This window comes from Silurus aristotelis, assembly GCF_946808225.1.
Source record: "Silurus aristotelis genome assembly, chromosome: 8".
Taxonomy (NCBI): Eukaryota; Metazoa; Chordata; class Actinopteri; order Siluriformes; family Siluridae; genus Silurus; species Silurus aristotelis.
In genome coordinates this window covers 17,458,423-17,687,648 of record NC_139581.1, presented here as the reverse complement: position 1 = coordinate 17,687,648, position 229,226 = coordinate 17,458,423, and the positions used below count along the sequence as shown (strand labels likewise).

At 37.6% G+C, this 229,226-nt stretch overlaps 10 protein-coding genes and 1 long non-coding RNA gene across 23 annotated transcripts; 4 read left to right on the top strand and 7 right to left on the bottom strand.

The window, feature by feature from the left end:
• Positions 1-16,237: 16,237 nt before the first annotated feature.
• chp2 (calcineurin-like EF-hand protein 2) lies at positions 16,238-28,518 on the top strand. Its single transcript, XM_083549327.1, has 7 exons — positions 16,238-16,456; positions 20,143-20,215; positions 20,289-20,369; positions 21,247-21,371; positions 21,480-21,541; positions 26,345-26,467; positions 27,203-28,518. The coding sequence occupies exons 1-7, from the start codon at positions 16,390-16,392 to the stop codon at positions 27,254-27,256; spliced, it is 585 nt and encodes a 194-aa protein (XP_083405453.1). The 5' UTR covers positions 16,238-16,389; the 3' UTR covers positions 27,257-28,518.
• Positions 28,519-31,206: 2,688 nt separating this feature from the next.
• On the bottom strand, positions 31,207-38,583 carry cox7a1 (cytochrome c oxidase subunit 7A1). The gene is made up of 4 exons (XM_083547686.1): positions 38,426-38,583; positions 33,574-33,660; positions 31,456-31,540; positions 31,207-31,369 (listed from the first exon to the last, which is right to left on the bottom strand). The coding sequence occupies exons 1-4, from the start codon at positions 38,438-38,440 to the stop codon at positions 31,308-31,310; spliced, it is 249 nt and encodes an 82-aa protein (XP_083403812.1). The 5' UTR covers positions 38,441-38,583; the 3' UTR covers positions 31,207-31,307.
• LOC310729496 lies at positions 34,718-38,418 on the bottom strand. Its single transcript, XR_014534574.1, has 2 exons — positions 36,494-38,418; positions 34,718-36,244 (listed from the first exon to the last, which is right to left on the bottom strand). It is a non-coding gene; the product is annotated as an uncharacterized lncRNA (long non-coding RNA).
• Positions 38,584-43,342: 4,759 nt separating the features above from the next.
• rnaset2l (ribonuclease T2, like) lies at positions 43,343-51,113 on the top strand. 3 transcript variants are annotated; one of them, XM_083549324.1, is made up of 10 exons: positions 43,343-43,467; positions 43,553-43,649; positions 47,502-47,559; positions 47,718-47,785; positions 47,912-47,969; positions 48,048-48,115; positions 49,230-49,343; positions 49,453-49,501; positions 49,588-49,662; positions 50,616-51,113. In XM_083549324.1, the coding sequence occupies exons 1-10, from the start codon at positions 43,458-43,460 to the stop codon at positions 50,796-50,798; spliced, it is 780 nt and encodes a 259-aa protein (XP_083405450.1). In that variant the 5' UTR covers positions 43,343-43,457; the 3' UTR covers positions 50,799-51,113. The 3 variants fall into 3 exon arrangements, with proteins under 3 accessions (XP_083405450.1, XP_083405451.1, XP_083405452.1); XM_083549325.1 differs by lacking the exon at positions 43,553-43,649 and having other exon boundaries at positions 43,379-43,467; XM_083549326.1 differs by lacking the exon at positions 43,343-43,467 and having other exon boundaries at positions 43,553-43,674.
• Positions 50,995-72,468, bottom strand: supt5h (SPT5 homolog, DSIF elongation factor subunit). 5 transcript variants are annotated; one of them, XR_014534828.1, is made up of 31 exons: positions 72,279-72,468; positions 71,705-71,805; positions 69,932-70,091; positions 69,773-69,838; positions 68,771-68,925; positions 66,167-67,559; positions 66,000-66,068; positions 65,853-65,918; positions 65,720-65,750; positions 65,559-65,627; positions 65,180-65,431; positions 64,983-65,072; positions 64,820-64,890; positions 64,617-64,722; positions 64,442-64,535; positions 64,219-64,355; positions 63,958-64,113; positions 63,735-63,881; positions 61,844-61,990; positions 60,380-60,505; positions 60,206-60,293; positions 59,986-60,099; positions 59,559-59,661; positions 57,693-57,820; positions 57,503-57,608; positions 57,254-57,412; positions 56,983-57,151; positions 54,371-56,870; positions 53,870-54,282; positions 52,744-53,240; positions 50,995-51,356 (listed from the first exon to the last, which is right to left on the bottom strand). XR_014534828.1 is itself a non-coding variant. In XM_083549287.1 (30 exons), the coding sequence occupies exons 2-30, from the start codon at positions 71,789-71,791 to the stop codon at positions 51,216-51,218; spliced, it is 3,264 nt and encodes a 1,087-aa protein (XP_083405413.1). In that variant the 5' UTR covers positions 71,792-71,805; positions 72,279-72,467; the 3' UTR covers positions 50,995-51,215. The 5 variants fall into 5 exon arrangements, 4 of the variants coding, with proteins under 4 accessions (XP_083405413.1, XP_083405416.1, XP_083405414.1 ...); XM_083549287.1 differs by lacking the exon at positions 53,870-54,282 and having other exon boundaries at positions 52,744-52,839; positions 56,667-56,870; positions 66,167-66,236; positions 68,914-68,925; positions 72,279-72,467; XM_083549290.1 differs by lacking the exons at positions 53,870-54,282; positions 68,771-68,925 and having other exon boundaries at positions 52,744-52,839; positions 56,667-56,870; positions 66,167-66,236; positions 69,769-69,838; positions 72,279-72,467.
• A 2,542-nt stretch (positions 72,469-75,010) lies between these two features.
• il15l (interleukin 15, like) lies at positions 75,011-90,453 on the bottom strand. 3 transcript variants are annotated; one of them, XM_083549329.1, is made up of 4 exons: positions 88,981-90,453; positions 77,753-77,800; positions 77,224-77,373; positions 75,011-75,979 (listed from the first exon to the last, which is right to left on the bottom strand). In XM_083549329.1, exons 1-4 carry the CDS (start codon positions 89,176-89,178, stop codon positions 75,872-75,874), a joined length of 504 nt encoding a protein of 167 aa, XP_083405455.1. In that variant the 5' UTR covers positions 89,179-90,453; the 3' UTR covers positions 75,011-75,871. The 3 variants fall into 3 exon arrangements, with proteins under 3 accessions (XP_083405455.1, XP_083405456.1, XP_083405457.1); XM_083549330.1 differs by having other exon boundaries at positions 77,224-77,343; XM_083549331.1 differs by having other exon boundaries at positions 77,224-77,340.
• Positions 90,454-95,679: 5,226 nt separating this feature from the next.
• On the bottom strand, positions 95,680-135,537 carry LOC310730371 (uncharacterized protein). Its single transcript, XM_083549285.1, has 20 exons — positions 135,252-135,537; positions 125,263-125,340; positions 121,718-122,112; positions 116,557-116,657; positions 110,693-110,759; positions 109,042-109,088; positions 107,745-107,895; positions 107,378-107,509; positions 105,894-106,076; positions 105,703-105,795; positions 105,010-105,096; positions 104,399-104,432; positions 104,021-104,113; positions 103,742-103,840; positions 103,259-103,297; positions 102,120-102,133; positions 101,739-101,984; positions 100,092-101,538; positions 98,937-99,996; positions 95,680-98,151 (listed from the first exon to the last, which is right to left on the bottom strand). The coding sequence occupies exons 2-20, from the start codon at positions 125,309-125,311 to the stop codon at positions 96,306-96,308; spliced, it is 6,183 nt and encodes a 2,060-aa protein (XP_083405411.1). The 5' UTR covers positions 125,312-125,340; positions 135,252-135,537; the 3' UTR covers positions 95,680-96,305.
• An 18,622-nt stretch (positions 135,538-154,159) lies between these two features.
• Positions 154,160-161,815, bottom strand: spint2 (serine peptidase inhibitor, Kunitz type, 2). Of its 2 annotated transcripts, none has more exons than XM_083549311.1 (8): positions 161,326-161,815; positions 160,280-160,450; positions 158,540-158,587; positions 158,236-158,391; positions 156,562-156,609; positions 156,305-156,475; positions 155,495-155,542; positions 154,160-155,398 (listed from the first exon to the last, which is right to left on the bottom strand). In XM_083549311.1, the coding sequence occupies exons 1-8, from the start codon at positions 161,666-161,668 to the stop codon at positions 155,223-155,225; spliced, it is 1,161 nt and encodes a 386-aa protein (XP_083405437.1). In that variant the 5' UTR covers positions 161,669-161,815; the 3' UTR covers positions 154,160-155,222. The 2 variants fall into 2 exon arrangements, with proteins under 2 accessions (XP_083405437.1, XP_083405436.1); XM_083549310.1 differs by having other exon boundaries at positions 158,540-158,596; positions 161,326-161,781.
• A 4,744-nt stretch (positions 161,816-166,559) lies between these two features.
• Positions 166,560-176,592, top strand: ppp1r14ab (protein phosphatase 1, regulatory (inhibitor) subunit 14Ab). Its single transcript, XM_083549328.1, has 5 exons — positions 166,560-166,675; positions 166,758-167,777; positions 172,869-172,949; positions 173,042-173,074; positions 175,926-176,592. The coding sequence occupies exons 2-5, from the start codon at positions 167,580-167,582 to the stop codon at positions 176,058-176,060; spliced, it is 447 nt and encodes a 148-aa protein (XP_083405454.1). The 5' UTR covers positions 166,560-166,675; positions 166,758-167,579; the 3' UTR covers positions 176,061-176,592.
• Positions 176,593-180,395: 3,803 nt separating this feature from the next.
• On the top strand, positions 180,396-206,646 carry exoc3l2b (exocyst complex component 3-like 2b). 3 transcript variants are annotated; one of them, XM_083549296.1, is made up of 13 exons: positions 180,396-180,575; positions 190,564-191,046; positions 191,187-191,410; positions 196,356-197,010; positions 197,297-197,411; positions 197,967-198,077; positions 198,682-198,782; positions 199,039-199,152; positions 199,243-199,378; positions 200,042-200,164; positions 201,143-201,298; positions 203,618-203,739; positions 205,415-206,646. In XM_083549296.1, the coding sequence occupies exons 2-13, from the start codon at positions 190,586-190,588 to the stop codon at positions 205,695-205,697; spliced, it is 2,601 nt and encodes an 866-aa protein (XP_083405422.1). In that variant the 5' UTR covers positions 180,396-180,575; positions 190,564-190,585; the 3' UTR covers positions 205,698-206,646. The 3 variants fall into 3 exon arrangements, with proteins under 3 accessions (XP_083405422.1, XP_083405423.1, XP_083405421.1); XM_083549297.1 differs by lacking the exon at positions 180,396-180,575 and adding an exon at positions 182,505-182,701; XM_083549295.1 differs by lacking the exon at positions 180,396-180,575 and adding an exon at positions 187,090-187,247.
• Positions 206,647-217,340: 10,694 nt separating this feature from the next.
• On the bottom strand, positions 217,341-222,211 carry LOC310729466 (uncharacterized protein). 2 transcript variants are annotated; one of them, XM_083547648.1, is made up of 2 exons: positions 222,114-222,211; positions 217,341-221,956 (listed from the first exon to the last, which is right to left on the bottom strand). In XM_083547648.1, the coding sequence occupies exon 2, from the start codon at positions 221,938-221,940 to the stop codon at positions 218,461-218,463; it is 3,480 nt and encodes a 1,159-aa protein (XP_083403774.1). In that variant the 5' UTR covers positions 221,941-221,956; positions 222,114-222,211; the 3' UTR covers positions 217,341-218,460. The 2 variants fall into 2 exon arrangements, with proteins under 2 accessions (XP_083403774.1, XP_083403775.1); XM_083547649.1 differs by having other exon boundaries at positions 217,341-221,804; positions 222,114-222,156.
• Between the last annotated feature and the right edge of the window lie 7,015 nt (positions 222,212-229,226).

Sequence of the window (229,226 nt, the reverse complement as noted above, 5' to 3'; positions counted from 1 at the left end):
ATAAGCCAATAATTTTTGTTTTTAACAAGACATAATTGACTTCTTCATGGCTTGTACGTCTTTTTTTTGTTGTGTTTTTTTTTTCTATTTTATATTCGATTAAAGCAAATCAAATATATTAACAGATTCCTGTAATGTTCAATGAAAAAATGGGTTGCTTACAGTTCTTATCATCAAATATGATTTGACATTTCATTAACACAGTCCCCCCTCCACCTTATTCCACTGAATGGTGGGTTTTTTCCCCCTAACACATCCTGTTTTTCCTGTGCTGGCTGAAGAAGCATGCACTCTAATCCGCTATTATACACTCAGTGATTGCACAATGCCAGTCAAACAGTGTCATTGCTCCAGCAACATTCAAGCCATTATTTATACAAGCATTACTATTAATAATGGACATGGTGATGTAGGTTTTTGATCTAAAAGACTGTTACCAGTTAATGGACTACTTATAACAACCATTAATAATACTTATGATGTAACTAATAAACATATTTGCATATACATATTTACATATAAACAATGTCGAATATAATTTTTTCCATATTTCCATATAATTTTTCCAGAATTTTTTCCTTTGTCCTAAGGTAAAAAAGACCAAAAGAGCAGTGCAGTAATTTTTTAGTCTGTCTAGCTGTCTAACTTTTCACAGGAATAACAAAAATATAATAACAAAATCAGGAAACACATTTCTGTATAAACATTTTATTGTTTCAGGTCTGAGCATTTATTTAAACATAAGCCGAGTGAGAGGAATAGGATGGTAGAACACTGGCCACAATTTCCTTTTTTAAATTGTTTCTTTTTTTAGCCCATCAAATATAATTGTATCAATGCATTACCATTTTAATATGTTATTTTTTTTACATTTATGTTATTTTTACTACAGCATGCAGCTGTATATATTTACTAGTTGATACAGTGCATTTCAAAAATTTGGAAACACCCACAGTAGTCTTTAAGCATTTTATAGAAACACATGTAGGCCTATTTGTGTTTTTGCAACATGCTAGGTATTAATAACTTTAACTCTATAATAACATACAGTATATATATATATATATATATATATATATATATATATATATATATATATATATATATATATATATATATATATATAAACTAATAACTTTTTATTAACTTATAATAACTGTATTTTCTTTGAAAAAATCCTCAGTTTGCATGAATGACAACATTCAGTTGAAATACTTTGCTGTGCATCATGTAAAAATGAACAAAAGTTGAAGATTTCTTTCTGACCTTGCAATCCAGTTCATCCCGGAGCTGTTCAATAGGATTTAGGTCCGGTAAAAATAAGTAACACCCCAGCTGACTGTTTTTTTCTTTAAATAAAACTTTGGACATGTGCTTTTGGTTATTGACTTGTTGTGTGGTGAAGTTGTGTCAAATAGTTGCAGTCCAAATGGAATTGCTCAGATCTAAGTATAGCGTGGTAGTCATGTAGTAATCTTTTTTTTTAAATCTGTTTTGCATAACTTCTCCTGTTATAGTCAAATATGTCAATTGTGGCTCATCTATCCACAAAGCTTTATTCTAGTAAGTCACTGTCAATTCTTGTCTGTTTTTGCATTTTACCTAGTTTGTTAGGTACAAACAAAAGGGACATGTCAGTTTTTCATAAGACTAGGTGTTTTTTAAACTTTTGACAAGCACTGTAAATTCATTAGTATTGCAACAAACATACAAGTGCGAACTTGGCACTTTCACATTTCCTTGCCATTTCCTTGCCATCACTACCCAATATTTGTGCCAAGGTTCACATTCGGCATTGTCTAATAGGAAATCATTTACACTGCCTAAATCCTGAGATACCACTGCCTTCAACTAGCACTGATTCAGCCTTCTTTACTGTTACGCTATTACTAGCATATACATTTACATTAAAGATGATTTGTTTCCGCAAATAGATTGTAAATCTGTTCACAACTGATGCTCTTGTATTTAAATGTCTAAAAGCACATCTGTACAGTTTGTTAGTTAGTTAGTAGTTACGAATTCCTTTTCTTTACTAATTTATCATTTAAAGGAAATCAGGGGTGTCATCAAGGGAAGATGGACAGTTTAGTGATATGGTGGATATATGGGGGATTAGGAGTTTATATGTTGCAAAATTCCCCACACCAATTTATCTCACTCTTAAGTGCAAATGTTATGCATGATAGGCTTAGATGTAACTAAAGAACTTTCCTGTAAAAAAATGAAACTGGTAAAATGTCTATATTTGGGCAAAGTTTTGCACTGAATATTAGGTTACATCATTCAAATTCTTCTGAAATAGAATTAATAGATTCTAATGAATTGTATCTGTACGTGACACTTTAAATTCACAGTGCACCTACATTTAGCTCCATTTACTCTACTCTTCTTCTTGCTCTCTCTCTCTCTCTCTCTCACACACACACACACACACACACACACACACACACACACACACACACACACACACACACACACACACACACACACACACACACACACACAGTTCCTTGCTCTGCTGTGTGTGCGAGGTCTTTGACCTTTTAGGATAAATCGCTTCCTCTGACTCTTGACGACAGTTGACAGTTTAGCATCTCTGTGAGAGGTTAGGGGTCGAGGTGCTCCCAGTTAACTCTCAAACCGGCTTCAGCAGCTGCCCAAAGTCTTGCTGGAATGTCCCGAAGCTGAAGCGATAAATTGATATAGAAAGGACTCTTTGACTCACATCCCACAAATTAAACAAGATCTGACCTTTTGCTCTTCCTGTGATTGAGCCCGTACACTGTTTAAGAGGGAAAGTGGAGTCAGAAATCTTTCAGTTCACCAAAAAACAAAAGAGGTGACAGTAAATACGTGGTCAGGCATTCTTTTATTTCAAATGACTTTTTTCATTTTTGTAGACACAAGTAAAACTGTGTCCTGTTTTGTTTCTCCTACACACATACCTGCCACATCATGCTTACTTATCTTTGACTGTAAATATACAAGAAACCAAAGACTAAACTGAGATAGACTTAGACATGATTACTTAAATCATGATAACTGATACATCTCACTTCAAGAAAATAAGACACTAGTCTTGTACAGACATGAAAATAGCTGTCCAAAGGCACATTTCCAGTATAACAAATATGCTGCTAGACAACTTCGGCAAACACACCACACTACACTTTAAAGTGTTTAACGGTCCCTGGTAAGGGACAAGTGTTCCGTGTTGCTTGTATTTGTTCTCGTGGTATCTGACCGCTTCTTCTCGTGGCGTTGTCCATTGTCCAGCATTTTATTTTCTCTCAGTAATAATGCCGGAATCTTCTAAATAAACAGTTTTTAAAGTTAAATAACCAAATGCATATGAAATATTCAGAGTACAAAAAGTGTACAAGTGTTTAACTTAAATGCTATGCACATGCTAGCTCCAAGCCCCAGTATTGCCAAGTTGCCACTCTTGGGGCCCTTAGCCAGGTCCTTAAACCTCAGTGCTCCAAGGACATTGTATCTTGACGGACACTGCGCTCTGATATGCAAAGAAAGAATTTCACTGTGCTGAAAAGTACATGTGAGAAGTATAAAGCACCTTTCTTTACACCTTTCATTAGCAGATTAGCAAAAAAAAAGCTAACTGTACTAGCAGTGCACAATTATTAATCTCTGGTAATTTCTTATTAGTTGCATTTTACTTTGTAGTCACTTTACACACATCTATTGATAGGATAATATGAAATGAAACCTAATAGATAATGAGAACTACATTTATAAGTGGGGAACTGAAAAACATATTAGACCACATGCACCATAAGATATGATATGAGGAATCATTTGAGCTGATAATTACATTGTCTTGCTTGTAATGCTTTTGATTTGTTTGCTTGCTGCTGTCATGAAAATTCATTGGTCAGCATGTGTTCAAAATTATTACCTCAAGCGTGTGGTGTAAATGTCCGTGATAGAGGGGAGAGAGATCTGAATGATGTTCTCGGCTGTGCTCACTATCCACTGTAAGGTCTTGCGATACATGATGATGCAGTTCTCAAACCAGGCAGTTATGCAGCTGCTCAGGATGCTCTCATGATTTCATGGTATCCGGTGTTAACTAATCAGCTTATTATTAATTTGCAATTAGCTACTCAGCTTTGCCAATAAGCACTGACTGGAAAGTTTAATTTGTTAATTTCTTACTTATACATTGATTGGGTTTTTGTGTGAGATCCGATATATCATCACCATTTTAAAATAGCATTACATTTGCCCAGAGACACCATGGAATATATTATGCATTGTAATAGTGTGACATTACACATTTGTTCAGGATTAAAAACATTGCACTCAGACTTGCTTTAATGTTGTTATCAGATTTGTTCTCTCCCCCCTTTCTCATAATTAGTTTCTCTTCTGTGTGGTGGAGGGGGATCATTACCAGTATTGCAGCAGAGTACATTCTTTCATTAAAGTTAAATAAGAGGAAACAAAGAAACCCCATATGTACTTGATAACGTTTTTTAAACAAACAAACAAAGTTTGTGAGGACAACTTTGGAGGTGACTGAGATTAATATCATTACCTGTAAATTTGAACTTGTATCTCGAAAACCATGTTGCAACAAAATTTATCACATAAGATTATACTACAGACTAAAATATTCTAAAATATTTTCTAGACAATTGCTGGATATATAGAATGACAAGGTTTTATGAATACATTGTTTTAGTATAGAACAATAATAGGTATCAGGATGTAATATATATACATATACATTGCATGAGTTTATCTACATAAATATATGTCTACACCTAATCATTGATCTATTCTTAACAGTATTATTTTAGTAATTAAATGGATGATTACTTTATTTATTTATTTATTTATTTATTTATTTATTTGAAAGAAGTGCACATGTTCAGCTTTTACCCACTGCATAACAGGATCTGCTACAAAGAGGATTCTTTTTTATTAAAAAATTTGAAATTCAGATATGCACATTATTAATGGGATGCTTATCCAATGCAGGAATATATACTGTATATATTTATTAACATTTGTGAAACAAACTTACTGACCGTCAAACATGTAAACCTTCAAACATATATTTCATTCATTTATCTTTTGCACATTATTTTGCTCAGAGGATACACTTTAAATTGTGTATAATGCACACTTGCATTTATACAAATTACACACATCACTCTGCCAATAAATACACTAAAAAAGTAATGACTAGATTATAAGGGGCTAAAAGTAAAACAGGAACACACTCTGAATGGGACACTGATTGATTGCAAAAATAATTAAAGTCCAATTTTATTAGTCCAACGGTCTTCATATGTAAATATGACGTAAAAACAAATGAGGAGCAATTACTAATTTCATTCTCATTTCTACTGTCATGGCTTCACCGGTAGAGATTAATGTGTTTGTGAATGAAATGGCCAAAGAATTCGATATACACTCACATCCAGGACTACATCATGGTAATTAAAGGTGTGTTTCTTCACAACAAAATCAAACATACCAATACAGGACAAAGGTAATTATTTTTGAGCACATTAATGATTGAATAACACTGATTATTTCTGAATAAAAAATTTTGTTTATCCTGTCAACGTAACAGTATCTACAGTTTATTTACCTTCACATTCATATCATTTGGTATATGCTTTTATCCAGAGCTACTTACAAACGTGTTTCAAAGCCTCTATCAATAAATACATTAATAGACTCAGACTCAGGACATAATGTATGTCATACATTACAATTTATTATCTAGGCTGCATGTAAAGAGTGAAGGTTTGTTTTCTGCAGAAATTAACTTCAGAATCCTTATCAGTATTTTAACAGGAGAAAGTGATTTATTAATGCCTGAGGTTATGACGTAGTGTGCAACCGCACACAACTCTGCAACCGCAACTCTGAAATGACTATGACAAAGGATAATAACTGGTTGGGGCAGAAGCAAAACTGAAAGCATGACTGTACTTGCTTGTGTTCCTTTTCCTGTTGGCAGAGTTGTTTTTTTCTGTGTGTTAAATGAATTAATTGGCTTTATGACAAAAATAGTTTTTGTGTTACTGTTTGGTTTGTGTATATTTTAAATACCAATAGAACTGGACATAAACTTATGTATATGTGGATGGTATGCAAAATTCTATTGTCTAGAAACATTTATGGTTTATATGTTACATCAGTGGACCTGACAATCAGGTAGTGACATTTCTGTTTACTCATAAAAAAGAAAACTTGTTTGTTCGCTGTCAGGAAAACCCAGAGAATTCTATGTTTTCCTCGGTTCTCCACCCTGCCATTATCAAATCAAATCAAGATACTGATAAACTTGTTACGGTCAAACCTCAACAGGAAGTCAGGCTGTTTAAAATACAAGTTGTTACGTTTTCAGCAATGTCCCAATGTCTTTTAAACAACTTACTGTAAATAACTGCAATCAATTTTTTTTATAGCAGTGCACATGTACATGTCTGATGGGAACAGGATTTAAAGTAAGTGGAATTTCCCTCTATATTCAGGCAGGGGCTTTTAGACAGAGTGACACTAAACAATACTTTCAGACACTGAATGAATGCTATGAAAACAATGATCTTGTACAGGCCTTTACCTAAATGTTTAATAATATTTTTTTAAAAGAAAACCTCACCAGGAAACTCACCAGTAGGCAGATACAACTATTCTGTTGAATGCTGATTCATAGATTTGTAATGATCAGTTCAGCAAAACTTTTTAACCAATTGTGTGCAATTATTTCAACAACGATTCACTAAATGTTATATTGTAAAGAAACTGATATAATGAAAATGATTTAAGTAATGAAAATGTAGCAACAGTTTTTTAACAATTACATTATAATGTACAATAATTTATTCAAATTTACTTGCATTTACAGATACATTTATAGTAATCTGTAGGTTTTTACTTGCCATAAATAAATACACTCACCCCTATAAGTTTATCCATATTGAGCAAGCTAGAGGTGACTAGCTTGCTCAATATGGATAGACTTAGAGGGGTAAGTGTATTTATTTAAGGTGTATATTTTTAAACTTTCAATTTCAATAAAGCTGCTTGTTAACAGCTCCTATATTTAGAAGTGCTATATAAATACAATTTATATAGCACCTGTTATTATAGAAGCTGTAGTTATTATAGAAGCTTTTTTTTTTTTTTTTTTATAGAAGCTGTCATTCCTCTCTTGAAGTTACTAGTTACAAAAAAAAAAAAAATACTCTGTCATGTTACAGAGACAATGAAAAGCACTCCTGTTCTGAAGACCCAGTCATAACTAAAAACTTGTTAGTTTAGGGACTGACACCTGAGGCTCATTCCACAAATTAATGTCTTCTTACAGAAAACCTCACAACATCACCAAATAGGTTCTCTTATGTTAAATAAAAATACTAAATGTACATAACAAAATTCATCTTATTGTTATATTTCTGTTATGTACAGTGTCCATTGTACAAATTTACTGTGGACCAGTTGTTATTATAGAATTGGGAGCAATATCAGAACAAGCAAATGTATAGAAATCATTTGAAATATAGCCGGAACTGCTGTCAGAGCTGTGTTGTTCGTCTATGGAAAGTTGATCAATACCTTCGGAACTATTACATACCTACTTCTTTAACATTTTCATGTTTTTCTGTATTAAACAGGTGCAACAGACGGCGTGGAATTTTTTTTCATCACCTAGTATCGCCTGGTTCATGGACTGGAAACTCCTGTCAGAGAAAAGATTTTGTTTCGGGGAAAAGGTGTGGTAATAAGCGTATTTGATAAGATGTTTCTGGAAAAAAAAAGAAAGTTGTTTATTAAGAAATGTTTCTTTCTATTTTGCAGTGTGAAGACATTTGTGAATGCAATGTGAAGACATTTAGTGTTTATATACTTTTAAATGCCCTAAACATAGTAAAGACTGTATGAAGGAAAAAGTGTTTGCATGCTAATCTGGTCACAGATGTTCACAAGTGGTGTTTGCTTGCTATTTGAAAAAGGAATGGTCTCTGGACAACTTTAGTGCTGTGAGTCACTGTATGTGTTAAAATTGAGTGCCTGTCAAAAGTTTGGAAACATCTAGTCTTTTAGCATTTTTGAGAAACACATATGCATGTTTGTTTTGTTTATATGCAACAAACTGCATAATTTATTAGTTTACTTTGACCAAACAAATATATAAATGGACTAATGTTACGTTATTATCATTACAAAAATCCTCTATTAGCATAAATAACAGTTTATTCACTATTGGCATCTAGACAGCTAAACATTCAGCTGAAATACTTTGTCATACCTTTTAAAAACCTTGCCAAATATGATCTTCTCTAGTTAAAGATTTCTTTATGTCTTTTCAATTGAGTTCATCTCAGAGCAGCTCAGTTGGATTTGGGTCCGTTGATTGGATAGGCCATTCTATTAAAAGTAACACTCCAGCTAACTGTTGGCTTTTTAAATAACACTTACAGAGCTTGGACATATGCTTTTGGTCATTGTATATGTTGTGTGGTAAAGTTGGTTTCATTTAGCTGCAGTCCAAACAGAAGTGAAGTCTGGAATCATGGCCATAGAATAAATCTCCAAACCCTGTTTAGAAACAACACAAAAGCTTCCACTTCCATGTGTGGCTATGTGTCTAACTTTTTCTCTCCTGTGTTCCACCTTACACAAGTTCTTCCCTTAGAGTCTCAATAATGTCAAATTTTGACTCATCTATCCACAGACTTCCAGTCGATTCTTGTGTTTTTTTTCTTCTTTTCCCTAGTTTGTTGCATATAAACAAAAGAAACATGCATTTTTCTCAAAAATGATAACTGGTTTAATTAGTTTCAACTTCTGAGATTTACAGCATTTGTACATAAAGTTATAAATAAGTTATTAATAAAAAATGCTACAGTATGTTATGTTATGTTGTGATATGGTTTAAAGAACACCATAAGACATAAAGGCCAGTTAGGACATTACAGATCATTATTTTGTGTGTTTATTATTTTATATAATTTATCAAGTCTTTATTTGAACTTTTTTATAAAATTTTTTATTGTATTGTAAATGATCTGAAACATATTAACTGAACAACTTTTTAACTGGGATTAGTTGAAAAGTGAAGCATCAGTTCTTATTTGAAGACAGCAGATGGGAGAAAAAAGGCATGTCTGCTCCACTTTCATTCACCTATTGCTTGATCAGACCTCTGTGTGGCCACAAGTGGCACGACCCTCTGACTGTCCACCACAGGATCCTTATGTGGTGGTGACATGAAGCAGCAAGGATGGTGTTTTGGCAATTTGTACAATTAGAGTCTTAGCTCCTGTTGTCTCACTAATGAGATGTCCATCCTCTATTCAGATGCTCTGTAATTAAGAGCTGGTTTTTATCCTGAGAAACTTTCTCCTCCTCCCCATCTGTCGACAAGGCATCACGCTGGGTGCATTGTTCATGCATTCACCTTTGTTAAGTTAGTCTAACTCATTTCCTCAGTGCCTCCACATTACAAGAGTTTATATAGGCTTCTCACTGGATTTTGTATTATAGTTCTGTAAAATATATTTTATTATAACTCTGGTTTGGATTCAGTGAAAAACACTTTCTACAGTGCCCAGCTAGGTGTAAATCGACCTCCTTATATTAGATAAACACTTTCTGTATTTAAACTATACCTGCTGTTTGTTTTCCTTTCACTTGTGCTCTAAAGAATGTGTAAAATGCACATTCTGATGCACTGTAAAATTCCCCTTACATTTAGAGGAATTATTGGTGTTCATTAATAAACCTGTAGTAGTTGTGACCACACTTTGATATATCCCCATAGCAAACTCTCAGGTCAGTTTACTGAATGCTTGATGACTTCATTACTACTTAAGGTATATAGATACAAAGGGATGTACCCTTAATATTAGTAAGGTTGACTAATAGATCTAGCTATTTATGAATCATAAGTATTATACTGTCTCATTCATAAAGGACATTTCTATTTGTTGTTTTGGGATGAGTACAAATCTACAATAGTCACAATTAATACAGATACTTAATTAAATCTGTATGCTGGTTCTGGCCAGAGGTTTGGTGGTCAGAACAGGTCTTATGCGACTGCTGTCTAGAAACTGTTAGATATGGTTTGGAACTGAGCCAGTCCATGCTGTGTACACTCTTTTCATACACTCTCTAATGATGGACACCCCACAGTGAAAATTACTTCCTGCATGCAAACAGAACACACTGAACCAGCTTTCACATGTCTTGTACACTGCTGATAGATTGTCTGTGCTTTTACAGCACACAGTAAAATTTGGTTGATCAGGATAAATTATAACATCTTTTACTTTACAATAAAAACTTCACAATTTTAGGGAATTTACTGTGGAGCTCAACCTGTCATCACTGTATACAACAAAACAACATCATATAACATCATACCTTAACTATATGCACTACTCCATATCTATAAGTACTGCATTATCAGAACAGTCAGTCATCACATCATCTGGATATGTTACACACACTATTGCTGCTATAAATTGTACAAAGGTTCTAAAGTAAACTCTTTATCTTATGTGATGCACAATACTACCATATGCACTACCACGCACTTTCACACTTTATGTACATTACTGATCTTTCATATACTCTGTACTTGTATTGTCTGTATTGTTTGTATTGTCTCATATCGTCTGTATTGTCTCGTATCGTATAGTCCAAGTTAAAATGTAGTGTTATTTATGTCTGTGCTTTTGAGAGTCAGCAAGGGAAACCAAATTTCTTGTGCATGTCAACACTCTTGGCCAATAAACCTTAATCTGATTTTGATATCCTAGCACTGGTGACCATTTGCTCTTCCTGGATCTGTGTGGGTATTCCACTTACTGTCCCATCTCCAAAATCCATGCTGTAAGTAAACATATGTAATAATTATGAAACACAGGCTCTTTGCCCAATTTCCAACTAACAAAAGACGATTTCCAGTTTTACATTTCTAAAATTAAGATTAATGTCCATACTATAAAATTAAACACAAATGATGTTTTGTTGGGTATCGTGTACTCCCGATACTGATTTGTTGATAACAGTTATTTCCCTAGCTCCTCTAGTGCTGTAGCTCTGTAGGGACATAACACAAAGTTGCCAAAAGTACCAACATATCTGGGATGCTTTAAAGCATGGTAATCATTTTACAGTGTCTTGGAATGCCCCGAGTAAACTGCGACTTTAGGACAGAGATTTTCTGAAACAGGTCATCGGGACAGTCGTTGGGAGATTTGTGTCCATCATATGCTGCAAAAAAGTTTAACTTTGATGAAAGGTTTAACCCTTACTTTTGGTCTACAACTCAGGACATATAGTGATAGTGATAGTGATAGTGTCAAATGTCCCCTACTCAAATGTCCCAAGTTAAAGCTATCACTTGAGCTTGTAGGATCATTAAACAGAAACAATGAATGCACTGGAAATTTCTAAATTTTCTCCCTGGCACTTATTAATGGAATTTAGTAGTGTTTGTATCGTTTTGAGAGACAACTGCTTTGCTTGAAAGTGAACATGCTGCACATTGTTCTTGATTTACTTTCAATTCTGGCTGTTGCTCTTTAGGCCACAGTTTACAGGAAATTGTGGACAAAAGATAGAGCAAAGGAGTGCTCAGCAGGTGATCTATTATATTTCCTTTAATTCATAAGCTGATTGTCACATAGAGATGGGGAACATGTAGTTTACTTTCGTACTTTGTTGGCTTTGGGTTGACAGCCATGTGTTTTATTATGAAGCCTGAAACTGAAAGATAAGCACATTGCTTTTATTTATGCCGCGGGTGAAAGGGAAAGGTCGGATTATTTAAGTTGCTTAAAGCTATGGATAACAAAGGCAAAGACACTTTTTTGCCACTTAATCACAGTTTATGTTGAAAGGATAGAATTCTGGGTTTATGCTAATAACACAAACAAGGCAATTATTTGCTTCTGCCTAATGCTTAAGATCAGTGCTGTCATAATTTGCAAGATTTTGCAAGGAAGTATTCTCTGGAAAATCGGGAATTTAAAATGTACTCTATGAATATTAAGGCTACACCAGTAACATTCAATCAGTATACTTGTAACCAATTCTTTATCTGTGCAAAACATTTAAAAACATTTTCTCACATTGTGAATGTATGATGTCACTATTATTATCTTAGCTTAATATACAGTATACTACAATATATCGTCTTGTTGTTTATTATACTTTATATGGGTAATTCATTACATGTTACTGTGGATTCTAATATATTTCTTTTCTAATATAACTAGAAACAAGTGTCTTTTTTGTATACACTTAAAAGATGCACAACTGCATCTAAAAGACAATGAACCATGTAGTTATGCCAAATGAGCTTTATGCTAATATAGAATTTTTTAGTCATAAATGCGTATGTTTCACAAACAGGCACATCTGTATCATATTTTTGTAACCCATGTATTTCAGAATGTCATGGCAAATAGTGTGTTTTCTCAGAGTCTCTTGATTCCTCATGATGCACTAACAAACAGTATTTACTAAATAAACTTATATGCACCTTTACAAAATTATTACTGTATAATAACTAGTACTTTCCTTTTACTTTATTTATATCAATAATAATAAATCTTTGATCCTCCCATGAATTTGCATGTGTGTGTGTGGTCGTGTGTGTTGCCTTGCCATGAACTGTCATCTCATACAGGACGTAGTCTAAGTAAACAGACTTTCAATAAAGCTGCAAATAATCCATGTATTATATAGATTAGGGCAAGTATGTATCCATGTATTATAATCTTAGGGCACAAAAAAACACATCAGATAAGCTTGTGCAAGAATGACTTGCTTTTGGAATGATCAAAATGTTGTTCTTATGATTGGAATAAAATGTAAACAGGTATGTCGTTGAGAATTTAGGCATGTGCCTAATAGTCCTTGTATTTCCTAAACACAAGAATCTATTATAAATGTTTTATAGGCATATTTAAGGTTTTAACAAGAAACGCTACTTCTTTAACTACCCAAACAACTTAACTTCTGCCAATTTGAAAGAGCCTAACTTTATAACTGAAATAGAAATGAATAAACCTCTCTTTTGGAAAGGAAAGAGAAAGACAGAAAGTTTAGTGTGGGCCTGTGAAACACAGAAGCATAACTCAATCTGTCAAATCTCTGAGAACAGCATGGCTTCCAAGTGGAATGTTGTAATCTCAAGCTGTCTGTCTCATCTGTAATGTGGGCGTGAAATAAAATGTTCTAATGGTCTTTGCTCTTGTTTGGACCTCTAAAATCAGACCCTACAGTATTAATAACAAAGCTGTCAGCATAGTCATTATTTAGTAGAGCCTGGGTATGCAGTAAATGGAAACACAGATTATCATGTTGGCATATTGTCAACATAATAAATTCTGCAAGAGTTAACCATACAGTAAGTAACATTCAGCAACATATCACAACTGTATCATATATATAATAAACCAAATAAGGCAGATTATTACCTGTATCTGTATCAACCAACATTTATACCATTAGCAAGTGAAAATCAGTCCACATTGAGCAATTTCACCCAAAACTTTAATGCACATGTTTGCAGTTGTTTATTGGCAGCTGAGTTTTGAAAAGTATGTTCTAGTATTTACACCTGGAGACCGGAGTTCATTAAAATAAACTTACACTGTTACTTTACTACCATAACTTACAATTTAGCCTGGGGTCAAATGTCAAAAAAAATATTTGACTACATTGTATTTACTTGAAAACTGCAGAATTTGTCCTAATGAAATATGTATCCCTTTCTCATGTATACTGTATGCAACAGGACCATATATCACAAGTCTGGATTCTCCCAAGCATTTTACATGACAATCCATCATCAATTTGTATTCATTATAGCTTTTTTCTTGTTTTGTGTGCCTTGTTCTATGTCCAACAAAAAAAACTTTACAGCATATTTTACTTATTGCAAATACTGTACAGGTCTTAGGTCTTTTCTACTTTAAAGAAATCTGATATTGTGTGAGAATTCTGTAGAGAACATGGTGGCAAGCTGCAAAAGAGTACAAATATTGTTCATTATTATTTGATGATCTGTTACACTGTATCCAAATAACCGAAGAAACATTTATTTGAGAACACATAGTACATCGAAACAGATAAAGATTTTTTTCTCATTGAGCTAAAGACTGTGAATTTTTTCAACTTGTATACCGATACAGCACTACAGTTGCACTGTTTTGATAAACATTTCAAACACAATATGCAAATATATTCAAAAGATGTTTATATGCATATACAAATTGTAGCTCAGTGGTTAATACTTTGGGTTACTAATCGGAAGGTGGGGAGTTCAACCCTGGTATCACCAAGCTGCCACTCTTGGGCCCTTGAGGACGGCCCTTAACCCTCTGTGCTCCAGGAGTGCTGTATCATGGCTGACCACAGCTTCTGAGCAAGCTGGAATGTGCAAAAAAAGAATTTTATTGTACTGTAATGTAAATATAACAAAAAAAAAAGGATATTCTAAAGGTAAATATATCAATATGTACAGTATTGTCATCGAATCTTCCTAGTGCTATGCTCTATATAATAAAGATGTCCAAACCTATTGGAAATCAGAAACCATAAACTCATAAAGAAATAACAAAAACTATCAACCAAACAATAGAATAATTCCAATTAGTAAACAGTTTTACAGCTTTGTGTCTTTGTGTACTTTATATCTACATAAATATGAACAGTTTTCTAAAACCCAGGTTATTCTGGCACTATTATTCTGAACAGAGAATGAATTGTTGTGCCAAGAGATTTGATTCTGATTGAATTATTTGTATACAAACAGATACAAGCATTAATCAGATAAGTTTTTTTTTACATTTGAAAGAAGGTTGGTATAAGGTATAAATATATCATTATTTTGTCAGTTAATAAAATATGTGCACAATCCAGATGGTGTAGTCACATTTTGAGAACTTCTTTCAAAAATCATTAAACATGGTGAAAAACACTGTGGATCTTTTTTATCATTATGTGGAAATAAATAAAAAGCTGCATTTGTACCTGTGAAGCTTTCTATAGTCTGTATGCTGTACTCTAATGTAAGTCCAATCATAATTCAGAAAAAGTTTTGAAGGTTTTTTTTCTTCTTGCATTTAAATTCAAATTGAGCTTATATTATTGAATCTTGACATGCTCAAAAAATCCCGGAGAAAAACTGGAGCAGGTGTTACAAAATCTCTACTGTACATTCTGCCCAACATTTCACATTCATGTATGTGTATAAACGTGTGTATTTATTTATTTATTTATTTATTTATTTATTTATATATAGTAGACTGTTTATTCAGCTTGCACATTTCTTAAATGCCATAATCTTGTAACCTTTCACGTCTGCATATTTCCGCTTCAATGCCATAGCCTTAGAACGATTTCTGTACTTCTTAATGATGTCCACACGTCTCTGCACTGTTATAGCCTTTATATTTATTCACTGTACATATGCTTACATATATATATATATATATATATATCACTTGCTGTAAATATGCTTCATGTTTATCTGCACTTTTGCACGATTGCTACATTTTGCACTTCTGGTAGATGCCAAACTGCATTTCGTTGCTGTGTACCTGTAATATGCAATGACAATAAAGTTCTATCTATCTATCTATCTATCTATCTATCTATCTATCTATCTATCTATCTATCTATCTATCTATCTATCTATCTATCTATCTATCTATCTATCTATCTATCTATCTATCTATCTACAGCAGAATCATATGGGGTATCAGTAAAGACATGATGTGGACTGCTTACTAGATGAAGCCCAGTATTTTAGGTGCATCTATATTATATCTCTCCTCACTTGCAAGGCTTTTCTTGATCAGATGCCATGCAGGTGTGGAATGACAGACCACAGGAGAAGATGCTCCAACTGGGTTGAAAGGAAAGAGCAATTGCAGCACAGATCTACTCAACCAGTGTATTTGTAATGTACTGGCGCCACACAGTGTTTAAGAATGGTCATTTCCACTTTGGCAGCATGCTGCAGAAGTCGTTTTCAGTGGAAGAGACAAACGAGTTGGATTCTTGTTTTTCCAGATTTTTTGCAGTTTAGCATTTTCACCTCTGCGTGTGCGGGTTTTATAGAAACTCGAACACGTCCCTTCTCATGATAAACGTGAAGGGGCGTGACCACGGGGGAGGGGTCCACGTTTACCCTGAAACCTTTAGTCCTGATTGGTCGCATTGAACGCCCATCATAAAGCGAACACAAACTTGAATGTTTGTCGGTTCGGGTGGAACAGTTCAGGGACGTGTGGTCACGGTTCGAGCTCTGCACCCGTTTATTAAAATTATATACTGAGTAACAGGGTATAGCTGTGATAAAGGTAGGAGTATGAAATGGGTTTGAACTACTCCGACCAGGCCCAAATACCACACGCAGAGGATTTAATCCGAGAAACCGGCTGTAAGTTGATCATTTATCATGTTTGTTTGTCTACAATGCACGTGACTGATCAGGTTAAAGCTTTCAGTGGTGCTCTAATGTAAGGTGAATCAGATTTCAGAATGAGTTTATGGTGTTTATGTTCTTGCTTTTTTTTTTTAATTCAGCTTGAGCTTTGAAGCTTAACGCCCTTAAAAAGACGCTGGAGATCTTATCATTTTAGGGGCACACACACGATATTGTCAAAAGTATTGGGTCACCTGCCCTTTTCTGCTATACGTGGTTCTTTTCCAAACTGTTACCACAAAGCTGGAGGCACTCAATTGTACAGGAGGTTTTTAATTGCGGTATAATACAATTTTGCATTCACTTGAACTTTAAACCCAAACCTGTTCCAGCATGGCAGTGCCTCTGTGCACAAAGTGAGCTCCTTGAAGATCTGGTTTACATGCTCTGGAGAGGAAGATCTTAAGTGGTCTGCTATAGAGCTCTGATCTCATCCCTACTGAAGATCTTTGGGATGAATGTGAAGGCTGACTGCATGACAGAACTCCTCACTTACATCAGTACCTGTCTTTCATAATACCCTTGTGGCTGATGAACACAAATATCCATAAGCACACTCCAAAATCTAGTGGAACATCTTCCCAGAAGAGTGGAGGGAATTATAAGAGCAAATTGGGATTAAATGTAGAATGCAATGCCCAACAAATCACATACCATACTTATAACCAGGTGTCCCAATAATTTTGGCAATATAGTGTACATAATATCTGCCATCACTTGCATTGCTGTCTTGATATGTTCTATGTAGGAGATGCAACCTGAAGGAGATTGGAGACTGTAAAGTGTTGGCGGGGGACAGTGTAGCTAGACAGCATCGGATGGTGGTCTGTAGGGTGGTTTTGGAGGCGAAGAAGAAGAGGGGGAGATTGAGGACTGACAGAAGAATAAGATGGTGGAAACTGAAGGAAGAAGACTGCAGTGTGAGGTTCAGGGAAGAGGTCAGACAGGGGCTCGTGGTGGTGAAGAGGTGCTGGATAATTGGGAAACTACTGCAGGAGTGATGAGGGAGGCAGCTAGAAAAGTACTTGGTGTGGCATCTGGAAATAGAAAGCAAGACAAGGAGACGTGGTGGTGGAATAAGGAAGTGCATGAGAGCATAAGGGGAAAGAGGTTGTCGAAACAGAAGTGGGATCGACAGGGTGATGAGAAAAGTAGGCAGGAGTACAAGGAGATGCGGCAGCAGGTGAAGAGGGATGTGGCGAAAGCCAAGGAAAAGGCATATAAGAAGCTGTATGAGAGGTTGAACACTAAGGAAGGAGAAAAGGATTTGTACCGATTGGCCGGGCAGAGGCACCGAACTGGGAAGGATGTGTTGCAAGTTAGAGCAATAAAGGATGGAGAGGGAAATGTGTTGACTAGTGAGGAGAGTGTGTTGAGAAGGTGGAGGGAGTATTTTGAGCAGCTGATGAACGAGGAAAATCAGAGAGAGAGAAGGTTGGAGGATGTGGAGTTGGTGAAGCAGGATGTAGATAGGATTAGTAAGGAGGAAGTGAGAGCAGCGATTAAGAGGATGAAGAGTGGAAAGTCGGTTGGACCAGATGACATACCGGTTAAAGCATGGAGATGTTTAGGAGAGATGGCAGTGGAGTTTTTAACCAGATTGTTTAACAAGATTCTGGTAGGTGAGAGGATGTCTGAGGAATGGAGAAGGAGTGTGCTGGTACCGATCTTTAAGCATAAGGGAGATGTGCAGACCTGCAGTAACTATAGGGGAATTAAGTTGATCAGTCACACAATGAAGTTATGGGAAAGAGTAGTGGAAGCCAGGCTGAGAGAAGAGGTGACCATCTGTGAGCAACAGTATGGTTTCATGCCGAGGAAGAGCACCACAGACGCTTTATTTGCTTTGAGAATGTTGATGGAGAAGTATAGAGAAGGACAAAATGAATTGCAGTGTGTATTTGTGGATTTACGACAAAGAAAGCGTACGAGAAAGCGTACGACAGGGTGCCAAGAGAGGAGTTGTGGTATTGTATGAGGAGGTCAGGTGTGTCAGAGAAGTATGTGAGGGTGGTGCAGGACATGTATTAGGACAGTGTGACAGCAGTGAAGTGTGCAGTAGGCACGACAGACTGGTTCAAGGTGAAGGTTGGACTGCATCAAGGATCGGCCCTGAGCCCTTTCCTGTTTGCAGTGGTGATGGACAGGTTGACGGACAAGGTCAGATAGGAGTCTAGACTATGATGTTTGCGGATGATAAGTCAGTAGGAGTAAGACAGAGTACATGTGTGTGAATGAGAGGGAGGGCAGTGGAGTGATGCGGTTGATGGGAGAAGAGGTGGAGAATGTGGTGGAGTTCAGGTACCTGGGGTCAACAGTGCAAAGTAATGGAGAGTGTGTTAGGAAAGTAAAGAAAAGAGTGCAGGCAGGGTGGAGTGGGGGGGAAGAATGACAGGACTGATTTGTGATAGAAGAGTATCTGCAAGAATGAAAGGGAAAGTTTATAGGACTGTGGTGAGATCTGCAATGTTGTATGGTTTAGAGAAAGTGGCATTGAGTAAAAGACAGGAGATGGAGCTGGAGGTAGCAGAGCTAAAGATGCTGAGGTTTTCGTTGGGAGTGATGAGGATGGACAGGATTCGAAATGTGTTTATTAGAGGGACAGCCCACGTAGGACGTTTTGGAGACAAGGTGAGGGAGGCGAGATTGAGATGGTTTGGACATGTGCAGAGGAGGGACATGAGTTATATTGGTAGGAAAATGCTGAGGATGGAGCCACCAGGAAGGAGGAAAAGAGGAAGGCCAAGGAGGAGGTTTATGGATGTGGTGAGGGAAGACATGCATGTAGTTGGTGTGAAAAAGGCAGATGTAGAGGACAGGGTGGTTTGGAGACGGATGATCCGCTGAAGGAGCTCCCCTAATGGGAGAAACCGAAAGAAGAAGAAGAAGACTTGCATTGCTGTCTTGATCAAACGCAACCTACAATTGTGGATTGACGGACTGCAGTAGATGATTCTGTAAATGGGCTAAAAGGAAAGAGCGATTCTAGTGAAGGAGTGAAGTTTGGGCTGATTTAATTCTAGCCCACACTGTAGAGTCGGGCAGCTTATCAGTGACAGTCATACAGTTTACCCAAATTGAAGATCTGTGTGATCTCCATTTGGTCTGATGTTTAAGAACGTGCGTTGAAATGTAGGCAGTAGTCATGTAAGCAGGTCAAATAAAATGTTTTATTTGAACAATACTAAACTTGTTTTTTTTGGAATGTCCGTCAGTATCAATAACAGGAACTATCATCCGTGTCTGGAAACATTTTGGCTTTTAAATATCAACTATGATACACGTTTCTTTGTTAAACCATAATCCTTATTAGGGTAAGATTAAGTGAATGAGCTATTACAATAGGGATGAAAAGGTGTTAGAACAAGCATGTTAATAAGTACAGTCAGAGCTGTGCTGTCTGGAATAACACCTTGATTCAACCATTTGAGGGAAAATGTGTATATATTATTAATATATGAAAATAAAAAGAATTTTACCAAGCTGTGCTATAAAATGATTAAACTTTATTTCTTTATACGTCATACTTCACTAATAAGTGTAGAAACAGTTAACGTGTATGTAATAAGCTGGCACCTGTGTGTACTTATTAAATGAGATCTGTCATCAGAAGTATGAAATAGGCCCTGTATTTCTTGCAGTCACTCGTGCACACCTTGTTCGTCTGCATGAGCGTTACCAATCTCTGGACAAAGACAACAAGGGTCATCTCAAGTAAGATACTTTGAATTCATTTATTTATTGTTTGTTAGTTGGCTGAAGTCCTATTAACTTGTCTTTCTCGAAGTGCACAGGACTTTGGAGCCATTAAGGAGCTGGCCATGAATCCTATATGTGACAGGATAATAGGGGCCTTCTTTTCTTCCGGGTAAGAGTATTTTATTGTCCCAATAATCATCGTTTCTGCAATCGATATATATGTAATCTCATTTTAATAAATAAAAAAAAAGTAAATACAGCCCTTAAATAGAAATAAAGGCCATAATAAAAACTACCCAAGTAGTGTACATTGTTGAGGTAGAACCCAAGTCTGATATTAAAGAGATATTGACCTAATATTGGGCACTTTCATACTTGTTTCATATGGTTTTGCACTGCACATAAACAGATTCAAAATTACAGTTGCTGGGGGACATGTTAGGCTGCAAAAATAAAAATATAAAATTGTTTTATTTATTGGTCAGAATTGTGGCCAGTGATCAAGTAAATCAAAGTCAATGCTCAGTTGAATATATAATAACTCCTTTAAACATTTTGTGTATTGCATTCTGCATTTGTTGGCAGTTTGAGGTGCACAGAGATGTGATATCTGTGGTCTCATCTTCCTAAACAAACCAGACCAAAGGGTAAAGTATAGAGCTGAGGTTACATGCTAGTTATTTTTATAATAAGTTTTGGCCATGAGCTACTTAACTCTTGGTATTTTGAATTGATGCATGAAGCTGGCCAAAGATATAACACTTTAATATTGGATTGGAACATAAAACTGTAACTGGAATTGTGACGGATATATTACTAGTTATATTAATATTATTAGTATGTACCACTTCAAGTGAATCGAATCTGTTGCGCACCCCCCCCCCCCCCCAAATAATTAACTGCTTAACGTATACATTCTCACACAGTCCATAGCCTCAACATAATTATTTATGGCTATGGGATTTAAACCTTTGGATTAATATTAACAAATGCACATTTTTCTCCATAAAATGTAAAGGCTCCACCTAAATGAATGTCACTTTCAGACAGGAAACACTGGACTTCTCATCATTTGTACGCATCCTGGCACACTTTCGTCCCATCGATAAGAACCGAGCCAAAGAACCCAACTTGCCTGACCCCATTAACAGCAGAATCAACAAACTGAAATGTATGTTTACGCCACTTCCTGGTTAAAAGAGAGAACTGCATGTTTCTCTGCTTCAAGAAATGTAATCCTGATGTAAATTCTCTTATTTAAAATGTGTTGCTTATTTAGTTGCATTTCAGTTGTATGACCAGGACAAAGATGGCAAGATTTCCAGACAAGAGCTCCTGCAGGTCCGTGCACTTCAGCATGTTGTAGCAACATTGTGTCTCCTTTGTCAATCTTTGTGAAGTTTTGTCAATATTGGCATGGGCTAAACATATTTTTCCTCTTACAAAGAAATGTTCGCTTTCAAAAGATTTGGAAAAACCTTTTTCTTCATTTTTGCAGCCATTTGGTGATAAACACTAGCCACCCCTAATTTTCATGTGTATGCACAGAGCAATTGTTTTGGATTTAGTGACACCCACAAGAGGCTAAATTCTTAGCATAAAATGATGGGCAAATGGCAAAAAAAACCACTCTGGTGTTTATTTTGAAATTTTATAAGCTTAAATAAAATTATATATATCAAACAAAAGTGAGTACACCCTAAGTGATAGCTGTACGTCATGTAACCATGCAAAGCCACATGTCCTATTCATCATGTTCATGTTTTTGTCTGCTTGACAGGACCACACATATTGTGAATCTTGTATTAGAGCAGTTAAAATTTGGTGCTTTGAGTACAATTCTCTCATACTGACCACTTAATGGGAGGTGGGAGCTCAGTGGTTAAGGCATTGGACTTTGGATCGGAAGGTCACAGGTTCAAATGCCACCACCACCAAGCTGCCACTGCTGGGCCCTTGAGCAAAGCCCTAATACTCTCCCCTGCTCAGTTGTAAGTCGCTCTGGAAAAGGGCATCTGCCAAATGCTGCAAATGTAAATGGATGTTCAATATGGGACCTCATGGCAAAGAACTCTCTGAGGATTTGAGAATTAGAATTGTTGCTCTCCACAAAGATACTGTAACAAAGGTCTAGGCTATAAGAAGATCAGTAACACCCTGAAACAGTACATACATAGGTTTTTCAAGACAGGTTCCACTCGGAACAGACCTCACAAGGGTTGATCAATGATGTTGAGTTTCCATGCTGTGCATCGGGTGCAGAAGCTGCTTCAAAAAAACGCGTGAGTGTTGCCAGAATGACATTAAAAATAATTGCAGAAGGTCCGCTTGTCAGTGCTCAGACCATACGCCGCACACTGCAACACGTCAGTTTGCATGGCCGTCATCCCAGATGAAAGCCTCTTCTAAAGCTGGCTCACAAAAAAAACAGTTAACGGCAGTTTTCCAACAAAATAATGACCCCAAACACACGGCCAAGATAACAACTGCCTTGCTGAGGAAGCTGGAGGTGATTAAGTGGCCAAGTATGTCTCCAGACCTGAGCCCTTTTGAGCACAATTTGGACACAGTTTTGACATGTTCACTGAGGGTGTACTCCCTTTTTTACTCACAGTTATTTAGACAATAATGGCTGTATGTTGTTATTTTCAAAGGACAGTAAATCTGTACTGCTATATAAGCTGTACATTACCTACTTCAAAAAATATTTTTATATATTTTTAAATAGTTTCATTTCTATATTGTCTTTTGAGAAGATATACTGAAATGGTTAGTGAAATGTAATGTGTGTGTGTGTGTGTGTGTGTGTGTGTGTGTATGTATATATAATACACAGACACACACACACACACACACACACACACACACACACACACACACACAACATGTATATGTGTGTGTGTGTGTGTAAAATGTGAAGAAAACTATTTTCAAATATTCTTTTAAATGAATGACAAAATCTGATAAATGATGGCCACAATTTTCTTGTCATCAATTTCTGCATGTAATGTTATTATTGTTTATCCATCCATCCATCCATCTTCTCCCGCTTATCCGATGCCGGGTCGCGGGGGCAGCAGTCTAAGCAAAGATGCCCAGACTTCCCTCTCCCTAGACACTTCTTCCAGCTCTTCCGGGGGGACACCAAGGCGTTCCCAGGCTAGCCGGGAGACATAGTCTCTCCAGCGTGTCCTAGGTCTTCCCCGGGGTCTCCTCCCAGTGGGACGCGCCCGGAACACCTTCCCAGGAAGGCGTCCAGGAGGCATCCGGAACAGATGCCCAAGCCACCTCAGCTGACCCCTCTCGATGTGGAGGAGCAGCGGATCTACTCTGAGCTCCTCCCGAGTGACTGAGCTTCTTACCCTATCTCTAAGGGATCGCCCAGCCACCCTGCGGAGAAAGCACATTTCGGCCGCCTGTATCCGGGATCTTGTCCTTTCGGTCATGACCCAGAGCTCATGACCATAGGTGAGAGTAGGAACGTAGATTGACCGGTAAATCGAGAGTTTCGCCTTGCGGCTCAGCTCCTTCGGATTTGGAGGTGCTGATTCTCATCCCAGCCGCTTCACACTCGGCTGCAAACCGTCCCAGTGCATGCTGAAGGCCCTGGTCTGATGAAGCCAACACGACAACATCATCTGCAAAGAGCAAAGACGAAATCGTGTCGTCACCAAACCGGACACCCTCCGACCCCTGGCTGCGCCTAGAAATTTTGTCCATAAAAATTATGAACAGAACCGGTGACAAAGGGCAGCCCTGCCGGAGTCCAACATGCACCGGGAACAAGTCTGACTTACTGCCGGCAATGCGAACCAAGCTCCTGCTTCGGTCATACAGGGACCGGACAGCCCTTAGTAAAGGGCCCCCGATCCCATACTCCCGGAGCACCCTCCACAGGCCACCGCGAGGGACACAGTCGAATGCCTTTTCCAAATCCACAAAGCACATGTGGACTGGTTGGGCAAACTCCCATGAACCCTCCAGCACCCTGTAGAGGGTATAGAGCTGGTCCAGTGTTCCACGGCCTGGACGAAAACCACATTGTTCCTCCTGAATCCGAGGTTCTACTATTGGCCGTATTCTCCTCTCCAGTACCCTGGCATAGACTTTCCCAGGTAGGCTGAGAAGTGTGATCCCCCTATAGTTGGAACACACCCTCCGGTCCCCCTTCTTAAAAAGAGGGACCACCACCCCGGTCTGCCATTCCAGAGGCACTGTCCCCGACCACCACGCGATGCTGCAGAGGCGTGTCAGCCAAGACAGCCCCACAACATCCAGAGACTTGAGGTACTCGGCGGATCTCATCCACCCCCGGTGCCTTGCCACCGAGGAGTTTCTTTACTACCTCGGTGACTTCAGCTTGGGTGATGGACGAGTCCACCTCTGAGCCCTCAGCCTCTGCTTCCTCAATGGAAGACGTGACGGCGGGATTGAGGAGATCCTCGAAGTATTCCTTCCAACAGCTCCCCACCTCTACTGTAAACAGCATTGGTGGGGCACTGCTTTCCCCTCCTGAGGCGCCGGACGGTTTGCCAGAATCTCTTCGAGGCCAGCCGATAGTCCTTCTCCATGGCCTCACCGAACTCCTCCCAGGCCCGAGTTTTTGCCTCGATAACCACCCGGGCTGCAGTTCGCTTGGCCTGCCGGTACCCGTCAGCTGCCTCAGGAGTCCCACAAGCCAACCAGGCCCGGTAGGACTCCTTCTTCAGCTTGACGGCATCCCTTACTTCCTGTTTCCACCACCGGGTTCGGGGATTGCCGCCTCGACAGGCACCGGAGACCTTACTGCCACAGCTCCGAGCGGCCGCTTCGACAATGGAGGTGGAGAACATGGTCCACTCGGACTCGGACCCCCGCCATCGGATCCAACTCACCACCAGGTGGTGATCAGTTGACAGCTCCGCCCCTCTCTTTACCCGAGTGTCCAAGACATACGGCCGCAGGTCAGATGAAACGACCACAAAGTCGATCATCGACCTACGGCCTAGGGTGTCCTGGTGCCACGTGTACTGATGGACACCCTTATGCTTGAACATGGTGTTCGTTATGGACAAACTGTAACTAGCACAGAAGTCCAATAACTGAACACCGCTCGGGTTCAGATCAGGGGGGCCGTTCCTCCCAATCACGCCCCTCCAGGTGTCACTGTCGCTGCCCACATGTGCATTGAAGTCTCCCAGTAGAACGACGGAGTCCCCAGTCGGAGCACTGTCCAGCACCCCTCCCAGAGACCCCAAGAAGGCCGGGTACTCTATACTGCCGTTTGGCCCGTAGGCACACACGACAGTGAGAGACCTATCCCCGACCCGTAGTCGCAGGAAAATGACCCTCTCGTTCACCGGGGTAAACTCCAACACATGGCGGCTGAGCTGGGGGGCTATAAGCAAACCCACACCAGCCCGACGCCTTTCACCATGTGCAGCTCCAGAGTTGTAAAGAGTCCATCCTCTCTTGAGGAGTGTGGTTCCAGAGCCCAGGCCGTGCGTAGAGGTGATCCCGACTATCTCTAGTCGGAACCTCTCAACCTCACGCACAATCTCAGGCTCCTTCCCCGCCAGCGAGGTGACATTCCACGTCCCTAGAGCTAGCTTCCGTGTCCAGGGATCGGGTTGTCGAGGCCTCCGCCTTCGACTGCTGCCCGATCCTCTTAGCACCGCCCCCTTACGGTCCCTCCTGCAGGTGGTTAGCCCACTGGAAGGCGGCCCCACGTCGCTCCTTCGGGCTGAGCCCGGCCGGACCCTGTGGGGGAAGGCCCGGCCACCAGGCGCTCGCATACGAGCCCCAACCCCGGGCCTGGCTCCAGGGTGGGGCCCCGGCTGCGCCATACCGGGCGACGTCACGGTCCCTGATGTAGTATCTCTCATAAGGGGTTTTGAACCGTTCTTAGTCTGACCCGTCGCCCAGGACCTGTTTGCCTTGGGAGACCCTACCAGGGGCATATAGCCCCGGACAACATAGCTCCTAGGGTCATTCGGGTACTCAAACCCCTCCACCACGTTAAGGTGGCAGTTCAAGGAGAGGTATTATTGTTTATTATTTATTAATAAAAAATAACAAATAAAGAAAAACATTCAAAAATATACAGTTATCACTTTATGAAGAAATGAATATCAATTTCAAAGTAATTCTTAAAATAATTTGCAGGTTCTGCAGGCTATGCTGGAGAGTCAGGTAACAAAAGAACAACTGGAATGCATAGTTGATCGCACTATTCAAGAGGCAGACTTGGACAACGATGATGCCATATCTTTTGAAGAGTTTCGAAAGGTAATGCATTGCATTATGCACTTCAAATTAATTGAAAGTGGCTTTATGATTAATGTCTAGTTTTTAACCCACACAGACTATATTATAAATGAAATAGGAACAGAGTAAAGTAATTATAGGTGTGTTGCCTCCTCGAAGCTGATTATTTGCTAATAAAATATGTACAGATGTTTTACTTCTGCTATAATAGAGCAGCTTTTCAACAATTACAGTTTATAGATGCATTTTATGTTGCAGATCATCCATGGAATATGTTATCACAGACAGTATATGTAATTATCCCTTCATGACATTCAGCTTGCAATGTTGCTTTTGAAATCTCAAATGCTGATATTGAGAAGACCTTCCTGCACCAGAAATGTTAACGTTGATACTGCATTGATACTGCAGCATTGATACTAGAATCCATTTTGTTTACATCCATCCAGAATCCATCTTCTCATAGAAACCTTCATTACATTCATGATTACTCTTTTTTTCCCCCATTTGTTTTGTGTGGCATATTGTCCCTCCAACTCCCTGTGCAAGTTATTTCCATATAGAAATATAATAACACATTAGTACAGTGCAATTAAATAATTCTTGTAGCCCCTATTAAAGGAAATGACTAAACACCTATGCATTTAGAATTGAGCATTCAGGAGCACTAAGGTATACATTGTAAAAACTGTTTTCTATGCAATTCATTTGTTTTTATGAACTTATTTTTGATGCATTTCTTTTTTTTTTTTTTAGTCCCTAGATAAGGTCGACATCGATCACAAGATGAGCATCCGTTTCCTACGCTAAAGCATTACACACTATCGAAAAGCACTAAGAATTTAATGTGGTGTTCAGAGGTTCAGCCTGTTTCCACCACTAAAATGAAAGTTATTGCTGGAATGCAGTTGTTTGAGCTACTGTCACAGCTGGGAAGAGTATGTGTAAGTGAATGGTATTTGGTGAAATGGTTTTCAGTCTGTATGGTATTCGGCATTTAGCAGTTTTGATGTCTGACTGATTTCATTTTTAACCGGCTTTATTATAACTATGCATGATTTTGTTGGTCTACGTGCATCTCACAGGTTATGTAGGGAAACGTATCTCGTTTTTTTTTACAAAATATCAGCTGGAATTAACCATAAACTGATTTAAACAACTAGTGCAGTGTAGACATAAAAGCTGTAACATTGTAAAACTGGAGCAAAATATCTTTCTCAGCATATCATGTTGACCCACCCCAAATAGTTTTTTTGTTAATAAGAGGTTTAAAAGACATATACATTTTGTCAAGCTACCTCCTTATTTAGTTCAAAAACTTTACTTTTGAAATGAGTTTGAATAGTTTATAGGGGTTCAACTAGTTCAACTGTTATCACAGTTATATACTCTACAGCCCTTTATACTACAGTCTTAGAAAGCGTGTGTATACCTGAGTGTACATATACCCTGACAAGCCATAATATTAGAACCATGTCCCTAATATGCTGTAGGTCACCCTTGGACCACTGCTGCATTTTTGACCCATAGAGGCATTGACTCCGCAACGTACTGGGAATAATCGGCAAGATCACCCTCCGATCCTTTTGCCTGCCCATTTTTTCCAATATATTAATTTTAAGAACTGACTGTTCACTTTCTGATTGATGTTTCCCACCCATCAGTGTTCTTCATGCCTCCTGTTAGTGGTTTTAATGTTATGGCTAATTGGTGTAGCTATGATTTTATTTTTATTTTTTTTTATCTTAAAAAGAGATGCACAAAGAGCATTAACTTGTGAAATCTTCATAATACTCTTGCCACTTCCAATATAAAACAGGGCGGCTTCTTTTTTTTTTTTTTTTTTTTTTAAATATACATTTTGTCAACATTCTTCTTTCTTCCAAGTCTTGTAAATTTGTATCTAATGCCTACCTCACCAATCCTACTGCTTTAATGGGGCTTTGTGTAAACATTAACAAAAAGCCTTAGATATACACATGTATACGTTGTTAGGTTTGAGACACGTCTGTGAATGCAGCTTTGGAATTTGTATTAATAACTATTAAACATTTAATTACGTTTGTACTTTTCTTCGAATGGCCTTGTATTAATAAACAATGAAAAGCCACTCACAGTTAATGATGTGCTACAGACTTATTCATTATACATTATATATAGTTTTATTTTTTGGGGTAAATTGTATTTTATTATATATATATATATATATATAGCAGAAGATGAAAATATGTGAATGAGGAAATGGTAGGATTAAACAACTAATAAAAGTCTAGCATATTGGCAATACATTGCTGCATGGATGTTTTTATGAATTATTACCTCCAGATAAGATGTTCTGAGATTCTGTCTCCACTGTCAAGAAAACTTACAAAATAGAGGTCAGTCGATCAATCGGGACGATTTTTGGTATTTTTTAATTAATCGCCATCGGACAATTGTGCTGCACATTATGGTTGCACAAGCCAGTGGCAAAAAAAAATCTGGAGTGAGAGGGACTGGTAGAAGGTGTACCTAGGAAAGAAAGATTGGTGATTGGGGCAGACTTTACTGGCCATGTTGATGAAGGGAACAGAGGTGATGGGTAGGTATGGCCTTAAGGAGAGGAATGTGGAAGGGCAGATGGTGGTAGATTTTGCTAAAAGGATGGAAATGGCAGTGGTGAATACATATTTTAAGAAGAAGGAGGAGCAGAGGGTGACATAAGAGTGGAGGAAGGTGCACACAGGTGGACTATGTTCTATGTAGGAGATGCAACCTGAAGGAGATTGGAGACTGTAAGGTGTTGGCAGGGGACAGTGTAGCTAGACAGCATCGGATGGTGGTCTGTAGGATGGTTTTGAAGGTGAAGAAGAAGAGGAGGAGAGTGAGGACTCAAAGAAGAATAAGATGGTGGAAACTGAAGGAGGAAGAGTGTAGTGTGAGATTCAGGGAAGAGGTCAGACGGGCTCAGTGGTGGTGAAGAGGTGCGGGATGATTGGGCAACTACTGCAGGAGTGATGAGGGAGAAGTAATTTTTTTTTTTTAAAGAATAAGGGAGATGTGCAGACCTGCAGTAACTACAGGGGAATTAGGTTGATCAGTCACAGCATGAAGTTATGGGAAAGAGTAGTGTAAGCCAGGCTGAGAGAAGAGGTGACCACCTGTGAGCAACAAATTGGTTTAATGCACCACAGACGCATTATTTGCTTTGAGAATTTGAGTCATTACTCAGCTGTAGTTTAGGGTTTGGCTCGGGGACCAAAACCTGCTAACAATTGCACTGATTTTAAGGGCTTGTGTTGTTCAATAAATGTTTAATTTAATAAATTTTCCGTATCTCATCTTATTTACTAATTGTTAGATTTTATGAGATAAAGGGGAAAAAGAAAATCGGCATCGAATATCAGCCAGAGAAAAACCCGTATCGGTCGGCCACCTGACATTAAAAATGTCAGATATTTTCCCACTGGTAACATGACAAAGCAACCAAACAAACGCAAATGAAAAAGAAATAAAAATGTCTAAGGAAAGAAAAAAAGGAGATTAAAACCCTAAAATAACCAGTATGATTAAGTTTGCAAATTTTGTAACTTTTTAAAATTTGAAACCACCATCACTAACTATTAATACTTACTCTCAATACCAACTCTTAATACTTACATTACCACATTAGTACATCCTGATTACACTCTTTTCACTTTTCCATACAAAAAAGCTGCAGGATCTCGTACACAATTCAAGTCATTCAGCAGGGTTTTTTTTTTATATAGGATTTAGATCAGAATTTCCGATCGCACTCTTCCCAGTCAACTATTTAAACCATTTCCTGGATTTGTGTTTTGGCTTGCTATTGTGTTAAAATATTTCACAGCTTGAGCAGTTTTTCCGATGCCTAAAGGTATTGTGCCAGAATAGACTGGTATTTGGCATTCATGATTCTTTCTATCATCTATCATCTAAATAAATGCATTTACTTGAGAACAAGAGTTTGTGATAAGTTGATTCTAAACACAATCACAGACCATTAAACAACCCCAAATCCAAAAAAGTTAGTAAACTGTCCCAACAGAAATCCCTCCATCCTCTATGGGCTCTTTTAAAAAAGTACTGTGGTAAAATGAAAAACTGTTTTGTGGACAGACTATTAAACATTGTTTTTTTCTTTTTGGTATATTGAGAGCACATTGCACATTTGGAAAGTCTCCATCAATGCTAAAAAGTATATACAGGTTCAAGAGTAACAAATGCTTCCATCCAGAAAACAACTTTTTCAGGAAAAGCCTTGCATATTTGAGCAATGTTAATGCATACTACATCTGTTAGCATGAATGCATAGTAGAAGATTCCAGGTGCTGAACCTGGTGCTTGCCTGCACTCTCGATTTTTTTCCTTAAAATGGTATATATTTCTATACTAAGTTTATAGATTTGATCTGGTATATTGTGAATAGAATGTGGATTTCAGATTTGCAGATCATTGCATTCTGTTTTTATTTACATTTTGCACATTGTCCCAACTTTTTTTTGGAATTGGGGTTGTAAAAAAGCTATGCAACGAGGTTAATGTACTTTTATTTGTTTTTGTTATTGGTGGCTATATCTCATGATATTTACCTCATTATCTCTCGTCACACAGCATGTAGTCATTCAGCTGCACTGTGTTTTCCTTAATGAACACTAGGTGACAGCCAAGTCAATGTCAATGCCACTTATAGCTCTGTAGAATATCACTGCTGTATGTGAAGACTATCAGTTGTATATAAAAGAATCATACTGTCAGCATTTATTTTATACACAAGATTTTCTTTAATCAGAATTGTCTGTACAACATAATTTTAAATTTAGTTCATACGACACATGAAGAGTTCTCACAGATCCTTTTCTTACTCTGCTTTGCTTTTGGGCATCGAGGCCACCAGAAGCCAGTAACAGGATAATCCAGTGCCTAAATAAAACCAGACAGAATAAACGTAGGAATATTGCACTGTGCACTGTAAATGAAAACAATTGTAATAAATGCCTGTATCCTACCAAAAATGGTGAGGGTCATGGTTACACGGTAAAGTAACATATCAATGCTTCCTCCTTTGATGTGTACTGGCAAACCATTGTCCTCCTAAAAAATAGATGATTGTACATTAAAAGGATTGCAGTCCCATTTCCTGTCATACTTTATGTTAAATACGCTATTTATTTGTATAATTGTGAAATAGTTCCCAGTTTTATGTATCAGAACATAATAGAAATTGTGGTCCTTAGCAGGTTTTAGAATTGGGTAAATACAACCTCAGATGAACAATGCTTGGTCATTATTATTATTATTTTAATTTTTAAATAAAAAAATCAAGACATCATTGTCCTGTTCCTATATATATACAGTACAGACCAAAGGTTTGGACACACCTCCTCATTCAAAGAGTTTTCTTTATTTTCATGACTATGAAAATTGTAGAGTCACACTGAAGGCATCAAGGGCTATTTGACCAAGAAGGAGAGTGATGGGGTGCTGCGCCAGATGACCTGGCCTCCACAGTCACCAGACCTAAACCCAATCGAGATGGTTTAGGGGTGAGCTGGACCGCAGAGTGAAGGCAAAAGGGCCAACAAGTGCCAAGCATTTCTTGGGGAACTCCTTCAAGACTGTTGGAAGACCATTTCAGGTGACTACCTCTTGAAGCTCATCAAGAGAATGCCAAGAGTGTGCAAAGCAGTAATCAAAGCAAAAGGTGGCTACTTTGAAGAACCTAGAATATGACATTTTTCAGTTGTTTCACACTTTTTTGTTATGTATATAATTCCATATACAATTCCACATGTGTTAATTCATAGTTTTGATGCCTTCAGTGTGAAATCTACAATTTTATAGTCATGAAAATAAAGAAAACTTTTTGAATGAGAAGGTGTGTCCAAACTTTTGGTCTGTACTGTATATATATATATATATATATATATATATATATATATATATATATATATATATATATATATATATATATATATATATATAATATACTGTTTGCAGGTTTTCTTGTGAGCCAGTTTCAGAATAGCCTTCCTATTGATGATGATGAAGGCAAGTGGACATTTCGCTTCTGGAAACCGCTTTGGAAAACCTCTGTATGACCCTGGCCACTGCACTGTAACATAGTTTAATGGTGTTACTGATCATCTTTTATCTTTGTGGAGAGCAACAATTCTAATTCTTGAATTCTCAGAGAGTTCTTTGCCATGAGGTGCCATGTTGAAGATCTAGTGGTCAGTATGAGAGGATTTTACTCAAAGCACCTAATTTTAACTGCTCTGATACAAAATACACAAATTTGTATGGTCCCCTCAAGCAGACAAAAACATGATGAATGGGACATGTGGAATGGTTAGGCAATGTACAGCTCTAATCACTTAGGATGTACTCACTTTTGTTTTCAGTTCACTTGACAATAGTGGCTGTATGTTGAGTTATTTTCAGACTGCTTTACAAGCTGCACATTGACTACTCTAAAATATATCAATTTTATTTCTGTTTCATTTCTATAGTATTGTTCCTTGAGAAGATATATGAAAATAGTTGCTGAAATGTAATGGGTGTACTCACTTTTTTGTTAGAAACTGTAACTCATACTGTATCTCAAGCATTGCACAGGTTAACTTAGGGTGTCTTTTCTAGGAAGTCCTCTCTTGGTGTTGGCAACTGTCTACATTGCTTTCTGCATGTGGAAAATGTTTTTTACTGTAGAGTGATCAACTTTAAATTGCAAATGGTCTAACTGCTAAACTGCTAAAACTTTGGCTATTTTAGAGGTCACGCATGCTGATGATCAAATAATAACATTTGATTTGCAGCAGCTGGCTACTACTTAACCTCCTAGTTTCTATGGAAGTAGTACTTTGTATTTCACACATGGTTTCTCCATTTAAAAATACATAATGACAGTGTAATGTAGTGTTGATCTAAGGTTGTATTTACCAAAGTTTAAGTCCTGATAAGGACCAGATGATTTTTATTATCTAGAGATATCTAAAACCATACAATTCAAAGGGGTTGAACTTTCTTTACACACAGTATATTGAATTAAACTCAAAACTGAGAAGCCTTCAAGTGTACAGCTTATCAACTGACCCATGTGTGTTTTCATGCAACATGCTACTGACCTGAAATAGCTTTTGCTTCTCTGGAACCCTGTTTTTCATCTGCCTGGCTGTTGTATTGAAGGCTCTGGTGGCCACCCGTTGAAGGCTCTGCAGAAATATCACACACATTCTTTTTATTTTCGAATAAAAATGGGAAGATTTGACGTTTGATGCAACTCTTTAGTATAGTTATAAAACATTATGAGTCATTTGGTCTCGTAATAAATGTTATCAGCATATATCATCAATTTTATGATACAATATATGGTCAAAAAGAATATGGTCACTGGACCATCACACCTGTATACTATAGATTTAAAAGTTCTCTGCACTGTAAATATGGGCCCCAAAAATGTTCCAGTATGACAATGTTCCTGTGCACAAAAGTGAACTCCATGACATGGTTTGCTGAGGTTGCAGTGGATGAGCGTTAGCATCCTGCACAAAACCCTGACCTCAAACCCACTGGGATGATTTTAATGCTGAACAGCACTTCAGCCTCCTCACCCAACATCAAAACATTAACTCACAAATGTGGCTTAATCAAAAAATCATGCCCCAAATGAAAACCATGCTGAATGGAAAGCCTCTCTAGAAAAGTGAGTAAGCTAATACTGAAACGGGATGGTCACAAGTACATTCTGTATGGCTCGGATTGATTAGATGTCCAAATACACTATGCTACAATAAAATGTATTGTCTTTGGCCTTTCATTATCATGTTTCTCTGCATTACAGGAAATTCAGTGCTGTCATGGAAAGTTGCTTAAAATTTTGGCAACAAAAAAGCTGTCATCCAGATTAATGGCAGAGAAGGTGAACTAGAATAAAAAATAAATACTCTATTGGCTCTATCTTATCAAACCTTTTAAAACAGTTTCTGCAAAAACACAGTTAAGTCTTTAAATGATGAAATAACATTATCAGTTCCAGGAAAAACTTTACCAATGAAGAGTCCTTTTGTGTTTTAACATGCACTCTGTTGGGATTGGTTTAGTGGGAGGTTAATGTATGGTCACTCAGCTACTGCTTTTGAGCTGATTTATCCTTCTTCTTTTTATTGTGCAGAAATAAACAGGTATTATATATTCATTGCTATTTCAGTCTACAACAGATTTGATTAGCATATTTTCACCACTAATCCACTACTTTTTTTAAAGATGTGCTTACGATTAGAGCCGTTCATTGTTTTTAAGCAATATTGGCAACTGAATAAAAGAAGCTTTCAAAAAAGCTTTTTGCCCAGATCACATCTGCGTTTTTTTGCTATGCGAGACAATAGCCAAAGGGAGTTAACTATTAATAATTTGTAGTTTTCTTTTTCACATTTTACCAAAACAGCTGGCGAACAGGTATAAACATAGATTTATTAAAAACAGAACAACATGCACTTTTGGGAAAGAGTAGCCTGATTGCTGTTAGAAAAATTAAAGCCGGGAAATCCTGTAGTTAGTAAGCTGTGTGCTTTGAGTTGTGGACATGAGCATTTTGCTTTTTTCCCGCTAATAGAGATTAATCATTACATTATCTTTTTTGGAAAGTATTTCACTAGACTGCTTTTTCGGTTTTTGAGCAGCAGCACAACCATTTGTTTTGTTTTGTTTTGTTTTGTTCAGTTTGTTTTTCTTCCCAATGTATAGTACAATACAATGATGTGAACTTAGAGCCTCCCCACCTCTGGCATGAACCCTACACCAGGCTTTCTTAACCAACATGAGCCTGACCTCACTAATATTCTACATGCTACAAAACCGAGTAGAAAGCCTTTAATGAAGTCTGGGAGAAGGGAGCTACATTTGAAATGGGATTTTCACAATCACATAGTGTATGAGTCTGATTGGTCAGGTTTCCAAATACTTCATGTTCCTATATTATGTATTGTTAATTCTCTTTTGTTTGCCATTATCTTCCTGCAGAATTTCAGTAAATTCTTCTGTTACTGTCTGTTACGGTTTCTCTTCTGTTACAGTTTGATTCTGAATGGCAATGAATATGTTGCTTTGAATTTGAGCAACAAACATTCTTCTATGATATCTACCATCGATATTTCTTGCAGAAGGATAACTAGAAACAAAAGGAAATACAAGGAACTGGAACTTAGATGTTAGATGAAGTGTAAGAAGAACCTTTTGCAGGTTAACTTGATCCTGTTGTAGAGCAATGTTCAAAACAATCTTTTTATACCTTATTGGCCTGGCTTGAAATTTTCTTGCATTTAACAATGGAAGGACAGGAAGTGCATTAGGATGATTGGAGACAGCAGAATCTGATAGTATATTAAGTAAAAGCCTTGAAACAACATACATTTGGTTTTGTTGCAGATAGAATACAGAAATTATGTTAAATGGATATGGTAAAATACTGCTTTTTTTTGGTACTGACATTAAAACCTTCAGATGATTCTTTAATTTTTAATTTATGGCATTTTGCAGACACTCATCCATTTATACAATTGAGCATTTGAGAATTAAGGGCAGTGCTTAAGGTCCTAGGAATGACAGTTTAGTGGTGTTGAATTTGAACTCAACCTTCTTATCCCACATACTTCCCTTCCTTCACTGAAATGTTATTTTTTTAATAGATATAGACAAAGTCCTTCTCTGTTTTATTGTGCACATAGCTGACAAAAGAGCAACTTCAACATTTTGCTCTGTTGAGATTGGTTAACTGAGAGCCATTGTCAGGCCACTGGACTACTATTATTTTATATGATCGATTTTAACCTGCTTTTTTATGTTGTTACTCAACAAAGAAAGATCAAAAATTCATTATAATATGATATTTCAATCTATATTTGTTACACAATCAGGCTTTTATTCCATTAATATCTGATTTACCATTTTTTGTATGGTTAGATCTGACACCAGTCAGAGCCATCACTAGATTTTACTGAAATAAGACTAGTGTGCATTAATGTGCATTTTTTTTGTTATGCAAATTACATTGTCATTAACAATTTAAAAATGTTTAAGCAGAGCTGTCAATTATCCAGGTGTAATTAAAGTTTTACCAATTGTATTTACTGCAAATGCTTTACTTGTATTACAAAGCTGCTGTTAAAAACATAACGACGTGCACTTTTAGTCAAGAATACGTTTATTGCTGATAGATATATTCAAGTTAGGTAGTCCCATAGTCAGTAGGCTATGTACCGAGTATATATACAGTACATTTGGAAAATATTTAGACCCCCTTCACTTTTTTAAAATGTTATTATGTTGCAGCCTGATACTATAACTTTTCCGACAGGGGTCCCTGGTGGTCTAGTGGTTAGGATGCCGCGCTCTCACCGCTGCGGCCCGGGTTCGATCCCTGGTCAGGGAACCAGTCCCAAGCCCGGATAAATGGTGAGGGTTGCGTTAGGAAGTGCATCCGGCGTAAAAACATATGCCAAATCAAACATGCGGATGATCCGCTGTGGGGACCCCTAACGGGAGAAGCCGAAAGAAAGTTTTACTATAATTGTTCCGATAGATTTTTTTTCCTCACTAATATAAATTTAGCACCCCATAATAACAAAGTGGGAACAGAATTTTAAAAATGTTTGTAAATGTTTTTTATTAAAAACCCTGAAATATGTACATAAGAATTCAAACCCTTTGCAACAACATTTAAAAATGTATCCTTGATCATGGGTGAGATGTTTCTACACCTTGACTAGAAACATTTATTGATTGGATATGTAGAAGGGCATACCGCCTCTTTCTGAAGAAAGGCCTCACAGCTGACTATGCATACCAGAACAAGTATCAAGCCATGAGATCAAAGGAACTGCCTGCAGAGCTCAGAGACAGGATTTCTGCAAAGCACCGATCTGGGGTAGGCTACAAAAATATTAATGCTGCACTCAGGATTCCCAAAAGCACAGTCACCTCCATAATTCTCAAATAGAAGAAGTACATAATATGCTTTTAATAATTATTTTTAAAAAGTTACAAATTCTGGTGTGCACTACTGAACAAATGGACCCTTTACTATATACAGCAACATTAGAGGCTGTGTAAAGCTCCTGTTCATTTTGCACCAAATATTTTTAACGTTAGTTTTCACAAACCACCTCTCATTTTATTTTACCAGGAAGTGTACTATAAGTCCACCCACCTGTTTGCTACATATTAATCAGGAAAGCACAAGTGTTATGGTGTTCAAGGTCAACTGTGGAAGTGAAAATGGAGTCGGATATGTTTCACTGGCCTATTGAGATTGTGCAACATGCCACACACCAATCAGAGCACGGTTCACTGATAGGGTGGGACAGAGAAGCTCACGGCGTCCATGACTTATGTGTGTTTCCACATGTACACAGGCTAAAGCCGGAGAGTGCAACTGACACTGAAGTGACCTCCTTTTTTTTATTTGCCTGTGATTTGAGAATTAATCCACATAAAGGAAGCATTTACAATCTACAGCGAATCACAGAATGCATAAGATACAAGTTTAAATTACGAACAGGTCTTTATGTATATTTTCTGCAGAATCCATGACATCCATGTTTACACTTTTAATGTTGTCTTTAGCAGATTTTCATACAGTGCATGACTTTCTTATAAAGCAGCTCCCTCAGTATCAGTTGACAACGTTTATTTCTGGCTGATTAATATCCTTTATAGCTCCCTGGTGTTATTTTAAAATAAAAAGATTAAACTCCAGCATTCCTAAAACTAAATGCTTCTGGCTAATATACAAAAACCAACATCTTGTGTTTCCCCCTGAGATGGATATGAATAGTGCAGAGGTCAGCCTGTTATTGACCTGTTTACATAAACAAATAAAAATAAATTGTAATTTTTTTTTTCCCTGAATTCTATACAGAAGAAATACAGCTTTGTATCCAAAAAAATCAGGCAACATAGAAAGAATGCAAAAGTAGTTACCAGTAAGGGTCTCATGTCCGTCTGTTCTCTTTGCAAAGTGTCCTGCTGCTTGCCTACGTAGGGCCATACAAGGACGCGCACACACAAACCAGAGAGCTATTGAACAGATGCCAAGTATGGTGTACAGGAGAGAACAAACTACATCTGGAGTTCATCTCTGCTTTACATGCTGTACAATTTAACTCGTGTGTGGATTTAAACACCAAATAAACAAAAGTATTTTTATTTAAATATTAAACTAGCAAAGTGAAACTGGAAAGCAGGCTTAAAAAACTGCACTCGTGATTTATACGGTATGAAACAGAGAAGTGAATGGGGAATGAAAGCTCGAAATCGAAGTTACTTCAGCATGAAAGTTCTGACTTCTTTTTACAAGATTATTTATGGCATGCTACAGGATAATTACCACTGTCATTTTCAGCGTAGCATTTCATTTGTTGTTCATGAGGCGCATTTAATGTCACCAATTATTCTAATCACATTGGTTTAAAGTATTACTATAGTTAGAGTACAGAGAACAAAAATGTTTAACCTTACTTGACTTACATGCAAACTTCTGATTCGTTTATACCCAAAATCACAAATGTATACACTGAATCTGCTACTATACATTTTATCATTACATAGTTTGTTTAATAGTTTCTTACGTTTACATTTACAGAATTTAGCAGATGGCCCTATTCAGAGCGAAGTACAAAAGTGCTTTGAGTTTCTATTAATGAATCAATCAACACTGATTCACTAGGTTGTAAACTTAGGATACCATAAACCGATGAATTATAAAAAAAGAGAGACAAGATGCACATTGAATTCTGATGTAAGTTTAATGGCTTAATGTTTTTTTGTTTTTATAAATATGTGTTAGCACCTTGACATCCCTTTCAGACAGCTTTTTCTGTTATTAAACAGTTATTTCTGTTAAATGTGGTTCATCCTTTGTGGTGGTATGCCACCATTACCCTGGATACTGTGGCTATTAATACACCACAAACACTTGCTGTCCTGGTCACAGATTCGGCATTGAGACATACACCAACAATACGTCCTTTTTTCAAATTTGATATATTTCCCATTATGTTGTATGGATTGCAGTATTTTATGTACAGCTGTGCTATTGCTAATTCCAGCTTCACACTCTACACTTACTTATGGAATGTGAAATCTATCTATCTAATCACTATTAAGAACACTTGTACACATTCTCATGAAGTTATTTAATCAATTCATCATGCAGATACAGTTTAAGAACTTCAGATCATATCTAACATCGGCATAAAGAAAAATGTGATCTTTGTGAACTTTATCTGTAACATGGATGTTACAGGAAGGACAAATTTCTTTATTTATAAAATTAATAGAAATTGCTTGAAGGGTGCCTTTTTTTATCTTTTCACAAGACGTCTGAAGGAATGCTGTGGTATCTGCCATCAAGATGTTGAAAACAGTCTTTGCCAGACTTGTTCATCAGGTACATCCCGTAGACAATAGATCAGATCGAGATAGGGAATTTGGGAGTTAAATCATGTTCCTTAAGCAATTCCTTGAAGGGTGCATTAAATGCTTAAAATGCCACTGTTGTTAAGGTTTTTTATTAAGGTACAATTGCAATGAAGGATTATACATGCTCTGCAATAATGTTTAGGTAGGTGGTATATGTCAAAGTACCATGTACATGAATGCTACGCCCCAAAATTTCCCAGCAGAACATTGCCCAGAGCATCATACTGCCACTGTGAGCTTGTCCTTTTCTCATCATGCATTCTGATGCCATTTCTTTCCCAAGGTAAGCGACACACACACCCTGGCCATCCACATTATATAAAAGAAAATGTGATTTGCCAGACCAGTTCACCTTCTTCTATTACTTCATGGTTCAGTTCTGATGCTCATGTACCCATTGTACATGCTTTCAGTATCGTACACGGTCAGCATGATCTAGCACTGTGCTAGACTATGCAATGCATTGTCTGTTCTGACAGCTTTTAAAAAGTAACCAGCAATATTTTTAGCAGATAAATAGATCACACCTTGTTAAACTAAGCAAATAGGCAAGAGCCTCTCATTGGATATAGTAATCACTGAAGTATTAGTTAATTAGTATGTTTCAGCTGGCAACAAATTATTTACACCTAAATGATGCAGTGAGCAGCTTCTCATTTCTTATACAACCATGTTGGAAGACATATCCTCCGTTTATGAAAAAGGTGTTACTCTGAAAGGGTCAAATTATTGGGCTGCATCAAAACATAAGTAAGGGGATTGCTGAAACTCCTGAAATTGGGTTAAGAACTGTTATTATAATTAAAACTCTGCAGGATGGTGGTGATCCATGAACTTAAAGGAAGAAATGCGTTCAGAAAAAAACAAACAGTACGGCTCATGGCTATGTTTAATAGTGAAAGTAATAGCATTTCCATATGTGCAATGAAAAGAGACCTCACAGTGTCAATTAGGCTAATCACAAAATGCTCTGGTGATACGATATGTAACACGATACAGGGGTTGTGATACGATATTTTGCTATACACTGCAAAACTTTAAGCAGAGCGATTTATTGGGATATTTCTTATTTTATGAATAGGATATAATTTAAAAAAATCTGTCAAAAAGAACAGCATTATATTTAAACCGTAGGAAAAAAATAAATAAACAATTTACACAGTGGGATCTGCATTTGCATTCATTATATCTAGAATGAGATTATTTTAACCCCTAACCTTTTAAACCTACACATACCATGAAACCTTATTACCATAGTAAGGGTGTAACGGTACCGAAAATTCTTGGTTCGGTACGTATCTTGATTTTTAAGTCACGGTACAATTTCGGTAGTTAGGGAGAAAAAAAATGCAAAACAAGATTGCTTGTCGTTTTTGTATTAACACAGTTTATTATTGTTAAAATCAACAGTTTACATTTTTAAAACAATTTTAAATAAGATGCCTACTTGCTTAAATATATAAAATTATATTTTAATTAAAAAAATAGTAAAATAAATACAATTAATTTAGTACACTTTTTTATTATATTGATTAAACTAAAAAATCAATTGAATTGACACAAATTAAATTGATTCAATAGTTTACAAATGTTAGACTCCAGTTGGGTAATACAGATGTGTATGCAAGTGTGTGTTTCACATTTAATATTTCATTTTCTAAAGAAATGTTCTACTTATTTCAGCATACTTTAACAAATGTCTTCATTCCTTCCATCTTTCATTCATTCACTATCTGGATATGTGGAATTGTCAGGATTTTCTCCTCTAAAGAAAAATTCTTGATGCTGGACATAAAAAGCTAAAGAATCCATAGCGCTAGCATTAGCCGCTAGCCACTTCCGGGTTAACGGATAACGCTAGCGCCATGGATTCTTTAACATTTTCATGCATGTGCAAAACAAATCTTATTTCCAGTACGGAGTAATTAGCCACAGTAACACTGCACTAAATCTAGTTTATATTTTTTATACCCGTGGCATTGTTGTATATGCTTTAAATTGTATTAATGAAATGAATAATAATAAATGCGCTGATAGTGCTATAGACCGAGACTAAACAAACTTTGCGGTCCACCGTTTAATACGTCACTGAGGGGAAACTCAGATTGTAACTATGTTCCGCACGTAAAAGGTTTTGCACTCGATACTTGTGTGCCAATCCGAAAGCCCTGTACCTTAAAAAGAAATTTGGTAGGAATACGTGTACCATTACACCACTAGCACGTAGAGATTAAATACATGTGACATGAAGTGGGATTTATTGGAAAAGTAAGAAAGCACTTTTGTACGTCGCTCTGGATAAGGGCGTCTGCTAAATGCCACAGATGTAAATGTAAAGACTATTATTTCTTATATAAAGGTAGAAAATATACTAAAGGCAAGACAGGCATGTCATGTACTCCTGCAAGTGCAGTCTGCTCAAACGTTTATTGCACTGTTCTTTAAGCCACAAATTCTTGTGGTCTGGTTGTATATTTGTGTGGCAGCGTTATACTTTGTCTGGTTATAAGTGTGTGGCACCGGGGCAGGCGCTCGTCCATACTCACGCTGCCGCAAAGTGCAACAACAAACAGCACATTGTTCCTGAAATGTTGATTGCCATTTGAACCTATTCCCAACTAAAAGAGAAACAGCACATAAACAAAACATATTGTTTTTAGTGCAATTCAGTCAAAACTTCTTTTGTAATACTCATAATTGTTTTTACAGCAGCACTCCCATTAAACAGGCTAAGATTAGTGCTTAATGTTAGCGTTAATTATTGCTTATGTTAGTACTTCCTGACACTGTTTAGCTTCAGAGATAAGAAGTCTGCTCTCTTTCCAGCTGTCAGGATATAAACTCAAAACGAAACAGCTTTCATGAATCTTGTATGATTTTCTAATAAACAAAATTAATTTTTGAGAATCAAAATATTGCAATACTCACGCATATCAATATTTTATTACACATCTACTGGGCATAACAATTGACATCTGGAGCAAAGAAAAAAGGTCATGTGGTCTAATGAGTCAAGATATATGGTTAGAGATAGGGTCATGCTTAGTTCCTACTGTACAATCCTGTGGGATCTGGGGTTGCTTCTGTTGGTGAGGTCTGTGTTCAGCAATGTTATTTGCCCAAACGTTAGGTCAGCTGAATATATTGAATGGCCAGGTTTTACCATTAATTAACTTTTTTTGTTTGTTTTTGCTAGATGTCATGGGCATGTTCCAAAATGAAAATCCATGATTCCTTGTGATTAAATTGCAAAAGTGTGGTTTGGGAGCATGGGACATAATTTTCACACATGGATTGGCCATCACAGTCCATTTCAGACGTTATCCCTACTGAGAATCTTTGGGATGTGCTTACAGTCAATTGTGCTTTCAGTCTCTAACAAGAACATTTAAATAGTCGTATCAGTTCCTTGTTGACGTGTTAGATATAGAAACAGACGTATACTGGTTTCGTTTCAGTTCTGCTTTATTTGAATCAGTAGAAAAGGGAAATAAGTGTGTGTTCTATAATCCGTGATAACTGCAGCACTATCATGGCCTCATGTAAGTATGCACTGTTAATTAAATAAAACGTACTGTAAACACCGCAGTATATTGATGGTGAATTGTTAATCTGATTTTGCTTTAGACAAAATGTCTAGCATCTGGGTTTGTTCTGCTGTTCTACTGATTGGATGGGTTCTTACACAGGACCAAGTGCACTGGTCCATGAGGGAGATCAGCCAGTAAGAATATTTAAATCAGTGTAAAGTATGAAATTAATTTTAATCAGATTCTAGTTTGCTTAAAGTCTTGTATAAACATTATGCATTATGTATATATCATTACTAAGTGTCCTAATGGTATTGTGCTTGGAACCCTCTCTAAAAGGTACAATAAAGAAGTAAATATAAGGCTGTGAAAAATGATTAATTAATGAATAAATAAATAAAATGTATTAAAGAGCTTGAGAACCTCTAAAATTAATAAAAAAATGAGAAAGAAATATGTAAACAATCGTCTTTAGTGTTTAACCCTTCAATGTTTTGTACTCTGCACTTATAGCTATCAAACAATTGGCAACACAACATTTTTAAATCTTTCATACTAAAATCTTGTTAAATATATGTGTGGTACAAGCATTGTCACATTTTTAGCCAATAATATATATATATATATATATATATATATATATATATATATATATATATATATATATATATATATATATATATATATATATATACATTTTCAAGGTAAAAAGCTGTCCAAACATGCATGGCCCTATGTGATAATAATTCTTAAAGTGATGAAGCTTCAAAGCATCCCCAGAACACCAGTGCTGGAATGCTGATATCTTTTGAAATGCTATGTTATTTTTATTTTTTCCAGATGTAATAAGGACACACACCTTTCAAAAAGTGTCACATCAGTCCGCAGAATTTTTTTTTTCAAGTCTTGGGGATCAAGATGGGTTTTTTTTTTTTTTTGGAGCCTTTGTGTTCTTTTTGGTCATTTGGCATTTTGACCTTGGAATACTCCCAATGATGCCATCCTCGATCAGTCTCTTTCTCACTGTTAAATAATGAACACTGACCTTAACTGAGACAAGTGAAACCTTTACATGTTTTTCTGAGTACTTTTGTGAACTGTTGAATGGCTCAGCATGGTTTGCTTTTAGAGCCATTATCCACAAATTTAGAAGACTTTGAAGAGCGATGTATCTTTCCACGAGCGGTTGGCCTACTGAAATTACTCAAAGAGCACAACAGTGATTAATTTAACAGTTCACAAAGGTACTCAGAAAAACATTTAAAGGCTTCACTTGCCTCAGTTACGGTCAGTGTTTATTATTTAACAGCGAGAAAGAGACTGTTCGAGGATGGCATTATTGGGAGTGTTGTATGGTGAAAAATGTCGACTGACCAAAAAGAACACAAAGTAAGTACTCTATCTTACAAGAACATGTATAGAATTAGTAGGGAGGAAGTGAAAACAGTGATGAAGAGGATAAAGAGTGGAAAGTCGGTTGACCCAAATGACATACTGGTCATCTGGTTCAGAAGCATGGAGATGTTTAGGAGAGATGACAATGGAGAGATTGTTTAACAGGATTTTGAAAAGTGAGAGCATGCCTGAGGAATGGAGAAGGAGTGTGCTGGTACCACGTTTTGAGAATAAGGGAGATTTGCAGATCTGCAGTAACTACAGGGGAAGTAAGTTGATCAGTCACAGAATGATGTTATAGGAAAGAGTAGTGGAAGCCAGGCTGAAAGAAGAGCTGACCATCTGTGAGCAACAGTATGGTTTTATGCCGAGGAAGAGCACCACAGACACATTATTTGCTTTAAGAATGTTGATGGAGAAGTACAGAGAAGGTCAGAAGGAGTTGCATTGTGTGTTTGTGGATTTAGAGAAAGCATACGACAGGGTGCCGAGAGAGAAGTTGTGGAATTGTATGAGGAAGTCAGGTGTGTCAGAGAAGTATGTGAGGGTGGTGCAGGACATGTATGAGGACAGTGTGACAGCAGTAAAGTGTGCAGTAGGAACGACAGACTGATGACGGGTGAAGGTTGGACTGCATCAAGGATCGGCGCTGAGCCCTTTCCTGTTTGCAGTGGTGATGGACAGTTTGACAAACAAGGTCAGACAGGAGTCTCAGTGGACTATGATGTTTGCGGATGATATTGTGATTTGTGGTTAGAGTAGGGAGCAGGTTGAGAAGAGCCTGGAGAGGTGGAGATATGCGTTGGAGAGAAGGGGAATAAAAGTCAGTAGGAGTAATACAGAGTACATGTGTGTGAATGAGAGGAAGGGCAGTGGAGTGGTGCGGTTGCAGGGAGAAGAGGTAGTGAAGGTGGAGGAGTTCAGGTACCTGGAGTCAACAGTGCAAAGTAATGGAGAGTGTGTTAGAGAAGTAAAGAAAAGAGTGCAGGCAGGGTGGGGTGAGTGGAGAAGAGTGGCAGGAGTGATTTGTTATAGAAGAGTATCTCCAAGAGTGAAAGGGAAAGTTTATAGGACTGTGGTGAGACCTGCGATGTTGTATGGATTAGAGACAGTGGCATTGAGTAAAAGACAGGAGGTGGAGCTGGAGGTAGCAGAGTTGGAGATGTTAAGGTTTTCGTTGGGAGTGATGAGGATGGACAGGATTAGAAATTAGTTCATTAGAGGGACAGCGTATGTAGGACGTTTTGAAAACAAGGTGAAGGAGGCGAGATTGAGATGGTTTGGACATGTGCAGAGGAGGGACATGGGGTATACTGGTAGGAGAATGCAGAGGATGGAGCTACCAGGAAGGAGGAAATGAGGAAGGACAAGGACGAGGTTTATGGATGTGGTGAAGGAAGACACACTGGTAGTTGGTGTGACAGAGGCAGATGTAGAGGACAGGGAGGTGTGGAGACGGATGATCCGCTGTGGCGACCCCTAATGGGAGAAGCCGAAAGAAGAAGAAGAAGAAGACTCTCAGCATGGTGTGCTGTAGTCTTAGAAATCTAAAGGAGGTGGTACTTTGTTTCTTGCCTGTTCTTGAATTTCATCAAGCCTATTTTAATATTACAGAAAGATAAATGGAACAAATACAAAATTCAGGTTTCAAATGCTGATTTCATTTGTTAAGAAAAAGCTGTCCAAACCTGCCTAGCCCTATGTGAATAAGTAACACACAACCACCACCACCGCACCCCAAATGAAAATATTTTTTTTGAAATGTTGAGTTACATTTCACTTGCCACACCCACCTTGATTACTTCCAGACCTGTTGAATCAAGAAATCACTTAAATAGAACCTGTTAGACAAAAGATATCAAAAAGCAAGACTTCATGCCACGATCAACAGATGAGAAACAGATAATTGACATATCAGTCAGGTAACCATTTCTTAAGCTTTGGGACTCCAGCAGACCACAATGAGAGCCATTATCCACAAATGGAGAAAACTTGGAACAGTGATGAAACTTTCCACGGATGAAAGAATTACTCCTTGAGTGCAATGATGACTCATCCAGAAGCTTATAAAAGTGCCCAGAACAACATCTGAAGAACTGGTCTGCCACAGTTAAGTGTTTATGATTTAACAATAATAAAGATGGGAGTGTTCCAAGGCGACAGTCACTGCTTACCAAAAAGAAGACTTTCAACACCAAGATTTTTGGGCAAATATTCTGTGGACTGATGAGATAAAAGTTGAACTTTTTGGAAGGTGTGCATCCGGTTACATCAGGCTCAAAACTAACACAGCATTTCAATAAAAGAACTTTATACCATCAGTCAAACATAGTGGTGTTCCTCTATGCATTATGCATACACAGTTTATAGTTCTAAAGCCTAATCATAATAATTGTCCTAAAGAATTATCATAGTTTACAGTGTTATTTTTCTTTAAACTTGATTACATATTTGTGCAGCATGTTTAGATGAAAATGCTGTATATTGTCACAGCCACAGTTTGTGCACAAATTAATAAAATAGTAAAAAAGTCCAGATAATATAACAATTTAACGAGCCGTTTGAAGGTGATGTAAGGTTTCTAAAACTGTCTTGAATGCATTAAAAAGCTTAAATGTTTATTTTAAGCACAATTTTAACTCCATGTGTAGCTCTTGTAACTGGACCTGCATGATCTTAACACTGCAGTGGCCAGGAAGCTTCTGTCTGGTGAGTCAAATAAACCAGTGAAAATTTGTAAAAGCTTAAAAAACAGTAATAACTGTATTTGTTTCCACTGGCAAATGCATTTATTTTTTTTTTATTGAGAACGGTTTAATGAAGTCCGCATTTCATATGTTTACCATGCCCATATGTTATTTCCACAGATGATTGATAGTAAAAACAACTGCAGAATACCACAGAATATCCAGGAGTGGACCATTCATGGCCTTTGGTTAGTATTTACAAATGAAGAAAAGCAATAAGTTTAACTTTATTGTTAAGTGAAATTAAGACATTTAGATAATGGCGGTAAGAAACATTATAATAGCAAGTAAAAACGCTACATCCTTTCTTCTAGGCCTTTAAAGGATTGTTATTGCTGTTCCTGTTGGCCAATATTTCATTCTCATCTCCAGGTAACCTTTCTATAGACAAGACAAAGTGGCTTAAAAATAATAAACACAAATTATATTAAACTTTTTTTTTTTTCTCAGGAATTAGAGCCAGCACTTTCTCAGCTTTGGCCTTCATTTTTGAAAACGAGGAGCAACTTTACATTTTGGTAATGATCATTGGTCTAAAACGATGCATCACATAAATGTGCATGAAATCAACACATAACCTGATCACCTATTGAGGATTTCTTGTCAATAAGCCACCTTATCTTTCTTTTTTTTTTTTAGAAAGGACAAGGAAGATAGTTTACTTCAGATAATCTAAGACCAATAAAAAATATGGATAAAATTCAACTTAGCAATAGGAACAGACAGTGTCTGTTACACGGTGTAACGGGTGAAATATGTTCTGGCTCCTTTATGAGCAGAGCAGCATTTTGGGAATAACCTGCCGCCGCATTTTTCCAGTATTACTGCATGTGTGCAAGATCGAGGAAAATGTCCTTATTATTTTCTGATGCTCATTTCTAAGTTTCTTTGACTAACCCCTAACGCTGTTGCCAGGAAAAATAAAAAAGCACGAGTTTTGGAACCCTGTCTGTGCTCATATGATTTCTGTTGTAACTGGAGTTAGTGAGCTCTCCCTTAACCCAGACTCAACACATTACAACGGCTTGTATCTAAACAGTAGCCTACCAAGAAAGTCATTGTTCACTGTCTTCCTCCTTCCTTTCACAACTATTTCTCTTGGGAGTTTATATTTTGGCATCGTCGTGCGTAAAAAAACCCCCAAAGTTTTTTACTCCCGATGCAGTGCAGCTCAGAACACAGGGGAGGTGCGTTTTTTCGTTTCCGTTCGGAAAATTCATTGGTCCAATGTTATGGGGTTCAGTTTTTCGAAAGTTTGTGAAACAGGGAAAAACCCAGGAAAAATTAATAAATTAGCCGCTTCGTTGTTTAAGCTGCGGTGTCCAAAAGGTGGGAAAAAAGTAGCGGCTTATAGTCCGAAAAATACGGTATGTGACTAACCTGGGGAAGTCTGTAAGACAAGTTCAAATCTTTTGTCTTTTTAAGAACAGTCATGTTGCTGAGGCAGAAACAAAAGTGATCTAATGAGTCTTGTGGATGTTCTTCATTGTGTTACATGGAATTCATTCATAAAATAAAACGTGGCATATTGCAATTCAATATCTTTTAAGAACAACACGTCCTTACATGTTTTTCTCCTTACTGGAAATTTAAGCTCCATCTTATCCAGACATCTTTTATGTTCTTTGGCAGGAAAGAGGAATGGTTAAAGCACGGAACATGTGCAGGCTGTGTGGAAAGCATGGGCTCGCCTGTTCTCTACTTCAGGACGGTTCTTAAACTCCGGTTGCTCTTTAACGTTGATAAGTAAGTGTCATGAACCATACACTTACATAAAGCACACACTTTGGCTTTTGATACAATACAACATGATACTATATAATACTAACACTATATTAATATTAACACTTGTTAGTGCCTTGGCAAATGCTGGTATTCAACCCTCCTGCAATGTTTCCTATAAGGTAAAGTTACCTGTGTACTCGTGACCTTTCATATTCAGTGCAATTAACGAAAAACAGCTTGACTGATGCATTACTTTGCGTTTTAGTACGATGAACTGCATGGTGCATTGGAACCACTGCTTGGAAATAACTTTGTGTTACAGTGTGTGACTGATGAGAAGGTGAGATTAAAACATGATGTTCTCTTTACTGTTCATGAGTGAGTGGACAATTCTTAAAATTATTATTAATAACCCATTAAGTGAATAAATTAAGATGAAAAAAAATAATTTCAGGTTTAAAATAGTTTTTGTGCAGCCATGACGCTGCAACTCATTGTGCTCATTAGTGGAAGTACACCATACCTGTTCATAAGTAAAAGTACAAATACCCTGCTTATGTTACTCCAGTAAATGGTTCTACATTTCAACTTGAGTAAAGGGTTTAAACATACTTCTACTAAAGGCACAGTGTGACAAAAGGTTAGGTTTATGGTCTTGGGGAAAAGTTTAGGATTTCTGTATTCGTTTCAGCATATACAGGAGTGACGTGATTTTTACTAAAATGTAGTGTTACAAAATCTTTTCACCACTGGCCCCAAGATGTTGAATAAGATCGTATCTTTTTTATGGGAGGTTGTACAGTATTAAGTTTTATAGTAAGAACTGCAATAAAACTATATCAATTATTTTTTATTATATAAAAGTTTCCATCATCCTGCCAATTTAAATTTGGCAACAGGAAATTATTTACAGTTATTTTGCACATTTCCTAGTCTGGTTTATCGAATATTTTCCAGTACGTTTTAATTCGTTATAATATAGCATTTGGATTATAAGAGCTACCAACCAGAATAAACAGATTTGTTTTGATGGATGTGTCGTAAACTAATACTAGTTGCATGATTGTGAAATTAGAAGGCACAGGGCACATAATTAACATGATTGTGCAAGTCACTCCTTGTCATCTCTACATTAAATATATTTATTACAGCTTCAGTCAGGAAATGATTCACCTGTATAATTTGTCTAAATATATATTCATATAACAAAGCATTGACTGCCATCAAGTGTGGATTTCAATCCTTTTTTTAAAGAGTAATTCATCTTTGTTGATTTTTTTTTTTATTATTCAGGAAAGAGAGGCATGGGTGCAGTTAAAAATCTTTATCTCTAAGAATGTGACTCTTGGGTGCCAGACAGCAGAGAAACTCGAGAGCAGCAGAGTCAAACACACTTCCTACGGACACCCCTGCCTCACTAACGCTACTGTTTTCTACTTCCCTATTAACCATGAGCACCCAGAACAACCATGCTGAACAGCGCATTAGTCAGCGCTCTCTCAGGTACTGAATAAGAGGATTTCATGGTGCCCTGATTCATCTGCTTATACCCTAGTCAGTATTAGAAGCTACTGATTTAAGCCTGGTACTAATGGTTAAAATAGGAAATGTTGATACATCCAGAATGCAAGAATAATCTAGAAGAAATGTCAAAACTGCAAATTGCACAGCCTTTTTTTTTTATTTGACATTTTTAATCATTTACCAGAAAGCAAAACATCAGTGATGACCTAGAACCACTAAAACATTAAAAAAAAACAAAACAAAAACAAACAAAAAAAAAAAGAAGCATGATTTCATTTACTTTTTGCTTTTACCCTATTATGAGGCACAAAACAACAAATAAAAGAAAGCTCTTAATGGCCATAATGCAGCTTTATATAGTTCATATGTTCACACTTCCAGTTTTCCAAGGAAGCGGAGATTGAGAATTTTGAGCTGCTCGTCCAGTTCCATTCGGACGATGCCGTCTTCTCCGTCAATACTGAGCAGGACTCCGGTGGCCTCTCGGTCTTCTCCCAAAATCACTTTCACCTACAAGTCAGAACCACACATTACATAATTACTATATAAAAGCTAAACATCCTCTTTCAATGCTTTGTCAACCACAGCAGTTCATATTCCTGTTGTGACATGAATTCATCTTACATGCCCTGCAAACATGTGGCAGAGAGAGAGTCCGTTGTTCTCGAAGTGAGGTCAAATTCAGAATTTTCTTTATCTATTTAATTAAAGCTGCTGGAAACCACCGAGCCTTATTAAAATATTATTTATCATTAAGCTCCTAGATATTAGCCTTTCGGTTGGTCACTTTAATTGAATGGGTTTAATCAAAACCACAATTTCTAAGTTTTGGTAGTCAACAATCCACTTGGATTTCATATCCTGTCAATTGAAGTTCCAGGTACAAAAAATGTATCTTTATGGCTCTAATAAGGACAATTATTACATTTGAATAGTTACAAATAAATGTGTTTAATTGAGCTCATTGAATTGTTTTATAGTTGCTGACTACAGCAAAGCATGAAAACATAACTAATCTTTGCATGTCATCCTGCCTGCAGTTTCTGTGCTCTGTTGGTCATACACAAATTGTAGTAAAGCGAACAGTGCATGCGGAGAGAGAGCTTCAATCAGAGCGATCAGATTTCTGCACATTTATGGCTCTAATTGTACCTTTGTATCTCTTTTTTCTTTAAAAAAAAAAAAAAAAGTGTGGGGGGAAAAAAAAAACCGTAGAATGTTAAAACTAATATTTGAGCTGTTAATCTTATTTTATTAACCGGGAATTTTGTAGACCTGCTTCTCTGCATCTTTTAATACCGCTAAGGCTGCATGTGTGTGGTCATTTGCAGATATAAAGAAACTAATTTATGTATCTGGATGTCTTTTCTACTGCAATTCTTTGCTTACTTTCCAAAAAAAAGAATCTCTGGCTCATTTACAGTTAGTCCAGAATGGAGCAAGTGGGCTTCTTAAGAAGTCTAAACTCGGGGCAAACAATCACCTTCACACGACCCTCTTTAAACCAGTGAATTATAGGACTCATTTTGAACTTAACATTTAATGAAAAAGTATTTGGGTACATAATTAAACGGTTGGCCCCATCTAAAGTCTATTAGGTTTTCCCACAAGGGCTCCTTAGAATTTCCAGTTAAAATGATTGTGTATTTTAAAATGATGTTTAATTACATTTTATTTACTTATTTTTTTCTTCAGTAAATCATTTAAATAATTTAAGTTCTTGTGTATCTGCGTTTACCTATTGTGGTTCAAGTTCATGAGACCACAATTACTTGTATATTATTTTTATTACAAAAGAAGATTAAACCTCCTGATATGTCAAGCCACTGTCTCACAGAAATGTTAAAAATTTCCTCCATCTGTCCCTCAAATGATTACTAATAGAAAGCAGCTGTACCTTGTTGTTTTTGGTTGGAGTGACAGGCTCTAGATGTTCACTGGAAATGCTAACCACCTTTTCCGTGTCCTGCAGAAAGACTGAGCACATGCCACCCTGTGCACAAAACACAAACCAAGTTCAGGAGATAAGTGTTTGCCTCACATACGCACATCATACTCATACACAAAAACAACATGCTTTAGTACTTTTGCTACAGTATCAAGAAAAGGTTTGGGACGCTTTTGGAATCTCATGGTTTTCTACATAGATTTGTCATAAAATGCGATCTGATCGTCTAAATAGAGTATTGACAAACAATGTGCCTAAATAATAACAACAAAGATTTCTGATCGTTCATGTCTTTATTGAGAACAGCCATAAAAAATCCATAATGCTATGGGTACTATGCCTAATGCCTCAAAAAAAGCTAATTGGTGTCAGCATACGTGGAGTCTTGTTAAGGAAATGCGTTAGGTGTGGACTAGAGCTACTTTGACTGATAAAACCCACTCAAACTTTATGCATTTGCTCCGTACAAGAATAAACTAATGTGACCCATGCATCCTGAAAAAGAGCTTTCAAGGAATCTACGATCAAGAATTGTGGATTTACATAAAGCTGGAAAGGGATTTCAAAAGCTTTAGAAATAATTTGTTAGGCAAACATTCTACAAATAGAGACACTTTGGGACTGAACCAAGAAGTGGGAATCCAGCCACAATGACCTCATGAGCACAACAAAGACTCATCAATGAGCTGAAGAAACAACCACGAGTGACAGCCAAAGAGTTGAAGGTATCATTGGAACCGGCTAACATCTGTCTACAGACATGAGACATGAGTCTACAGTAAGTAAATAAATAAATAAAAAAAAGCAGGGTGTCTATGGCAGGACACCAAGAAGAAAACTTACTTAAAAAAAATATTGCTGCATGCCTGATGTTTGTGAAATAGCACATCCACACACGGGTATTGGCAAAATGTTTTGTGGACTGATGAAACTTAGACTAAACTATTTGGAAAGAACTCACAACACTACAACCGTATAGGATGATTAAAGAGGCATCATGATCTGTGATCTCTGCTTTGCTGCATCAGGAATGTCTGTACAGCAGCTGAAACTCTGGGACAATAACCCAAATCACCAGAGCAAGTCCACTAGAGAATGGCGGCTGCTTCTTCTTTTGGTTGCTCCTATTAGGGGTCACCACAGTGGATCATCCGTCTCCATACTACTCTGTCCTCTACACGTGCCTCTTTCAAACCAACTACCTGCATGTCTTCCTTCACCACATCCATAAACCTCCTTTTTGGTCTCTCTCTTTTCTGGCAGCTCCATCCTCAGCATTCTCCTACAGATATACCCCATGTCCCTCCTCTGCACACGTCCAAACCGTCTCAATCGCACCTCCCTCACTTTGTCCCCAAAACGTCCTGCATGCGCTGTCACTCTAATAAACTTGTTTGTAATCCTGTCCATCCTCGTCACACCCAACGAAAACATCAACGTCTTCAACTTTATTGCCCTGTAGTTATTGCAGGTCTACATCTCCCTTAACTACAGGGCAAAAAAATTGAAGACGATGTTTTCGTTGGGTGTGACGAGGATGGACAGGATTACAAACAAGTTTATTAGAGTGTTCAGCTCTTAAAAACCCGGTACCACCACACTCCAATCTTGTTAAACAATTTTGGTAAAAAAAAACGTTCTCCCGACTTTTCACTCTTCATCCTCTTAATCACTGCTCTCACTTCCTCCTTACTAATCCTTTCTACTTCCTGGGTCACAATCTCCACACTAGCCAACCTTCTCTCTCTCTCATTTTACTTATTAATCAGTTGCTCAAAATACTTCCTTCACCTTCTCAACACACTCACTAGTCAACACATTTCCATCTCCATCCTTTTTGCTCTAACTTGCAGCACATTCTTCCATTCAGCTCGGTCCCTCTGCCAGGCCACAACAGAACAGCTTTAGAAAAACTAAATCTGCCTTTTGGAGTGGCCAAGTAAGAGCTCAGACCACAACCCATTACAAATGCTATGGAATGACAAAGATTGCCATACACGTGAGACGTCCAAAGAATATGACTGAGCTAAAGCAGTTCTGCCTGGAAGAATGGGATAAAATTCCTGCTGAGCGATGTGCAGGGCTGATCCACACCTTCAGGAAGCCCCCTGTTCGATGTTATTGCTGCAAAGGGCGAGGTCAACCAATTGTTAATTACAAGGGCTTACTTACTTTTTCCACTCCAAAATGGGAGTAGTTGTAAACCCTTGAAGTAAACCCTTGGTCAGATCACATTTTGTGACAAATTATGCAGAAAATCATAAAATTCCAAAAGGTTCACAACTTTTCTAGCCACTGTATATTGAAAACGTAGTTTAGACAGCCAGGTAATGTGAAAAAAAATCTTGCTATTTTTAGAATTTAGATCTGTTTGGATGAAAAGCAATTCACGTTAAACATTTTTTTGTTTTCCCTGAAGTAAAAACATTTTTCAGATCTTTTTCTAATTTATACTATAGAGCAAACAACAAAATTCAGGCAGAAAACAAGACTATCCTGAGAATTCAAAAATATATGAAAAATAAATAAATAAACAAGTAGTACAAAAAATTATAAACAAACAAAATCAACCAACCACCAATGACAGATGATCTCACCCCCAAACATGTGGCACACTGTTATTAGTCAGATGACACCAAGTTAGAATCATGAATGGCTCCAATTACCAATTTATTTTGACACAAAACTTTTGGTTCTCAGCATGATGATAACCCAGATGGATGATTTAGAATGGCTGAGTTAAGAGTCCAGATGTAAATCCTATCCATATCCAAACCCAATCCTGTCCAGAGTCCAGATCTAAATCTGCAGAATGACCTCAAAATTTACCCTAACCCTTCTTGAAAGGAAGGGTTGGGGGAAAAAATTATAAACCATAATTTCCGGACTATTAAACGCACCCATATATAAGCCGCACCCACTGAATTTGACAAAGATTTTTATTTCGAACATAAATATGCCACACCTGTCTATAAGCCGCAGGTGTCTACATTGAAACTAATGAACTTTACACAGGCTTTAACCAAAGACAGTGTCTGTTACATGGCTTGTATTTAAACAGTAGCCCACCAAGAAAGTCATTGTTCACCGTCTTCCTCCTTCCTTTCACAACTATTTCTCTCGGGAGTTTTTCTTTTGGCATCGTCTTGCGTTTAAAAATCACTATCGGTGAAGCTTTTCTCCCGATGCCGTGCAGCTCAGAACACAGGTGAAGTGCGTTTTTTCATAACCGGTTGTTTTCAGCGTGACGAATGATTCGCATTTCCTGTTGACAGTCCGAGTGAGCGGCAGGTCAAACGTCAGAGGAACATCATCCATATTTATGATGTGGTGCGGCCCGATTCAGTGGGAGCGCATCTGATTTAATATAAAGAGTTTCATTGGTTCACCTTAAACCCGTTCGGCAATTTCATTGGTCTAATGTTATGGGGCTCAGTTTTTTGGCATGAAGCTTGTGAAACCGGGAAAAATACATAAATTAGCCGCTTCATTGTTTAAGCCGTGGGGTTCAAAGTGTGGGGGAAAAGTAACGGCTTATAGTCCGGAAAATATGGTAAATAAAAAAAATGCAATAAAAAAACAAAAGAATGAACAAAGTACTAGTAGTTATTGGGGCACTAACTTGTCCAAGCAGGTTATTGTAAGGTATTTTTTCTAGTTTCCTTTTTTCTCTGAAACATCTGTCTTTTTTTATTTGAATGTGGCTGACATCGATCTGATATTCAAATTCAACAGAATATGAAGATGTCTGTCAGGGCTTGCAGATAAGTTGCACAATGTTAGCAGAATATAACAACATTGCTCTTTAAATGTCAATAGAATGCCAGAGGGTTAAACATGTTAAAAAAAAATTAAAGAAGAAAAGAGCTTACAGTCACACTGCGGATGACACCAGTCTGATTGATAACTCCTCCATCCAGAAAAGTGTCTTTGACACGCACCAGGATGTCCGTAGTAACCCAGTCACTGGAGGTCTGGTCGATGTTTGAGCCAGGTGTGTGCGGGTTGTAGCCGCCTGGGGATGGAGCTCCAGGAGTCATGGGGCTATAGCCTACAGGACTTGGGCTTGGACTTGCCTAAGAGTTAATACGGTTAACAGATATTAATTTACACCACATTTCTACAGGAAAGCAGCATATATGTAAACAGGCAACACAAATCTCTACTTAGAAGAAAAAGTAAGTGAACCTGGTATGCCATTGGTGAAGGTGTGGGGTGGTAGCTGGCTGGTGAGTGGGTATTTTGGTAGCCCACTGGACTTGGGGCCACCTGGTGATAACTCTGTGGGCTGGGGCTAGGCTGGTAAGAGCCCTGTGGAGATGGTGCTGCATATGGAGAGTACTGGTCTGTGTTGTACCTGCAAGACAATAATACAGTCCACAAGTTAAATCTTCAAACTCATCAACTTGGGCCAAAACAAGTACCTGTTGTTTTAATACATGTCCAGAGAGCATCTTACATTGCTGGAGTTCCAGGGGTCTGGGGATTGTATTGGGGATTAACTTGAGGAGAGGGTACTTCTGGATAGCCAGGTGTCTGAGGATTAGGCGTACCACCATAGCCCTGGGGAGATGGAGAGGGCTCATCATCATAGCTGAACTCATAATCCTCATCCGTCCTGCATAGAAAACAACATTAAGGAATGGACAAATAAAGCAATAAATCTCCAATAAGATGGCTTATAACATATACAAGCTTCCTCTCTTGCCTTGAAGGGGTGTTGGGATTGTTCGGGTCCCAGGCTCCACTCTGCCCAGGTGTCCGGCTTCCATCATGCAGCGGCGTCTGGGAGCCATAATGAGGTGTTCGGCTTCCTGTAACAAATCAGACTTCTGGAAAACCCAGCCAAAACCACAGAGATGGGAAAAGCTGAAGTGATATTTCGTATTTGGTCTTACCGTCGTGGATCGGGGTCTGGCTGCCATACATCGGAGTACGAGAGCCTGAACCGTACATGGGTGTCTGAGAGCCATACATTGGAGTCCTACCATGAATGGAGGTCATTCCTCCATGTCTCTTAGCACCACTGGAAAAAAAGGTCATGGAATTGTATTAGAATGGCCTTCATTGTCTGTGCTCACACAACACATACAGTGCCTTGCAAAAGTATTGACCCCCCCCTTGGCGTTTTTCCTATTTTGTTGCTTTACAACTTGGAAAAATATTTGGATTTCATGTAATGGACATACACAAAATAGTCCAAATTGGTGAAGTGAAATGAAAAAAAATAACTTGTTTCAAAAAATTCTAAAAAATAAATAACGGAAAAGTGGTGCGTGCATATGTATTCACCCCTTTGCTATTAAGCCTCTAAATAAGATCTGGTGCAACCAATAACCTTCAGAAGTCACGTAATTACTTAAATAAAGTCCACCTGTGTGCAATCTAAGTGTCACATGATCTCAGTATATATATATATATATATACACCTGTTCTGAAAGGCCCCAGAGTCTGCAACACCACTAAGCAAGGGGCACCGTCAAGCAAGCGGCACCATGAAGACCAAGGAGCTCGCCAAACAGGTCAGGGACAAAGTTGTGGAGAAGTACAGATCAGGGTTGGGTTATAAAAAAATATCCAAAAATCTGAACATCCCATGGAGCACCATTAAAGCCAATTATGGCACCACAACAAACCTGGCAAGAGAGGGCCGCCCACCAAAACTCACGGACCAGGCAAGGAGGGCATTAATCAGAGAGGCACCAAAGATAACCCTGAAGGAGCTGCAAAGCTCCACAGCAGAGATTGGAGTATCTGTCCATAGGACCACTTTAAGCCGTCCACTCCACAGAGCTGGGCTTTACGGAAGAGTGGCCAGAAAAAAGCCATTGCTTAAAGAAAAAAATAAGCAAACACGTTTGGTGTTCGCCAAAAGTCATGTGGGAGACTCCCCAAACATATGGAAAAAGCTACTCTGGTCAGATGAGATTAAAATGAGCTTTTTGCCCTGCCCTATGTCTGGCGCAAACCCAACACCTCTCATCACCCCGAAGAACACCATCCCCACAGTGAAGCATGGTGGTGGCAGCATCATGCTGTGGGGATGTTTTTCATCAGCAGGGACTGGGAAACTGGTCAGAATTGAAGGAATGATATATGGTGCTAAATACAGGGAAATTCTTGAGGGAAACCTGTTTCAGTCTTCCAGAGATTTGACACTGGGACGGAGGTTCACCTTCCAGCAGGACAATGACCCTAAGCATACTGCTAAAGCAACACTCGAGTGGTTTAAGGGGAAACATTTAAATGTCTTGAAATGGCCTAGTCAAAGCCCAGACCTCAATCCAATTGAGAATCTGTGGTATGACTTAAAGATTGCTGTACACCAGCGGAACCCATCCAACTTGAAGGAGCTGGAGCAGTTTTGCTTTGAAGAATGGGCAAAAATCCCAGTGGCTAGATGTGCCAAGCTTATAGATACATACCCCAAGAGACTTGCAGCTGTAATTGCTGCAAAAGGTGGCTCTACAAAGTATTGACTTTTTTTTTTTTTTTTTTTTGGGGGGGGGGGGGGGGGGGATAGTTATGCACGCTCAAGTTTTCTGTTTTTTTTGTCTTATTTCTTGTTTGTTTCACAATAAAAAAAATATTTTGCATCTTCAAAATGGTAGGCATGTTGTGTAAATCAAATGATACAAACCCCCAAAAAATCCATTTTAATTCCAGGTTGTAAGACAACAAAATAGGAAAAACGCCAAGGGGGGGGTCAATACTTTTGCAAGGCACTGTATGTGCTCATATAGATCATTTAAAGGATGACTTACACACTGGTCAGACGTTGGCGGTCTACAGAAATAGTCTGACAGGTTGAATGGAGCTCTACTCTCGCTGTTGATTCAGTGGCATCTTTGACCACTCCGATGTAACCTGTACAAGGAAAATAACCAGTTCTTTTAATCAAAAACCTGCATGAATCTACTCTACTTTTATTAATTTACACCAAAACGGAGAAAAGCAAAAAGGGGAATAAAAAGAATGTGGTGAGCAAAATAACAACACAGGAATTTCTCTAATCAAAGTGCAGTGTTATACAGTAGCCAAACAATTTATTAGGAACACTATGCTAATATAGGGTAGAGTTGCAACTCCTGGCTGCATCATTTTGTGGAAGAATTTCTCTGTACATTGGAAGAGTGGAAGACTGCCTGTAAGAAAAAGACTGTATTAGATGGACACCATCACCACTCCTACCTTTGTATGGCCCTTGGGATATACGGACTGTTTGTCCAATCAGGTCGTTGTCTCGTCTTCCACGGCCACGTCCCATTCCACCGCCACCACCACCACCTCCCCTCTGCATTTGACCTGAAGGTGCAGGGAAAACAGAACTTTTAAAGGTAAACATCCACAACTTTGAAAGTATTTCATTTAGAATTACTCATGGCATTGCTGAGGGCAGAGAATTACTTACCCCCTCCTCCTCCTGGGTGGATCGGACTGCTAATTCGCGGACTCATGGGAGCAAAACCCCCAACAGTGAAATTGGTCACATCTCTAGGCTGTTATATCAAAGTACACAGTGATTTCTCTAATGGAAATTTTCATTCATTACTCCCAATGCACATTATTGTACTGACAAACTTACCTTTGAACCCCCAGCCAGCACTAGATGGCGTGTCTTACAGACAAACATGCCTCCATTTTCAACAAGTTTCTTACAATGAAGGAAGGCAAACCCCCGGAAGAGATGCCGAATTTCTCCCTCTCGGCCCTGTCAAAGAAAAAAACATGCCTTACAAACTCTTCACATGAAATCTATTGTAGAAACCATGCTTTAAAAAATACACTTCAAAGGTTCTCACTGTAACAGTATATAAGGTCAGAGGTAGCTAAATAAATTATATATATATAAAAAAAAAAGCCTTTTACACCTGTCAAACACAAAACATTGCCCCCATGCTGAAGTACTATACCATGAAAGTTTTTACCAAATTTTCGTTGCAAGAAAAAAACTTTTTCTGCCAACAGTAGGTGCAATTCCCACTGTACCCAAACTATCTGTGATTCTGTTCAAACAGTAGACTATTATGTTGTATAATTAGAGGTTGCTTGATTTTACTGATACCTAGGTAGGATTGTACCTGCTGATAACCCATTAATCATTCAGTTTTAAAATGGATACTGGATTTAAAAATAAAATAAAAAAAAACATGTAAAAATAATACTAAACTATTAAAAAAAAAAAAAAAAAACAACAGGGTACTGAATCATTAAAATGTGCTACCAATGTCCTTGGTAATGTTGCACATTTGTACTACAGCTGCTAACAACTGCTTTCACTGTGTTCCATGGTACAGATAATGCTAATACAAAAAAAAACCCAATAAATTTTTTTGTTCTCTCCTGAGAACTAGATCCAGTCATGCTTTGTCAGGATACAAGCAAGATGTCAGAAAAATCCTACACCTAAGATAAGCACCTAGTACACAACGTGTTATATATCAAACTCAGATCATTGTCATCAGGTTATTAAATGTTAAGCAACATTTTGATTCAACAAAAACAGCACTGTTGTATGAACATTCAATAAAGTTGGCATAAAAGAAACAAACACCAAAAGTCAGTGCTTGTTTTATAACAGCTGATGTCATTCTTTGTTCCATTCCCTTCATGAACATGCCCCCCCCCCACACTGAACAAAATAAGCAAGGATTAAATCTTTTTTTCTGCTACCTCAAAAGTCCCAATCGATTTACTGAGCCAAATTTTACAAAGCCGGAACGGAATTTTGTTTGCGGTTCTTCTATATTTTTAGCAGCAGACAAACACAACCGCATACTTCAGACTGCAAGTAATAGTAAGTTGCAAAACAATGGAGTTTCATTCGCATAATAGTCACATAATAGCTTTCAGGGGAGGTCACTGTGCGGGTTTAATGTTATATGAGTTGTGAAATCACCACTTCACCACTTAAACAAGCAAATGTGTTTATTATTATAAAAGTTTATTATTGTTATAAATTCCAATAACAGTTCAAATTTGTTGGTTTTGAAGGCTACTCTTTAGTTTAGCAAGTTATGCAGAAAAAAGCAAGCTGAAATTTTCTTACCGAATGTGGTCCATCTATGACTTTCACAATGTCTTTTACATGGATGTTGTTCTGCTCAGAGTCCAGGGCGACAGCAAATCGATTGTCCTTCCGTCTATTCACGGCCTGATGCCGCACCGTTAGCACCTTCCCGTGCATGTTAAGCACCTATGAGAAGGTCCACATAAAGCAAATTCAGAATCATTCAGCAACAAACAGACTTTTAAACACTTTTACAAACAGATGTGATGTGCATGTATATAATTAGATAAAGCATAAACAGCCAGTCAGTGGTGGACCAAGTAAATGTTATTTGTTACTGTACGCAAGTACAGTAACAACACTCAAGTGTTTCCATTTGGGGAGACTTTTACTTTAACTTCACTACATTTCAAAGTCAAATATCGTACTTTTTTTACTTAACTACATTTCGCAAAATCAGTTGTTCCTTTGTATTTATGAGTGGATAAAAAAAAAAAACTTAACTGGTTGGGCGCACAACAAGCCACCAATTAGGGTAGAGCGTGCGCTCTGTTTTAAACTTGTTTTGGTTGCCCCTTGGTAGCGGTGGGTTTAGGCAGATGCAACGTGCTTATACACGAGGGGGTGGCATGGGGCATCCTTCCAAAAAAAATACAAAATCATGTCACGGTCAATGAACCCGGTCGGGACTCAGACCCATCACCTGGAGAAGTGCCCTCAATCATACACTCAGAAAGGAGAGGCAGAGTATCAGCAAGGAGCGCTGAATCCAAATTAAAATTATGGATGACAAAAAAAGGAGTAAACCATCAGAAGCCCAATTCAGAAAAAAAAATAAGGGGGGGAACCTTGCAAAGGATAAAAGGTGTGTATGCAGCTCTATCACTCATTTCGTTATGAGGATAGTACAATAGGTAGTTTATCAATGTGTGTAGCAACATAACTATTACAGCCTAACTAGTCTAGCTGGACTGTAGTTAAACAGCACTTATTGATTTGGTTGCCTTTAATTGAGGTGATGTCAGAAAGGTTTTCTGTGATTGTACTGAAAAGGTCCTAACTGAGCTCAGTGGGGAATCTCCAGTGCAGATTAAAAAGCTAAATTAAAAGACATTATTATAAAGACATCGATGTTGTATGTATTTTATGGGTACAATTAGCCAAAGAGTTGTATGATTTTGAGTGTATGATCAATTGTACACAATGACATGTGACTTTAATTGTGCAATAAATGCATTCAGGCTGATATTTCTACATGAAATGGAGCTCTCAGAAATGTATCCAAATTTGTGGACTGATCTGAGAAAACGTCTTACTCATCCAGTGAGAGAAGAAAAGAGGAGCTTTTCAAAGCTGAAACTAATCAATGGGGGAGACTTTGGGTCATGGCATGGTTCACCCAGGGCCTCATTCAAGCTACTGTAGAACGACCAATGCTGGTTGGTGGTATCTACTTAGCATGAATATACAGTTCAGAATCAGTTCAACATCAAGCAGAAAATTTTGAGAGGAGTAAATGGACGAAACTCCTGACTTTAACTTGCCACAACACCCATTGCCTTATTTACACAATCTTTTTGAAGGTGTTGGAAAAGAGGTTTTGGGCTCATGATAATTTATTAAATATCAGTGTTTAACTCATTAGTATCATTCTATTAATAGATTATTGTGCTAAGATTAACAGAGTCTTATAACATAAACTGAGTTCAGTAAGCAAGTGTCTTGTGATATAAAATGATAAGAAGACATTATAGCCATAATAAATCATAGTGCTTGGATACTTAAGAACATTTGTAGGCAAATACTTTGTACTTTTACTCAAGTGAACGTTTAAAAGGAGCACGTTTACTGTATCTATTTTACTGTACTGTATCTCTATTTTTACTCAAGTACATGCTTTGTGTAGCTTGTCCATCACTGCGGCTAGTACCTGGAAAGTCTCTCTTTCCAGCCGGACAATGACGCCCACAGTTTGTGGATCCAGCTGTACCAGTTCTCCCCACTCGTGCTGGCCTCCTGCATCAACTCCAGATGCAGTCTCCGAGCATAGCTGTAGGTCCCGAGGCAAGACCTTCAGCTAAAGCACACCAAAAAATTTTTAATGTACAATACATTGTACTAATACAGTGCAGAAAAATCACTTACTTACTTACCTCGTGCATCGTGAGATCAGAGAAAAGAATAACAAAGCTTTCCTCAACGCGAACAATTAGACCGGTATCACCTTCATAACGGCCTGCAATGACCTTCACATGGTCGCCCATACGAAAGTACTTCTTCAACTCATGAGCTGGAAACTCTAGAGGGTCCTAAAAACAAAAAATATAAGTAAAAACTCATCTAAAACGCCACTGATCAGGTGTCTCATGGAACACATAAAATGCAGGACATCTGATCACATTGTGAGCACTTACCTTCAAGTCCTCGTGTCTGGGCATGATTGTTATCTTATTGCCATCTACGCTGAGAATTTTCCCTTGAAGGTTGATCAGCTCACCTTCACACACTTCCACATTGTCGCCAGCTTGAAGGTTGTGCTCTCGCTCTTTACCTGCAGAGATCAGTCACTACCTCAATTACACACTAATACCAATCAACATCTCTGTCTAATGCACACTGCAATAGCATAATTTAGACCTGTGGTTTCAGTGACCACTTCCAGATCAATGCCTTCAGGCTGATCCTCAAACTTTTCCAGTTCAGAAAGGGTTGGTTTTATGCCATCTGTGATCTACAAGAAAACAAGTGAAAATCAACCACTAATTTGGATAATCTTTACAAATACGCAGAACTGAAATGCAATGCCTCTTACCACAGCAGACATGGCAAAGCTTTTAAACAAGAAGCCTTTGCGACTATAACGGTTTCCTTCAAATATCATAAAATCACCATCATGGCTAACTTCTCCTCCAAGTGACCTTAAGAGAATGACATGGTGTAATTATATTTCTAAACAAAAACATAGAAATATCACTAACACAAATGCTTTTACAAAGACAGATCATTATCTTTTACCTGATTTTCTCAGCATCAAAAAGTCTTTGGGGTGGTCTCTTGAACTTTTTTCTCTTTGCAAACCAATCTTTCTGTGAGAGCGATGAATGGCAAAATCAGCTTTGGGTCAAAAAAAAACAAAAACCTTTGAATCAAAATAATCATTACATGAGACAACTCTTACCATGCTCATCCTTGCTTTAATTCGATCTAGGTCAATTCGAGGAATCATTTTCAGCGATATTGTATTTTGGCTTGGTTCCACATAGTCAACCTAAAACATAAACTTCATGAATAGCTAAAAACAACAGACCGAAAAAAATCCTAATAGGTTTATTTGGTCACATACTGGGTTTACACTGGCAAGATAAATGAACCTACCTGTGCGATATCGTCTTTGTACAAGCCTCTTTTAAGACGGACCCAGGATTTAGGTTTAAGATTAGTCACTTCTTTCACCACTTTCAGGACATCTGTCATCTCCTTAATGGGCACCATTTGCTGGTTCCAGTAGCCCATTCGCAGATTTCCAATTCCTTCTATAGCAGCTTTGACATGGGTCTGCTTATATGCCTCAATATAGATATATCCTTTCACATGCTCAGGAGCCACGACTGATTTAATCTGAAGTGGCTGTGTTGAGATAAGAAACAGGACATAAAAATGAGGAGCTTTTCTATATAAACATACTTAAACTCAAAGTTAATACTTTTTTTCATATTAATTACTAAACACTGTAGTGTATTAATGACTATCTTACTGTGTCAGTGCACTGGTAGGCAATGAATTTTCTCATCAGTGCAATGGCAGTTGCCCTCTCTTCTCCGATCTACACAGAAATATTATTGTAAAAGTTTGTCACGTAAATGCAATAACCGTCTCAATTACTTAATTTAATGCATAATCTCTGACTGCACACACCTTGCATTTGACAGTCCATAAATTTGGATCCCTGAAATGCAGCACATTTTGTCACACGGTATATTGTCATTGGAAAACTTCATTTCAGAACCTCATTACATTTGATATGGTTGATCCAGAGACTAAAACCTACTTGACACCAGGAAGCAGCTGTTGCTGAGTGATATCATCAGAAAGATCCTCTGAGCCTCCATAAAAACTGAGAACAAAATCAGAGGAGCATTAAATGTCAATAAAAAATTTTACACTCAAAAGAAAAATGAATAAATTAATAACATACTGTTCTCCTCCTGAAGACTTGGCATATTTCCTCATATAATACTCCCCCAATGCTTCTTCTCTGGAATCCCTACAGATAAAAATAAATAAAATGTTACATACGGTAATTTAATGAGCTCATCCTGGCAAGAGAATTCATAAAATGTGGCCTTATTTGCTCTGTCATACCGCCAAAGATTCTGTAGCCTGCGGGAACCAGAATGATCTTCATCCAGAGCAACAGGATCGAGATTTGAAACTAGACAAAGAAAGAAAAGAATTAGGGTAAAGTTGAATAGTAAAATGCTTTCAAAGTGAAAGCAGTGTGTATTCATTTTTTCCTCAGTATACAGTGTGGCACTTATGGTTCCCACCAGTCCAGAGTTTGGACACATTCTCCTTCAGTGTTTTGTCTTAATGTACAATATTGAAAATATTACCAATAAATAGTACACCTTGGCACATTCATGGCATTCTCTCATCAGACTCATGAGTTTCACCTGGAATGTGAATTTTTAATTTTGTTTTGTGACATTTTTTGCCTTTTTAATGTGCTTTAGACCATCAATTGTCTTGTGCAGAAGAAAGGGTAAGTATAGAGTCAATAGCCCTTTCAAAGCTACAACTACTGTACAATCTCATTATGGCAAGGAACACTCAAAACAACAGTTTAACTCATTAAGATCAATCTATTAATAGATTGGTGTGCTAAGAGTAACAGTCTTTTCACATAAACTGAGTTAATTAAGCAAAGAGTCTTGTTATAAAAATGATGACATTATAGCCATAATAAATCATAGTGCTTGGATACTTAAGTAAATTTGAAGGCAAATACTTTCATACTTTTACTGAAGCAGAATTGTGAGATTTTGAAGAGAGTGATTGTATCTCTACTTTTACTAAATTACATGCTTTGTGTACTTCATCCATTACTGGCCAAGAGACACAAAGGATGGACAATTGAATGGGTGTCAAGACCACAAACCACCCTTTATTAAAAATTTGAATGTTTTCTGGGAGCATTCTAAGATCTTCTGACCTGATGGCCTGCATCCCAGCAGAATTGGCATAGTAGTCGTTTTAGACAACATCTCCAGGATGCTGCGCACCATATCACCAAATCACAATTATGATATCAGTTGTTCAACAAACTAAATTGTTACAATGTTACAAAATGTATAGCCAATTTTATAAACACTGTGTTTACCCAAATAATGAAATCAAGGAACAAATTCATTACAAGGTCCAAAAAATAATCTTATAATGGTTAAAACAAACACGTCAAATTAGCAAACGCAAACAAATTCGGAAGTTTGGGCTTCTATACATTCGATCGCACCCAAAACACTCGGTGTAAATCAAAGGATTACAGATAATCTTAATGCACTCTGTCTTACTGTAACCTATCTTAAACCAAATTATTACATTGGTCACAATTAGTCTACGTCATCAGGATATTCCTATAGGTCACGTCAGACTGGTCGTGGTGGTGGGGTAGCCACTATTTATAGTGCTCCGCTTACTTCTTACTTAGGATTTCTTGTTATTAATTTAGCACTTTCCAAAAATAGAGAGAAAACCACTGCCAACTCTTGCTCTGGCCACTGTGTAAAGACACCCAGGGCCCTATGTTGATTTTGTAGAGTTTGCTAATTTTCTTTCAAACCTCTTACTGAATTTTTTTTATATTATAATAATAATTGTTGGCAGTGGTGTTCTCATGAATAGGGATGAGTTGGACCAAAGAGTGAAGGAAAAGGAGCCAACATTACTGAACACTCCTGGGAACTCCTTCAAGACTGTTGGAAAACCACTCCAGCTGACTATCTCATGAGGCTGAGAGAGTGAAAGAATGCTAAGAATGCGCAAAGCGGTCATCAAAGCCAAATCTAAAATCTAAAACATATTTTGGATTATTTAACATGTTTTACTGACTACATAATTTCATATTTGTTTATCTTAATGTTAATCAACTCCATACATCTTATATTAGACTGATCAATACCAAACACCACAATCTAATTCTTACTTTGGTGTAGGGTTCACATTAGGGTTAAGTGATATTGGTTATTTTATTGTGGCAGTCACAATAATTGCCCAGAACCAACAACCTAAATTCACCAAAAAGCTTTTAAACCATTTAAGGTTTAAGAAACGCAAGGAAGACAAACATTTTCCCACAGTTTCTGCATCAGCGTGCATTTTAGAAATAATCTCTCAAACACCTTCAGTGCTGGTACTGCTCTAAAGGTTTTTTTTTTTTTTAATCTGGAATGGCCAATGCAGGAGGAAACAAGTCACGCTTCAACAGGATTTACCCCCAAGTCTAGACCTTCATCCAACCAATTAGTTCAGCAAACCTCAAAATACAGTGTACTTTAAACATGAAAGCAGACTTTTGACCATGATCATATTGGATCAAGTCTACAATTAAACAGTTCATCTGTTGATTACAATTATATCTCCTTACAAACCCCTACAACAAACACTCTTAAGACATTTAACAAACAATATTTTCAGACAAACACAATGAGCCAAATACATTAAAACTGCTTTGTTTAATACACCAAAACTGTCATTATTGTCCTATTTTAGCTTCAATTCAAAATCTTTCAATTTTTCTATTTCTGCAGAATAGTATTCTTGATGGTATTCCTAATAAATCTAGCTAACTGATGATAAAAATACTTCTCTAATGCTAGTTAAAATCAAACAAGCACTGATAGCAGCTAATAATAATAATATACAATTATTGGTACATCCCACAAGTCTAGTTAACACTAAACAGTCCACTGATTGATCACCTTAGACCTTAAATTACAACTAACTACAGACCTTGGATGTAGCAAGATGTTTGAAAAAAATGTGGCAAAAATGTATAGATCTTCATGGTGACAGACTGGATGCATTTATAATCATAGTAGTGAAACACATACCTTCAGCTTCCTCTGCTCGAGTCCAGCGAAGATTTGTAGAGGGAGGAATATGAGCCATAATACAATTTCAAGTGCATACAGCAATTGCAGGCAAGGGCACATACATAAACAAAAATAAACCAAGGGAAGAAAGGAAATAGAAAAAAAAAGTCATCAATAATGAGCAGGCACTGAATGGAATTTTATTTTAGAGATGGAGATCATGCCATGTACTTGTTAGTGGATGCAAATAAGCATGAAAATTGACTAAATTCACTACATTTATTTAACCTAAAGGAGCAATTTCAGGCAAACGACCACAGTTGGACTCCCTTGAAAATGGACTTACCCATAACTTTACGTTCCTAACGTTCATTAGAATAAAGTTATTCGTCATGTTTAGACCTACATAATGTTAACTGTAAACTATTTCTAGAACTAGAAAGAAAAGCCAAATTATGTATTTGCCATCCATGCTCCTTAACTAGAATGTGTGCAAATTGAACATTAGCAAAACAACTGCATGACATGTTATACAAGCTATGGAGAATAGGGTATGAAACTGATCGAACATGGGAATTATGAGGAAAATATAGTCAAATAGAAAAAGAAAACAGGAAGATCAGAGAAATCTGGAGTTGGTTTACCGTTAACTGAAGAAGGCATGCACAAGAGATAAAGAATTATGAGCACAAGGTATACAATCACATAATCTAGCACCAGTAATTTAGTAAGTAACCCAGTAAGTAATTTAGCACATTTACACCCCAACCAATAATTTTAATATGCAAATACAAAATGACATTTTATCTAAATCAAAGTAATAATTATCATTAGAAAACACCATCATTATAAAAAAACAAAACAAAAAAAAACTCACCTTTCTCCAAAATATCCTCTGCGCCTTCCTCCCACTGATCTTCATCTTCATACTCATCATCAACGTCTAATCACAAGACAGAAACACAGCCATAAACCAGGACCAAATAAACAAATGTACACTTGTCAACAGCAGGTATTAGATTTAGTGAAGTTTTACCAGCTTCATCTAAGATAAAGCCTCCGTGACGAGGTTTCTTTCTAGGACGGTCGTCATCCTCTTCTTCCTCCTCATCGTACTCCTCCTCATCTTCTTCCAAATCCTCCCCCTCCTCTTCAGCTTTGTCACTACCTGCAACACTTCCCTGCCCTTCATCCTCCTGAAAGGGATATTTCATTCTCAGCAAGATACAACAAATATCTTGAAAATAATGCAGTGACATCTTTAAATGATACAGTACAGAGTGCACATCTGCTGTTTAAAAGCAATACTTTTGTGTAAAAAGAATAAGTCAACCATAAAAAAATTTTTTTAAAAAAACACAGCAGAACTGTTCAATGTCACATTTATATGGCAATTTCAAATTGCCAAAAAATAATTTGGACATTCAATGAAATTGGAGAAATTTCAGAAGTCAGTAAGTCAGTTTGTTATGGATTCTACACATGTCTGAAAATGTAAAAAGAAATGAACAAAATCCTTCCAAATAACATTCCCTCGGTTGATTTTTTGTTATCACTCACATATTACATCATCAAATCTGTCTACAGCTGTTAGATTAAGTTAGAAGCTGCTGACTAGGAATGCTATAGCATATTATTTGCATGGCGCAGAATTTTCTTTGCACACATGATATGAATTATAGCAGTTATTTTAAGCGCTCTCATGTCACACTTCTATGTTGATCAACATCATTGCAGAGCCGGCCAGCATTCATATGCAAATGAATTCATGTCTATGATTTTTCTACTCATTCTCATAGGAATAATTCATCACAACAAGATGGAATTCTAAACCATTTTGACCCTGGGAGATTGCATGTTTCAAAAAGTTGCCAAAAGGTCTATTAAAATTCTATATACAGCGCTTTTGTAAATGACATTGGTCATGATATTAAGCGTTAAAAATCTCTATAAATTGATTGGAAGAAGTAGAGTGGACAAAACCTGTCTATTATTAGCATTTTTAAAAAAGAGCTCCTGTGTAAGAGAGCCTGTAACGCTTCATTTAACGCTAGTAAAGTTACACACGTCACTGTAAATTCTTCGCTGCATTTTATTATTTCTTGTCTAATTTATACTACATCTCTACATTTACCATTCCCTTGAGTTTTTCAGAACATCCAACCATTAATAACTAAAGCTTTGGTTACTGTTCAACAATTAAGCGCTTACAGTAAAATTAATAAATAAACAAATCAAAACTGTTTACTATGTTCACAAGTTCAATTCGCTGATGCAAAACATCAGAAAATGCCTTGTGAGTTGACTGCAATATATATTTAAAAAATTATTAAAAAATACTATCATTTGAAAATCTACTCAAAATAGTAGACCGATTTTAACATGCTATAATTTGGGAAACACAAATTCTAATCTGGAATACTTGGATGGATCTTGAATTGAAAATGAACACTGCAATCTTGGACACAGGAAGATGTGCACTGATGCTGGTAAACACATTTACATTCTTTAAATATATGATAGTATATAAAAGACAAAGACAACAAATTGCAAATGTAGAGGTATAAATTGAATAATTCTGTCATGCATTTCCTCAATCTTTTCACTTCTGAGTGCAAATGTATGGAATTTCTTTATGATCTCATTTTAATTCATTCTGAGATGCATGCAACCAAGAATGACTGTTCAGTTCAGTATACACTATATAACAGTCTGCCATGGGAAAGGGTATTTCCCAGGCTGCCACACACACACACACACACACACACACACAAACACAGTTTACATGCATAAACTCCAGTAAATTTACTTCATTCTCCTCGGCCTCGACCTCCTCAGCTTCACTGCTTCTCTCACTCTGGTTGTCTGAGAAATCGCTATCCTCACTGTCAGACATCTCTGTACTTCAACCTGCTCAACACACACAGGTGAAGGGGGAATAAGTGAACTAAATAGTAAACAACAGTTAATGAAAAAGGACAACAAATAAAGTTTTTTGCAGAATGAACACGTGACCCAATTAACTGGATTTAAGTTTGCGTTTACATTGCGATTCTTTCAGACTGAATGGAGACGCAGCGACAAACTGCCATATTAGCCACCTGTACTCCTGTGGCTAGCTAGCATATTTGCTATTCGGTAAAAACGCAATCTTACAAATAATACAAAACACAGAAAAACAAGAGGGGAAATGTGTACACATTTTCTGCAACATTTGTTTACTGAGATTAGTAATGTAGGAAGCCGTTCGCCAAAGCTAAAACAACCGCCAACTGTGTGGTTAGCGTTAGCGGGATTGAGCAGCCTGCCGATGGAGCAGTGTTCAGGCACAGCGTTTGCTTTGTCTCAAACATTCACACTTATTATTCAAGCAAAACTCTTACCTCTGCAAGTAAACGAAGTTACCAGAAACAGAATATTGAGATTTTATCTATGATTCGCTTTAATCCGCTGCGCTCGCTCTAAGAATACTGCGGCTGTTTTCACTAAACATCATCCGCACACAGATTCTGCTTCCGTTTCCGGTCCGGCACAGAGCAACAGCGCCTCTGCATGTCCTGGAAGTTACACTACTCCAGTACATGCCCGTGTCAGTACAAACGCCAAATTGTGTGAAGAAATGTATGTATGGGTGGATGAATTTATGGATAGATGTATGGAAGAATGGTTGAATGGACAGATGAAAGGATGAATGGATTTATAGGTTGATAGATTGATGTATGTTGGATGTACTGTATAGATAAATAGGTGGATGTACGGATGTATGGATGAATTTATGGATAGATGTATGGAAGATGGTTGAATGGACAGATGAAAGGATGAATGGATTTATAGGTTGATAGATTGATGTATGTTGGATGTACTGTATAGATAAATAGGTGGATGTACGGATGTATGGATGGATAGATGGTTAGATAGATAGATGAATGAAATACTTATTTTAACATACAATGATTTGGGACACACTAGTTGTAATATTGGATACCATTCAGAAAAATAGCAAACAAATTGGGACACAGCCAAAAACTAATATGGTTGATGCTGATAAGTTTTTGAGGTCAACATGGAATCTTTTTGTAAATTCCCACCACAAAAAGGATTTAAGAATTAAAGGTAAAAGTATTTACAATTTGTTTTTTCACTGCTTGTTAGGTAATATTCCAAATTACATATTCAGTTATTCTACCAGTAGTTATTTGCCTAGTATGTGTGACCTCATTATCTTTCCTTGCATATTGTCATGCAGCAAGTGTCATATCTTTATGACAGATGCTTACGTTTGTACCAAGAACAGTATGGCCGTCAACAATGTTTTCGTTTATAATGAACTGATATGTAACTCAATGCTCTCATAGTCATAACAGAGGTCTATATATTCATTCTCTTTTTCATTAAACTTTGGATATCTTTCATACATGTCCTGTTGTCTGTGTGTCTGATATCCCTGGGCCCATATTGGAGAAACTGAACAAGATAAAGTGGATGGGACTCACGGAGTCGCAGCTAGCTTAGAGACAAACTTAAAAAAACGTTCTTTCGGCTTCTCCCATTAGGGGTCGCCACAGCGGACCAGCCACATGTTTGATTTGGCACAACCCGTCCCATTTATCTGGGCTTGGGACCGGCACTAAGGCTTGTGCATAATCCAAAGATTCAGAGAATCTGGAACAATCTCTGTGCGTAAGGGTCAAGGCTGGAAAACCATACTGGATGCCGGTAATCTTCGGGCACTTAGACGGCACTGCATCACATACAGGAATGCTACTGTTATGGAAATCACAACATGGGCTCAGGAATACTTCCAGAAAACATTTTCGGTGAACACAATCCACCGTGCCATTCGCCGCTGCCAGCTAAAACTCTATAGGTCAAAAAAGAAGCCATATCTAAACATGATCCAGAAGCGCAGGCGTTTTCTCTGGGCCAAGGCTCATTTAAAATGGATTGTGGCAAAGTGGAAAACTGTTCTGTGGTCAGACGAATCTAAATTTGAAGCTCTTTTTGGAAAACTGGGATGCCATGTCATCCGGACTAAAGAGGATAAGGACAACCCAAGTTGTTATCAGCTCTTAGTTCAGAAGCCTGCATCTAAGATGGTATAGGGTTGCATGAGTGCATGTGGCATGGGCAGCTTACACATCTGAAAAGGCACCATCAATGCTGAAAGGTAAATCAAAGTTCTAAAACAACATATGCTCCCATCCAGACGTCGTCTCTTTCAGGGAAGACCTTGCATTTTCCAACATGATAATGCCAGACCACATACTGCATCAATTACAACATCATGGCTGCGTAGAAGAAGGATCTGGGTACTGAAATGGCCAGTCTGCAGTCCAGATCTTTCACCCCTAGAAAACATTTGGCGCATCATAAAGAGGAAGATGCGACAAAGAAGACCTAAGACAGTTGAGCAACTAGAAGCCTGTATTAGACAAGAATGGGACAACATTCCTATTCCTAAACTTTAGCAACTTGTCTCCTCAGTCCCCAGACGTTTGCAGACTGTTATAAAAAGAATAGGGGATGCCCCACAGTGGTAAACATGTCCTTGTCCCAACTTTTTTGAGATGTGTTGATGCCATGAAATTTTAATTCAACTTATTTTTTTCTTTAACATGATACATTTTCTCAGTGTAAACATTTGATGTGTCATCTATGTTGTATTCTGAATAAAATATTGACATTTGAAACTTCCACATCATTGCATTCTGTTTTTATTCACAATATGTACAGTGTCCCAACTTTTTTGCAATCAGGTTTGTAGATAGATAGATAGATAGATAGATAGATAGATAGATAGATAGATAGAGAGATAGAGAGATAGAGAGATAGAGAGATAGAGAGATAGATAAAAAAACAAAACACAAACCAGCAAACAAATATATATATATATAATTAATTATTTATTTTTTTTGCACTAGAAGGTAAACCAGGTGCTCTGCAAGTGGATTATGCACATAAAGGTTGTTGGCCATTATTTACTTTATTTCTTTTTCTAGCATCAATCTTTTCTATCTACTGAGCTGTGTGAGCTTCCAGAAGCACACAGTTGTTTATGAAGAAGACATTATTTTAATATAAGCACAGGGTACATAAAACATCCCAAAAAACAGCAAAATTCCAAAACAATGTTTATTTTTAACACATAGCAAAACTAATCAGCTTACACGGCTCATAACAAATAAATATAAAAATATATATTGCTTTTCCTGTACGTATTGTGCCACAAACTGTTAATGACATAGCTATTAGGTTAGTCAGAGCAGACTTTGCAAAGTAAACACAATTACATAACAACCAAATATGTTTGTCTTTCCTGTTGCTTGCAGTTCCTGCATAGTATCCTTCTGTTTTTTTGTGTAAAAATTGTGTTTATATGTCCCAGAGGTAGTTTTCTGTCAAACCAAATGCAAAAAATATATGCTAAGCCTATAACCTTTAATCGAATGAGATAAAATAAAATAAAACTGTGCAAATATTAAATAAAATATACTCAGCATCAGGTTTATGAACATGAACTACGTTTCCTATGACCCACTGCACATTATTTAATTATGTCCTGTGTTTGTTTGCGCCTCTGTTACAAATTCATACCTAATGTCCACTTTTTAACAAAACTCACCTGTTTGTCTATCCACAATGCTTCATTACTTTGCATGACCAACCACAGCAACACCCATGTCACTGCTGAAGTTACAGAGATCACATTTTTCCACATTCCGATGTTTGATGAAGTATTTAAAAAACAAGAATTTCGTGTATTTTGGAACACAGCAGAATTTACGCAAAATGGTACAAAAACAAAGAACCTGTTTGAACTGTCAGGATGACTGTGGTGACTTAAATATCCACCCTTTACAACCACGCTGAGAAGAAACAAATCCAAGTACATGCCAATTCTTGAGGCAGATGGGATACAACAGCACATGGGGTTTTGCTCAGGAGTAGGTTTTTTGTGTAATGTTATGTCACAGAGTTATGTTTTTGAACACATACTTTGCAGAATTGTCAGCAAAGTACTGAGAAATATTGCTGCTTTTTCTTCTTTGTACACCTCACACTGTGGGCATGAAGTCATCTTGTCCTGCAGTCGACCATGGGAATCAAGCACACAAAAACAAAAAGTTTGATGTCAGATAAATAGGATACATGTTTGATATTGGTAGTAATGCAGCATCATTATTCTTACTGGCTAGTGAAAGTAAAATCGAGTGTTCCAGAGAGTCTCCATACATAGTAAAAATATGTCAGTGTGACCCTAACAACATAAATTTAGTCACGGTCCTGAATTGGAAAGGATATTTATTTATATATATATATATATATATATATATATATATATATATATATATATATATATACAGTACAGACCAAAAGTTTGAACACCTTCTCATTCAAAGAGTTTTCTTTATTTTCATGACTATGAAAATTGTAGAGTCACACTGAAGGCATCAAGGGCTATTTGACCAAGAAGGAGAGTGATGGGGTGCTGCGCCAGATGACCTGGCCTCCACAGTCACCAGACCTGAACCCAATCGAGATGGGTGAGCTGGACCGCAGAGTGAAGGCAAAAGGGCCAACAAGTGCCAAGCATCTCTCGGGGAACTCCCGATATATATATAAAATTATTATTATTATTTTTACATTGACCAGAGCTCATTTATACAACTGAGCAGTTGAGGGCTAATGACAGCTTTTGATCAGAAGTCCAACATCTTAGCCACTTAGCCACTTAGCACGTCAAAGTATTGACTTAACAAGAATATCTGAAGAATGACTGCAGTAGTATCTTTAAGTTCTGTACATTTGTGAGGTAAAGCTTTTATTGATTTAACTTGTTTGTAGAGCATATAACACAGATGCCCAAGCAGCTAAAAATGACCCGTGGGATGTTTTTAGCTGCTTGGGTGTCTACGTAATGTGCTCTACTAACAAGTTAAATATAGAGGCTTTAGAGGCCATACATGAACATGTATGCACCAGAACTGGTGGAAGAAGGTGGCCTGGTCTGATAAATACTTTTTTACCAGACCAGGCCACCTTCTTCCACCAGTTCTGGTGCATACATGTCCATGTATTGCTTTTAGCAGTGGACAGGGTCAGCATGGGCACTCTGACAATCAATTTGTTCATCATAAGAGTCAAGAGGCTTTTTTCATTTTAATTAATGTTGAAAATTACCATGCACTCCAAAGTACCCAATTCCACAAATATATTTTTAAATGTTCTTTAACAACATACAACATTAAACCACTGTCCTTTAACCTTATGTACAAAAACAGATTATTATCTGTTAGGGGGAATTTAACACAGTGGCATCATACTCACTTTAAGATGTCGTATGAGTTTCTTGAGTCTTATGGGTAATTCTGTTTTTGTCTCAGTCTCTTGAACAAGCACGATCATCTCCTCTGCAAAGCAGTTCAATGTGGATCTGGAACAGTTCTGCTGGAGTGAGAAGACAACACCTTGAAGCATCTATGGTAAACACAGGCAAAAACACCAAAATATTTGATAACTTTATATGCCTGAAAATAAGTACACAAAGAAAAATAATAGCATGTCTTGTAAATGTAGTAAATAATAAAATAACACATTTCCCCCACAGATTATTTATAAGATGCAGTGCAAAATATTATTGATTATATGCCTATATACTTATTCGCAATTAGCAAAGTCCAACATCCTGTAGGAGGGAGTGGTCTGGTTTATGTGCTGTTAAATCTGTTCCCAGAAAATCATGAACATGTAAGTTTTCTTAAAAATACTAACTTTCAGACACACTTCTTCAACAAATGCAATATTGAGCTACATAAATTACAAATGAAGAATACTATTACATGCAAGAAACACATACCCAATAATTGCTTAGCGTTGGTGTGTATAGCTTGGAATCGTTTACTGCCTGTTATAATAGAAGAACACATTGGTGTCATTAGCAAGTAAATTAGACGTGTTATTATTGTATAGGTGTTTTTGAATACATTTTATTAAAGTAAATTATGGAAATATGATAATCAAACTAGCAAAATATGGATACAAATTCATATTCAGCTTTTACCATTATTTGTTTATATTTTAGAGGCATTTCAATCTGCTCAAAGAATGGCATACTTAGGGTGTTATTAATTTGCATAAACTTGAACTACATTGCAGTCCAATAATTGCAGTAATTTTTTTGTAGGCTGCTTTGAATGAACATGCCAATTAAATGCGTGTGAAAGTGCTATTTAGATTTGAATAAAGAAAAACCGCAGTCACTACAAGTCAGTATGTTAGGCTGTGAAATTTCATGTGAAATATATCTTCTTTATTAAATACTGATGGCTGGGCAATGTTTTTGATGTCATTCCAATTAATCCCATAGATTTTCTGTGCAGGTGAGGTCAGGGCTCTGTGCATGCCACTTGATTTCTTCTAAACCACATTGGCAAACCAGGTCTTCATAGGGATTGTCCCGGTGACACTTTAGGGCCTCAGATCCTTCATTCCAGTGAAGAGGAATTCTTAATCCGACAGTTTACAAACATATTATAGAGAACTGTGTGCTTCCAGCTTTGTGGCAACAGTAAGGAAAAAAGGCCCACATATTACTGTGAGTCACATGAATTTATTAACCATGTGCTTTCGTAAACCTACATGTATACAATGGAGCTAGACACCTGCTAGTCTTGGAAGCGACAACAAGAAAGTTGAGTTTTGTATTATTGTTACAAATACACATCACCTGATAATGGGGAGATCTAATAATCTGTTTTTCTATTACAGACTAAAGAGAGAATCATTACTCACTTAATGCTGCTGCGGCTATATACACATACACATACACACACTGGTTTCCACCAATGTTGATGGCACGTGGGTATCTTTTGATTGCTAGAGACTCAAAGCACTTTTGTACGTCGCTCTGGATAAGGGCGTCTGCTAAATGCCGCAAATGGAAATGTCGAAGGGAAGTAAGCATAATTGGTCTTTCATCTACTGCATTAAGTTTCTTTGGCCGGCCACTACATCTACAGTCCTCAACATTACCTGTTTTTTTGTGCTTCTTAAAAATAGTTCGAACAGTACACTTTAAAACCCCAGTTTGCTTTAAGATCTTTGTCTCTTGCTGATGCACTATAACTATCCCGTGTCTTTTGCTGTGCTCAACCTTACAATAGTGTATGACCTGCGGCATGGAAATGTCTTACACTACTTTACCTTATTTGCAGAGTTTATTTATCCTCCTACACAGCTGTTTCTGTTTTAGTTAATGACTAAGTTAGTGTTTCAACCTACATATGAAATTGATTATCATTAGCATCTGCTTGGTATAAGTAGTTATTTGTGTACAAAATGTCTAGATAGATAGATAGATAGATAGATAGATAGATAGATAGATAGATAGATAGATAGATAGATAGATAGATAGATAGATAGATAGATAGATAGATAGATAGATAGATAATATAAAGAAAATATAAAACGTAATGCATATGTATATACATTATACATGTATATACATTACGTTTTATATATATATATATATATATATATATATATATATATATATATATATATATATATATATATATATATATAAAAAAAATAGGGCTGTCAAAATTAACTCATTCATAACGAGTTAACCCAAACTAATTTTAAAGGCACAGATTTTTATTAATTATTTTTAATCACCCTCTGTCCCCCACTTGTTATCTGTTGGCACCTGTTTTAACTCGTTATCAGTATAAAAGACACCTGTCCACAACCTCAAGCAGTCAGACTCCAAACTTCACTATGGTCAAGACCAAAGAGCTGTCAAAGGACACCAGAAACAAAATTGTAGACCTGCACCAGGCTGGGAACACTGAATCTGCAATAGGTAAGCAGCTTGGTGTAAAGAAATCAACTGTGTGAGCAATTATTAGAAAATGGAAGACATTTAATACCACTGATAATCTCCCTCGATCTGGGGCTCCACGCCAGATCTCACCCTGTGGGGTCAAAATTATCACAAGAACGCTGAACAAAAATCCCAGAACCACACGGGGGGACCTAGTGAATGACCTGCAGAGAGCTGGGACCAAAGTAACAAAGGCTACCATCAGTAACACACTACGCCACCAGGGACTCAAATCCTGCAGTGCCAGACGTGTCCCCCTGCTTAAGCCAGTACACGTCCGGGCCCGTCTGAAGTTTGCTGGAGAGCATTTGGATGATCCAGAAGAGGATAGGGAGAATGTCATATGGTCAGATGAAACCAAAATAGAACTTTTTGGTAAAAACTCAACTTGCCATGTTTGGAGGAGAAAGAATGCTGAGTTGCATCTAAAGAACACCATTCCTACTGTGAAGCATGTGGGGGGAAACATCATGCTTTGGGGCTGTTTTTCTGCAAAGGAACCAGGACGACTGATCGGTGTAAAGGAAAGAATGAATAGGGCCATGTATCGTGAGATTTTGAGTGAAAACCTCCTTCCATCAGCAAGGGCATTGAGGATGAAACATGGCTGGGTCTTTGATCCCAAACACACCGCCCGGGCAACGAAGGAGTGGCTTTTTTATTTATTTTTTTCTAGGTCCTGGAGTGGCCTAGCCAGGAGCTCACAAGCATGACTGTTTAGATCTGACGACAGGTTGGGTTGGAATGAGTACTTATAAAGGGGAATGGTAATGAGGGACAAGTGTCAGCTTTTTAGCGCTGAGCATGGCAGAGAGAGGAACGTGAAAACCTCCGAGGGGGCCGTGGTAGGTGGATCCCTGACAATATGTATGTATGTATGTATGTATGTATGTATGTACGTACAGTACAGACCAAAAGTTTGGACACACCTTCTCATTCAAAGAGTTTTCTTTATTTTCATGACTATAAAAATTGTAGATTCACACTGAAGGCATCAAAACTATGAATTAACACATGTGGAATTATATATGGAATTATATACATAAACACATGAAAATATGACCACCTAAATAATAAAAGTCTGTCACTACCAACAATACGCAACACACTGCGATGCACTGTGTATTCTGACAACTTTCTATCAGAACCAGCATTTACTTCTTCAGCAGTTTCTTAAGCAATCTATTGGATCGGAACACACAGGTCAGCCTTCACTCACCACGTGAATTAATGAGCTTTGGCCGCACATAAACTCTGTTGCTGGTTCACCACTGTTCCTTCCTTTTTATAGATACTGACCACTGCAGACCGGAAACACCCTGCAAGAGCTGCAGTTTTGGAGATGCTCAGACCTAGTTGTCTGGCCATCACAATTTGGCCCTTGTCAAACTCGCTCAAATTCTTACACTTGCCCATTTTTCCTGCTTCTAACACATCAACTTTGAGGACAAAATGTTCACTTGCAACCTAATAAATTACACCCACTAACGTGTTGTATACAGAAAGTATTCAGTATAGGCAACTAGCTTTAAGCAACATGGATTTAAAGTTATAGGATGTCCAGAGTGTCACGTCTTCACATCACTATACACAAATACATATATATATATATATATACAGTGAGGAAAATAAGTATTTGAACACCCTGCTATTTTGCAAGTTCTCCCACTTAGAAATCAAGGAGGGGTCTGAAATTGTCATCGTAGGTTCATGTCCACTGTGAGAGACATAATCTAAAAAAAAAAAAATCCAGAAAACACTCCTCCACACAGATCTTCTCTAGATCAGTCAGGTTTCTGGCCTGTCGCTGAGAAACACAGAGTTTGAGCTCGCTCCAAAGATTCTCTATAGGGTTTAGGTCTGGAGACTGGCTAGGCCACGCCAGAACCTTGATATGCTTCTTACAGAGCCACTCCTTGGTTATCCTGGCTGTGTGCTTCGGGTCATTGTCATGTTCGAAGACCCAGCCTCGACCCATCTTCAATGCTCTAACTGAGGGAAGGAGGTTGTTCCCCAAAATCTCGCAATACATGGCCCCGGTCATCCTCTCCTAAATACAGTGCAGTCACCCTGTCCCATGTGCAGAAAAACACCCCCAAAGCATGATGCTACCACCCCCATGCTTCACAGTAAGGATGGTGTTCTAGGGATGGTACTCATCATTCTTCTTCCTCCAAACACTTTTAGTGGAATTATGACCCAAAAGTTCTATTTTGGTCTCATCTGACCACATGACTTTCTCCCATGACTCCTCTGGATCATCCAAATGGTCATTAGCAAACTTAAGACGTGCCTGGACATGTGCTGGTTTAAACAGGAGAACCTTCCGTGCCATGCATGATTTCAAATCATGACGTCTTAGTGTATTACCAACAGTAACCTTGGAAACGGTGGTCCCAGCTCTTTTCAGGTCATTGACCAGCTCCTCCCGTGTAGTTCTGGGCTGATTTCTCACCTTCCTTAGCATCATTGAAACCCCACGAGGTGAGATCTTGCATGGAGCCCCAGTACGAGGGAGATTGACAGTCATGTTTAGCTTCTTCCATTTTCTAATAATTGCTCCAACAGTGGACCTTTTTTCACCAAGCTGCTTGGCAATTTCCCCGTATAAATTTTGTCTCTAGTGTCTTTGGACAGCTCTTTGGTCTTGGCCATGTTAGTAGTTGGATTCTTACTGATTGTATGGGGTGTACAGGTGTCTTTATGCAGCTAACGACCTCAAACAGGTGCATCTAATTTAGGATAATAAATGTAGTGGAGGTGGACATTTTAAAGGCAGACTAACAGGTCTTTGAGGGTCAGAATTCTAGCTGATAGACAGGTGTTCAAATACTTATTTGCAGCTGTATCATACAAATAAATAGTTTAAAAATCATACATTGTAATTTCTGGATTTTTTTTTTTTTAGATTATGTCTCTCACAGTGGACATGCACCTACGATGACAATTTCAGACCCCTCCATGATTTCTAAGTGGGAGAACTTGCAAAATAGCAGGGTGTTCAAATACTTATTTTCCTCACTATATATATATGTGTGTGTGTGTGTGTGTGTGTGTGTGTGTGTGTGCTTTCTACAAACACAACAAAAGTGTGAAGGAACCCACATCAGAATGTAGATATTTATACAGACTTCAAAGCACTCAAAGCTCTGGATTGGCCCTATGCAAAATGCCATAAATGTAAATGTCAAAACTGTAACTGAGACTGAACAGCTTCCAAAACACCATGTAATCAAAGTGCAAATAGCCCTTCTATACCTGCTAACACCACACATTCATTTTATTTATTGCCATTCATTAAATAATCTAAAAAATAGAAAAATGGCAAACACAAACCGGGAGTCAATTCCAATTCAAGTTCCATTTTTGCCTTTTGGTCTTTACCCTGTTCATTAATTACAAGTGAAAGTCTTCTATCTTTCTCTTTCAATCTTTTTTCCTGACTGTTCCTTTGGTGCTCACAGCTGTCTGTGCATTCAAGATTTACAGAGATTTGTGATTACTGCCAAATAAAAAGAATCAGAAACTGATTTTATACTTATGCTGCAAGTATGAAGTCTTTACAAATCTGTCAGGGAGCAACCGGTTGGACCCAACTGCAGGACTCAGGCTAAGTAATATAAAAAAGGTTCTTTATTAAAAAAAACACAATCCGAAAAAAACTGTTCTAAGTTTGGGCTGACATACAGAGAAACACCGGGAAACCAGAAATCTTAGCATATAAAATACAGTCGTTTATCCATGAGCCGGCAGACAGAGCAAAGTTGGAAGAGACAAAAATCAGAGTACAAAAAAAAAAATCACAAACCAAATCCGAACAGGGAACAAAGCAATGCAGAGCAGATAAGAAGCAGAAACGGGAAACCAAAAGGCGAATACTGGTAAGAAACATATCCATATCCATAAACCTTTGATAAAACGAGTTTCTTGCACACGACCTTGAGCGGTAGATCACGAGTAGATACCAGACCCAGATCCAAAGGTAAAAAACATCTGTTTGGCAGCCTACTATTTCCTTTTCCTCTGAGCCAGAAAGCTCTCCACAATGGTGTTAAAACCCAGAAAGTAGGAAAAAAGTGATACCGCCATGGGGTCTTCGCTGTTGGGTGAGCTGACCTATTTGCCGACCTACAGCAGTCACAATACTAGGCCCTTCTTCAATTGTACAGAGAGCAGGTCCATGGCTCATTAAAAGACATTCTGCAGCATGCTTGAGGAGCTGGCTGTGCCAGCTGCACTCTTGGCCACTACCCAGGACCTGCTTAACAAGATGGGGTCCCATATTGATGCAAATGAGGCTCACTCTAATCCAATGGCCGGACATTTGGGCCCCCAGAAAACATTAAACCATGTAATGGTCTGCTTATATTGGCTGGGCATTCACGGCGATGGTAGGTCGTGAATGTCAGCTGCTGAATCTGCCAGCCAGCCCAAAAGGCCATTGTGCCCTTTGTTGTTAATCGAGGTCCCCTTAATGGACAACCGTTAAGAGGCAGTGTAGAGTGCCATTCAAAGCGGTACCTTTCTGCGGCATCTCAGCAGTGTGGCGGGGACACTTCTGCTTTATCTCCTCGAGATCCCAAAACCCATCCTGACTGACAACTGTAGAGCATTTCTGTAACGGATACTACACAAGCTTTACAAATTATTGGGGATTAAATCATTCCACATGAGCATTTATCTTCTGCAAACACAGGTTAGTGGCGCGATTTAATCAAATTCCTTAAAAACATGACTCCGCAGACTTAATTTCCTCTTGCATTGGGGGGAGGAATCAGCTATTAGCTAGACAGCTCCCCAACCAGTGGGGGTAGGTGGCAATGGGTGTGTGGCTGAGCGCCGATTTGTGAATGGAGGGCAGAGTTGAAGGAAGTGATTGGTAAGGATCATACACCTGTATATGGTTTGTATTACACAAAGTGTGTGCTCTCTTGTGCGTTAAAAGGATAAAAGGGGTGCAAGAGCAGAACAGATAGATAAAGAGTGAGGGAGAAAGAAAAAGAGAGAGAGAGAGAGAGAGAGAGAGAGAGAGAGAGAGAGAGAGAGAGAGAGAGAGAGAGAGAGAGAGAGAGACAGACAAGTAAAGCTGTGTGTGTGTGTGTGTGTGTGTGTGTGTGTGTGTGTGTGTGTGTGTGTGTGTGTGTGTGTGTGTGTGTGTGTGTGCGCGTCCGTGTGTGCATATGTGTTTGTGCGTAAAGTATATCACTGAAAAGTGAAAGTAAAAACCAAAATAAAGGCTATTCTTTTGTGGACATGTCATCTGCCTACCACTCCATCCTTGTCTAAATCATAAAACCCTCCACAATCTGCATTACATCTTTTGCAATTTTTTTTCTGGCGGGATCGTATGTAATCGTACACATAAAATGGACAAATAAGGCCCATTTTCAGGCAAATGTATTGGCCACTGTTTTAGCAGGCAGTGGCAGTGTTGGAAAATATAGAAAAAGCAAGTCAAGCCAAAACAGAATTCCAAAAAAGTTGAGACACAAAATTAATAAATCTCCTAAACCAATATTTTCCTCACAGTAGAACAAAAAAAAGATCATTCTGAATCTAATGGCAGCAACATGTCTTGAAAAAGTTGGGATGGGATAACAAAAGTCTGAAAAAAGTAAGTTATGGAAATTAAACAATTGGAGAAATAGAAACAGAAACTGATTAGGTTAATTGATAATAGGTCAGTAAAATGATTGTGTATTAATATTGTAACATAGAGAGGCAGAGGCTCTCTGAAGTAAAGGTTAGCAGAGCTTTACCAATCTGTGAAAGACTTCAGAATAATGTTGACAAATTACATGGTGTTAATACAGTAGTCAGTAGGTTCCTGAAGGCCAATACACATACAGAAGCATTTTATAAGTTTCTCCCCCAATGTGCTCAGGGCTACCCTCGCTACCCTTTGTTTCTGGTATTTACGGTTCCTCCTGCATGTGCCAAACATATTCCAAATGCCCGAAATAAAATCCAGCCATGCCTGGAAGTTACTGCCCATTACCTTCAGAGGGTTTTTTTGTCTAATGGCGGCTCATATACGGTGATAGACTCCAGTTTCTGATTTTGGTTCCCAATCGAGGCACATGAACTGACCATGTCCTAGTGTGGCTGCAGTAGCCTCTTACAGAAATCAAAAAACCTGTGTGAACAGGCTAGTGCAGCAGTTTCTGCCTCAAGCACAGTATAAGTTCCTGTCCCTTATAGCGATTTATATTATGGTGCTTATGAATATGAGAGAAGCCTTGCTGTCCAGACAAGCTGTGACACGCAGGGAATGGAAACATCGGGACGTGGTCAGTCGGTTTTTCAAAACATTTTACGACACAGAGGTGAGCCTCTTTGCTTCACATGAGACAGCACAATGCTCCTTCTGCTAACTAGATGCAATGGCCCATATACAGCCCAGAATGTGTCCTTGCGCATTTCCACCAATCGCTCTGCTCCCAGGAGCCCTGGCGAAGGGTCTCGCTGCTTACTGATAGCACATTGTTGACTGACCAAAGTATGGTTCTCAGATTCATCTCAAGATTCCATCTCAGGAGCAGGGAACAATGTTTAATTCCCGTCCTGAGCACTGGAACCGTCATGTATGACCCCTGAAGGGATGCTGGGTTTCCAGCCATTGTAGTACAGTGCTAGGGCTCCCTCCACCGGAAGAAGCTTTGCCCTCAAATAGCATGCTTTTGAGGGTTGCTGAATGACACACCATGCAAACACAGTTCACTGCCAAGTTGTTTCAGTGCTGGAGTTCCTGCAAGAAAAATATTCCACGGTTATAGGTACTCGACTCTAAGGGTTTATGTGGCTGCCATTTTGGCTTAATCACAACCTGATTAACAGGGTCTCTGTGGGCAAGCACCCCTTAGTCGTCTGCTTCATTTGTGGAAAAAAGCGACTGAGGCCGACCATCAGAGCTACAGTCCCTGCATGGAACTAAGCTCTATTTCTTGAGGCTCTGGTTAGGGCCCCCTTTAAACCACTGGAGTCAGCACCTGTCCAGCTCCACCTCTAGTAGATAGGGCCTTTTCAGCCAGGGCTGTTGCATCTTCCAAGCCCCTAGCAAGAGGTGTTCCCTTGCAGAAAGTATGTGATGCGGCAGGTTGGTCCTCCTCGACACGTTCATCAGATTTTATAGTTTGGATGTCCTTGAGTCAACATCCCAAAGTCAGGTCTGAGACCTTTTCATGTTTGTGTGCACACACTACACAACTTTAAGGGGTCCAGACACTTATAGTGTGGCAGGGTTGGTATTCTCACTCCCATAGCATAGCATAGAGTGTAGTTTTTGATAGGGAATGGTTGGGTTACTTGAGTATAACCCTGTTCCCTAAAAAGGTGGAAACTAATTACTTAATGATGATAGCAAAAGCAACAGGTGCAAAAAGAACACCTATTGCCTACATCTATTTTCCTTTTCTGGTTGTAATTTACCATGCAAGTGAGCTTCAACAATGCACAAACTTCATTTACACCCTAAATAAGTCATGTGCACACTATTCTCTACAGGCATTGCCCTAAAACTTTTTCTATTTAAAGTACTATAATTGTCAGATATCGCAAGCACAAATGATATACACAATATGTACATTTGTGATCTTTTGATCATTATGATATAATGTGCAGTCATTTTCATTAATAACTTGCTACTGGTTTAAGTGCATCTTTTGCTACATTTACACAAAGCATTCTACTAATCCTGCACAGTATTAAAGTATATATATATATATATATATATATATATATATATATATATATATATATATATATATATATATATATATACATATATACACATACACACAGTATATATGAGTGTGTGTGTGTGTGTGTGTGTGTGTGTGTGTGTGTGTGTGTGTGTGTGTGGTTCTGACATTTATGCATTTCAAATGTTCTAAGCTTGAAAAAAACTGTTCTCACTGTCTGCTAATTATGGATATTTGTTTATAAAACATGCTGTCATCTAATCATTAGGAATGTGATCTCCCACACCCCATCCTGTTATCATTACTTCTTTACAAAAAGGGGTAGATATAATAAGCAAGTAAACCATGATACCTTTGACAATCAGCTCATATGTACTACACATACAAAATTTTTATTTTATATTATGCACATCTTCCAGTTCATAGAGTTATATTGCTATTTGTCTAAGTGACTTTTTCTTGAACTTTCATAGCTAATCAAAGCTATCAATCAGCAATAAAAACTTTTTTTTGGCTTTTCCCATTTGGGGTCAGTTGGATGCCCTTCCCAACGCAACTCTCCCCATTTATCCGAGCTTGGGACCAGCACTAAGAGTGCACTGGCTGGTGCAACCCAAGCAGCAATAAATTAGCTATTTTACTTAGTCATCATTTCTCTGTTCCTGAATAATTAAACACAACACAGATCGGATATAGGCTACAGGTAACGGAATATCAATGTATATATGATATATATATATAGATATAAGAGTGATATATATCAATATGATTTATATCACTCTAGTGGCTGGCACTAGCCAAAGATTGTATTCATCCTGTCATGCATGTATGTGCTTGTCTTCAGTGACTCTGCTCGGATTCTCCACATTTTAAGATTCTTAGATATTCCAAAATACTGAGATTCCTCACATTTTACAAATTTCCCCTAGACTGAACACCAGTGACACAATTCAATTGCCTATCATATATTTATATAAAAAATCCTTAAATGAAAAGTAAAAGCTGAAACTGAAGCACACATCCAGGAACGTGAAAAACCGATGCAAAGATATATATATATATATATATATATATATATATATATATATAAATATATATATATATGTATATGTGTGTGTGTGTGTGTGTGTGTGTGTGTGTGTGTGTGTGTGTGTGTGTGTGTGTGTGTGTGTGTTTTTATCTACGTTTTCATAAACAACATAATAAAGGGGACAAAATGGTCCAAGCTTAACAGGGTGGTGAGGAAATACCAGGCTGTGCAAGGACGAAGCACCCTTTTCTTACTTTGATTTATGCAGATTTAAGCTAATATTAAATGGTAATATCCCATTATTACTTTGACCTACATAAGGCATAATTCACCTTTGCAAACGGTCCCTTTGATAATAAATGAGCGACGTAGTTTCCCTTTCAGTTAAGTATAAACGCGCAGTTGGCAACAAAAGACAGAATGAGAGAGAGAGAAAAAAAGAGAGAGAGAAAGTGTAAGAAAATCAGTACCCCTTTGGAGAGATTTCCCATGAACCACTGCACATGTCTTATAGTTTCCATACTGCATTCGCACTTGACTTGTCTCAGGACCATCGCACCGAAATAAAAAAGCAGTGGTGTTAACTCCATGTAAAGCTGGTGCTGCTCTGCTCTTCTCAAAAGTGTGTTCCAGCGCGGGCTCGCCACGCGCACCACATTTCCCCACATTTCCACATTGTTCTCTCGTCCTAATCCGTAATCCACACTCAGAAGACCGAGCCGAAATGAACAGATCTGCGATTGAAAAACAGCCGCAGTTCTTGCCTTACTATCGCTTTGCTCTGCCGTCTGAGCGCTGGGTCCAGGGTGCAGTTAGCATTTGACAGCATGGCTTACTTACAGAATGAGCTCATTAAAGCTCCGCCTTGATAAATCAAATGGTCCAGATGGCCCATCTCACAGCTGTACTACACATCATATACTCCCTTTACCACTGTCCTATATCTAATAAAACTGCAATGCTTGGTAAGATTGGAGAAGATTTATCTGAAAGCATTGTCTTCCAAAGCATGAAAGGTGTTGCAGCGACTGGAGTGAAAAATATCCTGTGCGTCTCTTCGCTTGAGCGCAAAAGTGGGAAGTGACGCAGTGCAAGTTACTTTACTAAAGTAGATTTTTTTCTGCAATCAGAAAGTTTGCTTCACTATTTATTTATTTTTGGACTTTTTACTTTCACCCATTTTTTTACACAAATCGTTCACAGATCGTTTCTTTAGTTTTAATCTCTTTGATGTCATGAATCATTTTTTTTCTTCTTATTGCGCACCGTTTTCTTAACCTATTTCTTGTTATTGTGCGGCTTTTTTAACCTCCGACCAGTGTGTGATTTCCTGGCTATCACGCACCACAGATGTAGGCTGGTTTACGAAACTAACAAGTCAGAAGGCAACAAGAAGTATGAGACAGATGGGAGTCAGTGATGTAAACATGACTGAAAACAGAGACATTCCTGATCACCTCGTCATCACCATCATCACCATCATCATCATTTTTTCTCTGCTGTTTTGTGTTCTATTTGGTGGTTGTTTAGCCTGGATACATTTATTACGTAACACAATTTTATGATTTAGATGGTTCTCACACCAGACATTCCTTTGTCTGTTCAGTGTCTATAATATTCACAATGTTAGTAAGGTATAAAGGGAGTCTTTATCTGGGCTCACACATCTCCGGCTAGTATATCTTCTTATCTAAACAGGAAACAACTTTAGGTCAAGCTTTCTTTCCAATGTGTATATATACTTCTGTTGCCTCCAATAAACGGAAGAAGAACATTGCTCCATTCTGTGTGCTGTGTGATTCTTCCCTGATATCAGAAAGGCATCGCAGTTCATGTGGAGAACCTCTCCAAGAATTAAGTTTCGTTTGGGCATGATAAAAATCTAACAGTTTTGGTGTCAGAAGTGGGATACTTTCCGGCAATATCCGAAGGGAGATCACGCATCAAGGTAAGTTTTCGGATACTTCCTCGCTGGTGGGCATTTTCCCATTTGCCAGCCAATAGGTCTGCATGTGTGTTTGTGTCTTGGTTATGCATTAATTGTTTGATTAATGATAACAATTTTCTTTGTTGGATTATTCAGTCACGACAATGTTTTTCTCACCTTAGACATTAGATGCAAGATTAGAACACGTTTTTTTACGGTCTGTCTAATAGAGGCGATATTGTCTGAAGTATCCAAAAAGAATCCACGATAATTTTTATATGCCCGAAAGAAAATAAATTAATTAATTCATTGATTTAAAAAGAGAGAGAGAAAAGGAACGTAAGAAAAAGGGAAATTTTTAAAAGACTTCAATTTTGTTTTGGCTTCATAGTCTATCCCCCAAGATGGCCATCCCCCTGGTGCATAGCGCAGCTGTATTGTCTGAGTGTTATGTGTTGTGTGTATTGTCTAAATGTTAAGTGTTGTGTGTCTGTTCTTTGTTTTGTGTAAAGAAGTTGGGTCATGACATCTCTCGCTTACTGCCGGAAGAAAATCCCAAAGATTGGATGTATAGTAATTGTGCCGGTTTTTGGAATAATCCTTATTTAGACCATTTGGCATTAGGAAATTGTCACATCTAGATAAGTTTTCCTAGAGATTTAGATGCTGCTAGAGGTTTCTACTATGCTCCAGGTTAAGTTAACCCATTATGCTCTTCACTGCAACAGGAAGTGGTGCATTCCAGCCTCAGAACAAAACTCAAGGAGGAGGTCCTAAGAAAAAAGGGGAGTTCATTTATTAGGGAATAGATAGAGTTCCAATTTCATGTCCTGTAACTCACCTTTTGCCTGTGGTGACACGGACTGGTACAAATTTTTATCATAGCTTTACAATAATTCCAAACTCACCTTTAAACCTTTTAGGAAGAGATATGATGCATAAAATTATAATGAAAATTCTGTTTTATGAACCAATGTTTCACTGTTTTTTTCCTTCTGTCCTCATGCTCTCAACAGCCACATCCGGAAGATTTCTTCCAGGGTAGTACAGAGGTCCTGCCTGATGAACCAAATTTACATTAAGTTAACTCAAAATTATGGGCCTCTCAAAAAAACGAGGCAGGTTTAATCCAATTAAAACCGTATTATGCATTCATGAAAACACACCATCCAGTTTTTGTTAAACAATATCCATTGTCTAAAGAGAAGAATGTTGGCATTGCTCCAGTTATTGACAATTTACTGTCACAAGGTGTTTTAAATGTGTCTACATTCACCTCACGATTAATCCCGTCGGATAAAAGGCGGATATGGAGGCTAACACAAGATTTACGAGAGATTAATAAATTAGTTATTCCGTTAGCTTCTTTGGTGCCTGATGTAGCTACCATTGTTAACTCTATACCAGCAGGTCACAAATATTTTTTACTGTGATTGATCATTGTTTTGCTTTTCCTTTTGGCCTCAGAGACACAGCCGCTTTTTGCGTTTACCTATAGAGGACGTCAATTCTGGATCCGTCTTCCTCAGGGCTTTGTTGACTCGCCAGCCGTATTCTCCGATGTAGTGCAAAGAACTTTGGCCGATATCCACCTGCCAGAAACAACCTGCATCCTTCAATACGCAGATGACATCCTTGTCACAGGACTGACTGAGCAGGACTGCCACAAAGCTTCAGTGGTCGTCTGCAATGTCCTGGCTCAGGCTGGATTTAAAGCTACAGTGGGTGAAGAGAAAGGTCTCATATCTGGGCCATGTGATTTCAGAAAGCCAATGTCTGTTGTGAAAAGCGCTATAGAAATAAACTTGACTTGACTTGACTTGGCTTCAACTTCAGGTCGTCCAAATTATGCTAATCCGTTTCACCTTTATCCGCACAAACGTGGTGGTATGGCTGCGGAGATTCTAGCCCAGGAACACGGTGACAGACATTGCTCTGTTGCGAATCTTTCCAAATCTTTAAACATAGCACAAGGAATGCCCCCGTGTTTGCGTGCAGTGGCTGCTGCGGCTCTGATGCTGAGAAAATGGTGCTGTCACATCCTTTTATATTGTACACCTCAAATCAGGTAACAGCTATTTTACACAAGCTCATCACACAACATATAAATCATTAAGGACCGTGTTAATAAAACCTGCATTGAAACAGGCCAAAATTGGACTGTTGTTCTCCTGGCTGTACTCACAGAAATGGGAATGACCTCATCTTCAACTACTAAACTGTCACCTTTTAAAATCCTAATGGGCCAGCCTTTCCTGACCCCATGGGACGCACTGGCATTTCTTCCTTAGGTAACCTGGAAGTGATGGTGGACGACTACGTTTCTTCCCTGGTTGAGAAATTGAATTCTATTAGTCCTGAAGTCTCACTAACTCTTCCTCTGCCAACAGAAAAGCCAACACATCATTTTGTGCATAATCATTAGGTCCTGATACGAAGTCTGAAGCCTACCAAGGTCTGTGAGCTGAAGTATTTGGGTCCAGTGACTGTTCTAGCTGTAACCAGAACTGGAGTTCTGACTGATTATCAGCCACAGTGGATACACGCAAGCAGGATTAAAACAGCACCCACTTAATCTGTGCACTAATTGGTCTGTTGGCCTAAGAAGCTTACCTAAGTGAGTATTCAGGGCTGAAACAGCTGAGAGCCCACGGAAAGATCCTTTCTTTATAGTAGAAAGGGGGCCACCCCCGGGGTGAAGATCTAACTTACTTGACTGTTTTGTTTAGCTTACCCTAAAACCTGCTCTAGGTCTAAATTCTATAACAATATGTGCATAGTTGTAATTACACTCGAATTTTTATTATTCTCTATGAACACATCATTTAGAGAGGAAACTGTTACGTATACCTGATAATACTGCTTATAGACATATTGAACAGGCACTGAGAAACAATTGTCTCATGATGTCTTGGAGAACGTGAAACAACTGCTTTTTTTTTGAGAAGATTAAAAATTTGTTCTAACACAAAATTTACAATTATTTTGTATTAAGATATTAATATGATGTGAGGTCCAGTTACCAGCGTGACACTAAAATCGGTAGTAGTAATGGCAACTTTTTACTCAAGTACATGCCAGAGCCCAAACTTCTTTACTTTAAGTGTAGTCAGTACTTCAGCTTTTACCAGTCTTTTAAAACATAAGTATCTGTACTTCAACTTTATTGAAGGATGGGTACTTTTGCGATCTCTGCTTGCATGCCCTGCCTTCTTTTGATCTTTTCTTTTTTTATTTTTGAACAGAAGGAATACAATACTACAGATTCACCTGTAGGCTATATAGCACTTAACCCAGACATGCCCTATATGAAACGAAAATTATGAAATTATGAATGAGAGGAACCTGGCAACTGGTTATATGGTTGATATAATGCAACATATTTTTGATATATTTAAATTAGATTTTTGGACTTTTGTAGGTAACAGTTTGGGCAGCTCTTAAACAATGTTTCTTGGTTGGGTGCAACTGTACATCCACTGCACACTGTTCATTATCAGCAAAATATTATGCTCACTGCTGAATGGACTTGTTGGGATGCTCTCATATAGCACGTTGCTTTGTCTTGCTCTTCTCTGGTTCTGAAAAAAGAATGACGAACACGAAGATGATCCTGACACTGGTAAACTGATTCTTGGGCCTCTTGAAGTAAAACTTGCTTCTGTCCTTGTTGGGGGGAAATATGCCACAAGTGGATTTATTGGCTGAGAGCTTACAAAGGTACCATATGCACTATATTTGGAAACAAAGCGGAAGATGAAGAGTGACGGGATGTGACAGAAAGAGTGACAGGATGGGGCTAGCCCTTTTTCCCCATTGTTCCCCAATGGGGTAAAAGGGCTAGCCCCATCCTGTCACTCTCTCATTCTAAGTTAACATAGGAGACAGTTTTTTTGTAAAAATCCCAGGACACCAGCAGTTTCTTAAATACTCAAACCAGCCCATTTGGCACAAACATCAATGAAGAGATTACATGTTTTTTCCATTCTGATGTTTGATGTAAACATTAATTAAAGCTCTTGACCTGTCTCTGCATTAATTTTCTGCATTGCTCTGCTGCCACATGATTGAATAATTAGATAACTGCACAAAGCTTTCTGTGGCAGCTGAAGAAGGAGTTTTATCTTCCTGCGAAGATGTTGGTGAACTACACTGCCATCATCGAATATATCCTCACATCCTCCATTATGGTCTGGTTTGCTGCAGATACAGCCAGGGACAAGGCCAAGCTGCAGCATGTCATCCATTATGCCGATTAAGTCTTCCATCCCTCCAGGAGCTGTACGTCTCCAGGACGTACAGCCAAGCTGTGACACGTCTTATCCTGGAAACAAACTCTTTCCGTCCCTCCCCTCCCCTTTCCTCATGCCACAAGAGAAACAACAGTTTCTTCCCCACTGCAGTCAGCCTGCTAAACAGTGCCCCACTTATCTGTATAAAGCTGCTTATCTGTGTAAAGCTGTTTTGAGACAATTTACATTGTAAAAATTGCTATACAAAATAAAAATTAATTGAATTCACCTTTACTTTTACATTCTGAATTGCACTACTTCTCATGCAAAGCCAATTTCTGTATACAGTAATATTAAATTTATCATAGTTTATTTAGTACACATTTTGTATCTGTGTATATGTTCGCACCCGATGCCAAGACAAAATCCTAGTACTGAAAAAGTGCTTTTTGCTGAACCTGGCAATAAAACATTTACTGATTTTGATTTTTTTCAGATTTTGATTCTGAAATGTAGAGGGGTACAGGTGATCTTAATAAAGTGATGGTGAGTAGGTACACAGTATATTAATTTTAAAATGTTGAAATATCCAATTTAATGGATGGTAATTAAAAAAAAAAAAACAGACACAAATTTTTTTTATAATGAGGAAACAAAGTATTATTATATGGTGTATTCAAATGGTTTGACAGTTAAATTGGAAACAACAATATTATGAAATACTGCAAATTCTCACATCGTCATACTTTTGACAACTATATATAGTTGTCACATTACATAGTTTGGTATAGAATTCTACAATATATAGTTAAAAACTATATATATATATATATATATATATATATATATATATATATATATATATATATATATATATATATATATATATATATATATATATATTTGGAACTACAAATCATGAAATGCTGCACAGGATGGACAGTATTATTTTGTAAATTTTTTTTTTTTTTTTAAATAACATGTTTGTACTGATTTTTGAACTGGCAACATTCTTTTTATATTTTTATCTTACCATTACCACAGATATCACTAAGGTGCTTTCAAAGGATGTGTGAAATGAGTCCATAAATGGATTTTGGAATGCTAAAATCTTTCCAATAAAGCAGTGTCATGTCTGCTTAACACTATCTTATACAAAACATTCTTCTACTTTCCCTTAATTGTACATACACATTTCTTTTCCAACTGCTGATATGTCTGGACCACATAAGTAATTGTGCAAAATACAGAAAAGAGTTAAGTGCCATAAAAATCCCCATCTCATAAATAAGAGAACTGCACATTTCAGCCTAAAAAATGTCACAGAGGCTTTGGTTAAGTTACAAAGAAATTAAAATAGTTTACATTAATATAAAAATAATAAAATAACACTGTTTAAAATAGAAACTAGAAATGCAGGTTGGGCAGTGATCCAAACTTGAGTTGTAAATAAAGCACCCCTTTGCAGCTAAAGAATTAGCAATGAGCAAAAAAATCAAATAAAAAAATGAAAAAACTTGACACCCGTAATTTGTCATCTCAGTAAATTGGACATGAACATCTATCCGTCTCCTTTTACACATGGTAAAGTGCCTGGTAAATGTGGTTAAAGCAGAGGGCATTTTATTATGAGGTTTTAGAGCCTTTTGCAGTTCTGCATTGAGAGTGTGCAGCCATTTATGCTGACCCTTCTCATGCCCTGGCTCTCCGTCACTGGTGCAAGAGTTTGAGTCAAGCTAACCTGGGCATTACTAAAGGATGCAATTCTCCCACTTCCAGCAATCTGCAGATTGACAGTTGTGGCATAACTGGTTTTTAATTGTGTCTTAGTCCCCTGTGTCGGCACATTGTCCACTTGCTTTCTATCATCTGAGGGCTGAATATAAGTGTCCTTTTCAGGTACAGACGTGGCTTGAGCCACATAGGCACAGATAAGGCTACTCCGACATGTACCCTTCCCCAGTTCTGAGTCCCCCTGTTCAGTTTCGGGACTAGATGGTGAGGGTAAAAGGTTACACTGAGAATTGTCTACTGTGTTATAAACAGGTGGCAGTTCATGCGTTTGTGGCCAGTTAAAGTTTGTTAGTTGCTTTCCAGCATCAGTGCTCTTCCCAGTAGTCTCCCTAATCAGATACTGAGGTTCTGGACTAACACACATAGGGGAACCATTACAGGAACGCATTTGAGGACTAGCTGAGTGCAACTCTGAATCCATTGTCCATTGTCCATTCTCTGCAAACGACCTATGCTCATTTCTTAATGGACTTGTTGGGCTGCATGTCAAGCTCTCAAATGACAAGTTGCTTCCTCTTGCTCTTCTCTGGCTCTGAGAGAAGAATGTCGAACATGAAGATAATCCTGACACTGGTGAAGTTATTCTGGAGCCTCTTGAAGTTGCTTCTGTTTTTGTCGGGGAGGAAGGTGTCACTAGTGGATTCCTTGGCTGAGGGCTTACAATGCACCATATATTTGTTGGAATGCCTATAGGAGGGGGAGAGGTTACCCGTGGACTTGTACATGGAGACAAAATGGAAGAGGAAGTTGTTTGAGAAAACTCTAAGGACAAAGGAATGAAAGGGCTGGATCCACTCTGTCTGGGGGTGCGTGGGGTAGGAGGTTTGGTTACTAATGGACCAGCACTATTCTGGACAAGTGGTGGGGAACAGAAACGTGTGAACAGAGATGGTGAGTTAGAGGGAGACTGGGCACGTGAGTTAGGCTCAGAGGACAGGAATGGTCGAGCAATTCTGTTATGTGAGGTCTCGCGATGTGGTTCATGGGGACCTCTGTATATTTGTGATGATGATAATGATGAGGATGATGGCTTTTTATTACTATTTGCCCAAGCATTGCTACAATGGCCATTATTGTTGTTGTTGTTATTGCTATTCAGTTCAGTATGAAGAGACTGATCAGCCATTGAATGAGTAACTGGTGAAGCAGGTGGGATAAAATGTTCGTTGCGGTTAGGAGGAGGAGATTGTACAGTTGCTGGGCTAGATCGCAAAATAGTAGAGCAGGAAGGGGATGGAGGAAATTTTAGAATTTGGCTTTCTGTCACCTTTGTGGATGAAGTGCTCGAATCTTTCTGTACATTTGAGGTCAGAGCAGCAGGTTTAGGGGATGGAGACCTTTGTCTCAAAGACGATGTTGGCAATGAACTGGAATTGGCAGGGGGGGAGGTAGCCTGCATGCGGGCATTCCTTTTGGCTATGTTTTGAGATATTGACTGACTAATACATGAAGCAGCAAGTGATTTGGCAAGGGCAGAAGAATTTGTTTGGGAGTTTGAATAGCTCATATTAGGGGAGGGCGAGCGCATCCGAAGGCTTAAATTAAAAACAGATGGCTTTGTTTCATAAAATTGTAAAGGAAAACTGGGTGACTTGTTACATAATGAGTTTTTACTTGAAGACATCACAGAAAATGATGGTGTGGTGTCTTGATCTTGTTCCATGGACCCGGTCTGTGCTTGTGACAGTCTAAAATCAAAACAGAACAAAATATCTGATCACAATCTGGCAGACTTTCTGAAGTTCCTTTCAACACACTTGAATCTATTGTATACATTTTTTGAAAGACGAATTATTATCACACATAAATGGGTTGCCTTTTGAGACAATGTCCATCATTATATAAATAGAATTGAAGTGCTGAGATGAGACCCCTTTTATTTCTTTAAAGAGAGACTGGTGAAGTCAGAACTAACCCTAACACTAACCCTACTTATAGTCTATTCTTTTTTTAATACTTTTTAATAATACGATTCTGTATCTGTATTGTGTTTTTAAATTTTGATTCTATATATGGACTTCAGTTAGTACTTGTTGATCATTTGAAAACCTATTATATTTTTGAGTTTGCACGTATTTTTCCCACATGCCTCCTCCATGCGCATGATTTAGTTTCTAGTCCCTTGGTACCACTTCAGAAGACAGAGTGAGATACTTTTTTCATGCACATACAGTCTTTTAACATTATGTAACACTGTATTTCCCGTTCATTCGATTCATGTGATCATTTCCCAGTAACATATTGCATATGTATCTTCTTTTTCTCCATAATTAATTATGTATTAGAATTCTGCACTATATCAAGTTCTATAGCTGTAATTTTATGTTAGTTTTTTTTACTTGAATTGCTCTTGTATCAGATTTACAGAGTGTATATGCTCCTTATTTTATATGGCATAATAAACAGCCTGCATTTTTAAGAGTGGACTTTTAGGGTGAAATGTGCAAAAACAAAAAAAACCTCTATAAATTACCGTTGGGAGGATATGTCTGTCCTCCAAGGAGAAATCTGGCTTCCCATCTCATTGTGGAAGTCGACGGCTCTTTGGTTGTTAGATTTTGGTAGATTATTTGTGCCAGTTTTACAGAAAGCTGATGTTTGGGAATGGTTCGACATTAATAATTTTTTGTTGCCTCCCAGAGTCTGTGGAGTTACCATCTCTTGCAAACCATGCAGAGGTGGTACATTTGTGCAGCTTGTTTCAGGGTAACATTGATATTGGAGTTGTGAAGAACATGACTGAGGAGATACATCAACATCAAGTACATTTGGTGACATTCTGGGATTTCCATCGCATGTTGTTTCTGAGACTCCATTCCCAAGGTACTGTGACAATTCTGTTGGAAGAGATGTATCTACAACATTAACAGATGATAGAGCCACTTTAGTGCAAATTATGGGATCATCAGTAGAACCTAAATTTATGGATAATCTCATTTGGCTATCACCCACTGTCTCCTCTGTAAACTGTGGGATTTCGCAAGGCGTATTCATTAAACCATGGCTCTCTTTAACAGCACTGGCTTCTACTTTTAGGGGTGAAAATTCCTTTGAACCATTTCTAGATTTAGAACAGCAGTCCATTATTGGTTTGTCTACAACTAATAATTTATGTTCATCTTTTCTGTCAGAGGTTGGATTTTGATCAACTATTGAATGGTCCTCCTTAATTGAATACAAACTGTGGTCTTGCCCAAGACAATATTTGACTTGTGATCCAGAGCTTTGAACAGCAGGTGTGTCTTGGTTTTCATCTGAAAGAATGTCTTGATCTGTGGAGCTCTCCAAATAGTTTTGAGTTCCCATATTTGTGGGCAAGTGTTCTTCCTCTTTTTCAGATGGTAACTCAGTTATAGTGGAGGATTCCAGTGAAATGATTTCTGTTGCGCTCGCTTCAAGAATGGTCACTTGCTCCTTTTGTCCAGTAATGTCATAATAGTTTTCTTGGTGACAGGCTGTAGTGAATTGCTCTTTAACAATCACATGTCCGAATGACTCAGGTGTAGAGTAAGTAACAGACTCCATGTGAATATCTGTCAAATAAAAATAAAAAAAAAAGCTCTTAAAATTTAAATAAAAAATACTCATGCATAGTTTGAGATGTCACATATAAAAAATAATGTCTTACCTGAGAGTTGATTCTGTGTGTTCTCCTCTGCCTGATTCAGCAGTATCTGAGACTTTGGAGGCGAATTTACTTTACATGATGCCTTTGTAACACGGGTTCTTTTCTGATGTAATGGTACCTTCATACTACTTGACTTGGCCATATACATTTGTGCTAACATTTGTACCTTACTCAGAATTTTATCTGAGTTCTCTACTAAACACTGATCCATAGGAGCTGATTCAAAGAATCCTATACTTGATACATCTGCAATGCCTTCATAAAGTGTCCTACTGCAGCTGACTGCCTTACCATGGCGAGACCACCGTCCCACTTTAATCTGGCTAGGCAGACTATCCAAACTGCCATTAGGGTTAGTCTTGTCTCTGGGAACAGCAGTCGACTGAGCTTCTTTGGCAGTTTTGTCTTTTGGCTCAGAGGTTTTAAAGTCTGTGCTCTCATTGTGGTCCTCTTCAGGCGAAAGCTGGTCATTGAGCACAGAAGTCCTTCTGTCAGTTGCAGGCAATAAATCTTTTGCACATACTTCTTTGTCCTTGGCAAAGCTACTTTCCTTACAGGCTTTCTCTTTCTCTTGCATACTTGAGGTGATCCTTTCCTTGTCTTTCCATAGCTCCATACAAGGTCTAAAATCACAGATCTGTTCATCATTATTAGATTTTGACTCCGTTTTACTTTGGCTGGTATGCTCAATTAGAGCATTAACACTGGTGTCATCAGGCTGACTAAAAGTCTTTAGATCTTTGTCAGGTACAGCAGGTGATATGGACGTGAGGTCATTTTCATTGCAGTCTGAACGCCCACTCTCAGAATCACATAAGCTGACTTGGTGAACAAAGAAATTATAACGTGAAACAGAATCTTTTACAAGTCCAGCAGGAATGTTAGAAAAGCTATTCCTGCGTGAAGCTTGCCCATCATCGGCCACTGCCTCCGCTGCCTCATAGTAACTGCGGATTTTTTCAATTATCTGATGATGGCTCTTTTGTTCAACTTCCCCTTTAGGCAGCAAAGGGTTATCAGCAGTTTTGTGTGTGGAAGCAGAGTTATCACACAGCTCACCAGCAGTTTTGCTAACTATTTCTTCAATTTTATTTGTTAGAGGTGATATTTTATCTTCGGCAACAGTGTCCTCATCTTCCTTCTCCATTAAATGCTCAGGCACTAGTGCTGCCATGACTACCTCTGATTCCAGTGATTCACTCATACTTTCATTTTGTTTCGGCAAGTAAGAGGATAATGATGATGAAGTATCTCCACCAAAATCTTTTGCTGTGGTTGAGTCATGGCCAATATCATCATCCTTGTTTGCTTCATTATTAATCAGTGGTTGCATATCTGGTGGTCTACTGGAAACACTATTCAGCTGATCTTTCTCTTTTATTTCTTGTGTTTTCTGATATTCTATTAAGTCCTCTGGTTCAATGCAGGCTTCTGATCTGGGCTCACTCTGTGGACAGAACAATAGTATGAAAACAGCTAATTCCTACTGCGAGCAATAGACCATAATAATCAATATACATCGTAATCATTATAATAATCAATATAAATTCAGTTGAAATGTATAAAGAACGTGACATTTTTTCACATTGATTTCCACCATAGGACTTTTTTGGCACATTGATATTGGATACAATTGGATACTCCTACCATATTAGAAGACAGCTCTGCCATGCCCTCTCGTGCACGGCTCTCATTGATAAACTGCATGATTTCTTCAGTGATGGAGAGCGTTGGCGGTGTAGGGAGAGGTGACATGTCCTCATCTTCATCCTGACCAAGACACAATTTATCCTGGCCTGAGCCAACCTCAATGACTGATGATGCAAGCGTACTGGCACTGCCTGAAGAAGCCAAGCTCTCCACCTGTGTATAGAGCTCACCTTCACTTCCAGCCTAGGAAACCACAGAGACAAAAACATACAAGAAGTGCTATCAGGTAACATACTTTATTGTTTTGCATGTTATGTGTTTTATTTAAATTGTTATAGAACTTAAAACATTTACTATGTAAAATAAACCTGCTCTCACCTTTAAAGAGGTCACTGTTAAACGGCGCATGATACAGAAAAAAAAGAACACAGAAAAATTAGAACCAAACTTTTATTTGGGTTAAATGCTAGGTCAGAATAAAATACAGCACTGTGCAAATGTGGAAGGTGTAAAAAAATGCTTTCAAAATGCCTTCAAAAATTTGAAGTTTTAACAACTTATTTATCACTTACAAAATGGAAAGTAAACGAACAAAAGCTAAATCCATATCAGATCAGTATTTTGTGTGGAAAAACACTTTAAAAACATGATTAATTCATCTAGTTACACCTGCATGCAGGAATCTGGCAAATAGATTGCTCCAAACATCTTAGAGAACTAATGACATCTGTGGATGTAGGCTGCCTCGAATCCTTTTCTCAATGCATGTGATTCCAGACAGACTCGATGATGTTGAGATCAGGGCTCTGTGGGGGCCAAACCATTACTTCCAGGACTCCTTATTTTTTTCTCCACTGAAGATAATTCTTAATGACATTAGCTGTATGTTTAGGGTCACTGTCCTGCTGCAGATTAAATTTGGCAATCAGATGCCTTCCTGATAGTATTGCATGATGTATAAGTATCTGTAAAAATTGCAAGGAACCTTTACCATGCTTCACTATTCCCTGCAGACACTCATTATTGTACCACTCTCCAGCCTTTTAACAAACAACTTGCCTCCTGCCACAGTTAAATATAAAATATATTTAAAAATAAAATTGTTCTTAAATTTCATGCATAGTGTAGTTGCTTTGCCATGTTTCCATCTCAGGGTTATGGCTTTTTGGCAACAATTCTTCCATGAAGAAAAATCCCAGACTTTGTGCAAGTGTATTAAGTGCAATTGTGAGACTCGAAAGCCGAAGGGTATTCATATTAAATATTGATTTGGTTTTTTTTTTTTTTTCTGTTCGCTCACATTGCATTTTGTAAATTAATTAAAATATTTATAACAATTGATCAAAAAGTTATAAACAATGACTATATATGACTATATATACTATATATACTATATATATATATATATATATATATATATATATATATATATATATATATATATATATATATATATATATATATATTTTTTTTTTTTTTTTTTTTTTTGTGGAATTAATTACAGGGAACACACTTACCACCCTGTTGAAATACTGCCTCTATGTCTTTGGCAGGAGCTAGAAGCACAAAATGCCAATTTATCAGTAAAATTTATTCATCGATATCTTCGGTATGTTACCTTGAACAGTGGTTCCCAGACCCCCCCCCCCCCCCACTTGGGGTCGCTAAATAATTGTAGATGGGTCACCAAGAGCGCTCTTTATTTATTAGTATTTATTTTTTATTAATGTATCTTATATTTTAAGTGAAATAAATAGATTTGTTTGATATTTACATGAACAGATTCAATTGGGCTGCTGTTATCTGTTTATCAGGTTTAAGAAACAAGTAGAACCTGTTGTTGGGAAAAAACAAATTAAATGTGTCTGCTAGTGTGCTTGACTGGGGTTAAAAATATGTTGAAAATGGTAAAATAGGGGTCTCCTGAAAATAAAGGTTGGGATCCACTGCCTTAAAAATATTCTATAATAAATTGTTTTATGTTTTAATGTAAGGTTCACCTGACTGTCTGCGCCCTCTGCGATATGGCAGGTTTCCTTCCAGTAGCAAAGGAAGACTTTTCTTGGCTTTCTCTGGGGTGTAGATAAATTCAGGAGGTTCTGAGGAATGGCATAAGCAAAGCAGCAGTGCAGAATACTTAAATTGTGAGATTACTAAAACACACCTTTCCAGCTTTCCATTTTAAAATAAAAGTGACTCAAGCATCTATAATTCACCAACTACAACTTCATTTTTAAAAAGAAATGTTACGATGCAAGTTTTCAAACTTGCTTTCAAACCTGATTGTCTTCTTCCTCTCTGAAATCCATGCGCATCATCTAATCTAGGAGAAGGAACTGGTTTTCGGGTTGGTTCCTGTTCATACTGAGGCGCTGCATGTCAAGCAAAATAAAATAGATCATTAAGCCAAGAACGCAAAAAGTAGACAAATATTACACAAACAACACACAAATACACAATACACAGATATTACAAGCAATGCAACATGCATCTTAAACCTTATTTACTAAAGTGTATAAAGTCTGCATGCATGAGATACAGACATTCAGAGCTGCCATTCTTGGCATGCCCTAAGCAGCTGTTGTTACAGTACGCTGAGCATGCTTGTGCTTTTCATACGAAGCAAAGCTCTAGCCCAACATGCTTCCATTACTTACATTGACAGAAATTATCACCAAGGACCTGCCTTGCCTGTAAAGAAACACAATATTAGGCTGTAAGTTTGCTTCAAAAAAGTAAGAGAGTCCCAATAACGAATGTCTATCACACAGGAGCTCAGAACAATGTTTGAAATAATGTTTGTATAAACTTTTTTACTTGCTTATATAACACAGCTCTTGTTTAATTCTTGAAGGGAGAAGGACATTCATTCTATATAACACATTTCTGACAAGAATCATACATTTTTTTATCACTGCTATTGTAATATCTGATTAAGAGGGGCATGGTTCATATAATGCACAGTCATGTCATTTTCAATCTAACAATGCAAATGTAGAATTTTTACTATGCTATGATAAAAACTATGTAAATAGAACATTTATTAAAGATTTATGGATTCAGAAAACACAATATTGCTTGAGGGTGATGCTGCTCTTCAAAGTGCAGATTTGTACAGTGATTTTGAAATACTACAGGTACTAACTTGTTTCAGGGGCATTCCACAAGATTGGATGAAAATTAACAGGTAGAAAAGTATGCCACACAAACGGCAAATACAAGTGTGAATCTAAACACTATGAAATGTATGTCTTGGACTATATGTTACCTTTTGAGGGAGAGATGCGGGATGGTTTTCCACTATTAGCCTCTTGAGGTAGTGAAGCCACAGTCGCTTTTCCTCTTGGTTTTTAGCCTAGAGGTCATAATTTGAAGACCACCATTACTGACTCAGAAATGTGGAATGTAAAAACAGTGAATATCTGAGTTTCAGTAGATAGTAAATAGCATTTCAGTCATGTACTGCTAAGGGATAGGGTTAGGGTTATTGGGGTTATAAGGTATTTTGTGCATTAAATTTATTCGGCTTACTTTTTCCATTTCAACGAGTGTTAAATGATGTAATTTTGCATGAGCAACATGTATTAATCATCCTCTAGTCCAGAGGTGGCCAACCACTGCAAAAAGAAGCTAATCTGGGTGCAGGTTTTCATTCCAATCAAGCAGGAGTCAACGGCTTTAACAAACTATCAGTGGTTTCTGTTTGGTTTAAATAGCAAAAATCCAACCACAATGCACTTTGATGGAAATATTGGTCCAGTGCTCTAGACCTTCATCAGCATTAGTTTGCACTATATCATTTTGATTGATAAACTACACCTTGATCTAAGAGTGCAATAAACATGGAAGTCCTTCATCTGATATACTATATTAGACACACAATCTAATCCATACATCAATTTGTAATATAAATATATACTGTCCAGTATATCTCTAAAATCTCCCATTCTCCATTTCTTACCTGAACAATGTGCTGTTGTTTTGGGATTGTTTGATCTGACACCTTAAAACAGAGAGGATCCTTCATGTTCTCTACCAGAAGCAAGTTGCAACACTAGAACATACCAAAACAGAGTATATGTAAACAGTCTTTGACATATATTCATATCCAAGCAGCTGATACAAACATTGCAACCAACACTTATTACTCACAAAAATATGTGTGCTGTAGATAAAATGCTCCATGCGCTTTTTCGCAATTAGCAGCATTTTATCAAAGAGGAAGAAGGCTCTCTCCTTTTTAACCCTCTGAACACGGAAAGAACCTTCCAGAACCAGCTCTCCAAAGCCGCTGAGGTCAGGACCGGTCCAGTTTAGCAACAGATTTTCAATCTCCTGCCAGGATGTGACAAAATATTTTAGTTTCCACTTCGATGCAAATAAGTGTAGCCTTAATTGTGTATATTTATACCAAAATGTTCTTAATTTCATACCTTATGCATATTAGTGTGTCAGAAACAAAGATACCATTTAAGATTTCTGGAAATGAATTTCCCACTAATAATAATAATAATAATAATAATAATAATAATAATAATAATAATTTATTATTATTATTATTTATAATATTTATATTATAAATTAATTATACTTTATAAATTATAATAAATTATTTATAAATTAAATTTAAATTATAAAAAATAATTATAAATAATTATTATTTATTTATTATTATTATTAATTTATTATTATTATTATTATTATTTTTATTATTATCATTTATTATTATTAATTATCATATTAGTGTTATTTTTCCCTCTGTAAAATGAAAAGAACTTCTGGATAACTTTTAAAATAAAAATGTCATTGTCTTGACTTGTAGAACCAGAAGAAATTTCTACAGAAGAATTACAGCAAGTCCCACAAGATTTACATTTCTTTATCAAATCACTGGTCACCTAGGAACACCTGCACCATTTCTCTCTTACACAATTATCAATGCAATCAGCTTCGTGACAGCAGCACAATGCATAAAATCATGTAGATACAGTTCAAGAGCTTCAGACAATGTTTTAAATGAACATCATATAAGAGTTTAAATATCTGCTGTTTCAGTAGAAAACCATGGTTCAGTGGAGGAAAACACAGATTACATAGATAAACACTACTCTTTCTAAATAATGTGTGGCTAGGTATCACAGTGCATTCATTATAGAAACATAGTAACTTCTGTTTAAAAGTGAAACTGTATCACTCATATTTCTCTCATGTTAAGACCCTTAATCGTATATTGTATGATTTTGCGTTTGCACGTAGATATACAGTATATTTAAATTGTGTAATGCTACAAAATGTGAATAAACACAATGGTGTATTCTTTTTTAATCTCAGAGTACATTAAGGTTATCATTTTGAATGAATAATTCCACTGAAATTTATTTATGATCACTAGAGGGCAGCAAAGCATAGGACCATTTTTTCTTATTTGTTAAATCTGAACATGTCCATTTCTAACAATGTTTTTTAGATAGTTAAAAAAAAAAAAAGGATCACATGAGCTTGTCACATGCTCTCTCGATTCACCTATTTTATGCTTCCCTTTCTATATAAGGTTTCTTGTCACTGACAAATATTTTCCAGACCAAACTTTTTAAAGTATATATATGTATAAATATATACAATATTTCTGGTTGCACCTGGAGTCGTACTGCATGTTCCTGTTTCCTCTTCATGTCATTAATATACCAGGCCACAGCGGTCATTGTGATGATGGCGTCTTCCACCACCTCGTATCCTGAATCGCTTTTGTCAAAGTGCTTGGACAGTTCCTGACAGAAGGGGGAGACATTAATTACACTATTGAAGCTGCTAGATGCAGACCTAAGAGATAAAACACACTGGTTTTCAATTTTTAGTATTCTGTTGCTTTCTCATTCTTTTTCATAGCATTTGTGGGGGAGTTTTCCACAGAAACTAAGGCAATAAAGTCAGATTAAAATAATGCGTCACTTTTAGGAGACTGGCACATGAACTCAAAAAAATTTATTCTATCCATACACTGACCTGCAGTAAGAGGTGGTACTTCAAGATCCTCTGCACAGGCTTTAGCAGGTAGGCCTCTAGGGGCAGTGAATGACAGAGAGTGGCCTGCCTCTCCTGGAAGAAGCGCACAAGGCTTTCGTTCTTCATGCATTCCCTGAGGACGGCCACTGAGCTGGTGTTTAAGAAGATAGGTAGACGTTCATGGTTAGGGTGGCCTATTGGGAAACATTAGATAAGAAGCACGCCTGCCAGGCATTTGATGTCACTGTCCTAATGGATTCAGCTGACGTCTCTGTAAAACTTCCTAATGACAAACCTAAACCGTTTATGAAAACACCCAGCATCTCAAAATGTAGCCTCTAAGGTGTCTGCAAACTACATCAGGAAAAAATACTGCTAGTCCTAGAGGCATAGTGGGGTCATATGGTTCAGTTTCACACTTACATCCTAGCACAGTGAAAACGGTGCACTGGAGCCTGTGTTATTTGGCTGTGTGTCTATATCAGCAAGTAAATATGACTGGTCATGAATCTGCTTGAACAGAACATCTGCTGCTGAGGCATTTTAGTGGGCCTTGGGAATGAAGTTGAAAAAACAGAAACACAACCAATACAATATATTCGTATAAACAGTTTATATGTCGCTATCAGTGAAACAATGATTGGTAGTCATGATATTAGACAGAAGAGCTAAAATTTTATCTCTATGAATAGCTGTTTATGATTATATTAGAGGATGACAAGACAGATATGTGGCAAACTACAGAAAGCCTGAAATGATCTATTGGCTTCAAGCTATACTTTAACTTTAACAATGTAAGCTTAGTCTAATTACTTTTAGTTTCTCTTTCAAGGACATTTTGGGGGGAAAGTTGTTATCCAGTTTTTCCCAGCCAACTCTGGTCACTTAAATTCACCTTAGGAACGTCCTCATTTAATTATCTAAGAACTGAACTTTAGCACTTAGGTAAGGAGCTAAATATGTAGTATATATAGTCTATTATATCCAGATCACATTTGTATCTTTCCAATTCGTTTCATTGTAGTTGCCAAATTATTTGTCCTGGTTACAAAGTAATATGCTATGAGATGTATAACTGAGCCAATAGTTGACGAGGGTCCATGATAATGTGTGGTCTTTAATAGAGTTTGTGCTCCACATGTTGGTTTGCTGTATGGGAGTTAAATGGTGAAGTAAATACAAACCATGACAGCAACTGCATGGTCGGCATGTAGTGAGTTGCTGTGTTCTGAAATAAGATACCCAAAGCATTGCATAACAAAGCACAAAAAGACATACTGCGAATAAATCTACTTACTTGGGATAGTTCATGCAGTAAATAGTGTAAATGTCAAAGGCTTCACTCTAAACCAGAGAAAAACAAAACCATTCATTTCACAAATGAAAACACAACTGTCAAACTATTTTAATATTAGTAATACAAACAACATACTTAACTAGCTACAATGAAATTCTCATAAGTCATACAAACATATACAACACTGAGGTTTTCAGAAGGGTGGATAATTGGCAATGGATATATGGGAGTCATTATAGCAACATATAGGGTTCAGCAATTAGCATAATGGAGGGGATCTTTAGCTTTAGCTCTTATGATCCATCTAGGACTCAAACCCGCAATCACGCAGCTGCTGGATTGGAGCCACGTATCAAAATGTAAACCACTGCTACCCACATACACTACTATTTTCATCATCACATCATAATTGCGCGATGTCCTTAACTAGTTTGAATACTGTGTTTCACAACTGAAACTGATGGCTGTATATTGGCTTCTGTACAGGCATGTAAACATGTCGGATTTGTGCTTAATTTGGAGCCTGATGTCCACTTTGGAAATCTTTGTTTTGGAAAAACACTGGTGTCTGTAACTGATACTATTTTTTCACTGAGATCCTGAGAAAAGCCCAAATTACTCCAAACAAGGTCTTAAAATTATCCACGACTACCAGTATGTGCACTGGGGTATAGTTTTTTTAAAAAGGTTGATCCTAAAGTGATGAATTATTCCTTTGAATATTTCCAATTCTCTGTATAGATGTTAAACTAGGCTCAGGTTCTTAACAAGGGCCTTAGAGGTCTGAGGTATAAGATGTAATGGTGCCATATTGCCACCCTGGTTTGGATATTGTGTTAGAACTGATAGAAAATCTGGCCAGATATGACATTCAAGCATTTAAGCATATATGATTTGTGCTTTATTTAGCATTTGATGTCCTGCTCAGAAACCTTTGTTTTTAAGCTGGGTAATGGCTTAATTCAATGTACTGACTAACTGAAAACTTCTTAATAAAAAAATACTCCATTCGGCAAACCAAAAAGGCTGGTGGTCAAGAACCTTAGCAAACAGTGAACACTTATTTATGGAGGCTTTGTTCTAAAATATTTTCTAAAGAAACAGATCAGTGACATACTCAACCCCCTCACTGAAAACAAAGATGGCATTGTCTGTGCACTAATGCCACCCAGGTCTGGTCATTAGTCTGTCACTGTAGTGTGGAGTGTGTCAGTAAAAGTGACTGTAAACCCCCCTTAACAGACACACATGCACATGTTCAAAGGTCAGAGCAGTTTGCTGATATGTTTGGGATTCATTCACAAAGCCCATCTGTCTTTCACACAAATACCACACAGACAATATTCCACTGTTGTGCTTCTGCTACTCTGCCAGGCATATGGCACATTCACACAGCTGTTTTTTTTAACAAGTTTTAAAAAGCTGTGTTTGAATAAGCAGTTTCACCAATTCAAGGGAAACATAAAACATTTTAAGACTATTTAAATCATAGACTTCTTTTTTCCTTCTTTGTTGTGGGAATGAAATAAAAAAAAATCGTAGCTGTTTCTAGCACACACACATCATGTGACAGGTTACAGATTTGCAATCAAATAATTGTGTACTAATGATATTTTTCTGAAAGTTCATGACCTCGCTGTTCTTTACTTACCCTCTCCACAAAGCATTCGGCTATAGCTGCTGCATCAGGGCTGCGCTCCAGATCTTCCAAAAGCTCACTGTTGATAAAGCAAAAAATTTCACATCATGATATGGTTCACAAAGTGCTGTTTCATTATTTCATACAAACACAAACATATTTCAGAAGTAAACAAGTGAAGATAAATGTTTCCAATCGATGCAGTGTCACACCAGAGAACATAAAAGCCCACTATTTTTCCTGAGCTAGGGTTTCCTGGGACTGTTTTTTGTTTGAGCAGTGTTATTCTCCATCTATGGAGACATCTGGGACTGGTGTTTCAAAAGGAAGATCCTGGCCACAGTAAACCCCGATCCCGTCTCCATTTCCACATAGCGTTCATTTGTTTCTTTTCCATCTATTCAACCCCACTATCGCTTAAGAGCACACAGATGGAATACATCTTATTTTGGCTCTGAATCTAACCCCCATCCTATTTCCCCCAGATCCCCACAGCAGACCTTACAGACATTGAACCCACTTCTCTGGATTTTCCTGTTACAAGACCCCTGGACCTGAATGCTAGATAACACTCAATATGTGCATGCCATGTCTGTACTGTCAGTTTACATTTCTTCCTTAACTAAGATGTCTACAGCTTTATCGCAACACATATGTAGATAAAATATGCTTCCTGAGAACACAGAATGCATGATTTATATCTTTTAAATGGCAATGAGCAGAAAGAAAGCAAAAGAGCAGTCCATATTGTGACTGAATCAAAACCAGCAGGCATAGATTATCTTGGACAGCATTGTTGATGAGAAAGAAAAGCACTAGAGGGATTTTCAGGTTTCAGATTTTTTTTTGTAAAACAATAACTATGGTGAGTCAGACAAAAAATAAATAAATAAATAAACTGGGAATTTTTCATTTGATCTCCAGGGGGTTTGGTGTAAATTTATAACCATTCTCTTGAAGATCTAACAAGAGCTTGTTGAGAATTTAGCTGACTAAACATATATAACTTCATTCATCAGCAAATATTGATGTATCATCACTAAAAACGGCCTCATGCTACTATACTGGTCGGTCTGTGGGAAACCCTCTCCAAGGCTCCAATGATAACAATGCGGTGCTCTGTAAGTTCTCTGATCACGCCTACATGTGGCCGAGGGGAAAGGTTCATGGGGAAAACCGCTGCACTCCAGCTTTCAGTGTCTTTCCCTCCTTCTCTGGAGACAGAGCACGTTTTGCAGCTGACCTCTGTGATGAGGGGGCTTCATTTTGGTTATAACAAAAGTAGTGGGGAATTCATGCGGGCTGTCTGCTCTAAAGCAGACCAAGGAGCTGGCTTTTTCCTAAGTACCATTTATGGTTTGTGAGGCTTGGGTACAATAGAGGGGCAGAACAAAACAATATTGTTTATGCAGCCTGGCAGTATGATTTTTTTTTTCCCCAGAACAAAGATACAATCCCATATAATAAAAGGCTAAATAATAGGTATAGGTTTGTGATCACATATGAATGCATTCGAAATCTGGTAGCCAGGATAGATGTAATAACAACTTAATTTTGGCACCAAAAAATTTGAGAAAAGCATTGGCTCATTTAAACCAAAGACTTGAGTTATGCAGGTTATATACTTGCTATTACTTTTCCATGCTGTCAATAGCAAAACACTTACATAGACTTTTAACACCATTGGGAAAAGCAAGCCAACTACTGATCAGATCTTAAATGTGTCAGAGATGTTTAATAAAGCATACAGTATAATGAATCATGGTTGCAAAAAACACATGTGTTCCAAAAGTGCTGTTATGGAATCCTTATGTGGTGAAAAAGAAGTGACCTGGGGAATTTAACACAGCCAGTATAGGAAAATCAAGATGCTGATAATCCCTATTTCTACCTCCTATTTTAACAATCAGGATCAGGAAAAGGGAGTTACCTGCTAGGGACCTTAAATTCAAAAACTTCCTTCCTTGCCTTAATTCTTTCTATGTCCACCTTAACCTTTTCCTGTAGTGTTTTTAAAACTTGGCCTCTTATTCTATTCCTTTACTCAACCTACTGTCATCTGGCTTCTTTCACACATTCTCAACATTTGTCTGCTAATGCAGTTAGTGTGGTATGTACAGGGGAAAAGGCCTACTTTATTTAAGCTTTTTTCACTGCGGTCATATATTTTATAATACTGTCAAACCTTAAGTTGCAGACACAATTCCATCTAGAGGCACTCGTTTCGGCTTCAATGCTGCATTTAGAGTGATCATTTCTCTTTAAGTGACACCAAATCTCATGAGCTAGGCAAACTTTACTAGAGAGTGTCATACTTTTCATCACTAAATGTGGCCAAGAACAGCTTACTGTTTGACTTACAATGTGAACAATGAATCACATTTAAGTGCCACTGTATTCACAAAAACTGTATTCCATTTTTTAATCCACTGACTATATTTTACTCTTAAAGGCTTATTGTGTCCTTGTGTTGAAAAGCTGTCTTGTGCATACAGGGGTGTACAAAGGTGCAGGGATTCAAACACAAAGAACCACTGAAGATTCTGACGCTTGGGCCCAGGAACATGTACAAACCTCTACGTATATGTACAAACATAATAAGAATATAATACATAAAAATGTACAAACTGCAGCTTCCAGAAGGGGTTTCTACGGTTGAATGACACCAAATTGACACCTCTGTGTTTGGCAAAATCATTTAAAACTCTACTGGTACATGTTGGATTTTGGAACTCTGTCCTAAGCAAAGGATGCCGCTTAACATTGGTCTTTTATCAAACTTGGCAAAAGTGTTACTGTTGGCATAAAATCAAAGCCAAGCAACAGATCAAGGATTCAGATGAAGGAGCACAGGAGACAGGTCAGACAGAGGTCTAGATTTCAGTCGGTTGAGGAATCTGCCTTGTTGGTTCCAATCAAAGCCCCATGTTGACCCCCAGGGTGTGAAATATTCATTTAAAGGTGGTCAATGTTCCACACGTCTATGTTAGGCCTCTTTCCCTGATACACACATAGACAGTATGTTGAGAGTTAATTATATGACTTATTCATTCACTTAGTAAAATGTAGTGACTTGATTTACAATTATCCTTACATTTAAAAAACATCACTAGACTAAGGTTTATACTAGCATTGAGGTTAACAAAAGTGATGCAAAGTGAATAATGAAAAGTTTAATAAATCTCTACAAATGCATATTGGCTTCAGACAAATAACGCGACTGTCAACTATTCATAGGGTTACAATTCAAAAGAGACTTTTAGCATGTAGTTCATTGTGTGAAATGTTTTAACTATAACGGTGCACCAACAATGCCATTTGATGAATAAGTGCCAAAAACCCAGGGAAATCACTGAGAAAAATATTTTTATCACTACCTTTCTATTTTCTCTATCTTGAGTTCAGGAATTGAAAAGGTAGTGAATATAACTTGCACTCCTACAGTCTCCAATTGAAGACTTAAACCACACTCTAGAATTTCACTTGAATAAGGTGCTGTAATGTAACAGATACAATGAGCGTGGGAAGAGACCGCAGGCTGTCTGCCGCCCCAGCATGCACCACTCCCCTGCCTTTGCTCCCTGACAGGCCATGTGTAAAATATTCACTACAGTGCAGTAGAGTGCTACCTCAGAGCCTGGCTGCTGGCTCCAGGTAACATGACATCTGTATGCACTGACTAGTGCCAAGAAAAAGATACAATAGCATTGTGAGTGAAAACAGGGACCTCATTCCACAGAAATGAGAGGATGAAATGAATAAGACAAAGAAGTGCAAGTGAAATCAAATATAAACTGTGGGAAAAAAACAAGATCGGCCTTCCACTCTAAACAATTATGGAAGAAGAATGAGGAACAAGTCTTTGCTGCAGCGGAACTGTGATTAGCTCTCATTCCTTTACACGCAAATCAAATTTAAGAGAAAGCCACAAAAAGTGCCTGAGGAGGGAACAAAAACCTGGCTCTGACACCCTGCATTTTAAAGATATTACCATACAATATGCTGCAAATACCTTCAGGAGTTTTGTAAGATTTTCTGTTACCACATAGCAAAAAAGATTTCCCAAGGGGGTTGCTGGAAATAAAGCATCATGGTAGACTTCATCATTTAGTAATGTCAGAGGAGGTCCTGTAATGAGAAAGGCCTGGAGTGGACATGATAGAGTGAGATTTGAAAACGCAGGCCCTCAGCAGGAGAGGTCTTGGGGTGATGAAAAGTAAGAAACATAAAGATGAGTCCTAGAAATATATTACAATTATCTTAAACATTACATTCAAACTGTAGCAGGATGCATGTGACAGATGGTGACTGGTGCAAGGGAAACACCCGATGAAAGGAGTTTAGAGTGAAGGCCAAAATGATAATTACCTATAAACAAAAACTACTATTAACTCTTTGGCAATACCCACAATGGATACAAAGAAACAGAAAATACATGCAAAAAATTTATCAGTCAGTGTATATTCTGTTTAATCATTTTAAATAAATAAATAATAATAATAATAATAAAAAAACAGGGAAACAGCCTTTTTTCTTTTTTTTTGTTGTTTTTCTTGGAACACTCTACAACAATAAATTATTTCACTTTGCTTGAACTTATTAAATAAAGTATACCGGCTAGTTTTGAACAGTTTCTACTCGTATTCCAGCATTACCTTGGAAGTTAAAATAGATTATTCTAGAGACTGTTCTCTGGTTAAGATGTGGGAAGTTCTGTTTTTATTATCATTAGAATGGCATCACCATATGTGGAAATATATTTCCGGTAATTAAAACTTTCTTAAGTTGCAGCACCTTTTAAAAAATCCTATGCAATCCTAACACCCTTTTACAATCACTCTACTACTTGCTACTGCTCCAGGGCAAACTAAATGAGAAAATATTGAGAACAAATAATTGGCCAGAAAATTTGTCAACAAAAAATACAAACAAATGCACTCTCAATCTTGTGCCACCATTTGCTCATTTATTCTCACTACACTGTTCACTACACTGTGAACTGTTTTGGGAAAAACTAGAAACAAGGAAGTCACTTGTATAGTCTTCTTGTACACAAAAGTAAAAATCATGATCATGATTTAAAAAAAACACAGGTCACTGGTGTACCAAAATTTCCTCCGCTGCACCTCATAACAACTGTGGGAGGTAGGACTGAAAAAGCAGGGGGAGATCTACAGTATTTGTTTAATTTTTGCTCATTTTCTGAACACTAATTATTTAATCAACAATGATTGTTATTAAGACCATTAAAATCTTCATATTTTGCCAGTTTTCCCAGCAGAGAAGTGATCCATATTAGCAGTACATTAGAAGTAATCTATCCTTTATCTGACCTGCTACCCAGTAATTGCTGATACACATCTAGGTCATTTAAGATTGTTCATTAGTTTTGGCCCAAGAATAAATTTGAAATGATGCAAAACAAGCAACGTATGATATATGAGAACTCTATAAATATTATTTTAGGTCAAAAAAGGTTTACAAAAAATTCCTTGTATGGACCCACGATGTGATGAAACATATGCTGCTTTTTGGTCCTTGTAAAAAAAAAAAAAAAAAAAAAAAGGTACAACTAGGGCTTGTTAAGAGCAGTGCAGGGTAGCAATTAAGGCTGAGTTTGAGTCTTCTGGAGATACTCAAATCTTAACCACATATCTCTTAGCTGCAGCCTGGATATTGTCTTTTTCACTGCAATTGTCTACAGTCTGGGTCAATCTATGTGTGAGTCATGTTAAAAAGATAGAAGAACCACCCAAGCAGCAGCGTCTGACCAAATCTACCTCTGACCCAGACATGACTACAAAACATAGAGGAGCAGAAAGAGGGAAAAGAGGGAACAGAGAAAGTGAGAGAAAGCAGAGCATAACAATGCTCACCTGTTGAACTCATAGATGTCTTCTATGTTGCAGAACAGTGTGCTGACCTCCTCAGGTTTGAGGGGCAGGTCTCCACAGTCAATGATGCACCCCAGATAGTCCTGATAGAAAAACAAAGCAGGAAGAAAGAATGCACTGAAACCTTGAGGCATTATTTCAGCTGTGGAGAATATGTTTCCAGCGCTATGGCAATAGTTTATCAAAAACTCATGAGCTGTATGACATTTTATTTGCCTGTAATTACCTATAATTCACTTCCATTTATATTATTTCCATTATAAGCAATTAGACATAAATCAGTTGCACATGCACATGGTATGGTGTCTTCACAAAGTCACAAAATCTTTCCACAGCAGCAAAAGTCCTGTCACCTTCAAGCAACCCAACAAACACTAATCACTGTCACAGTTTAATTTCTTCAAAGTTGTTTTCATAAGTAGAAAGGCTGACTTTAAGCCCCTAAAACCTACGATATGAACGCATCAAGAACATGAAAAATGCATTTAATTGGATGGTAAAAGACCCTCCCTTTTATAAGATTTATCGTTATTTATCTTATCTTTCTGCACCCTTGTGCCGCTGACCTGGGAAATAAAACAATCATATGATCTCATGAGAAAATTTGTCTTTTCAGTAATCACTGACATGCAGATGGAATGAAGCACATCAGGAAAACAGGTTTTTTCCAATCCTATTAGGCCTCTACTATAAACTGAGCTGATCAGCTAACAGGGTCCAAATTATACAAACATAGACAATTTTATTAACTCAAGAACTCCAAATAGCAAGTAAAAAGCACAAATAAAAGAAAGTGTGCCCAAGTGGTACGATTTCCTTTGGCTTTAGGTCTTTTCCATTCAATAGACGATTGTGCTATGAGCTAATACCTGAAGCTAATAGGGTCTTACATTTTCGGTGGACTGCTTTACTTTTCTCTCTGCTCTAACACACAATTTAGCTCTCATCAGGAAAGCTGATGAGTTGGGACAGTTGGGTTGGGAGATGGGAACATACAAAAACCTTGTGCAGCGCAAGGAGAAATGTTTAATTATAATGTGCTTGTGATCCATTTAATTTATAAACTTGATGTGGAAAACACATGCTGCAATCAAACCAGTGTCATTTATAAATACTAAATCTGCAGTATCGTTTTCAGATAAATTATACCTTACAAAGCACATTTCTTTTGTCTGGATCCGAGGTAACTTACGTACATGTTTTGCTAGTTAGCCCATTATCAGTGCTCACAGTTTGGCCTCATTATCTCTTTAATTGTCCAGCTTTTTAGAGCAAACAACATCTGACACATAAAAAAAAATGAACACTAATTGCTGATGTAATCTACCATGAGAAAAGTCACTATAGTTTTGCCACCAAGCAAAACAAACACTAAAATCAAATCTCACAAAAAAATGCCCCAGACTGGTCTGGTGCAATAAATAGCTCTAAACAAACAAACATTATGAGGCATGAAAGACATTATGGTCAAGAAATGAGCTCTGTTGCCCCCTCCTCACTTTGTCCATACAACTGCTACATTCTTGCACTGCAAAACTAGGTTATTTTTCTTGTCTTCTGTTTGTTTCCAGAGTCACTAGGGTGTTGGGGCAGGCAAACAGGACATGGTAGGTCAAAATGAGGTGCAAAATAAGGAGTCTGACACATTCATCAGCACATACAGCAAAGCCAGTGTAGGCCACTGTTATTATGCTGATTTACAGCCTGTCAAAGGTTAGAGAAAAACTCCCCAGCTGCTGTGCTGCCTACGAGCTGTGTGTGTGTGTGTGTGTGTGTGTGTGTGTGTGTGTGTGTGTGTGTGTGTGTGTGTGTGTGTGTGTGTGTGTGTGTGTGTGTGTGTGGCGGTGGTGGTGGTGGTGGTGGTGGTGGTGGTGGTGGGGGGGGGGGTTAGGTCATGAGGGGGCTACTGAGTGAAGGGGTATATGACAGTGAGACTGGGAAAAGTGCAAAGCAGGAGACAGAGAAACCTGAGAATCAGATTTGGGGAGAAAAACCACAGAGGGTTGGAATGAAGAACAAGGAAAAGAAACTTCAAAGGGGATACTTTCATTAAAAGACAAACAAAGGAATAAGAATCAGAGTAGGACGGACAAGGGGTATAACTGAGAGTTACAGGAGTTGCACATATTCTCCTTTGTCTGAGAAAGTAGGTCATAGATTATAGAAGGTTGTCCCCTTCTGTAAGTGGGCCCCTTCGCTTGTGCTCCAGAAACAGGGATAGAGCCAAGACCCCCATCCCCCGTTTCCTGTCCTTGAAAATGAAAACGGGGCTTCACTCAGTCAGTTACCCCAAACGTCCCCCAAATCACACATCTACAATCATGCAGAATAATACTAAAGGATTCACCAGCAAACAAAGAAACAAAAACTTTCTGCATATGAAGCACAGTGCACATATGTGGGAGAGGGCAGTAAAAAAAAGGTTGGCCCTTCTTTCAAGTAAGTTAGGCATCATTGTTTACTTAATTTCTATTAAAACCAGACAACTTCTGCTAATAGAGGCTCAGCTCGGCTTTGAGACATGATATGTGCAAATGCCAGAGCAAGCGTTCTGACATCATCCAATAATCACACCCCATTTCAAGGCTCCAGACTGATAAAATAGCAGTATTCCTCCACTAGAAATCTCTTCCAGCAAATCATTTATGGCCTTTTATCTTCACTGAACAGGTCACAGTTGATTATCACTTTTTTTTTAAAGGAGCTGACTTCAAAACTTCCCATCAGTGATAGGACATATTGGCACATTCTGCAACCTGCACTAAACACTAATCCCTTTTTCACTGTGTACTTAAGATCACCTGCAACACAATAAAAGGAAAAGGATTGCAGATAAAAAATAATATTAATATATATATATATATATATATATATATATATATATATATATATATATATATATATATATATATATATATATATAAATAATGGCTTCGTATTCAGAGAACATGCAACTTCATTAAGAAGTGATAAACTCCTAAGAAGCAACATTGAAATGTATTATATAGTCAATAAAAGTAACTGTAACTGTAAATTTAGATGATTGATGATTTAGACCAGTGGTCCCCAACCGCGTGGGTCAATTGGTACCGGGCCAAACAGAAAGAATAAATAACTTACATTATTTCCGTTTTATTTATTATCTGATTCTGACTAATGTTTGATTTTGGGTTTTATTTTATTTACCGGATTCTCTCCGCCACATCTGTCTATGACTCACTCTTGATGCATGTCATGATGCCTCGGTCACATGTCTTACCTCCATCCGCTACCTTCTTAAAGGGGCTGCTCTGGACGATAACATAATACATTACCACTAAATTCAAACCCCCAAGCTAGCAAAATGAACAAAAACCAACACATCCGCCACTCCTTAAAGACCGGTCCGTGAAAATATTGCCCAACATTAATCTGGTCCGTAGCGCAAAAAAGGTTGGGGACCACTGATTTAGATGACTTCTAGACTTCACTTGACTTGAATTGAAAACCAAAATGTGTCTGTGAATTACTGAATGCTCCGCTCATATAATATGATACTCATATTAAGTAAACATTTTAAAACATATGTCCCATAAACTCTGAGGAAAAGTTCCTCCAAGGTTGTATATGCATCAGTAATAAGAGATTAGCAGAACAGCGGTGGTTCTTAATGTGTGCACAAGAGCTCAACACATTTTTGCATAATTACCCTGCATTCCCTCTGTACATCTGGAACTTTAAAAGCTTTGTCCACTAAGAATCAGGTCAGAATAAAACATACCTTGGCAGCACCAGAATACTTTTATTGACCACTTCCTCTGATTCTGTGAAGATGGCTGGAGATAAGAATAATGTGTCCTTTGGAAAAACTTACATCAAAACAAATACGATTTATTCTGGCGAATATGGGCTGCTTTGTCAGATTTACTTGAACAAACAAGACCCTAGCTCTGACTTATGTTCTTTTTCGTCTTTGCCTTTCGATTGTCACTTTCTCATATTAACAATACATTGTAGTTATATTGTTATTAATATGCTTGAATGCATGCTGTGTGTGTTGACTGATCGACTCTGTTGTTGTTTTGTTTAAGTTTTAAAAAGAAATCAAAAAAACTATAAAAAGAAAAAAGAACAAAAAGAACAATGTGTACCCGGTAAAAAAATGGCAGAAAACAGTGCTTCCTGAACAAACATGATGGCATTTCAGGTCACACATCTCCTTGCAACAACAAAGAGTGTAGTTCTCTTGAAATTCATGAGAAATGAGAAGTGGCATCTTGCACTTGTGTATTGCACCACATGCATGTGTTGTGTTGTGCAAAATTACAGCATCGAATGAAAGCATATGGCAGTTATCTTGTGCACCTGTACATAGATTTAGAAGCAGGTATTACCCCTGCCTTGAGAGTAATAAAAATTTAAAATCTTCTAACAGTGCATGCTCCCTTTATTTCATCACTCTCGATAGAAGCCTGACAACCTTCTCCCAAGGTCAGTGGTTTGACTCCATGTACTATATGACCAATGTGGTGAGAGATTCAACAAAGAGTCTGTTATATTATTCACCACCATCTGATTGGTGTTTCTGTGTGTGTGTGTGTGTGTGTGTGTGTGTGTGTGTGTGTGTGTGTGTGTGTGTGTGTGTATGTGTGTGTGCGATGCCAGCTATGAACAACAACCTCCTCATTGTCCTCGGCCGCTGACCCCAGTGAGAACAATCCCAAATGTGCTTTTGAAGTAGCAGATTAAATGTACTGTTGCTTTTATCCACTGCCATGTCCTCCGACCACTTTACCTAAGAGTGTGATGAATGGTGCTACAGCATCTTGCGGTGGTCATGAGGAAATGGCCACTGGCACAGTGGAACGGACAGCTTTTTTCTTTAATCACCTACACAACCAGTTTATATTACATTTGAAGGAAACATGATAGGATTAATGTAAAGATAAAGGCCTTTGTATTAGCCTGGATTCTTATAACTGAGTAAAAATGCCTCAGGCATTTTGTACAAGTGGAAAAGAAAGAAAAGGCCTACTGACAGTATACAGCTCTAACAAGAGCATCTTATGCGATCTGAATGAACACATATGCCTTGTATTAATGTTGTACTTCAAAGAATTCAAATTTAGAAGTGTGTGATGATGTTGTGAATTAGAAAGCATACCTCAACTATACTCTTTAGATCCCTCACATAGGCCTGCTCTGTCTCAACAATCTCCAGCAACACACGTTGCAGACGTGAAAGTTTTGGCAGGGTCGTGGATGGAGAGGGGGCTGAGCCTGACAACGGCGTGAGGTCCAGACTTATGTCAGAGCCATTGCGCTGGGGTAGTGACTTGTAGGATGGAACAGCTCCCGAGGGCAGTGAAGATGAGGAGGAGGATGAGTGGCCATCTTGCAATGAGGCGGAGGAGGTGGAAGAGCTGAGACTCGCTCCCCGATCGCTGTCAGAACAAACAGTGTTGACGGAGGTGCAGCTCCCACGAGAGGTGCCACCTGAGGAGGCCATCCGGCTCACGATCCCACTCAAAGAGGAGACAGATGAAGGCCGCTTAGCACCTACACACACACAGAGAAAAAAATAAAAACACACTATATGAGCCACAAAGAGAAAGTGAATGAATCTTAGATGCAAAGTCAGATTGATGACTACTACTACATAACTTTTTTTTTTTTCTCTTGCCCTAAATACGTATGAGTACCATTAAGTTTTCAAACTCTTTTCCTAAAACCTACTAGTGACTGAGCAAAAGCACATCATTCACAATGCAGCATGAGCTTGTCACTCACACAGATTTGCTCCACAATGCTGCAACCGCACTATGAAAAGACAGGAAACAGCAATCACAACTTCCTGCCCTCAATTTCTTGGATGATCAAACTTATAAACATGTGATTTAGTCAAACAGAATGCATCCTGTGTCAGTCAGTATATCTTATATAGCACGGTATTGTTCGAACTGAAAAAAAAAATGTATTATACTAGTGTGCACAAAGCAGTCTGGTCCTCATAGAGAGCAAAAACAGGCCACTGTAGAAAAAAGATAGGTATTGTTTAGAAGGAGAATGTAAAGGCATGGCCTCTACAATGGTGGCCCTTTTGAGGAACAGAAGCCAAGTGAGACGTACAGTCCTCCATTTCCTGTGACCCAGCAGTCAACAGTTAGAAACCATACTGGCTCATTGGCCAAGTCTGTCTACTAATCATCTAACTAATCACTGGAACCGCTCATAAAGACTTCCATGGTCCCAAGTTTTCTAAGCACTTTTGGCAATATTAATTGTCCGAATATGATTTAGACTTCCTCATAAAAAGCCGGAAAAGCGAGTGTTTATCTTTTGCTGGCTGTTTTCCAAAATCAATAGCAATATAGCTGTAGTAACCAAATGAGAAAATGTGAAAAGGGGGAAAAGCAAAAGGCAAATAAGTAAGTAATGCTAAGCATAGTTAAGCATATATCATTGCATAAACCGTAGACTGGTCACCTCATCAGCTGGTCAGTGCAAGGTCAAATGAGTACAAAAGTAGGCCTGTTCCAAGGTTTTTATATTGAGTGAAAAAAAGAATGCAGGGCCAAACTATTTCAAAGCTGAACATAAATTCTGTTTGACAAGTGCATGACGTGAGATAATGTAAAGCGGATGCATCTTCTGGAACAGAGACACACACAAACTAAATCATTATTTCATTTTACAGGCAAAGGATTTGATGTGGCTCTTTAGAAATTCATCTTAGCTACAAAATAAAAGAGAATAAAAAACAAGAGGAAATGAAAGAGAGAGAAAGAGAGAGTGAAAGAGAGAAAGAAAGATAGAAAGAAAGAGAGAGGAAGGATAGGTTATGCTTCATAATTACATTTAATAATATGGAAACTAGTTCAACAAGAGCAACAAATTTGCTGTAAAATATTCCAATAAAATGTTTGAACTGGTTAGCTTCCAAGCATTCTCGCTCTATAGATTTACTTGCCTATAGCTTTGTTCAGAACATTCAAACAGTAAAACGGAAAATATATATATTAAATTGGCCTTTGTAATTCATAACACCCATGTGACCTACTGTTTTATAGATAAAAATTACTACTGCTTTCATTATATGTGTCTACAGATGTACTTTTAAGACATTTCAGTCCAAGCATAAAACCATTTTTAAAGCATGACTGTAATTTATAAAAATGTCTTGTACAACTTTCTCAAATCTAACCATTTCAGTGATGGCTAGTAAAAATCTATTTGGCCTGGATTCAGGGATTAAATAGCCACTTTATAAAAGTACTTAAAATGAAAGAGAACATACCTGATTCTTGCTGTGCACGGCCACATATTATATACAGAGAAGGCAATTGATGATGATCACTTCTGATTAGCTAACAAGAGTAACAATAAATATAAGCAATATTTGTATCTTTTTTGTAACGGGCAGATGGTAGAGCACTAATCCAAGGCGCAGTAGTCAAGTTTTTAAATTACAGTTGATTATATTTATGTAGTACTGTGGTGCCAAGCCAGCCCTCATTACAGTAAACTGTTTGTTTAACAGCACTTGCCCAGGAAAAGCAGTTTGAGGAAGAGCAGTGACAGCTAGAGACTCAAATGTGTCAAAACCACACCCCTGTCTTCCTCTCTAACACATTAGCATTCTGCCTTGCACAATCAGAAAACAACCCGATATGCAAGTTGCAATTTCCTAAAAGCTGTGTTTAAGCACATAATGCATGCTTATGATATCAGTGAAACAGCATATTAATATAAATTCACCTTAATTTGCGTTTCATTCAATTAAATTTAGAAAGCAGGTTATTTTGGCTTATCTTGCCATTTTTTTATTAGATTTAGTGTAAATATTGTAATAAGTCTACTGTTTAAAGGCTCACAGTCAGGCTGCCCTAGTGCTGTTTACCATCATGAATTTTGTTACTTCCTTTGTTAAAACATTTTTGCAAAGACGTAGAAATGTGACACTCTGCACCTGCTAATGAGGATGTGGTTAAAAAAAACCTGAGTTTGTGTGTGATGCACATCACCAGTCAGATGTGCTCACAATAACCCAAGCAATTGATACCGCACCTTTTTATGTTTGTACTGACTAGCATTATTCATTGTGCAACAATAATATTTTTTTTTTTTTATGGAGAAAGCTTATTGCAAATCATTTCTCAAGTTGCTGTCAGCTTTGGATAAACTGGTGTCTTTATGCTGCATTTTCTAAAACACCACTGCATGACACACACAAGGAATGGGTACTTTCCAGTAGGCAAATGAAAGGGTTGGACGTTGTGCTGGTGACTGATGGATATATAAATGAAGACAGTGTTAATCAAATGTAAATATACAAGTCTAATCTTTTCTACCTACCAGTGAGAAAGGAGCAGTCCTAAACAATTGCAACTGCCGGAATATTTCATAATATTGCCATGTAATATTCTAAAGAGGGAGACTACAATCTAAAAATACAAAAATCCTCAAATGCCTAAAAGTCATAAATGTAAATGTAAATATACCTAGAATCTTCTGTGACCAAAAAATCTTTTGAGCGTGTAAGCACACTTTGCAATTAAACCCTGTCTGATTCTGATTATAGTTATTATTCTTATTTTAATAATATTACTAAACAGAGGTAGATAATTTTTATTTGTGTAGCCATTACAAATTATCCACTCCTTTGTCTGAACGGTTTTCTTATGGAAGTCACATTTTATGGATTCTGACCTTGATTACTCGACTTCTTCTGGCTGTCCCGGCCCGCCCCCTCAGGCATGGTGTGAATGTGGCACAGGAAGAGCAAACCTGCAAAAGACAAGTTTTTTGATTATTAAATTGTAAAAAAATTGAGAAAATGAGCTTTGAAGTGTACTTTTTCTAACATCATTTTAAGCTGAAAGAAATTCTTTCAGTCAGTCAACAAATGGCTTTCTGAGCCCTGAAACTGTCAACGCCCCAGTCTGGTGCATGTCAAGAACTTATTCAAAATGAAAGCTTAGAAGTGGTACAGAACTGACAGTTGACTATTTCTTACCGCAAAGGCCAACAGAAATATTGGACTGTGTCATTTACAACTGCTCTTTGTTCCAGTGTGTTTTTGTAAGCAAACCTGATGAACTCACCAGCACTGATACACAGGTCAGAGAAATCAACATGGTTGTTCTCACTGATTAACTTAGAATAGGATTTTCTTTCCACAATGCTACCTTCTTTCAGTATAGTCAGAGAAAAGCAAAAGGCAAACCCGCCCTCTTTATCAGCGGTGCACTGCTTTCCGTTTCTTTCACTCAAAGAGGAAGGCTTTGGATACAAATAAAAATCACTGAGGGAAAAATACCTTCGTTCTGAGCCAAAGCAATTAAAGTGCTAAAATCCAATTGAAGTTGTTTGGGAAACAGGGGGTGGGAGAAACTTGTAGAGGCTTTCGTTGCCTATTTGATCCTCTATCTCCCTTAGAAGAGGAGAAAGCCTAACATATGTAATGGTTGGCGTGGACACAAGAATGTGCTCTTCTCTTGCTCATGCAATGTGTTGAGCATTTGTCCTGTAAATCCAACAGGAACTTGTGTTTTGCTGAGAGGAAATAACACGACCGACTGTCTGAGAAGCTCTAGGGTTTATTTATGGTGCTACGATAGACCATCTCTTAAGTGACACCTGCCCTTGGCCTTTACTCCCATCGTGCCCTCTGTCACAGAACACCACCAGCAGGAGGTCCAAGTTCCCAATGTTACCTAAATAGAGCTTTCGAAAAGATCCTCATAATTCAAACAGGGAGGTTAGAGGTTTGGCATTCCCGCTGGCTTTTTGCATTACAACCAAATGGTTAACACCATCCTTTCCTGAGATTTGATTTATGTATGTCAATAAAGAGGTGTGTATAATCTCACAGTCGCTATACTCCAAACAGACTTTGCTAGTGACTGTATAACTCCTGCTATTGAAGCACTGCTGTTTGCCTTCAAATTGTTTATGTTTAGAACTTTTGCAAACATCGCGATTTCCAAATTGCTCTGGCACAATGCCCTGTAGTGTCTTTTGGTTTGTTTCTCAGCACCCTGGGTCTTTTAGAACCTGATTTCAAATGATGCCTAATTAAAAGGCATCTCGCTTTTCCTTTAACTCTGAGCATGAAGGACTCGGATCGCTACGAGGCTCTGCGGTTAGACCCCAATGTAAACTATTTTGGCTCCAGAGCTTGTTTTTAAATTCCAGAACCAGAGTTGCAGCAAGAGGTAAATCTGTGTTTCCCCCATTTACCATTATAAAGGTTTTAATAAAGGGTAAGTGCCTCCTCTGGGGACTGGGGGTATTTTGAGGCTGAGTGGAAATGGACCAACATCTGGTTAACTGACCCAGATGTTAGAGCGACACTTACAAACTACTTGGTGCCTCGTAATGTAGAGATATGTCCTATGTGTCAAAGTGCATGCTCAGAGAGGTCTAACACGCTCCTCAGGCGAAATGCTGTCATGATGAAAAATGCAGGAGAAGAAGATTTTTACACCCTATAATTTCACATGTAACAGTCGATCCCTTATGGCATGCTTTCAGGTGCATCTGCATGCTCTCTGAGAACTGCTTCTGACAAACAGAGAAACACACACTCCCGCTGACATATGGGAGCACAGCTGTGTGTATGTCTATGTGTACGTGCATGTAAGGAAGGGAAAGCAGGGATTTTTTTTTTCTGAGTGAATGTAAGTTGTATCACTTAGAAATGACTAAGTGCATGCATTACTTCCTAATATAGCGTGTCCCAGGTGCCTCTTGCTGCTTCAGAACCATGTGTAGACATGTCATATGTCATAAGTAGGCAGAGTGTCTCGCCTCATAGCGCATTTACAATCACATAATAGTGATGTCATTACAGTGTAAATCGAAAGATTCAAACAACCTCCAGCATAGCTTGTGGTTTTAATAAAAAAAAAAGAAAAAGAAACAAAAAAACTCATTAAAAATTTTGCTCATGTTACTCATTATAAACATTTTAGTTTTTCACTGGAAACTGAATGAAGACTTGTGAGTGCATGTCTCACCCATACTAGTTTCACAAGCCTAGGCTCCAGCATTTGCTAAAGAATCTGGTATGTTTTGCTATTAAATGTGGCCAAGAACAGAAAGAGCCAGTGTGACTGACATGGCAGACAACCAGCCACAGACCTTTTCCCATAGCCCTTCGGCAGGATATTTTCATGTACTCACCACTGACTGTTTTAGACAACATTCTTTAATAACTCTTTAAAACAGAATGAAAGGGACTTTTTTTTTAATTCAGTGACCATGTCTATTCTCAAGTGATGAAACACTGAGGTCACTCAAAAAAACTTCCCACCCATGATAGCCATTTGTAGGGTTGTTTCTTACTGAAGTGATGAAAATGCATTACCAAAAAGGGGCCCTTCAAAACAGGACAACAGATGGATGTTTCTCTCCCTTGGCTCTGAAATTTAACATTGGTCATGGCAATAAAGTTCGATCACAAGGTCAAATTTAAGCACAAAGCATCTTATTTTTTAATTGCAAAATGTAATGTAATAAAAAAAAAAAAGGAGACAGATGCTGCAAATATGTTCCTAAAAGTTTCTAGGTAAGATTTGTTTGTTTAAAATTGCAATTTCTTTTTCTTAGTCTTTTTGTTCATTATTATATTATAGGTGTGGAGACGTGGTTACATAGGCTCAACGAGACAGTTTTTGTTTATTTCAAATTATCCCGGAATAAACCCTACACTATGCCTTCAGACACGCTACAAAACATCTCTAGGTTACATATGTAACCCTGGTAACCTGAGGGAAGGAGACACTGTGTCAACAACGCTTTGGGAATGCCTCCGCGTGTTCTTGACCAGGTGTGTAATCGGTCCAACGGAAAAGCGCGACGTCACTAGTGGGGTGATGTCACGACCAGGAAGGTATAAAAACACATGCCGTAGAGATGGCGCTAGCTTCGAAAGTGAAGTGAGGGAGTGTGGCCTGGGGATGCAGCGTCTCATTTCCTCAGGAAACCAGGGATACATATATAACCTAGAGTGTGTTCCCTTTCAGGAACTCAAGCTGCGTCAACAACACTTTGGGAATGAGTGTCCAATACCACCAGGCAATCCCTGCCTAATGTGGATGGGCACAGCTAGGTTAAAGGACTGAGGGGCCAGGAGTGGCACTAAGGTCAAGGCTGTAGGACCGGGTGAACCAGCCCACAGTGTTGCAAATGTCTTGGAGAGATACCTCAGAGGACAAGGCCCTGGGTGGAGTGAGCTTTGACAACGAAAGGAGTGGGGAGACCAGAGGACTCACAAGAGGAGTGAATAGCATCAACAATCCACCTGCTGAGGGTTTGTTTATCACCCTTTTATACTTACGACAGCAGACAAACAGCTTGTCCGACTTTCTCCACATGGCAACTCTGTGGAGGTTTGTGTCCTGGTTGTGGTACAGCCGAGGGACCCTTGGGAATATACCTTGGTCTGGGTAGAGGAAGGCAACAGCCATGCCTGAGGTAAACTCCAGACAGAAAGGGCTAAAAAAAAGGGGCATAAAGGTCCCCAACTCTCTATAGAGACGAGATGGCCAGTAGAGATGTCCAGTAGTCTTGACTGTTAAGAATCTCAAGGGCACTTTGGGCAGGGGTTCGAAGTAAGGCTTAGACAAGGCCTCCAGAACAACAGCCAGGTCCCACACAGACACTCTGGATCACACCTGAGGCCTCAGGCCTCGGAAGAAACGTGTCACTACTGGGTTTTTTCATAGCAACTGCTCGTCAAACGGAGCGTAATAAGCCGCAACAGCGGACACGTAAACTGGTGTCCTCTGCACAATGTAGTGAACAGGCACCACTTTGCGGCATACAACCTCCTCGTAGAGGAAGCTCTGAATTGGAGAATTGTCCTATGACCTCGGCCAAAGAACCCTCAGGGGCCACAGCCACAACCTCCACAGCTCGGTGCGGGAGTAAAGCAAAGTACCACCTGCTGAGAGAAGGTCCCTCCTGGAAGGAATCTCCCAGGGAGTGTGTTCAAGAAGGTTTATTATGTCAGCAAACCATGGCCGGCCTGTCCAGCATGGGGCTACCAGGAGGAGACGGACTCCATCCCAGCGAACTCTCTCCAAAACTCCCGGGAGCAGCACTACCGGGAAAAAAATTTTACCCGTGAAACCTTGGCTATGCCTGTACCCAAGAGGGGCTGGGTGAGTAAGGGAGAATCAAAGAAGGCCGTGCCAACGTCTCTTGATTCACAAACAGGTCCACTTGTGCTGTGTAAAATCTTCTCCATAGTTGCTCCACCACCGAGTGGAGCCTCCATTCCCGTCTCCATTTACGTGTTGTCCGTAAGGAGCAGCACATGATGGTAACTTAGGTCCACTCATGACCACCCCTCAACCCTTGAGGGAGGCGTCCGTTGTTAACGTTATGCGACAAAAAGGAGCACCCAACACAGGGCCCTTTAAAAGGGACCTGGGATCTCTCCACATGTCTAAGGCCTGTAAGGCTCACCTCATGACCTTGATTGTGCAGAGTGGGTTGCCCTTTCAGGAGAACCCTCTGTCCCTGAGCCACCACTCTAGTGGACACATAGATATGTGTATAGAAATTACACTTTTCTTGGCGTTCAGTCTTAACCCCAATTCCTTCAAATAGGGGCGAGAACGACATCTCAATGCTGGGTTGCCAAGTGCTCTGATCAAGCAATATCAGCCACCGGTGATATAGTTCAGTTTTGCGGATGCCCCGGAGTCTTAGCGGAGACAGAGCCGGATCCACACACTCTGTGAAGGTGTGGGGTGAGAGTGCTAGGTTGAACGGAAGGACCCGATATTGGTATGCTTCAGCCCCAGAAGCAAACCTTAGAAACTTCCTGTGTGAAGGAAGGATGTATACATGAAAATACACGTCCTTCAGATCCATTGTGACAAACCAGTCCTCAGACTGATTTGGGACATGACCTGTTTGCATCTGTGAGCATCTAGAACCTGAGTTTCATTAAAGAGTCTAAAATGAGACACAGCCCCCATTCTTTTTGGTAACTATGAAGTACCAGCTGTAGAACCCAGACTCTCTGTTGAATAGAAGGACCATCTTGATGGCCTGCTTGCTCAAGAAAGTTTCTACTTCTTGTTCCATAACCAGATCCAAAACGTACATCCAGCTTGCTCAAGTTTCTGCTTATTGGCTGGCCAGGCGATATCCAGCTTGGCAACAGCACAAGTCAATAGCTCCAGCAGCTCCTTGCACTGAACTGGCTATGGGGCTCCACGGAATCGCTAGCGCCCATCCCCCCCCCCTCCTAAAATGATCAGTTTAGTATATACCACAGTCTATAGGTTGCTCATTGTGCCACAGTGAACAAAAGTTTAATTTCTGACTGAAAGCAGGAGCATAAGAGTGTACAAACATGACTATAAAGATAATTAGATTTTGAGCATCAAGATTCTGAAGCTTGTGGCCAGAAAAGTGTACAAAGTATATCAAATGCTTTGTGGTATGTGCTACACACTTGCATTTTTACAAACAAAAGGGCAACACTGTGGCCATTGTATATGTTTGTGGAAGTGTGTGGAAGTGTCTGAAAGTACGAGGTTTTACAGTACTCTGGCTTTCAATATTAGTCCAGCTTACTGTGGAAGGCCACCCAATGTACCCAAACACAAAAATAAACAGTGAAGACACTACAGAGGAGAGACATCAGCACCAGCCTGCCTGTACTATTGTCCACATTCAGACAAAGAGGGGATGTCATTGTTTCTTTTCTAGCTGACCTTCATATTTCCCAGTGGACTCAACCCCCCTGTACCACCATTCATCGGCCCATGGCACCAGACTCTACGGACTCTTCCTCATTCTCGAACAAAAACAAAGGCCCTCTCTTGTAGTCTGGACAGCAACAATGAAAAGTGTTTGGTTGAAGTAGATGCCCAAATATACACAGCAAACAGGGCAGTAAAACGCATAACCATCTCATATATGGTCCTCAAACACCAGTGTTAAAAGGAACTGGAATGTTTGTTTGAATGTCCTCAATGTTCAAACAGTCCATAAAAAAAATTCTCTCATGTTTGTTGTGGTACAAGTAACAAATGCTATCATAGCTGTACTTCCTTCAACATCAATATCCTACATATCACAAATTGATACGATTTGTCTTACCCTAAATTACAGCAGATGTGGACTGTACACTTGTGTTAGCAGATGCCTTATTTATCTACCTAGCAAAAATTTCCGATTCAATTAGTTTTTTTGTGTAATCTTCTCCAACCCATATGTTATGTGAATTATGTGTACAAAACAATTCCATGAAGCTAAAATTGTGTACATTTTTCATGCATTTGGCATGCTCTAAATCAAACATTCTAAAGTTGTGCAAGAATAAACCAGACTTGGCAACTCCCTGAAGAGGCACAGCAGCTGTGTGGGTTAGTAATCTATTGCTTGTGAAAAGTACCTATTGAGGAAATAACACAAATGGATATAGGATCTGCACTATAAGCCTATAAGGCATTCCTGCAGGCAGCGTGTGGCAAGGAAAAGTCTTCTTAATGACATAATGATAAGCGGCTCGGGGCTGAAAATCCATACCTGTCTGTAAGCCATCATAATTTCATGTCAGTGTGTTTGCTGCTCTAGAAAGTGTACAGTTAGGAGAAAGGGTTTGACCAGAAGAGCTGCAACATCCAGACATTTCCAAGGCCCTATAAAAGTGTCATCGTCTGTAGTAAAGAATGAGACTGTAAAAAAATATGTCTGGAGAGCGAATGCTATCAGCTTGAGACTTTCTTACAAGGGAAAATCCCTTTTTGTCTCTGCATGTGACTAATTATAGCTAGTAAGCAATGCCAGAATAAAGTAAATACAGTCTTAAGTGTCTGAATATCAAATAAAAGGTGACAGAGAAGTAAGAACTGTTATCACTTAATCATGGGTGGGTGAATGGTAATCAGTGTCTATATATAAAGAGATTTTTCAAAAGATAAAAGAATTTAGGCGTGGCGCCTGAAAAATGCATGTCTGCAAAAATTGTAAGCCATGGATGATAATTAAAAAGGACAAAACTATAAATGTGGTAATGATTTATGCAAGGGATAGACAGGATGATGTGCTGAAAGGATGTCAGATGCCTGAGAAAGCATCCAGTGATCAGATAATCAGAAAAGGGAGGTGGGCTGGAAGATTCATAGAAGACAGTAACAGTTTATAGAGGCATACAGTGTTATTTCTGAGTCAGCAGGCACCGGACAGTCTTTATGAACCACCTCATGTTTAGAATCGTAAACGCAGCTGTACCGCCACTGCTTCCTTTCAGACTTACTCCCCTCTTTTAACTAAAGCCAACATCTATCTCTTACACAGGCCGCCTGGACTAGACAAGTCTGCCCCAAAAGGGAGATGAGTGTACAACTCTGTGTTTTATGCTTTTGTAAAGGAGAAGCTGATGTGTCGCCATTAAACCATAATCTACCGCTATCTACCATGTCAGTACATTACAGCATCTAGGCAGTATTGTTGCTCTAGTTCATGATGTAATGCAAAACTAGAGGTGGGCAGTGTGAGTATTCATACAACTTGGGACTATAATACTACTTATAACAAATTAGCTGCAATTGTTTTATTGTAGCCTTTGCAGATCATTTTTGGCGTTTGCTCTTCAAAGAACATTGTTCCAGTTTTTTAAATGCCACAAGAGAAGAGACACAGTCTAGAAAGTTGCCAGAGTGTTAATGATATATCATCCTCTTGATACAAAAAGCACAGGATGCACTACAGATGTATATAGTCTGTAGCCATGCTGTGGGATGCTGTGCAGAGAACTGGGAAGATCATCATCATTCCTCTTATTGTGGTTTAGAAAAAAAACAGAGAAATGAAGATTCAGGTTATTCCACTTACATGCTCATGAGGCTGGGTGTTGCTTTCCTGAAAAGAGAAAGGCACAGGCTACTTACAAGAGTCTCTCTACAGCAGAGGTGTCAGGGATGAGTGCTTTCAAAGTAAATGTGTAAAGGTCCAATTCAAGGCCCTAAATATAAACATCTTTGAGTTCAGTTTGCAAATTCCCATTTTTATCCGTGACTCCATTTCTTAAGACCTCACCCTTTCTCCTTAAAGACTCTCAAGTTTGCTATCCACTGAATTGATTTTCCCTGTGATACACACCAATGTTTAAGATAAACAAGTAGCTGGGAAAAGGCAAGGATCTTTTTCAGGGAAAATATTTCTCTGTTTTGCTATGACAGGGATATTAGCAGAAGTGCTAAGCCAGAATTCGTGACTATCATGTTTTGCCAAGTTCTACATATATGTATCCAACAGGTCCACACTGTGTTTACACAGAAAATAACCAGAAGTTGGGTGCTTTTCCAAGAGACAGCATTTGGCAGACAATCTGCTTTGTGTGTTTGCTAAGCTTTAGCACAGGTGCACAAGGAGCAAGCATTTCTCTGACATGAAAATTCATTTCGATAAACCAAGCCATATGTACTCAGAATTCTTTGTCTCAGTGGTAGCCTGGCATGCTTCATGTTTTGTGTACTTTAAGCATTTACAATTTAAAAACTCTCACATAAGTTGTCCACACAGACTTGTACTGCTATTCCAAGAATATATTATATGCATGTAAATAACAACACGTGCAAAGTCGATTCTTTAATTTTTTTCTGATTTTAAAATTCTAATTAATGTCCTTTGCTGGCACAAATCCTGTGCCAGTTCGTGGCATGTAAAAGCAATTGAGCAATAAAACCAATCTGACTCTGATGACTGTCATCCCTGGCAGCTAATAAAGCAATTTTTTTCCAGGCTTGAAAAGATCTGAATATAGAGCAGGCCATGTTTCATTTCTGAGCTCTGAATAGCTGGCATTCCAGTTGCTAAAGAAAATAAAGTCAAGTTGAGCAAGAGGGGCTGGAGAGCAGGACCAGTGCTCCTTGTGTCCACTTTGCATTCATCTACAAGCAGATCTGTTTCTGAGAGCTTTTCAGTAAACCTCCCTGACTCCACAGAAAAAAAAAAAAAGATTCACATCAGACTGAGCTCTACGACAAAGCTAAGAAATCAGACGGATAGGAAAGTGCTTGTGCATATGCATATTGTCTACATACAACCTTAGATTAATGTTAATGAATTAAGTTTCAAGTCAAAGCAGCAGGTTTGTGATTATATGGTACATATAATACAGTTGAACATCAATCTATGATAAAAAAGTCTGATTAATTTCACTTGATATATGTTGAAGCAGTTGTACAGTTCATAACAAATATTTTAAATGATAGAATAGTTACAATAAGCTGCTTGCCTCCATACCATACTATTTAGTAGACTGCAGGATTGCTGATGTGTACAGAAGGTTTTATCCTGAGCTGATAGAACTGCAGATCAGAGCGTGAAAAGCAGAACTGCTTGTCTTTACTGGCTCAAACCGTTTTCATAATTCTGCAATGTAAACGGTTGGACCAAATTGACTGGGGAGTTGATGCATAGCTTATTAAGAGTAGATTCAGTAGCTGAATACATTTAATAGTTAGAACAACCTGATCAAGCAACTCACCCCTAATACAATAAGATCACTAGCTTTTACTGAAACAAAGGGATTTATATCTACTCATAAATGTAAGCACACTAGTTGCTTGATAAGGAATGATGGTTAGATGGCAGGTAGTTTATTTCCCTTGTGCATGTGTATTTAACTGGCACGAAGCCGCTCGCTATTGAAGGTACGGTCTTACCTTCACAGGTGTGCAAATCCGAGTCATCAAAAGTCCCGAAGTTGATTTGAGTCCAAGTTGGGATGTTTAGTTTGCGGGAAACCCTTCGTCGATGTGCTCAGTTTGCCAGTCAGCGCGCATTAGTGGGAATCTGTGCGTACCATTGGCGCAGGAGAGGAGACGAACAGCCGCGCTGTCCGGACAGAGAGGCAGATCCACACTGCTCCGGGTTCCAGCTCCCGTTACTGAACCACTCACTAAACGCCCACTAACACGGTCACACGTCACTCCAGCTGTTATTCTGTCGGTGACGAGGACACGAGAAGCTGGAGGGTAAAGTCTTACCTATAGGCGCATATTTACCTTTTCCCCCTCTGTGCAGTTTTATAGTGAACTATGTGCCGGGTTTGAGGAGTTCAGAGCACCTCTGTACTATTAAAAAGACGAAAGCGCTCTGGAGCCTCTCGAGCTTCCTACAGGAACAACGGTATTACTGGGAGTCAGTGGGAATAAGGTTAAACCGCTGAAACATTCATAAGGACGTAATAATGGGCAGGAACAGCTCTTTTGGGGGGTGGACGGATGCATTATAGGGATCAACAGATCTGATATGATATTGTGATCCCGTGCGTGCACATCTTGCATAAATCAAGGAAGTTGAACTAATGTGCAGGCCATATAATTAGATGGGTTTTTATAATCTGCTGAGGTTTCGCCAGGGGCTGCAACTGTAGCTGTCTGTGGTCCACTGAGCATTTCAGTAATGCATCTGAAACGCAACGTGATGCAAACCAAGCATCGGTGGACGCCAATGCTGTGTGAAAGTACAAATACCATGTTTAAATATGACTCCAGTGAAAGTAAAAGTAATATTTTCTACTTGAGTAAAAACTCAAAAGCACTTCCTTTTTGAGGTGCATCAAATATAAAAGTAGTAATTAGATTAGATTAGATTCAACCTTTTTGTCATTACACATGTACAAGTACAAGGCAACGAAATGCAGTTTGGGTCTAACCAGAAGTGCAATAGCAGCAAGTGCAGGATATACAATGTTTACAAGATGTACATAAATTAAATTAAATCGTATTATAGAACTATAAACAGTAATTTACAGATGTGTATGTACTATGAGCATAATATACAGATGAATATATATATATATATATATATATATATGTATATGTATATGTACCATGAACATAATATACAGATCATATAATCTATGAAAAGGCAATATTTTAAATAGTTCAGTGCAATGCAATTCAGTGTTCCATTCTCCTGCAAATCATAGTTATTTTATTTGTATAGGCGCACAATGAGATTATGTCCTGTGACAGGTTCTCAGTTAACAGATTATGAGAATTCTTCATTTCAAAGTAGTGACGAGCAACATGTGTTTCTGAAATGTGAAAAGTAAAAAGAAAGATATTAGAATTTGTGATGCAAAAATGTCCTAAAATGAAAATTCTCTGGAAAAGTAAATATACTTGAAAATTGTACTTAAGTACAGTGATGAAGTAAGAATTTTTTGTTACTGTTCACTGTGGACCAAAGAGGAAGTTTCTAATGGAGTTACAAAACAGACAAACACAAACAAATTAAAATCAAGGTTTTTATTTATTGGCTTTATTCCCAAGTTCATTATGTGGAAACTGAAGGAGGAAGAGTGTAGTGTGAGGTTCAGGGAAGAGGTCAGACAGGGGCTTGGTGGTGGTGAAGAGGTGCCGGATGATTGGACAACTACTGCAGGAGTGATGAGGGAGGCAGCTAGAAAAGTACTTGGTGTGACATCTGGAAATAAAAAGCAAGACAAGGAGACGTGGTGGTGGAATGAGGAAGTGCAGGAGAGCATTAGGGGAAAGAGGTTGGCAAAACAGAAGTGGGATCGACAGAGTGATGAGAAAAGTAGGCAGGAGTACAAGGAGATGCGGCAGCAGGTTAAAAGGGATGTGGCGAAAGCCAAGGAAAAGGCATATGAGGAACTGTATAAGAGGTTGGACACTAAGGAAGGAGAAAAGGATTTATACCGATTGGCCAAGCAGAGGGACCGAGCTGGGAAGGATGTACTGCAAGTTAGAGCAATAAAGGATGGAGAGGGAAATGTGTTGACTAGTGAGGAGAGTGTGTTGAGAAGATGGAGGGAGTATTTTGAGCAGCTGATGAATGAGGAAAATCAGAGAGAGAGAAGGTTGGAGGATGTGGAGTTGGTGAAGCAGGATGTAGATAGGATTAGTAAGGAGGAAGTGAGAGCAGCGATTAAGAGGATGAAGAATGGAAAGTCGGTTGGACCAGATGACATATTGGTAGAAGCATGGAGATGTTTAGGAGAGATGGCAGTGGAGTTTTTAACCAGATTGTTTAACAGGATTCTGGAAGGGGAGAGGATGCCTGAGGAATGGAGAAGGAGTGTGCTGGTACTGATCTTTAAGCATAAGGGAGATGTGCAGATCTGCAGTAACTACAGGGGAATTAAGTTGATCAGTCACACCATGAAGTTATGGGAAAGAGTAGTGGAAGCCAGGCTGAGAGAAGAGGTGACCATCTGTGAGCAACAGTATGGTTTCATGCCGAGGAAGAGCACCACAGATGCCTTATTTGCTTTGAGGATGTTGATGGAGAAGTATAGAGAAGGACAGAAGGAGCTGCATTGTGTATTTGTGGATTTAGAGAAAGCGTACGACAGGGTGCCGAGAGAGGAGTTGTGGTATTGTATGAGGAAGTCAGGTGTGTCAGAGAAGTATGTGAGGGTGGTGCAGGACATGTATGAGGACAGTGTGACAGCAGTGAAGTGTGCAGTAGGTACGACAGACTGGTTCAGGGTGGAGGTTGGACTGCATCAAGGATCGGCCCTGAGCCCTTTCCTGTTTGCAGTGGTGATGGACAGGTTGACGGACGAGGTCAGACAGGAGTCTCCCTGGACTATGATGTTTGCAGATGATATTGTGATTTGTGGTGAGAGTAGAGAGCAGGTTGAGAAGAGCCTGGAGAGGTGGAGATATGCGCTGGAGAGAAGGGGAATGAAAGTCAGTAGGAGTGAGACAGAGTACATGTGTGTGAATGAGAGGGAGGGCAGTGGAGTGATGCGGTTGCAGGGAGAAGAGGTGGAGAAGGTGGAGGAGTTCAGGTACCTGGGGTCAACAGTGCAAAGTAATGGAGAGTGTGTTAGGGAAGTAAAAAAAAGAGTGCAGGCAGGGTGGAGTGGGGGGGAAGAATGACAGGAGTGATTTGTGATAGAAGAGTATCTGCAAGAATAAAAGGGAAAGTTTATAGGACTGTGGTGGGACCTGCGATGTTGTATGGATTAGAGACAGTGGCATTGAATAAAAGACAGGAGGTGGAGCTGGAGGTAGCAGAGCTGAAGATGTTGAGGTTTTCGTTGGGAGTGATGAGGATGGACAAGATTAGAAATGAGTTTATTAGAGGGACAGCACATGTAGGATGTTTTGGTGACAAGGTGAGGGAGGCGAGATTGAGATGGTTTGGACATGTGCAGAGAAGGGACATGAATTATATTGGTAGAAAAATGCTGAAGATGGAGCCACCAGGTAGGAGGAAAAGAGGAAGGCCAAGGAGGAGGTTCATGGATGTGGTGAGGGAAGACATGCAGGTAGTTGGTGTAAAAGAGGCAGATATAGAGGAGACGGATGATCCGCTGTGGCGACCCCTAATGGGAGCAGCCGAAAGAAGAAGAAGAAGAAGATTCCCAAGTTCATTATGTCTTTGTTTTCCCACACTGACACCAGTTATCTAAGGCAATCATGCTTATCCAGTATCATTAGGCCTCCATAACTCTTTAAACTGCTTACTTGACTATTGATAATAAAAAAATTATTACGCCAATGGGATTGCTGATGGCCAAGAAATGCAATCTGGAATTCTTAGTGCTTCATTTGATGCTTTATATTGGAATATTAAAACCTAACATTTTATTTAATCACTGTGCTGGCAGTCCCTGTGCTATCTTCACATACCAGAGAATAAATTGATTGGTTCAAGTCCATGTAAGTGTCAAACTTTGCTATGGAGACATAAAATTGTAAGCACAGAGAAAATAAAACCACATTTAAATTGGTCAGATTTTACAGTATTTAACTTCTTTGGATGAATTGTAGAAGGATTTAACACATAATTCCTGTGATCATTCAAGTCTCTTTTATGTCTCTGTTATGTTTTATGTTTTATATTTTCAAAAAAATGTTGGTCATATCCATAATGCTGTTAAACCGCTGTGTTTAAAACATGGAAATCGGTACATACATTTTTTATATTTGTCTGCATTGTTCTCAAAAGCTGTAATGACAATGTGTCTAGATCAGTGGTTCTTTACCTTGTTGGAGGTACTGACCCCCACCAGTTTCATATGCGCATCCACCGAACCCTTCATAATTGGAAAAATAAAATATGATTTTTTTCAAATTCAAAACATAGGTTTATATTTTACTGGTGCACAAAATGAACCGTGCATCAACATCACTGTGTTCAAAGAACAAAACCATTAAAACATGAATTTCACACAAAAACAAAAACATAATAATGAATATTTACTTCAAATCAGTGTGACTTCTGCTGTTGCCTTTCAGAGACCAGTTCAGAAATGCACGGCTTCACCTTGGCAAGTTCCACTCTCAAATCATATGAGTCGGGTGTGTGTCTTGACCTCCGCCGAACCCCTGAGACTGACTCACCGAACCCCTGGGGTTCGATCGAACCCAGGTTAAGAACCACTGGTCTAGATTGACTAATTGATCATAAACTTGTCTCAACTGTGAGTCATCCTGTTAGCTATTATGAGGTTTGTTGTCACATTCATAATGTTGGAATTGTCCATAGAGCAATATTAAGGTTATGCATGGAGCTTAGCCGTCTTACCTTTTCCTTGAAACTGGGACTTCATTCAACATCTCATAAAATGCAACAACACTTACTTGTTCTAGGTCTTATGGCATGCGTGTAACATAAAGCACTATAAATTATGTTGAAAATAAGATGTGTTACTGTACAATTATTATAAGCCTATATTTTTAACCTGTCCTAAACACAGACCCCTGCTAGCTGTGAGGCCACAAGCAGCTATTTCATTTGCTTATGAAGCAATAAGTGGCTCAGTGGTCATTTAGCCAAGAAACCACTTTTGTATTTAACTAGTATTAAACATAGCCCAATGAGACATAAATTGTACTTTCCAGCATGGCTAAAGTTTGAATTTATGAGAATATTTACATTATGCAGATTATTTATACATTTACAGTAACATTTAGATGCTTATAACCTTCATTTACATACAAGAGTTATCATACAAAACACAAATTTCTGTGTCTTTTGACCAAGAAAAAACAGGAAAACATTAAGTGTAGTAAGTTAAAATGATTAACTACAAATGAGTTTTGTTAGCCAAAGCATCATGCAGTCATACTAAGCAGTCTCAAAAGCCAAAAAATTGTTTATGAAAATTTGGATCTAGTGAAGGTGATCCAATATTACTTGTTATATTATTACAATAAATACAATATAAGATCTTTAAAAAATATGTCTGGGCATTATTAGTAGTTATTAAAGCTTTTTTATTGGCAGAGCATTATTCTTTTATCTAGAAAAGAAATGTTAACAAATGAAGCGTTATCTGCCAATAGAACAAGACTACTTCAAGCTTGAAATGTGCACAAATGCATGGCTTAAAATGGGGTTGTTCATCTTATGGAATATTACATGAACTGCTATGATGTCACTTTATGCCATGTAGGTGAGAGTAAGTGACATACTATTTTTGAAATGTTACTCAGTAAGGCAGCATCTGGTTTGACTATAACCAGAGTAGGATGACTTCATATTGTGTCACATCTCTGTATGGAACTTCTCTGTAGTTCACACAGGAAAATCCCCAGTGTTGTGTTAACTTGTATTTCACTGGTATTAAATGTAAGCAGTAGCAGTTAACTTCCAGCTCTGAGTCAGAAAATTTCAGACAGTACCAGAACCAAAAAGTAAGATAATGAAATCATCCTGTCTTTAGACCGAACAGATGTTCAGGTACATTAGATGACTAAAGAGATTACTCTTTATGTATCTTTATTTATGACTCTTCATGTTTACAGTAACTAAGGGAAAATTAAGGTATTGTAAACATACGTACAAATAACATTCATACTAAACTTAAAGCCTATAAAATATCTGTGTGCAAAAACATTTCTGAGTCTAAATGCTCTGATCAATAGATTAGATAGATTAATAAATCAGAGCATTTAGAATCAGAAATATTATTTTTGCTCAAAGATATTTTATAGTCTTTTTAAGAAAAAGAAGCACAAATATACACATAAATGGTCATTTTGTCATAGAAGTATCTAGGAGAGTTAAAAAGGTGGTGGGGGTGAAGGACATTCCAGTCACACAGTCAAATTCTACACAAACAAACAGGGGGCCCATTGTTTTTTTTGTTGCACAGGGTCATGGCACAATTGTGAAGAATGCTTACTTTCAGCTGTAGATCAACAGTTTTGACACAAAAAGAGAGAAAAACTTTTACTCCTCATCGCACATTCTGTTAGTGTGATTATCCCCAAAGGCAGCTATTATATAAAGAGGTGACTATTATCAAATAATTTCTCTCTCCGTGAAGTTTCTTGGAATGTGTTTTATGACTTATTTTATAACTGTAGCACAAAGCCTTGCTTTCATTGTTTGGAATCGTTTTTATTTTATTGGAATGACCAGGATGAATCATGCTTAATTTTGATTTATTTAGCTAATTTCAGATTGATAGCTTAGGTATACTTCATCTAATTTCATTTTGTGTCAGGACTCGTAAAAGTAGTCACAGGTCCCTGAAGGCATTCACGGCTATGATGCATACAGTAGACTATAAAGCTGAGGAAACCTCCCTATTGTGCACCAAGCACCAAGATTTAAAATGGGAACTTGGACTGTGTATGTGCAAAGTGTGCACTGGAGAGTTTTTGTTCCAAAAAACAACTCGCAACAGGAGTGTGCAAAAAAAAAAAAATCCTGCATTTCAGCACAAGTAAGACGATGAAGGCCAAACAGGAGTTGTATAGTATTTTCTTCCACACTGATGATGGCCTAAGCAGTTTGGGGTAAGACTGGTAGATAGATTTCAGAGGTCTCCAGCAGGGAAAGCTGGAAAAGTTCCTGAATATTTTACCAGGCATGTATTCTTCATTCTTGGACAGCCATGTAGCTTCTCCTTTTCCAGAGCCGGTTGTGTGAATGAATTGAAATTAGATAAATAAATAAAAACTATAGTTTTGTGAGCTGTTGTACTTATGGAATGGGTAAGTTGTGCAAAATTATTACTGCCAGCTTTGAGGACTGCTGAAATTCTTCTGGAGAAAGCCCATAAATTAGACTTTGTGTTCAGTGACCTAGATATATTGAGACAAGTTGGCCCGGGCTTCACTTTGCACTACCCACATTTCAACAGGCATGAGCTGGAGGCACAGACTTGGGTTGCTCTAATTACAGAAGTCACTGGCTCTAACCTTGAGTTGTTAAAACAGCTTGAGACAGTGGTGACTGGCACCAGCCACCTCACGCCTGCCAACTGCAGTTACCCCCATCTATTCAAATCATGACACGTGACAGCACAAAGATACCAGAGCTCCAAAGTAAAATAACCTTATAGGTTTATTCACACTTAAATATAAGTTAGTAGGACATGAGAATAACTTGACTGCCTCTATTTAAGCTCCAGGTTTCTTTCAGATGACTGGTGGTTCATATTTACAACAAGAGGGATGGAATACACATGTGAAGCCATAGTGAGGCCTCTGAATGTGGAGACCAATTACAAACGTTTGTGGGCATCAGGACCTTGTTGTCAAGAAAGAATTAATTTTGGAAGCTTGAGAAACATATTATCAGACATTGCGCATGTCTATATATTTGGTCTGTAAGGGATTTTTTTTTTTGTGGATGAGCAATGATGCAATAACACAGCTGTACAAGCACACGTTACTCGAAGCTGCACATGGGCCAGAAAGGATCAGAATACATTAGAGAGCATTTTTATATGAGAACCATCTTTCAATGGTTATTTTCAACAAATGTTGTGTCTACTTGCAATTAATAATCGGATTCTTAAAAATACCAAACTTAGAAATACCAAATCACAACGATATGTTAGAATTAAATCAGTTGCATATCAGAATTAATTAAGATTTACCAAAATCTGGCCAACAGGGTGTGTATGAAAAATTGTATTGAGCAGTTTACTGGTTTTGAGAATTTAACTTGAGAATGTGGTAGATTACACAAAGGAAAATAAATTAGTTAGATGAATTACTACCCTCCAGCAATTAAACACTGCTACACCGAACAAGATTTGCAACCATGGAACACAGTATTGCTAGGTTATTTTCTTTCAGTGTTACAATGCTTAACTATACTCATTTAAACCTTAACAATTATAGAAAGCAAATCAGCAACAACAACAAAATACAAACAAGTGACAGAGAAATCAGACAATGAAAGAATAATCAAGAAAAATATTCTTAGAGATGGTGTACCAGGCCTTTAGTTTACATGTTATTTTCTTATTGTTTTTTTTATCTTGTTGTTTTTGCCTTCGGTTTTGTCCTCCGCATTTGCTTAGTTGAATTCAGGTCATTGCTATTGGAGAACATTCCAATCCTTTGCCTAAAGTACATTTTTAAAAGTATGCTTCAGGTCATTGTCCATCTGCAGTGTGATGGACTGTCCAATGAGTTTGGCTTGCATTTGCTTAATCCTGGGGAGATAATAAAACTCTGTACATCCTCCTGCCTTTGCAGCAGTCACAATAATTAAAGGAACCATTACTTTTTTTTTACAACATATGCCCTTACCATAAGATGTGGTGATATTTTTAAGATCACAAGCAATTCCATCCTTCAGTTGTCAATAGGATTTTGTTCCAGAACTGTACAGGCTTTCTCTCAGATTTTTTTTGGTTCGCTTTAATCTAGTCTTCCTGTTGTTGAGGCTTATACTGGTTTACATCTTGTGGTATTTACTCTTGTGAAGACTTCTCTTGACTTTGACACAGAAATACCTACCTCCTGCAGAGTGTGCTTGATTTAGCCAAGTGTTATGAAGAGATTTGTCTTTACCAGATAAAGAATTCCTCTACGTTTCACCATAATTGTTTTCTCTGGTCTTTCAGGCCTGTTGGTGTTCCTGAGATCACAAGAGCATTCTTTTTTCTAAGAATGTACCAAATAGTTGACACTTAATACTATCTCACTTATAAGTGTGTTTTGATGGGTTGTTTATCTGTATTACAACATTAACATTATGTAATGTTAGTCAACGTTGTAATTTCACATAGTTTACTGATCTGCTGTGGTAAACATCTTGAATATCAATAACGTTGTCAATGCCCAAGGATTTATGGACCTGCCTATACATAGAGTACACTGTTTGAAGAAAAAAAATGCCATATTGAAAATACAAACCTAAACTACTGTAGCTTTCAATAAGATGGTAAATAAACATTCATCTTGATTCACTATTGATTGCAAATTACATAAAACTTGCAGTGCAACAAAATGTTGTTATATATTCACCTTCAATGCAATGCTAGTTACTTGATAGGTCATGCAAGTAAAAATCTATACAAACTAGTGTTCCAGCGTAGAATTTAGGTCAGACTTTACACTCTGATCTATGACTACAGAGGAAGGGGCCTTTTATTTTTTAGCCATGTCAAGGACTGTGATACATGATGGGTAAGCATACAGTAATTCATTGACTTTGCGTTCAGTGACCAATTGGCCGGCAGGAAACGAGCCTTAGGGAAGTAAACAGAAAGTTTGCATCCTGTCTCTGTCCATCTTGCACATAGCTTGTGGGACCATTTGCTGTCTGTGACTTTGCAGTTGATCCTAATGGAGTCTAGTGCTTGGTAAAATGCAGTGCCAGGCCCTCCACCTGTTCCTGTGGCAGCAGAGAAATAGGGCAGAGTTTTTCAGGATGGAATCTGTTGCCACAGCTGGTGGCAGCAGCTTTGATTTGGGTCCACTTGGTTTCTGTGCTTGTAAATGGATGCCTGGAATATTTGAGCAGTTATGGAGAAGAAAAGAGCCAGACAAATGCACACAAGTCTTTTATACAAAGTCTTTTACACAAAGAAGAAGGGTGGTTGTGTTATACTAGCACAATTTTAGCCCAAACGGTTTTCCAGAAATAAAGACACTGCTGACTTTCAGAGGCAGAAAGACGATTACACTTTGCTGGTATAAACAACTATACATTTAAATGAAATTTATGACTCATTACTCAAAACCATAGTTTTTTTGCTTATTAAATTTTTATGTAGACCATTCACACATGTCACAATACATAACATGACAAAACATTTGCGGATCAAATATATATATAAAAAAAAAATCTTTTCATTTCATTCACTTGCTTTTCAAGGTTCTTAAATGGAAAAGTAGAATCAACTAAATGTCTAACACTAAAAAGTGTTTAAATGGATTTATTCATGGAAAGTTGCTGACCAATAGTTGTATAAATATTATCATTACCATCATTATATACAGTCTACTTCTATGTGTTTCCACTTTAGAGATAGATGTTTATTTAATCAGTAGAAATGTTATTAGCGAACGAAATATTTTATGAGACATATCTGACAAGCTCCTATCTGCTATCCTCTGACATGGGCAAGATTTGAAGAAAAGTGGAGTAATGATACTTATATAATTAATCTATAATCTATAATAACCTATAATACATAATCTATAATGTAATGCACAGGACTTAATAAATATTAGATGGAGTTCACAGAATAACCCTTTGTTTTTTCATCATTTACTGTTGTTAAGTGTAGAGAGTGCACAAGGATCCTATTTTTACTTATCTCTTTGATTGTTCTCAAAGTTGTAGCATGCACATTCTTGCTTTCTCTTTTCTTTCACTTTTCCTGGCTTCCACCTTGTGTTGCAAAAAAGGTCAAAAAATCATAATTGATAACATATTTCTTTTAAACTCTTCCTCTCTTTCTCTCTTTCGCTCTCTCTCACACACACAAAAACCCTTACAGCATGTGTTTAATTTTGTAGCCACTAATCAAACACAGCAGGGGTCGAAGACTGTGTAAAAATCTGACATTCCCTAAATCTTTATCACCCCACTTCCTGGAAGGCATAATGAGTAAGTGGGAAAGTAGTAAGTCTCGCCATTTTTCTTTCTAGTTAATATATCCAATCTCGAAAATCCCACAAAAGAGTATATGTTAGGGTAATCTGATTTTGTGTGCTGCACATTACAGGTTTGTAGCCTGTGATAAAGTTGTCTGCTTTAAAGTACATTTATGCCAACAGTGTTGGCAACAGTGAGTGTTGGACATGGAAATAAATTAAACATATAGAGTGGGTTACATGTATATGTTATGTTATTGTGATACCAAACATTTCTTACTGATTTGTAACCAAATCTCACTGATACTGATATGGCCCAGTTGAACCACAATCACCAAAAATGGTAATAAGAGTTGAAACAATTAAAAGCCAAACAAAAGCATTCCATCTGGGTCTATTTGGGCCATGTGGTATGTTTTCTATGTTATACAAGGCTTCCAAATGAAATAAAAAAAGCACCCTGATTGTCCCGGTGTCCTGTGTTTTGTTTTTGGCACTGTGCGTTATTATTTTACACCATAGCATTTCACCCTAAAGCTAAAACAGCAACAAAAAAGGCATGGCCACCTAGACACAGGTATGCACAGGGAATTCTTGCCAGAACTTATAATCAGTGCTGGTAAATTACAGAGCACCTTTAGCCTCAGAGCTGCACAAATCTGAAGTCACGATATGCTGAACGCAGAACAGTTGTTAATGGTGCTTATCTGATCTCAGCCTGCTGTTATGTAACAAATCAATTCACAGCCCACTTAGGAATGAAAAATTAGAGAACATGGCTCTATTCTTTTTTTTTTTTTTTTTTTTTGCGCAGTTGACGTACAACTGCCCTTTTTTTTGTTTTCCCGACCGATTCCAAATGCTATTTACATTTTTGAATCCCCACCAAACATTCTTTCCTTCTGATTCTATCTTGCAAAAATACAATGGGGCATTATTTTTTATGGGTGAGTAGGGAGGCAAAGGAGAGAGGGATTGGAATGAGGGAAGGAGGATAAAGAGAAAAGAAATGGGAAGATGAACTGAAAAAAAATCTCCATGACCTCATATCTGACATCAAAAATGTAGCCACTCCTTGTCAACAAAGATCTGCTCGTTTAAAAATGGCATCTTTCCTGTGTCATAAATACAGCTGAAATACAGCTCGTAAAGTTTGCCACACACGTGCTTGGCTTACCTAAAGGTTATCACCCACAATTCACCTGGCTGACATCCTGGGCTCAAGATGCGCCAGAGAAAATATGCCTGTGGTCTGAAAGCATTTAGCATACACTTAATTTTATAGCTAATTTCATTTTATTTTAATAAGTTAATTATTCTCATTATTCTCTGACAAATTGTTTACAAGGTATCCTTGTGTAAATGTGAATTCATCTATTTTCCAAACCAATATTCTGCATTCAATTTATTGGACCTACTTGAAACTGAAATATGACATGTGGCCAGAGCTCAGCTTTCAATTCAGAGGGACTTCAGAAGTCCTGATCCTTTATATTTAAATATTTTAAATCAGATTTGTGTTCTGACTAGAAATATAAACTCTATAAAAATATGAATCTTGACTCATAAAAAGTATTTGTCTTCAAGATAAATACAAAGTAGTTTGTTTATATGTAACTGATGAAGAGAGTGAGGCAGTCAGCATCAGAAAAAAGAAAATGGAAAGTCTAGCCACCTAACATACTCCTGTTATCTGAACTATTTTTCCACTTCATGGCATTTTTCTATCCTTTGAAATTGCTTTTAATAAGCATGCACACAGTGACCCTGTGGTCTGTGCAGTCTTACTTTCTTTTGCCTTTTTCAGTGCAGACTGTCCTTCCAAAATGCCACCAGACTTCCCATTTATAGGCACAGAGACGTTTGATGGAGGAATGGAATAAAAACGTCAGGACAGGGAGTCAGGAAAGAGGAAAGAAGGAGGTCGGTCAGTGTCGTGGGAACCGCTAGCGGAGTCTGGATTGCAAATGCTTTGCCCTCCAGAGGATTCACAACTGCTTTCAATTTTAGATGGGGTCACTCAAATTACAGTCCCCCTTCCGCCAAGATCCCTGCCTCCCACCATCCCAGACCTGCAACTTCATCCACGCTCTGAGAGACAAAGCCATGACATCATCCTGGTCTTGGGAGGAGCATGTCTCATTTGGCAATTCAACCCCTGTGCGGTTTTCCAGCTTTATCTCTCTTTCTACATCTCTCATTTGACACAAACTATCTTCAATATTTTTTTTCTATGCCCCATCATCAACCCCAGTGTCCTTCTCTTTTTCTGTACTTTAATCTACTGGCTTCTGCTCTGGATCAGCTGGGCTGGGTGATCTGTCTGTCCTCGAAATGCTAAAGATGTGCTGACAAGGCTGAGAGGGCCAGAGGGCTGCAGGGTGAGATGGCTGACAGAGGGACTTTTCAGGGGAAACAGTGCCTCAGGGGAACATAAACACTCACAAAACAACAATACAGCTATTATCTGTAAAAGGAAATGTGATGTCTACTGTTGACCAACACATACACATGCTCTTACTGGGATGAGCAAAGAGACAGCAAATCCCTTACTCCAGCAAAATTGCCAATGCTCATCTAAACAAATACTCAAGGCTTAAAACTGACTAAAATAAAAGCCTAATTAAGAAACACAAAAGACAAATAAATCACACAGCCTACATTTGATATATAATAAGATGCTATAATAGTATGTAAAACAATTTTATTTGGATTGCTGAAGCTAAATGTGTCACCTTTACCAAAAAAAATGTGAGCAAACTTGTTTAAAATGTAGCCGCTGTATATCTCTAATTTTAAAAACTGTACAGTAACAAAGTACATTTGTACTCCATTACGTTCAATCTCAATATAATGTCTAGGATTTTACACACAACTTTTACTATATATATTAAGCTATAAATATTTACGTGAACTATTCCCTATGAAGTTTCAAATTCTCACAAGTTTATAAGTGAGTGTGTGTGTGTGTGTGTGTGTGTGTGTGTGTGTGTGTGTGTGTGTGTGTGTGTGTGTGTGTGTGTGTGTGTGTGTGTGTGTGTGCGTGTGTGTGTGTTTGAGGGCACGAGGGCATGACATACTCATGTACATGGAATGCCAAGAATCTTTGCAGTTAAAGAGGCAGCTGGTATGGAAGCTAATGCTAAGAATCCACAATTACACTAATGTAGGATGAAAAACAGATGACCATGGGCTATGGCAACATGTTAGGGTTACCATGGTCAGGGTGAACATTCCATACACACATACATAAACACGTGCAGTCTACTAGCAGTCAGCACTACGGAAACCTGTGACTTCTTTGTAAACACCATGTTTCTAACGCCGTCCTTGAAACACAAACAATGAGCTCTTGGTTAAACTTATGTCAAATCTTTCACTGAAAATATTAAGGACAGCTTGGGGAGGATTTGACATTTGTCACAAAATCCTTCATTCCAATAAATTACCCTAACTTCACACTCCTCTATCTGGACCCACACCTTAAAGTTGAGCTTTAGTGGGTGTATCATTTTGATAAGAGTCTAAAAAGTGAAGTGCATTGCACTTGGAAAGGTTGGTTGGTTGGCCATGACAAGAAAATGAGCTAATGGCTCAGTCTTTATGACCTAATTTCAGCTGCCTCAGCTTGCAGAGACAATGGCACAAATCCAGTACACTGTGCAGTTCACCGTGTCATCCTCCCAAACACACACACATAATCTCTTACACTTTTGTTTTTAATATATATAAATCGAGTTCTGGGTAAACCTGATTAATTGTTTAAGTTCTAAAGAAATTTAGCAACAGCGCCTGTTCCACACATGACTTATTCACTATATGCTCGGTTCCTGTCTGCATTTATGAGCTGCTTAAAAAAGAGTCCAGCTGTGTATAATTTTTAAGCAGGAAGGGACTCGTCATCTCAAGGAACCTGCTGGTGTCAATTCCCGACATCTTTTAAAACAGTAGGAGAAGGCAATGCAGACCACTGGCAGAATCATAACTGAGGACCTGGTCAGCAGTGCCCCCTTGTGGTACAGAGGTTTATATTTTAAATCTTCTGGGCTTTTAGTGCAAGCCCTATATAGAACTTGTTCATCAAAACCTTCAGGTCTGACAATTAAGTTCATAATGCTAGGTCTTAACAATGTGATTAGCATACTTTTGCTCTAATACATCAAACTAATACCATTACTACCATCATTACAATTGAGAGACATGCTGGTGCAATGGGTAGCACTGCCACCTCACAACTCCAAGGTTGTTGGTTTAATCCTGAACTTGGTTTGTTTCTGTGCCCGGTTGCCTGTTTTTCTTTCACTGCCCAAAATATGCAGGTAAGCAGACTGGTTATGTTAGTTTGCCTGTAGCAGGAAATGGATATGTGTGTGCATGATTTTCAACAATTCACTGATGTTCTGTCACATGTGAACTATTACACAGCATGAAATAAACATGGAAAGTGGCAGGTTAAGGCGTATTCTATTCATATGGTCCACTTTAAAAGTACTGAAATGCCACTTTGTCTGTAATACACTGAAGACATTTGCTTTGAGATTAATAAGGTGAAAATGAGCAAAAGTACAATAAATACAATAGTTTAGAAAATATTAGCTTTTATTTGTGTGTTAAACATGCCACCTTTCATGGCCCAAAGTTTATTGAGGAAAAGTATGGGAACAGATCATCTTAAAGTAAAATAAAACTTACAAATTCCTTGCTGGCAATAACTGCATGAAGCAGGCAAAATACTGACATACCAAACTATTGCTCCTTTTGACATGCTTTGGATGATTTTAAAGGGTTTCTCTCCTTAGTCTCCTCTTCAGGGAGTGAAATGCTGCTAAGACCTGGTAAATGAATTAGACAGTTGGCAACCTTCAACATTTTTCCCATGATGAAGTCCTTTGTTGTGTTGACAGTGTGTTTTTAGTCATTGTCTTGCTGAATGATGAAGGTCCTACTAATTAAAATGAAATGGATTGTGATACCCTCACACCTGCCATGTGGATTTTGCTGATGTCATAAATAGTCGTTTTTGAGGATTTTATTTCACAGCTCTCACAATGTTTGTCATCATTCTGTTTACCTCGACTGACTGGTTTGATGTCTGGTTGTTAGTACAATATACAGTGAGGAAAATAAGTATTTGAAAACCCTTCTAAGTTCCCCCACTTAGAAATCATCGAGGGGTCTGAAATTGTCATCGTAGGAGCATGTCCACTGTGAGAGACATAATCTAAAAAAATAAAAATCCAGAAATTACAATGTATGATTTTTAAACTATTTATTTGTATGATACAGCTGCAAATAAGTATTTGAACACTTGTCTATCAGCTAGAATTCTGACCCTTAAAGACCTGTTAGTCTGCCTTTAAAATGTCCACCTCCACTATATTTATTATCCTAAATTAGATGCACCTGTTTGAGGTTGTTAGCTGCATAAAGACACCTGTCACCCCATACAATCAGTAAGAATCCAACTACTAACATGGCCAAGACCAAAAAGCTGTCCAAAGACACTAGAGACAAAATTGTACACCTCCACAAGGCTGGAAAGGGCTACGGGGAAATTGCCAAGCAGCTTGGTGAAAAAAGGTCCACTGTTGGAGCAATCATTAGAAAATGGAAGAAGCTAAACATGACTGTCAATCTCCCTCGGACTGGGGCTCCATGCAAGATCTCACCTCGTGGGGTCTCAATGATGCTAAGGAAGGTGAGAAATCAGCCCAGAACTACACGGGAGGAGCTGGTCAATGACCTGAAAAGAGCTGGGACCACCGTTTCCAAGGTTACTGTTGGTAATACACTAAGACATCATGATTTGAAATCATGCATGGCACGGAAGGTTCCCCTGCTTAAACCAGCACATGTCCAGGCACGTCTTAAGTTCGCCAATGACCATTTGGATGATCCAGAGGAGTCATGGGAGAAAGTCATGTTGTCAGATGAGACCAAAATAAAACTTTTGGGTCATAATTCCACTAAACGTGTTTGGAGGAAGAAGATTGATGAGTACCATCCCTAGAACACCATCCTTACTGTGAAGCATGGGGGTGGTAGCATCATGCTTTGGGGGTGTTTTTTTTGCACATGGGACAGGGCGACTGCACTGTATTAAGGAGAGGATGACCGGGGCCATGTATTGCGAGATTTTGGGGAACAACCTCCTTCCCTCAGTTAGAGCATTGAAGATGGGTCGAGGTTGGGTCTTCCAACATGACAATGACCCGAAGCACACAGCCAGGATAACCAAGGAGTGGCTCTGTAAGAAGCATATCAAGGTTCTGGCGTGGCCTAGCCAGTCTCCAGACCTAAACCCAATAGAGAATCTTTGGAGGGAGCTCAAACTCTGTGTTTCTCAGTGACAGGCCAGAAACCTGACTGATCTAGAGAAGATCTGTGTGGAGGAGTGGGCCAAAATCCATCCTGCAGTGTGTGCAAACCTGGTGAAAAACTACAGGAAACATTTGACCTCTGTAATTGCAAACAAAGGCTACTGTACCAAATATTAACATTGACTTTCTCAGGTGTTCAAATACTTATTTGCAGCTGTATCATACAAATAAATAGTTAAAAAATCATACATAGTGTTTTTTTTTTTAGATTGTCTCTCACAGTGGACATGAACCTACGATGACAATTTCAGACCCCTCCTTGATTTCTAAGTGGGAGAACTTGCAAAATAGCAGGGTGGTCAAATACTTATTTTCCTCACTGTATGTCTGGATTGTTGTATTGGCTTTGCCTGAGGTTTGTGCAATGCCTCTGATTTTCCTTATTCCTCAACTTAAAAAATGGCTCACAACTCTCTGGTCTTTATTCCGGTTTATTAACAATAACAAATCCTGGGTGAAATTCCAGGGCTCAAAACCAAAGTAGACATTCAAAGCTATTAATTGTTTAAACAATCAAGCAGGGCACACCTTAATGACAAGAAACACTAATTGTCATGTTTCTGACCACTTGAAAAATAAATTTTTATCAAAAGGCACCATGTTGTTTAACACATCTAGATGTAAATATCAGAAAATAAAAGCTGAAATACTTTATCTGTCATTTCATTCATATTTTGATCTTAAAAACCAAAAGTCTTCAGAGTATAACACACACAAAAAAAAATAGAACTGACCCAAACCTTCCAGAGGGAACAATATACAGCTGACTGCAAACATTTGTATACCCATCAGACATTATGAAATTTATAGTTTTAATTTATAAAACTATAATTATTTATAAAACATTTAATATATAGTAACAAGACATTTATCAGTTATAAGGCTGCCTTCAGCCTTTTTTGTGCCCTCTTAAGAGCTTTAACAGACACTTCTATCTTCAAATCAAGTCTGGAGCCTGAGGGTCATGGTGAAACTTTTTTTGTGTGTATGGATTACTGAATCCATACACAAGCAATACAGTGGCTGTTAGACATTAAGAGACATTAAGATTTCCTTAAATAGCTTGTAGAATATTAAAATGAAGGAAATCATATATCTTGGCCTATCAATCACCAGAAACCAAACCAATTGAACTTATGGAAATTTCTAGACTAATATTATACATACTTCCAGCAACTAATGACACCAACTGAGGGAATGCCTTTCATCGTTCCGTACTACTTCAGATATGTAAAGAATTTATATCATTTTGCCCAATACAATTTGTTGTTCGTCACAAACACTGAATAGAAAGACCACACCCATAGTTCTGCCTTTAATAGCCAGTGGTTTTTTTTAAAGAGGACTAACTGGAAGGAGAAAAAAAAATGTACATGCTTGCTTCTAGGAACATACTATTAATAACAGTCATTTTAAAGTCAAATATTTTTATTATTAGACAGCTGATTTCAAACAGTTCCTCTTCTAGAAAGATGATCAAATATTCCTAGTAAAACAGAGCTGAAAATAACATTACATTATTAGTAGTTTTCTTCAGGCTTAGTACCAAAAAAAGATAATTTATTTATTGGTGTGTGTGTGGGGGGATTTTGTAGTATTATATATATATATTAGATACATACATACACACATCAATAAATGAAAATCATATCAGTCATGTACCAAGATTAATATTGATTATATAAAGACAGATTCAGACATATACTGAAGTTCAGCTGTTGTAGTACACCTCATATTGTGTGAGAAACATTAAATATATGAAAATGTTTTCTTACTTTCACAAAAGAAAACTGAAACATATGTGGAGTGTACAAACAAACTCATGTTTGAGATGTTCTATATAAGAAACCTTCCTAAGTTGAATCAAATATTGAACAAATCACGATATGTTTCAAAGTCATCAATAAACAATTCTGTCCCAACAAAATTTACTTTATTTAAAATGAAAAGGCACTTACTGTAAAAAAAAATAAACAATAAGAAAAAACATTAAGGATGTCACATGTAATCACCCAAAATGATTGCTCTATCAACAGACAGAATTAAAAAAAAATCCCTTCATATGTTAAAGCATTCACATCAGTATCTTAAAGATAATTAATGCATTAATTAACATTTTAATAATCTGCCCGTATGCTGAAGCTGAGAACTATTAAATTCATTTGATCCTTTGCTTTATTTTTATAGTGTAAAATGGAAAAAGAGAAAAGGCTGTTACCATCATTTTTCCCCATGACTAAAAAGAACAGCCAAGTTAATTTCACTAGAATGCTACATTAAGGTTAATTTTAAAGCTGGCGTGACAGTGTTTTGTTTATACAGGACTTTTTTGCCACATACTTATACCCACTGGGTCTAATATTTGCTTCTCTAAGCTTTCCTGAACCCAAAGTGTACAGCAAGTTATAGGCTGTGTGACTAAATCGGAGTGTAGATATATATATTTGTGCACAGTCGCAGAGAGAAGAAAGATTTATTTGGAGACATGGGGACATTCCTCTTCTTCAGGAAGACACTCCTCCTGTAGCAGCTCTTGCTTGTCATCCAGTAAAAGGAGGCGCTGATGCTTCACGCGGCGAATTGAGATCATGAGCAACCCGAAAAGCAGCACGACTGACATGATGGCCAGAGTGGCGACCAGGAAAAAGGCTGAAAAAAATTTCAGAAAAGAATAAGGAAATAAATATAAAAATGTAATCAAACCTCAGAAAGACCTGTTATGTATCAATCGCACAATCGTTTTACCTGGAGTCCAGCGAGCCTTGTGGTGAGACCCATGCTCATCAAATCCCCCTAGAGAAACATGACATAGATAAGTACACATGACCAAAACACACCCACACACACTTTAGGTTTATATAGGCTTGCTTTTAAATTCACTTTAATTGTGGGTTGTGCAGCTCTATAAATCAGTTCTGTACATCCAGGTTTTCAAAATTCTAGGCAACTGTTTGCTGTTATTAATACTAAGCAGTGAATGATAGCACTTTTTATATGCCTGACATATTGTTAAGCAGGAATTCCTACAAAAGTAAAGCCATGATTTTAAATGTTTGTGCAGTGCAGCACAAGACATTCTTTCTAAGTGCAAACACTTGCACCCCAACCACGAGCACTCCAGTCCTATAACAGTCTGGTTTAACACATCAATATAGCACTTAATCACCTCCACTGACCATAACCACTATTGCCCTGCTGTCACAAAATAGGAAGTACAAAGAAACTCAAGCACTTATTCTACAGAGATTGAGCTACTAAGTTCCAGCAGGAGTGTGAAAGTGGCCCAGGTATCTTTACAGCTGATTCTATATAACATGGACTAAATTTTTCAACTCACAATATGCTAATTTGCAGGCACCTTTTTACAGACAAAAGTTTATGGACCAAGCCTTTTTAAGATTTGAACCTTAAGCACAATCCAGGGGACAATTCCATATTTCAGTCATGAATGCTGTGATCTGTGAAATCACCTGCATAATGCAATAACTACATCTCTTTACTTGAACGGCATCAAAACACAGAATTTAATTAACGCTATATAAAATCTCCTCTTACCAGCCCTCCCTGCACAATTAGACATGCATTCCTCCGGAGTGCTGTAACGGTTCTTGTTGCCTTTGCAGCCTCCATAGATGAAACTCTGACAGGACTGAGTACTCGGGTCAAAGTAGTACATGAGGAAAGAGGCACGGCACAGCCCAGGCTCAGCAGGCACAACGCAGGCAGCTGTGGAGCACACGCCGTGTTTAATGAAGTTATGGATATAATTTGTTTCCATACAGATTACTCGTTTGATAAAAATAGAATGTTACCTTGGTAACTTTCAGAATCAGGTGTGTTCCCAGAATCCACAACTTTCACTACAAAGAGAAATTACAACATTATAAACCCAATATACATATAGGATCAGCTCCAGATGCTCCACCCACAGGCTGCTAATATCTTTTCTACAGTTTTTGGACACAACCTTCAGAATATTAATAGATACAACCTAATGGACTATCTATACCAGGGGTCACCAACCTTTTTGACACCAAAAGCTACTTCTTGAGTACCGACTAATGTGAAGGGCTACCAGTTTGATTCACACTTCTGAAATAACAAATTTGCTCAATTTACCTTTAATTATAGGTTCTTATTAATAATTAATGATATTCATCTACATCAGGGGTGTCAAACTCAATTGCACAGGGGGCCAAAACAAAGCACACTTTAGGTTGCGGGCTAAACAGGACACATTTATTGAACACACTAAAACTAAATGTTTTTTGAACATAAATATGAATAAAAACAGACAGGAATATTATTCCAGAATAAATCAACTTAAACTTTAAATAACTTAAAATATTTTGCTCTCTATAAAAATCTCCTGTCAAAATTATGAGTTAGAAATATGAACATGCTGCAAAAAAAAAAACGAAAAAAATATATAAATTGTGCTTCAGTAAATGTTAAAATAAAATCAAAACAGATTTTTGTTATGCCATTTTATAAAAAAATTATTTAACTTTAAGTAACTTCTTTAACTCTTCTCCTTTCTGTATCTTCTGCTCTGCATTCAGGTTTTTCAGCGTCTCCTGATGTTTCGTCTCGTAGTAGAGTCTTAAATTCAATTCCTTAATTACAGCCACATTCGCTCCACAAATAAGACACACGTGTTTACAGGTAGTAAACATATACTCAGAATCCCATCGTTTTTGAAAGGCTCTGTTTTCAGAATCCACTTTTCTCTTCGCCACTGTGAGGCGCTGTTTCACAATAACTGTACAATAGGGTAAAATACATCAACAGACGCTCCACTTGATTGACGCTGGAATGTTCCCAGGTCGCCTAGCGTTCGGTAAGGGAGCTGAAGCGCTGCATTATGGGATCTGTAGTTTGTGTTTATCAGCGCTTCATATAGCCGCGACATTAATAACAATAATAGATTCATATAAAATCATCTACGTACAATTATATCCGGCCCGCGAGATAATTTTATATAGATATATTATTGTTATTGAGTTTGACACCCCTGATCTAAGCAAGACACTGATCATGTTAATGATTTCTCACAATAATCATCAACAATGATTTAACAAGGTAGGAAACAGCTATATTTTAGAAAAGGCTCGCGGGCGACTCATGTGTTCCTTGCGGGCGACCTGGTGCAAGCGGGCACCACGGTGACCCCTGCTCTATAATGTTATGTATAAACGTCTATATGCCAACCTCCAACAAACTTGTAAATATAATGACCTTTTCAAAACAAAACTTGGTCACCAGACTAAAGGGGGAGAAAAAAAAAAAAAAAAAACCCACACAACTGACAAAGCAACCACAGAAAATGTCCAATGTCAGTCAAATTGGCTCTTCCTTTAATAAAAATCACCAGACTTTGGCTTGCAAGACTAAACAGTTTATTTAAAAAAAAAAAAAAAAAAAAAAAAAAAAAAAAAGGCAACTTCACTTTAAGAAAGATCATACAATAAACAGTATATACATACCTGTGCAGGTTTTCAGGCACTCCTCCTCAGTGAGATAGTTGTTCTTATTGCCACCGCATCCACCATATCTGAAACGTTTACACTCGCCATTTGTGTAGTAGTAGCGTGGCAGAGAAGCCCTGCAGTGCCCTACTTCTGCTTCTGCCTTGCACTTTGCTGAAAAGAGACAATGACATGGGGTTACTAAACAAATTAGAAACGATGAATTAGTCTCAGGAGTCTTTAATACAGTCTGCTAGCAGTCAGTGCATACGTCTTACAAGAATGTAAAGCAATAAAGAAATAATAGCTTAAAAACACACACCTGCAAAATCATCTGTCGTCATCTCAGGAGCTTTAGTCGTAGATATTGCTGGAGATGCTGACAAACAAGAGCATAATTCACCACATGTGTACATAATTATATTAGTATACCACATTTCTGGTAGTACATCATAGATTTAAAAAATATTTCAGTGGCCCATAATGAAGTATCAGTGATCACATGACCTGTACACAGAACAGAAAACACTTCAGGACTACAGTTCTACACATAAGGGCTGTATTTAGAATTCTCTGAATAAATCAACAATAAACATTAAAAATCACAAAATCGTAAAAATAGCTTCATGATTTATTCACAGCTCACATAATTGAAAGAATTTATTATTTTATGCACTTAAATGGTAACAGACATCAGCAAAAATTTCATCAAACTGCACTTAACAGCCATATCTCATCTACAATTTACATTTCCACCATCAATGTTTTATTGGCCTACAAAGTTAATGACTGACTGCACAGGCGGTACAATAAATGAGCAAAAGAAGAAGTGTGTTTTACTCAGAAAATGCCGTATGGAAAACCAGCTGAAATCATTTATTCTGGAACAGATAGTTCCCAGCACATAAACTTGTTTATTAACAAAGCCCTACTCAGAGACAGGTGTTTTTGGGTCTACGCTGTTATCCTGGATGTCTACAACAGTGTGGGATGTTGTTTCAGGCTGGCAGTGCTTCATTTATCCTCTACCTCACTACTGCACCCCCACCCCTTCCCCCAGTTGTAACTAGTGGATGTCACAGAACCCATTCTAAATGCATTTGTCAAACAGGTTTCTTGAGAAAAGTAAATCAACCCACAACAAAGGTCACTCAACCAGTTACTCAACAACTAGGCATAATGAAATCCGAAACCTTCTGTGCCAAACACTTCCTGCACTGTGACTAACAACTCAGCAATAGCTTTGCTGATACATGAACAAGAAAGTATTGAGCAAAGCAGGAAACAGATCAGACTTCTCGTTTTCCTAGTCTGGGATTAACTTTGATAGATATTTTGCATTCCACAGACTAAACAGAACTGCACTTATATGCAAATCTACATTTTTCTTACACAAACACAACAAAATTAGAAAGGCTACTAAAACGTGAGTGTAAAATTCACACAACATAAATAGAGTCTCAAAATCTTACACGTCTCTCAAATGAATTGAGCAAGGAACTGAATTATACAACTCGCATTCAAACATTTATACTGATGAAATGATCTTAAAAAAGGAGAAGACATGAGTCTGACTATTAAAGTATATATCTTTATATTGATGTGTGCTCTGTTTTCTTAGTTGGTTTGGATTTCGGATTAATTGTCTTTCCTCATAAATAAGAGCATCAAAACACTTAGCAAGTCAGCTTTTTAACAGCTACCCAGCAGAATATAACTAAGCATTAAGTTATACTTACAATACTTACAAAAAAAACAATAATAAAAAAAAAATAATAATAAGTTGTAAACAAAAAAGATGTATACAAACGTGTAAAACTTGCTACTGTCCACTATGGCAACTCCGAGGTCTGACCAGTACTGATATTTTTAAGTTGAGATGTTAGTCATGTTCATTACTGTTGTTTGGAAGATGGTTTTTAGGTTCCCCTCCTTTAAAAAGATCTCAATCATTATATGGAGAAGTTGGTCTTGAAAGGGCAAGCAAAATCCTTAAACTGCACACCCAAGACACTGCTTAGCTAAAACACCGAATTAGCAGCACGTTATTACATTCATTTACCTTTTACACCATTACAAGCATTCTGGCACTCCTCCTGAGTTTTGAAGTTGTTCTGGTTTCCTCCACATCCCCCATACACAAACCTTTTACAGGTCTGGTCAGTGACATCGTAGTAGAAACGGGGCATGGATGCCCGGCAAAGACCGACTTCTTTTCCGGCACGACAATAATCTGTCACACCAAACAAAGAAAACAAAGAAAAGCAGTTTTTTATGCAGTCATATTTTTCCCCCCATACAACACTGTGCTAGTGGTAAATAGACAATTAAAAAATAAATCTCAATTAAATACTTTTTTTTAAACAGGTGGTGAACAGTCAAATTTTCTGGGAGAGTTTTTTTTGTATGTTTTGTTTTATTTAGTCAAGTATAATCCCCCCACACCTTGCAATCAGGTGCTTATACATGAATACTGGTTTGTCAAGTACAGGTAGTTAAAGTGGGAATGAAGAAACACAATGAGAAAAGTCAGGGGGGGGGGGGGGTTCTGCTGTTCAACATTTCTTTTGCTTGTGTATGTACATGTATCAGTCAGTGATGGACTTAATAGAGAATAATAACATACTAGTAAATTATTTTACTTGAAATGGTGACTTGGATTCTAATAATAAAACCATTTATGTTCATTAATCCTTGTGAAAATCCCTTACACAAACCCATGTAACACCAATGAAAATACACTAAGCTGTAGCACCTGCTTTAACAGTCTGTCGCTAAACAAAAACAACTTTTCGTACCCTTATTACACTTTCGCCAGTATTTCTATCTGTATCTCTTTCAGCAAACCAAAAGTACACCATATCATGCAAAAACATATTTTCATTCTTAGTCATTTTTAGCTTTTAATAATTGTTTAAACCACCCTTAGTTTCAATCGTTTTGAACGTACAATTTCAACCCGCAGTTTGAAAAACGCAGATTCGCATGCACCGATAATCATAACAGATTGTGCCATTTTATTTTATTTCATAAAAATAGAAAAAAAGTTTTCTCTGGGTTTGAAAACCCAAATAATGACCCGGAAGCCGTGTCTTTTCAGGTGTTTACCTTCTGTCTTGGTGAGAGTCTTGAGGAAGGCTTTGGAGTTGTCACTTTCTTCCAAAACACACACATTTTCCCCGTTTTTCATACAGTTGACGAGTAAGCATTGTGGAAAACCATCACCCAGTTTCTGAATCAAAGCCAGGTGGCAATCTTCTCTACTACAGCAAAGATCTCGGCATTGAAGCTCGTTGTCAAAGCCGACCAGCTGAGCGGAATAGTTCGCTCCTGCCTCCAAGGACTTTGGGTTCAAACTCCGGTTCAGTTCAGTGAACATGCATGTGTCCTCACCGAGAACCAAACCTGAACCAAAAAGACAGAGAGAAGCCAAAAGAAACAGCCGAGACATGTTGTTTTTTTGTCTTTCTGCTCGACAAAAAGTAAGAGCGGCTTTTGTCGCAGCTGAAACCAATATGTCCCCAGGTGAGTCTTCCGCCACCAGTACGCAATTTACTTCCTGATTACCTGATTACAGGAAGTCATTGTCTTTCTTACGTCACAGAATGTGCCATAGCTTTCTTGTTTTCTTTTCAAAACATTGAGAGTTTTTAACATACACACACGCACACATCTACAATCAGAGTGACATACAAAAGTGCTTTAAAACTTTATTTGTATTGTTTAACAGTTATATCCCAGATCATTCTTATTCTGTCTAGCTATTGCTCTGTCTATTCCTCCATCTATCTACAGCATTAGTCTTCTGTTTCCCTTGGCAAATATCCTTACAAATTCATTGATGTCTAAAGTATTTGTTATGAATTTCCCATGGGCCAAGATCACTTAATTTCCTCTTTCTTTTATGTAACATGGTGCGATGATAGGGGATGAGGATTCTTAAAAGTGTGGAGAAGGAACTCTTACATGATGCTGAAGACACACCAGGGCTGCACCAGGGCTATTACATGCAATTTATTTAACTCAGGAAAAGCTTTCTTGTACTCCTGCAGATATTTACACACACAATGGACAGGAAGGATTAAATGAGCGGTATATATATCTGAATGCACGCTTTGGGTAATTAGCTAATATTGGCTGGAATGGGGGAGTGGTGGCTCCAGCGGTTAAGGCGCTGGGTTACCGATCGGAAGGTCGGGGGTTCAAGCCCCGGTATCGCCAAGCTGCCACTCTTGGGCCCTTGAGCAAGGCCCTTAACCCTCTATGCTCCAGGGGACCCTTACGAGAAAAATAAATCAAGGACCGTGACGTCGGAGCGACGTGGGGCTGTCTTCCCGTGGGCTCACCACCTGCAGGAGGGACCGTAAGGGACCGGTGCTGAGAGGATTGGGCAGCAGTCGAAGGCGGGGGCCTTGACAGCCAGATCCCTGGACACGGAGAAGTGTCTGGGGAATCTGCTTAGACTGCTGCCCCCGCGACCCGAATTACGGATAAGCGGGAGAAGATGAATGGCTGGAGTGGTGCATCGTTATTGAAATTTTTAACCGCTTAAACTGTGGCTGAAACAGCCAGGAGATGGGTCTGCTTTGAAGCTTTGTTGAGGACTAAGGAGGTGCTTGTAAACACCGAATGTCCTTTTGTTATAGTTTCCTTATTGATGATATTATCAAGTGTTTACTGATGGATGTCCATCATACTAATCATAGTTCAAAGTCTTCTTCATGGTTCCTATGTGAAAGCATTCAAATTAGTCTCTTGTATCTTTAGGTTGTTTAGGTTTCTTAACTCTATCTAGAAAAATGGTATTAGGTCCAGAGAGCAAAGGGGATGACCTCATTGATGAGGGCTGACTGGTGCTCATTGGTATTTCAGGAGCTCGACAAGTAAAAAGAGTGGAAGAGTGCATAACATATTCTTTATATAACATTGTTGTTCTGTAACTTTCTATGTACTATAATAAAAATAAAAAAAGGAGGTGTCATTTGTGACACTAAATAGCACGGAGAACTTGAGCTCTTAGATTTAGAAAAGCTTAATCACAATTTCAAGATAAAAAGATTTAATGAAGTTTATAAAGGATAAGCAAAGTACAGTACTTGGAGCATATTTCCTGTTGATATCTTTAATACTCTTTGGGCTGTATAATTATTGTTGAAGTGAAAATCATCTGTTGACAAAATTCCTGTTAAATTGGGCAATTACCACAAATAAGCCATTCCAGTGTAGAGGTTAATCCACAAGCACTGTATCACCACACAGTGTTTTCTTTATGGAACAGCAAACATACTATTTAAAAGTGAATCAATGTTGTGTCATACTAAAATGAATGGATTTGTTTCATAAGGTAAGTCATTCTATCAAATGTCTATTTTTTGGCATATAATGGTCTTTGTACATATAAACATTTTATACAAAAATGAAACCAACATTATAAATTAGCAGGTAAACCAAGAGACTTTACTTTTGTTCTTGACACAGTTCCAAAAGGTGCCCGGTTACTTTAATGGAGCTCTACTTCAGTGGAGATCAACATAAAAAACATTTTGTAAGCAGTAGTAATAATGTTTTCAAAGGTCATAAGAAATGCTATTGTTTTTGCTTTATTTCCTGTGGCAATATGGCTTCTATATTCAGTGATATTTGTTGAGCAAAAGTGGAAAAACAAAATCAAATTTGTGACAATAACAAACATACATTTTTCTTGTTTTATCACGAAATTTCCTCAAGTTTATTTAGGAAGGATTAAATAGAAATTGTAAATGTGTGATAGAAATGTGTGTAGTTGATGAATACATGTTTATTTTTTGTTTGTTAGTTTTTTTAACGCCATTTTGGAATTGAAACAACAATTCCATTTGATTTGAATGATTATTTTTGTAAACCACATCTACATATTGAAATGAATATGAATTATATGTTAAGCTTTTGGGGGAAAAAAGTACTGAAAACTTGTGTTTAAATTTTGTGTTAAAAATGGTGTCTAGGATCACAAATATTGTAAATGATCTAACTGTGTTTAATATCTTTTTCTTGTTGCTTTGAATATTAAAAATATTTTTCATAAACCAAAAAAAACACTGACTCGAAATTCTCTACATTGTTTTGTATGTTTTGTTCTAACATAATAAAACAATGTGGAGAATTTCACAAATATATACATTTAATAGTATTAATATTAGTAATAATTATTTAGCAAAATATATTCATTCATGTAAATTAAAATCAAAGACATTTGTTTGGGGTATACAGCTGTAAAATATCATTTAAAAATAAGAAAGTTATACAAATTGTGGACTTGTGCTGTTTCCCATTCAAGTGCTATATTTGTTCAGCATGTTATATTCTGTTTTCTGCTGTCTGTTGTAATCTGCACTGTTTTCCAGGTTTAAAGTGTAATAGAGGAAAAATCATTTAAAAAAGAGATTGATGTCTCACACATTCATGCAAAGTGTCTTCCTCTAGTCTAATATGCATATTTACATTAAAAAAACATCATTTTTATTTATTTTTAACATTTTTATTGCAACATAGAGACACATTTGAAGTAAATATCACTTCATATTTTGGCTTTGAATTTGATATTAAAAAATATGATTGTAATAAAACTGTTTTTAGAAATACAATGTGTTTCAATGCATTTCTGTTGTAGTTTTATTCTTTTTAAAGTTCATAACAGCATGACCACCTGAGAGGCTAAAAGGGGTCTGGTAATTTACCAGAAATGTCTGAAAAAAGAATCATAGAGACACTAAATTATGGTTTTTGTTATAGTACTTTTACTATGTAAGAGTCAGCAGAAATGTTGACTGTATTTTGAAAAACCTGATCTTTGGCAAGCCATTCCCACTCACATTGTGAAGATTGCCCACTAGAGGGAACCAAAGTATCCTCAACACACTACACAGCAATGCTTTTCCTTCAAATGAGAGAAGTAACAGGTGCATGCATAAACTGAAAACAAAACCAATTTCTTTCTTAATTCTTTTGGCTATTATCTTGAATGGTTTTTTTTTTTCCTAAATAGGTTTCTTTTGTTATTGCAGATTGTTTATATCAAATATGAACCTGTTGTGTTGTATAAAATGCACACTTTTGTTGAATCTTCAGTCTATTGTTAAAACATTTTCTGCCCCCAGAACTATTACACAATTTTCAGACCCCTAAATTTAAGACACTGTTTTACACAGGAAAATTAAGCAGCTAATAATATTCTAAAACTTTTGAAAAGTGCAATGTTGAAGATAAATTATTCATTTGAAATGACCATCTTATTAATTTAAATTTTTAAACAGTGTAAAAAGCCATTATAAACAGTATAACCATTTGGAAATGCATTTTTTTATTCAGTGAATAATAAAAGTTTCAAGGATGCAGAATAGGTTATACTTTTTCAGAAAATAAATGTTTTTATTTTCGTTTCTAATTGACACTTTTTTTTTTACCTAGTGAGCAGTCTAATATCAACCATTTTATACAGTTATTTTAATTAGCACTGCAACAATTGAAATAGTATTTTTGGTCATGTTTGGCTAGGCTGAGGACAAATTATTATTATTATTTTTTTTTATATGCTCATGATGTTTAAAACCCTTTGAATAATCATGTGATATTAGAAAGGAAGAAAAGCAGTTTATTATCAAAACTAACACGTTCAAGTTAAAATGCCATGCAAAAGAAACAACCAAGTTTAGGCTCCCATGTTGTGGTTTCAAAGAACAAGGACTTTATTCAGCAAAAACAAAGTCAGTCTGTTCAACCCCCCAAAAAAATCCTCATATACCATCTAGAGCAACCTGTATTACAGGAATCTTTTCTGTTGTCCAACTATTACCTCACCCACCACCAACATCCAAATACCTAGGTCCTTTCCAATTCAATAAAATAATTGTGGCAAAACCCATACATCACCCTTTTTTTTTTAAAGTATTATGTGATTTATTCATAGTCCAAGATGTGGCCTGTTTATGACCCTTATATTCCTCTGACACCTTTATTAATCTTGACGAATCCAATCCTTAGAAGTTAAGAGCAAGTGGGTACATTGTGCTCACTGATGCTTCAACCACATGGTAATTACTTGCTGTGGATATACTGATTTGTAATAAATGGTCAAAAACACTAGTGGGCTGTCAGAGCCAGACATGCCTTCTCTGCTGGCCTAAACACTTTCATAACCACTGACTTAATTTTATTATATTTTTTTCTATGGGAATGTACTAAATTGTTCCCAATAGACTTTTCTTATCATTTCATAGCTTTTCTCTCAGTTGCATTGCTTCTAGGAATGTTTATTAATAGTAGAGTTTCGATCCAATCATATTAAACCGTTATTATATATTCAACCGTGCAGGACTTGTAGCTCAGAATACATGGGAATGAAGCTGTCAGATTTCGAGTTGGCGACACCATGTAGCAATTGGACAATAACATCAGCATTTTCATGCCCTTTGATTGGAAGGTCAGAGTTTACACTTGCCAGAGCCAGAGAATCAAATATATTGTGTAGACTTAATAGCTGTTTTTTTTTATATATACCACAGTGCTGATAGAAGAGAAGAAATTGATTTGGTCACAAGGCAATGGACATTTTAAGAAAAGGTGGACATCAAGAGGAGAAGTAATCCAAACCAGTTCAAAACAACTGTTAAGCTTTTTCATGAACTAATTATACTTTTGTATTTTTTTCCCATAGAATTTGCAAACAATTTGCCTTCATTTTAAATTGTCAGGCAAACTGTAATGCGCTAATAAAAATAAAAAAATGCGCAAAAATGTACGGAAAAACTGGGCTCTTTTTGGTGGGTTCATATTGAAATTTCTGCTAGAGATGATGTATGTAGGCGGTGCAGCTGTGGCTACAGTGAAACGAGACTTGCTGAACTGTGTTCATTCGGTTTCTTGCTTTATTAATGGCATTCCCTCTCACTGCATGTGAAATCTGTCTGTGATTCAGCGCTCTGTTATATCTCTGTTATATTTCTGTCATATCTCTATATCTCTGTTATATCTCTATAGTATTCTCGGTTTCTTTATAGTATCGATGGATGGCCGCAGCATCATAATGATAGTATTAAGAGGTGTATTGATTCAGGTAGGACACCACTAAAGGTCTAGGTGTGAAACTGGTAAAAACACATAATAATGCAAAGGTTAAAAAGGTTAAAAAGCACAATAGCCTCCCCTGTAGCCACCGCCCTTTAAGGTAAAATAAAGAATCGAGCTGGTAAACCGGCAGCGTTAAGACCCAGCGACTTCACCTCAGCAGTACGCTGACGGTCTGTGTACACGCGCGTGCTGCTGTAGTCCACGCGCTCGCGCCACACAGCTAAAGTCGCGCCTGTCATCCGAGTGCAATCCGAGCCATGGCTGCGAACCGGGTGGGTAGACGGTATAACAATAAAGGGCACTCACCGAGCAGAGGGTCTGGCCGGGAGTCAGGACTGACTGTACAGAAGAGACAAGCCCGAGTTACTGTGAAATATAACAGAAAGGAGCTGCAGAGGCGCCTGGATGTGGAGAAGTGGATAGACGCGGGGCTAGACGAGCTCTATCTGGGCAGGGTGAGTCCTGCGTGGGGGAGAAATTACTCATAGCCTTGGATCTTTAGTCCATTGTAATTTGTGTGTATTCTCAATTCATGTGATTTAATACAAGTTCCAAGAATGATAAGTGACCTGTCAAGAACCTGAGGATCAGTCTGATCTGTTTTTTCATCTAGACTCATTATGTCTCACCTGCCTCTATAGTGTATGGCTTATTGATAACTCATCATCCAGGTGTGTGTGTGTGTGTGTGTGTGTGTGTGTGTGTGTGTGTGTGTGTGTATGACTCCCAGTATAATAATAATCCACGAAGAAATTAATATAGGCGTATCTACCAATAATCAAGGTGTGGACCTTTTATTCATTTGCTCATATAGATATAGAGATCATTACTGAGATTCAACATGTCTACAGGGGTATGTTTAATGATGTAGTAAATGTACAGTGTGTAGGAGTGTATGAAGCAGGTTTTTTTGACAGTGTGACCCATTTGGTTGAAAAAAGCCGGTTTACGTAATGCAAAGTGACAAAACACAGTGACAGCTTGGGTGTTGACTTGATTTTATTGATTACATGAGCAATGCAGTTGGACAGGCTTTTCATAGCAGCTTCATGTTTTGTTTTTTTTGTAGACTATTCATAAAATGATTTAATGATTAAAAAGAGTTTTTGCTCCAGTGATAAACACTATCTACGAACAGCAAATACACAGTCACCAAGTGTAGTGTACTGTAGTTTCAACTAGAGATAGAGAACCTGACGTGAGCCTAAGAGCAAAAGAAAGGTGAAGCCCAGTGTTTCTATAGTTATTACTGGAAATGTGGACTGACTGCATAGTAATGCTATTGATGTTTAATTATTTCAGAATATAAAATGTAAATCTGTCCACACGCTGTACCTGGTTTTTATCACCTGTTTAAATGTATGTAAAAGGATGTTTTCCCTTTGCATACTGATTGGTTTTATTGATAGTTTTGATAGTTATAGAAGAGCACATGGCATTAAAATACAGATAGTTACACATGCTACACATGTTCACATGTAAAAAAAAGCTCAGTGCCCATGTAAGACAAATGTATATTTATTAAGCATCCAATAAAAGCCCAAAAGCGCACATGTGTCCCCCTGCAAGCTCAGCATTTATTACAGTGTAATTAAACAGAGCCTTGCCTATTTCAGTTGAATCACTGGTGCAAAACAATAACGGCCATGGGGCCACACCTGCTCTGCAGTGACCTTAATACAGATTCACATTTGTTATACCGATGCCTTTGGCATATCAGCATTAATGTAATCTGATCGTTGCTATGCACTGTACACTGTAAAGTTAGTTGAAAAAATAAAAAAAATGCGCCACGGCATAGTCATGTCTAAATTACCATATTTTTTGGTCTGCAATAATAAAAAGTGAACAGAGACTGTAATCAGACTCTCCCTTTGCAACCCCCTTTCATTTCCGGAAAGACCATAACCTCGACACTACCGGAGCTGGATAGCCTGGTCTCAATGCTAATGATTCTGAGATTGATTGATTTGTATCTCCTGGGGTGTTCCTCACGAGTAATGTGTTGGGGGCTGGGGTATGTAAAGGCCCCATATGTCAGTGTAGCTCACAAAGAAAGCCCTGGTGAATCAACATCCCCCCTCTGTCCCACTACACCACTTCCCCTCAGTTTAAAATCTAAGCATCACATGCTCCATTAATTAGACCCATTAGACTTCAGCTGCTCCATTGAGAGACTCATTGAGAGTCCAGATTAGCAATCCAAATTGTTTTATTAGGTTGATTCACATGTGCTGGGTTCCCTTAATTTTAATCCCACAATACATGAAATATACAATGAGAAAGGAAATGAAAAGAGTTTGAATAAAATATAATAGAAGTCAGAAAGCAAGTGTTTTATTGATGGGAGGATTTGGAACTGACAAAAAAACAAGCATTTTGTTTGGAGATTTGAAGAAAAACATTTATTTTTTCATTTGATGTAAAAAAAAATGCATCTAAAGGAAATACAGATTTTACTCATCATAATTAAACTAGTTAAGAAAAAAGGTTACTTAGCAATAACTAAAAAATGCTGAGTCAACTAGTCCGCTAAATATGTTTTAATAAATTACAGAATAGTGAGCGTTTATTGAGTTTGTATGTAATATTTTGGAATAAAGCATGTGTAGCTTTTGTTGTTTTGATAAATAATGACCTTAGTCTGGCCAGATGTCTGTCTGACAAAATGGTTCAGCCAGTCCCTTGGGTATATGAAGTGAAAATGGCTTTTTCAAAGCATGTTGCCCTTTGTGTAGAGCAACAGTAATAAAGTGCTCTGTGTTCATGTTGAGGGGGTAAGAAATAAAAAAACAAGCAATACAGACGGTAAAAGTAAGATACAGACAACATGTGTGTGTGAGAGAGAGAGAGAGAGAGAGAGAGAGAGAGAGAGAGAGAGAGAGAGAGAGAGAATATCTTATTCATCTTACTGTTTAAATATTCAAGCACTGGCTCCACACTAGATATAAAATATTACATTGGGAGAGACCATGATGACCACAAAGTAGGCCAAAGCACCTACTGTATATAGTGGGACGATGAATGTAGTGGTCATGATGCATACTTTTGAAAGGCATGGTGCATTACTAGCAATGCTTGGGGTGGAGTCATAGTAATTTGACATGATGATGTGATGACGGCTGATGATGATTAAAGGGTTTGACATTTCTCTCTGATTGGACAGAGTTTAAGCGAACGTCTCTGAAACGCTCAAGCATTCTCGTTCACAAATCAGTCTGACTGTGATGTAACATAGGTGTGTAATTGTACTTCAGTTGATGGAGAGAGAAAAAAAACACTTTTACACATTCTCTCAAATCACTGTCTTGGCATTTATGATGACTAAATTGCTGCTGTGGAGGGTCCACTGTTTCTCTTCCATTCTCTTCAGAAAGTGACATACACTGTACACAATGTGTAATGTAGTGTGAAAACTTTTGACCCCTTTATGTGACAATATGTGTATGGACATGGCCTTAAATTCTGCACAGAGCATTTTCAGTAGCATTTAGAGTTAAAAGAAAGGTCACTGACACCCCAGTGGTGGATTCTGCTTGGATCTTTTCTATGACCGACCTTTCAATGGTGACATTAGTTTCAAAATAGTTTAAGTAGTGTCTCAGCACCCCTGTGGCTCTCAGTAACCTTATTATAAACCTGAGAGGCGGCCCGTTCTGCACTACAGTGCTTACTTAGCTAACCAGTGCTTATTAACAAATCAAGCAGTCGGAAAGGGGAAATCGTTGATTTAAGATTGAAATGTTTACTGTAATAGAATAATAGAAAGATGCTTTTGAACCATAATCAGTCAGAATCATAGTTGTTACATGAGCTACACATGTGTAACAAGTATTTTGATGGCAACTCATTTTAGTAATTTTTTGATAATTATATATTCCTACAGTTTGAGTAGCAGAGTTAAAATAATCACTTGTAGTGACTTCATGGAAAGTGTAACTTAGAGCTAGGCAGTATAAATATATGTTGATGTTGATTTTGGTACAAATGATGTCATAGTATATTGTTCTGTAATATTGTAAACTCTTTTTCTTTCTAAAAAAACTTTTTCGAAAATATCAGTCGCCAGCTCTGATCAGAAGCAGCTTATCTGATGCTATAATTGTTATAATACAAATACTTTAAATACTTTAAATGTACTTTTTCTAGGTTTAAAGTTACTTATATTTGTAGACATTTAAAAACTAAAGTTTGTTACCAAGCACATGTACAGTGAGACATACTGTCTATTAAAAAAATTACTTTACAGTTCATGCTATGATATTTTCTCATTTCTCACACTTCTAGTGTCACTCAAAAATAAAAATGTCCAGTTTCATTAAATTTTGTTGTGGCATCAAGCAGTGCTTATGGTGTTTATTATGTTCCTCAGTACCAAGAGTTTTGGTTCAGGAAAGTGCTTCCTCGTGTGATGTCAATACTCTGAACCACTTCGTTACAATTGGCTGGCTTTTTTTATTTTGCTGTGTAAATGGAACCCGGAGAAAAGAGATGTCGATTTGACATACATGAATGATTTTGAGGAAAGTATTTCAAAGCGAATCACATTTGGCCTACTTCTGAGTTACACAGTTGTGGAGCAGCCATTGTATGAGTAAGATTTTTAACCAAACAGAGGTGTGTGTGCACAATGTCAATCACATGCCTAAGTGCATTCAAATGCAATATGTTATTATTGCTTAAAAACTAAACAACCTTGACATCAGTCAGCTTCTCGGTTGACCTTTCAGCAGACCTTGCGATATTTAGCTTAGTAAATCTTCATGTGTTTATGTATGCCTTCATTAGCCTTTTGAGTGAGTAGAGCTGTGGTTATGTGGTACAGCTGTAGGAATGAGCAGGAAGGTAATGCTGTTCTGCATGCATTTTTAAAGCTCAGTCACTGGTTTTTGCAATGTCTGCCCTGCTTATGTAACTTAATGTCTTTATGCTCTGAGGCTGGCTAACCTTCCTAGACAGCTTTAGAAGTCACTCATGGCATTGATGTGATGGCTAGTAATAGGAGATTATTCTTACTTTTTATTAAACTTCATTGAGAGTGACTTAGAAATAAGAGAACACTAATTACCCAATACATTTCTAGTCACATTACAAAGGCAATAAGGCTCCATAATTAATCTATTTATAGTGTATATTTATAATGCATAATTATATTAATTATAATTATATATACTTCTGTTATTAGACTGATCTTATGTCGAGTCTGCTGTATGTATTATTTACATACAATTACAGTATAAAGACAGAATTCACTCCTTCAAAACAAGCTGTTACCTATATTCATTCTTGCATTAATGTTTTTATAACTAATAGTAATTGCTTAACATGTAATTTACTGGATATTTGTTCAGGACTTTGCGTCATTTTGACTGCCGATGTGCACTTTATACTGACCATGAACGTGAGAATATAATTAAAGGGAATTGTGTTTAGCTGTGAATGAGACAGAGTGACAATAAAGAAAAGTGCCACAACCACTGTGGCAACAGAAATCTCCTGAGTAATATTGAAGTGTCAGTGTGAATCCTTGTCTCTCACTGCTGCAGGAAGAGCACATGCCAGAGGAGGTGAATATTGATGAGCTTTTGGACCTACAGAGTGATGAGGAAAGAACCAAAAGGCTCCAGGTAACAACCTCGTGCAACTGATTTGGAAAATTCGATTAAAATAAATGAGTTTGAAAATTCACCTTATACTTCTCTGGCTTTTTTTTTTACAGGATATTCTCCACTCTTGTAATACCAACACAGAAGTAAGCAACTGTTTTTTCTTGTTTTTTTTTGTTTTGTTTTTTCTATTCGATCAGTATGGCAGTAACAGACACTTCCCATTACGATGGCCTGCTGTAGATAATAAAGCAGGCTTGTGTTCTGCTGTACAGAGCCATTGGTACACAATATGTCCTACTGTTAAATACTCTCTCTCTCTCTCTCTCTCTCTCTCTCTCTCTCTCTCTCTCTCTCTCTCTCTCTCTCTCTCTCTCTTTCTTTTTCTCACACACATACAGAATCTCACAAAAGTGAGTACGCCCCTCAGATTTTAGCAAACATTTTAGTATTTTTATTTTCTTTTTTTATTCTCTTTGCAATACTATAGAAATGAAACTTATTTCATTAAGAAAAAAGTAGTAGTCAATGTCCATCTTGTATAGCAGTACAGATTTACTGTCTTATAAAAATAACTTAACATACAGCCATTATTGTCACAATACTGGCAATAAAACACCGGGTGCTCAAATGGATTCTGGTCTGGAGACATACTTCGTCACTCCATCACCTTCACCTCCAGCTTCCTCAGCAAGGCAGTTGTGTGTTTGGGGTGATTATTATGTTGGAAAACTGCACTTCGGCCAAGTTTCTGAATGAAGGGCATCATGTTCTGTTTCAGAATGTCACAGTACACATAGTACTGGCAGCACTCATGCAACCCCAGACCATGCTGTTACCACCACCATGCTTGACTGTAGGTAAGGCACAATTTTCTTGGTACTCCTCACCAGGGCGTCGCCACACATGCTGGACAACATCTTAGCAAAACAAGTTTATCTTGTACTCATCAGACCACAGGACATGGTTCCAGTAATTTATGCTCTTGGACAGGATGTCTTCAGCAAACTGTTTGCAGGTTTTCTTGCGAGCCAGCTTCAGAAAAGGCTTCCTTCTGGGACGACAACCATGCAAACCGATTTGTTGACCTACACTTCTGCAACCTCTTAATTAATGCTGGCAGCACCCATGGGTCTGTTTTTTTTTTTTAACCTGACACAAAGCATGAGGAACCAACTTCTTTGATGGAACCTTGCAAGGCCTGCACTGTAACTCAGTTTCTGGGTTATCGATCTTCTAATAGCCAAGGCCTTTGCTATCTTTGTGGAGAGCAACAACTCTAATTCTCAAATCCTCAGAGAGTTCTTTGTCATAAGGGGGCCATGTTGAACATCCAGTGGTCAGTATGAGAGAATTGTACACAAAGCACTACATTTTAACCGCTCAAATACAAAATACATAAATTTGTATGGTCCTTTCAAGCTGACAAAAACAAGAACATTAATAGAACATGTGGCTTTGCATGGTTACACGACATACAGCTGTAATCACTTAGGGTGTACTTACTTATGTTGCCAGCTATTTTGACAATAATGGCTGCATGTTGAGGTATTTTCAGAGCACAGTAAATCTGTACTGCTGTACAAATTGCACAGTGACTACTCTTAAATATATCCAAGTTTAATTTCTATAGGATTGTCCCCTGCGAAGATAGAGAGAGAGAGAGAGAGAGAGAGAGAGAGAGAGAGAGAGAGAGAGAGAGAGAGAGAGAGAAAGAGAGACTTAGTATACTTTGTTGGAGGTATTTTCCTCTTTTGTATTCAGAAATGACAACTTCGTGTGTCAGTGTTTGGCAGATAACTTGACATTTTATGTCTGTTTTGTTATTGCCCGTGTCCAATAACATGAAGACTAACATTCACTGGGTTAAAGCACACTTAATACACTAGCATGTTAGCCAATAAAATGCTTTCTTGAGACAGACAAACCTCAAGATTTATAGCTTTGTATGTAAAAAAGCCACTGACTTTACCTATATGTTATTTATGCAGCCAGAATTAAATGTGTTTATAAAATAAATCAACTTTTTCCACACTGGCTATATAAAGGGTCAAAGAAGATCAGAGAGAAGAATCCCATTTTATTGTCATTTTCTGATATTTTTTTATTTAGTCACATCAATATCTGACAGGTTTTCCCAAACTTATGACATCTATTTTCTTAAGACAGTTCCATTTCTGTTTAGACTGTTGCCTTTCACTGCTTGAGAAGTGAAAAGAGGAGTCATGAAATAATGACTATAATCATTGCCCTCAGTGTAAGCTTAAACTTTTAAAGGGTTGAAATATATTTAGGTGGGATAGAGTTGTTTTTGCACATGACCATAATTTTTAGGTAAAACAAGGGCATGAATGAATCAAATCACAGCTGATACATGCTTTTAGGCTACTGATAAGTGCATTATTAGAGTAACCTTGTAAAAGGGTTTTAACTGGGTTTCATACAGCAGGTGTGTTTTCCATCATAGTGTGTGAGGCTCACCAGAAACAAGGTTGTTAGCTTTTACAAGAGTTTTAGCTCAACTAGTTTTAAAACCACTAAAACTTTTCAGCCACCAGAAAACAAGGTCACTTTGGTTCACATTTTAATTTATAATCCATCTTAAAGCTCCTCTTTCTCTTTCCCAGTTTTTGCAACCTAGCTTCACTACTACATAAACACACTGTAGGTACAGGGCATTTTTAAAAATTGATATTAATAGCATGAGCATGGGGGGGTGGCAACGTGATTTCTGCCTTGATGGGCCTCTATTGGCACCTGTGGCGGTTCTACATGTCCATATGGTGTACTATGGCAGTGTAAATCGGTGGAACATTGCCTTAAATCTGTTGAATAGCAATATTTATTGATTAATTGGTTACACAGTCAAAAGAGTGTAAATAAAACTTGACCTGTAATCCAAAAATTGCTCCTCAGTGATCAGCTGACTGATTCTGAAAACCTTTATCTTAACCAGTTCTGTTAGCATTACATTGTTCTGTTTTTTTACCATCTCAGGCATTTATTAAAGAGATGGTCCTGAAGCTTCACGGGCTCCAGAAACAGGAAGATCTCCACAATGACGGAATAGAACATCCTCAGCTGCACATCTTCCCCAATCGCCAAAACTCTACCAATTCTGAGATACTTTAAGATGCACTAACAGCGCCCCCTGCTTGTACTGACAGGAATTTATCCGTTTAATCCTACCACTGACCCACCTCTGTTTAGTTTGGTTGTGATTTTAACCAAGACTGCAAATGAAATGCATGCAGAGAATTCAGACGGAACAAATACAGCGCCATATAAAACCAACACACACACACACACACACACACACACACACACACAGACACAGACACCTATTTATTGTTAATGACTTTTAATATGAACATTAAAGTCTAGTTGTATAAACCAAGTTTTACAACTAGATAAGACTGACATTTTCTTTATTTGTGAGTTTTCAGATGTTTTTTACTAAATGGAGGAGGTTTAAATGGCTTGTAAATTGTCTTCACATGGTCCTTGTATGAATTGTGTGACTTTTCTGCTTTCTGTTTTTTTTGTAGTAACCGCATTAATTTCTATGCTGTGTTGAATCTTTGGTTTTGTAGACTTAAACTATGTAACTTGAGACCTTGGAATTATAAGTGTTTAATTTTTATATATATATATATATATATATATATATATATATATATATATATATATATATATATATATATATATATATATATATATTAGAAGATTACATCCAGAAAACAGAGACATTTGTGCACAAATTTCAGATTGTAGACTATTTTTTGCCAGCAACACAGCAATAAATTTACATCACAACAGAATACTGTTTTTCAGTCATGACAGTTAAAAATAAAAATAACAAACATAATAATAGTAAAATCATAACATTATAGTAAAAACATAACATAAAAAATACGAATAAATAATTGGTCATAAAATGGGAGTTTTTAGCTTAACTGTCTAAAGAGACAACAATACGTTATACAAAACTGTCAGCCTTATCAAATGTCTTTAAGGAGCCTATGAGTAAGCATCTTTACACATTTATTATTTAACATTTATTCCACATATATTAGAGAAAGGTGGTGAAACCTTTTTAGTTACTGTTTATAGTTGTGCTGGACAGACAATTGATATGAACAGAAAGTAGATTTGGATAAAAGGATGTGCTGAAGGCAGCCTTTGTCTCTTATTTTAATGCATAAATGAGTTATAAATATATACTTATTTATGATAACATATTTATCATTTATAAATGCAAAAATGCAAACAAATGTACAGCATGTAAGGAGGATCCACACAAATATATTAGTGAATTAATACGTTTAACATTTTTTATAATCTAAACTTTACATCTCATTTTAAATATAGATTAGACCCTTTTAATTCCAAGCTCTTGCACAGCTCTTGTCATAAATACTTCACTGTTTCAAGCTCAACAACCCACAAGCACAAACTTTTCAAGTAACTCTGTGCTCACCTGAGCTGTTGAAGTGCTGGTTTGATCATGGTCATTTTACTGTGCAGAACCAAAGATTTGTTTCATGTTTTTTGTGTATTTAAAGTATTCATGACTACTTTGTTTGTCCTGATTGTTTTATCGTTATTACAATTTTATTCTTCTTTGACAATGGACACGAGGTAGAGTTTGAAGTGGGAGGAAACTAAAGAATCCAGAGGAAAAACATGAAGGAGAGAACATGTGATCATCCATACAGACAATAAACTGAAGCTGTGAACCAGCAGTGCTATCCACTGGTTTAACATTTCTGTATAACTATTATTATTTTGTAAAGAAAAGGCAAAAGAAATTATAGTTTTGTTCAGTTTAAAATGCATTATAATAAGATCAATGCCAATCAGTGTAAAATTTTAAATCACATAAACATACAACGTTTTTTTTTTTAATTCATGTATACTTACACAAAGCTGATGAAGATTTGCTTTCTTAATGAAGTCCTAAGGTATAAATCTTTTGGCCGCTGCTACTTTATTGCGATAAGCTGCTCAAGATCACACTAATGCCAACATATTTACGCTCACTGGATACCTTATCAGATACCTGTTGATTCATGCAAGAACTGTAAATACTGAGATAAACATTGCCTGGTCTGTTTAAATGTAGTCTCACATTTCAGTTATTGGCTAACAAAAGTTGTCTTCATTCTGACATACTTTGGTTGTAAGCATTGATTATTTGAGTTACCATATCCCTTCTGTCAGCTTCAATCATTCTGGTGATTCTGCTTTGAGCGCTCTAATCAACAAGTCTTTTGGGCTCACGGAACGGCAACTACTCAGTATAACCTGTTTGGCACCAAAAACCAGATGGTTGCTGGTGCCATGTTTAAGGTATCATTCCATTCCTCAATCTTATAGCAGGTTCATTATTAGTGTTTCCCACCTAACATTCACAGGATTCTACCCACTTTATTCAGCTTTTTTCCAAGGTGTATTTTTTGATAATATTGTAAATTTGGTACATGTATTTCAAAGTCAAAATTGTTTAGTGTTTCTCTTTTAAATACAAGCGCTTGAATCTCTTTTTGTAGAATGTCTTTAAAAAAATGTATATGAATAATTTTTGACAGACTTCTTTCATACTTCCTTTGTTTTAGTGAGATTTAACAAAGATAATCATTAAAAAAAAAACGTGCTATTTTATAAAGGTGTAGATTTGCAATATGGCTGCTGTAAATATGAATACGAATAATGTTCCTATTGTCCTGCATTGCCTTAGAGCATCAACAGAGGGCAGCAAAGGTACAAATTGCCCAGAAATGAGCTCTCCCGTCTATATATTGTATTACACATATTGTGACACGTGTATCCCTTTATGAAAGTCCAATTTCACTCTAACTGCTCACTAAATGTACTGTGAATGTCCCATGCAGACTCATCGCTGATACTTGGGCATCACTGTACTGTTTCTAAATGATTAAGACTCTTAACATTGGGGTAAATGTTGCTGTTATCTCTAAACCGCATTCCAGTCAGACCTAAGGTGTGCTGATTTAAGTACAGCATTGCATATGTAAGCTCTTTTTTTTAAATTAGACAATACAGCACTTAGTCAGTATTCAATTGTGACTCTATAAACATTGTATGTCCATCAGGTGTCCCTGCCATTTGGAACCAGTGGCAATCTAGCAGGAATCAAAAGATAGCCATAGGTATCTATTGAACATACCAAGTCTTTTGGTCACTTCATATGTTTTAGCACACGTGCATATGAAAATATACAAGTAATAATATTCACCAACATACAGTGGCTTGGGAAATTATTCTGACCTTTTAGTTTTTGTATAGATTATTGTGTAATTTGTATATATTGTTGTGTAAGGTACCATGGTATTCACAACTTTATAGAAGCACCCTTAGCAGCAACAACAGCATGAAGTCTTCTTGGGTAAATCTCTACAAGCTTTATACATGTAAATTTGGTCAGTTTCTTCTATTCTTTTAACCAAATCCTCCAAGAAGCTAGGTGTGCCTCAGGTGTGGATGGCAGGGCCTTGGCTCTTAAAAATTCCACAGACAGTAAACCCGTGGATTAAGACAATGGACCTTTGAGAGAGCAATGCTAAACTTTGTCTCACCAGTATTTCTGTTACACTGAGGTATAATCTATAACTACTTTTTAAAGTCAAATTAAAAATCAAATTTGAAATAAAATCATGTTTGGAGGTGAACCCTATCCAATGAACCAACATTAACCATTAACATTACCCATCATGAAGAAGCCCAAACCTATAATTAAAACTATTTCAAACAAAATGCTATATTTATTTATCTGAGCTCATGAATAAAAATAACTCCCTGACAATCAGAGCACTGGATCTGTACATAGACCTGTGGATCGAATACACTAATGTGTCTTACTGTGAAAAAACAAACAAAAGACCTCCTGTAAAGAAAGCTCAGGTGCACCCAATGACCCTGGCTTTTAACCCACCACCCAGTATTACTGTAGTCCAGTGGCTCATGTCAGGCCTGTGTTGCCAGTGGAACAGTGGGAAAGCACCTTCAGACACAGGAGGCTTGCTTTGGGGACAAGCGTCAACAAACACTTGGGCAAACAAAAGGGGCCTGAAACAGGCCAGAGGACTCCGAAACAATCTCCAGCATTGCCTCCATTCAACTCTACTTCCCTCCACTGTATCACATTTAGGTTGGTAGTCGTCTTTAATGCAAACTTTCCTTATCCATCAGGGCCACTGGTGAGAGACAGTATAAACAAAATAACATACAGCACTTTTAATAACCATTTTATGCACTTTTCCCTGTATTCCCAGACTAATCAGTAGTATCAGAGTGCCTATGCTGTCAGCACCCTGGGGAGAAGGGGGGTGGGGGGCTGTGGTGGAGGGAGGGGGACTTGTTGGTTGGTAAGAAGGAAAGGGGATGGCCGGCTTCCTGAGGAAAAAGCATCAGCTTTGCGCTGCAAAACAGCTCAGGAAGTGACCACAGCCACCCCCATGCTCCCGTGCCTTTGCTTGAAAGAGACACACTCATATTGTTCGTCACTCTGGTATTAACCACCACACATGGTATACTGACACACACTCAGAGAGATCCCCAGGCTCCGGAATGTTGCAACTTTGAGACTATTACAAACAAACCACCACTGTACCACAGCTGAACAAGGTAAGAGGAAAATGTTGGGGACTTTCTGCTATTATGGTATGGTCACTGACTTTCACAGATGACAATGTGAAACATTGTTCTGTGTCTGGATTCCAGTTGTATTAGAGTTATAATTTTAGTTAGATGTAAGTAATAGAAGTTTGTGTGTCCGTTAAATAGAATAGTTTATTGTTTTCAGGCACCGAGATGACTGACATAGACATGGATCTGCAAGAAGCTTTCTTTCACACTGATGTTTGGGTAGGCTGATTTGATCAGAAACACTGTCTAGACAGCGAGGATCACCGTGAGGATTAATGCTAGTTGATTTAGTTGTGGTCTGTGATTTAAAAGAAAACTTGTAACTGATATGACTACTTGCCCTGCGTCTACTGAGTCAACTTGCCTTATGATTGGATGAGTCATAATGGTCCATTTGTAGCTACTTTCCACATGCTCACGCAAGCATGGTTATGATAATGATGTTGTTGTTGTTGATGATGATGATGATGATGATGATGATGATGATGATTATGCACATGGATAGCTGGATAGACACCTGCATATGGAAGATACCTTAGCCAATGTAGTAGTTACAAAAAGACATTCACAAATACACAAATATCATACTCTCAGATTTTATTTTTCATAAACTACCCTTGTATTGTGAAGGGTAGTAAAAAATAAGATGAATGTGTACTATATATCAATTGCAAACATTGAAAAGTTCTTTGTTTTTAATCAAAAGACAATTTTAGAAAAATGTAAATAAATTTAAGAGGTCTTAAAAAAGGAAAACAGTGTTCAAAAGTGTAATGAAAGTAATGTAATAAAATTGCAAATATAGTGATTTAAAGTAATCATGTGATACATGAAAATGCAGGGTAGGGCATAATTTGATAACAAATAAATAATTTAATTTCAGTATATACATTTGCTATTTGTGCATGAAAAATAGTACATAAATGTGCATAAATAATAGTTCGGTGACTGAAATTAAGACATGCCGTAGGTACTGAAGCAATCAATCACATTGCTGTAGTTCCTTTATCTGAAATCAGTTGACTTTCAGTAATGTTCTAATGAGTGTAGTGTCATATAACATGTGTGATTTTTAAATCTCATGAGCAGATTGTCATAAATGCAATGCAAAAGAAATGCTTTTAAGTTTTAAGTATAAAGAAAACAAATGAACTCAATGTAATTGTCACCCATTGTAGCATCATTTTGTACATAAACCAAATGTAAAATTATTAAACTATAGTTTTAATTTGTCATGTATTTTTTTTTACTTCTTTTTTATTGAATTTATTTATTAAATTTTAATTTAATTAACTAGTTTGAATTTATTTTGTTTTATTGGCACAATTATTTGCTAACAGAATAAGACAACAATAATAAGATTGGTTATTATTATATTATAGTAATATTATAAAAAGAATGAATTAGATTTCATGTATTAAATAATTAATATAATAATTAAAATAATACATGATATAATTGATTATATTTCTAAACAAGAACATTTCAGTAACCCTACCAAAGACTGGTGTCAAAGTAATATATTTATAGCTTTATAATAGCATCAGTGTAATGTTCAAAAGACTGTGTTGAAAAAAAAGTAACACAAAAGTAAAAAGATATACCACAAAGCAAAATCACTGCCAAATTCTAATCCATAATAAGAATTGTGGGACAGCAGAGGGATGTGCAATAATATCCCCTTCCTGAAAACCACAAATTAAGTTTGTATTGAGTGACAATTTCCGCTACAAGCGTTAAAAATTACCTATGACCTGCACCTCTGACTGCAGAAGGTCAACTCTATGACGTCAAACCAGTGTCCTCCTTCCAGTTATGAGAGATGCCCTCAATGCATCCAACAGCACCAGCTCTAGTCAGCATGAATAAAGGATTACACTTTTATTCCTTCACTGCTGGTCATCACTAGGCTGATTGAGTAGATTAACGAAAGACTACTCTATCAGCTCCGCCAGGCCTTGTGCTCTTAGGGCACTTAATATTGCCCTTATTTCAGCAAGGGGTGATGGCACGATTAGAGGGCATTTCCTTTGGCTCATGGAAAGGATTTTGGCTGGCTATAATTGAAGCATCCACTGCTGTCCACCACACAGTGGTGCAAAGGGGTAGGTTTACTCTTACAACATCAAATAGGGACAAAGTAAAATATCTTAAAATATTGCTTCTGTATACTTTAACCCTTACTGGAGGTCATTTTTCTATTAATTTGCATACAAAACAATGTATAACACTGTGAACTTCAGAGAGTGATGTTCCCAGTATACTACCCTAATATGTTGTACTTATAAACAAACACTTGTGGCATGGTATTTAATAAAGAGGTGCAGAAAAAGTGCTTTCTTGCATAGTGTAGAACTTTCATTCCATTTCCGCATTGCCTTGTATGTGTTTTTTCCCAAAATTCCAGATATCAAACTCTGGTGTGTAGCCTGTCACTAATGTTTTACCCAGGACTTAAACCTGTTACCTCACTGATCAAATTCCTAAGTTGTAAATCAACTTCTATCGAAACACTCTGATTGTGTAACCGAATCGCAAATTACGAATTCAATCTGTATAAACAAACACAAATTTGGCTAGTAAATCAAACATACACCAGCATGCTGTCCTGCTCAGTGAAGTGCTGGAAAATATTTTGAGGCAACGCCAAGGTGACCTTCGCTTCCAGCAAGAGGGAAAGGACACGAGGACCCTGAGTGCACATAACAATGAAAAATCGCATTGTTATGCAGTGCACAGTGTTATTTCCTGAAATAATAGACTCCTCTTCAGGCGTTTACGGTGCAATTCTACATCTTTATCACCTGCTAGTCTTAGATATGACACCAGCTCCTGTTCTCTGGCGTGTTCTTTTCACCCCATGACAAGTAACAGGAACATGAGTGTGATGCCCTTGCTCTGTTTCCACCCTGGCAGGTTAAGGTCTGTAACTCATTATCAAGAAAAAGACGGAACGAAGGGACTTATATTGTCCTCGAGCACTGAGCTGGTAAAGTACGAAAAAAATTCATATGGGAATGGCCATTGTAAAGGGGACTTTTGACTGCTCATACATGATATCATAGATGCAAAGGAATTACTATTTAAGGCACATTGCATATGGAAGAGACATCATTACACAACCAGGAAACATAAACACAGTTTTCTTTCTTGTGTGAGCTCAGAAAACACACGTTAATGTGTGCATAAACACACTATCTAAGAGCAAATTGGGAATCTATGCAAAAAGTAACATCTACAGTCTATTCAGCTTAACACTGTTGATTTTGCTCTGTTAACATGAGTCCAACTATTTTTCCTAGGACAAAAATGTGACCCCTGTCTGCTAACAGAACAGCGAAGGCAGCCATTTGAGTCCATCTATTGTTTATAAATCATGCAGCTGAGCTTTCCTCAAGTGTTTACCCTATCACAAAAGGAAAAGTCATTTTCCTCATACTCATATTGGCTACCACGATTCAAGGGGGAAGCGACTGTTTGGAGAAACACACATACTCCTCCAACGTGGTCACAAAACAATGTCATTTTTCAGGCTGATGTGATTGAAATGTAGCTGTTGTGACGCACTGCACAGTAATCTCTATTGTGTTTCGTGACCAGTTGATGCACAGTCTGACTTCCTACGGGCACATGTCCAGACCGACTGTCACATGCAACACCATAAACACGTAAAGACAGTAATAGGTGTGAGGACTCACAGATTCCGAAGAATTACAATCACACTTAGTCCTTTGTGATTTAGTCTGGGGCAGCACAACCGCTTTCTGCTTTACTGGGGACAAAAAAATTACAGAACCTGCTGTGAAGCATTTTTACATCAGAGTTAATTCATATCTACTGCTACATTAGGTAAATTGGGACAATTTAATGTTTAAACAGCATTTATTTTTTCATCGGAATGCTTACTAAGCCTTTGCTGTTAAACTGCTTTATAGAAAAAACTATTATTAGCAGGAAGGACACAAATATATGGGTGTGGTCAGCATCAAATGGGAAGTTGATGCTAAAATTTTGAGGAAAATGTAAAAAACACTGCCATGATTATTTAATTAAATTTATGACCTTTGTTCATAAATTGGTATTGGTTCTTGTTGGTATTGTTATTTATTCTGTTATATATTCAAGTGGGTCAAAAGTCTTCATGCACATGGGGGTATATATGTCAGCACCACATTGGTTGTTCCTTCATCTGTGGATGTTAGTCCACAACACTTTTTGTCTTTTTGACCACGTTCTGGTCGTGCCATGTAAATACTGTACTGGTCGAGCCACGAGAATCTTTTCTTTTCTTCTTATGTCAAAGGCATTCTTAAAGAGTAAATCAAACAAGCTTAAATATGTATTATTATACAATTTTAGAAGACATTTTGCTAAAATATTGTAGTGTGTAGAGAAGGACCCATCACTGAACAGCACACCTCAACAATGATGGAACTATAATTAATGGACATTCTGTGTCAGCCAGATCAGAAATGGTTCTTTTTTTAATCTGGTTTCTTTAAATGTTTCTAACTCATACCATCTCAGGGAGTTTTTCCTTGCCACTGTCACCACTGGTTGGCCCATTAGGGATAAACTTATAGCCACTAACATATACATTCCTATTTTATAACCTATATATCTGTGTAAAGCTTTGGGACAATATCTAGTGTAAAAAGTGCTATCAAAAATAAAACTGAATTGAACAGAGTTAATTGTCACACCCTAAATATCACAAAGACCTTCACTTTTTACATTTTAATACTAGGCCTGTTGTGTCTATACATTATTACATTTTTAGATTATGTTGATGAATTCGGGGAAGATTTTGTTACTTATATCTGATTTGATGCCACGTGTGCGACAAATTACTTATATTTTTAGGCTGTTTGTATGTACAAAGCTAAAGACCTACAGAAATGAAGATTCATGAATAATTTGCATTTTGCCTGACCAGAAGTGTAGGCCAAACTATATATATAGTGTTGGACAAAGTACACAAATCATGTACTTGGGTTAAAGAAGAGATATATGAGGTAAAATATTTCTCCAGTAAAAGTAAATTTGCTCTCTTTAAATTTTCATTTGATTAAAAGTACAAAAGTATTTGCCTTCAAATTTACTTAAGTGTCCAAAATTCTATGATTTATTATGGCTATAATGTTCATGTTATTATTTTTTGTCACAAGACTCTTTGCCTAATCAACTCAGTTTATGTAAAAAAGACTGTTACTCTTAGCACTACAATATATTAATATAATGATATTAATGAGTCAAACACTGAATGATTTCTAATAAAAAATTTTATGAGCCCAAAACCTTTTTTCAGCTACTTCAAAAAAGGAACATACCAAAAAGGCTACGGAGGTTTTGGCAAGTTAGAATCAGAAGTCCATCATTTATTTCTCTTAAAATGTTCTGCTTGCTTTTAAACTGACACTGAATTGCATGTTATTGTAAGTAGATACCAAAAAGCACCTTTTAAAACAAGTTTAAAACAGAGCACGAGCTCGACCCTGCTTGCGACTGATTTCGCAAAATGTATTTGAGTAAAAAGTAAGATATTTGACTATGAAATGCAATGGAAGGAATGACTGTTCTCAGTTATGTTTACATCGCTGACTCCCTCTGTCTGCTAAATGCAATAAATGTAAATGTAAATGTCTCATCCACATTAGCCCCATACTTCTTGTTGCCTTCTGCCTTGCTCGTTGTTAGCTTCGTAGTCTCGACTATTCTGTAGTGATAGCCAGGAAATGATACACCAGTGATAGGTGGAAAAAAGCTACCACTGGTGGCAAGAACCACTACCAATGGCAAGAAATAGGTTGATGGGCTGAAAATGCGTGCAATGAGAAGAAATAATATTAATCATGTCACCAAATAGATTAAAACTAAAGTAACGAGCCTGGTTTGAAAATGGAAGAAGTAGAAAGTACAGATATTTATGTAAAAGATTTATGAGTGAAAGTAAAAAGTTGTCTGAAAAATAAATAGTAAGATACCAGAAGATAGATTCTACTTAACTACAGTAACAAAGTATTTGGACTTCATTACTTTCCATATCTCTCTCTCTCTCTCTCTCTCTCTCTCTCTCTCTCTCTCTTCTCTCTCTCTCTCTCTTTCTCTCTCATATAAATAAAAATGATGTTTTACGTATCAAGTTTTATGTAGCAAGTTTTTATTTCTTTCATGGCAAGAATGTTTAGCCATAGTGGAAATGGCAAAAGTATCCCAATATAACCGAATTCACCATACATTATTCTTATACTATCGCTTTAGAACTATCTACATAAAACGACTCGTGAATCGACTCGAAAGAGAAAACGAAATTAACACAAAAAATAAATATATATTCTAACTAAAATACACCATGTCGTTCCCTTCGTGTCTTTCAGTTACTTATATGATAATTTTAGATGTCCATATGCGGGGGAAAAACAACTCGTTAGGGTTTCAGTCGTTTGAAAGAGTCGTTTGACTCTGAATCGGTTCAGTTAGTCAGGGCCAACCCACCAAATGAAAAGCCAGCGGTTTGACGGAGAGGCTTGCCAGTTTTGCTGCACAGCATTTCTCCAAGTAATAAAGAATAAAAAAACAAGCAAAACCGCCTGATACTCGTGGTTTGCATTCTTCGAGTTACTAGTATGGAAAATGAACAGGATGGATTGTGTAAGTATACAATTTCTTATAGAAACTTATAAGAATGATCTGAATTTTCTTAATATGTGAGTCAGAATAGATAATAATGAAGGATGAATGAGCTTGGGTTAAAAATAAAACTAATAAATCATAATAGACATCAATTTTATTTAGAATTGCTGTATTATTGGAGGAATTTAATTTCAGCTGTTTCAAGTTGTAAGGGTTTTTAATCACAAATATAATTTTCACTAGATGTATTTTTATTCCAAAGAATAAAGGTTTAAATTGTATCAATTGTATGTTAATTAAATGAAGTAATGCATTAATGTCAAAATAAATAAATATAATATACAAAAGACACCAGGATTAGATTGCTCAGCAGTTCTCAAGTACAACCAAGGTCAAGGTTCTTTTGTTTTAACACAGTCAGTATTCTAGTATTCAGTCTGTAGTAATGCTTGTTTAAAGAAAACACATCATAACAGTTTACACTTGATTCATGACCAACAGAACAGTTTCACCTTTCTTTAAACCCTCAAGACTTTTGTTGGTAGTTTCCTATAAAAATTATTATTATTATTATTATTATTATTATTATTATTATTATTATTACTCTCATGGCAGTTTGCATTAGGAACTTTAACCCTAGATCATAAACTTTGACATAATTCGCGGAATTGAAATGAAAAATTAGCTGACCAAGACATTTTTGTTCCTTTTTCAGAGAAAGGAAACATACAACCCCTCTTGCATTTTAGACGTAATCTACTGGGGTTAAAGATTTACTTCCATAATAACCTTGCAATAAACTTTGTAGTGGAAAAACACATTTATGGCAGGGCATAATCCAGTGTTGAGACTGTAAGCAAGGTTATGGTCAGGGAAATGATCTCATTGACCTACGTCTGTTAGTCAATGTTCATGTGCTAATCAAACTTTGCTGTATTTTCAGTAATTCATTGGCATCCACTGCTCAGAAACAAACTTTTTAAAATAAATGAGTGTTATGCAAACTTGGATGGGAACACAAAGATACAGGCTGTTCTGAATGCTGTAATTAGGTCATTGCTGGGCTGAACAGGATTAAACTGTGGCATATGTGATCCAAGTGATTTTTTATATTTTCAATATTAAAATGCACTAAACAGTCATAATTGAATCTTAATGTACTGGATATGTGCCTGGTGATATGCTTCTGTGGCTGGGGTGCATTTAAACCTTCCCTCAGGGAAAGTCACGCTGAGCCTTTCTTGGGATACCTCCAACATTCCTGGTCTTCCTAGTCCTGTAGTTCGATGCCAGAACCATGGTCACTGCACACTTCTGAGGCACATCTTGAAACCAGACCCAAATTAGACATAGATAAAAAATAATATTAATTTATACCCTTAAAGAATTAGCTTAATCAGAAAATGAAGCAAAGACAACATGTGTAGAGATGTGTAAGAGAACGCCTATCTAATCTAACATTGAGGTGCCACCTACAAATTACATATAATGCTCATAAAATGATCTGTGAGCAATAAAAGTCTGGCTAGTTCTTACTAAAACATGACAATAAATCAGGTCAACAGGACACTCCTACCAACCTACTAATAAATCATAACAATGTTCACATATTAATTCAAAGTATAATGTTAAAAAACGATAGTGTAGGAAAGTGGAAAGTTATCTCTTCAATAATTCTTCATTATTAAACTGCAGTACATGAAAAGTTACAAGTGTTTGATTAATCAAATTAATCAAACACTTTTATTAAACATTGTTGTTGTAAATGGCTTATATTTAGCTTTTTATAAAAAAAAAAAAAGCAGTGACTACTTGTTTTCAAGCAGGAGGTAATATGCTACCTGTGCAGTACAGGAAATAGACTTAGCCTGGGAAGGCGCTCTTATAGTCTTTGTATCTCAGACAAAAATCTAACCCGACATTCCAAAGGGGCTCTGCTGTAAAGTTTATAATTAGAGCTAGACAGGTTATAGATGATGACTTGAAGCATTGCAATACAAGAAGGAAATGAGGTACATAACTACAACTCATTGGAAGGTTGTGAGTTCAAATTCCATCACTTCCCCCGATCAAGTCTTGAGCAAGTCTCTTAACCATCAATTGCTCAGTTCTAAATAGGTAGCGGCTTATCATTAATCCATCCATAAGACCAGTGGGCTTTTGGACTCACGCAATATAAAATGTTTTGGTCCCATTCTGTCATTGTTGCTGAATGTTCTTGACTCACTACATTTTCCATCTTAATCCATTTAGGTTTTTGGAGTTGCAGATAAATTAGGCATTTCATTCAATTTCCCTATTTTCACAAAAGCAGCTGCACCCACTTCCCTCTTAACTCATGCAAAAGATATTGTTTCATTCCGATCACACTAGACTGCTACAAATGTCATGGGTGTACTTTCGTACAAAATGAACTAAGTACTAGACTAAAAATGCTAATCAATACAAATGATTTGTACCGGAATTATCCAAGAATTTAGCTGTTATATAATTTTCCCTTCTGTGGACCTTCCTTCAATTTTTGTCGATTACTGATGGGTCCATTGACCACCAGGTTAAATATTAGTCATGAAAACTAAACGTTAGCAATTAGTTTGAATACTAAAGGTCTTACTGACCGTGTCCTATATTCTCCAGCTCTTCTAATAGTTCTGTTGTTACATACTACTATGTTGTATGTAAAAATTATACATGCATTATTATCATTACATTTGGGAAAATTCCTTTAGGAATTAAAAGCTCACTGATAATGGCTTTTTAACAGCTTATTATGATTTCATTCAATCCAAGCTTCTATAGAATGCTTCTATATCCAGTTTTCAGCAACTCACTTGTGAGTTCAAGTAACAACAAAAAATTTGGTCAATTATCTTAAGCTTAAGAAAAGTGTTTTATCTGGTCGAGGCAAGGCGTTGATCACCTCCTATCCCATGTTTTATAAACAAATATACAAATTCACCAACAGGAAGTGATTCAGCACTGTTTCCTTCATGTTTGTCACCAGCCAAGTACAATTATGGTAATATAACAGGATGTCTGTAGAAATTATATGAAAGATTAAAACAATATAATAATCACCAGTCACACTAAAGTTAGAAATGGTTAATATATTAGAGCAATAAATTGAACAGAGTATGATTGAAGGCAGGTCTGATTAAAATATTTATTTCCCCAATAAACTGTGACACAACAGAATAATTTTATCTTATAATTTATTACCAATGTTCATGTTAGGGAGGAGGATTTGGAGAACAAGATAGACATGTGTGTGAAGCTTAGTTATGTTAAGCAAGAACAGAACTCATCTGTCTAATGATTTATTGTTGTTCCTCAGTGTTTATTCTCCAGGCCGAAGAATGCCCGTTCTTAAGAACCTCCCAGCTCGGCTGAAGGGGACCAAGGGGAATTTGGAGTTGGAGAACACTCACAGTGAGCTGATTCTCCGCAAGATGAGCCTTAACCACAACCCGTTTGAGGAGAACGGCTTAGATGAGGAGTGGCCCAGGCACAATGGTGGCTCACTCCTAGATGGGGGCGCTCCACGGGACCGTAACCCATTTGAGGATGAGGAGGATGAGAACGAGGCAAATGAAGTGAGGCGTGGGGGCTCAGGAAAGGGTGGTTCTATTAAAGGGACACTTGACCGCATCAAAGGTGTGTCACCACTCAAGACCCTGGGCAAGCTTGGCAAAGGCCTGCGCATGTCAGGTAGGAGTAAGGGTAGTGCCACCCCTTCTCCGCAAGGCTCCATTGGTATGCCCTCACCCATGGAGAAAAAGAAGAAGGGCCGTCGGAGTTCAGAGGGGAGTCTTCTAAGGTACAGATAAACCAGATTGTTTTTATAAAGCTTAAATTACTTGTTGGCACAGCCACTGATGAGACCTTTACATAGGTTATGAAACAGCAAACGATTCAGTTTCCCCTCTTGATCTTGTTCTTTCTTCTCCACCTCCACAGAATGGCAGGGAGATGCAGAGAGAGCCTTCGTAAAGAGAGCTTGCCTAATGGAGACCTTTGCTCAGAGAGCGATGCCGATTCAACCAGCCGCAGACTATCCCTCTTAAAGATTGTTGGTAGGGGCAAAAAGAGGGAATCATTGATTGACCGATCAGCATCCCCTGGCCCTGAAGAAGAGCCTGTAGAGGAAGTACCAGTAGTCAAACCCAGAGAGCCTCTCTCAGGTAAGCTGAGGTGCTGGACAAAAGACTTATGAGGACCAATTAGGAATCGCAGTATGTTTTATCATCTAGGATGTAGTCCTGCCTCATGTGTAGTAATCATTTCATTGCAATTGAACAACAACTCTCACATGGCTACTGAAGTCTGCAAAAAAGGAAAAACTATTAATACATGTTTTAAAATTTATTGTTGCTAAATACTATTCAGACTTAAATGAAATGTAAACTGTATGACGATGAGTTTGATGGCATTTATCTAAATGCTTATTTGTACACACATGCACTTCATTTACAAATTTCACTCAAATAGACAGGCAGCAGAATGTACAGAGAGTAATTGCTTAGCTGGACCTGCATGTGTATAGTACATCATTGGCACATATTTGTGCAGTTTTGCATGCTGAGATCAGATAACAGGCTTTTAATGGGCTTGTATGGGCAGGATGTAAAATGGTCATGACCCAACATCTGAATGCCTTATTTTATTAATTTACATAATATTGTATTAGTTTATTTACTGAGGGTGTAATTTTGATGATTTTACATTCAAGGTGACTTTTTAACTTTTGTTATGTACAGTAAACATACACTGTATGCATCTGAACCTTTTTGCTGAATAGGTCATTTAAAAAACTGCCGACCGAGAGTAGATAGTGGTGACATGCATTGCAAGTTTTAATCAAAGCATTTTTGGTGTACAAAAGTGTAATCACCTGTACTGCCGCTGAAGTGAAACACCAACATATCACCTTTCCATATCTCTAAAGCACAATATGGGCTGTCAAAATGAAAAGATTTGAAAGATCATAATTTAAGTAGTAAAGGAATGAAAGGAAAGAGGAATTTGTATAAAAGGGAACTGGGTATTCATCTCTTAGTCTCAGCTTTCTTTCAGTTGGGGTGGGAGGGTAACAAGCTGAAGCTGCTGCTTTTCATTCCCCAGCTGACACAGCACAAAGTGCCCTTTTATTTGTATGTTTAGCCACATTTATGTTGATGTGAAAGCCTTCTACTGACCTTACGATCATGTTGGTTTACACACTCATAGAATTTCTGTACTTCACCATACTGTGCAAAAGAGACCACAGGACTCTTTAAGCTTCATCTGGTTTCAGTGAAAAAATTGTCACTTGTTTATACATAATTTAAAAGTCATTTGTAACTCTTAAAAGCTCTCTACAACGACTGCTTCACAGATGTAAGCCTTGTAATAATACAAAAAAAACCAAGTGGTAATTGTTCTCGAATGACAGCCCATTTTTTAGGGTTTTGTTAAGAGTGTTTCTCAAAGCATTACTGGCATTTGTATAACAAGGAATATAGACTTGACATGTTTTACCAATTAAGCAAATTAATGTTTTACCACTCACTGGAATCAATGCTCTCAACAATAGTAAAACCAACAACATGGTTCTAAGATGCTCTTTTGATTAAAATGCTTGTGCTTAAGTCTGTTCAGATTAAATCTGTATTTGTAAATGTCCTGAGCGAAGGATGATAAGGTCTGATTAATTATTTCAAATGTTATGTATTAGTAAAGCTTTGAAAAGTTTTTGACCTTGAATTTGGGTTTTTCAATTAATGCTTGTTTTTTTAATAGACACATGACTTTGTCAGTACTCTATAGTAATGAAAAAAGAGAAGGCCATTGCCTTTCGACAAGTAATTAGAAAAACAACCACAAAAACAGGATCTCACAGATTTATAAGCTGGTAGCTATAGGTAGATAATTTTTTATAGGTGAATAATTTCTCTCTTCTCTTTGCACATGTCCCCAATGTCATGTTTTATTGTAAATATATAAGGCATGACAATGTAATTAGAGTACTGACCTGTTCTTGTTCACTGGGATGGGCGCTGTTTGATAAATAGACCGTTTACTGAGTTGGTTACACCAGAGAGTAGTAAATGATTTCCAGACATCCAGTTATAGCCAAAGACCATTAACCATAAAACTATAACTGTAGCTTTGAGCCATAGATCAGTGGCCACCATTGAAACAGTGTCAAAACACAACTTTGGTAACCATTATATTTATAAGTGTGTGATAGCGTGACTGGTTACACCCCACTTGCAGTCACCTACCTCATGCTTAAGAGGACAAAAATCCCATTACTAACCTATGCTTTCAGACACATTTAAATCACTTCCATTTATCAGAAATAAAGCAATGATTAAATATAACAAGGGTAAAAGTGTAAGGTGGGGCCGATGTCGACTTATTGGACACTGTACATGTCCTCAGTAATCAAACTTTGGAGCAAGACCAATGTGTCCTGATCTGGGTTCAAGTTTGCAACCAGCCAAAAGCTCTCCAGTGACAGGAGTGTCTGGTGTTTATTTAATCCAACAGCCGGGCCACAGCCAAATGGCTGAATCTACACAAGAGCTTAAGCTTCAGTGGTATTCTGACAGGCTCAGTCTCGCCCAGGGACATTAGACACTTCAGCCAAGCAGGTCTGATCCAGCTGTGCCAGTGGGGGGTTTTAAGAATGGGGGAGCAATGAAAAAACACTAGCCTGCTCATTTTGTAAGAAAAATATTTATCCATTCTGCATACCCCTGTGATGGAGGTGGGAAGTGGGAGTTGAAAAAATACATGGAGTCTCATATATTTTTTTTTTTCTTTGAGGCATGCCAGCTAAAAAGTTAGTGAATATGCAGTACGGATGGATAATGTCTGGTTTATGGGATTATTGTCCTGTATTTTTGGCCACAGGGTATGTGTGCAAGTGGCAAGGATTTTTTGAGCTATGTTACTGGATATTCTGATTAGTCATTACTTTGGTCATACTTCACAAATACTAATAAAAAATCAGTTTTCCAAAAATTACCTGTTTCCTTCATGGAATATCTAGTACATTTCTGTTACTTTTTTTTTTTTATTCGAAGTATGATCATATATCAATTCATGAAAATACATACCTGCTTTTTCAGCTGTGTCAGTGGCCAAATGTTTTTGCAAAACAAAGCCATAGTATTCTTCTAAAAATACAGAACTTAGCTTCACCCTATCTTGGCAGTTTTCCAAATTTGAATGACTCCTGGATAAACCAAGAACTCTCTCAACATCTGGCAATTGAGCCACAATTTCATTTCAAGGACAGATTTTACAGGTTTCAGCTTAGAGGTGACTTAAAAAAAAAAAAAAAAAAAAAAAAAGATGTTCAAAGTGGTGCCCATTCATTAAGCTACTCCAGCCCCTGAGTGGCGTTTTTGTCCTTGGGTGGAGGACTTTGGCCCGGATGGGTTTACCAGAGGAAGTGGCTCCTACTTTCTTACACAAGAACAGGGAGCACACTCATTTTCCCTGCCCTCCTCCTGTGTGATAGCAGTAGAACTGTCAGCATTGTCTTATATATTTAGACCTCCTTCCGATGGGTTGGCGAATTAACTCAGGCCATCACGATTTGCAGTAGTGGTTCTGGAGGGGTTACAGCATTCGGTGGAATGGTTTGACACTGTTTCCTCAAATGGGACAGGGACGGATAAGCTGGGCTCCCCAGCATCCTCTTCTGTAAAATAAACTTTTTTTTTAGGAAATGAATTCAGCAACTTAGCTGTAAGAGGACATTTCTAAGCAAATCTGTGACTCACGTTTATTTTGAAATGCTTATTTGATGGACTTCTCTAAATATGAACAATCATATCGTTTAATCATATCATCAAAGATCCATATGTTCTGTTAAAGAGGCTTAGAAGTAAGTGGTAAAAATTTGCAGTTAAAGAGTTCCCAAGAAGCAAGTCGTTGCAAAATAACCAGACGGTTGCCTGAGTTTATATAAGCAGAACAGCAGGAGCAATGAGACATCAGACATGATACATTAGGCATTCCATAAGTCATTCATTTACATATGGCAGAAGTACTAGTGAAGGTTATTTAGTTTTTTTATGACTGCAATAATATTGCAATAGAGTTTCCTGATCTTACTTGTACATGTAGTTGTATATCCTGGAGGACAGTCTGATAATTCACTGTTAGTGGTGAGCTTTATCTGGATATCTGAACATATTTTATTTGCTCTAATTGATGTCTGGATTCCTTGATTAACATATGTGTTTTATTAGGGAAATAAATTATTACTGGACAAGAAGAGTAAATGAAAAGCTTTAGTCTCATTTTATTTTTTATTAGAGAAAGTTAATGATTGTGCCAGATTCTGTTACCACCTGTCAGTATGTATTGATTGAGCTAGATTAAGGAAATTCCCTTATTCCAAATGAGAGTATAATGGATGATGTAATGGGTGTGGACATAGATCTTACTAAGATCTGGTCTAATTCATAACTAATTTTATTACAAATGTGAAAAATTCATATTTGACCACATCACAGGCACTAGTGAGATCACACTGAGGGTCATGTCTTTGTAGTATCAACAGTCAGTAGCCTGCCAAACTGGACTTTCAAACTATTATGTTCAAGCTGTCAAAATAAAAATCTAAAGAAGTGATGAGGGCATAAAATGCATTGGAAAAGCCAAAAACCTGTCTGCATCTTTAAGGTCATTTCCATAAGGGACAGAGAGAAACCCAGTTGAATGCTTATTCTGCATCTGGCAGAGTTGTCTGGCACCAAAGGTAATGAGAATAAGTCCTTAAGAAATAGGTAGAAATAGGTTGGTAGGGTGTGTTGAACTAAAAAATATATTAGTGAAAGAGGCAAACAGAAGATATTGTTGTATGCTAAATACTATTAACCACAAACTGGATATCTTATGGAGGAGATCCGAATTTAAGATGTCAAAAAGAGCTGGTGATAAGTACATGGACATGGCTTTTCTCTGTCATGGTCCAATTAAGCAATGGTTGTATAGCTTAAAGTATGATAAAAGCAGGAGAATGCAAAAATAAATTTTCTGTACATTTTATCTCTTGGTATGTACTATAAAGAATAAAACCTAACAACATCTAAATTGTGCTTTCTGTCCCCTGATCTTCTGTTTCAGTGTTGGAGATTCTACAGTTGGTGACCAAGCGAGACTTGTTCCTGGCAGACACCCACATACTAGAGTTAGAACAGGAGTGTATGGAGGTGTCCACAACACCTCTAGTTGGTGTGGAAGATCTCACCAGCCCCAGCAGCAAAGACAGTGGCCGGCGTAAGGCTAAAGACGTGGAGCTACTGTACGAGGCTCTGCAAAAAGAACTGTGGGATGTGGTCCGGGAATCACTGCGCTCTCCCACTGCTGGACCCAACCTAGGCCTGGTGGTACAGGTCCTTCAACAGGAAGAACAGGCTGATAGGGACTGGATCACAAGTGAGGGTGCTGTCCCAGGTGGACCACGGCCCAGGGAGCTGAAAAAGCGATGGAAGGAGGCTGTGACTGAGGCTGCTAATGAGAACTTGCCAAAGTCTGATGTGGTCCTGCCAGGTGAGCTGGCAGCATACCTGGATAGACTGCGAATTCGCATGGTGGAGGATCTAGGAGCTGCTCGCCGGAATGTTGTGTCTGTGTACCCTGAGGAGTATGATGCCTTTCAGGTGTATGTACATAGTTACCATCAAGCGATCACATGCCGATTACAGAATATCACTAATGGAGAACTGCAAATTACCGACATGTACTCCCTTCTAGACTGGCTGTACAACATATATGACAGGTAAATAAAATTTATGGTTAGCTCCAGTAGTCCAAAATAGTCCAATGACTATTTTTGGTCAGCTGTTTTTATTGCTTGTCAGGTGTCATGCTGGTTGAATAATATTTCCTGGGCCACTTGATGTAAGGCACATCCTACAACAGGAATTGTAGTAAATAGCATTATTGGTAAGCTTTTGTTGATAAGAGTCTGGAAACATGTGCCTACGCCTATCCCGTCAAATTTCAAAGTGTCCACACAAGTGTTGTTCAAAATGTCTGAGTAATTCTTCCGGTTGTTGCTGCAGGGACGTTATTGGAACAGTGAGCATAACATTACCCATCAACCGCTCTCAGCTCAACCCACTGCTGCCAGCAGAGATGGTGGACAAGCTGGAGCTGGACTGCCTCAATTATGTCAGGGTAAGAGAGAAAATCCCCCAAACACCTCATATGTTTCCCTCTTCTCAGATCCCTTGGGGCAGAGTCCTCATCCCAGTAGACGGAAAAGGGTGCATCTACAGCACGTCCTGTTCAGTCCAAAGGTTGACTGGTCGTCGCGACCTGTATGGCCAATTACAGTGCGGCATTTCAGGGTCAAGCTCAAGTTTTCCTGTTCTCAACAAGCAACACACAATAGGAGTGTTACAACAAGACCTTTCCCCCTAATTAGGCTATTTGAATGAGAGTCAGTGCAGGTGTTCTACAGTCTGTGTCACAAAGTCTGTGTCTACTTCACTGTCTGTAGACAAAATATTCCACAGGCATGTCCTAGAAAGAAGGGGAATAAGTGAGTGTACTCGAGAGGTTATTTATAAGTCATTGTTTACCTCAAAGATAATATCACACTCTCACCCATACACACACAAAATGTATTCAAGATAATCTTTGTTAATGGTAATATTATTTACTTATACAATTTATCACCTATTTAAACATTACAAACATAAATGTATTTAACCTGCTATTGTATTTTAGGGGAAAGTAACCACTGAGCTGTCCCAGGTGTTGGATGAGGAAGAAAAAAGATGGATGGAAACGCTGCACATTGAGGAGTATCAGATCTCACTCTCTAATACAGTAATTCAGGTTAGCAGCATAAAATGTACAAATGTTTTTTCCCAAAAATAAATTAAACATTCCATCGATTCGAGTTTCCATTACATTGTTTTGGAGGTTTTGCACTTGCCTCTAGTGGCCACACAGGACAATACTAACTGCTATTGTCATGATAACACTGTGTATAGTATATCGGTACTCATTATTGCTTATTTCTATCGGTTCTGCAAGTTTCTATATAGTACGTACCATTATTGACAAACATTTTAGACACCACTATCATCATAACAACAATCTGAGAATATCTTTTGACTGGTGTTTATTACTTTGGAGTTCCTGAAACTTTATAAATGTTTTATATGTCAAGATGAATAAAAGCTGTTCTGTCAGTCAGAATTTGGGATGCTTCGTGTTGATTTGTGCACATCAAAGTATTCTTTATACATACAAAGTTTTTTTAAACAGACACCAAATGAGCCTTAAGGCTTTTAATTGATATTCTGTTAGCGAACTAATAATAAATGAACTTCCCAAATACATCTGTGGAATTTTCATGTTCACCCTGATTTTGCATGAAATGCCTAAAGAATGAATTTACATATTTTGTTAAAACCGAACATGCATGTATTTCCAGAGACTACAGGGAGATCTTGAACGATCTGCAGCAATTAACCGAGGTCTGGCCTCACGAGTAGCACAATGCAGTCTTAATGGCCTTGCAGATTTTCTATATAGGTGAGCAGGTTTTTTTTTTTTTTTACAACTGTACCAGATGTCATTTACAAATTTTCATTAATAATATCTGGTCAATGAGAGGGTCATAACAAAACCTAAACTTTAAAAAATATTTCTGTTCATATTACTTGATGTTTACGTTTGATCTATGTCCATAAATTGTATTTAAAATTGTATTTGAAGTTTTCACCCTGAACTCCAGTTCCATTGTAACCATCATCATAACTGAACATATTTGTGCCTTTTGTTGTCACAGCTTCCAAAGGAAGGTGGAAATGTTCCACGAAGGACTTGTTAATGTATTTGGGGAACATGAAGATGGTTATGTTGCCAAAACAATCGCCTTAGGCAACTGCTGTCCACCATTCAGGTACATTTAAGCTAAATTTGAATTTTGCTTTTTATTTATTTATGTTTAGATCAAGTTATTGGAAAAGGTGTATATGTGCACTGTGTACAGGAGCTTTGTTGAGCGATGCATACACAGTGATCCTGCCGTCAGTGAAGACTCCGGCCGCAGAGCCAACACCGCCCTAGACAAGATAGTAAACCTGAGTGTGAGAGTGCTGAATGACAGGATATTTGAGCACATCAGGGTGAGTAGGTCTCACACGTGCATGCTCATTGCTATGTTTATTAGAGAACACACATGTACAAAATCTGCTGTTTACAAGCACATTGTTTCCTGACATGTAATTTTACGAGTCGTACAAGATAAATAAATAGATAATTTTGTGAATTTTAAGTAAATACTATTGTTTTTATACAGTTATTTGCTTCTTGGAGGAACACTTTGTTTCTACTAAAAGTACATACACACCCATAAACACATACATTATGAACTGGTTCCATGTTAGTTACATGACTCGTTCCAAGAATATAAAGAATATCTTATCAGCGCTTCCTTTGTGGTTTGTTCTCAGGGATGTTGGCTCACAAACAGGTCAGGGATAAAACATAAAAATAACTTGTTTTGACAAACACAGCCAAACAAGATGTTTTTGGCCAAGCGCCACATAGTATATTCAGAGACCGCAGTAGAACTGGGCACTGCCAGGCGTTATGGGCCACAAAGGCTCATCATGTATCCTGGCTGCCTAAGAATGGAAATTTTCTAGGGGCTGTTGTTTTGTCAGGAAGTCTTTTCTGCTCTCTGGAATTCCACATTCAAAAACTCACCCCTAAAGAAAGTGAGCGAAAGTGAAAAGTTATTTGGTTGCTTGTTTTATCACTTCTGATACACACATTCTCTTTTGTAGCCTTTCTTTGATAAACTGGTGAAAAGGAAATGGCTGAGCAACACGGAGGCATTTGAGCAGATCGTATCTCTTATCAGGGAGCACTTCGAGAAGTTTAAAAGGATGGAAGCCCCACCATACCAGGTGCATAAGCAGTGCCACTATCTTAAATCTTATGTAAAATGGTTGTAAAAATCAAATGATGAATTTGCTCAATTAACAGTATCACACCGAGAGCAAAGCTGGAAAGTAGATGGTGTAATTAATATTCAGCAGACATTATTATAATATTATTTCATATTTTATTGTAGTTTAATCTACTGTTTTAACTCTTATAACCACATATAATTTATAGATAAATTCAGTCAAAAATTCTAACTCAGGTATTATGTTCTAGGAGCTTTTTTGAGAATCTAGCAAAAAAAGATAATCTAGCTAAATGTTCACAAGTGCTAGCTATTAGGAAGCTAAGCTAATTATACTTAGCCTGATGTTGTACTTGATCATACTCTGGGTGCAAACTGTAACATCTATTTTAATTATTTCTCAGATAATGAACAGTTTTAGATTTATAGAGTTATATTTTGCAGCTACCACCAGCTATATTCAATACCTGTTAAACTAGTAGTAGGTAATGTGATAGGTAGCAAGCAATGATTATTTAGATTGGAAGAACTAGCTAGACATAGATTTAACCATGTTTAACACCTATTCTGACTGGTTTGGTTTATTAACTGTATTATTTTAAGTTAGTGTAATATAAGACTGAATATATATATAATCAGTATATGATTTTATATATATAAAATCATATACTGATTCAGTCTCTATTTGTACAGTACTTATGTACTGTAACTGTGTACCCCAGTGCTAAAGTAGGTATACAAAATATAGTCTAAATATTTTACCAGAACACCACACAGACAGCTGTTTTTAGCTGTTAAATTATTTAAAGTGCTATACTGCTTACAACACATTATTTAATTGATTTACACTCAATTATTCTAAAACAAAATTTTCATGATGTGTCCATCAAACCATATCATTTTAGTGTTCATTTTAGTCACAAGTGATTAGTGTTTGTTTAATTTAAGTTCAGTTTCATTCATGTTGTCATTGCAGGTCTTGGTGGGAGAAGTCCATCGGCGGGTGATGACTGAGTACCTCCGTGCGATCATGAGAGGGCGAATTATCTGCACGTCACTGAAGATGAGGAAAAGGATGGCTGGCCGTCTTCGAGAAGAGGGAAAGAACCTTAAAACACTCTTCAAAGAGTTGGTAAGTAGCACACTTGGGTTTATATTGTCATGTGGAAAATGTGAACGTTGCAGGACATGATGTAATTTCCCACAAAACATAAGAACGTCCCAATCAATAAAAATATTAACAGGCATTTCCCAGATAGCCAAACATTTATAAACATGCATCATTTATTATAATGGTGCTCAGCTAAGTGATATGATTGATTATACATGACTCATCGGCTGTTGCTGTAAGATTTGCAGTTCCTTTGAAAAATTAGGGACTGTAATCACTGAGGCATGGTGCAACTACCTAGCCATAAAATGCCCTGATATTTAAAGGTCATTTCCCTGACCTCTCATAGTCGCTGCTTCTCCTGCATAGCCTTTTCTTTGCTCTAGTAAAAACATCCATTTGTCACCTATGTGGACAACAGGATGGCTTTGTTTATGGAAGAGTGTCCTGCCTTGATACTTTTAAGAGATGGCTGACCTCAAGGGTCAAGCTGAGAGTCAGGAAAAACTCTTAAACTGATCATAGATATTTAACCTTAGTTAAAATAGCATGTTCTTCAGGACTAGTAATGTTTCCCAGACTATGTATAAACAATAGATTATTCTGATGCTCAGACCTCCTCATTCAGGACTTATTGAGAGTGAAACAGATTGATATTGCTGAAACTTTGGTTGAAATCTTTGAGTATGAATACACCATTATGAATTTAGTTTTTAAAATATATATATATATATATATATATATATATATATATATATATATATATATATATATATATATATATATATATATATATATATATATACAGTGAGGAAAATAAGTATTTGAACACCCTGCTATTTTGCATGTTCTCCCACTTAGAAATCATGAAGGGGTCTGAAATTGTCATCGTAGGTGCATGTCCACTGTGAGAGACATAATCTAAAAAAAAAATCCAGAAATCACAATATATGATTTTTAAACTATTTATTTGTATGATACAGCTGCAAATAAGTATTTGAACACCTGAGAAAGTCAATGTTAATATTCACCCCATACAATCAGTAAGAATCCAACTACTAACATGGCTAAGACCAAAGAGCTGTCCAAAGACACTAGAGACAAAATTGTACACCTCCACAAGGCTGGAAAGGGCTACGGGGAAATTGCCAAGCAGCTTGGTGAAAAAAGGTCCACTGTTGGAGCAATCATTAGAAAATGGAAAAAGCTAAACATGACTGTCAATCTCCCTCGGACTGGGGCTCCATGCAAGATCTCACCTCGTGGGGTCTCAATGATGCTAAGGAAGGTGAGAAATCAGCCCAGAACTACACGGGAGGAGCTGGTCAATAACCTGAAAAGAGCTGGGACCACCGTTTCCAAGGTTACCGTTGGTAATACACTAAGACGTCATGGTTTGAAATCATGCATGGCACGGAAGGTTCCCCTGCTTAAACCAGCACATGTCCAGGCACGTCTTAAGTTTGCCAATGACCATTTGGATGATCCAGAGGAGTCATGGGAGAAAGTCATGTGGTCAGATGAGACCAAAATAGAACTTTTGGGTCATAATTCCACTAAACATGTTTGGAGGAGACGATTGATGAGTATCATCCCAAGAACACCATCCCTACTGTGAAGCATGGGGGTGGTAGCATCATGCTTTGGGGGTGTTTTTCTGCACATGGGACAGGGCGACTGCACTGTATTAAGGAGAGGATGACCGGGGCCATGTATTGCGAGATTTTGGGGAACAACCTCCTTCCCTCAGTTAGAGCATTGAAGATGGGTCAAGGCTGGGTCTTCCAACATGACAATGACCCAAAGCACACAGCCAGGATAACCAAGGAGTGGCTCTGTAAGAAGCATATCAAGGTTCTGGCATGGCCTAGCCAGTCTCCAGACCTAAACCCAATAGAGAATCTTTGGAGGGAGCTTAAACTCCGTGTTTCTCAGCGACAGGCCAGAAACCTGACTGATCTAGAGAAGATCTGTGTGGAGGAGTGGGCCAAAATCCCTCCTGCAGTGTGTGCAAACCTGGTGAAAAACTACAGGAAACGTTTGACCTCTGTAATTGCAAACAAAGGCTTCTGTACCAAATATTAACATTGACTTTCTCAAGTGTTCAAATACTTATTTGCAGCTGTATCATACAAATAAATAGTTAAAAAATCATACATTGTGATTTCTGGATTTTTTTTTTTGGATTATGTCTCTCACAGTGGACATGCACCTACGATGACAATTTCAGACTCCTCCCTGATTTCTGAATGGGAGAACTTGTATATTTACTTGTATATATATTTATTTATTTATTTATTTATTTATTTATTTATTTATTTAATTTTTTTTGTACCTAAGGAGTCAACAGCCTCATGGCTAGACAGTGCCATTCCTCACATATCAGAGATCATCCTGCTGGAGGACACACCCTCGATCCAAATAGAGGTCGGCGTACTAGTTCGGGAATTCCCTGACGTACGGTAAGTGTCAAGTGTCAAGCTGCCTTTTGCAGCCTCTTTGATATGATAAAGGTCTGTGCTCAGGGACCTCAGGTCATCTTGCAGAACATAACTGTCCAGCCTGATGATGAATGAGGGGCTTATGAAAGCAAACAAGTTCTCGGTGGCTTCCTGATTTTTTTTTTTTTATGAGAGTCTGTTTGGTTAGCCCAGATTCACTTAAATTCCAAGGAGTTGCCCATCGCTTAGTAGCAACAAAGACAAAGCAAAAATATCAGCATCCTGCCAAGGACTGTGGCTTAACCTGTTTAAAAGTCCCATAGGATTGCAGAGGACTGGAATTTGTGCACAGTCCACCTTTTTTCCGACAGCTACATTTTCCCAGGATTCATGTCCAAAGGTGTTTTTGTATTTCCAGTCATGGTGCTGCTTTCATAGACAGTGCTGTTTGTTTGGGGTTTTTTTAACAGAAAATAACATGAAATGGCAAAAAATTAGACATGGATGCATACTGGTGAATTTGGTAGTACGCCATCTCTAAAAACTTACCATCTGTGTAGATAACCAGTGTCCACAGTCATTTTCACTTTCATAGGATATTGCGGAAATGTTCGATTTCATACAGACCTGGGTTTTTGGGGTTTTTTTTGGCTCTGTAAACCCTAACTATTCTTGACAGTTAAAATTGAAAAACAATTCAAATAGAAAAACATTGCACGTCTTGCAAAGACAGTACTTCATAAAATGCATTACATAAAATAACTGGAACATACTTCATACACACTTCATTAGTGTGTATTAGGGTTCTTGTGAAGGTCTAGTCATGCTGAAAAGTATCAGCGTTAAATGCATGCATTCCCTGACATGGCAAAATATCAGAATAAATTCAGAAAAATAGCGATGATATTGCGGACATGAATAGTTTTGTTGTCAAAGTAACACTGAGATCCAAAATCTATAATATAGTTTTCGAAATTAAATCTAAAAGTCAAAATCAAAGAAATGTTTAAATAAATGTTTTAATCTGATAGATTAAAATCCGAAATGTTGAATTCTAAAGAATATACTTCTGACTTTAAATTCTTAGTTACTGTATTAATCAACTGCTGATATCACTTATGTTTGTCTTATGATTTTTATTCATGTGTTTATTGATAACAATGTATGTTGCAGTGTCCAGTGCCTGTAATAAGTTGTTTATACAGTGTATATAAAGTATATAATTATATTTGTATTTTATACTGCCATTTTGGGTTTCCCTTTTGAGTCTGGTTCCTCTCAGGGTTTCTTCCTCATTACATCTAAGGGAGATTTTCTTTTCCACAGTCGCCATGGCTGCTCATCAGGGATAAATGCACATCATTCACCTTAACTGTTAAATTCTGTAAAGCTGCTTTGAGACAATGTCTGTTGTGAAAAGCGCTATAGAAATAAACTTGACTTGACATGTATTGTGTGCCAAGAAAAAGAAATGAGACACTCGTTATATTGAGTAAGAATTGTGCTACATTCTCCAGATATGAAAACTTGATTAAAAAAATATGTTTTGCATTTGTTGCAACAAAATAACTATAATGAAGACAAAAGGTAACATCATTTTTCTTGCTTGTTAGATAATCAGATTAGCTTCATTGATCACCAGGTGTAATTTTAAACTTATTATAAAGGTATAATACATTTTTGTATCATTTTATAGAAAGAAGCACGTGTCTGCCATCTTGAATATCCGGGGGATGACTCGGCAGATGGAGAGACAGGAGATTCTCAACATTGTGAAAGACATCGAAAATAGTGACAGCCTCTCTCAGATGCCACGAGAGCGTGCTCTGTTTGCAGAGGTGCCGGTGACATCGGAGGTGCACTGTCTAAATATGGGCCTGAGCCGCATCGCCCTCACCGCCTCCTCCTGTTTCTACAGCTTACGGGGTCGTCAGCAGAGGAGAATCCCATCCAGGGAGACCCATGACGACATGCTGTAACTATCCTAACAACATGTGATTCATTTCAATATAGACCAAAGATGCTGAGTTTTCTTTCTGGCTCAATAGTGGGACATGGAAACTAGAGCGGAGCGATAAGCAGTGTTTGGGGTGTTTGTAATACACAGCTCGTGTCATACAAAAGGACTTATAAATTGCTGGTAAAGACTAAAGTTGTTAGCAATGGTGAAACTGGGACCATTTCAGAAACTTGTTAGTTGCAAATTTTTTTATTTGCATTAAAATTTTATATTATTTGGATCCCAAAAGTGTTTAAAAGATATCTGAACATCTCGCACAAAACACAGCCCACTTTAAAACAAATAGACTTGTCGTAATAAATGAGATGGTCTTTAATTTTGGCTTCGTACTGATGAGTGTTATTTTTACATGGTGATTTAATACTTGATCTAAGGTACTACATAATGATCTAGGATCTCTGATAGATTTTTTTGCTTGTATTTAAAGTCATTTCATGCTGCAGTTATTGTAGTGCTGATAATATCCAAATCTGGAGAAAGAAATCAAGGGTTACTGTTGATGTAACAAATGCTAGACATACTTTATTTATTGTATTAAGGTATGTCATGGTTTTGTCCTACTAAATAATGCAATAAGAATAACAAAAATACCCATATAATTTTTTGTTGAAATATCTGTTATAAAGTATGAAGACCGGCATTGTAATGGCCCTCTTGTGCATAACAGACCAAAAGATAGCACTTTTTCTTCACAGATGTCTTGTTTTTTTCCTCATTACAACTTCATTCCATGACTGAGGAAGCTGTCCTTAACAGATTTTTTGAACAGCATTTAAAATTCATCAACAATCATTTTCATTGTGCTTTAGGGTACTTTGTATATTAAAAGCTCTAAGTTTTTATTCTTTTGGACAAACTTCTGTATATTAGTCAAATCATATATGAATAAAGGATAAGATATATTGATACATTTGTGTGTTTTTTCTTTTGCTTTTACACACACTAATGATAAGTTTATGGAACTATTTTGTAATCTGTTTTCTGCTTAGTACTTAGCACTGGACTTTTTAAAGTTGGAGTAGTGGCATATATGAAACATACTCTAGATTAATATTACTACTGGGTATGTGGTCTTCTGCTGCTGTTTACCTACCTCAAGCTTCGGCATATAGTGCATTCGGTAACACCTTTCTGCTCATTCTTTATCAAAAATTGTTTGAGTTATGATAAACCTATAACAGCATTCCAGTTCATCCAATAATTCGTACACAGTAAAAACAGCACAACGTTCCTCCAGAACCCTGGTGCTACACTAAACAACATAGAGCTGCAACACAACACAAAGCTACATAAAGTGCATCGAGTGCAAATGAGTGCAAAAGGTGCAGACGACAAACAGTACAGACAGACAGTACAAACAGACAGACAACAGTACAGACAGACAGACAACACAAGACAATACACATAACACAAGATAGCGCTGACCAGTAAACCAACTGTGTACTTTAAATATACAGTACTGTGCAAAGAGAAACTATAAAAACTATAACCAAGATTAAACAACACAATGCAGTGCAAAAACAGCAGTAGCAGCAGTCTAGAGGTGCAAAAAACAGCATGAAAACAGTGTATTATGGTTAAGTATAAATAGTAAATAAATAAATGGTGGTGGAATAGATTGAGTTGAGTAATGAGTGTGTGTTAAGTTCAGGTTGTACAGTTCGGTAACACAGTTGAGTGAATGTGTGTGTGTGTGTGTGTGTGTGTGTGTGTGTGTGTGTGTGTGTGTGTGTGTGTGTGTGTGTGTGTGTGTGTGTGTGTGTGTGTGTGAGAGAGAGTTCCATTTCAGTTTTGTGTACTGAGAAGTCTGATGCGGGCTGTTAAGAAAAGCTGTTAAGAGAGTGTGTGTGTGTGAGGAACAAATTTTACTATTAAGACTTAAAAGTATACAGTAAAATAATTAAATATATAATCCCTCATTATTGCAAGTTTAAAATTTTTTATAGAAAGGTATATTACACAAAACGAAAATCTCAAGGGCAAATGGTAGGAAAACACCTCTGGGCAGGACACTTGTATTATTTTACACCAACTTTGGCAAAACATGTTTTCATGTGCGTCATGTTGGACCAACAGGACACCCAAGTTCTTTTGTACCAAATTTGGCAAAACATGTCTTCATGTGCATCACTTTGTGAATCAGGGCCATTGTTATGTTTGAACTAGTTTGTGTCTGTTACTTCCAGTGAAGGGAAATTGCGGTGCTGCAGTATGAAAATACACTATACATTTCCAACTTGTGGAAACAGTTGAATATATATATATATACACACACACACACACACACACACACACACACACACACACACACACACACACACACACACATATATATATATATATATATATATATATATATATATATATATATAACATTTTCCTCCATGTTACACAAACTTGAGCTGCGCTGCTGATATTTTGAAATGGATGTGACGTATGAAATCTTTAGTCGTTTGACCATGTATCACTCACAACTGCTAGCAAAGTCTCTTGTATCAGCCTGCAAATGTTCAAGAATAAACTCGTAGTATTTTATCATTTATGTTGAGGCACAATGTCGTACAAACTATTTCATAGCCAAACAATGTCGATAATGAAGCTGTTAGCCGACACAGCTCGTGCTGAGATCTGCACGGTGTATCGTGTTCACCCAGATACAGAGCAATAACTCAAGCTGTTAAATTATAACGGAATAATGTAATCAAATAAATCATGTTTAACATCATAGCCATCTAGTAAAAACGTGTAGCTGACAGACAACTCCATGCTAACTGTCAGCTAATGTTGGGACTGGAGACTGTGCGCTTCCGCCCCTTCAAGCTCCAGCTACAGTACAGTCGCGATGTGTCGACTCTTTGATACATGACTCATGCATATGACTCGTTATATATTTATTTATTTATTTATTTTCAGAATTGATCGGCAAGAAAATCTGTTTTTAACATTTCAAGGTTTTTAACTGACAGCTGCACGTGTTCATTAAAGCGATCTGTAATCTGAATCAATTGAAATGGATGCATCTTAATCACTGGCACTGCAAGCATTAATGTTTAGATTCCCATTGCATTTCACAATCAGTGCATGCACCTTAAACCCTTCACTGATGTACTACGTCAATCCACCTTTTAATACTATCATTATGACGCCAAGTCTATAGAAACCATAGATATTATAGGAAAACAAAGTACAACAAAGCGCTGCATCACAGACAGGTATCGTAAACCCAATTAACAGCAAGAAACCCAACAAACAAAATGTAACAAGTCTTCTTTAACTGCAGCCACATCTGTTCTGTATACATCTCTAACATAAGCATTAGAATTATCTTAATGACCCCATGTTTTTCGTGCATTTTTGTGCATTTTGTTCAGTGCATTACAGTTTTCTTGGGGATTTGAAATGAAGGCAAATTGTGTGTTTTTGTGCAAATTCTACAGGAAAGAAAACACAAAAGTATAAATAGTTCATTAAAAAGCTTAGCAATTGTTTTTAACTGTTTTGGCTGACATTTCCTCATGATGTTTATATTGTTAATAAATGTAAATGTCCTTGTATGTTTATCTGCAAAACAAATACATTTTATCTCCACCTGTCAGCCATTGTGAAATGGAAAAAACAAACAGCTATTAAATGCACACAAATATATTTGTGCTTGTACAGTTTGCTACAGATGTGGTTTGAGAGCTGTGACTAGTGCGCTCTCTGACCATCCTATCATCATGCCCGAAAGTTTTGAGTTCAAATCCCAGCACCATCCGGCTGTCACTGCTAGGCACTACATTCTTCAACTGCTTTGTTGCATAAATGAGATAATTGTAAGTCACTCTGTATAAGGGCGCCATAAATGTAAAACACAAACACTAAAATCACTTGCCTAATGTTATGTGATCATTCGAAATGTGTATAGCACTACAGGAAAATTAATCCATGCCATAATATGTAACAAGTTACAGAATTTTAACACAACTTTATATAAAGCAGACTCTAACAGCACCACTTTGGAGGCCTATTATACTGGCCTATTATACTTGCTTCCCTCTTACATTTATTGCATTTGATAAAAGCCCCTACCCCACAAGTCACTTAGAATTATTGCATTTATACAACTGAGCAGTTGATTGATAACGGCCTTGTACTCAACCAATACAACATCTTAAGCACTGAGCTACCAATTCCCTTTCTGTGGCTGTGTAATATTTTACTCTGAATTAGAATGACAGTATGCAATATGAATAAATAAATCAGAACTTGAATTTGAATTCAGTGAAAATAAACAACTGAACATTCATCATTTTTTCATTCATTCATTTTCTCCCGCTTATCCGTAATTCGGGTCGCGGGGGCAGCAGTCTAAGCAGGCCGTCGCCTTCGACTGCTGCCCAATCCTCACAGCACCGTCCCTTACGGTCCCTCCTGCAGGTGGTGAGCCCACGGGAAGGCGGCCCCACATCACTCCGACGTCACGGACCTTGATATTTCCCTCGTAAGGGACCCCCGGAGCATAGAGGGTTAAGGGCCTTGCTCAAGGGCCCAAGAGTGGCAGCCTGGCGATACCGGGGCTCGAACCCCAGACCTAACTGAACATAATAACCTTATTACATTTTTTTTTAAGTTTTTCCATTTCATTGATTGAGCATAAAATTAAACATTTTAAACTTAAAATTAAACATTTGTTGACCTAAGCAATCATATTAGCTGCATGTGCTATAAACACTATTGTTGGAGTACACACATAAAAATAGAGGTATTGTTTCTGTACCTAAATGTACATTTGCCCCGAAAGTACCCTGTAAGGCAGTGGCCCCCAACCTTTTTTGCGCCACGGACCGGATTAATGTCAGACAATATTTTCACGGACCGGCCTTTAAGGTGTGGCGGATAAATACAACAAAATAAAATGATACAACCGGCATAAAAAAGGTATTTTCTAAAAATAATAATAAAAGTGAATCCTTTAGCTTGGGGGGTCTCAATTTATCGGTAATGTATTATGTTATCAGCCAGAGCAGCCCCTTTAAGAAGGTAGCGGATGTAGGTGAGACATGTGACTGAGGCATTTAATAATAAATCAAAGGAAATAATGTAAGTTATGTATTCTTTCTGTGCAGCTCGGTACCAATTGACCCACGGACCGGTGCCGGTCCAAGGCCCGGAGGTTGGGGACCACTGCTGTAGGGTACAGTAAATGGTCCTTAAGGTGACAACTGTGGTCCTTTGATTTAATTTAAAGGTACAACTTTAGTTCTTACCGATGTTTAGAGGAACATTATAGGGTACAGCTGGAGCAACAAAGCATTTGTACTCTTTAGGTACATTCATGTACCTTGATTCTTCTGTGTGTAGAAGCCTTTCCGTAGACAGCTCTGTAACTATTTTGTCAATAACAGGCACGCCTTAATGCAGTCAAGGAATACAGAAAATCTGCCTCCTGTTCAAGTTATGCAGTGTAGAGAACGAGTGTAATGCGGAAGGTTTGGCCAGTGCAACTGAAAGATCAGGACATGCACAGAGTGCGTTTTTATTTTAACCATGTGCATTGTATGAATGTTTTATATATATATATATATATATATCATAGTATATCATATTTTTGACACGTTTTGCTGTTTTTGTATCACATTGTTTCTGATGTTCCAGGAGGAACTGTATATCTCATAGAGAAGAACTGCCTGCTTTAACAAAAAAATGGGAATTCATGGCAAGATGTCAAGGTCTGTTCAAACAAGAAACAAGATGTGGAATTTGTTTGATATACTATATGGACAAAAGTATTGGGACACCTTTTTTTTCCAGCCATATGTGGTTCTTCCTGGAACTTTTACCACAAAGTTGAAGGCACACAATTGCATAGAACATTTATTAATGTGGTAACATTACATTTTACCTTCACTTGAGAGTTGGTTTATATAGTTGTTGGTGGAGTGACATATGTTCCTAATGTTTGCTGCTCATCCTTAAATCTTATTTTTGCAACTATAATTATATAAACTATTATCGTTTGTTAGATAACATACTCTCTGACTTCTTCATTATGAACACCTGTACACATAGTTATTCATGCACTTACCAGCCAAACAGGTGGCAGTAGCACAATGGTAAAAAGCTCAAGAGCATGATTTAATGTTCAGATTAAATGTTAAATAGGGGAAAGGTGTGTTCATAGTGACTTAATCATGGCATGATTGCTAAAAAGGCTTAAATTATAATATTTCAGAAACTGAACTCTGAAACTGATCTCCTAGGTTTTTTTTACACTCACCACACTTTATAATTATACTGGGCAGATACTTTCAGTCCTGACAAAAAGTCTGAGTGGTATCTCAGCTAGCCACTCTGTACATTTGTGTTCAAAATTAAACCATGGACAACCTACCTTGTCAGCAGGTAAAGCTGGTGGAGGTGGTGTAATAGTGTGAGAAATGTAATAGGGTGAGAAATATAATGGTGTAAGAAATGTTTTCTTGCCACATTTTGGGAAACTTTTATACCAAGTGAACATTGGTAAATGCCACAGCCATGAGTATTGTACCTGACCATGTGCATCACCTTGTGGCTACAATGTTTTAATGGCTTTATTAGGTTTGATAATGCACCGTGTCATAAAGACCTCTCCAGTCACTTTGTTAGAATGCAGTAACGCACCATTGGGATGTTTTAGAACAGGGGATTCACAGAAAGTGCAGCTGTACAAATCTACAACAATTATGTTAAATGGAATAGTCAGTGTGGACCAGAATCTTTCAAAACAACATCTGGTAGCACACCATGAAGAATTCTGGCTCTGGTGCTACTCAGTATTATGTATGGTTTTTCTCATAAAGTGGGTAGTGAGTGAATATTCACACATGACTGTAATTATGTACTTAACTAGTTCATTATTAAAAACAATTTGTCTCGTTCAATTTTTTTATCGTAAGCAGTGTTCCTAGATAGGTCATGTGCTTTTAAATGTCAAACGAATGCCTACGCACTTACACAACTTTTTAGTTAGTACAGGAAGTAAAGAAGCCACAAACATTTGGTTTTTTTTCCCGATCAGAAGCTGAGCACAACAAGCAAGCAGGCAAGCACGTTGGAGCATTTACACGTCTCTTGGCTAGCTAATAAATGTATAAATAATTTGCTCGAGGGTTTAAACTTTTTGTTTACAGAGGTGGCCTTACATTCACGTTCCTTACGTTCCTTGATATGTTTCATCTAAACTATTGTACAGCATTTTCAACATGTTAGTTCAATTAATGGTAGTATCATCCAGCAGTATTGCATTTAAAATACTTTAAATGTTAAAATACAATCATGTCATATGAGCGAGAGTGCTGAATATTATGTGATTATGAAAACTACAGCAGGTCATCACAACTATGTTGATTGAACCATGTTGACCATGTAGTACAGCATGATTGTGACTGATATTGCATTAGATCTCAATTCTATAAACAAGAAATGATTATTAAGGAACTTGGATTTCAGTCAGTTAGAACTGTTTTATAATAATGCCTTCATTACAGTAAGATTATTTTGCCCTAAGTTGTGTTTTGAATATGAAGTGAATGGTTCAAACATTTGTCTATTTTTCTATGCATGTAAATAGCTATTGGTAAAGAATAGCATCAATTATGCAGCGCTTTTCTACCAGGGAGTGTGGCACAAATCCAAACCCTGGAATGACTGTAACTTGACTGAAATCATATTACATGTAAAGTCGTAAAGCATTTGGGGGGAAAAAAATCTTGTTAGTAAAGTATTTTATCAAAATGTCTTTTCAATATACAATGTCTAAGGTATGTAATGTAAAAGGTATACAATGTCTTTGAGTCAAACTGTGCCATTCTGTTCAGTCAAAGTGTGTTGCAGGTGATTTCTATCACTAAGAGATGCAAACTACACATCTGTGCTATTTGATTTTGCTACAGGTGCAAGCTCTTTTGCTGTCGAAGCTAAAAACCCGGTAAATGCTCCAACCCTACAAACCACCATTCAACCACATGAGCTAAAGAACATAACGTCCTCTAAATGCGACGTGTGAAAAGTTTTACAATAAAGCATTACCTAATGTGACACAAGCAAGTCCACTCCAGAGCAGCCCATCACACCTGCACCATTTGTGGGAATAAATACTGATTTTTTATAGTGCTCATCTCATGGCAAAAATAAGAAGCAGAAAAAAACCTGCGGAAAAAGCTTTGTAAATCTGGACAAACACGAGTTGACCGTCAAACCATATCTCAGTGGTGTGTGTGGAAAAGGCTTCACACTAGAGTTATACAGGAGAAAAGCCTTTTTAGTGTTAGACCTGTGGGAGAAGCTTCACACAGTTCAGCACACTTCACATTCACAAAAGGTTTCACTCTGAAAGGAAGGCCTGGAAATGCAACCTGTGTGACAAGAGTTTCAAGAGGCAGTCCATCTTAAAAAAGCACAGTATAATCCACATAGGGGAAATCTGGAAAAAAAACATTTGGGCATTAAGCTATATGCGTGCAAGGTCTGCAGTGAGCACTACAGTCATATGATGCACCACAAAATTCCTAGTCTGATATAAGAATAAAAATAACGAGAACAAAAAAATGCATCTTTTACATCTTTGATGGTTTTGTGATTTGGCATTTTGGCCGGGCAAAATTTTATTTGCATCTGGCCTGACCACTTCTTCTTCTTCTTCTTTCAGCTGCTCCCATTAGGGGTCGCCACAGTGGATCATCCATCTCCACACCCCCCCTGTCCTCTACATCTGCCTCTTTCAAACCAATTACCTTCATGTCTTCCCTCACCACATCAATTAACCTCCTCTTTGGTCTTCCTGTTTTCCTCCTTCCTGGTGGCTGTTTCCTCAGAATTCTTCTACTGATATACCCCATGTCCCTCCTCTGCACATGTCCAAACCTTCTCAATTTCGCCTCCCTCACCTTGTCTCCAAAACGTCCTACATGCGCTGTTTCTCTAATAAACTCGTTTTTAAGCCTGTCCATCCTCGTCACTCCCAATGAAAACCTCAACAACTTCAGCTCTGCTACCTCCAGCCCCACCGCCTGTCTTTTACTCAATGCCACTGTCTCTAAACCAGGGGTCGGCAACCTTCACCACTCAAAGAGCCATTTGGACCTGTTTCCCACAGAAAAGAAAACACTGGGAGCCACAAAACCCTTTTCACATTTAAATTGAAATAACACTACATGTAACGTTTTTTTTTTTTTTTGCCTTTATGCTATGTATAATCAAACCATAATGTGTTGCATTTATGAAATCAATGAACTGCAGAGAGAATGAAATTACATTTCTGCATGCAACAAAAAAAATTTTGAACTCCTTAAAAAAAGACATTGGGTTGAAGGTTACTTTCAAGTAAAATACTCAATGTCTATTTGAGTCCTTCTTGTATTTATGAAAAGAACGCCGAACATAAATTATCCACCGGCAGCAAACCAAAAATGCCATCCTCTTCTGTGTGCCGTCAACCAAAGTTTAAGAAGTCGCGTGCCGGTGGGTGTCGCACATTAGCGGTTGTGACGCATATGAAGAGCGAAAATAAATTTTAACACGTTTCATTTAGATTTTACAAGATCACCAAAATCTTCAAATTTAGTATTACATTTTAAAAACTAACGAACTAAAATAAAATACATTTTAATTAAATACTCATTATTTATTTTCAAACAGGGAGCCGCAGAAGAGGGATGAAAGAGCCGCATGCGGCCCTGGAGCCGTGGGTTGCCGACCCCTGCTCTAAACCATACAACATAACAGGTCTCACCACAGTCCTAAAAAAATTCCCTTTTACTCTTGCATATACCCTTCTATAATAAAAAACACCCTGCCTGCACTCTTTTCTTCACTTCTATCACACACATCTACTTTGCACAGTTGACCCCAGGTACCTAAACTCATCCACCTTCACTACCTCTTCTCCCTGCAACTGCACCCCTCCACTGCCCTTCCTCTCATTCACACACATGTACTCTGTCTTACTCCTACTGACTTTCACTCCCCTTCTCTCCACCGCGTACCTCCAGCTCTCCAGGCTCTTTACAAACTGCTCCCTACTCTCAAACACATGTACTATGTCTTACTCCTACTCACTTTTACACCTCTCCAGGCTCTTCTCCACCTACTCTCACCACAAATCACAAAATCATCCTCAAACATCATAGTCCAGGGAGACTCCTATCTGACCTCGTCCGTCAACCTGTCCATCACCACTGCAAACAGGAAAAGGCTCAGAGCCGAGCTTTGATGCAGTCCAAAACCAGTCTGTCATTCCTACTGCACACTTCACTGCTGTCACACTGTCCTGCATACATGTCCTGCACCACCCTCACATACTTCTCTGACACACCCGACTTCCTCATACAGTACCACAACTCCTCTTTTAGCACCCTATTGTACATTTTCTCTAAATCCACAAACACACAATGCAACACCTTCTGACCTTCTCTATACTTCTCCATCAACATTCTCAAAGAAAATAATCCATCTGTGGTGCTCTACCTAGGCATGAAACCATACTGTTGCTCACAGATGGTCAACTCTTCTCTCAGTCTGGCTTCCACGTCTCTTTTCCATAACTTCATTGTGTGACTGATCAACTTTATTCCCCTGTAGTTACTGCAGGTCTGCACATCTCCCTTATTCTAAAAAACCGGTACCAGCACACTCCTTCTCCATTCCTCAGGCATCCTCTCACCTTACAAAATTTTGTTGAACAATCTGAATAAAAACTCCACTGCCATCTCTCCTAAACATCTCCATGCTTCTACTAGTATGCCATCTGGTCCAACTGACTTTTCACTCTTCATCCTCTTAATAGCTGCTCTCACTTCCTCCTTACTAATACTATCCACTTCCTGCTTCATCATCATCATCATCCAACCTTCTCTCTCTCTGATTTTCCTCATTCATCAGCTGCTCAAAATACTCCCTGCACCTTCTCAACACACTCTCCTCGCTAGTCAACACATTTCCATCTGCATCCTTTATTGCTTTAACTTGCAGCACATCCTTCCCAGCTCGGTCCCTCTGCCTCGCCAATCGGTACAAAATCCGGTCTGACCACTGATTTAGCCAAAACAGCAGAAAACAGAAAAACTTTTTTTTTAAAGGATTTGTATATATCCTTTGTAAAGGATATATACAAAATATGGGCATTTACTTAGATTTCAAATAAATTTTATATATAAATGTAAATTACTTGAGTTTTTAATTCAACAGGGTAGATTCATTCAAATAAGAGTTGATATTAATTCTTCACTGAAGAATTAATATCAACTCTTATTTGAATGAATCTACCCTGTTGAATGAAAACTCAAGTATTGATGTTTTATTCGTGATTATGCCAAATAATAAGAAAAAAATTGATATTTATGCATAGTTTTATAAATGTATGTATATATAAATTCCTATTAGGGGTTTCTAATCGTGTCCATCCTCTTCACTCCTAATAAAACACCTAACACCTGACTTTCTTATACAATATCACAACTCCTCTCTCGTACTCTGTCGTACGCTTTTTCTAAATCCACAAACACACAATGCAACTCCTTCTGACCTTCTCTATATTTCTCTATCAACATTCTCAAAGCAAATAAAAGTATTACATATTACATTATTATTATTTATACATTTATTCATTTAAAAAGATTATGTACATTTACATAAAATTATATACATTTTATAATTTCTTTACACAAAAATGGTACATATGCCAGATTTTTTGCACACTGAGCATACAAATGAAAACATATGAATACAAATGCTTGTGTGTGCATGTGGGGGTGGATAGAATAGCATTTGGGGTGCCTGTATGTATGTGTGGTTGTGGTTAACATATTCTGATTCTAATCCTTTGCACCACTGACATTTACACAGTAGTCTTCGAAAAGACAAATTTAAAGCAAAGTTTTATTTTGGAAATTATCACAGAAGTATTATATATGTATAGCTTGTACTACTAATGTATAGATTTATAGAATCAGCTTGGCAGCAAGAACTTTTTAAAGTTATATAAGATGTTTTGCATGTTTGAAGCTAAACAAATAATTGATAGAGTTCCTTTTTTTAATATGGTGTTTTACAAATTACATTTGCACACTTTCTGAGGTTTTTTTTTTTTTTTTTACTCTAGCAAAGGCAAACAAAACTGGGTTAGCACAAAAACATTTCAGAGAATACAAGCATACACTATAAAGAGCCAAGTCTCATGGCATTTTGTGATATATTCACAAAATTGGATCTATTGATTCGTGTTTATGGACACAAATTGCCCTCTTTTTTCGTGTCACTGAGCACGACTTTCTATTTAATGTATTTCAATAGGAAGGATTATTGGTGTCTCTAGTAATTTTTTATTGTTTTTTTTCATTTGTTATAGATTTTTTTTTATCTTTAAGCAGTATTACTCAACATTTAATTTAAGATTTTATCCTCGTTTTTATTGCATTATATTGTGTACACTACTCGCTATTATAAACCATCATCAGTAGTTCCTTCCAGTCAATATATATTCTCTCGGTTATATTACGAGACTGTGTTAATTCGAGACACACACATTTATTGCAGTATAAGCATAACCCTAAACCTTTATTTTCAGCCTTATTCTCTGATAAAATGGGAAAAATCAGCATTACCCATGATCCTCAGCCTCCATTGCAGTCTTGTTAGGTGACACGAAAAAAGAGGGAAATTCATGTCCATGAACACAAATCAATAGTTTAAATTTCGTGACTATATCACAAAATGCCTTGAGGCTGTGTTGCAATGAAAGCTGACAGAATCATTATTATCTGCTTGTGTGTTTTACATGCAAAGAAATGTGCAGCACTGGCGCAATGCTTTAAATCATGAAGAGATCGATTTCTAGAGCAGGTGAAGGTATCCTTTACTAACTGACTATTTCTGACATGCAAATTAGAAGCACAAGAGCAGTCCCATGGATTATCACCGATATAAATGGATTTCAGTGCTGTCATTTCCTCCAGGGTCCCTTCATCCATCGACTGTAATTGGTTGGATTTGAGATGTAGTTGTCTCAAGTTCTTCAGTCCCTGAAATTGGGAAATGGGAAGATGCTGCAGTTTGTTCTTATCCAAATCAAGTTCTTGCAAAAATCCCAGCGGGGAGAACACAGTTGGAGGTAAGTCAGACAGGTGGTTATTTTGCAAGAAGAGCTTCTGCAGCCTGCCCTGAGCCCTGAAAATGTGATGTGGTAGTTTACTGAGTTTATTGAAACTCAAGTGTAATTCTCTCAAGGCTGTCAAGTCTTTGAAATCATCAGTGGACAGGGAACGCAAATCATTGTTGGCCAAGTCAAGTATCCTCAAGTTTTGAAGCCCTGAGAAAAACCCAACTGGAAGCCTCTCTATGTAGTTAACATTTAACTCGAGCTCCCGTAAGTCATCAAGACCAGTCAGCATTTCGGAATGGAGAACAGAAATGGCGTTGTTGCTTAGTCTTAGATAGCGGAGTCTGTTGAGGCCCTTGAAAGCGAACTGTGAAACAAAGTCAATTTGATTGTTCCCCAGATTTAGAACTTTCAGATGTTGTGCTTTCGGTAGAAAATGCTTGGGAATTTTCATAATAGCATTGTTGTTTAAATAGATTTCCTGCAGCTTTGTCAGAGGTCTAAATACAGACGAGTTAAGCTTGAAGATGTGATTGTTACCCAGCTGTAATTCTCGGAGTTCGGTCAGTGGGCTGAATAGATCTTGTACAATGACAGATATATTATTTCTTTCAAGCACCAACTCCTTCAGTTTGGTAAGATTGTTGAAGAAGCCACTTGGAAGGGATGCCAGAGCATTGTGGTACAAATTAAGAACTTCTAGTTTGCCCAAGTCTTGAAACACCTTTGAGGGAAGATCCTGCAACTGGTTGAAGCTTAAATCTAGTTCAGTAAGCTGGAAGAGACCCATGAGGGAGTTAACAGGCAAAGTAACTAGGTGATTTGTGCTTAAATCTAATTTTCTTAATCCAGCTAGTCCAGAGAAAGCATTTTCAGGGACGAGGGTAATAGCATTTTTCTGCAAGTAGAGCCTAGTGAGATTAGTAGTATACTTAAGGGCACCACATGGGATAGTAGTGAGCTTGTTATTGCTGAGATCAAGATCAGAAAGTCTCAGTGTCTGCTTAATGCTGTTTAACAGAAAATGCCTGACTACAGAGGAACAGTTCATATCTATTTCACCATTCATGCTGACTAAGAGTTTAATAAGTTCACTATTGTTTAGTGAGGCTAGTGATTTCCCATTATCACTGGATGGTAGCGTAAGGTTGAAAAGATTCTTAGAATTGTTTGTCAGGAGGTTGTTTATCAGTGCTGTGCATGAGGATGAGTTCAGCCCAGAGATATTGTAAGTATCAGTGTGTAAATTTTGGAGTGCAGTTGGTGGATGGAATAGATCTGGCAAGATGTCAGAAAGATAATTGCTTTCAAGTCTTAGTTCAGTTAATTCAGTCAAATGGTTAAACACACCATTGGGTAGTGATACAAGGTAGTTTTTGTGCAATTTAAGGATCTTTAATTTTCCCAAGTCTTGAAACACATTTGTAAGATTCACTAGTTGATTCAGGCTCAGATCTAAGTCCACAAGATTGACCAGAGACATCAGGGACTTCTCATTCAAATTTGAAATGGCATTATTGCTCAAATCTAATTTCTTCAGTGCAGATAATCCTGAAAAAGCATTTTCATGGACAAATGTGATCCAATTTTTCTGCAAGTTAAGACTTGTTAGATTAGTGGTATCCTTAAGTGCATCACTGGGCACAGAGGAAAGCTTGTTTTCACTGAGATCAAGATGAGTCAAGACCAGTGCACCCTTGAAGGTCCCTTCCTTTAAATGTTTTAACTGGTTTTTGGACAAGCAGAGTTTGTTCAAATTGGTGTAATTTTCAAACACATGCTGGTCTATTACCTGAATTTTGTTATTGCTCAGGTTAAGTTCACTAAGTGCAGAATCCCCTTGTGATGATTGGTGCTGAATGTCATGAAGTGACAGTGATTCCTTGTGTAAAATCCCCATTGAAATATTTGTCAAATAATTGTTGCTCAGGTCAAGGTGTTTAAGTTTTCTCATTGTTGCGATTGAGGACAAGGTGAGCTCTGAGATCTTATTATTGTCTAGCTGTAAAAAACGGAGCTTCGAAAGGGGCTGGAACAGATCTGGTAGGATGGCCTGAATATTATTTTTGTCAAGCTGTAGTTCATTTAACCTTTTCAAATTATTAAACAGGCCTGCTGGTAAAAAGGTCAATGCATTGTGGTATAGATTTAGGTTTTCTAGTCTGCCTAGATCTTGAAATACCTGTGAGGAGAGATTTTGCAACTTGTTTAAACTCAAATCTAATTCACCAAGCTGGTAAAGACCTCTGAAAGAGGTCACAGCTAATATCTCAATGTGGTTACTGTTTAGGTGCAGTTTTCTTAATCCTGATAGCCCATAGAAAGCATTTTCAGGAATTAATGTGATAGCATTTTTCTGCAGGTAGAGGCTGGTGAGGTTGGAGGCTTCCTTAAGAGCATCAGTGGGAACAGTGGAAAGCATGTTGTTACTAAGATCAAGGTGAACCAGTCCAAGTGCACTTTGGAATGTCCCTTGATTTACACCTTTCAAACGGTTGTTGGACAGGAAGAGTCTGTTCAGACTGACACAGTTTTCAAACACGCACATATCTAGCACCTCGATGTTGTTACTGTTTAGGTGGAGCTCCCTAAGTGCAGATGCTTCTTTAAAAGCTCCACAGGACAGGGTATGTATCTGGTTTAAACTCAAAATAAGAGTTTGAAGGTTGCTCAGACCTTGAAGGAACTTCTGTGGGACAATTTTTAAACTGTTGTCACTGAGGTCCAAGTAAGTCAGGTTCTTTAGTTCTTGAAATAATCCAGTTTTAAAAGTACTGAGTCGATTTCCTCGTAGAAACAACTGAGTAAGGCTTCTCATATTTGGTAAGCTGGTAGTTCCAGTAAACCACACACTAAGGTGGTTGTTTGTAAGATCAAGTATATGTAGTTCTTCTAAACCTTCACCGGGGAGAGCCTGGATCCGGTTGTTACTAACAAATAGGTCCTTGGTACCTTGCAGAGGTAAAGGCAATTCCAACAGATTTTTGTTTAAACAAGTGATAGTGGTGTTGTCTACACACTCACAAGACATTACACAAGCATCGGCCACTGCAAGGATGGTCATCACCACACTGATGTGTGTAATCATGGTTCAAAACTTTGACCTAAAATCAAAATAAATAACTTTTCAGTGGGGATCTCAAGCGAGGTTACAAGCAACTGTGCCAAATAATACAATTAAAGTACACATTTTCCTGACCCACTAATATTTGCAATAAAATGCAAAAAAGAAATATCTGAAATATTTAATTAAAAACTTACCAAAGTATCACAAACAGAATCGGAGCAGTTCAGTGTTTCAGAAGAAAGAAAATGAAACTCAGCAGAACAGGTGTGTGTGTGCAGGGACTTGTATATGCATCTACTTAAGAAGAAAAACCACTAGTGACATCTTCATTGTAAACCTATCTAATTCTAACCACATGAAAGGAAAGAGGACAGTTTTTGAGGTTTTAAAATGCAAAGATATGCAGTGCATAAATGCTTACAATGCATTATGAAGATAATAGTTGCATGTAATGTTTAAAGAGCATAGAGGGGGTGGGGGGGTGATGAGGTTTATGAGGGAGAATAGTTGACTTTGCCTGTTTGTATATACACCACCACCTCACTCTTTACAAAGCAAATATTAGAGTACATGTACAGTCTCCCACAAAAGTCAGTAGACCCCTCACGTTTCAACAACCATTTGAATATATATTTTCAAGGGACAACACTATAGAAATGAAACTTCTAGTTCAGAGAATACAAGTCAATGTGCAGCTTGCATAGCAGTACAGATTTACTGTCCTCTGAAAATATCTCAACATACAGCCATTATTGTCTAAATAGCTGACAACAAAAGTGAGTACACTCTAAGTGATAACAGATGTATGTGACGTAACCATGCAAAGCCACATGTCCTATTCGTCATGTTCATGTTTTTGTCTGCTTGATGGGACCATACAAATTTGTGTATTTTGTATTAGAGCAGTTAAAAGTTGGTGCTTTAAGTACAATTCTCTCATACTGACCACTCAGTGAGTGCTGCCAGCATTCTTTAGAGGTTGCAGAAGCGGAAGGTCCCCTTGTCAGTGCTCAGATCATACGCCGCACATTGCAACAAGTCAGTTTGCATGGCTGTCATCCCAGAAGAAAGCCTTTTCTGAAGCTGGCTCACAAGAAAGCCCGCAAACAATTAGCTAAAGACAACCTGTCCAAGAGCATGAATTACTGGAGCCATGTCCTGTGGTCTGATGAGACTAAAATAAACTTGTTTGGCTCAGATTGTGTCAAGCATGTGTGGCAACAGCCTGATGAGGAGTACCAAGAAAATTGTGTCTTGCCTACAGTCATGCATAGTGTTGGGGCTGCATGAGTGCTGCTTGTACTGGGGAGCGGCGATTCATTGAGGGAAACAAGGAATTCAACATGTACTGTGACATTCTGAAACAGAACCCTCGCTTCAGAGACTGGGCCTAACTGCCTTGTTGAGAAAGCTGAAGGTGATGGAGTGGCTAGGTATGTCTCCAGACCTGAACCCTGTTGAGCACCTGTGGAGCATCCTTAAGTGGACGCTTTCATGTGTCTAACATCCAGCAGCTCCCTGATGTCATTATGGAGTGGAAAAGGATCCCAGCAACAACCTGTGCAGCTCTTGTGAATTCCATGCCCAGGAGGTTTAAGGCAGTGCTAGATAACAATGGTGCTCACACAAAATATTGATTTGGACACAGTTTTGACATACATTAATGGCTGCACGTTGAGTTATTTTCAGAGGACAGTAAATCCATACTGCTATACGAGCTGCACACTGACTTCTCTAATATATATCCAAGTTTCATTTCTACAGTATTGTCCCTTGAAAAGATATACTAAAATGGTTGCTGAAATGTGAAGGGTCTACTCACTTTTGTGAGATACTGTAGATGTAATGTGGTCGAAGATCATAGCTAAAACTAATACCTGTTAAGAGTGTTCTCATTGGCATCCATTCTCTAAAAGTATGAATCTGTAATTTTTACAACTCTGCAATTGCCAACATTATACAACCCAAATTCCAAAAAAGTTGGAACAAAACGCAAAACAGAATGTAAAACAGAATGCAATGATGTGCAAATCTCATACATTTGCAAATTTATTATTTTATTCTAAAATAAGATTTTATTCACAATAGAACATAGAAAACATATTAAATGTTTGAAATGAGGAAGTGTACTATTTTAAAGTAAAAATAATACTTTATAATATAACCGGTGCAACAGAGTTCTGACAAAACAGTTTGTAGAAACATTTTGCAACTAATTATGTTATTTGATAGGTCAATAAGATGATTGGTGTAAATCGTGTATCTTACAGAGGCAGAGTCTGTCAGAAGTAAAGATGGGCAGAGCTTCACCAATCTGTGAAAGTCTGTTCCTACATATTGTGGAACAATTTCAGAATAATACTTTTATAAATCAATATTGGATGCCTCTGATCTTCAGGCCCTCAGGCAGCACTGCATTTAAAACATTCATGATTCTGTAATGGAAATCACTGCATGGGCTCATTAAAACCTCCAGAAATCATTGTCTGTAAACACAGTTTGCCATGTCATCCACAAATGCAGGTTAAATCTTTATCATGCAGAGAAGACAGCATGTGTAAACATGATCCAGAAATGCTGCCATCCTCTCTGGGCCAAAGCTAATTTAAAATGTGCTAAGGCAAATTAAAAAACTGTTCTTTGGTCTGACAAATAAATATGTACATTTTGTTTTTAAGACTAAAGAGGAGAGGGATCATCTAATTTGTTATGAATAGCATATTCAGGTTTTAGAGCAACAAATGCTTCCATCCAGAAAAAATATTTTTGCAAGACAATGCTAACTGTATACTGCATCTACCGTAATTTTCAGACTATAAAGCGCACCCATATATAAGCCGCACCCACTGAATTTTACAAATATTTTTATTTTTAACATAAATCTAGTCTACACTAATGAACTTTACACAGGCTTTAACGAAAGACACGTTACACACGGTGTAACGGGTGAAATATGTTGCGCTTCCTTTAGGAGCATAGCGGTATTTTGGGAAAAGCCTGGCACCGCATTTTTCCGCTATTACTGCGTGTGTTCAAGACGAGGATTATGTCCTTATTATTTTCTGATGCTCATTTCTAAGTTTTTTTTACTAACCCGTAACGCTGTTGCCAAGAATAATAAAAAAGCACGAGTTTTGGAAACCTGTCTGTGCTTATATGATTTCTGTTGTAACTGGAGTTAGCGAGCTCTCCCTTAACCCAGACTCAACGCGCTACAACGGCTTGTATCTAAACAGTAGCCTACCAAGAAAATCATTGTTCACTGTCTTCCTCCTTCCTTTCACAACTATTTCTCTCGGGAGTTTATCTTTTGGCATCGTCGTGCGTTTAAAAAAAAACTTTTTTCTCCTGATGCCGTGCAGCTCAGAACACAGGTGAGGTGCATTTTTTCGTTTCCGTTCGGAAATTTTATTGGTCTAATGTTATGGGGTTCAGTTTTTTGGCTTGAAGTTTGTGAAACCGGGAAAAACCCATGAAAAATTCATAAATTAGCCGCTTCATTGTTTAAGCCTCGGGGTTCAAAACATGGGAAAAAAGTAGCGGCTTATAGTCCGAAAAATACGGTATTAAAATAGCAAATTAGAAGAGTCCGGGTGTTGGCCAGCCTGCAGTCTAGGCCTTTTACATTTGAAAACTTTTGGCACAAAATAATAAAACAAAAAAAATACAGTGTATCCAAATTATTATGATTTATTATGGCTATAATGTTCCTATTCTAATTTTGTCACAAGACTCTTGCTTAGTTAATATAAAAGATTAATCTTAGCACACCACTCTCTTAATAGAATGATATTAATGAGTCAAAAACTGATCGATATCTATTAAAATTATCATGAGCCCAAAAACAACTTTCAACTATTTCAAATAAAACCATGAAAATAAGGCCACAGGTGTTGTGGCAAGTTGGAGTAAGAAGTTTTTTCTATCATTTATTAATCTAAAAATGTTCTGCTTGCTGTTTGTATGTTTGTGTTATGCAGATACCACCAAGCAGCAATCAAAACAAGTTCAAAACAGAGTGTGTTGCTCGACCCTGATTGGTGGATTGCAGCGTGCTTGACTAGTTAAGTTTTTATTCACTAATTAATAAAAGGCAACGACTGATTTTTTTTAAATGAAGTTGAGTAAAAAGTAAGAAATTTGACTTACTTTGACTTTTGACATTTGACTCCCCAAATGCCAATACTTCAGTACAGTACAGTAACAAATTACATTTACTTCGTTACTGTCCACCACTGCTGGTCTCCTTTAGTTCCCAGATGTATATGGACAAAAGACCTAATGCTACATAGTGGAAAACTTGGCCCTGTCCCAACATTTTTGAGACGTGTTGCAGCCAACAATTTCACAATTACGTAATTATTTCCTTAAAATGGTAAATATTAGTTTACATATTTTACATGTTTTCTATGTTGTATTGTGAATAAAATATGGGTTTATGAGATTTGCAAATAATTGCATTCTGTTTTTATTTACATTTTACACAGTGTCCCAACTTTTTTGGAAATGGGTTTGTATTAGGAACCTTTACGATAGGAAATCTTTCTTTAGATATATTAGATAGACAAATGTTTGTGTACATATGACCATAAGATACATATGTGCGTTTCGAATATCCCATTCCACATTTAGTCTCCATTTGCTATTATTATGACCTTCAGTTTTTTGGGAAGATGCTTTAACTAGATTATGGAGTGTGCTTGTGGAGATTTTTGCTCATTCAGCCACAAGGGCATTAGTACAGTCAGGTGCTGATGTAGGTTGAGGAGGCCTGGGGTAGAGTCGGCATTGCAGTACATCCAAAACATGTTTAAAAGGTTAGCGGTCAGAGCTCTAAAGCAGGCCATTGAAGATCTTCAACTTTAAACCATGTAAAGAAGATCACTTTGTACACAGGAACACTATCATGCTGGAACAGTTTTGAAAGGGAAGATGGAAAGGAATTAAAAAAATAAAAAAAGGAAAACTGGGACGCCATGTCATCCGGACTAAAGAGGACAAGGAAAACCCGAGTTGTTATCAGCACTCAGTTCAGAAGCCTGCATCTCTGATGGTATGGGGTTGCATGAGTGCATGTGGCATGGGCAGCTTACACATCTGGAAAAGCACCATCAATGCTGAAAGGTAAATCAAAGTTCTAGAACAACATATGCTCACATCCAGACGTTGTTTTTTCATGGAAAACTTGCATTTTCCAACATGACCATGCCAGACCACATACTGCATCAATTACAACATCATGGCTGCGTAGAAGAAGGATCTTATAAAAAGAAGCAGGGATGCCACACAGTGGTAAACATGGCCTTGTCCCAACTTTTTTGAGATGTGTTGATGAAATTTAAAATCAACTTATTTTTCCCTTTAAATAATTTTTTTTTTGATATGTCATCTATGTTGTATTCTGAATAAAATATTGTAAAATAATAAAAAATTATATATATATATATATATATATATATATATATATATATATATATATATATATATATATATATATACCCGATTCCAAAAAAGATGGGACACTGGACAAATTATATTATATTATATTATATTATATTATATTATATTATATTATATTATATTATATTATATTATATTATATTATATTATATTATATTACATTATATTATATATAGATGCACACATAATTGTGTGTACCTCCAACTTGGTGGTAACAGTAGAATCACATAACTGGAAATGTCAGGTGCCAATTTTTGTCCACATGGTGTGCATATGTGTTGTTTTGCCAGGTTCACATGTTTTCCCCCTGTTTCATCCTAGGTATATTCCCACCTCACATCCAGTTTCCCAGGATAATGTCTGGACCCTGACTAGGACAGGTCAGTTATTGCAGATAAATGAACGTGCATATTAACAAATGGTTCTTCATTAGTTCTTTCTTTCGGCTTCCTCCGTTAGGGGTCGCCACAGCGGACCATCCGCATGTTTGATTTGGCACGTTTTTACGCTGGATGCCCTTCCTCACGCAACCCTCCGCATTTATAGGGCTTGGGACCGGCACTAAGGCTTGTGCAACCCTAATGGCTCGAACCCGGGCTGCAGCGGTGAGAGCGCCGCATCCTAACCACTAGACCACCAGGGAAAATGGTTCTTCATTAGTATTGTTTTGTTATTACTTACCACAAGATGGTGTGATTGAGACGTTCTGCTGTTGCTCCATTGCCCTGATGCTTTACTTTGTATTTGTGTATTTAGATTTCTTAAGACTAGTGATTTTCCACCTCATCTCCAAAGGAATCGAGCCAAAATGAAACCACACCTAAGATACAGTCCTTGAAACGGAACCAAAAGTTTAGAGTGGTGAGGCTGGACCAGATCCATTGGTTCCAATAACTCTAATCTTAACCCTATTCTATGAGAAGATGAACAAATATATTTATCAAGCGTGAATTGTCTCGAAAAGATGAACTTTTTTTTTTTTTTTTTTTTACATATTTATGCTTTACTTAACTATATTTGTCATCCAGCCAGTAAATGGACATGTATCTGAGCAAAGGTAGAAATCCATTTAACAAATAAACTTTGAATGTAAACAGGTACACTGCTTCCGGCAGCAAAATAAAAAAATATTTATTGTAGAAAACTTGCTCCAAAGATGACCAAGACAATGCTGGAGTAGCCTCTGAAGAATTTTTTTTCATTTCTTTAATTAACCCAGTCAAAACCAATATTTGCATCTGTGCAGGGACCAGAAAAAGGCAATTTAAAGACTTTTACAAATTTAATATGAATGAGCTGGGAAGAATTTGTCAGAAAAAAATGTCCAAATATAGGTGTGTAAAGCTTGTCAAAACCTGCTTGAAGTTAGAATTGCTGCCAGGGTACATAAAGTTTTAAATACATATATATGAAATGCAATCCATTTCAGGATTGCAATTAATTTCTTGTTGAACATTACTGTTAGTAATCATGTGATATCCTTTTTTGTTTTTTAATGCACAGTTTTTGTACACAAAAATAAATTCAGCTGATATAAATAAGCAGAAAGGCTGTAACAATGTTAAAAAAAAATTGCAGACTCATTATAAATCTAGAGTAATCTAGAGTTTGCATAAAATAAAGATTTATTCAAAATTAATGCCACTAAGGGACTTGTGCCCCTTTGCCACTTAAGTACACATGAGGATGGGGAAGGACATGTAGCAGGAAGCAGATATTTGGCAGTTTGCACAGCATGCTGTTGAAGTTATAAATCATTGTCATTTTGCACAGGCATTTTCGTGTAAACTGTATATAGATATATACAGTTTACACGAAAATGCCTGTGCAAAATGTGTAAACTGTAT

Bases quoted from the DNA above. Each gene is read 5' to 3' on its own strand.
- chp2 (XM_083549327.1), top strand. From the start codon at position 16,390: ATGGGTTTGAACTACTCCGACCAGGCCCAAATACCACACGCAGAGGAT. The intron at 16,457-20,142 runs GTAAGTTGATCA...TATTTCTTGCAG, and splicing joins TTTAATCCGAGAAACCGGCT to TCACTCGTGCACACCTTGTT. The intron at 26,468-27,202 runs GTAATGCATTGC...TTTTTTTTTTAG, and splicing joins CTTTTGAAGAGTTTCGAAAG to TCCCTAGATAAGGTCGACAT.
- cox7a1 (XM_083547686.1), bottom strand. The intron at 31,541-33,573 runs GTCAGTAGCATG...TCTATTTTTTAG, and splicing joins AGAAGCAAAAGCTATTTCAG to GAGGACAATGGTTTGCCAGT. The intron at 31,370-31,455 runs GTAGGATACAGG...GGTTTTATTTAG, and splicing joins CATGACCCTCACCATTTTTG to GCACTGGATTATCCTGTTAC.
- rnaset2l (XM_083549324.1), top strand. The intron at 48,116-49,229 runs GTAATGATCATT...GTTCTTTGGCAG, and splicing joins AGGAGCAACTTTACATTTTG to GAAAGAGGAATGGTTAAAGC. The intron at 49,663-50,615 runs GTGAGATTAAAA...TTTATTATTCAG, and splicing joins AGTGTGTGACTGATGAGAAG to GAAAGAGAGGCATGGGTGCA.
- supt5h (XM_083549287.1), bottom strand. From the start codon at position 71,791: ATGTCTGACAGTGAGGATAGCGATTTCTCAGACAACCAGAGTGAGAGA. The intron at 69,839-69,931 runs GTAAAACTTCAC...TCTTGTGATTAG, and splicing joins CTTTATCTTAGATGAAGCTG to ACGTTGATGATGAGTATGAA. The intron at 57,821-59,558 runs GTAAGTCATCCT...CTTTTTTTCCAG, and splicing joins CGCCAACGTCTGACCAGTGT to TGGTGCTAAGAGACATGGAG.
- il15l (XM_083549329.1), bottom strand. From the start codon at position 89,178: ATGTGGGGAAATGTGGTGCGCGTGGCGAGCCCGCGCTGGAACACACTT. The intron at 77,801-88,980 runs GTACTGATTTTC...CTATTATAACAG, and splicing joins TGGGAAATCTCTCCAAAGGG to GCAGTAAACGATTCCAAGCT. The intron at 75,980-77,223 runs GTGAGTATGATG...GGTCGACTGCAG, and splicing joins AACTCATACGACATCTTAAA to GACAAGATGACTTCATGCCC.
- LOC310730371 (XM_083549285.1), bottom strand. From the start codon at position 125,311: ATGCCTGAGGGGGCGGGCCGGGACAGCCAGAAGAAGTCGAGTAATCAA. The intron at 105,796-105,893 runs GTGAGTAATAAG...GGTATGTTCTAG, and splicing joins TCTACAGCACACATATTTTT to TGTTGCAACTTGCTTCTGGT. The intron at 104,114-104,398 runs GTAAGTAATGGA...CTTGACATGCAG, and splicing joins TGGTGATAATTTCTGTCAAT to CGCCTCAGTATGAACAGGAA.
- spint2 (XM_083549310.1), bottom strand. From the start codon at position 161,668: ATGTCTCGGCTGTTTCTTTTGGCTTCTCTCTGTCTTTTTGGTTCAGGT. The intron at 155,543-156,304 runs GTAAGAGGAGAT...ATGTTTCTCTAG, and splicing joins TAATTGTGCAGGGAGGGCTG to GGGGATTTGATGAGCATGGG. The intron at 155,399-155,494 runs GTAAAACGATTG...AATTTTTTTCAG, and splicing joins CAAGGCTCGCTGGACTCCAG to CCTTTTTCCTGGTCGCCACT.
- ppp1r14ab (XM_083549328.1), top strand. From the start codon at position 167,580: ATGGCTGCGAACCGGGTGGGTAGACGGTATAACAATAAAGGGCACTCA. The intron at 167,778-172,868 runs GTGAGTCCTGCG...TCACTGCTGCAG, and splicing joins ACGAGCTCTATCTGGGCAGG to GAAGAGCACATGCCAGAGGA. The intron at 173,075-175,925 runs GTAAGCAACTGT...TTACCATCTCAG, and splicing joins CTTGTAATACCAACACAGAA to GCATTTATTAAAGAGATGGT.
- exoc3l2b (XM_083549296.1), top strand. From the start codon at position 190,586: ATGCCCGTTCTTAAGAACCTCCCAGCTCGGCTGAAGGGGACCAAGGGG. The intron at 197,412-197,966 runs GTAAGAGAGAAA...ATTGTATTTTAG, and splicing joins ACTGCCTCAATTATGTCAGG to GGGAAAGTAACCACTGAGCT. The intron at 203,740-205,414 runs GTAAGTGTCAAG...ATCATTTTATAG, and splicing joins CGGGAATTCCCTGACGTACG to AAAGAAGCACGTGTCTGCCA.
- LOC310729466 (XM_083547648.1), bottom strand. From the start codon at position 221,940: ATGATTACACACATCAGTGTGGTGATGACCATCCTTGCAGTGGCCGAT.